The following is a 252,195-nucleotide window of genomic DNA, read 5'->3' as shown; positions in this document are numbered from 1 at the left end:
ATGCTCTCTGGGATAAATTCTACGACGAATTGGCTCGCGATTACGAGTACCAGTACCGCCAGCTGACCAACAAAGAAGAAATAGTAAATCTTCTTGGTTCTTTCGGTAAAGTCACGTAGAAGGGAAGTAATAAAATAATAAAAATAAAACATAATAAAATAATTCTCACGACGTTTTGGCCACAACGCAAGCAGCCATCCTCACGTGAAAACCAGGTCTGTCGAGGCGACAGCGTCTGAATGAAACAGCACACGTGCTTGGAGCATATATATATATAAGCTGGGTTGGAAGGGGGGGAAAGGGCGCCTTGACAAAAGAATTTGCATTTCAAGAGGAATTTAGCATATTTATGGGAAATGCAGGTATGTGATTAGTACTACTTATGCCCGTGCATTATGCAGGATTAGCAGCATCAAAGGGAAGGGATATGGGAAATGCAGGTATGTGATTAGTACTACTTATACCCGTGCATTATGCAGGATTAGCAGCATCAAAGAAAATAAAAGAAATGGTAAAGTTCAAGACCCTTCACAGCCTCCACGAGTTCCTCACGGCAGGTGGGATGGCTCTGTCGGACTTTGACGACCTCCCGCAGCTTTCCAAGTACCCACACTTGGTCTTGGACTCGCTGCTTGAGAACAACCACATCCGCCGCAAATTGGAAGGATATGATAGAAACGAGCTACAAGACATCGTAGAATGTGCTGACAGACTCAACACGAACCAGAGAGAAATCTACGACGAAATTGTTGGCTCAGTCAAAGACAGTCAACCCGATCAAAAGCTGTTCTTCATCGATGGTCCGGGCGGCACGGGGAAGTCCACGCTGCTCAAACATGTGCCGGCGAAGATACGTCTTCAAGGCAAGATTGCGATTGCTGTTGCTTCCAGCGGCATTGCCTCGCTGCTGCTTCCAGCTCAAAGCATTTATCAAGGAGGCAAGTCTTATCGTTTGGGATAAAGCCCCAATGACGCACCGGTTTGCGTTTGAAGCGGTGGATTGCACGCTTCACGATATTTTGGACAATCTGCATGAACCGTTTGGAGGCAAAGTGGTTGTCCTGTCCGGTGACTTTTGACAGATTCTGCCAGTTGTGAAGAAAAGAACACCAGCTGATACTGTGGATGCGTGTTTCAAGTCGTCCGACCTGTGGTCCCACTTCAAGCAAGATCATCTGACTGTCAACATGAGAGTCCAGTGCGCAGAGAACCAAGAATCAGCCGCAGAACTGGCTGCCTTTTCTGAATTTTTTTTGGAAGTCGGAGAGGGTAGGCATGAAGTTGATCCGGACCTCGGTCCGGATTGCATGAAGATTCCGCCTGCCATGGTGATCGACAATCCTGAATATGACCCAGACATCGACGGAGATGAGGACGGCAATCATCTGCCCATTCCACTCGGGATGAAGAGGATTGTCGATGCCATGTACAGTGCAGATGAATTGAATTACCCTACGGTGGCAACGAACGACTACTTCGCTCACCGCACTATTCTGACGCCGACCAACGCCGCTGTGCAGCGAGTGAATGAGGCTGTCGTGGATCGCCTCAGAGAAGCTCCACAAGTGTACCTGTCTACAGATTCGGTTGAGGACGACGAGAGAGCAGGGTCAGCATTCTTTGATACAGATGTCCTCAACTCGGTGAACATCAATGGAGTTCCGCCACACAAGTTGATCCTCAACAAAGGCATCCCAGTGATGATGATGCGCAACTTGAACCCGGACGCTGGCCTGTGCAACGGAACACGGCTTCGCATCGTGGAAATGAAGCCACACGTCATTCGCGCGACAATCATGACAGGAACCCATAACGGTAATGAGGTGTTGATCCCTCGGATCCTCTTAATCAGCGACGACGACACGAAGGACTTCCCATTTCGACTTCGGCGCAAGCAGTTCCCCATTGTCCCAGCCTTCGCAATGACCATCAACAAGGCGCAAGGGCAAACTGTTCACAACCTGGCATTATATCTACCAACACCATGCCTATCGCACGGCCAACTGTATGTGGCACTATCGCGAGTCACGGCAAGATCCAACATCAAGGCGCTTATTGAGGGACCTGACGACGAGGAGGAAGACGGAGTGTACACGAAGAATAGCGTGTGTCGCCAGATATTTGAATAAGTTGCATTCTATATTTGAATAAGTTGCATTATTGAATATTGTCCATTGAGCATCTCATTAAAATAGATATAACCTCACAAAAATAAACATAAAACAATCACCAAAACATGTATATTGTGTCCAGCCACTTTCAAATCCCCACCAACCAGGTACATACACACCGCCCGCGAAGCGGGCGGCGACTGCTAGTGGCTATAATAAAATGAAATGGCAAAAAATGGCCGCCAATAAGTGGATGCTCCGTGGCCCTACTCTCCACCCGCGTAACCCCGCCCCGGCCACCCGTGGCCCCGCCCCATCTCGGTGTCCCCTGCTCCAGGTCGTTGCCCCGCCCCTTACCGCCGTAACCCCGCCCCAACCCCGCGTAGCCCCGCTCTCCACCTCGTGCCGCCGACGAGGAGGGGTAGGGAGTTGTTTTTAATGTAAAAGCTTTAAATGTAAATGTTTCTATTAAAAAAACATCAGGGAATGTAACATTGTTAAACATTAACTCCCTTTCACACACGTGGGGGTACGATACGAAGGGAGAGTTTGAGGCCTAGGTCTAGGCTTTAGGCCTAGCTGTAGGCTTTAGGGCGCCGTGAGTTAATTTTGAATTTACTTGTTTCAATTATTTATGTAAAAGCTTTAAATTTAAATGTTTCTATTTAAAAGCATCAGGGAATGTAAAATTGTTAAACATTAACTCCCTTGCACACACGCGGGGGAACGATACGAAGGGAGAGTTTGAGACGTTGTTCGAGGCTTGAGGCCTAGCTGTAGGCTTTAGGCCGCCGTGAGTTAATTTTTAATTTAAATGTTTTTATTATTTATGTAAAAGCTTTAAATTTAAATGTTTCTATTTAAAAGCATCAGGGAATGTAACATTGTTAAACATTAACTCCCTTGCACACACGCGGGGGGGGGGGGGTACGATACGAAGGGAGACTTTGAGGCCTAGTTCTAGGCTTTAGGCCTAGCTGTAGGCTTTAGGGCGCTGTGAGTTTTTTTTATTTAATTTCAAAGTTTTTATTAAAAGCTATCTCAGCGAATTATAAGGGAATGTTACACGTGTTTAGCCAGGAAAGCCTCATTAATTTAAATGTTTTAATTAAAAGCTATCTGAGGGAATTATAAGGGAATGTTACACTTGTTTAGCCAGGAAAGCCTCACAGAGTCTAAAGGTTTTTGTAGGGTCATGCTAAGTGTTTGCAGTAGGGGGCGATGTTGCTACACGGACGGACGGACAAATGGACGGACGGACGATATAATCTGTTGTAGGCTGGTCCACTTCGTTCCTACCAGTAAAAACCCTCTTCTATCAACTGACGTGGCACAGAATGATGTGCGGGATGTTTGTGTGTTAGCACAGAGCGCCTACAATGCAATGTCTGGCTGCAGTCGACCCACACTTGGGGCTTACTGTACTTCCTGAAACTAACAAAAAAAAGGAACAAAAACCTTTGGACGAGATCCAGGGCTCTTGTTGTTGCAGCGTTCAAAAATCAACGGTTTTGATCGTTCAACATTGAACGCTGAATGCTGCTAAAGGCCACATGGCGCTCAGCCAGTTATGCAGTATACTGTACTGTAGATGGCATACATTGAATAGCATTTACATGTTTATAAACAGTGTGTAAGATGAACATGAAGTCAGCTGACGTTAAACCGTATTACCTGTGTGCGATGTACCGCAGTGCAAATAAAATACACTGGTAGGAACCTCCTGGTTACACCAGCCCACAGGGGATTATTGTGTCCGTCCGCCCGTCGTGCATCCGAAAATGAGAGGGGTGGGGCTGGGTGGAGAGGGGAGGGTGGTGAGAGGCTGGGTGGGGAGGGTGAGAAGGGAGGGGCTGGGTGGGGAGTGTGGGGAGGGGCTGGGTGGGGAGGGGCTGGTCACCCCGTGGTGCCCTTATAAAACTCACCGTTTAACCTACTCACGCCGGCTTGTGCCCGCCCTCACAGTCGGCCATATTTGCGGAATACACCACGCCGCCGTTGACCCTGGCCATTGACCGAGCAACCCAACGTTCCTACCAGCTACCTCCGCAGGAATGTGTTTGGCAAATCTGCGCTATGGTTAGCTAATTCATTAACCCCATTGTCAAATCCAAGAAATCGAATTGCCTTTTAGCTATCCCAAGAACAAGAATTGGAATAGCTGACAAAGCCTTTGCCATAACAGGAGCAACGTTTTGGAACAATGTTGTTGCCTCACTTAACATCGTAAATCTTTATCTGGCAACAAAACTGACACCTTTTTTTTACAAGGCGTCATGTTTGCATTGGTCCAACAGCATGTGAGACTAGGCTCTAAGGAACGCTGTCTCGGGTGTGGACCAATCAACTTCAAGGACAGTGCATACATTATCAGAGTTATGTTTTTTGTTTGCTTTCCGACTGCAGGTATTGTGGTCTATGCAAACATGACTCCTTGTAAAAAGGTGTCAGTTTTGTTGCCAGATAAAAGGGTAAAAAAACAATTATCACAGTTATATCACTTTCACGGGAAGGCCAATACCATGATGAGGATTTTCTTAATTAGAACGCCATCTTTTCAGAGGTGACTCACAACAGCCCCACCTCGTGGCAATGTCACGAGCCGCCACTGATTACACGACGATCGATGCCTCGTGTCCTTGAGACCATGGCATGCATGGTGTGTGTGGTAGCATAGAGACCCTACAATGGAATATCTCGTGTGATGTCACCACACTTGTGAACATTTACATCCTGTACAGACAGTACTTCCTCAAACTGTTATTTATATGTGCATTTGAGACCAATCCCATTTCTATAGCCTTAACAGACTTTTGACGCAAGTGCTGTTAGTAAGCACATATGAAGGCCAGCACAGCCCATGATGGGTTGAGTTTCCAGTACCACGCCCAGCCGCCTTTGTTTCCCGAGTAGCGATGTTTACACATCGCACAAGGTACTTATTTGAGGCTGAGTCGACCTAGGAGGGGCCCAGGACCGGTTCAGATATTCGTCACTAGTTTTGTGTATGAGCAGGAATTGAACTCAGTTTCCTCGGTTCGTAGCACAGCGCGCGAACCGCTACACCACTACTCCCCACATGTCCACATATATACACACTCTCACAAACAACATGCTCACATAGCCACACTCTAATAAACACACGTAAACTAAACAATAACAAACGACGTCACCACGAGGCTTGTGCCAGGCTATGTGCACTTTGAAACTATATGAAGTTTCGAAGGCACGCTGGTAGGAGGACCCAGGTGCCATGGGTTGGCTGAGATGACTGCTAGATGCACCACCCGTGCCAACTGTGCCATCTCACTTGCGTTTTAGCCACCAAGCGCTCTGCTCATTGTTGTGAGCATCACTCCTCTGGCCAGCGTTGTTGTTGGAGAGCGACTCCAACTGGTCAGTAGCTTCCTTCACGACCCTCCTGCACAGAGGCCAATATTGACACAGCTGGTTCCAGTCCTCGGTATCCTCCCGTACCACACCAGTCCATCTCTTCTCTGGCCCATGCTGTGGCCGTTTACCACCTAATATCCAGCCAAACAAAAATTGCTTGGACATGCGGTGGATGGGCATGCAGGCTACATGATTCAACCAACGCAGCCTAACCTGACAGAGGAGCTCATTGATGGGACTGTGTCCAGATTTTCCAAGGATCTGTGAGCTCCTTACACAGTCCAGTCTGTTTAAACCCAGGATGGATCTTATACAGATCAGCTCGAATGTTTCAAGCCAACGCAGCTGTTCCTTTCGAGGAGTTAACGTTTCACAAGCAATGTGAAGGGAGGGAAATCCCTTAGGCGAACATACCAGGTAGCTTCTACACAGCATTATTCAGCGGATGAAAACATGCCAATTGACTGATTCGAAGTGAGACAGCTGCTGTTGCAAACCCAATTTCAAACTGGGCACTCACGGCGACTAACAGCTGAGGACGGATGGATCCGGCTTGGCAGCTGACTATACGCAACCAGTGATTGGGGGAGTTCGCATTCGAACGAAGCACTCAGGTTTAAATGTAACCAGAAGAGTTGGCGGTTGGGAGAAATTCGAAAGGGAGATACGTGTGCATGTATGCTGAATTTCTTTCCCACCGTACGTAGCCAACCGTGTTCATCGGAGGTGCGGAGCCAACCGTGCTAATCTAAATACCTATAAATCATATGATTTTTAAACGGAGCTTGCGTTACATGCCATAATATTGTAAGTTATAGAACAGATACGTACCACTGGGGTCTATATGCCAATTACCCAAATCATCCATCCATTTGTATAATGAAATATTATATACTTCAAATGACACCTCGTTCATCAAAATAGGAGGACTAGAAGAAGTTCTCCAGACAAACATACATCCAAGTAAACACCTGTAGAGATCAGCAGTCGTATTTTGTAGATATGCGTTTATTTAAGTTATCAGCTTTTATTTCAACCCATAGAGAAAAACAAGTGTTATATCAACAAGAGCATGGACACCAGAAAAACACCGTCAAATCACATCAACATGGCTACACTCCAGCCCCTTGACAGCCGAATCTCACAATAATTACCAGAGTATCATGAAAATACTACAATGACATAGAGATTATCACATTGCATTGAATAGGTTATCATACACTCATTGCAAAGGATTACATTATCAACAGCCGAGCATTAGATGTATTCATTTGTGCTGTAATGTGTTATCGATTGCTTCCATTGCTAAACTGCATGATATTTGGGTAACACTTTGCAATGGAATGTTTAATTGGACAACAAAAAGTGATGCTTTATTCAATACTGTCATGGGCGTTCCACCTTTGTTTGCCAGATTTGCCAGTTGCCACAAAGAGGGGATAATAAATAAATGCAGTTTAAGTTGCCCTCCATTCTGCCATGTGATTAGAGCATACGGTTATAAAAACGAACTCCCTCTAATACACCTAAATGTTGCGTTTATTAAAGTACACATTAAGTCTCTGCTTTTCATATAATACAGTAGTCCTTAACCTTCACTGCAGCCTGCATCGTGCACCCCTCAGGGGGTGCATGCACCCCAGGTTAAGAACCAATCATCTAATACATGAGCAACTCCAAAATATGTCTTAATTGACTGAGGGATGGCAGTTGAAGGGAAATGGATGAAAGCAAAGCAGGCCTGACACAGTACCACTCGTAAATTGCACTAAAAGCACTACCCTGCTGGATGAAGATGTAGCACTACTTGAACATATTGGCACAAGACAGAAGTGGAAACAAATGACGAAATGTGGAGTAGACATCTACGGGCTATCTGCCCATGGATTGTGATGATGCTGGATGTAGGCCTCCCTAGGCAGTCACAACCTCCCACGACCTTGCGATGTAATAATCCACCCATCACCTGCACATGAACTTGGTTGTTTTTTGTTCTTTCATCAATCTCCTCCAGAACTTTAAATGACTCGTGCCTGGTGTAATCAACCAAAGCCAACATTTGTGGCAGCTTTCCATCCTCGCCACCGCCTTACATGGGCACCACAAGGCGGCGGATACGCGCCACGAGTGCGTTCAGCGGTGAAGACAGCATGGTGGCCGAGTTACCCGGCGAGGAGTCGTTGTTTGCAAATTGGCAGATGGGAATGTTGGGCAGATCCACGCACTGCATATGGAGCACAGATCTACAGAATTGAGGGAAACGACCGCCATTGTTTTTCCTGTTACAAGTCGATGACAATTATGGTCAAGTTCACGATATTACAACATATATGAAACGGTATTAACTCTATATGGGGCCATCTGAGTGGCCTACAAATACCAGAAACAGATGTACCGTGTATTATTTTTTCTCTCGTTATGTATTCTCTCTCTTATTTCTCGCACTATTAACCTGCAGGTAACATTTTCCTATAAGTTGCATATAATTTGCACAATGTCCACGTTTCATATGTGCACGATATAACAACAAATGTATCCTGAGCATAAATATACATTTTAATTGATGTATCAATTAATTATTACAATAGAGATACAGAAACCCATGAGCAGACATACAGATAAATCACGTTACTGCAGACACATGCGTTGGTCAATGCTCTTGGTAATAATAATTGTAGGTTTGGCTACAAGCATGACTGTAAAAGCAAGATCCTCACTTGCAGTTATCATAACAGCTGTACTTGAATCCATGTTCCTTTAGGCGAGCTTCCAGATGAGCCACAGAGCCAACACCACATGACTCCCTGTTACGATAGATACATTACACATGCTCACAACACATTTGCTAAGAGATTTCTATTATAGTAGGCATTCTTAACAACTCAAAACAGTGTAACTCTTAACATTATTTCATAAAAAAATTTGTATCATATTTAATACAATTCCCGCACCTCTGCTTATCACGGTTGGCAACGTACAAACACACATGTTGGGTTAAGTGTGGAGTGCAGATGTGGTTAGCGCACTGTACCATGAACCCATTGACCTAATGTTGATTTCCGACCACACTCATGTGAGTAGGCAGCAATAGCGATTTCTGAGTTCTTGTGAACATATCTTAAAACCTACATACGGGTCTCAACTGCGAGACCCGTAAAGGCCGTTTCTTCAAAACATATTAATTTAACGATCACACAATGACTTGGTGACAACCCAACTACAATGTTTTACAGTTCGGCCAACAACAATGCTTGTTTTTGTCGGCATGTTCTTTAACAACGTTTCTTCATGAACATACATTTTGGACGCAAGGTGGAGTAATTTTCAGTCACCATTGCTTTTCTGAAAGCTTAGACCACCATAACACAAGACCCCTGAATATAACTGCAGTGCAGTACTTTAAATATATCCATTCCTGTAATACCAAACCAGCATTTGTAAAAGCATCGTTAGTGGAATCATTATCAACATTTTGCAAATGAAGGCCACCTTTCAGTCACAGCTGCTGTTGGTCAACCTCCTGTTAGGTCACTCGGTTGATCACATAAGTCACAAGTGTCCATCCGTATGTCATGCTCTGGAATTCCCAAACGATATTTTTAAGGAATGAAATATATAATAATACAAATCTCTAGCTGTGGAAATATACAATATACATGAAATTGTTTTATTAGTTTCTGAAACCAGTGAAATATTTTTATCAGGCAATGCTCACCCCTACCCCCTTGTCGGTTAACACACAGTTAACGCAAAAGATTGCTAAATTAGAAGTTAAGTGTGAAATTTAACAGAGACACACAGAGAGAGAAAACAAACTTAAATCCTCCCCATAGAGGTGGTTCAAACTTGATTTAAAGCTTTCGTGACTGCTGGAATTACTCTTTGGTTCTTCTGGTAAAGTACCTTCTCTCTCTCAAATTTAGCAATCTTTGGAAGAACGTAATCAACCAGGTAGGGTGTTGACTGTTGTGTTAGCCGACTCTCTGTGTTGTATTGCATTATATTTCTAAGTTTAACTAGGTTTGTTTTCTACCTGATGACGATTGCTTGTGTTGCAATCGAAACGTCGTATTCTATTATTTAGTTTATTTATTTTTTACGTGACTTTACCAAAAGAACCAAAGAGTAATTCCAGCAGTCACGAAAGCTTCAAATCAAGTTTGTTGTGACAATGTTGTTGTGGTTATAATGGGATGGTTAGGCTGTTGTTATATGTGGTTCTGGTTATAACTTTGGTTCTGGTTATAACATGATTAAGGTTGTGGTTATAATGTGCTTATGGTTGTGGTTATATTGTGGCTTTTGTGATTATATTGTGTTTACGTGATAGTTATGGTTATGTGGTGGTGGTGGTTATAAACTGATGGTTGTGGTTGTTATATTGAGGTTATGATTGTTGTAATTGTTACGTGGCTGTTGTGGTTATGATTGCTATAATGTGTGTTGTTGTGCCTATGTGGCTGTTGTGATTATATTCTGGGGTATGTTGCGGTGGTTATGCTTATGGTTATAGTTATAGTTGTGTACTTAAAGACCCAAAGTATATGAATTCCTGCAGTCACGAATGCTTTAAGTCAAGATAAAGTATATGTTATTTTCCATGTTGCTCATTCACTGCCAATAATTGCTTCTTATTTAATAACCCAATTACCTATCAGGTCCATTCAATGTATCAATAATCCAAAGATGGATTTCAGAGACGTTGTCTTTCGGGAGATTTGGCAGCTCAATCGTTCCAAAGATACTGCAACGAGACACAGGCCACAAAGACAAACAACATTCATGACTGCAACTGCAACTTTCTCAAGTATCAAAAACACAACTTGTTTTTTTTTTATTCATAATTCAACGTTAAACCATGTTTCTAACATGACCGGCTCGGCCATAAACAATGCAAACAATGGATAATCAGCTGACTTACCTTCCTGAATAGAATGCACCACCCTCCCTGGATCCGTTAAGCATCACTCTAACAACTCCACGAACATTCTGCGCAAACTACAAAAGGCATCGCAATGGGGATATACATTTTCAGTGAGTACATAACAACCGAGTAGAATATGCAGGTTAACAATTGGTTTTAACTGTTCCCAAAGTCCATGTCCATTAACGAGACAGAATACAAAGTTTAGAGTGTATGTACGTTAAACTTCTTTCGCAGCGTACGTGGCCAACCGTGCTAATCAGAGGTGCGGGAGTGTGATATAATTGTGATGTAGTTACAATACCGATTTGGAGGCCATCATCCAGAAAGATTTGACAGCATTATTGTCACACTCCGAATAGCCAGGGCAGGAAGTGTAATCCAGATCTGAATGTTCACAGAAAAAGGGTAATGAAATATGTATACACGCATTGCAAACACCATATAAAAAGCTCTCAGTATATTCATTTGCTGCTACCAACGGGAAATTTAAGTAAATATGCTATTCAACACGTATATTCAATTTTGATTGAATTTTAATTTTATATTCAATTTTAATTGAATATACGTGTTTGAGTACAGCAGAATTGTACTCAAACCCAGCAATACGCACAAACTCTACGTCTTTGAGATAAATTATATATATAATCGGAGCTAGGCAATGCTAATGCTAAAGTTGAAGATCTAACATAAGGCCGGATAGTCAGGTTTTTGCAATGTGAATGCTTGTGAGATGTAGTGCTAGCGGAGGTCAGAGGGATTATTCTTCTTCTAGTCCCTTGGCTTGTCTTTCACCGATATCTCCTTTCAGTTGTCATTCCCCTTCACTGTCTTTTAACTGAGGTAACTTCCTTCCAGCCCAGTGTTCAATGTTGAACGTCCAGTCAGATCGTGGTCTTCCTCTCGCATCGATAAGCATTCCCTTCATCAGGGTGCTGCAGTGGCGAGATGTTAACTACCTTGCCTGGTTTACAGGAAGTCATGCGTTCGATCCCCACCCTGACGCCTGTATATTTGGAGGTTGCGTATTCTCCCTGTGGTCGCGTGGATTTTCTTCAGTTTTTATTTACACATTTAGAAACACGCGTTTAAGAGTATTTGGCTGCTATATATGCCATATAATAAGCCACTTTGTTGAGCTAATATTTGTGGCCAGGTCGCTTCTGAAAAAAGAGCAATATAGCTCAGTGGGCCTTACCTGGTAAAATAAAAGTTTAAAGCATCCTTTGCAGCCATTCGCCATTCATCCTGGTCTAAAATATTGCAGTTTCCTTTACTTGACCTAACTCAGTAGCCTTTATTCTTTGTCTCTGTCCAGGAACTCCTTGTTCATTGCATGGTCTTTCAAATTAATTTTAAGAGTTATCCGTAATGCTGTGAGTGTTATGGAGGTGACAGTGGAGATTTAGGGACCTGGATGTGAGAGTCACGTATATTTGATCACAGCTGTTGAGCACAGGTCTAATTAAATGCTATGCTCAAGGGGCCAGCAACGAAGAACACTAGTGAGAGTACAGAACAGGGGAGCACATTTCTTGAAATGAATAAGGGGCCGTCCATAAATGACGTCACGCACCTAGGGTCAGACATTTGTGACGATGTGTGACGAGGTGGGGGGATTTGAGAAATGTGACGTCACATCAAAATGCGCAACTTTAAATAAATATAGACAACACGTTCTACTTAATTAAATAGACTTTTTAATAAATGTTTTCTCCTACAACATGAGAGTGCAGTGCCACATTAAATACGCACTACAATGACAATAGTTTAAAGCGATTTGAAGCATGTTTTTTTTTTTTGGGGGGGGGGGAAGAACTTTGTGATGTCATATTTGAGGAGGGTCTGACTTTTTGTGACCCCATGTGGCGAGGGGGGGGGGGTAAAAAATCGTCCAAAATCGCGTGACGTCATTTATGGACGGCCCCTAAGGTTATATGAACTTGGGGAAAGTGATGAGGGGAGGACATTTCAAATGTTGAGCAACGTGAGAAAAGGAGGAAATATTCTTTCCCATTGTTTTTAACAATACAGAAGATAAGAAACAGTCAATCTTGTAGAATTAGACATGAGCAGAGGTATTGAAGCACACATTTAATGTCAACATTAACCATTGTGGTAACAATACAAGTGAGACGTGTCCTGTTATTGGATTATCGCATGATAGTCAAACTGGTATTTTTTATGCTTATGAGATTTAATTTTGTCGTATTAAGTGAAAAAACAAATCTATTGCCAGCATTTGTTTTTGTACCGTCATTGGTAACCGGCCTGGAACCAGTGAGTCACTCCACTTGAGAACCCAGTTTAATGACAGGTCACTGACCATATTGAAACTCAGTATCATAGCATTATTTTCGGGTCCATCTGCCAAAGCCAAACGTCTTCTCAGTGGCGAGCGCATATCAGCGCTCGCAGGTTTGCCTTCTGCAAGGTCCCTGCACAGTGCAGGGGCCTTCCTCGAGCAGCGGGCAGACCACGAGGTGCTGCACTTCTCGTCGCAGCGGTCGCAGCAGCAGCATCTCTCTGGTATTGTGGAGCGCCGTCGTGTGGCCAGGTGGGATATTTAACCTGCCGACCTGGGCGCAAAGTCGGTTCAGAGTTTTCCACGTGCCCCCAACCTGCGTTTGCACCTGTGTCGGATTGTTCACTCGACTTGATGCCCATGCTGATCTGAGCCACCAAGTAAGTATGTACTGTACTCTTTGGTTCTTTCGGTAAAGTCACGTAGGTATAAAAAAGAAAAGAAATCGTCTATCAATAGGTGGGAAAGGCTTTCCCACCTGATGATGGACGCTTGTGTTTGCGCCTTAAACGTCGTGATTTATGTTATTTGATACCTACGTGACTTTACCGAAAGAACCAAAGAGTATGGATTCCTGCAGTCACGAGAGCTTCAAATGAAGAGTAAGTATGCACTGTATGGTGAGCACCTTACGTAGCCAACCGTGCTCATCGAAGCAATCTGACCTCTGAGTCACCCAGCCACCTCTTCAATAGCTACATATTCGTATAACAGGCAACATTTCATACCTGGATTGCCAGCGATTGGGCACCAGTTGAGGTTGTTTGCGATGTAACCAGCCAGGGAATCCTCGAGCGTTAACAGCCTCGCCCCTGAATACTTGTGCACCAATGCATTTGTCCCGCTCCAGAAAATTTCCTGCAAATCAATCATAATCAGATAATGCCTTAGATAGAACAACAAGATGTACTCCGACGAATGCATATATAAGCAGCAGACCCCCGTTCTGTCTCCACAAATAATATTTTTGAGTTTATTGGCGAATTACCTTTCCAGGTCTAATATCCAATATTGTTAAATATACATGCGCAAAACTATCTAAAATGTTAAGTCCTGCTATTGGCACACGTAAAACAAAAAAGATATTAGTTACACACATTACATTCAGATGATGCTACCGGTCTGTAATAACATAACTATGAAGATAAAAAGAAAGGAAGGTAACTATGGGTCCCAGGCTGAGACTCATAACTTGGGATTCCCAAACTCTTTGGTTCTTTCGGTAAAGTCACGTAGGTATAAAATAAAATAAATCACGACGTTTCGGGCGCAACACAAGCGTCCGTCATCAGGTGAAAAAAAATCAGTCTGCATCAGCAGCAGACCATGCTTTCCCACCTGACGACGGACGCTTGTGTTGCACCCGAAACGTCGTGATTTTTTTTTTATACCTACGTGACTTTAACGAAAGAACCAAAGAGTTTGGATTCCTGTAGTCACGAAAGCTTCTAATCAAGATTCCCAAACTATTGAGCCTGCGTGCCAGACCCATAAAAAATTCATATAATCTTTCTAAATAATAAAATGTTGCTTTTTGTGTTGAATAGAATCCTATTGATTAGGATTATTGGTAAGAGCATTCCATCTGAACAAAGACTGAGACGTGTGGGTAGCATCTAGAAGCATCCAGCAGCATCCCGCCTTGCGTGATGCTAAGCCGAGGCAACCGTACAACCGCTAATTCCTATTTATGCGACGTCGTTCTGTTCACTCAATTGCATTATATCCAATTCGCATCCGCGTTACAAAAACGTGTTCCCTCATACAGTCTTCGCGTTGTATCCAATTCGCGTTATGAAAACACGCGGCGTTATAGTACAGACCGTTTCCACAAGGATTCCATACAATACTAGAAAGTTTACACTGAAGGATGCTCTACACTGCACGTTGCCCAATTCCAATGCACATGTGTAATAAGGTAATCAATGTATCAATCTTCTGCATATACACCTCAGTCACAGCCGTTGTTGGTCACCTGCTGTGACGCCGAGGACACTTTCTTCACTTTGGATTGGTTTAGCTCGTCTCTCACAGTACTGACATGAACATATTCACCGTAAAAAAAAAACATCTTGCAAGGGTTAATATCAATAGCAGATACATGTTGTGCATGGAAAGATATGAATACACATACGTGTTATATGATATAAAAATATCCTATGTAACATTCATGCTGAACACAACAAACGCATAGTAAATGATATTAGAGATCAATAACCTTGTCTTTTGGCAAAGGATGGCTTGCCAGCGCAACAAACTGGTTGTAGCTGTCCATGGTGACCTCGCATGGCTGTTTGCCGACGAATCCATTGTAGAATGCTTCCCACATCTGCTCACAGTTCTTGTCCCTGGGAGGAAAAAAGTTACTTCACCACCAATGACGGAAAAGATAAAGAAAGCCCTGCAGCGTCTCGCCAATGCCCCTGCCGGTGAAAGGGCCTCCACGAGAGAAAGCTCTGGGGAGCCCCTCTGGACGGAATTTGGCCTGCACTTGCATGCTGGCTAGATGACGTCTTGAAAGATGTGGGTGTACCCACAATTCATCCCACCACAAGTGGGTGACCGGCCGATCGACCGTGGCGTTCCAATGTATGCTGCCAGGTGGACAAGAATGGACACAGTGGGCAAGAAACTTGCGAATTGTGTCACGTTATCAATGATCCCATAGCGTAGCCACATGAGTCATTGTCATTTGTTTTCATTTTGAAATGTACACGGTAGGTTCACGGCAGCCAATGGGGATGGACACCGACCCAATACTCACATGGGCTTGGAGACACCTTGCTCTTGGCCTTCAATAATAATTACTGCCCCCAACAGTAATTCTGTTTTTTTTGTTGTGGTTGTCCCACCTGATGACGGAAGCTTGTGTTGCCTCCGAAACGTTGTGATTTAATTTAGTTATTTTTTATTTTTATTTTCACCTACGTGACTTTACCGAAAGAACCAAAGAGTATGCCCCCAACACTTTGGTGCCGAATGCCACATTCAAATAATTACTTATTTACGGTTTAACTGTGACGATATTAAATGTTGAAATTTAATGTTGAAGGTACCAATTAATCTATAAGAGTGAAGCCAAACGTCGATAAGCCAGGATAACATTGAAATGCTATAAGCGTACAGTGCAATTGGATTATTATTTAAAATAAGTAATGGCCCTGATTTTTTTCTTATCATAACATCAATTGAGACAAATCTGATCCATAAAAAGTGGCATACATTTTTAGGACTTCAAGAGGCTGACAATGCTCTTCACAATTACCATAAATGTTTGCGTTTTTTCAGGAACGTTTCACAGGATTGGCCGATTCTTTGCGTCGCACAATTCTCAGTTGAAATCATAAAAAATGCATTGCGTTTCACACAGACTTCAAATGTATAAGGCATGCAGTTAGCCGTGTCATCCATTCTAGTATCACCTACATGCTTTTGCCATTGTGAATAGACGATGTCACACTCATACATGTCAAAGTTAACAAGGCATACATGGGTCTTGGCCATCATCTATTCCAGTTTCGTACGCTCTTGTCACTCTGATCAGGTTTTAGCATCTTATTAATGAGAACCCATAAAGTGAAATATGGCATTTCAGATACAATTAAATCAGCTTCCGTCTTCGGCAGCACGGCTCTATAGAGGATATATCGAAATGAACTCACCGTAGGGCAGGATTAATAACACGAATGTAATCGTAGCATCTGCCAACGAAAATCTTCTTCAGGTCTTCGGTGGTCCCCCGGGGAATCTCTGCCGAGCGTTTCCTCATGGCATGTCCATCCGCGATGAGGACGAGTGGGGCGAAACTCCACGCCAGCCAGCCCAGCAGACGGCAAACCTTCTTCATGCCTAAGATGCCTCGGCTCCGACTTGTAAACAGTTCCCCTCTCTTCGTTAGGCTCTTAAGAAGCGAGCCGCGGTGGCGACGAGAGACGACAAGTTGAGAATAGGGAGCGCGCGACCCTGCGTGGGGTGTTTTTTTTAGTGAGCGTGTGACCCCGTCACCTCCATTGCCACATTTGCCATAGACGGAGTTTCACTGCTGCTGTTTTGAACATCAAGTGTGTTGCATTTCACCAACAATTTATATTTATAATCAGCACCGCAGCTGCCCCGCCCCCCATTTGCGCTTTGGCGAAACGTCTAAAATACACACGTAGCTAGGTAAATGCACACACGCGAAAGAAAAGTATGACGTGTTCCGTGGAAAATGAGAGATTAATTCTTACGAAACCTTTAATGTTCATATCTTGTTTTTGTGGCCTGGCTTGTACACTGCCATTTGTGCAAGAGTCGGACGATTACAAACTCGTGTTGCTGGAGCCGTATGATAAATACAGTTACGTACGTGGAACAATGTCACTTCATTGCAACACATTGGTGGTATATCGCGTATGATAGCCAAGTGCACTGAGCAACTGTAACATGCATAAAATGTAGAACTCGCATGTGACAACATTGTGAGGCCAATCGATGCACGAGCAGCACCAGTTGGTGAATGATGAGGCTGGTTTGTTAGCACCGTTAAAACACACCAGGATCTATCTAATATGTGGCGAAATTAAATGCGTATCTCATTTCAAAGGTCCGGTTAAGCAGGAACGCTAAAATAATCTTTAATTACAGATATTAGCACGGTTGGCTACGTACGGTACGAAAGACGTTCAACATACATACATACATTGCAAATCATGTCATAATCTAATACAATCGTAAATTACACAGCTGTTGCTAGGGAATGAGCAAGGGTGACTCATTCTAAACTTGTCTTTTTTGTGGTCTAAAGCTGTAACATTTGCTTCGTACTGAATTTTCAACACATTGACGATTTCAAGAAATAAAATCAAACCTGACAAAGCAACTGAATCCTGTGCCCATCGGAGATCTCGCTGCAGGACATAGTGCAGTTGCCAGATGGAAGCGAGTATTTTTAGGATAAAGCTAATTTTAACACGACAGGAACTAACCTCACCATCAACCAATATAGTTTGAGTGTAACATCTCTACATGCAATGCTGTTTTTCACTCATTGTGGTGTTTGCATACACGCTGTGCGTATGTCTCTAATTCATTAAGCAGCATCTTTTAATTATAGTCCTCAGGGTCCACATTGTTGAGGTCACCAGTTTGTCCAAACTTTAGCAAATAGCAGTTGACCAAGCCGATGATTTGGCAGATACAAGCAACCGCATGGTACCTAGTCAATACAGTATATCAAAATACTCAAATAAATATCGAGATCTCTGGTGACCACATAGAATGGTTTTAGTCTATGACCCTGTAGGCTTTCCAGACAATCTTATACAGCAGCGTTTGTGGTGAACAATAAAACGTTGGTTTGGTTAAGACCGTTTTGGTATCATCAGCAGTCAGACTTGATAAACAAATGCTGCTGGTGTTTTCCAAACGGTATTAATGAGATCCATCCATTATGCGGTCATCCAGAACAGACCAGGAAACATGTCACGACGCAAAAATGCCCAATTTACAAATATGAAGGACTCTCTGTGTTGCATTACATTACATTTCGATATTTTACTAGGTTATTTAATTTTAGTGTGTCTTTCTCCTGATTTTCAAGCTTGTGTGCCGTGCCGCGTCGTCATCTTACTTGTGTAGGGCTGTTACAGAGGGGCTGTTTGTGTAGGGCTGTATGCATAGGATCTAACGGATAACAAACACAGTGGGCGGGGGCTCCGTCAGTACACGGGGTGGTGCCCGCAACGACGTCCGCACCGGGCGGCGTGAGGGGGGGTTGTGATCCTCTGGGGGGGTATAAAAAGGGATGAGCCAGAGAGCTCGGGGTTCAGTCTTAGAGTAAATAGGGGAAGACGGAAGATCGACCAGATAGGCCCTGGACTCCCCTGGGACGCCGCCCTTATCAGGGCAGCGCAGGACCGAGCCAGTGGCGTGGTCCCATGAACCAGAGTTAGTACTCTGGGACTCCGGGTACCGTAGCCCGACTGACCAGTGTCGGGCCAGATAGCCTCCTCGTTAGTGGAGGACGAAGGATAGGTCAGGGGTAGCTAATAGGAGATTACCAACTATCCGGGTGAGGGGGCCGATACACCCCTCTAGTGTTGTACGACTATTGTATAAATAAATACGTGTGCCTTACAACGGTGTCCAAGCGTCTTCAAGGGTACTTCATCTGGTGTCAGAAGTGGGGTGCTGCGTCGGTGGGATGCTCCTGCTACATTGTGTTGTGTTGTGTTGCGTGTGTGCTAGGGGTTCCCTGCTAAAATTGTATATACGTCGCTCTTACGGAATTCGTATTTATTCAGGGGGGGTGCGTCGGGTTGTTTTCCCTTCGGGGTTTGTTGGTTTTTGTTGTTGTTCCCTTCACGTTATGGTTAAAATTGTTTTTGAGGCACACGCGGAGGTCAAGGGGTTAATAAACCTTTATTGAAGTTGTTGCAGCCGGGACGGCTGCGAGCTGTACAGGGGGGGGTGATGTAGGGCTGTTACAGAGGGGCTGTTTGTGTAGGGCTGTATGCATAGGATCTAACGGATAACAAACACAGTGGGCGGGGGCTCCGTCAGTACACGGGGTGGTGCCCGCAACGACGTCCGCACCGGGCGGCGTGAGGGGGGGTTGTGATCCTCTGGGGGGGTATAAAAAGGGATGAGCCAGAGAGCTCGGGGTTCAGTCTTAGAGTAAATAGGGGAAGACGGAAGATCGACCAGATAGGCCCTGGACTCCCCTGGGACGCCGCCCTTATCAGGGCAGCGCAGGACCGAGCCAGTGGCGTGGTCCCGTGAACCAGAGTTAGTACTCTGGGACTCCGGGTACCGTAGCCCGACTGACCAGTGTCGGGCCAGATAGCCTCCTCGTTAGTGGAGGACGAAGGATAGGTCAGGGGTAGCTAATAGGAGATTACCAACTATCCGGGTGAGGGGGCCGATACACCCCTCTAGTGTTGTACGACTATTGTATAAATAAATACGTGTGCCTTACAACGGTGTCCAAGCGTCTTCAAGGGTACTTCACTTGCAGCATCACGTTGTCGTCCACTCATTGATATGTTAATTTTTTCTCTGTCCCCTCCCTCTCTCCGCCCCCGCTCCCCTCTCTATATTTAAGGCCCCGTCACAGAAACGACCTCTCTCTTTGTGCCGATATGTGTTCTCTCTCTGTGTGTCCTTGTGATGTCTGTCTGCTTGTATGTCTGTCTATAGTTTTCTAGTTAGATTTGTGTTGCTATTTCTTTTTTGCCTGATGATGATTGCTTGTGTTGCAATCGAAACGTCGTAATATGCTATTATTTAATTTATTATTTTATCTTTAGACGTGACTTAACCGAAAGAACCAAAGAATAATTCCTGCAGTCACGAAAGTCCTAAATTAAGATGAAGGAGGCATCGCAGCGATGAACTCGGCTACTCCTGACGCATTGATCAAGCTCAACCACCTCGCTGTAAAATAATAGTTGTTACTCTCCAACAGTGTCAGCCATAAGACGAAGTGAATAATTATCTTGATTGGTGGATATGTTTATTCGGAGAAGTCCTCCTTCACGGCTCCACCAATTTAAATGAATGAGGTCTCGTTTGAAAGGTAACGATATTTTCGTCATTTTTACCTTCGACAAAGTAATTCGGCTGATTCAGTTTACCAGGCCTGCTGCTGCTGCATATCCGCTCTATCATTTGCAATAGTCCAGCATTTGACGTGGGTCCCTATTTGTACATTTTACAACTGGGGTGGCAACACGGTCTCAGCGGTGGCGTGGTCGCCACTCGTTGCAGAGGTTATTGGTTCAAGCCTTGACGGCTGCCCTGGTTATTCCTGCGGGTTTAGTAACCATTAAGTACACACCGTCTGTGTCACGGTCGGTGGACGTTCAACATCCTTTTGACGTCATTCGAAACGAGTAGGTCGTTGTGTGGTACAAATTTGCAAAGTTTGGAAAATTACTCTGAAATTATTGAATTGGCATGAGAGTACAAATAGCAAGACCGCCCCCCTACCGACCAGACTAACGTCTGGTTGCAGGCCACATGCCGAGTCACGTTTGTGCCCACGTGGACGACTTTGCCACTAGGGGGCGCCCTTTCAAATATTTGAGGCGAGATTTGAGGTGAGACGTGAGTTAGTTCAAGTTCATTTATTAGGTATAGCCCTGTGAGCTATTCGGCTCTTGAATCGGGTGCAACCGCAACAAACAAAAAACTAAAACATGAACAAAAAACATCTTAAAGTGAATATGTGACTGAGTGCAAACAGAAAATCCAAGAAAATACAGTAAAATATTGCAGAAAAAGCACCGTACACAAAAATGTGCAAAAATCCCAGTGGGATGCAAATCAAACAACAACAACCACAAGACAACTTAGATTAAGGCTATCAGTCTAACTCTGTACTACAACAACACAAACATGGCCAAACCAAAAGACTTATCGAAAATCACCAAAATAAAGCCATAAAAGCAATGAAACAGTGGTCATAGGGACTGTGACCGACTCGATCTAACCCAATAAAATATATTGTTGGATTCCTCAGTTATTTATTGCCCCATTGGAACCTCATTTGCCAGTAAAAAATATGATAATTGTGTTTTTACCCTTTTATCTGGCAACAAAACTGACAACTTTTTTACAAGGAGTCATGTTTGCATAGACCACAATACCTGCAGTCATAATGCAAACAAAAAACATGACTCTTTGTAAAAAAAGGTGTCTGTTTTGTTGCCAGATAAAAGGGTAAAAAAAACAATTATCTTATTTATTGCCGTCAGGCCTCAAGATTTCCCACTAGTTATCTTTATAATCATGCTCCACCTGAGGGAAGCAATCCGTTCCTTAAAGATGTGAGACCTACAAATTGATCCATGTTATTTAAAGGTCCAAGCCTTGTAGAGATGTCATGCAAAGTGGCTAAGTTAAACACGACACGACTGGGGAAAACGTGTAGCATCGCGGTCGTGTTACCGCAGTCAGCGGAGTAAGTATTGAGTGTACGGGCAGTATAACTGTACTGAGGCTTGTGGGCCAAAGAAGCCCATCAATGAGGAGGGCCCCATTTCATTCCTTACACTCGGGTCCATGCCAACCACTCTACGGTACTAACTGTAGATGAATTTGGTTGGAGTGACTCAAGTTAGTCTAGAGATATGTAGCGACTGCTCACGTCCACACACTCGTTTATGTATCGAATTTTAGTACCCAATAATATACAAATAAAGGCATGGAACGGCGGTGCAGTGTGCTACAAACTTTGAAACCCGAGTTTGATTCTGAGTGAGTTAAATGTAAACTCCATGACAAACAACGCCCATAACCAACAAAGCATAGAGAGCCCTTCATCCAGCAGTTGATTGTCATACGTCTGTATGTTATCAATTTAATTTATAATACGAATAAATAAAGGTGAAATAACATATACTTGACACTGCAACAGTGTCTTTGCAACGACCCTTATGCCACTGAAATCCTGGCAACGAAGTAACTCTCTACAGGTAAAACAGAAGTGTGGACAGCTTTTAGAGATTGTGGCATGTTTTATGCAATTGTATAAATGTATCTCCAAAAGGTGAACGATTAAATAACCGTCACATTGTCAACGTTTGGGGCGAGTGTACACATGTTATACAGACTTTGTTAATACACTGCTTGATGAGGGCCTCTCCACGCTGTGCAGTTCGTGAGGATTGTTTGACCATACTTCACGCCTTTCAATGTTGATTGCCAACGGTGGAGAGCAGAGACTGACTCTACTGCACTGCCCATCATGTAGCCCCAGAGCCTTTAATATGGTGGCAATGTTAACTACCTCGTCTGGTATGTAGGTCGTGGGTCCAATTCGGACCCTGACGCCTGTATATTTGGAGTTTGCACGTTCTCCCCGTGGTCGCGTGGTTTTTTTTCTCCAGGTCCTCCGGGTTTTCCCTCCACATTTAGAAACGTGCGTTTAGAATATTTGGCTGCTGCTGGTAATTTCCACACGATAAGCCGCTTTGTTGAGCTATCATTTGTGGCCAGGCCACTTCTGAAAACAGCTATATAGCTCAGTGGGCCTTACCTGGTCAAATAAAAAGTAGAATTTAGTTTTACTTGCTATGCATCGTGGTCGCCTATCCAAAGTACTGTCCAGGCTTAACCCCTGCCAAGCGAATTGGGTCATAGGGGTACTAAACATACAAGGGTGAAAATTGTAAGGACAACGTTTGTAAACATCTTTAGTTTAAATCGAGGTCAACAGTATGAACACCCATGGGGAGGGACTCCCGGAGAGTGAAGGCAGAAAAGGAGAAGGCATAACTCCCATTTTCATCATATTGGTGGATGATAGAATGATCACCACACTGACACAAACTGCAAATTGTTATTGTATCTCTTTGATATCATTATTACGTATATGCTAATGCTGGTCTAGCTCAGGCTCAGAACGACTATGCACGTCATACAGTTGGTTTCTGCATGATATAGTACAGGGACGAGGATTTAATTTCCAGTCCATGGCCATTTGAGTCAATGCTTCGCTCAGTTTACTCTACTACCCAATTACATCGCCCTACAATAAATGCATTTGACATTAAAAAGTCCTTGCCCCAGTTACATTCCGGAACATCACTTACTGACGTTAATCGAAAGGCAACGCAAACTATAGTCATAACGAAACGCACTTCCTTGAATTACAGTTAGCTGTAGATCAATAGGACACTGAACTGTACACATGACCTCGTGGTATAACGTAACACTGCGCAGGATTCATGCCCCAATTTGCCACTGCCGATGAAAATTCCTAAATCACGCAGCGCACATTCTGTAAGTCTGCGCCCGTCTCCCAGAAGCCAGCCTAATCCGTTGCTCTTAGGATCGGGGCAATAAAAACACCGTGGGCCATCCAAGAACTATGATCTTCCTAAATTAAAATTTCACCCGTGTAATATCTAGTCATTTAAAGGTCTACTGCTGGATGAAGGCCTCGCTCACACTGTGGAGGTAAACTTTCCCATGCTCGTCAGTGCAGGTTAGCCGTAGCCAGGAAATCCAACTCAGACTTCCGGGGTTCATAGTGCAGTGTGCTAACTGCTGCGCCACCGCTCCACACCAGTGAATTTATGCTTTCACGAGTAAGGACACAATAGCAAAAATGTCTCACGCGTGAAATAAAGGATACATCCTTACTAAGTGGAACATATCGAAAGTGAATAGCCCCTGAGATGGTGGTTAAATTGAGTGTTGGGCCTGGTGGCACGTGATGAGAAGCACAGTTGGCTACGTACGGTGTGAAAGAAGTTCAAGATACATACATGATATCCATCTCTTAGATGGCAGGGTTGGTAAATCACACGGAGGCCATCTTTCACATGGGGAACGTGTCTTTAGGGAAATGTGGAGGCAAACACAAGGCAGTACAGCAAGCAGGTGGTTGACATTCTGTACCAGTGTGGATTTTTTAATTATCCCCTAATATGTGCCAGGTTTTCCAGGGTACTCTGCATTCCTCCCTTCTGTAGAACTACTCAAAATGGAACTGGCCAACATCCAAAAGAGGACTCGGTGAGATTTTCCTTGGGGAAATAATAATTAAAATATTTTTTTATGCAGTGCATAAAATCATCTTACAATGTAACTGTGAATCACTTTGGCGAGTTGTCAGCTTTCGCCAAAATTATATACTGTCCTGGATTAGACAAAGAAACACGTACATTATGAGACATTAGATTGGGGACACAAACACATAAATATAACTGGAGACATTAACCATCTCAGATTTTGCTGACGATACAGTCATTATGACGTCCAATGGGAATGAGCCACAGGAAATTTTAGAAGCACTTAATCATCAGTCTGCAAAGATGCACTGAAGGTAAATGTTTGCCAAATAAAACATCATGCACGATGCTTTTGCTAAACAATCAGATATATCGGTCGCAGGGACGCATCTGGAAAACAGCGAAGAGTACGCGTATATCTGATGTAGTTTTTTTAAGGTAGACTGAGGAGATACAAAGGATGAAATAAAGAGGTGGGCAAAAGAGGGTTTGAGAATTTTTGTAAATGTGAACTTGAAGCAGTAATGATAAACAACACGCCGACGCTCGTATAGATGAAAACGTTTTTAATCAGTGTACCGCACAGAGACGTGGACAAGGGTAGGTCGATGTTCCAGGCCAAAAATATATATGCAATAATAAATAAATAATGTTTGCCCAATTTGTTAACACATTATGGCTTCATCCCTCCAATCCAGTGGCTCCCAACCGTACTGGTATGTGCCCCTAATCAAGACCAATTTGCCCCGGCGGGCCCCCCAAAACCACAACTAACGTTACTCAGGTCACAATTTACTGAGTGCCCACGTGTCCACGCATCTCATCATGGCGACGTTAATTGGTTGCTTGTTTCGTCGATACAAATCGGCGCTGGCAATCCCCCATGCGGATTCGAAATTATCTCCTGCATAGTTTCCATGCCACAACTTGTGTCCCCCCGCCTCCCCCGAAAGAACTATAGTTGAGAACTACCGCTATATGACCTGGTTTGATTTAAAAATACAAGAAGTATTCAATGCGAATTTTGATTCGCATTCTAGGCAAGAGCTTTTCTTTCTTCTTAAAAAAAGGGGCCTCCGGACTCGTTAGATAGACGACTTGTGGTGTAGAGTAGAGCAATGCACCGATGTACGTCTACCCCTTTTACATAGTTTCCATACCTGTCACCCCCTTATCAGTGCCCTACCTTATTACAGACCAATTCAGACCTTATTAGTCACCCCGTGCCCTAATAAATCTCAACGTTCATCTGACAAAGTCCCATCACAAGTGATAAACACAAACAGACAAAAAAAATGTGCCCTTATTAAAACGGCTGTATGCCGTACGGACCTGAAAACTCAATTTCGCTGCACAAGAATACGGGGTTAAACCGCATGGGTTGACACGGTATGAGTTTCGCAAATACGTCGTCACTGTATTCCCTGATTGGCGTCGCCTCTACCCCACACATAGGGGCCGTCCATAAATGACGTCACGCGATTTTGGACGATTTTTTACTCCCCCCCCCCCTCGTCACATGGGGTCACAAAAAGTCAGACCCCCCCCCCCTCAAATATGACGTCACAAAGCTCTGCCCCCGACCCCCAAACCATAAACATGCTTCAAATCGCTTTAAACTATTGTCATTGTAGTGCGTATTTAATGTGGCGCTGCACTCTGATGTTGTAGGAGAAAACATTTATTAAAAAGTCGATTTAATTAAGTAGAACGCGTTGTCTATATTTATTTAAAGTTGCGCATTTTGATGTGACGTCACATTTCTAAACCCCCCCTCCTCTCGTCACACATCGTCACAAATGTCTGACCCCCCGCCCCTAGGTGCGTGACGTCATTTATGGACGGCCCCTTATACTTATACGACGATTGTACTGTGATTGCAAATCGGGTAATGTCACCAAATGTTGCTGAAATGAAGGAACGAACAGCAGGTGGCGATGAAGCACAATTTATAGCAGAGGCTGAAAGCATTTTCCTGCAGATTTCCCTAATTTTATAAACGAAACAATTGTTTTTATTTTACTAGGTAAGGCCCACTGAATTATATAGCGCTTTTTCAGAAGCGACCCGGCTTACACATTATAGCTCAACGAAGTGAGTTATCACGTGGAAATTTAAAGCAGCCAAATACCCTAAATGCGCGTTTCCTAAATATGAAAGGAAAAACCGGTAGAAATAAATCCACGCTACCACGGCGAGAACATGCAAACTCTAAATATACAGCAGCAGTAGGCGCCGCAGTCGGGATAGATCGTACGCCCTCCTGCTTACCAGGCGAGCGGATTAACATCTCGCCACCGCAAGTGCACTGCTCTTGCAGACATGTGAACCCGAACCTACCCTCGATGGCGCTGTTGCTTAGAGCCGCAATTTTTGCTTAAAGGTATTCCCTATTCTTTAGAGCTTCATCTGCCTTACTACAGATCCATCTATACACATGCCACGTCACACCACGTGCATAAAACCACTGTAATAAATGTTGTATCAACCTTTGAGAATCACAGCGGTCTGTAGTAAACAATACACAATGACTGTGTGATAATATCCATATTTTTTCATAAGTCAGTCATTTAACGTGCATATTGCTGATGAAACAATATATGGACATATTAAACCAATTTTAATTGGCTAGGTGCATTCAATAAGAGCTGTCAAAGTGAACCCATTTAAGCTTGATGCAGTTTATTACTATGATTTTTCTTGAGTATGATTATATATATGTGTATATGTTCCTGAGGCAACATCTCTGCATGAAATTGATCAACACTGTCCTAATGCCATATGCATGTAAATGGCACTTTACCCTTCGATACTAAAAAGGGTTAGCATTACGGTCAACGTAAGTTGGGCTGTAATTGAAATATAATACGATAAATGTACCCAATTGTTTCTTTTGAAATTTTAATTTACCGTCGTCATTTTTTGTAATTATTCAAATGACATTTCGAACGAACAATGAAAGAAATTGCATTTATTAATGTGTTCCGTCGCAAATACTGCAGTATATGGATTGTTTGAGTTCATAGCTAATAGTAAGCCAACTTTGGGGGCAAAAATACCGGTAAGCGAATAACATTCAGTCATTTATTGTTGTAACAATTTGCAAATGCCATATTACAGTATTAATAGTGGTTAATGGTGATATTTATCTGTTATTTTCATTATTAACTGTAATATATTAACTAGATCATTGTTAATGTGATTAAATATCGTATAGAGAGCAATGCAATGCGTATTCATGTAAGAATTTTTGTTTGTTTACTAAATTAAACCGTATCTATTTATATACACGGCCTTCTACAACATTCTAAGAGTTCATTAAACAAATTAGTGGATAATTCACTCGGATCTCGCAACTGTCTTCTACCAGCAGCAGCTATTATAAAAAGGTGAAATTATAGTTGGATTCATAATCAAATTTCCTTATAGTAACACAGTGACATATGACCAACATAACATATAATTAATTACCATAACATACTTAAGTAATAGAAAATAAAATAGATTTCCGGCTCACTTTCGAATGGTAAATACAGTCTCGTTGTGCATCATTAAAGCTGCATGAACTATGAGGATGGATAACTGTGCTTGGCTAACTGTGTATGATGTACTCTGTGCCTGGGCGACTGGGTGCTGTGTTCTTTGACGGCGGGATGCTGTGACCTAAGTGTGCGCTTGGCTAACTCCCTCCAAGTGGTTCGGGGTCGTCTGTGTGAGTTATACGCGGCGCACCTTATGTAAACTATCTGCAACTCGCACGGACAAGTGTGGAAAACTACAATCACGTGGCAATGTCAGCCTGAAACACGGCTCTTGGTCACCTGGAAGCTTGCTTTCACCGAACATGACACCCGCATTGGAAACAAATTAATGATAATGTTTTAGAGGAGCACCAGCCAGATGAGCAAGCAAGGTTTAGGAAAGGTTTTTCTACCTTCGACCACATCAGAACCTAGCAAAGACGAGTGACCTTCAATTATACTTTTTTGTGCTTAGCCTTTTTAGATTATGAAAAACAATTTGAATCAATAGAAATTGAAGCAGTCACTCCAGGTTCTTACAAGTATAGGCCTAAATAAAACATATTTATAAGTAAAGTAATGCACACTTTACAAATGCAGAATAGCGAAACGGGGAGTTGAGGTGATGCACCTTCGTTGTTCACAGCAACATTATAAGACATTTTACAAAAAAAAATTGAAAATATTAATCATGGCAGGATTTCTGACAAAGTTATCATTATAATGTCCAATGGGAATGAATTACAGGAAAAAATACAATAACTTAATGCTGCAAATGTATATGTTGCACTTCTTTCGCACCATACTTAGCTAATCACACCTTCGATTAGCAAAGCAGAGCTCAATATAAATACTGTTTGCACAAAACAAGTTAACTAAACAAAGACAAAATATATTTTGGAGGGACACAACTGGAAAACACATCACAGTATAATATACCTAAGGCAGTTATTGAAGATGGACTGGGATAAAAAATATACAATAAAGAGGGAGGCAAGAGCTGGTTGGAAGTTTTGTTGTAAAACTGAACTGGATTATAAAAAAAATATACCAATCTGCCAAAAGTAAAACATGTTTAATCAGTGTGCATTATCTGCGAAAGTATATGGATAAAAATATGGACTTTAACATAATATGGGACATTAGCTGAAAAGTGTGCAAAGAAGTTGTGGAAAGGTGCATTCTGGGATTTGCATTGAGAGACAGAAGACATGGATGTTAGAACAAGCACAATTTAGAGAAGTAATTTTGCTTCATAAAATAGGGCATGGGCATTACACACCACTCAAACTCCTGCTCTTTGGAAAAACATTTTTTTTCTCAGTGTTAGTGCCATTCCATGTCTCGTGACACTCGAGTGGATGAATTTACTTCGGCAATCAAAATATTTTTTTTTCCTGTTTTTGTATCAGCATAGCATTTGCTGTGCCTGTGAGTAATGTCTGTGTGTGCTGTTCTCACACTGCACCACACAACCCGGTCACCTGGGTTCAATTCTCAGTCATTGAGTGACACCATCGATAGATTAGCATCGTTTCACGGTTGGCTATGTACGGTGCGAAAGAAGTTCAACAGACAAAAACAAAGATGATGTCCGATGCACGAGACAAATGACAGGGCGGCAGCCAAAGTAGTGAATACACCCGAAAATACGCCCTCGATAGAGCAATGAATTTAGCTCATGTCAATCCATCGATCAATATTTATTGTACGTGCCATATCGCCCTCAGAAAAGTGGGCATCAGTGCACGTTACAACAGAACGGGAACGATACAGGGGGGACAGAGCAACAGAAATGAAAAATAAACCCGTCACGACCTCGGCGGCTAACACCGACAGAGGATAGTAAATTGCAACTGCGCGCAAAATAAAGCGCAGTCGTGCGCAACAAATAGCATAAGAAAGGTAAGTGGTAAATGAAAATAAATAAAATAAATGAAAAGTAAATAGAATTTTTATTTAAAATATTAGATGTCATGTGAAGGCGAGTCTGAATAGGTGTGTCTTGCACAGACCACGGAATTGAGTAAAACCATTAAGACAAAATATGAAAGGCCTTTAAGCAGCAAATAATGGATGGTGGTGGTGGTGGTAATAATTATGATCCATGATACAGGTTTTTTTGGTTAGATCGCGTAAATATATAAAAGTGTCGTTAAACCCGCCACCACCCGACACAGCCAACTAGTAAGGGTTGTCACGTAAACAGAACGTGGCCAATTCGTCACTTGTACAGCACACCTTTGTGTTGGAGAGCCAAGCCACAATATTTACAATCTAAGTACGACGTTTCGCCAGTAATTACAACTAGCTTCATCAGGCGACAGCCAGATGATGACTACAGCAAAACAGCTTCTGCCTGTTTACAAAAAAAAAGTACATTTAAAAACAGTGTGCACAAATATACGTGCGTTTGGTTGCCTTGACTATGAAAGTTCTTCTCTCTCAATTGGTGCCAATTTGTACTCCTTGATGCCTTGGAACAACTTGTTCCGAGTTTTGTGTGAGTAGAATTCACTCCGTTTCGTTAGGCATGTGAGACAAATTGATGGCGTACGCAGTCGAAAAGACACAGAGGTCTATGGCAACAACAACAATAACAAAACATCCGTTGTGTTTTGCAGATTTACGGTCGAAATTCAGAATGGCAGTATATTTATATCTTATATAGATGTATGTGGCGCCTTAGACCAATGCGCTTTACAATTGTACATTTAGATGATAGTGGTTAAAATAAAGAGTGGGATTATAAAAAGTGGTGGTGTCGCTATGGTGACAGTAAGGAGGACAGGTGAGAGTTGTTAGGTCAGGTTTAAGTGTCGGTGTGGTGATGGGGGTAGTGACAGGGGTAGTGATGGGGTTGGGGTAGTGGTAGGGGTAGTGGTAGTGACAGGGGTAGTGATAGGGGTAGTGATAGGGATAGTGATAGGGGTAGTGATAGGGGTAGTAATAGGGGTAGTGACAGGGGTAGTGATAGGGGTAGTGACAGGGGTAGTGGTAGGGGTAGTGATAGGGGTAGTAATAGGGGTAGTGGTAGGGGTAGTGACAGGGGTAGTGATAGGGGTAGTGACAGGGGTAGTGGTAGGGGTAGTGATAGAGGTAGTAATAGGGGTAGTGATAGGGGTAGTGATAGGGGTTGGGGTAGTGATAGGGGTAATGATAGGGGTAGTGATGGGGTTGGGGTAGTGCCAGGGGTAGTGACAGGGGTAGTGATGGGGGTAGTGATGGGAGTAGTGATAGGGATAGTGATGGGGGTAGTGATAGGGGTAGTGATAGGGGTTGGGGTAGTGATAGGGGTAGTGATAGGGGTAGTGATAGGGATAGTGATAGGGGTAGTGACAGGGGTAGTAATAGGGGTAGTAATAGGGGTAGTGATAGGGGTAGTGATAGGGGTTGGGGTAGTGACAGGGGTAGTGATAGGGGTAGTGATATGGGTTGTGGTAGTGATAGGGGTAGTGATAGGGGTAGTGATAGGGGTAGTGATAGGGGTAGTGATAGGAGTAGTGGTAGGGGTTGGGGTAGTGACAGGGGTAGTGATAGGGGTAGTGACAGGGGTAGTGATAGGGGTTGTGGTGGGTCTATTTGTAGCTGCGGGGTCCGGGCAGGGAGTAGCAGCAGCAAGATGGGCAAGGGAGAAGAGATATGGGGGTTTATTTTAAGGGAGGAACGGAAGCAGGTTAGCGAGGATGATTGTTTTATGTGCAGGGGAGTTTATTGGAGTGAAGGAGAGCGTGAAGGCAAAATGGAACGAGTGCGTGAGAGACTGGGAGCGTAGAGGATGGGATTTGGCACAGTGAGAGATGAGAGAAGCGAGATAATATGGTTGCAAGACCATGGAGGGATTTGTAGACTCGAGTGAGACATTTAAAAAGACGGCGATAGTAGTCAGGGAGCCCGTGGATTTGGGAAAGTAGAGCAGAAGTGTTGGGAATTGTGCGGAAGGGTAAAACAAAAATGATCCGGGCTGAGGCATATCTGTTGGGAGAGTGGTGAGAACGCAGGCAGAAAGGCCGAGAAGAAGAAGAGAGAGTTGCCGTAGTCGGGGTGAGTGAACACGAGGGAGTGAACCGGGAGAGTTGAGCAGAAGAGAGTGAGACGAGGGGAGAGAATGTTGCGAATGTTGAATTGGTGGAAGCGGCGGATTTCGAGAGCGGTGGCCTAGATGCGGTTGGAGAGAGAGGAGCTGAAGACATTTTCCAGTGCGTGGGGATGTGCCTCGCATGCACGAGCGGGTGTGTTTTTAAACAAACAATTCACCATCTGCCCAGTGTCCACACGGTGTTGTATGCAATAATACACATCACGAGTCCGCAGTCTGCAATGCCGTGCGCTTTTGAAATACACAGCGCACCTTGGCGTTGAATAATACATTAAATGAGCGAGAGAGAGAGAAAAAAATGGTAGAATGGAACGTGTCCATTGTGCCAACGCCCGATAAATAAATAACCGAGTTGGATCTGGTGTCCTTTTGTAAATGATCCATCGTTGGTCAGCCTCTCATCTGCACTGCCATCTGACCCGCAGTAAACAGAGACAGGCAGCCTCGTACCCAGTCTACGCTGATGCCAGCGGCGGTCGTGGTGGTGGTGGTGCAGTAATGGGGCCGGATTTGCGAGCGTTATGTTTGGTAACGCGTGCAAAACCCTGCGAAAATCATTAAGTCTGGGTTCTCATCACCACGGATATATACAAATAAAACCCATATACACGATAATAAATGAGCGAGAGGTTTGCCGCTGAAATTGGAAGCTGGAATTCATAAAAATTTGACAAAAATTTCAGTGCGGCCGTGAAAAGCAAATATAAAATTCACAAATTCCCCCATGCAATTGTCCCACAGAGATGTAATTCAGAAATTGTAATGAACAATTTGAATTTTCTTTCTTCTCTTCACACTAATGCAGAATGGTAATTTGTTCAGGGGTGAGGCTGGAATGGGCGTGGTTAAATATGATAGCAGTTAACTTTTATGCTGTCAACACAATATTTGCAGTGCTATTTCATTTAAACAAATATACAGAATTTTATTCCAAACGCATATATCGGGTATTGGGACACTAAAGTGAAATGATAAATCAAGTGGACGAGAAAAAGTGTTTGTATCATTTGGTAATGCTATTGGGTTTCATTTTTGGAACCTTAAATGTTTGTGGAAATAATATGGTGTCATATTTTCCACCGTGCAAGCAACTGGAATGAGCACTGCATGCAGTATCTTATTTTAAACCAGCTGTTTGCTAAGCAATTGAGCCATTTATTTATTTGTCGAAAACAATATTTCTTTATTTATACACGGTAGTTCCATTAATCTACATACAGCCTGTTTTTATGTATATAAAGAGGTCCCATTTTTGTTCAAAGGAATATTTGTTATTTATTGCAGGGTTGTAAATTTCATCCACGAGGCCTGCGCACGTTGGCGTGTTTTCAAGAACACCGTAGGTAGGTAGGTTGGTAGGTAGGTAGGTTGGTAGGTAGGTTGATAGGTTGGTTGCGCCAGCAATCTGACAGCCTGCTGTGCCGATCGTGCGTGCAAATTTTACTATTGGACGCACTGAGACACGGGTTCAAACTGATTCATTCTATTGCAGGGAATTGTATTCCGTAGTCTTAAATTCTTATAAGCTGGATCACCTGGTCACCCAGTATATCGCTGCTTAACATACACGCAATGTTGAAGCTTGTGTTGTTCGAGCCATTTATATATCCACATTGAAAAGACAACGGCAATGCATCATATGCATAATTAACTTGGGCTTAACATACGTTGACTATGTATATCCATTAAAATGAAGCGTATGCAAAATTGCAAATACTGAATATATAAACGTGTATATATACATAATGAGTAAATATAAATACATCCATACATTCTAAGGGAAGCATATATCCGTGAGCTGTATATAAATGAGTGGGCCTTTGGATGGGCGGGCATGTATGTTGCCTATTTGAATATTTATTAAATCTCACAGGAACGTCGCAATGAGATGAACGAAATATTTTAAATCTGGCCAAAACTCCCATTAAGCGCCCCTTTGCATTGCATGCTGAGAAAGATCAAAATGGGATTCCTGGCTCCCAAACTTATCGGTGGCCCGTTTCGACACTTGTCCTTGCATAAAAGTTTAAATGAGCAACTCATTAGAGATACACAGCTGTGTGGGGCTTTGCTAGTGGGGGGTTTACGGAAAAGAGCTGTATTCATCTTGTTCCCTTTAGACAGGCGGAATTTCCACAAGTGCAACGAGCAGATGGAAAACCAAATACAACAGCGCCAGGCACTCAGACCGGCATCACGTGGCATTTTACCACCCCACTGGTGCTAAGCCCCTGCTGCGATATCAATAAGATGCCAAGGTTGCCCTGTACATCGGCACCTTTTGAATTGATTTCTTTTGGCTCGATACCAGTTTCATTTTGCCGTCCCGATCCCGAAGGGGCTATCGACGGCGCTGACAGATGAAGGCAATGACGTTCGAGTGGTGACTCCTTGTCGGATCAGTCCGGGCCCTCGTTTAAACGTCTCCGCGGTTTACTTTGTTTTCGGAACCTAAGCCGATTACCATTTGCAAAGTGTTCAAATGCGCAAATTGGCTGCCGTCGCAATACCCTACGGGATGACACCTGCCTACGGTATGACACCTGCCTTGCAGGACTAAAGCAACCGATTGCCAGCGACGTGTTGGGACCACGTGTTCAGGAGTCAGCACCAAATGTGACTTTAGTCTCGCACAAGACGACGATTCTAAAAGGGCACCACAAGCACACTCCACGCATTTGTCGTCCCAATTGGCCTTTGAGCACGCGTGCAGTGCTTTCCGGATGCGCCACTGGCTTAATAAAGCACACACCGGGATTGCATTTAAATGACTCGAGTGCACTGCAATCCGGGCTGCCATTAATAACGGATGCACTAGGTAACCCCCCCCCCCCCCCCACAGTGCTTGTGTTGTGTGACTGCATTGTGCCATGGGATTGCAGGGAATATATTGAGGTTGATGATGATGGTGTGAAGATGAGCATGTAGTCACGAGGGGAGATGACACTGTGCCAAAGGGAATAACGTGCGGCTGTCAGAAATGCACTGTTTGGTGTTAGATGCTTTTCTTGCGCGTGGCATTGTGTTCAGAAGCTGAATGCCGATGTCGAGATCGCTAGCCGCGGCGGGACTTCAGGAGAGAACCCGTGTGGTCGTGTTATTCCAATATTGGTATGAGCCCAGACTACAGAGGTTTACAATGTTGTCCGTAGCTGAGGTTGCGTGGTCACAATCGCACCACGACCCTGGCTTGTCTTTAATTGTCCATTCATGGTGGAGATGTGCGCATCGGTCTGTTGATGTTCTGATGCAGCTGATGGCTACACCGGCGTCTTCAAGGAATGTCAAAGGCAGGAGATGCGATGATGTTTGGGTCTCGAATGAGGCGTTTATTTTTGACCTCCGCGTCGTTCCACTCTGTTCGCCAGCGTTCTGCCGGATCTGGGTGAGATCCCAGGATGGTGACAGCAGCAGCGTGATCCCAGAAGAGGGACAGGAACTTGAGTCGGCGGCGAGGTGGCATTGTCAAGGTCTGGGTAGATGGGTAGCTGGTTGTCATTGGCAAGAAAACGCGCAAACTTGTGTGCGGATATTTGGTGACAGAATGTTCGCCAGACCAGGGAGTCAAGGGGATTGGTGTCGGTTTCAGTGTTCCTGTTATTTCATTGTGCATCTAGCAGTGTTGTGTACGAGCTCCCGGACCAGGTTAGAGCTCAGTGCCTCTGCTACTGAGAAGGTCGGTGAGAGGGGTGGCAGTGTGGCGTTTGCTGCTTTGTGTGCGACCGCGTGCACGAGGTCAAGGTGGCCTCGCCGCCAATGAGAGAGGGATGGTGAAATGTGACCGCAGCAGCGCGGCAGGGATGCCCAACGCGGCACAGAGCGCATTTTTTTATTTGTCCAAATGTGCGATGATTCAGATGCACTGCGATCGGGGAGGCGAGTGAGCGAGTGGCGGGAGCCGAGACACGCTGCCCTCCTGGACGTGCAGATGTTGTGGATCGTGAGCGATTGTTGAGTTTCGGGGCCATGCAAGGCGGCGTAGACGTGCTACTTGTGGCATCGCTGGGAGCAGCCAAAGGACCTGGGCCGAGTGGGCAGCCGATGAGCGTAACCTCGAAGCGGATGAGCGCAGGGAAGCCAAAACCACGGGGAACCGAGGGCGCAAATTGCAACGGCGGAGTAGTAGAGTAGAGATTGCGAACGAGGCAGCAGTAGTGGCGGGCGGGTTTGGCTGTAGAGTGCAATGTGTTAGCTGCAGCAAGACTCAAGGGAGCGCGAGTGAGTGCGATGCAGATGCAATGGTCATGCCGCCTCGAGTTTCGTGATCGAGAGGGCTCCACGCCATTGTTCTGCCGCCCGCCAGAGTGCCTTGGTTCGAGATCTTGAACCGAGCACCCGTGGCGTCATTGGGAAGTGTGGCGGGGTCGAATCGGTCCACCGAGGTTCGAGTGTGTGGAGAGGGTTGGTAGCCGTGAAGAAGTCAAAGGGGTTGAGGTCAAAGGAAGGAATGGGGAAAGAGAAAGCGGTTTCAATGGCGAGAAGCTCAGAAGGTTTTCGGAGTTCGAGTTTCGTGGCTTCGTTTGAGTGCATGGTCTCGCATTGGCTTCCTGGACCTCTCGAGCGGTGCGCACAGTGCAAACACGAGTTCGAATCACGCAGTTTACGCTTCGTGCTCCTGGTCTCATTGGACGGATATCAGCGGTTCGTGCGGAGTAGACTGAGCGACGACGCAGAGTGTTATTGAAGCGGGACATTTTCAATTGGGTCGTGTTGACTCGGGTTCTTACACACGTTCACCTCGTGTATGTAGAATATATTAGGATGTATCAGTCTTTGGGTTTGTAGTGCAACTTGTAAATACTACGTTCGATCACGAAAGTGAGAAAAGCCAGATTAATGCGTCCTGGATTTTACCTGTGTCCTTTACCTGTTGTACAGGTATCATATCAGCCCCCTTTACCTTGATGCCTGAACTAACTGACATTTCATGCTTAAAGAAGGACATGAATCACTCGGGCAATTTTACGGCAATCGTTGCCTGCAACCGTCACCAGCAGCACATTGATGAGCGACTGTGGCATCTTGACTGGCAAAAGAATGGAGGGACACAGTTATCTCTGTCAAACACAGCCGCGTGTTTGCTGAGCAATCATGGGTGACTTGTAAATGAAATCTGTTTATGAAACGAATCTGCTGAAATGGTTTGACGGCTCGACGCGCCACACCATCACCATCTCACAGCACCGTCTCTCTATAGCGCGCCGCCTTTCCCAGACCTCGCTCGAAATTTAGCTGTCGTCGTTTCGAATGGAAAGAGCGCACGTCGGGGCCATTAACGTGACTCGTCTTGTGAAATGATTCGAAGTTGTTGCCCAAGTTTGTCCACTCGGGAGCCTGAACGATGAGATTCAAATTCTGGACAAACTACATTTTGAAAATGGGAAAGTCTGTGGCAACCGTTGTTGATTATTGCCAACCACGATTTCTCTAAAATTGCCCCAGTGGATCATGGCTCTTACTTATCACCTTAAAAAGCGTGCAAATTACAACAACAATAATGCTGCTCTTTGAATTTCATATCTTACACAGACCATTCCCTTGTGATTTACAAATAAGCACCTATTATAATAACTGCATATACATAAACAAACATGAATATGAATCAGTTGCATATAAATATCAGGAAGTTCACCAGCATTTGTGCAAGCCTGAATATGCAGGTGAAACGATAGAATGTTAAACAGCAGTCCAAAGGCTGCTTTTATTGAAGCAATGTTCCTGAACGTATGCACAACCAGACGCACAACCAAACGAGGAGTGACCCATACGGGAAGGAGACAGCATTGACTGCTTATTTACTTTAATGCTTATATTCTCCACAACGACACAACTGATTATGTTCTAGCTCTACATATACAAATGACGCTACATGTATTTACATACATAGTCACGCTGTACAAAAGGAAACGTGCATTTTGCCAGATGGCCATGAATGTTGTTGACAACAACACTCATGCAGTTCGCAGCACTAGAGACTCTGAGCTAACGTAAAAAAATGGTTTCATGGAAGCCAAAAATATGGTGTGGGGCATATCTGCATGCGGGATTAACATAACTCGAAACACTCATTTATTTATACAGTCATTAATTTTTACGCTGGAAATTCTTATCTTTGGCCCTGGGGTGCCCGGTGGTGCAGTTTTATCACATTTTTTTAAAAGCACCTCTTTAAGTAGTTGATATAATTTATCGCGGGTAGTTAAAATTTAAAGTAGGTAGAGAATCTATTGAATATGCACGCACTGGGTAATGCGGTCCCATATGCAATTCGTTTGTCATAATGACCTGAAATGCACTGCACCTGTTGTACGGTTAGCGAAAAGTGCATTATAATTACTTTGTAAAAGGCATGTGTTTTAAACCATCTAGAAGGGCTAACATGCGAAAAATGTCTCTGTTTCATGGCACTGAATGTCAAGAAACACGAAGCCAAAACAGGAAGTCGTTTTACACAAAGTTACGTCTCACACGTGCAATTTATATGTTGACATTTGCAGATTGTTATGTATGCTAATGTGCCTACTGTCGGACCCAGGTAGTAACCTTGGCGCTAAATAATACACACGTTTAAGACCCTGGAGCTCACCGCTGGCACCTGTACTGCCCCACGGAGGCAGTGTATGTCTTTGTGTGTGCGCCTGTGTGTGTGTGTGCATGCAGGTGTTCACTGCAAGTGTGCAGAGCAATAGACTTTGCTTTTAATTTACGCTCGCACGCCGCAATCCAAAAGCCTCAGAAGTAATTGGACGCTGTAAAGAGGGCCCCCTTGATGGGGAGTTTTAGGATCTGCACAGTTAATTGTGATCAAATAAATAACAAAAGTTTACCGCGGGGAAATTTTCAATCTGTCTCAAATCGCTCCTTGGACTCTCCTCGCCGAGTTTAGCACAAAGCGCAAACAAACATGGGATTACACACTCCTCCTTCCCCGCATTGCCAATCGGTGGAGGAGAGACTATAAAGCCATCAAAATCTCGCCACGAGTGAGCGCCATTCCTGCAGCGTGACCTTGTCTCAATGAGAAGGGGGCATATAACAAGACACACAAAAACTCGGGGGCGACACCAAACAGTCGGTGTTGATTAACTTTTTAAGAAATTATATTTATATCTTCTCGGTTCTTTCGGTAAAGTCACGTAGAAGGGAAGTAATAAAATAATAAAAATAAAACATAATACAATTATTCTCACGACGTTTCGGCCACAACGCAAGCAGCCGTCCTCAGGTGAAAACCAGGTCCGTCGAGGCGACAGAGTCTGAATGAAACAGCACACGAGCTTGGAGCATATATATAACCTGGGCGCCTTGACAAAGGAATTTGCATATCAAGAGGAATTTAGCATAATTATGGGAAATGCAGGAATGTGATTAGTACTACATATGCATGTGCATTATATGTTTTAATTGAGGCAATGTGCGGGGCCGTTACATCACGCACGTGACGCACGTGTACACACGCCGTCGACATAAAACCTACATCGGTTTGAAAAGCAGGGGATAGAAAGATGGGGAGCGGACTAGCTGCCTCGAAACCATACGGGGTCCCACCGAAAGGGGGAAAGGGTCGTGTTTCTTTCAGGTATGGGAGAGGGGGTGACATGGGGAGAGAGGGATCTAAACGAAACACACGCCTGACATAAAGAAAAGAGAAACACATAAGAAGCGACTTGGGCGAGCGTTGTGTTCACGAACTTTAAACAAACGTGAAACACGACATTTAATGAGTAACGATGCGATCGGCTTTTGCCTACATCGTGAAATTCTCCGCTTGCTCTCATTCCCCCGTGCGCATATGATAATGAAAGATAATTTGCTGAAACGTAAGTACTGTTGTTTTAAACGTTCTAACAAAAAAAATAACTTGTTACCAAAGACACACTCATTCTCGTGGTCAATTAAAACATTTAATTATTAAAACATTTAATTATTAAAACATTTAATTATTAAAACATTTAATTGACCATGAGGTTTGCATATTGCAAATTACAATTCAATACAGACGTAAAGATAACTATGCATTCTGCGTTAATTGAACTTCAAGTTTAATATTTTTTCAGAGACATACGACATCTTATATATACAAATTTGAGACCAAAAAGTTGTTTATGTGATATGTGATATCACTGATGCTTTTTTACTTACTTTAATAGCAAATAGGTAAAGGTAAAGCCCTGAAATTTTATGCTCATGCCACTGCTGCCAGAAAAGCCTCTACCAGAGGGACTTTAAGCGAGCCCATATCAACGGTATTTGGCCTACTCTTCCGCGCTAGGCCAAATGCCCATTCATACTGCTGAATGGACAACAACAAAAAACTCGCTTGATTGTTTAAACCACAGCGCTCAAAATATCAAATTGAACCAGCGACCTCTGGGTTAATTGTCCAATGTGATAACCATTATACCACGGCAGCATCCCAATTAATAACAAGATATGCATTTGTATATCTTATATAATGCTTGGTAGTGTTACGTAATATCTAGGTTAGGCATGTTGGGATTGGTTTGCCAATACACGGACCATCTGCTTCACTACTCAGAACTTGTCAAACTCAATCACGTCTCTGGATTTATCATGTTATTATCACCTCGCTATGCATCATCCAAGACATTCTTCATCCATTGAAGGATGAAGGCCAAAAAGTATTTGTGCTGTAATGTAAGATAGTGCCATGCCAGCATTGAAGTGATGATAAGGATTTAGTTCAGGGGTAGGCTAGTGATTTGGAATGTACGTCCATCTGTTAGCTGGATATCTTAATCCACAACTTGCATTGCGATTGTGCCATAGCGGTCACACTGTTTGGAAAACAAATGTCCTTCTGGAACTCTTACAGGAAGCAGCGCATCACACGGTGTCGGGCAACACAAAACGTCCCGTAAAAAGTGCTCGTCACATGACAACAAGATCATGACGTTTAGTCCTCAGTGCTGGAAAATGCCCAATGAAGTGAGAAATCACGTTCAACGATGATGTTATTTTTGTGCACAGCTAATGGAGATTGGAATTATACCATCAAATTACCAACATTTGAGCTACATTAATCACTGGTGGCTACCCAGATTCGAACCCAGTACATTAATGATGCTAGCTCGATCACGTGTCAATCTGGAGACCATCTACTAAGGATTAGCTGATGGTTATGGAATGCCCATTCGTAAAAGACATTCCCTTATGTGCGGCTGTACACTGGTAATCAATGCACAACGTTCCTAGTGCATGTGTCTCAATGTCATCGCTTCACCTTCTCCGTGAGTCACTCTCCCATACGTAATGACCAGTGGCGGCTGGTGATATTTATTTTTGGGGGGGCGCATTTTTTTATTTTATTGAGGGGGGCAAATAAATATAAAGCAGTACCAAAAACCATTTTGACTACTTGAATATAAATTTTGATGATCTTTATTTACATTTCAGACCAAAAGAAGTACCAAAAAGCATGTTTCCTACTTGAACATAAATGTTTCTCTTTTATATACATTTCAGACCAAAGTACCAAAAAGCATGTTTCCTACTTGAACATAAAAACGTTAGTTTCATGCTATTATCAATATGGCTGCGGCTACTTTCATGACGTTTGCATTTGTCAGAGAGATGTTTGAGGCCTCTTACCCCCGTCGTTGTCCACAAAACTTCAGTGCCGACACTTTGAAATAAAAGACAGGGAAAACATAAAAGAGAATTGCTAACATCACATCCAGCCAGCCACCTCCGTTTCTCATAACAAGCGCGGGTGAAGCTTCGTGTGTAGCTTCGTCCTCTGTCACTGGCCTGCTGCTGGATTTGTAAATCGGGTTGGTCCGGTCCGAGATCCTTTATCTTTTTTATTTCTTCCAGCGAAAGCCTTGTGAAATGGTTTTTTTGTAAATAAATTACAGAATTTGGATGAACTGCTGCCATTGTTTACACAAAAAATTTGATCAGCCTAGCAAGTGTCAAAGTGGTGTCGCCTGCGCACTCGCAGTAGCGTAAATTTGAATGACAGGTGACGAGAACCAATCAGATTGGATAAAATAACATGTATCCAATTCTGATTGGCCAGGGACGCAACGACTTGCGCCCCGAGGAGAATCTTTAAGAAACCAATTAGAGACCAGCTTCAGGTCACATGCTGTCCGAAAATTTAAAGTCTCACATAGACATCCATTTGTCCGGCGCCCCACATGAAACACATTGAAAAACATAGAAAATAGTTGACCGATTAAAGCCAGTTTTTATTAAATGCTGATGCTTTTCTTACTACCAGCCGGCACATCGTATGAAAAAAATATTTTATTTATGTATTTTTATATAAATTTTGTATATGTATATTTCTTGAATATTGATGGGGGCGGCGCCCCTGCGCCCTCTATTGACGAGCCGCCACTGGTAATGACAATGATAATAATTGACTAATTTATTCAGGAAAGCCACACTGAGGTGTAGCTATTTTTTCAGGGAGGTCCTCCATTGGATTTTTATTTTTATAAAGGTATTTTCAGCCATTAAACGAGGGCTTAAACATGCGAGAGGGCACCGGAGCACCCGGAAAAAAACCCCACGTGCCCGTGCGTGGGGCAACACCAAAATTCCCTTATAGATAGAAACAGAAGGTGATTAGCCCACTTGCTGTACTGCCATCTCATGGTGAGCCAGGGTATGGCACCTCCTCAATGCCGATGGGAAGGGTTTTTCCCAAAATGTGTTACGATCCACCAATCTTCGCTGACTGCACATTGCTGGATTACGCGCCACGCACATGGCCACCACCACCCGGATTTTTGGGTTAGGCCGCGTAATGATCTGACCCTTTACCACCCGACACAGCAAAAAAGAATGTAATGATCATGTGTACAAGCGTTTCACGCGCTAATTTGTTTCTGCTGCAGCTCACCAGTGAGTTCAGAAACAATACTCATAACCCAATTTCGCAATGTAGATATTACGAAATTTAATTTGAAACTACATCCAATCGCATCAGGACGAGGTCCAGTAGTTAAGACTAACAAAAAAAATCCAGATCATTACGTGACCTAGCCCAAAATCTATTATGAATTGCAATATTGGCTGCGATAACCTACGAACGTATTAAGTGGAAACTCTCTCGGCCACCCGGCTTCGTACCCTCCAAGCATCGCACCCCAACGGAGCGCCTGCCGGAGGCGAGCGTGATGGACTCGTTATTAATTCGTGTACACTCGACCGTAAATGGCACACGTCACGGGGGTGTTCACAACGACGGCAAAGCCCCTTGTCGCCAGCGGAGACCCTAGGATGGGATTAGTTTCAGAGTGGCTCGCCTTTTGTGCCGCACGCATTCCAGCCAGCTCCCAAAAAAGCTACCATGCCAACCTGTTAGAGTGGCCATCAAACAGTACTCTACTGGAAGTGCATACACAGGGCTGTTAAACACTGGATTATGAATACAAAATAATTCAATGGGCTCCATCCGGTTAGTACGACATGCTGCACAATTATGTTATGTTCCTTCAATTACTTTAAAGTAATTTTCGATCATTTATAGAAAAGAAAATAATGCAGTAATGGAGCTTGAGAAGTAAAGCATAGCTGAATGATTTTGTACAATACTCCTCTCTGTAGATTATTTTTTAATCAAAGCAGTGTTTTGGCACAATTGGCAGAGCAGACTGAACAGTATAAAAAAAAAAGCAAATCATTAAATACTTACACAGCTACCCACTAATCAAGGCAGAGCAAAAGGCTAGTAGTGTACCGCACCCCAAAATGTTTAAAAATAAAATGTCTATATATTTCATTCCACACGTCACTTTTGCTTGTCAATATTTCCAAGCCCTAAGAGGTCAGTGTTATGCCAACACTACCGGCTGGGCGGTGGTGTCACACGCCTGCAACCCAACAATGCAGAGGCGAGGGTCGGCGGATCGCACAAATGTTGCAAACTCCCTTTTCCTCTCGGCGTCGAGGTGCAAATACCCTGGACTGACAGGAGGAGGCGGTACAGCAACGTGCGGACGAATGCCATCTGTCTCTTGTGTGTGAGAACGTGTTGACCCCTCAGGCGTGGGTTTTCTCCCGATGCTCCGGTGTCTTCCTACGTATAAACTCATTAATTGGCTACAAACATCTTGATATATAGAGGACTGTCGAGCTTGGGCAATCGTTGGCACCGGCTCACCCTCTGCTGGTTGCCTTCCAGCTGCTCCGTGATTCCTCGGCGATGATGAGATGCAATTTATACGAATTATGCTTTTTGAAACGAAATATTACGAGATGAAAACGTTGGATGGAATACAGCAACAGTGCATATTTATTATGCGAAGGAGTGAGCCCTAAAGGACGTAAACACACACACACAGATCCAAGCACATTTGTGAAAGTTCATTCTGCAGGCCACTTGCGGTGGAACTGAAGGTCAAGAGGAAGAATTGGAAGTGAAGGTGGGGGAGTCTGGGTAATGGATATGTGGCGTGTGGTGATATACAGCTTCTCAACTGCACAGCAATAGGCGACAGAGCACAGTTCGTTCAATCATGTGTACAGAAAGAGTAAAACAAAGGTAAAGGTACAGCTCTGCAATTGCTTACTCACCCTACTGCTAGTAAAAGGGATTCGTTAGAGGGAATCTAGTGAGTGCCTCTGGAGGTATTTGGCCTACTCTTCCCTGCTGGCCAGACGTCTTGGAAGTAGTGGGAGTCCCCACCACACTTAGCCCCACCACACGCCACTTGACGAACTGGACAGTACCCACACACGGTGCTGCTTGGACAAGAGGCAGCAGGGTGTAGGAAACGCGTCCATTGGTTAAACTGCCGCACCGGGAGGTCAATCACTCCGGCGACCGCTGGGTTGCGAGTCCAGTGCGTGAAGGGTTGCACCACGGACGCGTTCCAGAGTACTGTGGTACCTCTATTGCAAAGCGCAATGAAAAGACGGCCATGCAGGCTGCGTAGAGGAGTATCGAAGTACAAACGGCACCTTACAATTGCCACATTTCTAAATTAACACAATAAAGAACACGCAATGTTATGTACATTATTGCAACCTGTTATTACAAACTGGTATTAATGTACCCAAGGGGCCGATGATAGCGCGAGCATAAACACACATTATGAAAGGTGCAAATTATTTTGTGAAACGATCATGTTCATGAAAAATTTAGCCCACTACACACAGAAAACTGAGATTAGTAATAATCGCTAAACATCTACATGAGTCTTGGCTTTCGAAAGCACCATCTGGATTGATGATTTGAATGTATGATTTAAACGTGATACAGCCAAGATGAAGGCTGTTTGTTAAGTACACTGGTGCTAAGCCTGCGTTTTCCATTGCTGGTGATAACAACAGGAGTTCACAGTTCATCAATAGTCTCTAACATGCCTATTCGGTGTTTTTGAAATGGAGTAAAAAAACAACAACAACAACAACCGGTATCACAATTTCAAAGTGATCACAAGTGGCGATCTTAGGCATTTGGTAATTACTCTCACTATTCGTCAAGAAGGCAACCTAAAAGTATTGATGCCTTTTAGTGACGGCACAACTATCTTACATATCCACTGGAATAAAACGAATAAGGGCGGCATGAAAAAATGTGGCCGTGAAGTTATAACAGTGATTGTCAGCTGAATGTCAATCCACTGCTGGGTGAAGGACTTCCCGCGCCATGTTGGCACTGTGTTTTTTTGTAGCATACTTCACCACGCTGGTCACTGAAGGTTGGTGGAGAGGGGGAGACGGAGGGGTGCCCAGTACTGGTCCCGATATCACTCGCCACCGAGTTTTTGCTGTCTGTGGCCATGAACTGAATGGAGTTTATCGTGCAGCGCGCTAACCACTGCACCACCACTCCACCACTCCACCCGTGGCTATACGATAATTATTATCTACATTTGACGGATAATAAATGTGGAGTGTATTCAAGGTAAGTGAAACATGCCACATAGCTGATTTACATTTGAGCTGCAGTGCCACTTACTGGTTAAGATTAACAACTGCTTGGGAAGGTCTGAACCAGAATAAATAAAAAAAATTGCTAAAGTTAAATTTCCAGATTGAACCAACATTCCTTAAATGTATTAATCCCATAAACCACACCACAACAGTGTGACTGCCTGTGCATTCATTGACCCTCGGGTAAAATACAAACATTTACTACTAGTGGTGAGCTTCATTGATTGATGGAAATCTACGTAAATTTGAGAATTTAACAATCTCCATACAATAATAGGGTTTGTTGAGTAAATAATGTAGAATAACCATAATGCTTTGAAGGCAACACATACTCAAGTAGTGCGAAGTGGTCGTCTTTCCTGTGTGATGCGAAGAAGCCCCCAGCACGCCGAGCAAAACGTTGGTAAACAAACCAAAACAACACGCGGCACAGACCCGAAATCAACATCAGAGCCGGCTACACAAACTGAACAAGTATGAGAATATGTTTTCCCCTTTCTTCTGGCAACAAAACAGGTGTTAAGATGTTAAAACACCAAACTGAAACCTTTTACAAGGAATCATGTGTGCAAACCAAAAACATACTCTGATAGTATATGCATTGTCTTTGAAACTGATTGGTCCACACCAGACAACTTTGTTTCGAGCCTAGTCTCAAACGGTGTTAGACCAGAGGACGCCAAAAAAGCATTGTGGTTAATGTAGACATGATTCCTTGTTAAAGGTTTCAGTTTGGTGTTTTAGCATCTTAACACCTGTTTTGTTGCCAGAAAAAAGGGGAAAACCTATTCTCATATTTTGGTACTGGCAAAGGAGGTCCCATGATATCTGAACAAGTGTTGAGACAGATCACAAAATATGGGGCATTAAATGAACCAACCTTGTGCATCAGTGGCCGATTCGCTGAGATAGAACGTTCAAAATGGTTCAGCCACAAGTGATTAAAATGGGTTCTCACGTGCAGTGAGAATATCGTCTCAGTCCGATCACTAATACCTGCACACTTAATTTGGCTAAATTCCGTCTCTGAAAATTGAAAAGCATTGGTTTATCATCTAACATTTCTCTTGTAGCAGGGCGTGCGGGAAAGTGCACACCAAAATGTGCGGCTAATAAGGGCACTTGAAGCGATTTCAGGGAAATGTATGTGAAAATGTGCTTCTGTTGCCCATCAGAGAAGATAAGTCTTCAGTTCCAAACGGATTCTTTATCGAATGACATGATGCGGACAGCACAATTAAAATCTAATTTGGAATAAGTATAACCCGTAAAAACAAAGTTTTTCACTATAAATCCTTTATATGCGTGGCAGCGAACTTAATATAAAGGATTTAAAAATATATTCGCCTGTGGAGGACGCGGGGATCGATCCCGCGACCTTTGGCATGGGAAGCAAGGGCGCTACCAACTGCGCTACTCCGCCACGGCCTGTGGAGGGGTTACGCTCTGGGCTCTTATACTGTGACGTTCAGCCAAAGCCAAGAATGAGTTCTCTTGAATATATGTAAAAAAAAAATTTTTGCCTAAAAAGTGTAACATTTTGGGAATTTTTTTTCACGAACGTTAATTGTCTGGCACAACGAGTCTGTGTGGAAAATGTCAGCTCGATTGGATCACGGGAAGTGGGTTAAAAAACGACCGAAAGATTTGCACGGTCCTAAGCAAGCAAGCAAGCACGCAAGCAAGCGAACTTAATATAAAGGATTTAAAAAAGACAAATTCTTCTCAAATATTACATATATTAAAGCAATATTTCACTGCTTGGCAATTGCAATCAGGGTACGATTTGCGATGCGTTTCACACACTGAGGGTTCCAGTGCAGAAACAAACAAAATCTATGCAACCTAAGTCACACCACCACTTACACCAAGTTGTCTCTCTTACGTTCACTCTTCCACACGGCTAGGCATCCATGCTCAAATAAGCTCCTTTTTATAACACGATAAGCCAGTCAGCTCGCAAGGGAAATCCACCTCATAATTACCCAGAATTGTGTTTACCCCTTTAATCGGGATGTCAATACGGCTTCGTTGTCAATCTCCACGTTTAATAATGCGACTGGCAGTTGCCGTGCCCCAAGTTGTACCTCACGTCCCAGGTTGAACGCTGTCGTGCACACGACCTGCCTTCAAATGAGCCCGGAGTGCTGAGTGCAGGTGAGTTTACGGCGCTCGCACAGGGCAGGCAATCGAGTGGCGGGCTCGGTTGCTCGCAATTTTGTAGGCACTGGACATAAGATAGAATGCAGCTGGAATTACTTGGACGCTGAGACACGTCGGATGAAAATGCAGGGTTGAGTATAGACAGGGCCGTTGATGGGGCTATTATGCTTAGCTGCACAAAGGCCGAAAAATCAACCACAAGGAGTTCTGAGCCTTGATTTTGGTATTTCAGCACGAGTAGATGATACGACTGCCAAGCAGATGCTGGAAAACGTGTATTGCTACCGACAGACCTATGAACACAGTTTGGTAAAAGCACAATTCCAAATTAGCATTTGGTTCATGATAAAAACAAAATAAAGGAAATATTAATTTAAAAAAAATATGGCAATTATCCACTTTAAATATTTATTTTCTCACGAGCATTCTTTTTCATCACTGTTCTATAAAAGTAATGACAATGTAAATTACACTGAAGAATGCTCATGATTCTGTATGATTCATTTGAGCCATGCGATCATTGGCATATGGACAAACGCACATTACCATAAAGCAACGCCATTCAAAGACTTTGGTTAATTACCTTCCACATTTACATTTCTAGATAGCCGACTAGGAATTTCATACAATGAAAACAAGTATATAGTTATACGCATAAAAACCAATATTTCAAAGAGGTATGGGAAATTGCTGCTGTATTTGGTTAAGTACTTAAAAATAAACAATGAAAAAAATTACTGTCTCAAGCAATTTCAGGCATCATAAACAGCTCCGCCATTCGCTCTGCATGCCATCTGGCCCACAAGATGGCAACACAATGGTCTGCCCTGTCCGCTCCAATTATGACTTCTTGAAAACAAAGAAGGAGCGGCAACTCCCTTACGAGATGAGGCCCTCGCTGGAATGAGCCCTCTTGGAGGAGGAGCAGGAGAAAAACAAAAGGCAGCGCCACGTTTTATTATTCTTTAGCGCTTCCAAGAGGTGACAACTGCAATCCGATAGGAGACCTTTTCTAGGTTTGAGGTTTTCGTGACTGCAAGGGTCCATACTCTTTGTGTGTTTTCGGTAAAGTCACGTAATTTTGCTGTGACGGTTCCACCTGAAGACGAAAGCTTGTGTTGCCTCCGAAACGTCGTGATTTTTAAATCCTTTATATTAAGTTCACTTGCTTGCTTGCGCGCTTACGACCGTGCAAATCTTTCGGTCGTTTTTTAACCCACTTCCCGTGATCCAATCGAGCTGATATTTTGCACACAGACTCGTTGTGCGTGACAATTTATTTTCGTGAAATTTTTTTTCCATAACTTTACACTTTTTAGGAAAAAATATATATATATTTAATTACCAATTTCTTAATAGTGGCAGGCAATCATCTGACCCATAGGTGGCAGCCATCTCAAGCCAGAGGACGAGAGGACTCTTGCCGCCACGCATATAAAGGATTTATAGTGAAAAACTTTGTTTTTACGGGTTAATTTTTTTTTACCTATGTGACTTTACCGAAAAAAACAAGAGTAAGGAGACCTTTTGTAAAGTTGCATGGAAATTAATCTGCTTACAAAGTGCTGCCAGGGCTGTTATAGAGCCAGTGAGGTAGAGGTGCAGCCCTGCAACAATTGCTTTCTCACATCGTTGGCGGAAGGGCCTCTACTGGAGGATGCTCGAGAGAGGGTACTCTAGAGCTCCCTATCTAGAGCAGTGTTTGTCAATTTTTTTTTGGCCCGCGGACCATTCGGCCGATGTAAACATTTCCGCGGACCACCTAGCCCCCCACCTCTGGTGTCAGAACGCATTCACTTCTCTGTAAATGGATACGAAATTAGTCATATTACTGGGACATAAACACTTTTTTACAGATATATTTTTTGTAGGGGGGTGGGGAGGCATTTAGATCTTGGGGTTAGGGTAGTTCAATCTGGGTACCTTACATATAGCTTCATTTTTAAATTGTATCATGAGTTAAATATGAATGTCCTTATTATGCGGATCAAGCTGCATTTGCATCACAGCCTCTTGGGCCACCTGCTGCAGGACCGCGGCAGACCACTCTGCGGTTAACTGGGACCACACTCTGAGAACCACTGCTCGAGAGGGCATTTGGCCAACTCTTTCACGTTGGCCAGACATGTTGGGAGAGGTAGGAGTTCCCACACTTTACCTCGCCGTACGTGATCTGCTAATCGACTAATTATGGTGTTGCCCATTCGTACTGCTGGCTGGACTGAGGCGGGTAATTGAAAACGCGGCAAATTCATTGAAATGTTGAATTTCAAATGAGGGCGCATGCATCAGATCCATCCCTTGTGCTGTGTACTTTCTGCTTACTGGAGAATTTCATGTGCAGACCAAATACCTTTAAAAGGAAATGTTGCTGAGCAGAGACTGGTCTGTCAGTATAATGCATTATAAAACGCAAAAGAAACAACACAAATGTCCTGATGGTAACCGTTAGGAAATAAATACAACTTCAGCAAGTTTATACTATTTTGAAAATGCTGCACTCTGTAAGTTTCAGTGAAAAACAGATGTGGTCAGTATTCTTTATATTACCATTGAGGCGGTTGTTTATTTTACAATGAAGACGAGGGGGTGAATACAAATATACAAAAGAACAGAAATAAAACTCTTAAAAGAGAATGCATGCAGTATTCGTGCAACTGTAGGGAGATGATAGAGGATTTGTAAAGAATGAGTAAATATAGGAACGTTAGCTTACCAAGAAAATATGGTCCGACAAATTTTGGAAAATGAATGTGAAATAAACTTAAAGAGTAACTATGAAGACAAAAACACTGCACTGTACATTTAAATAAAAGATGAGAGTGGAGTTCATTCTAAGGAGATTAAATAGACTAAAAGTCGCTGCTAAATTTGCCTGCCATTATCCGTTTATAAATACTGTACACATTTTCATCCTGGGTTGTCTATCAGTGTGATTCAATCTGTGAAATTACATTTGAATAGAGATGAAAATATGTCTTGAAGAGAGTAATTCATTGCTGAACTTTATATATGACCAGCTGGTAGATCATTGAGACTAAAGAAATCTCTGTTTCGAGGGAGACCAGACTTATAAAACCAAAATGTATGTAAAGTACTAAAACAAATGCAAAAAATACTTAAGAACTGCAAGGCAAAATATGCCAAAAGCGTAAACCCCAAAACAGATATTAAACGTGATATCACATTAAATTTAAATTGAAAAACATTACCAGGATTCTGTTAGTGAATATTTAAGATTCCACTGTTTACATTCGTACATTATTATTTATACCTTGACATTTTTAATAAACTACCCGTTGAAAGCATTAGTAAATATTAATGGGGCAAACTTCGTAAAAAAAATGGGTTACCAGTTTCACCACATCTACACAGATATATATAGTCCCTACACAGTACACATGCAACACTGGACCAACGTTGGGATGCGGTTAAATCTGTTGGCCCAACGTTCCATGAAGACTGGGTAAATGCCTCCTTCGTTAAGGGCATGGGCAACAAATACAAAGATCCCCCGTACAGCCTGAACAGAATGTTGAGTGGTAGTGTAGCGGTTAGCGCGCTGCACTACAAACCCGGTGTCCCGAGTTCGATTTGAACGGGTCCTGAGCCTCCCCTAGGTCTGCTCAGCCTCAAATGAGTACCTGGTGTGCTGTGTAAACATCACCACTGGGGAGACAAAGGCGGCCGTGGCGTGGCGTTGGCCACCCACCCCCTCGTGTGTTCGTGCCGGACTTCATAGCTGCTCGCTAACCTCACTTGCCCCACGACAGCATGGGCAACACTCACTTCAACAGCAGCATTCTACTTGTGTGAACGTGTTGAACTGGGATCAAGCTGAACGCCTCTGTTTTCACCTTAACAAACATCTGTTCATTGCAAACAACACAACAACGGCTCTCAATGACCGGGCTTTTGGCACTAAACGCAATGTGTTGCGAAAAAAACCCGCTTATTTGATCACGCGGTAGTCACCGTCAAGACAGGCTGCCAATAAAGTCCCTGTAAATACCACGGAGCGTGAGTGTGACTGTGAGCAGAGAAAGCTGGATTGTCCGGTGACGCGGATTATAATGTTGAAGGGCTCTTGTGTCTGTGAGAATGAGGCTTTTCACTCGAACCAATCGGATTGCTCGAGTCATCACATTTTTAATGATCTGCCTACATGTACACACACATCGCTACATACTGGTAGGGGCCAATCGTCAAAAACTGGTCGTTATTTTATCCATCGTGAAGGAATGATGGGCCGTGTCTGCGTAGACAGGGCTTTGAACTTGTATACTTCCATTCATGAGTCATCCGTATGACTGCTTCGTAAAAAAAAATAGCCAAAGGTTATATATTTATTATTTAAATTATTGCTAATTAAGATAGAACTTACAATTTCACTGGATTCCACACTTGGGGGAAGAAACACTTTCTTTTTAAAGGTCAGTCTTCAATAAAAACACAACCTGAAAGCTTTCAGTACATTTTATAAAATCATTAAGACAAGCGCTGCCAGCCAGCTATCACATCAAAGGCTGGTCGAGGGAGCCTGGGAATTCAGCCGCGTGCACTCAAGCAAACCACACCAGACAACGCTCCCGACACGGGACAGACTCTGCCTTAAAATAAAGTGAAATTCTATCGCAGAGTTTACCGCACGCAAGAGAATACCGGCAGTGTCATGGTCATTAATTAAGTTACAGTGAAACGATGTTATGTTGAAAACAATAACCTTGGATGGAAGTGCTTGTGATTTTGAGCCGTATGTTAAGTGAAAAGGCACCGATTGAATTTTTCACCTTCAATAAAAATGCTACGGGGTGAAGTTGCGGCGCAGTTGTGAGCGCGATGGACTAAGAACCCGGCCACCCGAGTTGGATTCCCAGCGATGGCTCAGGTGAGCGGTGAGTAATGAGAGAATTGGTTCTCGGTCCCGACCGTCACCAAGCCACACTGACCAGCGTTGTGACCGACAGTGCATAGAGAGGCCCGAATCCAACATTGGATTGACAAATGTCTGTAAATAATCCATTGTTATAAACGACATACAGAAATCACCTTTCAGGGCCACAGCAGAGTGCGTCGCGCGCATGACTTGGAGTGCATCCAAAAAAACACAAGAGTCAAATGTGATCGGCATGTCCAAGACAGTTTTATGGCAATGCCAGAATTTTGAGTTTTCTTTGCAAGTCATTACAATGAAGGCCTTTGGTGCCGGATGGGATGGCAGTTTACGTAAAAATTTAAAAACTTAGCTCCACTCCAACTGACAAGTTGCATTTCTGAATGTCACAAAAGTGAAAATGTACACAAATTAAAACATATTAAGGGTATTTGAGAGTAAAATTACGTTTAAGGAAAGTGACACTTCACGGTATATGTGCAGTTCTGGAAAGCAAATACGGTACCGGAAAGGACATTCTTGAGAAAAATTTAGAGGAATTTCCATGATAAAGAGATGATGGGAGTGATTATACCAGCTCAGGTAAAATACTAGGTGGAATATTACACAGCAGGATCATGAGATGGGCAGCAACTCGAGGCCTTCATCAAGCAGTGGAATGAGCATGGCTGATATTGACGACGAGGATGATGATGATGAAAGTATCCTTACTGACACAGCGTCATGGTTGAAGGCCACAGAATATTACGCCATTGCACGCATGCCAAATTCTGGGCTATTTCCTATTTAAAAGTCCTTTCTTTTTATAATATACAATTACGTACTGCCGACCTTGGCGAGATGACCTTGGTTTTCGAAGCTCTGGGGGATGACATGTCTTCACCTTTCCCGTTTGAAGACTTCAAGATGATTGGAATCAGTACTCTTGGATTTCACATCGCGTTAACGTCTATCAATCGTTCTATTCTGACCACAGCTGTTACATTCTAAAACGCTTTAACACAAGGCCCCACACCAGCTTCGAGTCACTGCTCACACTCCCGATGATTTTTTTGCCCATAAGGCCTGCGTAAATACAATATCAATTAAAACAAGATGTTGCTGCTTCAGCGACTATTTGGTTCAGAGAATGCAGTTTAGCACTTAAAGAAACAAAAATAAAGTGATGGACATTTCAACTTACAGGCCTTTTTTTATTGTGCCAAGTCAGACACTTTTTTTTAACGATTGTGAAATGTCATTGCATTGGTTTTTGTTTTGTACAAAAAATAAAATCTGCAATGCTCTCACCGGCATCTTCACATGTACATAAATGCATGTTTTATAATTGTTAGAGGTTTATTTTCTCATTACTGCATTTTCAGCATACTTGCCTAATTTGCAAATGATTATCAATCATTTTGCAATGTGACTATAAATACCAGGCGTTTTGTTTTACCTTTTCAATTAATCACATTGGACTCCTCAATATTCAACAATGACAAATAAACACTCAGATTGCAACACGCGTGCTCGTCTTGCTAATGTGAGATTAGAACAAATATTTTCTCCTCCAATATTTCACATCGAGTTATGTTTTTAAAAGGTATAGTGTGCAATTGGTTGGCAGATCAAATCAATTAATGCATGCGCACCACCATCTATTACTAATCCTCGAAACTCCTACATGTATTCAACAGCAGGCAAAGGTGAAAGTGGGGATAAGACACCAGTAGCGTGTTTCTGCATTTATAGATCTCAAGGACAGATACGCTCATGAATGCAGTAAGCAGTCAAGCACTCACAAGTGCGCAGCGCAGTGGTGCAGACCGTATTAATGGGTACAACAGCAGTGGCGAGCCTAAGAACTTAAGCCCCCTTCTTGTCTCAAGTTGCTAAATCAAAGGGCTAAACAGGAATTTACACACCCAGGCAATACAAAAATCCACCCTGTTACACTCCACCAGCCACTTTAATTAAATGTTCTTAAATGCCCCCATCTGCAAAACATTTATGCTGTCAGGTTACTGACGAGGGCATGTGTTAAGTTAGCCATTAAAAATATACTTCTATTTGTATTTCAGTATTTTGTAATGCACCCTAGTAGCTGGCTATATTGTAACAGATATGGTGTCCTCCAGCTGCCTAAGTTAAAAAGGCCACAGCTTTGGCTCAGCTTTAGCAATGAATATCATCAGAACACTAGATGCTGAATACAGCAAGTGCAAGAATGGTGATGTCGTCTTGACCTGCAAAGCATGCTGGGATTCTCTTTACATATTGATTTGGAGATACATTTTTGCAAAACAACAAATATTTTACAAATAACTTTTACCACACTCATTATTTTGTCATGTGATTTAGTGGTAGTGGTAATGATGATCTTGCCTATACTGCGTACAAAACGTCTGGAAAAACGAATCAATAAAAATAAACCAAAGAAATTCATAACAAAAATATGAATGTGCGTATAATGCCGTTTGCAAAACACACTCTCCACAATTTATACAAACTGACAAACATGACTTTTTACACGTGTAATCCAAAGCAGTTCCTTAATTTAATTTGTACTCGAATTTCCAATAATACAAGTGCTGTGCAGATTTCACTCTGCGAATTCCTGTGGCACCATCAAGTCGCAATTACAATCGACTGTCAAAAGTACAAATTCTCTTAAAATTTAACGTTAAAGTTTTGACGGCACAATTCCAAGGCAGCGTACAAAGGCAGTGTTCGAGATTTATTGTTGTTAAACAAATCAGCCACGGAACAAATTATAGAGATTAACAGTGGCAATGTAAGATGGAAAAATCCGAAAAAATTGTGACAATAAATTTCAAGTGAATAAAAAAAAATCCAGAGCATCTGTTATACACGCGAAGGCTCCAACGAAAACAAAGCACGCCGAAATAAAATCCACAGCCAAATGAATCAACATTTTATTATCTTGCTGCTAGATACATTACCTGAATGAACATTACAACAAAAAATACAAATGCATAAAACAAACTGAAATATTAAAGTGACTACAAGCGTCGACGTTCCAAAAGTTATGATGACAGCATATGGTGGTACGCTTTACACTGTGCAAGAAAATAGGCAATGGTACTCAGTTTTAAATACAAATCCAATCACGTGCGACCAGTCATAATCACGTGGGTGTTTCAGAAATGTGGGTACAGATAACAGGGCATTAAGGCTGTTCTGTTTCATTGCAGCCAATTCGTTAAGAAACATATGCTGACGAGTCAAACGTGATTGGCCGTGCACACACAATTTAAAGAGACCGAAAGGTCACCTTGAGAAAGCAGCATGCTAGCCTACTTACAGTATTAAATGGAGGAGTTGAGAGTGAGAGGCTTCTACAGGAAGCTAAGCCACACAGATAATGATTAAGCGTTGTTGTTGCAATTTCCCACAGGTTGTCCTTTGCGCCTCGTGTCGCGAAACGAAGCATCCGTTCGGAAATCTGACGGAGCAGTGCAACAACCCTTATTGTTTAGAGAACAGCCCACGGCACCAGATATCGCCTCTGAAATCCATGGGAAGAAACTGTCGTCTACGCAGTAGGTGGCAGCACTTTGCCAATCCATACGCCACCGAGACGAATGTTCGTTGCATTCCAGTGAAACCCGATCATTTTCATATTCAGAGCTTGAAATTAAGCCAAATTAAGTGCAGAATCAAATGTGTTATGGGTTTGTGTGTGTGTGTGTGCAGTCATTGATGATAGGGCTGAGACCATCAACTTGCTACACTTGGATTTAATCCCAGGAACTCTGCCGTGCAAGCTCAGCACCCTCGACTCTGAGCCACCTGGTCACCTCACAAATGCTTAAGCAAATGCACACAATAGTTCGTTGACTTGTGGTTGGTCAAAAACACATGTCGAACCCGCCACTGTGGCATGAAATCATGGGACGAAGAAACTGCTACGTTGGCCAGGTCTTTGTCTCTCAGAAGAGTCCTTACATAAGACACATCCCCACGAGTGCACAGCAAACCGTATCCTTTTTCCACTCAGTCGACAAATCAATGCCTGGTGCAGAAGAGTAGCGGTGCAGCAAACTTCCAAGGCCAATTTATAAGGGCAAGGACTAACTTTGCACCTCAACAACAGTCCCCAAAAGCCTTGCAATAACATCAAACTAGCCAAGTCCCCTTGAATTCAGCCTGCTGCAGAGCTCGCCGAATTTTTTTTCATCTCCCCGTTCCTAATTCCCCGCCGCATTTGCTGACCGTTTGTGCTTTATGGAGGTCTTAAAAAGGTTCAGCAGTAATTAGGAGTGCTACCCATCCACCTACCGCACCCCCACCCCCCTGGGGTACACAACAGGGCATTTCTGCTTGGCTGCTCTGTGTGAAGAGACGCAGCTTTTGAGTTCGCTGCGTGTGGAGAGGCAGGGAAATGAAGAAAACAGTTGGGGGCAGGAGGTAACAACACGCTATAGCTACAAAAAAATCGTTCTCTTTTAATGTTCCAATTACTGCGGTGTTATTATTTTACGATGCCAACAATATTATTAGTGCATGCTATGGAAAGGCTGCTTATTTCTTTGTAATTGCACAATCCAAAATGTACTGTGTTGATGCATTAGGTAATTAACTGGCCCTAGTACCATAATACCCATATCATATACCGCTTTGGAATTGATGAAAACTGATGGAGTATATGCGGATGACCCGAATGGCATATAGCAATAAGTCCTTGTTGTTGCACAGGAAAGATTACTGATGCGTAAATATTGTGTTATAAATATGGCTCCGTCACGCACTTTTGGCCCCAGGTTCTAGCTAATTTGAAAAACGCAGTTATTTTATTCTTGATAACACCACATAACTGGAGTCTGCCCTTTCTGACAAATTATTATAATCTTATACAAAAGACTAAGAGATGCTCATAAATTGACATCCTTTTGTTCCCAATTCAGCAAGACACTGATTTTTACGTTTTAGATGTGACAGTGATTGTGCAGCATTTCACTTTTGCAAGGACAAGCACAAAAGGCAGCGACTTCAAGAGCACATCGTTTTATGAAATGCAGTTCAAAGAATTTGGAACAAACATTATTATGCTATGTTGTACTCAATGGGCAGAACAACAATTTTTTTTTTAGTTTACCCTTGTGCTATATGGCACAAGCACGTGGACATTGAGGGGGGCCCACAAACTAAAATATATAATCGCTTAGGAACAGGCAGTCAATAAAAGGCATTCTCACAGCAACCCGCAAACAAAATGCAAAGCTCCCGCTGCTCCCCTTCGGCGCCGGCGTTTTCTGCTCATGCACTTTGCGCGACTCTAACCTCCACGGCAGAACTGCGCACGGTTGAGTTGCAAGTCCCCTCCCCCCCCCCCCTATAATCCCCGCGTGCAAGTGACCACGGCGGATCCACGTCGGTCGACTCTTCGCGGCGTTGTGCGACCCGCTCAATTGCCGGGAAGGGGATAGAAAAGGTCACAGTCCTCCTCGTACCTACTCCCCCGCCCCCCGCCCCCCGCCCCCCCCACCCCGGCGAGATGAAGTGATCGAAATAAGTAAACTCCGCAAAGTGCTTGAGCGTGGCTGCACAGGTAAAGGGATATTTGGGGACCTTTACACCCAGTGCCCGTTACCTGCGACCGCTACAGAACGACAGAAACACCCAGCGTGGTGGATATTACCGACTGCCCACTGCCGAGAGCCTCTTCAGAAAATGAGCCTCGTCCCTCTTTCTCGCGCGCGCAAGCCGCAAGTCATTCGTTTAACCGATTACAATGAATCTCAATGTGCCTTTGAAACTAAAGTTTGCGGTGCACGTACGTTCGTTGCATGTCAGTGCCGGCGTGATAATTTAGCGGTCTGTTTGCACTATTCAGCCGCTGCAATTTAATCTCCGGGTAAAATCGCAGTGTACGTCACGCCAACTTTGGAGGCTTTCTTATTAATTTTTTATTTTTGGTGAAAGAGCACGTGCTGATAACTCCGTGCAGTTACGACTCGCGTCTGAAAATTTGCGAGGATCAGCGGTGACCGATAATCTTCACTCGCATTTGAATGTAATCTCTACATGGTGTAATGCGCACAGAAAAAAATATAAATGCATTTTGCATTCTTTTAATCTCATCTTTGCTAAGCATATAGCGTTGCCACCTCCCGCAGCGATGCATTGTGGAGCTAAAGCCGAGCATCAGTGAGCAGCGAACACAGGGGACAAATATGGGAGCTTTCTTGCCAGTATCAAGTTGACGTGGGGTTTTTTTTCTGCAGCTCTCCGCACATGTAGAGACGATGACGTTGATCCCCTGTATAACAATATAACAATAGGTTTGACACTCTCTGGCAATAAAACAGGTGCTAAGATGTATATATTACCAGAGCATGTTTTTTTGTTTGCAAGGTCACCACAAGTGTGTGGTTCATGCAGACAGGATTCCTTGAAAAAGGGTTCCGTTTGGTGTTTTAACATCTTAGCACCTATATTATTATTTCTTTCGGTAAAGTCACGTAGAAGGGAAATAATAAAATACAAATATAAAACAATAAAAATTCTCACGACGTTGAATTTTTTTTTTCAAATTTTCTTGCTGTGGATTTCACACCTGATGATGATTGCTTGTGTTGCAGTCGAAACGTCGTGAGAATTTTTACTGTTTCATATTTGTATTATTTTATTATTTCCCTCCTACGTGACTTTACCGAAAGAACCAAGAATATGAATCCCTGCAGTCACGAAAGCTTTAAATCAAAATCTTAGCACCTGTTTTATTGCTATACATGGGCCCAACATCGTCGTCTCTACATGCGTGGAGAGCTGCGGAAAAAAACCCACGTCAACTTTCTTGGCAGGCAACAACAGGAGGAGTAAGCCCACCCTATCGTGCACTTTTGAATCTCGATTGAAAACTCTGTTTTTTAACTGGTTTGTTGTCCTTCCCCACACACCTCTGATTAGCACGGTTGGCTACGTACGGTGCAAAATAAGTTCAACATGCAAATATTGATTTATATTTGAAAATGTATCTTAAAAAATCAGTTTTTTTAATATGTATCCACATATTTGACAACATTTTGCCACCTTTGAGTTGCAAAATAATTTTGGCTACACTTGCCTAATTTCTGGCAATGGGGATATTTATCGAATTATACTTCTGAGTTGTATTGTAAAATCACAAGCCGTACATGTTTAGTAACCTCTAATTGAGAGTGATTCCTTCAACATTTGAATCTTATATATTTTTCATGCAACTATTTGTTAAAAGTATGTTTGACACCTAAATATGTGGGTATGTTAAAAAAAAAAATCAAATCCTATGTTTTTGCAGCTCATTGTGATAAACATTGCATGTAGCGGTGAACTTTTTCAGGCAATAAGTCTAACATATGGCATCCATTTGAAGCAGCTTCTGAAATAGCAAACAGTATTGAGACGGAGTGATTCGAATACATTTAAAATAATTCGAGCTTCTCGAATATTTATGGTTTACGAGCGACAACAAAGGCAAACGTGCACACACATGTAATTTTAGATTTGAAGCTTTCGTGACTGCAAGGATTCATACTCTTAGGTTTATTCGGTAAAGTCACGTAGGTAAAACAATTATAATAATAAATGAAAATAACTAAATTAAATTAAATCTAGTTATTAAATTAAATGTTGCTATTTTCATTTATTATTATTTTATTATTATTATTTTTTTCACCAACGTGACTTTACCGAAAAAACCTAAGAACACACACATGTAAAACAACATAATTCCACCATCTCTAACCACTTTGCCATGTGTGCTCACACAAAAAAAAACATAGATATACATCTAACGACATGGCTATGATTTGTCTCATAGCTTATCGTTAAGCAGTCAACTAACTGTTAAAGGGGGTACTCGGAATTAAATTGTAGACAACGAGCCGTTGATTTTCTTGGTTCTTTCGGTAAAGTCACGTAGAAGGGAAGTAATAAAATAATAAAGATAAAACATAATAAAATAATTCTCACGACGTTTCGGCCACAACGCAAGCAGCCATTGTGGCCGAAACGTCGTGAGAATTATTTAGTGACTTTACCGAAAGAACCAAGAAGATGAATCCCTGCAGCCACGAGAGCTTTAAATCGAAATTTAACGAGCCGTTGCTTAACCCTTAATTTATATAATTTACTTATGCATAATACAAGTGTTTGGGCTAGATGGCGAAAGTCTAAATGTGTTGTTAACCCTCTACCACCACCCGACACAGCCAGTAAGGTTTGTGACGTAAACAAAAAGTGCTAATTATGTACTACTTCAGCCCACCGGGGTGTGTTGGAGAGTAAATCCACAATATTTACAATTTGAGTAGTATGACGCGTCGCTTGGTAATTACATCCAGCATCATCGGGCGATTTTACCAGTAAAACGTCGTACTACTCAAATTGTAAATGTTGTGGAATAACTCTCTAACACACCGGTGGGCTGTAGTAGTAACCAATTGGCACGTTTTTTTGTTTACGTGACAAACCTTACTGGTTGGCTGTGTCGGGTGGTGGCGGGTTGACGACACACTTATTCTTCCGCGATCTCACCCAAGAACTTCGATCATGAATAATATTGGGAGCGAAAGCTTACGTGTCAAACTAATAATTTACTTACTTCGCTGGTGACAGCGCACTGCTTCTGTATTGGAATTAATAGACATATCTGCGAGCGTGTAATACAGGGTTCATCTTCTTGGTTCTTTCGGTAAAGTCACGTAGAAGGGAAGTAATAAAATAATAAAAATAAAACATAATGAAATAATATTTTTATTATTTTTATTACTTCCATTCTACGTGACTTTACCGAAAGAACCAAGAAGATGAATCCCTGCAGTCACAAAAGCTTTAAATCGAAATTTAATACAGGGTTGCCACGGGTGTTGTGCTATGACCTTGAGAACGTTTAAAATATCTTAACCACCCTCTCCCTCTGCTGGACCTTCAACTTACCACATTAAAACATCTATTTGATTGCTCTTCCTAACAGCAATTTGATTTAAGTGACAGTTACTTTACTCATTGATCTTAAGTACTAACTCCTACCTTAAACCCTCACTTAGCAGCGTCACAAATTCAAAATTAATGGTCATATCACTACCCTATTAACACCATGGACTTGTGTGAAACAGATTTTATAGCAACAAAACAGAACTTCAAGGGAACAAGTGGTGATGACTGCAATGGGTATTTTGAAAACGATGCTGCAATAAACAAAATCAGCCAGAGTGATTCTGAATTATCGCCTAATACTATTAATGTTCACCACGTGGTCGTATAATCCAGATTTCGGCTTATTATCAACATCAATATGAAGCACTTATCAAAAACGTAATTAAAACATTTTTAATTGGCGGTGGGGGAGGGGGATAAATGCAAGGATGGACATAATTTTTTTAACATGAATGTATCACCCCATGCTCTAAAGTTGGATAGAGAACATTGCAACAGCTGTAATAGAGCAATATTTATACAACACATTCCTTCTACTCTAGACACTGCCGCCTCCTCCTGTGAACGTGAGCCAATGCACATTTTATGAGTTTTATGAGTCAGAAGAACGCCGTTATCCTAGTCCAGATGTGTAAGATTATGATAGTGCTGTTATGTGTGTTAAGCACAACACCCGGTGACATGTGGCACGTGAACCCTGAGTGGGCCTCCCTTAGGTTAACTCAGCCTCAAAGCAGTGTTGGTCAACAAAGGCGGCCGTGAATTGTCCTAGATCCGCCATTCCCTCGTGTGTCGTGCCAGCCTTAATAGGTAATTACTAACAGCACTTGTACCTGGCAGTCTATAAAGCTAAATGAGGGATCTTTGTCTTTGCTTATAGATGTATAAATTGTTTTCTGTTTTTTCTTACACTCGAAATCAAAGCCAATTATTTGCTGAATGGCCGCTGTACTAAGTGGCATTACCCAATTTGCTGGGAAAAAGAACTGTAGAAAAGCATGCATTAAATGTAATTAACAAAGGAAACACACTGCAAAGAACGATAAATCAGAAGAATCTGTGAGCTTTCCACTTAGAATGCAAATTTAAATTGAGGCTTTTGTACACATTCAAAATGCCCAAATTGGTCAGAGTAGAGAATACGGCGTTCAGTGAAAACCGTCGTGTCCAAATTGTATAAAGCGCACGAAAAATCTTTGGTTGAATATTAAGTATTGTAATGCATACATCACCCTTCCTGCGAAACAAACCTCAAGTCTCCATTGGTTCTCATCTGGTACAATAAAGTATATCAATCCGTCAACCAGAATGTGAAAAAAAAATAAGATTGATACGTTACTTCGTACTTGTTAAGCAACTAACTTTACCGCCTTTAAAACGTTTTAATATTTTATGCTGCTATGCAGACATGGGAGGGGGGGAGCAGTGGCACAGTGGTTACTGCACTGGGCCAAGAACCCAAAAAAAAACAAATTCGATTCCAGGGCAATGTTAACACGAGTGGCGAGTGACATTGGAACCCATCCTGGGCACACCCTTCACCAAGCTGCACTAACCAGCATGGTGAAATATGGTCAAACAACCCCCAAGACCAACAAGGCATTAGTAGGCATAAGAGGTGGATTGACACAGGACTACTATATAGACATTAACTTAATCATGAGCATTAACCCAGAATATTTATAAATGAGCTTTTTTCTCTGCAGGTGCCAGTACACTATTTAAATTGAGAGAAATCCAAAGGTACGAGACATAACCTTTGAGAATGCTGAGACAGATGTTGAGCTACCAAAAATAACATTTTCAAAAAACATGCTAAACAATGTTCAATGTGACTCAGATGCGCCTCGTGAGTACCGTTTCACTCAAAAATTTGGAGTAGGCACCAAACTAAAGACCATTTATGTCATCGAGTTAGGCATGCAATGCATCATGGGGGAAAAAGGTTGCAATACGCACGTACCGTTGTTGTGTAAATGCGATGCACTAGGGCCTTGTGCACCGACACCAGTTGATCACGAATTTAAAAGTGAGGAAGACTCTTAAGAAATCCCTGTTTGTATAACAGATTTGTTGAATGTATTCGTTTAATGGTGATCATATCGTGTACATCCACATATGAATAAGTAATTTATACGGCAAATGATACTGAACGTTTATATTATGTAAATGAAACAAACTGATTATACATGTTTAAAGCGGTCATGTTCTTTTCGTGAAATAATGCTTAAGAGCAAATGCATCGATGTACTGTCAGTAATTTTGATACTTTTACACAAAGTTGTGATAGTTAGGTGAAGGCTAGTAGAGCCTTGCATAAAAAGAAAAGTGTGAATGTGCTTTTGGCACTCTTAACATGTCTTTTTCCTTCATAACATATCTACATACCGTATTTTAATTAAGCTTTACACATTTTACACCTGCCTACGCACAATCCCACATTTTCTCCCCAAATATATCAAAATATATGCTTCTCAATGCGGTGGCAAAACTTTCTAACTTGAAGCTACACTGAGTAAGCCGTCCAGATTTATTCACATTTCATTTCAATGTAATGTACCAGCTTATTTTCAATACAAAGTCTGCACTAATTAACTTAGTCGTTCTGTTAACAGCGTCTCTCCGCTTCAAAAGTCGCTTGCTAATTCCAATAAGTGCTTTCCGCAACTCGTAACATTACTGAGATGCATAAAAACAAACTGAAAATGCACCGTAGTATTTCGACTGAAACAATAAGCAAATTCACATGGCCCTGGCAATAAAGTTGCATTCATCAAGGGTAAATAGGTGGGAAGAGTTAAAAAAAATACTGAGCAACTTGTTTGAGACGCTCTTACTTTCAAACGTATCGACTTTAAAGTGTTTTCACTGTGCTTCCCCGAGCTGGTTGCCGGCAGCTTGTGGGAGGGATGGGTGGTCCTGCTCATTGGGGGCGTTGAGGATGCGCCGGTGAGCCTGCCGGAGGTACTGCTGCTGCTTGAAGTACACCTTGAAGGCGCCCTTGATGGCCACGAAGGCGATGCCGCCCTGCGCGCAGAACAAACGCGGTCGCGGAGGAGAAGCAGACGGCACGCATGCGCGCCGTGCCGCGGTGTCAGCGACGGAGAAATGTCAAATCTCGGCGCGCCACCGCTCGCGCCGAGCGGTGGAAATTGCATGCGCTCGGATATTGACGTTCATGTTGACCTTAGCAAAAATAATAATAAAATAGTGAAAGGCATTTTATACCAAAGGCTTCTCAACATTTGACTTGGTGAGCTTTTGGCTCGGCTGATCACATTGCTACTGGGGGTCACACACAACGGGTTACCAGCTCCAGGAAGTGTTTTTGGGTTGCGCCACGTGTTGTTCAGCGTGATGTCCGACGGTTTGCTCCACGTGCCGGGAGCTTCTTCAGGAACCGAATTGACTTCCACATCATGGCCGAACAAAACATGCGTTCCAAACCGGGCAAAAAACACTCAGAGAGCTATAGAGAAGAACTGCGACCATCCGCGCAGCATCTAAAATTGGTACCAATTGAAACATTTTAAAATTAGTACCCACATATGGAGGAGAGGCTGGTCCCTGCCATGAGAAAGTAGAGACACTTTGTGCCCACATGTCACACGTTGATAGGTGGCCATTCAAGCCTGGAAGAGCGATGAGCCTCGGTGGACACCATGGGAACATGCAGATGCCCGAAACGTGTAATTCGCACCTTTATTTAATTAATTTCACTTGGATCCCACTTGGTGCCGAATGAAAGAATGTGCGGAAAGATCGATGGTGTTCACGTAAAGCGTCACAGAACAGGGTGCCAGGGTGCTTCACTGCCACCAATTGCGGACAAAAACTAAACTAAACTTGATATTTTAGCAGGTAAGGCACACTGTGCTATGTTGCTCTCTTTCAGAAGCGACCTGGCCACAAATGATAGCTCAAGGAAGTAGCTTATCACGTGGAAATTTATAGCAGCCAAATACTCTAAACGCATGTTTCTAAATGTGGAGTGAAAAACCGGAGGACCCGGAGAAAAATCCACGTGACCAAGGGGAGAACATGCACACTCCAAACATACAGGCATCGTCAGGGTCGGGATCAAACCCACGACCTCCTGTATACTAGGCGAGGTAGTTAACGTCTCGCCACCGCGGCTCTTTCAGGGGAGTGTACAAAGATTCCTAAAATAAGAAAAATTCAATACATTTGTCAATACCACTGCTTTAAATAAACAGTTAATCAAATATTTTGTGTTGTGGGATTATGAAATGACTGTGTCATTGAAAATAATACAAGCCAATGGAAAATTCCAGCACAGAAATAAAAGGCAAAAGAAAAAATCAACTTTCAACAGACTAAGCAATTCTTTTGTTATCTGACATCATCTAATACATTACGCGCCTGTTTTCAAAGCAATTGGCAAGCAATTCTTCCATATAAACTAGCCTTGGCTCCTAAAAACAGCTTGAAGGTCACGTTCTAAATTCGACGAAACTTTCAAAGACCGCTGGAGGTGAAGACAAACTTCCAAACAAGAATCACTGCTTCATCAAAAAACACACGGTCGTCTCTTGGTCCAAGTTCAAATAAATACCAGAGCATACACACTAAGCTGCCACTTTTGTCAACGTGTCGCTCACGCTGACACAGGACAAAACTCGGAAGGCGGGCACAGTCAGACATATACGGGGGGAGTGCTTTTATCGAGCCCAATTGGTACTGACACCCCCACGTGACCACGGCATTCTGTATGAATGAACTGCTGCCCGCCCACCCAAGCAAGCCTCCGCCGGTTCGCTATTGTGCAGAGCAGGAAACCGTGCAACAATGAAACCTCTGTTCAGTGTGCGCAGTTGCAAAGTGTACATAATCCGGTTATTGATATCATTAGGATGCTCTGATTGCACGTGCACGCATCCTGTTGCCGAGCTTTTCGCTGTCCTAATTCAAACAGTAACTCCCTTAATTACTGACCTTTGGCCCATGACAAATTCATCTTTTACTGTAATCAATCACGGATATCTTAATGACCTGCAGCATTGTGCAAATTCAAAGCCCCCAATTAACTCTGCACGGCAGAGCACGGAATGCCACAGCAGGAGAGGAGCTTTCAAATTACCGTTCTGGATGAACTTGGGTTTTGCCAATAATAATCATCATTCTTGTGAAACTGCCATGATGGAAACCACTGGCTTAAACACAAACAAAAGGGGCCTCAAAGTATTGCAAATGATTGGATATGTCTTCTTTTGCTCTTTATCATCATTACTATACTGACTTCCTCACTGGTGGCACAGTTACTTTGAGAAGTAATCAGTCGGATTATTGGTAACTCAAGGTTTTATAAGCAACATAATGCCTTCGGGTAATTGGCGTTTTAAAAGTAATGTAACAAAGTCAATTACTGTTAAGATTACTTTCTTGAAAATAACAAATACTGTATTGAATATTAACAGCACTACACCACAATCGAAGACTTGAAAGCACACTCTCTCACTAGGTGCAATTCATCCTGGGATCCTGGCATTAACCTAAGCTGTACAAGATGCTCCTTTCCCATTTTTTATAGTTTTTTACAATCGTTTCTGGATAAAAAAAATCAAAATTAATATGAAAAGTAATTGACGACGCAAGTTCGTGCATCGTTTGATCAATTTTTGATGAGGCTCCAGCGGCCCCAAGTATGCAAAGTATGATTTGTGTTTTGATTTAGTGTGCTGATCTTAAAGGTGCATTGAAAAATGTTGATACTCCGACTGATGCTCCTGCTGTTGTGGAGTGACTCATGCAACCAGCTATGGCTGCAGAGTTTGGTAGTACATGTTGTTTACGTCGTTTATTGTGAAAATTTACAACTGTTTCATTGCTTTTTTGGCTTTATTTTGGTGATTTTTGAAAAGTTTTTTGGTTTCGCCATGTTTGTTTGTTGTAGTACCGAGTTAGACTGATGGCCTTAATCTAAGTTGTCTTGTGGTTGTTGTTGTTTGACTTGCATCCCACTGGGATATTTTCACAGGGTTGGTGTACGGTGATTTTTCTGCAATATTTTGCTGTCTTTTCTTGGATTTTCTGTTTGCACATAGTCACTTTTAAGATGTTTTCTTGTTCATGTTTGTTGTTTGTTACGATTGCACCCGATTCAAGAGCCGAATGGCTCACAGGGCTATACCTAATAAATGAACTTTGAACTTTGAAACTGTGGACGAGGCCTCGCTGGGCAGAGGCCAAACGGTGACATTGCCCTCTATGCCCAAGTGGCTCGCCATTCGCCCCCCAGCCTTGGCTCAGCGTCATCCCTTGTGTCATCCCTTTCTTGTGTAAATATTTTTTTTTACCATTTATTTACTCGTAAAGGTCTCATTGCCTCTCAATCCTCTGTTTTTTAAGAGGGTCTCTTGTTGTAGATGTTTGGCCAATGTTATTATTGAGCGGCTTGCGTCTGAAAAAAAAATCCAGAAATACTCAAAGCTCTGCAAAGACGAATTAAAAGAATACATTTCTCTCTGTTTTTAATCTCCTCACCACCCAGGGGCCCAAGCCTACCAACACCAGGTGTTGTTATTAAGCTTGGTATTCTGCACGTTGCTACAAGGTGGGCTAGAACATCACAGTAACAGCCAAACAGAGAACAATTGAGAATGTCCGCCACAGAGATGGAACACCTCAACTGGATCGTGTGCAGGCGCTAGGTGGATTGTAGCATCGTGGCACCATGGGAAATAGCGATGGGTTGTTGAGGCCTTTGTTCAGCAGTGGATTGATATGCCTAATGATGATTATTATTAGACACCTACTACAATATTATAAAATATCTAGATAGATGTGTTAAAGTGAAAAAAGTGTTCATAAAATGGCAATAAAACAAAGCTAAAATCTTCTCAAATTGATTGCATTTTTTTAACGCAAGGGGTTTTTATTATGTGTGCAGTTAATGGCGACCTGGCTGTCACCATAAGCCAACGAAAGAGTATTTGAGAACCTGTTTTTCATAATATGGATAAGCAGACAATGTCCCTTTTATAAATCCGTCTCTCCACGTAAAAAATATTTTTTTAATTCAACCCAACCCCACGGCCTTCACCTCTGCAGCGGACGTCTCCTCGGATGCATTCCAAACATCGGCTCCACAGCTGATGGTTGTGTAAAATAAATTTGCATTTTTTACGTGGAGAGTCAGCCATTGCCGCACCAATGTTTTGGAACAACCTTGTTGCCTCCCTTAACATCATAAATCTTCCTTCAAAAAATATTTTGAGGCAGACGATTAGCGCTAGATACAGCCACATTCGCAAATGTGATTGCTAAATTAAATCCTTCACAATGTATTGAGAGTTCAATTTTAATGTACAATCTTTTATTGAGGCACTGTGTCTCGTCCTGGTGTGGTCTGGGAGTGTTTTTGCTGTTGTTTTACTGCCTTTCCGAAGCTTGGGAATTGATGATGCAATTTGAACTTATATACTTTATTTACTTATTTAAAGGGCGCCACAGTGGCGAGATATTATCTTCATCTTCCTCGCCTGGTATGCAGGAGGTCGTGGGAGGGGGGGGGGGTCAACCCCGACCCTGACGCCTGTATATTTGCAGTTTGCATGTTTTCACTGTGGTTGCATGGATTTTCTTATCCGGGTCATCCGGGTTTTCCCTCCACATTTAGCAACATGCATTGAGATTTTTTAAATTTTTTTCGGTGCTATACATGTCCAAATGATGGGCCACTTTGTTAAACTATCATTTATGGCCAAGTCGCTTGTGATAAAAACGTTAATACCTCAGTGGGCTTTGCCTGGTAGGTTTAGTTTTATTTGTATGTGTTTGGGTGATTTGTTTACCTTTTTTGAACTTTGTACTAAATCCATGTTTTTGTACTGTTTGTTCATGTAACATTCTCCCCGCTCCTACTCGACATCTCTGAAAAAGTTTTATAGCTCATCGGATTCCTCCTGTATCAATAAATAGTTTGATATGATGTCTGCTACCTATTTTGTTATATTCTCCACAACGATGGTCATGTTATTTTGTGTTTTGCTTTTAACCATACATGGGTGCTTGCCAAGGACTCAAACCCAGCATCTCAGCAACGGTGGCTCGGCGATCAGCCACAGTACAAACCCCACAAGCCACCACCCGGCTCATCTGATGCATAGCCTGTGTGCTGCCACATCAGAGCGAGCGTTAACTTTCACATCACGATGCACCATGTGAATCGCTGGAGGCCACATGGCAGAGCAACGGTACGTCAGGGCACATATTGGATTTGCATGTTCAAATGGCTTCTCCCCGCTGTGCAAGCAACCCATATTGTTTCCTTACACAGTAGAATTGTACGATTCATACTGAAAGCCTATTGGCTCAGCCATGAAACCAGTGGGTGCAAATTTGTAACAGAAATAAATATATAACCAACAGCTACTTGCTGCAGCAGAAAAAAATAACGTAAATACTTTTTAAACAGACTTGTTTTTTTTATGTGTCAGCTCATGGTGAGAGCCCGAGGGATTGACAATGGCTTCAAAAACCTCTCAATTTCAGAAGCATACGTACACGAAGCAGTGCAAGTACAGCCCTTTTCTCAACCCACTGCTAGATGAGACCCTCACCCATGCCGGGTGGGTCGTGGGAGCTATTTGAGCAGACTTCACCATGCTGGTCAGTGCAGGTTGGTGAAGCTGGGGAGCACAGATGAAGGAGCACAGAAGTATAGTATAACAGTGGCTTGTGCTACATTGCCCTCTCCCAACCCACAGCTGCCTAGGGCAACCTAGCGACTATGGCGGTCACTCAAAAAAACATATTCAAGGTCAACCCTGCTTAACTTCCGGGATCTGACGAGGTCGGGCACATTTCAGGCGATTTATACCAACGACAAATTAATTCATAGCTGTTGCGCTTGTTCACAAATGAGCTGTGCGTCAATTAAAATGTCGCGAGACCACGTTATATACGTTTCAAAAGAAGGTGCAGGCCCCCGAATATTCCACGACACGCTTCAATGAGACATGGCCATCGGTCGTATCATTTGTGGCCAATTTAAACAGGCCTGAATAACACGGACGAATTATGTATGAATTTAAATTACACATTACATTAATGTGATTACCATTCCTTACAACAAGCACGCATCATCCAGAACACTCAATTGCGTGCAACTTAAAGGACACGACCGGTACAAGTAAATTCTAAGTTAATGAGAAATAGTTGTCTTTGTGCGATACTCACGCATGCAGTGCGCAAGCCTGATATTTGTTTAGGGGTTACCAACTCTTGCAAGTGCTGTTTGGCTACACTTGAAACCACATTGGTCTGACACAGAGATGTTGTACTAAACCGAAGCCAAATAAATTGACCTTGTCCAGATAACGTCATCCATAGGCATACTTCAAGTCTTTAGTCAATAAGCAAATATAGGGCAGGCAACGCCTATATATTACCCCACTCACAAGTGGAGATCATGCAATAACTTCACGAGCAGTAAATATACGAGCCCTGTGGGTGCTCTGGTTAAAGCACTTGACTCGCAATTGGAAGGCAGAGCGGTCAATTTGCAGTCTGCGGCCAACTGGACCAATCGTGCCCTCGTGGTCAATAATAAGTGGACATTCAAATGTTGCCACCCTTTGGCTACGCCTGTCCCCGTCATGGGAATGTGGAATTAAATGGCTGCTCACTCAGGGTTGTTAAGGGAGAGTGGGGGGGGTGAGCGTCGCCTCATGGCTCTTCTGTGCAGGGAGACGCTCTGCCTCGCGCCTTGGAAAGTGAACATAACACAAGCTTCAAATTAAAACGTCAACAATGGACAACGAGACCAATGAATAATTTTCCACGCTCATGATAAGGCATTTGAAATCGGCACGCATTCGTCTGCAGTAAAAGTTTCAGTTCCTCCCAAAAAAACAGGACAGACACGGAACGACGTGAAATATGCATGGGGCGGCGCCGTTCCAAAGAACACTATCTACATCAGCCCAATAAACTGCCGCTCATTTCAGCAAATCACTTAAAATGCATTACCGGTTAGATTTTCTGCCATAATGGCAGTCGATTCATTCCATGAATATGAGGTCCTGGAGCATCTGTATACATTATAGCCGCGTGGGGCGATCGAGCTATAGGAAACCTTTAGCGGCGCCGTGGTGTACACCATTAGCAATTACAAACTGGTGGCGGGGGGGGGGGGGGTTGGATGGCGCTCGGCAGTGACTGCAGGTTCACACGAGGTCGACAGCGCTATCAGCAAGGCAAGGCGAGGACAATCCCATCAGAGCTGATAAAGCAGCTTCCCGAGGACGCGCTGTGCTTTTCCACCACCAGCTTTTAGATATATATTTTTACTTCTGGCCTTTTACACATGGAGAGTGCACGCTGTGTGTTTACGCATTTATGTACGCAGCCAGGTCAGGTTTGGGTGCACGTGAAATTCAAAAGCGTGGGGTGGAGCGGAGGCGAAGTGGTTCACGCACTGCGCTATGCATACGGCGCTATGAGTTCAATTCCAGGCCATGGCTAACGTCAGTGGTGAGCGGTAACTAGACATGTCCTGGCTCTATACTCAACCTCTCCGCCAACCTGCACTGACCAGCATGGTGAAGTATTGTCAAACCACCCCCTTCACCTAAAATGGCATGGAGAGCCCTTCAAGCAACAGTGGATTGACAAAGGCCTGCAATGATACGGTAAGCTCCTGTAGGTACACACGTACACAAGTGTGTACGTGTGCACCTACAAAGTGTCACTCCACATCGCCATGGGCCCTGTGTTCGAATTTACACTTTCCCATGGCAGTGGCCAGTCTCTTCACAGTATGCCCAATGTTATGACAAAACTGAGTTCGATTTCAGGCCACATCTTGACCCTTCACAAACCGATACTGACCAGTGTGGTGAATTAAAAAGGAGCACAGGGCAGTGATCATCTGCATTGGCATCAATGAGCTTGTGGTGGATATGCCACAGTCCAATGGGCAGGGGTCCAGTCTCATCAAAATAGAACATCCACTGATGACTTTTCACAAAAGTGGCACCATAGTTTATTTAGCCTGGGAAAAATGCTGAGCCCTTTCAACCGCCTCCGACTGGGATTTAAACTCACGACATTCCCAGCGCAAGCCAAGCGCTCTCCCACAACATTTTCCGGCCACAAACTCACACACAAACAGGAAAAAAGCTGTAATAATGGCTACTTACCGTAAAACCCATCTTTGAGAAAAATTGCGCTATTAGAGGCAATTTAATTACTTTGGATTTGTCGGTATGAAATGCCGAGCCAGACGTCAGCGGATGTCCACGTGAATGGGTGTGAACGAGTAAACCTGAGGCATCCATCAAATTATTAATGCCCGAGTCAGTCCAACTTTCTGCACAGGTTTCAAAACTGAGTGCGGAACCTGGCCGCGGAGGTTAAATTTAGTCTGCTATGGATGATAGCTGTGCCCCCGAAATACACACGAGGAGGGCCTGTTGGGTCAACACGAGGGGTGCGTGTGGGGTGAGCACAACTGCTGTGCATGATTGGGAAATATTTAATGACCGTGCCAGTTAATGGCAACTCCCATTATGTACAACTTTTCTTTCTATATTTTAAAAATCTTATTTATACAGATGGTGCCTCTGCCAGTCATCTCAGTAAGTCAACCCTAAATTGAAAACTAATTTCTTTACGATTGCATTTTGTGCTTAGTTTGTCCTTGGCCCGCACCTCCGATTCACAAGGTTGGCTACGTATAGCGTGAAAGAAATTCAACATACATACATGCAACCTTTAACACCTGGGTCTGTCCCATGACCAGCCGGCGACTATTCAACACTTCACATGGCCTCAAAGTGCACCTAGCGTGGCACAAGCGATGTGGAGATGTCGCCACCACGTAGCGGTGAATGACTACTGTTGTTGTAACAGACTGTGGGAACTTGGCCACCAAGTGCCTAGGAATCCCATCCGCTTGTTCTAGCAATGCCACCTAAATCCAGGTGGCGACTACCCCCTTGTGTTGACGCCAGCAGACAGACTATCGGTTGGAAACAACATCAGTTGGGAAACTCCTATTAGCACATGTCCTAATTGCCTCAATTAAAGCTCAGAAACCTGCCAGGGTGGAGCGAAGCAATCGGTTATCTTGCGTAACCAATGAGAAAATGACCTGCTCTCAAACCCCATTACCCAGTCCACCCAGATCAAATGTGTCCTTTTGCACTAAGTGGCGCGTGTGAACACATTGGATACATGGCACTATGAGACACAGCCATGGAAAACCTGGAATATTTGTGAACGTTAACTTGTAATGGAAACCTTAACCGGGCAGCTCAACAGCACTTTACGATACCGACCCGGCGACCCGAATTCAATGGCATGTGATATCTGAACAAGGTGGCGGGGCCTCTCCACCTTCAGCCACCCACACTGATCAACATTGATGTATTATTAAACAACCCCTAAGACCAATATGGTGTGGGGAGGCCCTAATCCAGCACTGGATTTACAAACAGCTATACGTACTTTATTATTAATAATATCTCAGTATGCGTCTTCAAAGCGCACTCCAGTCAAGAGTGAGCACATAATCTATGCACTGTATTGCAACCTGTGTCCTTCTGAACATTTGTCGGCAAGGGACAACGGAGTCTAATTCTCAGGCCGTACTAACAAGGTTATTTATTTACTACCTTCTCAGAATCATAAATGTTGGTCCAATGTTTTCAACAAAATATATATATGCAGCGTGCAGTAATTCTGTGGCAGATTTGTGAACTATTACACGTAATTGATGTTCGGTCAAACAACGCAGCATGCATGCATGTCGCACCAGATGGCTGTAAAACCGCGGCCGGTTCATCTCCTTGTTTCACGCGAGAGTTCAGATCACTCTAGCGTGGGATTGATCCCCACAATGAGAGGCAAAAGGCGATCAATGGCCTATAATGAAATCTGTTGACACCTCCACGCATGGCAATGATATGCGACACCGAGGACGTACACGAAGACGCTTGGCCCTTTTGGCGTCTGCTTGTTTCAAAACCGTTTATGGCTCTTGCAAATGTTTGTAGAATAGCACTTGAACACGACAATCATCGTCGACGACAAGCACAGGGAATCTACATTAAAACTGTGTGGGGAATATCCTTATGCCAACATTTACATAAAATGTAATTGTTGACCAAAAAATTACAAATGAATAATTTACAACTTAATAATAAATACATTGCCACTGCGCTGTCTTACATTGACATGCTAATCTCTCACAATACAATGGCCACCCCCCACAGCTCCGTAGTACCACCCCCACATTGGCATTAGCTGCCCCGCCCATCTCTAAACCTTTGTAAACAGCTCTTTGATTGGTGTAGAACTACTGCAGGTTACGGAGACCTCTCCAACATAAACTTTAGCTGCCCCGCCCATCTCTAAACCTTTGTAAACAGCCTGCCTCGGCAGATTTCCCCCTCTTTTTTAAATCCTTTATATTAAGTTCGCTTGCTGCTTGCGTGCTTGCTTGCTTGCTTACGAGCGTGCACATCTTTCGGTCGTTTTTTAACCCACTTCCCGTGATCCAATCGAGCTGACATTTTGCACACAGACTCATTGTGCGTGACAATTAATTTTCGTGAAAATTTTTTTCCTAAATTTTACACTGTTTAGGGAATTTTTTTAAATATTTAATTACCAATTGCTTAATGCTGCCAGACAATCATCTGACCCATAGGTGGCAGCCATCTCAAGCCAGAGGACGAGAGGACTCTAGCCGCCACGCATATAAAGGATTTATAGTGAAAAACTTTGTTTTTACGGGTTAATTTTTTTCACCTGAAGACGATTGCTTGTGTCGCGATCGAAACGTCGTGATATTGTTATTATTTTGATTATGTTTTCTATCTACGTGGCTTTACCGAAAGACCCAAAGAACATGAATTTTTGTTGTTTAAAAAAACACAAACATTACGTGTCAGTTGTTTGTACTTTCCTATTTCCGTGAATTATTTTACTTTGAAACTTTTTCGAATATAATATGATTAAGAGGGAAATGTCATGTAATGGGAAACTTGTAATACTAACCAAATTTTCAATTGCATCTGCAACATTTCCCTTACAACTATTTTGTGCTATCACATGAAGCTAAGCATGTATGAAATTTACATTTTGCAAGGGCTATAAGTCGCCAATTTCTTTGTGTCTACTTTTTAATGGCATATGCAGCGGCATTATTTATAGACCGACTTTCAGGACATAAAGTGAAATTTAAGCTGGCTGTAGTCACGAACGCCAGTGGTGGAATGATGCATCAATTACTTGACTAATGCCAATGCAAAATACACGCATGGAACCACATCTGTAATAATTATGAATGTTTTTAGTTATTTTATGGTTAACTGGTTCAAATAACCTCTGCTGCCACTCGGAGGTACACCCCCAATTCACCATAATGTAATACAGAAAATAATCGAATCATAATCACGTGACCACATCTCTGGGGTGGTGGGTGTGAAATGTCCCACCTCTAACAAGCTTGCTGCTCATTACCCAAAGAAAAACAATCGTTTGCGACTAAACTCGCGCAGTAAAGAATTTCGCAAGGGTAAATGGGTCTATATTGAGCGAACTACAGTGATATTTTAAGTGGGTGGAGTTGGCTGTGCTTTTACATAAATAAATTAAGAGCATCTTCATTTATCCAGGAATGCTGTTAGCAAGCATCACATGGGTCTTGCAAGCATTGAGAAGTTGGACAAATCTGTGTTCCGGAACATTTTTATGAAATTAAAAGGAATTCAAAGAATAACCACGATGAATAATCTACTGGATAGGTCACGAACCCACTTGCTGTACTGCAATCATGTGTCCACCTCACAGTGCACAATCAAATCTGTGTGTGCTACCAACTTTGCTTTGTAAAGTGCTGCATTATTATTGTTGTGGTTGTAACTTGCCGACCCGTCCCTGCTGGACAGCTGTGAAAAAGACCTTCATAGCTCATCGGATTCCTCCATATGAAGCGACCTTTAACGAGACTAGCGACAGGGTGGCAGCTCACAAAGGAAAGACGCTCCAAAGTCCGTCCAATGCAGAGACACGAGCGATGAAACGAGCTCCTGTGCAGATACTAGATGTATTGTTACATCATAGGACCGTGAAAGATGTATGCACGTTGGACTTCATTCGCACCGTACGTAGCCAACTGTGCTCATCTAATGGACATCTGTGGAGCTACTGGACATCTGTAAAACTACCGGGCATCTGTGGAATAGAGCTTTATAGCTCATCGGATTCCTCTAGTATGAATAAACATCCTGATTGTGATTCTGCGCGGTCATAACTTGGAGAAGGCGTTCATTCAGCAGTGGATTGATCACAGTCAATGAGGTTGAAGATGATGATGAGGATAATGATTACAATGAAAAATCCATTTCAAGCTACGGACACAGTCCCTCCCCTCCCCCACCCCCACCACGGCAATGTGTTTGCTACGCACCAGAATGGTTCTCTGCAGGTTGGAGTTGACACGGCTGAACATGAGCTTGCCCACCACAGTGGCGATGGTCGGGAAGACGAGCGCGCCGCACAGGATGCGCGTGGCCGACACGTGGTCGGCCAGGGGGCTCGTCTCGGCTGGGATCCGCGGCACGGGACCGCACACACCTGCGGCGTTGGGGCACACAGCAACCGCACCGTCACCACGCCGTCTCTCACGCCGACACCGCACCATCAACCGCACCGTCACCATACCGTCTTCCTCGCCGACACCGCGCCGTCACCTGCACCGTCACCCTCACCGCGACCGCGACCGCACCGTCACCATCACCTCACCCGCACCATCGCCCGCGCCATCAACCATCACCGCCCCCGTGAGTGAACCAGCGTCCCGCCCCTCCACATTCGTCGCGTGGCGCGTGTTGTGCCCACTCCCGCTCTCTTGCGGCACTTTTACTCGGCTCCCAGGAGCAGACCTACGGCCATAACCAATTGTGCAATTTGCTATGAATTGAGATCGCACTGTAAAATGTAATTTCACTTAACATTGCTTCGGAATTGTAATTATAATTGATCGTCATAGGAGGTGTGCCAACAAGTGACCATTCCAGTACATGTGAACAGTGACTAAACTGTTTTTCTTTCATCACACTGAGGGTACTATATTGTGAGGTGTACGGTAATGTATTTTAATTACCCATTGTGGAACATCCAATCGATGGAACCAGTCAATTGATTTACTTTGAACTAGGTGAGAGTCCACGGAGATAAAATGTTCTTCTGCAAGGACTTGGAGCATTGAAGGCCTATCACACATTGGCGAAATGTTAATAATAACAGTAACAAACAAAAAAAGCAGGTGTTGGTTTTCAACCAGTCAATCACAAGAGCCGAGTTTCACCAGCATGCTTCCGAGTATAGGGCAGATACACCTGCACCTTAACGTGACCTCAATCTCCCCTTATACTCTGATGGGCTGCTGCTCCAACACATTATTTGGGAGTGTTAATTGAGATGGTGGAGAGGTGATTTCAGAGTGAGATTATGAAATGCATTGTTTTTCAAAGTCAAGCTCTTTTACATACATTTAAATAAGAGCCAGGTCGTGCTTCTGTTGAACATTTGGCCTGCCCCAAAGCAAATTCCAATTAGTCTGGGTCCATATATTGAGTGTCTTCTGTAGTCAATTTTGCTTTTGCCGTTATGCCTATAAAACAATAAAGGCAATGCAAAAAAAAACACCCTCCAAAACTGCCACAGTATTTCCCCAGCCCACAACTCCGTACCCCAAACTGATTTGATTTTGGAAGGGTTTGGCATTTTAATCACAATGAAACATACAAACCACACATCATATTAGTGAATTCTCAATTTACAATAAAACCTTCTACAGTACTCATCAAACCGGTGATGCATTGCAAAATACTGTTCCTGGCGTAGGCTCCGCTGATCAGCTCGCAAACAAATCATCCCCCCCCCCTTGCTGCCGCCCACGCTGGCTTTAAACATTTCCTCCTGCCTCCAGAGGGTTTTATTTCCATGCAGAATTCATGGGCCGCTCCAGCTCATTTGTTTCGCAGCAACCCATTCGATGCGGGACAGGTCCGAGGCTGATTTATCGAAGCCGCCTCTTCAGTTTGCATTACCCTCCCCAAGCTTCATTCATCACAGGTGCGTACGCAACAGAGTTTTTAAATAACCGCGGTGCCCGATTTAATTATGGAAATAAGGAGGCATTATTGCCAAGGTAAATTTGATTCATCACCGCACCACCAGAGGACACCTATTTTGAGCAGCTATTACCAAAAACGTTTCGGTGATCGACACACAGCCATTAACCGACGCTTCCTATATCAAATGTGTTTTATTTATTTTAATGGAAGTGCCCACAAGAAAACAGCGACTTGTACAACCAATGATTTATTACTCATGCAGTGTGCCCAACTGTGATGGTTCTAGTTATTCATCTGTTAATTCACTTCCATTACCTTCTATTTATTTAGTCCTCTAATTTTGATTTACGGCGCCAATGCAATCTGTACACGTGTGTGCGCCACGCTGCACGCTGAGAGACTGGCACGCGGCGTTTTCTTACAACACAGAGGCACCAAGGGCACAGACTCTTCACAAGTGCTGGCGCTGCTCTGAGTAAAAATAAAACACCCTCAGGGACACCAGCATTGTGTACGAGTCTGCACGGCTTCCTCGGAAAAACAGGGCAATGTGCGCTGACACCATTCGCAGATCGGTTTACTCCTCTACGGACGACGTGAAAGCGGTGAGTGTGAGATTATAAAATCTGGCGATGGAAATGTTGCAGAGATGCAACCAAAGCAATGTATGTATATACATACAGCAATGGACACGTGTGTAAGAGACTTAATGGTGGTCTTAACTTTCAGATAATAAATAACAATTATATTATTTATATTTATGCCACCTTGTGTCAACATGTGACGTGATCCTTGGGGAATATCCATGACTGGCTCCAACGGGGTAAATTTAAACGGGAGACAACCACCACAAAGGCTCATCTCTACGTCCATGCAGTAGGGATCCATTGTTTATTGCCAATAGGAAATCAAAAGCGTAAAATGAAAATTTAATCACAAGTTTTCATATCACTATCAATCGACAGATTGTATCATTACATTTATAATTTCTGGAGCTTGCGTTTTACTGATACTTTACCTGACCTCAATCTCACCGCCTCCTAGCCCTTATAATTCTCGTGTCCCCCTTCCTAGTACATCTTGAAATACGGTCGTAATTAGACCTAAATAAATCCTGATTGCATGAATCCATTATTCTTGAAATGGCAGAAATGAAATCCGTGGAAAAATTGTCAAATCGGCAAGAAATAGCATCAATTTGTCCAAATCCTGAGACGCAGCGAGGCATTCAAGGATAAAAAAGAAACCCCACATTGTAATAAACCCAGTGAATGTCCAATATGTTGGACAGAAGCTCAAAGCTAGCAGGGAGAGAATGCAGTGAGTAAGAGCGCCACCTGGTTTGCGTACCAAGAGTCGCCGCAGCCAATACTCCCACCCCCAAAGCTCACCTGGGAAGATGTAGTTAAGTATGTAGAGCTTGCTGGAGTACTTGCGCCAAAGCTTGAGCACGTAATCCTCCCAGCGAATCATCTTGCCCAGGATGAGAATGATGGGAATCGTCGGCAGCCCAATGAGCAGGAAGAGGGGGTCTGCTCGCTCCATCATGTCCAGCCCCTCCTTGTGGCCCAATACCTATCGCGGCCAACACATGCACATGTCGCTTGGTTATTTGGAGTTTGCATGCTCTCCCCATGGTCGTGTGGATTTTCTCCGGGTACTCCGGTTTTTCCCCTTCAAATTTAGAAACGTGCGTTTAGAGTATTTGGCTGCTATACATTTCCACGTGATAAGCCACTTTGTTGAGGTTATCGTTTGTGGCCAGGTCGCTTCTGAAAATGAGCTATATAGCTCAGTTAAATAAAAAAAAGTTTTATTTTTATTTTGAGTTACGCATGGCACTAATTCAGCCATTCCCCAGGGCACGTCATCACATCACTGCGTTTAAGTGGGCAGCGAAGCATACCAGACTGCCACTTAAAACACAAAAATAGGGAACCTCATTGGGACACAAAGACTGTTGGGGCATGTGCGGAGAGTGAGCGCCTATTAAAATTACGCGGAACAAGAAGTGGTGGTGACCAGCGGTGCACCAGGTTTTCTTTGCCTTAACAGTGCTGATTTGAACTCAAGAAACCAATTATTTTTTGTTTCAAGTATTTTTCACTGAATTAACCTCTGAGAGATCCAGGTAAGATTCAGATTCTAATAATTAAGGATGTGCATAGATAGGAATCTAACTCAGGTCGCTAGAAAGATAATGCAGTATGCAAACCATTATGCCACTTCACACACCTACATATACACATATTCGCGTGGGTATGTACAATGTACAAAAAATACGGACAAAACACAAATCTGCATACGAACGCATATGCACACATTACATAAAGCCATGACATTTTTAACTTGGAACACTTGCTCCCTACGTCTGCACAACTATGCGAACAGATGGCACAGAAATTAAAAAGAATAGGGAGTAAAAGCAGTGGTGCGCAGGGGGGGGGGGGGGTGAAAAGACAAGAGGCTGGAGAACCAAAATAAAAAAAATCATAAAAAGCGCTCTAGTCTCTTGACATACTGTATTTTTATCTAGAGGAGGCAGCCCGCGGAGGTGCAAATCAAATGCGGGCACTGGTGCCCTTCCGCCTGCGATTCGTACAATTAACAGAGCTAATGTTTTCATTGCTCCCGTGTGCCACTGCACGAGGCCATCTGCGCGGGATGAGTAATGAAATTCATTACGGGCGCAGGGTGGCGACTAAGAGCAGGTCCGTGCGCAACATCTGCCGGTGCCTTTTTTGAGAGGCCTCATCACGAAAGGGCAGACCCATCCCTGGCCCCGGACAATAAATTACATTCCTCCCTCGAAGGAGTCACTGTTGTTATCAACTCAACCTCCAAAGCAGATTGGAAATGAGCCGCCGGTAATTTTTTAAAAATAATTCTGTACATTAACGATGTTCCTCTGCACGCGTAAAGCTGACACTAAGTCAAAGACGAATGTTTAAAAAATAAAGTAAATCCCCGTCGCTGCACGCAGTGCATCGAGTGATACATTATAGGAAGGTATGTCCATTTCCAGTATGCACACAGAGTATCGTGCTCCAGAATGCCTAGCACCGTAGCCACAAAGCCAATAAACGTTAGCATTACAGTGACACAATTCAGCTTGAGCAATGGCTTCCACTCCTTTGCACTCAAGGAGAAACTCGATTTAAGACAAGGCAGCTGACCTTGCTAGGCCAAGACAGTGAAGCGATCTGCTTTAAGGTTTTTTGTGTGCAAATTTGCGAGGGACATTACTGTGCGCCGCATATGCAAAGCCCCTATGCTAATAGCAGATGGGACAGACGATAGCGCAAACCATCTGCCCGTAAAGAAATTTGTCAGAAATATTGGCAAGTGTGAGATGGGCTCAAATCTCAAGTGGGCCGAGCGCTGTGACGACCATGAATTTTCACTGGCACACTCCGAGCGCTCAGACACCTCAGCGCAACAGCATAAACGCTCTATTTATTTATAACGTGCAAATGAAGCCAAACAAACACACGCTGAGTTTTTTTTCCTTTGCAATTAAGCAAAATTAAGTATGTATGATGTTGGAACAGATTTTTTTTAAACATAACAAAGTACTGCTTGTTGTGAAGTGTGAGGTGAAGAGTTGTTCCCGAAATGATCGCATCATTTCCTGCCTTGTATAATTTGCAAGATGTTTTTAAAATATTTATATTATTTTACGCTAAACTGCTCAGTTACTGTAATGGTTTTGCGCATGCAGCATTTCACAAGAGTGAATGTGATGATGCTGAACTGAAAGTAACTGGCACTGAAAAGATTCTGTACACCTTAATGTAAAAACATACGCGCGTTTGCAACGAGCAACCTCCATGCAACCGCTTTACAAAGAACCACTCGTTGTGTTGATGTGTTCAGCCTCTCGCTGGATTCGTGCATTTTGCTGCCGATGCGAGGCCACGCGCGATGACTCATGTAAGAAACACCACCCACGTACAGGTGCAGTCGAACCTGCCTTGCCATGACCCTTCGGACCCATCCCCATGAGGTTTGCCTTCCAGCCCAATGCAGTCCTGGTCACCAGCCCTCCAGAGACCACAATCACAAGCATATTTTTTTTTGCTTTGAATTTAGATGCAGCGCTCAAGCCAATAATAACCCGGTAACCAAGCATGACTCTGCTGATGAGACCCCGAAGGCTGAAACCAGTCCAGAATTTGTTCACTTAAACAAACTATGTTAGATAATGTTGGTGTGGAAGGCCAGTGGATTAAATATTGTATATTATTTTTTGGAGGGAACTAGGAACGGATTTCTACTCCAATTGTGATTTTTAGAATCGCACGGTATCTGGACCAACATGTGTGTGAACCACCAACCCTCGCTGCTGCTGCTGCCTCCACAGTGCTGGGTTACAGCAGCCACGTGCGTGGCCACCACCACCCAGGCACAGATGTCACGTGTACAGTGATTCGCGGAGTCACAAGATAACACAAGTGGACAAATACCCTGTTCCTCCATAAATACATATATATATAAACACACTGACACATCCTATTGGTTCAATAATATATAAAATAAAAACTCAGGAAATAACATTTTCCATAAATATGCATTATCCATTCAATGTATTACGAAGCCAATGGAGCAGTGCACTTTGAAAACCAGATTGAAAACTCATTTCTTTACAACTGATTTTCGTGTTTAGTTTGTTGTCCTTCCCCCGCACCTATGATTAGAATGGTTGGCTATGTATGGCGAGAAAGAAGTTCAACATATGTACTGTACATACATACATACCTGCATGACCGTGACGGCGCCGTACGTGACGGCCGTCCAGTAGATGGAGCCCACCATGATTCCTGCGGCTGCAAACGGGCATGCCTTGTAGATCATGCGATCGGCCAGGTCTAGGATGTACACCACTGGGCCTGTAACCACACGCATACAAAGCACAGAAAGACAAAGATCCTCAGTTACATATAGCTGCATTTCCGCCCGAATATACTGCTGCAGCCAAGTGACATTAGCGAACGTCTATTAAGGCCAGCACGGTACACAATGGTACGGTTTGAATGGGCACCACACAATTTCCAGTCACCTCTGTCTTCCCAACGTGGGTGTTGAGACACAACAGTGCAAAGTCCATGTCTGAGCCAACCAAGTAGAGTCCTTGGGTGTTATTTTGATTATTACAATAATTATTATTGTTTGTTTATCCAGGAAAACTTCATTGAGTCTCAACACTTTTTTCAGGAGGGACTTGCCAAGTTTTCACACTTGTGGGCGATGTTGACGCGTGTAATCCCACCTGAATTATTTGGAGGCAAGTTTTCGGCATTGGGATGTTTGGCCAATACCGGTTACACTGTGTATTTTAGCTATGGGTGGAAATTGTAAAACACGAACAGTGGGAGAAAATACAAACTCCACGCAGAAAGGAGCTCGGATAGGGAAGCAAATCCAGGCTCTTCTTGGTACGAGGCTCAAATGTTATCACAGTCCCACCCTGTCACCCGATTGTGGTTACACATGTATTCTAACTGATGTTGGGCCACCACAGTTCGGAAATTAACTCAGGGAGATGGAATTGATGTTTAATACACGACCACTAATGGTGGAACAATGCACCCGTGCTCCCACACAAACACAAAAATGTAATTAATTGTTGCAATTCAAGGTTCTGGTAGCACCTACCAGTGGGTGCTGGGGTGATGTGAATCATAAATATTGAACATAACCAAATCTAGAAGAAAGAAAAAATCCAGTTTTTGCACACATGATTCCATGCCTGTGTTTGTGTGCGCTTAAGAATCAATTCTGGTTAATCTATTCATTGTTTCACCCCTTACTAACCAAAGCCATTGCCCCCACATGCACTCAACACACTCAAACACATCTACACCGATTGTGTATGGCTAATCATACACAGCAATCTGTATATGAAGAACAAACATGAGGAACACTTGTCGGCATTATGAGGACATACATCCTCACACCTCCGATTATCACGGTTGACTACGTACGGTGCAAAATGAGTTCAAAAAACATACAGGAGGCGGTAGACACGGCCCAGCCGTAGCACATTTGCCACTTACTGCAGAGGTTGATGATTGGAAACCGGCAGGATGCCCTGGTTAATACTACGCGTGTATTAACCAGAAGATGTGCGCCGTCTGCTTCATGGGGAAAGATAAAGATCCTGAGATGTCATTCGAAAACAGTAGGCCATTGTGTGTGATGCTCTCGTTGTCTAAACTCGCCAAATTAGGCGTTGCCCCCCTACCGGCTGATTAAGGCCCATTTGCAGGCTGGTTCTGAGTCACCTTGTAATGCACAGGAACAACCGACCATCAGCAGGCACCCCCGACAACTGTGCTCCGAGACGTTTTGCTATGTTATGGGTGCAATATAAATTCAAGCAGTGTCCCTGTTATGTCATGCAGCAACGTGTTATTAACATATCAGCTGAAGGAGCCGTGTCAGTATCGATATGTTGGAAGAGCAAATGGTCACCGATTATTTCTGACATTCTGATGGCTTCCTAAAGTCTGCATTCTACTGCAGCAACTGGACGATCAAACACTCAAACCCTGCCTAAGTTAACGGTGAGGGTGCTGGGATGATGGTAAGGGATGTGGGAAAAATATTATACGAATATATGTATTTAATACCAGGGTTACTTTGCACATAAGACACCAAGAAGGAATGAGTGTTAGATATGGCAATATAACAAATATAAGTGAAGCTGTGCAAGTTTAGATGTATGCTTATTATCAAATTGAAGTACATTTGACTGCCGTTCGCATATACTTTATATACGTAAACCCAAATTGAAGTAAATAAAATTCATACGGTAATTTATAAAACAGGGTTTTGGTTTGCCTTTCAATGCTTGATTAAATCACAGATTATCATATAAATTGAAACACTGCGCTCATGCGATCTCTTTTCCAAACTGAGAGATGCGAATGAAACACAGGCCTTGTGGGATTATATCCTTGGGGCGGAGATGATAAGTTTGCTGAGTTTGCACGGGCAATTTGTTTTGCATGCCCTACTTTACGCACAAATAAGGCGAGCAGGTAATTTAACGCTGGAAAGTTTTGATTGTCAAGAGGGCGGGCAATCACGGCAGAGGGACGATGTTAATGTTTCACGATCAGAAAGTGTCACTTAAGTCAATGGCACTTGGAACGTGCGCGAACTATTCAACTTAATCCCATGGGGGATGAAACTTATATTTTACGTGTTTGTTATTAATTCCTTCGAGCCCATGTACACTAACAGAACAAATATTGTGTCCATAATACGCCTTTACACTACATGTGCATAGCAAAGATGTTGTAAAAGGAATGCAACGGGGATTAAATATCCCGGCGTTACTACCGCGTAGGTTTTCGCGGTTGTGCTGCACAGTCTTCCGATGTGTCCCAAGATGCATTGCGAGTTGGTTGGCACGATGTCGTCGTTCCTCTCCCCGCATGTGGAGAAGCTACCAGCAGCACGGGGAGTGAAATGTCGGACATCGCGACAGACAACAATTGGTCCAACCCGAAAACACATCGAAGAGCTAAATTCCAAGTATCTTCTTACTCGAGCGAGGAACTGTTGTTGGTGGTCATCTCTGCTGGCAGCTTCGCTCCAGTGACAAACAATGCACATTTCTGTGTCGAGAATCAATATCTCCACCCGGCAGCCAGTGCTGATGTTTCAGAAAGCACTCCAGGCCAATAGAGTCAACATGTCTCCCTGCTCAAACAAGCAATGGGAATGCACTCGTGTCTCTCGGTGGGGTCCGGAGCCAGTGGTGAAACATCCACATTCGCATGGCAGGATGCCAGTCTATCCATAGGAAAATGTCATCGGTACTCTGATATAATTATAATAAACAACAATTTATAGACGTTTGTCAATCCACTGATGGATGAAAGCCTACCCAACACTGTCTCGGTGATGGATTATCGTTTATCTTCTTACCATACTTCGCCACGCTGGTCAGTACCCCGTACACAACACCGAAACGACCTCCGACTAAAACAAGCAATTTGTGAGATTTGGGGAAAATGTGTGACAATTTAGTAGAAACGCCAATAAAATTACCCCCGGCAAACGCTGGGTCACCAAAGAAAAATCGTCCAATGTTGAAAAAAAATGTGGCACGGCTAAGAACACCGAGTGCACTGAGAGCAGCGCTGCCCAGAGAATTCCAATGAGACGACACGCAATGCCACGGGCTGAGAATGTGCTGATGCCGTTGCCGTGTCAGTCTGGGTTGCTGTCCCCCCTGCGTGCTCTGGTCATGCAGTTGGCGTTTGCCAAGCCTCTCTCGCAATCCCCTCTACCTCATCAACATCACCCCCCCCACCCACACTGCTGTCACTCGCCCCATCGTGAGCATGGGTAGCATTTCTCAAAGTAGCAGCTGAGCGTCACATGGTAGACACGTGCCACCAAGCAACCCGTTTTGCATGTTTTTTTAACACTCTGCGACCCCCCCCCTTCCCTCCCCCACCGCCGAAATCTCTCCGTATGTGCTGCTGTGCGTGCACGTGTCAAAAAGCCTTCCGTGCAAAGGTCACAATACTGTATACGATTTCACCTCCACACAGTTCCTCTTCAATCCAGCAGAGGTCATGGAAGTTAAAGTTTCTGCGAACATCGCGTGCGTCACACCGCTCGGCTGAATATCTAATCGGCGATGTTGCGAGCCGTTCTAACGCTTCTGAATGATCGCTCTGTCGCTGCATAAGACACACGCAAACTTTGTTTGAAAATGTTCAACGTGCAACTTGAAGGCAGGTCATACACCTCGAAGCGCCTCACTGCGTGCTGCAAATTCCACATTTCTCCGTGCAGTCTGACAAATACGCTGGGATTTGAAGTCACCATCTTCCAATATTGGATAGAAAGCTCTTTTGGCACGGCACCTCCCAGTAAGATTATTATTACATGCAGCAAATTATTAATTCCTGTCGTCTAAATGTTATTTTTGTATGCACGAAATAGAATGCACTGCTATACAAGCTGAAAGCATACTGCAAAGTATTGTTTTGAGAAGAAAAAAAACGTGCAACGCTTGAAAACAAGGCTGCAGGGACAAGCCTAGCTTGCAATTCCACGCATTTAATTAAGGCTTGTTTTTATTTTTTATTTCCTTATGAAGACTGCACAAACTTGGGAAAGCTGCAATGTGAAACTGCACACGGGTTCATTTGTACGTCTCAAACAGCATGCAACTTTTAACGGCTTGTTGTGCACACTCGCAGTTGTGCCACTATAAATGCAAATGACTCGAACGCACAAGCTGACCTGGATTTCAACTCGCTCTTGACAAGTTCCAATGGATTGGAGAACGCTTTTTGTGCCACAATTTTCATGCGACCATTCCAGACCTCCCCTACCACCACCACTATCAAACACCGCTGCCGCTCCAACGACAACAACAACAAGAACAAAAAAAGGGAGGAGAAAAAAAAACACAAACAAAAATAAATTACAGCAACATTTCATGAATGATCACATTCACGGTGCCCGTGACAGATGAGACATTACATCACTTTTTGAGCACGGAAGCTACCGGCCAAACAAAACCCGGGAATGGTGTGCTCGCCCTGACACTGGCAAGAGCCCTCCTCCGGCACACAAACACAAACAATACCGGCCTTTCAAGGAAACCGCATGCCCGTAACACAAGCAACAGAAAACGTTTCTATGCTGCATGAGCTGGCATTGCCAACTTCCGACTTCAATGGGGTTTGTTTCCGCCAAACTCTGTGGCAAGCTCACAGGAATTCATCCAGTCCGTGGGAGTTTTTTTTTCTTTCTCTTTTATATATATCCTGCCCCCTGCACCTTGCCAGAATTTCCAAAAGTGAGTTCCTTTTGTGTGTGTTGTGTGGTACTTTTGGAGCAAACAAAAAAACCGAAAAGAAAAGCGTTCAATAAGAAAAGGGATTCGTATAGTTGTGTTGACAGTCAGGAGTCGTGACTCATGCTTATTTAAATGGAAACCATAGAAATGTAAATGTCATTGCATTGATTTTTTCCAACGCTAAAAGGAAACAATTGATAGGACGTGAGTTTAACTTTTTTTTAAATAGGTTAATGGTTCCGATTGATTGGTACAACCTGCTCACCACGCCTCTAAAGTACAAATCAGAACTCCAAAACAAACAACTACGGGCAATCAAAGCAAAGGCGTTTTAAATGGAACCGTAAACTCCTCTTGAAAGCATGAGAATGATTACAATACCATAAAACTGCATACGTGTAAAAGATCAAATGTGTCCATACACATTTTCCAAAAGTTGGAATTCTGCCAGTTGCAGAACATACTCGCCAACAAGGACATTCAATTGATTTTGATAACGTTGAAGTCTTGTGCAAAACTAATTACTGGCGAGACTAATTCTAGAGTTTATTTAAATTGAGAGAAATACAAATAACGTGACTTTACCGAAAGAACCAAGAATATGAATCCATGCAGTCACGAAAACTTTAAATCGAAAAAATACAAATAACTTTAACCGCACTGACATCTACAGGATTTGTGCACCTGGAAGCGTTGTATTAAGTAATACACCTTACAACTGTATTCCTTGTAAAGGCACCACATGCTAATCAACTGTGATGAACAATCTATAAAATTCTGACTAAAACTTTCGTGACTGCAAGAATTCATATTCTATGGTTCTTTCGGTAAAGTCACGGAGATATAAAAAAATAAAAATAATAAAATAATAAAAATGGAAATAAAGTGAATAAAAAATAATACAAAAAATCACGACGTTTCGATCGCAACACAAGCGGTCGTCATCGGGAACAGGGAGGTGCGCCTCTGAGGGCAAGCTGTTTATAAAGGTTTAGAGATGGGCGGGGCAGCTAATGTTAATGTGGGAGAGGGCTCCAACACCGGCAGTAGTAGGTCTACACCAATCACAGCATTGCACCTCGCTCCACACACCCACACTGCTGGCGGTGGAGGTGGACAAGAAAACACAAATCAAGTCATGACCCAAAGTGGTTGATGACATATTTCCAATGATTGCCGAGTTTAAAACCGTCGTCTCGGTTGAAATTGTGTCTGTATATATGGGTGGCTTCGTGAACAAATCTTTGTTGATAGCCAGTCGGCTTGCAAAGTACCATCGTCTTAGAGAAATCAATTTCATGTGAGCCAGCCACATTAAAGTAATGATCAGCCACGGCAGAAGTATTGGTCCTGCCATGTTTCAGGTCTGCCTTATGTTCACGAACACGGTCCGAGACATGTCGTTTAGTTTCTCCAATGTAACTGCTGCCGCAGATACAGCTTAGTTTGTAGACGCCGGGATATTGCATGTCAGGAATCGTGTCCTTCACAGATGGGATCAGGTCACGAATTTTGTGCACTGTGTTAAATCTAACCTGGATCTTGTGTTTGTTCAAGATTTTGGAAATATTTTTGGTTATTCCTGCTATGTAAGTTAAGGTGATGGTTTTGATTGGAGCTTCAGATGGCTCCTTCATCACGGTTGAGGTGATGGCTTTGCGGACTGTGTAGTCAGAATATCCATTTGCCTTGAGAGCTTGGTGTACGTGTTTGAGTTCACTGGTCAGGTGTTCATTGAACTCTATGGTTGTAGCGTTTTGATGAGGAAATTCTTCTGGGATGGATTGTTATAATTTTTTCTCTCTACGTGACTTTACCGAAAGAACCATAGAATAACAATCTATTGCGATATAATTACAACAACCCCCCTCCCCTCTTTGCAGCTGATTGGCTCACAGTGATGATGTCACCTTGCTCTATTTAAGACCGGAAGCAGGTGGATTGCTTCACTATTTTGGAAAGTCGCCCGATGATGCTGGTTGATGTAAATACCAGCGAAACGTCATGATACTCAAATTGTAAATGTTGTGGATGTACTCTCCAACACACCAACACACCGGTGGGCTGAAGTAGTCACTAATTGGCACGTTTTGTTTACGTGACAAACCTTACTGGCTGTGTCGGGTGGTGGAGGGTTAAGACACATTACACTTATGCGCTCTTACCCAAAAACCTTTATTATGAATACTATTGGTCGCGAAAGCCTACGTATTAAACTGGCACAGCTAATTAACTCCACAGAACAAACTTGAATCGCAGACATTACAAATATGAATCACAGACATCGCAAACATAAATCACAGATATCACAAACAAGAGATGATGGCTAGCGAACGAGACTGGTGACAGGATTACAGCGAAAGAAGAAAGCGAGTGATAGGATGACCACCGTGAAGATATAGGAACGAAATCAGTTCATAAGCAGCAGACGATGTGGCATCGCAGGCCCAAGAAGGATGGTGGCAGCATCCAACAGTGGACAGGACAACAGCTGCTGCTGCTGATGTTGTTGATTACAACCCATACAGTACGTGTATTCAGTCAGACTCACTTATTGACGATATACCTCAAACAAACCACCTCGGTGATTTGTCACATTGCTGGCACGAGAGACCGGCGGATTCTCACCAAAAACCAAACAAAAAGGAACATGTGCAAACCCATGGACATTGGGGCCCGTACTGTGTATATGTTCCCTATCACAGATGCAACGATCCATAGAAATCCATTGAAAGTAATAGTTTTGACCGATCTTCACTGAATTTTAAAGATGTCCAACGGCCGCAGTGTATCTCACGAGGGATTGATTTTCAAGAGAAATGCTTCAAAGCCTTCCCTCGGTGCATGCCGGTTACCCACGGTATCTCTTGAACTCTGTCATCAAGGAGAGGTGGGCTCTGCAGGAATTGAGCACAGATTGATTTTGTAGGCAAAAAAATGGTCAAAGCACAGAGCAACTGAACCTGTCGCAGAAAAATGGCTTACTGCAGCGAAACCATGCACAAGGTTTTGTGAACACGAAGTTAAATTAAACATGCAGACTCACAATCGCACCATTGCTAATTCACATCTCAAAAGTCACTGGCATGAATGTATTTCTGGGTCCCAGCCATCTGTGATTAAATCAGTGCGCCGAGTTATATGATCTCGGATAAATTCATGTTAAAAAATATATAAAGGTTTTTTTTCAAGTTTAATTCGGTATTGCTCAGGTCTGAAATGTAAATGTGTGAATATAGCAGGTGATATGCGGTGAACCACTGAGAGGATAATGGAAGGATTCGCCTGTTGTTGGGCAAAAGAGGCTCCGTGAAGTGGCTTCAGAGCCAGGTCCACGCTGTACATTTCCCAAGACCGTTTCTTGGCTTGATGTGATGGCTACCGTTGCCTGCAGGAGCTCCAAAAGGGCATCTCATTGCCTACCGATGAAACTCCAACACCAACATCAGGATATTCTTGCTTTTTTTTTTAAATAAAGGGCGCATTTGATGCCACGCACGTACAGAGTGGTGCATTTTGTGTTCTACGTGCCCGAAGCAGCGGGATGTGGAACGAAAGCTAAACGCAGATCACAAGCGACGCTGTCCATTGGGCGATGCAGGGTAAACATCCCAAGCGTTTAATTTTCTCCGCTGGGCTCCCAGCAGCACACTGTGTGCTCAGTTAGAGCAAACTCCGTCTTCCCATGAAAAGGCGAGGAATTTATTACCTACTGTACACAGTTGGTACGGTTCATAAATCTAACTAAAAAGTAATAAATGGAAATTGCCTTATCGTCAAATTGTTATTTCATATAAAACACTGTAATAGCCTTACTGCGCCTTCACAAATGAGAGTGGTAATTTGAAACTGTTTAGGGGAAACTGAAAGCACTGGCCACCCATCGGCGGAAAACGCGACTCTCTTTTTAAATGTCCTTTCATCAACCGCTGCTCCATTTTCATTAGGCCAACCCGTAACTGGAGGTGGGCCTAAATGCTCTACATAGACAAACTTTGCGAGGCTATTCTGACAAACACAGGCAGAATTGTTTGGGCATTGCGGTCTTCACGAACGGCAATATCAGAATGAGCGAATTGCAGGTTTTTTTTGCGGGCGTGTGTGTGTTAAAGATAGCATTGCAAAAAGTAACTATAAAATGCAACTGCTGTGAATAAAACAATACATCTCACCGAGTCCATTAATGTGTCATTTAGTCAAAGGCCAATGTGCATTAGAATACCCTTCCTGCCAGAGGTGGTGGCTCGTTCTCAAAGCCGTGCACACATGGGAAAAGGAAATGTTCAGCGTAATGGTGATTATTTGCCGCGGGGCTGCGCGGTGTTAGGGATTAACATACACGTGTGGATCAATTAACACCTGGGCACTCAATACAATGTCGTGGGGTCTAATGTGTCCGTCAAAAAAGGAGGGCCCCCATCCACCCCGTACCATTAGCTGCACGACGCCAAATCGCTTCGCGTTCGTTTCTTGCAACTTGTCGAATAAATCGATCATCATCGTCGTTTTTTTTATGGGATACAGGCACCAACGATATTTGTGCAAGAATAAAACTGAAGAAATATAATAAATGTTTGTATTGGAGGGAAATAATGGTTGAAGGTACAGATTGAAGATACCGAGCGATTGCTTTTTATGCCACTACTGGCCACCCACTAGAGGGAGCTTTAGAGCGTTCCACTGGAGTGTATTTGGCCTACTCTTCCACACTGGCCAGATGGGTCGGAAGAGGTGGAAAACCGACTTTATCTCACCACATGCGAGCTGACGATTGACTGTGGTGCGTACCCATTTATACTGCTCAATGGATGGAGGTAGAGGGGATTACAGAAATGTGTCCATTGTTTTATGAATATTGAACTTCTTTTACACCGTACTTACCCAACCGTTCCAAACACCGGAAGATAAAACCGCCGACCTCTGGACTGCAAGTCCAGTGTGCTAGCCATTTCAGCATGGCAGCATCCAGAGTAAACTATTCTACCAATTTTTCGATTAGATCTCATTTTTATAAATGAGGAATTTCCACCACTGGCTCCGGGCCACCAATGGAGATGATCACTGCCCTCACGTTCGTTTGTGCAGGGAGGCGATGACTTTAGGAGCTTTGATTTCCCTAACAAGTCAAAGGAACTAATGTTAGAGGGTGCACGACACTAGATGTAAGGACTCAAGGCACCCCCATAAAGAAGACGCAAGCCGGAGATGGGAAAACGAGGGGGTGAGGGGGGGAAGGTGCCCGAAAATTATAAGACAGCCATCAATGTCGAGCTTGCAAATCCACTACACCGAGAAGAAATCACATTAATGACGACAATGATAATGATGATTGTAATAACGATGATCGTCGTTTAAGCTGTTGGGCAAAAGTAGCCGCAGACAAAAAAAAGAGAGCATATTTGTTTTATCTCTGCCACAGCATCAAGTCAAGTTTGGCTGCTTGGGTGCGATCAGCGCGCTCTCTCAGGGACACGGCTCTCTTTGAAATCTCATCGCACGAACATCACAATGATGCCCTACTTAGAGCTTTGCAAGCATTGCAGCCGGGCCTCTCAGAATGGAAATGTTAGGAGGGGGTTATATAAAGTTCATTACTCATTGAAGGCTCTCAAATTATCTTGTTTTTTTTACACGGCAAAGCGGGCTGGAAGGTGGTTGTATCGAACATTTGTTGTCGACCACCCTAAACACGTGCCTCTGCGTTGGTGGCTATTATTGCCAGACGGCAATACCAACTGTAGCACAAAACTGAAGGTAAAACTTTATTTAATATTGCAAGAGTAGCTATTAATAAGTACTTGTAACATTTAATATTTTCGTCAATAATACCCTGGGGCAATGCATGACCTTCCACAATAAACTGGGTATTCTTTAAGTTTTTGTTCCCTTTGTTTAGATGTAATTATCACCGGCTAATTAAAACCTACTACAAATGTCGACGGCCGTTTCACTGAAGAGGTGCTAAGTTAGTGTGACAGATCCGGTTAGTGCTGAATGGACTCTGCTTTGGTTTGCTGAATGCACAGAATCGCTATGAAGGATATTTTTGCACGACGGGCATTTAAAATTGTTTCAGCGGCACAGCCTTTAATCCCAATGGCAGAATTAAGGCATTAAAACCCATCCTTTTTCATTAGTATCATCACAAATTCCATTTTCTGTTTTTTTTCCCACACTTAAAGGAGGGGGGGGGGGCGACTTTTGAACTGGGTCATTAACACACAACGGCGAGGCATCGCCTTCAAAATGAAACACACACAGACGTTGGCCATACAATGCCATTTGGCAAACACACGCACCTGCAGCAACATTCAAGAAGGGGGGGGGGCAGAGTAAGAGAAAAAAATATTCACAAATCCAATTTGCCGCAAGCCATAATCCGTTTTCGGTGTAACCTTGCCGAATTCATTACGGACGCACACCTGGGACGGACCGTGCAGCCGTTTCGCGCCTGAACGTCCCCCCCCCCCCCAACGCGCCTCGCACCTCCGCCATCGCCAGGCGGCAGATTCACCGTCTCCACGGCCGCCCGCGTCTCCAAGCGACAGTCGCTGGGCGACGGAGAGCCCATCTGGTGCCGGGTAACGGGATGGAAATGGGCCCCGGGGGTGGCGGTGTTGGGAGGACGGCGGGAGGAGCAGGAGGAATGAATGGGGGGGGGCGGTGTAGAGCTGTGCTGTGAAGATGGTGAGGGGGGGTTTTTGCGTGGGAGGGGGTGGGATGCGCAGTGCGCGCGTGTGTGCGAGCGTGCATGTGCGTAGGCAGTGGGGATGGTTGGGTCTTCTTGATTATACTCCTGGGTGATACACCGCTGTCGCCAATGTCTGGCTTCATTACCCTCCGTATCCCTCCTGCCTTCTGTTCCGGAATCACCCGAGTGTTTCATTATTTATATGCCTATATATACCGATCTATTTAAGCTTCACTCGTCCTATGGATGGACTGGACTTTGCCTCGGCAATGTGGAATTTCCACTGCCGGCTCAGCACCACCGCGGCCAAAGGCGAAAAGCCAAGCCGCCTTTTCCCAATGGTCGTCACAGCCGAGATAATTTGACTCTTGCATCCGCGCAACTCTAGGCCTCGAGCCGGCTGCGTGTGTGCGCTGTGCTCGGCGAAGGGCATTCCGTGCAGGGTTCTTGGGCCCCCGGTGCACCCCCATTGGTACGCCGGGCTGCGCACAAGTCTCCGCAGTGGCAACGCATAGAAAGGAACCCCCGGCAGCGGGGATTGTGGCGAGGCCAGCCTGCGCATGAAACGCACGCGTATGCAAAGCATTCCAATGAGCACGCACCGCAGTGCATACGCCCACTACGCGCGCGTTTATGTAACCCAATAAATGAATATTGTTAATAAACGATCAACGTACGTATATATGCGTACATGCTGTCTAGATCACATGAACAAAGCCCACTGCACGAAGTGCCAAGTCGTTCCTGTCCTGGCAATGAGAATGTCCTGATGTATGTTTCTTATTTGCTTAGAACATGCATAATCCACTGCCGGATGAGGGCATCCGCACACTTTTATGGGTTGAAGAGGGTTATTTTTTACCATACTTCACCAGACTGGTTGCAGGTGTGTAGCATATAGGTGTGAGCATACACGTACAGTGCTGCCCTCTGCTGTCTACAATGTAGCCCCGCAGCAGCCTACAATACATGCATGCGTGTCATGCCTCAGTTGGTTGCCCGTCCAAATACTATCCAGGCTAAATTGTGCCGAAATCCTGACAAGACGAGGTGATTTGGTCATAGGCTATTCTTAAAACGTGCACGCAATGTACTAAAACGCAGCTAATCGACTGTGAGAACAAATGTGAGCATAATCAATTATTTACCTGCTAACAAGACGTGTATTTTTATCTAATGAGTCGACTGTGCACGACGTTGGCCAATTATCAATGTGATCACATGAAAATGCACCTCACCATAACAAGAGTGCAAAAATAAGTGGGGCTCAATCCAGGCCTGTGAGGTTAATGAAGCAAATGTTTGTAAAGTGTGCTTATTATATAAGCGGCCAGATTTATGGCAGGAACACTGCACTATGTTTGACATTTTGCTAACTACGGGCATCGGGCAGCGGACGAGCTGGCCGTGCCTCGTGGTTCAAGGAAGACCACCGCGTAACTGCTGCGATGGCTCCCTGCAACCCTGATATTAGGGGAAGAGAAAGCAGGGCAGCTGGACTTGCTTAATGACTTCAACATAAAGCACATGGCGTAAGCTCCTGGGCTGGACTGAGCACAACTCAGCGCAGACGCTGTCTACGAGGGGAATGACAGCGGCCTCCGAGATGTGAGACCACAGTGATATCACACCCCTCGACATCCCCAGCTAAACATAGTCACTTGTGAGTCTTTCTAAGCAGGTGATCACAAAAACAGGGTGACGGGTCTCATTACAAGATTAAATTTTTTTTCACGTACTATTTCTGCAGTGTTTTTTCTTCAAACAGGCTGTGGTTAACGCCCTTACCGCAGAGGCAGTTTGCTGGGGCTTTTTGTGGTTCAATACTCCCATCTGTCCAGTAATGATGTGTGTGGCACGACTGTTTTTAAGTTTGTGGTACGCTTTGAAGTGGGCATTAATAACGTTGGCTGATGCCGTCGTGGTGAAATGGTTAGCGCACTGCAGTTCGCCGGTTTGATCTCCCGGCACGGCAGCTGAAACACTCATTACACACAAAGTGCCTGCCACAAATGAACCACAAGAATTTGCTGACCTCGTCATGGACCATAAACCATCACGCAAACGCCGGTCGGTCATCCTCGCAGCGCCTTTTGGCTAGTCATCACACCAAGATGGTCAACTGTATCGCGCGCTTTCAGATGCACACTTCTGCAGTCGTCTGGAACGCTCTTCCTTCTGATATTAGGAAGCCACTGGAGTGAAGTACTTTATAAATCTAGATTGAAAACTAATTTCTTTAGAACTGCTTTTTGTGTTTAATATTTTGTCCTTCCCATGGACTCCAATTAGCACAGTTGGATACGCACAGTGCGAAATAAATTCAACAGACATACATGCAAAGGACGCGTTTCTTAAAATTCATGTCGAAATTTCTGTCCACCCAGCAGTAAAAATTGGCAGATCGTGGTAGGATAAAGTGTGGGTACTCCCACCACTTTTGGGGTCATCGGGCCAACATGAAATTGCAGGCCACTGCGAGGTAATGTTAACGTCAATGAAAATCCCCAAATTCAAACATGACCTGCAAATTAACATGATACATGTTCTGTGATACATACATTCCTCACACACATAAGACACCGTCATTAAACATTGTTGCGTCTTTTATTCAAATTTTATTCCCAGTGCACTATCGGCGTGAGACAAAGATTCCACGAGGAAATCTCCAGACCAGTGTGACCTTGTGCGAGAGATTTTCACGGAACTTATGATAAACCCTTCAAAATGGCCTTTTTATCTTCACACAATAGGGGCACATTTTACCACACACTGCTATGAGACTGGCATTTGCAGCATGACCGTGAGAAGGACATTTCAATTTTCAGAGCTGGAATTCGTCAAATTATGTAAAACAAATCTAAATGACTTCTGAGCAACCCAGCTATGTCTATGCACCATCATCATTATTCACAAATGATCCATCCACTGCTGGATAAAGATCTCCCCAAGCCCTTGCCATCTTTAATGGTCCTGCATTATAACAATCTACCTAGTACCTGCACACAAGTCAATTTCATCCACGCCACCTCTAGAATGGACGTAATCTTGGGCGTGCTCCCTCATTTGGCTGCAATTCCGTCATCAGTCTCAGCCACGGGCCATCATCCGTTCCAGCGACGTGTCCTCTGATAAGCACCGTTGGCTACGTACGGTGTGAAATAAATTCAATTAAGACAAAGATCTCCCATATAGCCTTGACAGACTGTTGGGGCAAGTGCTGTTCGCGAGCACCTATGAAGGCCGGGACAGCACACGAGGGGATGATTGGCCAAAACCACGACCGGCCGCCTTTGTGTCCCCAGTGCCGATGTTTACACACCGCACCAGGTACTCATTTAAGGCTAAGTCGAACTAGGGGAGCCCCAGAACAGGTTTAGATAATCATCCCCGGTATTGGCTGTGAACGGGAATCGAACTCGGGCCGCCGGCTTCATAGCGCAGCGTGCTAGTCGCTACGTTTTCACTCCCCACTATTCACTTCTATACAATCTACGCATTTGATACAATGCTTTTAGAGACACAGGCACACATCAACAGCCTGATGAGATGCATTGTTCATCCTCCTGCGATCCATTGACCCCAGCCAAAATGGCATCCCCAATTACAAACGTGCGATCTATCAATTTCCCCGCAATTGCAAAATTGTTCTGACTTGATGCCTTGTATGATTTTGTGTGACTTTAGTTGATTGTGATTTCGTTGTTCCTCCTAAGTGCTGCACACGTGTTTCAGCTCTAAAGGCATCGCACGTCACTTCACCTGCGTCAGCACGCACACACACACCCACACAAGCGATTGCTCTGGTTGCCAGGTCGTAATTTGTCACCGTCGAGAGTCATCCGTGCTCTCAGTTTTGACCACTTTGTGGTAAAATATACCAATCTCGTTCCCCACACATCCAATCTTCTCATCCCGGCTTCTCGAGGGAGCCCTTATAAGCACATCCAATTAACAAGGATCACTCACGGAAACAAGGGACTTGAAGATCCTGATGTTTTTATATCTGCCTGTCACTGAGGCCACACAGCTCCCAGATTTGTGCCCTTTTGCAGCGAGGCCCGAACTGTCATGATTGATGAATTCATATTAAGAATTTCAGGTCAATACATTACTGAAATCAGGCGACTGCCTTAACCCTGCTTCTGCATGCATATCCATCTTGTTTACTAAACAGTATTGATCTCTTGGACGTAAAATTCAGTTCATGGCCATTACAAAGGGTGCTTTGATCATTTATTTCTTTCTGTCGATTCAAAATATGTTATTGCTGAAACAGCATTTCAGCGTCAAGTATGGAAAGCACAGGGTAATAAAATGTCTATTCTTTGATTAGCAAAATGACAACACACATTTGTATTGTTTATTAGTAAATATATTGCGTGCAATAGTGCTGATGAAATCCTCATGGATCTATATGAAGTAAACGCATTTAGAAGTTACTTTTATAAGTGGCTGTATTTACAAAAATAGCATTAAGTATTAAGTCAAAATAGTAAATACTTAGCAAAAGAAAAGTACTTTTCTTATAGCATAAATAAAAACACTTTTACCTTCCTCATTACGACTCACCTCAGAAAAATACATAAGAGGCTTAGAGTTTCAGGAATTAGCTCTGAAGGCCAACACCTGAAAGATTACCTTATTATACCCTTTTTTGTTAGAAGGTAGCGGTAATTACAAAAGTGATGAAGGGTTTTTTTTTACTTATACTGCCAACAGAATCCCTTCATTTTTATATCTCCTATTCTTAACGGCTTAGCAAATAGTGGAATACGATACTGCGCGTATATGCACAGATGCATGAGGTGCACTCGTTTGTGCATGCGTACACAGAGGTCGTATTTTCTTTTTCTTAAAGACAAAAAAAAACATTACTCTTCGCAGCCTCCGCTGAGTATAACCCATCATTGGTCGCGTCCAACAATTCAGAGAGACAGCAGCAGGCACGCTATTAGGGTCATTAGTCGTAAATTACGCCTCGCACCTGATAAATGTTTACGGCGTTCGCGGCAACGGCGGCGGCGGCCACGGATGCGACGCGCTGGCGCACACGTCCACGTTTGGAGGGAGGGCCCTTGTGAGGCCGTGCCAATTTGTTCATTCAGAAGGGCACGGGCACTGGAGGCGATGTCCAAGCGCAATTAGGTGGTCTTTTTGCGCAACTGCGGCGGCGGTGGCGGGGATGGGTTATGAGAGCTCACAAAGGAGCGCCACTCACGGTGAGGACAAATGCTCTGTTGTGTGCGGGGCAAATAGCGGCTCAGAAAAATATGAAAAAAATGCTTGTAATGAGAAATTAACTTAGCCCTGTTATATTTTTTTGGTGTTCCGTACAAGAAGTGTTACAGTGTCTGGACGCAAGGCACTAATTTATCAACATCTTTCAAAATTATTTTAAAAACCCTCCCACACGCAACCGCAAATGCTTTGCAGTTATGGCTGTGAAAAATGAGGACACGTTCTCAGTTATGTGTGAAGGCGATTCCTTGAATATGCCAGCTTAATTGTAAACTATTTTGAAGCTGCATATGCAAGGCTTGATCATAAAAAGTATAAAATTTACTGACATTACATATCTACATTTGAAATTAAGACGTTGAACAAATAATACATATGTAAATACCCTCTTTTAAAAATTGAGCACCGAATAAGTGCATATTGTACAAAGTATATTTTAATATGCGTGTGGATGTGTTCATTTGCATAAACTATCTTGCAATCGATAAGTAAATTCCACGAAATAACAATTGCTACATATGTGGTCATCAATTTAGCATCAGTGCTCGATTGTACAAAACAAATAGTCGAGAAAACGTATACCCCAAGAGTTACAATGCTGAATGGGCCTTATCAACACTATATTAAGCTGAAAATTGAAAAATATACTTTGAGTATAAATGGAATTTTATCACTGAACTACTTTCGCGAGAATTGGCATTGACTGTTTAAGTTGATCAAGTGCATTTAATGTTTATAACTTTAATGACACAATGGAATAGAATAACCGTTCAAGTATATAATAAACAGAATCACGAGCAAACACGCATTTCTGCAGCTTGAGAGCACGCATTTGCATAAAGTCCAGCTAAAAAGTGAAATGTAAAAGCCATTGATATTTGGGTTATTCCGCATGTATTCACGTTGCACTTTTCAAACGATTAAGCTTTACGGATGGACCTATGTTTGTGCGTGTGCAATTTGAAATAAAAAATTTTTGGAGCGTTACAATTGCAGACATTTTTGGGTGCTTTGTCAGAGCAAAAATTCTGCCATTCTGACAAATTGTTGTTGTTAGAGTGTTGGGGAGAATCAGAAGACAATGTTTGGAGTAAAATAAACATTGTAATTAAAATTCCCTAAGCTAAAATAAAATGAGTGGTTTGATCCTAAATCATCATTGTCGTTATGAAAGCAGATTTTACCATCACAATCTCGATGCAAACTCTTGAGATCATATGTAGGAAATGCAAAGGATCCCTTGGGTTACGCGAGGATGCTTTATCATGGTTTCTCCATAAGAGACGGTTTTCTGAAATCCATTTTAACAACATCTTCCCATCTACACCACGGCCTTGGCTATTTTATTTTTCCCCAATGGTTTGCCGATTACTGTGACCTTGGGGAGCCGCCTATCTGTCGTTTGGGAGACATGACCAACTCAATAAAGTAATTCTCTCTAAATTCTTAGAGTAAGTGGTGTCTGCTCTGATCCATCACCGAGGACATCATCTGATGCATGCTCTTGCTATCTGACTTTATAAATCCAATGAATGCAAGACATCTGAAAGACATGGACAACAGCTCTAACGTGCATTTGTTCTCCAAACTTTACGTCTAGCTCTCTGCCCCATATCCAATTATCGACACATCTAAAGAATTAAACATTCTTAACGTGGCACTGATTTTCTAACCATCGCTTCCAGACAGTGCACAGCCAATTCAACATCTCTGGCTCGTTTTTCCCCCGTGCACAGATTTGGCTCGTAAAGTGCTTTAACATCGCAGCTTTAATGAAGAATATTTAGTGCACACCACCATCTTTCTGACATTGACATTTATACGGAATCAGCCAAACATTCCCCAACCAACAATCATAACTTAGAGTTTTTGCTCCTCAAGGATTTTCAAATTGGCGGTGTTGTCAATAGTTTGTGCGTGCGATATCTGACATGCCATTTTTTTTATCGTTGCAATGAAAAGGACTCTGAAATTGAGGATGTATTATTGTCTGGAAAGTCACAATCACTCAGCTCACCAATGGAGCACTGCTGATTGTCTGGCTACCTTCAAGTCTATTGCTTATCCGAAAAAAAAAAAAACTTGGCCGTTTGAAACCTCAAACCGCTCTGCGAATTCTCCATTGAGGTTGACATTGCATTCGGTTTTAATTTATGTTCCTAGAACCACTGACACAGTCTGTACTCGCAGAACAAAAAGGCTTTATCTAATAATGTCGTAAGCATGCGACAGTATGGCTTGGACATGGTTCAAGGTTAAGGAGGAGTTTATTGCAATAAGGCCATTTACAAAATTGTACTTGATTACAACATTTTACGGTTGCCCTCGGCACAGTTCATGCACCCCAACTGGTTCGCACGAATCAACAGCAATGTCCCTTGTTAAAGTTCCAAACGTCACAAGACACGCATGAAGCTCTGACGATCCTTCGCCAACCCTCTCGGTATTCATCTGACGATGAATTGAGAAGCAAGAGAGAGAGAGAGATCTCTAGCAAACCGAAGTGGCAGGGCCCCTTGACTTGGCGCAGCCAGTCATCTCCATATTCAATCGGGTTCATCTTGAGACCAAGATGTTTTCCCAGGAGCTGGAATTTCTTTTCAACATCCCTCCACAATGAAGCCCTTCACATTACGAGGGATACGGTGGCTCCCAAGAGGGGTCATCCAATGCTGCTCAACCCAGCAAGTGCAAGGAAACTCTCGCCACCAGGAATTGAGCAGCTTTCCGAAAAAAAGAAAACCGAGCCAACTCACTTGCTATGGAACAATTAATGGATTTATTTAAATCGATTTTTACACTGGTGGTGCGTGTATCGGATCAGGCATGAAAGAATCGTAACATAGGTTTTTTCAGGGTTAGATCATGTACATATAAATGTGCCATTACACCTTCCACCACCCGACACTGCCAATTAGTAGGGTTTGTCATGTAAACAAAAACATGCCAATTCGTTACGAGCTCAGCACACCGGTGTGTTGGAGAATAAACCCACAGCATTTACAGTTCGAGTACGACGTTTCACAGGTAATCACCACCAGCCTCATCACAAATGGAAGATTCGATTATTTATTATCAGTGATTCATGATTTGGAGCAGTAGCACAGTGGTTTTTGTAATGCACCGAATCACCCGAGTTCGATTCTTGGCCATGGCCAACATCATCTAGTGAGTGATATCTCAATCGGACCCTGGGTCACCCCCCCCCCCCCCTTCAACCACCCACACTCGCCAGCATGGTAAAGTATGGTAAAACAACCCCCATGATTGACATGTTAATGAGAGGCCTTCATCCAACGGTGGATTGACAAGGGGCTGTAAATGAATTATGTTTATGTATTAGGAATACTATAAGAAAATTATACCAATCGGTCAAACGAGACAGCAAGACAGACAAGGCAGACAATAAAAACAAGACAAAACGCAATTGAGGCTTCCATAAAGCTGTGCCTCCAAATTACAAAAATGTATCAGTTTACAGCGACATCCAAGCGTGCACACAAACAACCAACTCCACTAACATCCAAGCGTGCACACAAACAACCAACTCCACTAACATCCAAGCGTGCACACAAACAACCAACTCCACTAACATCCAAGCGTGCACACAAACAAGCAGCATCGCCTTCCCAATCGAGTTCCCATGATTTGGCGATCCTCACCCCGTCACTCCCTTTACAGTGACTTCTGCGTTCCCATTTTAAATTTCTGTGTTCGCAATTAACTCGCGATATTTAGCGACTACGTGCACACGCTTGTTCATGTCAATGCTGGGCTCTAATTAGAACCTTCATTTAGCTTGACAAATTCAGGGTGGTGCAAATTAAAAAAGATTTACAATATGAAACACATTCCTGCGGAGGGAGCTGGTAGGAACGTTGGGTTGCTCGGTCAATGGCCAGGGTCAACGGCGGCGTGGTATATTCCGCAAATATGTCCGACTGTGAGGGCGGGCACAAGCCGGCGTAGGTAGGTTAAACGTTGAGTTTTATAAGAGCACCACGGGGTGACCAGCCCCTCCCCACCCAGCCCCACCCCTCCCACCCCCCATCCAGCCCCTCCCCTCCCCACCCTCCCCTCCCAGCCCCTCCCCACCCAGCCCCACCCTCCCCACCAAGCCCCTCCCAACCCAGCCCCTCCCCACCCTCCACTCTCCACCCAGCCCCTCCCTCCCCACCCAGCCCCTCCCTGCACGACAGACACAATAATCCTCTGTGGGCTGGTGTAACCAGGAGGTTCCTACCAGGAATAATATACTGACAGGTATATATTTCAGGGTCTGTGATCACTGAAGAGTTGATTCAGGAGTTCAAAGTAAAGCAAATAGCAACTTTGGAACCTTGTTTTCCACACACAACACAGTAGAATGTATGGGTCATATTCGGTTTATGAAACGATACGTGAGATTCTGGACATTGTTCACAGTTCAATCATTTAATAGCTATACTCTTTTTTTTTTGGTAAAGTCACGTAGGTAAAAAATAAAATAAATGAAAACTAAATTAAATAACGACGTTTCGGGCGCAACACAAGCGTCCGTCATCAGGTGGGAAAGCATGACCTGCTGCTGATGCAAACCTTTAAAACAGTCTGCATCAGCAGTAGGCCTTTAAAACAGTCTGCATCAGCAGTAGGCCATACTTTCCCACCTGATGACGGATGCTTGTGTTGCGCCCAAACCGTCGTGATTTAAGTTAGCTGTTTTCATTTATTTTATTTTATTTTTTATTACGTGACTTTACCGAAAAAACCAAAGAGTATGAATCCTTGCAGTCACGAAAGCTTCAAATCTACATTTAATAGCTATTTGTATATGGATAAGGGGCTCAGTGACCAGATTGGGTACTGGCATTACTTAAAACGTCGATTAAGAGCCCAGGCTCATTTCTAATATGTTGTTGCTTAAGCAAGGCACACAAACTTGAACACACAAAGACGCATTTGCTGACAAAGCCGAGTTGATTGGAGTATCGTGTTTTACAGCATAATTAAATGGAAGAGCAATTAGACTCGGTTGTTTGTTTAACAAATTTAGTTTTTCTGCCTCTTAGCGCAATGCAAAAAACTTTAATGAATCACTGGGGGGCCCAAATTACTCGTTTGGAGGCGCAATTTATATTTGGTGTAATCACATTGCCAGTTTGATTTATATTAAACGCGTTGCTTTGTTTACTTACAATGCTTTTTTAAAACCTGCTCTTAACACCTCCAATTATTACTCTCACGTCTAGAGTAGCCTGTCGCCAAAAAACCCACTTGGTGGATTTTTAACCGCACATCTATATGCTAATGCTGCCGCTCGGCTCTCACTAGCCTTTGCGATTCAACGATGCGGCGGCCGATTGTAAAGCTTAAACTTTTCCCTCCCGTGAACATAAGCAAAACAAAGGGTGCGTAAATAAGAGCGATTAAAAAAAAAGGAACGTACAAGTCAAGAACATTAAACACCTGCTGAAGAATGCGTCGAAGGCCCTTAGGAGTTTGTGACGGGACGGCATTTCTCGCGCGCCCTTGTTTCTGGGTGCCAGACATGACGAAGGCACCACCGCCGTCTCTTCTCCCCCTTCCGTACTCGTGAGGTGACCTTGTGCAGGGTCAAAGTTTCGCCTTTGCCGGGGTACAGAGATTGGACACAAAACCTGCCTCCAAAAGGAAAAGCGTGCTGCAGAGTTCTCTTTGTATCCCGGATAAGGTCCGTGTCATTTTAGGCACTTGTACTGCAGCCAAGAGCAACGTCAGAATGCGTTTGTCTTGATATGTTGGCGGTAAATAGCTTCGCGTCGGTGTCATTATGCCACAGAGTGTACGGTTATCAAAATGAGGAAGCAGCAAATCTCAAGTACTGTGAATAACCGGAGTATGCCTGAGCCTGGACAGAAAAATAAATAATGCTGTGTGTTCTAATAAATATCGGCTGCTGTGAGACATCAAGAAAAAATGTGTTCTCGGGGTCACTCGGGTCAGACAAAAAAGGCTCTTTGCACTATCAAAGAAAGGGTTACCTGCGGTGAACTTTATGCGAGTTAAAAGTTACATTAAAATAAAAGGCATATAGGTCTGTGAAGACCCACACGCAGATAAAGCGATTCTCACAGCTCGCCCTCATTCCTTCTTTCAGCACTCGCTTGACTTGCTCCTGAAGTTTCCCCCGATTTTGTTTATTCGGTCGTCATGCATTTCAATCATCCCACGGATCTGCTAACAATAACTGTGCACCCAGTCCACCACCTAACTGGCATCAAAGTCAACTGTGGTTGACTTATGGACAGATCGGTCCTTACGACAGGAATGGGGAATTCCCACCATGAGTTCAGGTATGCCAACAGAGAGAGATGTGCACAGCCCAAAGCCCATTTGAACAGGCCGATACTTTGACTTGACTTGATTTACATAGGAATTTCACAAGTGAGCTTCAAAACGTTTTCAAGACAGCATGGCTTGGGATCATCGGCCAATATTCTTGTATAAAATTGTCTGAGCATACAATTATGCTCAGACAAAGGAGATGACTCTTGACAGATCCATAAGTGCAGGTCAGAAGCTTATTTTATGTAACTGCCACCTACTGGCCACCTCTAAACAACAACGAGGTTGTCCATCTTTAAGGGAAATATTGAATGGCTTGTGAGAGAGACAGAATAGACAAGAGCCTGGATTCTACTTGAAACGTTCCCTCTGTAGAGGCTCAATAATTAGCGAAGCCTGAGAGCTCGAAGGCTAAAGTAGAACTTGAGATCACTTTTTAAGGAACGTTTTGGGCTATTTATTGCTACATACGTGGGTTAACTATTACATCCATCACGTTTTGAACAAATCTACCAAATCCATAATTTAATTGCTACAAAACTTAACATGAAGCTTTTCAATATCAATGCCCGGCTCTGTATACGTTTTGGGAAACAGTGGCTCTGAAATACTTTCAAAAGAGATGTTTTATTTATTATGCTGCATACCAGCTACATCAATGCATGTGATTTAGAACACGTGTGTCTGTCTTTGTAGGCCTTCATATGTGCTCACTAACAGCACTTGCCCTCAAAAGTCTGTTAAGGCTATATGGAGGGGGGGGGGGGGGTCCTTGTCTTTGTCGGCGTAAGCTCACATGCTTACCGTGTGCTGCCGTTTGTACGTGCTCGTATCTCTGTACGGTCGAATCCAAATTCAAATGGGATTACTTGAACGAAGGACTTCGTTAGTTAATTCAAACATAAACTTCACGTGCACAAAATGGCATTAATGTATGGGTAAAAGCACTTGTAAACGCCTGCTATTGAATTACGTGTTGGCGATACTTTAAATGGGCACTTTGAGAGCCCACTGAAGTCCATTTGCAATTGCCAAGCGAACACAGGCACTCTTACGGCTAGAACATTGTTGTGATGCGCTGCTTGTTATCGAGCCTTTGCCAAGCAGAGCTATAATCACGAGCCAGCAAAATCTGTTTATTTTTACCATGAAACTTCTCATGGCATCCGCGGCCTTTATCTCTCCTGCACTTCTACCGATTCCACCGAGAAGAACGTTAAAACCTTTAAAAATAAACATGGCATGCGCTAAGACTTTGGCCGGGTACAAAGCGCCATACTTGGCGCTCAGAACTTTAAATGGAATCTGGACGTGAAGCGTTCTTGGATTCTTTACAAGGGCTTCCTATGAGCAAACGATTGTATTTTGATGTAAAGGATGTTTATCTTTGAGAGGTTACTTTTTTTTTTACTAGAAAATACCAGCACAATGAAAGCTACACTTAGCCAAATTGGCATCTGATAGCATGGTACGCTGATGGCCACACAACACTACGATTCTAAGCAGGGGTTAAATTGAGGTGGAACTTGGATGAATGACATTTCCCTTCATGTTCTTTTTTTTCCCCAAGGGTGAATTCCGCTCCCCTATTTTCCCAAGCCGACGAATTTGCTTTTGGCCCAGTGTCCACACACGGCAGCGGCGTATAATATTGGTAAAATAAACACCTTGAGTTGAACAGGAATGAGAGTCTGCGCGAAAGAGACGGACGATGCTGAAACAATGAGGCAGAGGAGTGACCACTGACAATGTGGGGTCAAGCAAATGCAAATTCCATCAACGTGCAATTTTTATTTTTATATTCAGATAAAAAGTTGGAACAGAGAAAGAATGAATGTCAGTACGCAATTAGAGAATTAGTGCCAAAAGCGAGCGGCTCTTTCAAGGGAAATTAATGTGTATGCTGGTTAATCAAAAAGTGTTGCCAATGAGGCACAGAGTACAGTACCCACTCTTCTTTATATTTCAATACAGCAACCCCCTTACATTAATATTCGTATTCTATTAGTACATATAGATGAATGGCTATTGGGAAGTCACGTGACAGAAACATTTAAATATTGAGCTGCTGTATTTGTCACCGAGTAAAACGTTCAAATTCCCTCATTCTCAACACATTCTAAACGCCGGTGATATATGTATACGCCGAACATTAAGTATGAAGTTAAATCAGCCACCGATTTCACGCGAGGCCTTGAGAAAACAAACGCAGCCTCGTTAACGGTTTGTATGTATTTCTGTCGCCATGAAAATATCCCATCTCATCTCCCACCCGCTGTGGCGTGATCAAGGCCCATCCGAAGCGACATCGACCTTTCACCTGCTTCATTTCACCGTGTCACTCTCCGTCAATTTGCGTTAAGGCCTGTAGCGAGCCCAGAAACGTGTCCGGTTTCAATTTGTTTAATGTAAAAACAGTCAGCATATCATGCGGTGACACGGCTGGCTTGCGTGCGTGCTTGCACGCGCATTTGTGCGTCCATCTTTATGTTTCAAACTAAATATCTAGGAAACGAGAACAACATGCACGTTGTTCTGCCTTAGTTTATGAACCAGATCAGCCTCCTAGATTATTCGCATCATTTACGCATCAGTATAAACGTCGTAACCTACCAATTGGCTGTAATTAGCAGTGATCAGGTTCACTTGTAATACCGTAGTCTACATTGTTATTCGGGCAAGTTAAGACCGCAAGCTTTGCACAACGCGTACCACAACTCGCATGAATAAAATGTTTTCCCTGTGCAGGTCCGAGAGCCTGATGATGGACAGTGTTTTAGCACGTACAAGTTACCAGCTTGAGCTGCTGAATGTGTCTCCACAGGCTCCCACAGCGAGAGGGTTTTGAAATGGTAAGAAGAAGCTACTCCGTGGGACACTGTTCGGAAAGCGGTCTCCGCTTTCCGACTTAACTAAACAAATTGAACGCTTGTGCAGTATAGTGCAGAGGTTTAACACGCAGAAACCTCTATGTCTGGGAGTGAACAGCCAATATGGGTGTGTGCGTGTATATACAATACATATCACTCTTATACCAATGGCCACACAAATAGCTAGCATGTATAGATGTAAATATTTTTTCTTGCTCTTTCAAGCACTGGGCAGTGCTTCTCTCTGCTGGTGGTCACGAGTCAACATTAAGAACCCAAATGTTCCTGTGGCGAGTACCAATCTGTTGGTGCTCCCCATGTGATACTTATTTTAGCAACCAGAATGGATGATGAGTTAAGCTGACCCCGAGCCAAAATTGAACGTACGGCCCTGTAAAAATCAACAGATTCAGCTGTATTTGTATTCATTTGTATTTATATTTAGTTTATTTTAAAAAAGCAGACAACATGCAAACACATTCCATCAGCCACACGGACAGGAAATTCCATTTGTGTGCTTCTGTCTGTGTGTCGATGTACAAGCTTCTACCACGACATAAGACAAATGCAGTCTCAACAGGATCAGTGTGATTGTGGGCATGTTATAGGCTAATGAAATTAGTTGATTAGCTTTTAAGACTTTCGAAGAATACAACTTTTTGTACGAGAACAAACAACTCTGAAGATTATAGCTAAATTCCTCATGTAATTTTTTATTCAAAAGCCAAAAAGTTTTTTAAAATGTCGTCCCAGAGGTCGTCGCCGGTTCAATCTCCCGTTGTGGTCGTTGAAACCACAGTCACGTTTATTAAAGTCCCCTCACCTCTGTCCACCCAGCAGCATAAATGTGTCAACCACAGTCCGTCGATTGGCAGGTTTCGCGTGGTGGGGTAAAAAGTGTGCGACCTCCAACCTCTTGGACGAAATTTGGCCACTCTGGCAGAGTTGGCTAAACACCCTCTTAAGGGATTCTCTAGAGCGCCTTCTCATGGGCCTCCTTCTGGCAGCAGTGGCCTGAGCAAGCACTTACAGGACTGCGCCTTTACCTTTTCTTTGCTCGTACTGTACTGTACAAAAAACTAAATCTCTCATTCTCCTGAAGGCAGTGATGGTTTAAAAAAATCTATTATCTGCACCTTCCATTTACCTTTAATTCCTAAGCCAAAATAAAATGTGGTTTCACAGCCCAGCCACGATTAACATTCAAATGTCACGTTGGGAAATCCAGGCTGCCCGCTCGCATAATGAAGGACAGCAAGAGTGAAATCGGTTCATGTTTTGCCTGCGCTGACCCCTCGAGTGTTTACATTTTCATTATGTCGCCGTTTGTACCTTTCAGAAAACCGGGCGGTAGCGATTTTTTTTTTCAAGGGGGCAGACGTCTCTCCTTCGCATGCAGCACACAGCCTCGGTGCCACAGCTCATTACACAAGGCCAGCACCCAGGGCATCGGCGATTAAGCCAGCAGAGCAAGCCCAGAGATATGTGAATCCTGCCTTTATTTCAGCTGCACCCCCACACAAGATCACAACAGTGAGCATTCATAATTGCTCTGAGATGTCAATCTCCGCGCGCTACATTTTGCACAGTTTTACGCTGCTGCATTCGCGAGGTTGGCGTTATTCATGAGGCCTCATGGTGTTCATCACGGATGGCTATCGCCCATTGTATCGGGTCAGCAGCCACCATTTAATAGACCGCACCCTCCTGATGAGACTCAGTTAAGTGGGAAGTGTTGCAGAGTTTGTCTCGATTTAAATGAATGCTAATTGTAAAGATTGACCTGAAAGGCCCATTGGTTGATTAAATGCATGTTATTGCATTTTCGTGATTACCTGTACTCTATTGCATGTGCGTGTAATAAATAGTAACGCAAATAATTTGCAGTAACATGTTAATTCACCGCTGGATGAAGGCCTCACCACACCCTGTCGGTCATGGAAGTTGTTTGACCACACGTTACCCATTCTGGTTAGTGTGGGCTGGCCAGGGCCAGTTTAGATATCACTCACCAATGATGTTAGCCATGGGCTAGAATCAAACTCAGGTCAGCGTGCTGTATGTATGTTGAACTTCTTTCGCACCATAGCCAAACGTGCTAATCGGAGGTGTTCACAGCGCAGCACGATAACCACTGTGCTTAGTCCCCAGAAAATATTCCATAGTCATCATGACATATGTCGTTCGTTTTATTGCCACAAATCCTTAAGATGCTCTATAAATAAAAGTTTGTGTTGATAGTGATGACAATGTCCCAAGAGAAACATCCTGAATACAAATTATGGCCAAGGTTGTGACTTGGTCCTATTATCGTAATTTTTCTTTGGTTCGTAAAAAAAATAGCACCACAGTGAGAGAGCACCAGTTGATGGGAGGCCAACGGCTGTTGCCCAAGAGAACAGTTGACCCCCACAATAAGAATGAGCTCTCCCAACGTGCTTTCGGGTCAAACCGCGTGTTGTTCAGCATAATGTCTGATGTTTCGCTCCACATGCTGGGTGCCACGGTGGCGATATGTTAAATACCTCGCCTGGTATACAAGAAATCGTGGGTTCCATCCAGACCCCGATACCTGTATAGTTGGAGTTTGCATATTCTTCCCGTGGTCGCGTGGATTTTTTCTCCGGGCCCCACCGGGTTTTCTTTCTACATTTAGAAACATACATTTAAGAGTATTTGGCCACAATAAATTTTCACACGATGAGCCACTTCGTTGAGCTATCATTTGTGGCCAGGTCGCTTCTGAAAATGAGCTTTACAGCACGGTGTGCCTTACCTGCTAAAATAAAAATAAATATTTTTGTAGTTTAGCTTCTTCAGGGATGGAATCGAGCGGCTCACTCTCTTGATTATACTGAACAGCGCTGCCGGCTGCTGCTTGTGTTGCTGGTTCTGAAATCTATAGAGTACCATCATAAAAACCTTACACGTCAAATTTCCACCACTAGCGCATGACCACCAAGCTCAGATAAACACTGCTCAATGCTCATTAGAGCCTTGGGACACTAAATTTTTAAGTTATTGTATAAACTGAAATTATATATATATATAAAAAAACATGATCGATATTGCCTGTCAGCAATTCTGCCCTGTGGGATAGCTCACAGCTTTCAATTTTGAAAATAATGAAAATAATAGTAATATTTTATTTGGCCAGCAGAGCCTCAAAAAGTCTCAATACATTTTCAGGACAGTGCTGGACATATTGACCGTTAAGAGAAGTGGGTTTGGGCAGGACATGTCGCACGAACGGAGGATGGCTGATGGATGAGACTGATGATGGCGTGACAGCCAAAGGAGGATATACGTCCGAGACAACAACCACTGCAGACATGGAGCAATGAAATCAGCTCATGTGCAGAGGGACATGGGGATTTTTGCACCACGAGACCACACGGGATAGCGACTATTTGCGGAGGCCACCACCCAGCAGTGGAGAGATCATAGGCGATTACGAATGTGTTCCGAGGTTTGGACAGTTCTTATTTTGACGAGCGTTTTATGTTCGGAAGAAAATGTGGCTACCCATAGACAATCCACGTACATTTTGGAAACAGCCGCTCAAATGTTCGCAGACAAGTCACAAAGCCACTTCATGTGCTGCCCCCCTCCTCCCCCATCTTGCAAATCCAGCTATTTGTGAGTCTTGCAACAGAATGAGGATAAATGCACAGTACCATCAACCACGGCTCCAAACTAGCAGGATTTTAAGCATGCTTCCACTGTAAGATATACATACGTATTGTGCCTTATCCTGTTTGGAGAATTATTGCGCATGTATGTTGAACTTCTTTCGTACCGTACGTAGCCAACCGTGCTAATCAGTTGCAATGTTATATCGATGGGTATTTTGATAACAATTAATACATAAATTTGTGCCATTTATAAGTACACTGCAGGATGAAGATCTCCCGACGGCGTGCCAATCGTGCCGTTGTTATTTGAACGTACATCATCACACTGGTCAGTGCGGATTTGTGAAGGGGGTACCCAGAACTGGCGCAAACATCACAAGTCGCCGCTTTTTGCTGTGGCTGTAAATCTAGCACAGCAGTGTGCTAACCGCTGTGCCACTGCTCCCACCAATGGATCTTTTATGATCACAAAAAATGTTTTTGAGTCGCCAGGGTTTCTGTGTCTGATGTAGTTTCTGCAGTTCATCACCCGGTCTTGGGTTTGAGCGAGCTGTCCTTGAAGAGAGGCAAGATTGCCATTGATCGTCAACAACTCTCTCGGCAGGCTTTGTATACCACTGTGTTTTGCATTTCCTCTTGAACTCCGAATACAAAATGTATTAATATGGGTTATTATTGCATTAGTACACAATGGAGCTTCAATTGTAATAAAAGCGATACGTCAAATGTTTAATGTTCCATCGATTTAGCGGCTCGTTCTCGTGCCGTTTAAATCAAACTGTGCTTGACAACCGGAATTGCAAGACGAGACACGCGTAGCAAATCAAAACGTTTTGATCGGTGGCTAAAAAGTAGCGCGGCAACCCTGAGCACAGCTCTCGTTATTAATTCAACCGAGGAGATTTACCTCCCCGGGAGTTTTAAACACGTGAGAGGCTGTCACCGCGTCGGATTAGTGTCAGTGGCCTGCCCTTGAGGTCCGCCCGCGGCCTCAATGGTGACGCGTCTGTGTCGAGCCACACGTCCCGTAGAGCGATGGATTTGCCAGGTACGGCCTCTCTCTCACGTAGCCGAATATGGTTGGCGTGTGTCGTACGATTATTATCCGGCCAGACGGCATTGACAACAAACGTGGAACAAACGCTGAATAGCAGCGAAAGAAGTGTGGAGAGGTGCATGCTGGGAATTACACTGAGGCACAGAAGGACACGTGATTAGAGAACATACGCAGGTTAAGAGACATTGTATTGATTTCCACATCCATAAGTGGGTACAACATAAAAATGATGAAAGCATGGAAAGGTACATGCTTGGAATGAACTTATTTTCATGAATATGAGAACATGCACAAAAAGGTTGACTAAAGAGCTGAACTATGACAAAAGCAACAGCGGCTAGAGAACGGCGAATGCTTGCGAGTGAGATCAGATGTCAAAGGTCAGTTGTCGACTTTGCAATGTCGGAATAAAGGAGGTAACGGCCAGGCATGGTGGCATTAAAGGCATTAACTGTGATGACCTTGTGACCTTGACTGCTTTAAATAAATCCTAACTACACACGACGAGTGTATGCATGCATGTATGTTGAACCTCTCGCAAATGTACATGGACAACCATACTAATCGTAAGTGTGGGCCACGTGCGTACACATACATGTACTTTCTCAGATCAGCACCGTCATGAACTTCAATCGTTTTGCACATTTTTCGAGATGCGTTGCAGCTGAGCGCAAAGTGGCGGCGGCGCACCACGCCCGCCCACAGCCTCCACACCGGCGAAGAAGCCACGCGCAGCATCCACACGCAAGGTGAAGCAGGAGGCGGGGAGAAACTACAAAAGCAACGTAAACAGAAACCCCATGACGACGCCACGATTGCAAATGCGCGCGCACGCACGCCGGCGGAGAGGGGACTGCGGCAGAGGAGCGTCAATCAGGCATGGCCGGGAGGCGCGGGTGGATGCAGTTAATGCTTTTGCTTTTATTGGATGGAGCGGGCGCTACCTTCTGCGGCATGAGCCGCCCACGCAGCGTGCGTCACCAGAGCACGGGCAAGGACGGACAAAAGGCTGCAGATAATGCATTACATCTGATAAATGTCAATGCACTTGCTTTGCCGTGGCACATCAATTTTGCATTACGCGCCCCGCGCCTCGAAAACCGCGCACGCTCAGCCGCCGCGGTACGCGCGTGCGTGCGGGCGGGCGCGCGCCTACCGCGTTTTTGGTAGAGTCGCATTATTTTAAGGAATTATTTGTCCGCGCGGGAAATTTGCATTCGCCGACCGCGACCGCCGGTCGTCGTTACAGGCCCCGCGCTCATTTGCAATACACGCCTCGGATAATTGCAGCCGGCGCAATTAATCGTGCCGTTAATTCTCCAGAACGTTGCGTGTGCTTGCACGCGACCGAGATGGGCGCTCGCCGGGCGCGCGAGAGCAAAACTGCGCAGTTCGACTGAGGAAACGTGAGCGTGCGGCGATTGACAATATAAAAAAAAATGCAACGCAGAACGAGCGTTTTGCTTTTGAAGGTCAGTTTTTGAGCCGAATGGAGGGAGGAGAAAAATAAATAAATATGCGTGCGGTTTGGAAGCGCTCAGGAAAACTGCGGCTATATTTTGCTGCAAACCTTTCGGTGGTAAGGAATGCGGCTGAAAGCAGTCACACGGGCAGCCCGGGGAAGGCACTTCAATGCGTGTTATCTCTAACTGGGTCGGTATCTGCTTGGGAACACGTGCGTGCTCTGCGTCAGAACTACCAAGTCTGTAGGCGGCCGAGCACCGTTTCAACAACTGTAATTTCTGCGCTTTGCTTTGGTCAATAACACACACCGTCCTATCCGCAACACAAAATGCACCAACGAACAGAAAATTAAAATCGTGGGGTTTTTGTTGCTGTTGCAATGACCGAATAATTAAGGTATAAATATGCGTATCTGTGAAACCCTAAATCAGGGTGTTTATTTAAAATGTATATTTATCTGCTTGGTGTTGATGCTAAATAAAAATGAGTTCTCAACTGTTGCAAAATCATTGCGTGAATGAAATAAATCCATAAGTGACGACTCTGCAGATGGTTTAAAAGTGAATCGCTGTGACAAGAAGTTAACTACTTCGCCTGGTATACAGAAGGTCATGGGTTTGACCCCGACCCCGACCCTGACGATGCCTGTATGTTTAGAGTTTGCATGCTCTCCTCATGGTCGCAAGGACTTTTCTCCGGGTCCTCTGGTTTTTCCCTCCACATTTAGAAACATACGTGAAGAGTCTTTGGCTGCTATAAATTTCCACACGATAAGCCACTAAAGTTAGTTATCGTTTGTGGCCAGGTCGCTTTTGAAAATGAGCTATTAGGCTCAGTGGGCCTTACCTAGTAAAATGAAAAATAGCTTTTTAAGAGTCAAGGCATTTAAATGTGACGCTGGCAGCGCTGAGCAGGGCTCTTGCTTGTTAAGGTCGCTCTGGCGATCTAACCCAAAAAAAAATACCCTTTATTTTTATTCTTGTTTTTTTCGGTAAAGTCACGTAGAAGGGAAATAATAAAATAATAAAAATAAAACTTAATAAAATAATTCTCACGACGTTTCGGCCACAACGCAAGCAGCCGTCCTCAGGTGAAGAACAGCTGTCTTTCCGACAGACCTGTCTACGTGACTTTACCGAAAGAACCAAGAAGATGAATCCCTGCAGTCACGAAAGCTTTAAATCGAAATATACCCTTTATTATTGATAATATTGTTTGCGAAAGCCTACTTGTTAAAGTGCCTGTCCAGCAGCACTGCCAACTCATGGAACAGCACAACAACAAGCAGCCGGCGCACCCGCGAGTCACCACAGATATGTTTAGCCAGCTATGCAGCCTGAATCACACAGACGATGTAGAGGCAGTGGGGGGGGGGGGCATGGGAGGCACCAAGGCTGGAGAGACAGATATAGACGTGGAGACAGCCAGAAAGAGACAGCCAGAGAGGCGGCGAGGACCGCGAAAACAAAAACAGATAAAAGGGGACCGAGACAAGCGGCAGACGGAGAAACAAATAGCGAATGAGCTAATGAGATTCCAAGAGACGCAGCCAGAAAAGGGAGAGATGCAGACAGAATGAGGACGTGAGCATTTTTAAACTGCCAGTAACGAATGGAAAGCCCCTTTTTACAGAATATATTTTGTCACGCATAAATGACCGCAATTAAAATGTTGTCAACGTGGACGATTAATCACAATAACTGGCCACACGACACAATGCCGAGAAAGCCTCACGCTTGCCTTCTTCATCTCTGTGCCTCCCTTTCAACATTCCCACCGCCGCATCTTGCCACGATGACAATGACCGTTTCACGTGATGTGCACGAGCATTGGTCCACAGCACGTGCGCACACACACATTCGCCCCTTTTTTTTAAAGGCTTATAATGAGCTTTTATTTGCTTTGCAAAATGCCAAGTAAAGATGCGCATTCATGCGGCCTTCATTGGTTTGAGCAGTGACCCCGATACCCCCCCCCGCCCCCCACGATGTAAAACGCCCGCTGGCGGTGTACATTCACAGGTGCACTTATTGCCAAACCAGCCCAGCGAGGAGGACTTCACGGGCCACACAACTGTGTGTTAACCAGATTAAAGGGCTATCCGGTTTGTCCTCATTTGCAACGGCGGTGGTTGGGGTGGTGGTGGGGGGCAGAGAAACCGGCTCATCAGCTGCGGCGTGTCAGCAAATGAGGTGTGGTTGTTAAGGACTTGCTGGCAGGTTGATCATTCGCCGATGGGAAAGCCAATTACATGTGGCTGCAGCCTGCACTGGCTAAGTACGGTTACCTGGTGTGGCATGTGATGGCGCAGTTGTTGAATTACCGCCACTGCTTCTCACTGCATGTTCCTCCTGCTGCTATTGCAGCCAGCTGCGTGTTTAAACCTCCACATTTGGCGCACGGTGCAGCGACGCCTCGTGTCTGTCCCCGTGTGTGTTTCGTGGGGAGCGGTGGAGTTGCGCTCCCAACATGGAAACCCGGGTTCGATTCCCACTCACGGTCAAGGCCAGTGACGATGATCGGAACCGGTCCCGGGCCTCTCCTCGGTCAACTCGGCCTCAAATGGGTACCTGGTGCGGTGTGTCAACATCACATCTGGGGAGACAAAAGCGGCCGGGGCGTGGTGCTGTCCACTCACCCCCCTCGTGTGCCGTGCCAGCCTTCGTAGGTGCTCGCTAACCTGCACTTGCCCCAACAGTCTGTTAAGGCTATACGGGGTATATTTGTCTTTAATGTCATCCAGTTGGTTTGCTTCATGTTAGTGGAAACAGAGCGGAGCCATGAACCCTGGGCCTTCCCCTATTTAATGTTCGTGACTTGCTACTTGCTTACCTCCTCTCTATTTTGCACTCCGATGTTTATTTTGTTTCTTGTTGTAACAGGCTGACTCGCCCCTCCTGAACATCTATGAACACGAGCTTCATCGCGCATCGGATTCCTCCAGGATAAATACACATTCTGATTCTGAAGTTAATTCAGATTTAAATGAGAACTGTAACCTATTGCAGTGTGTTAAAACAAATCCATCAGCACTGGGGGAGACAAAGTTGGCCTGGTACGGTGCTGATCACACCACCCCCTCTTGCGCATGCGTGTCAGCATTAATTCGTGCTTGCTAATGCACTTGCCCCAACGATGCATGCAGACTATACGGGGGATCTTTACTTGACTTTTGGCAACTCCAAGAAAAACGCATACGGCTTTTGCACAATAACGACCTGTTTGTGCCACTGCACTTTGACATTTTGAATCATCCAACGTGGCGAGTCTGGATAGATGCATTTAAGATGACATGCACAGGTGCAAGGTAACACATCAAAAGCAGGCCACGAACAGTGATTTCTCACTCATCTTCTGATGTGCACGATGATTTTTCTCCAGACACTCACGCTTCATTAATTACAAAAATAAATCGAATGGATTCTCAATCCACCAATGCAGAGGTCTCTTCACACCATGTCTGCCGGAAAAGATATTGCGACACAGTCGAGGCGTATATATCTTGTAAAAGGTTAGCATGTACAGTACTAGAGTATAATTTGTTGTGCTTATTGCATGCGTAGGTATTTGCAATGGCAAAGTCTTGTATCAAATTCAACTGGCAAAGTCACCGATTGGCTCTGCGCAGCAGTGGTGCAGCCGGCAAGGTCACACCCCTACCAGCTCGGGCTGGTTGATTTGAATACCGCAGGTATCCAAAACATGAAGCACAAGTTGGGCGGACACTGTCTGATTATTTATAACATCCAACGCCCTTGCATAGTCAAAGAGCAGAATCCCACCCGTGCACATTGTTCTACCCCAGCAGCACCTTTAGCTTCATAATGCCCTTGCCATGTTTCCAACATATGCAATTGCCTCCATGCAGCTACTATATATAGGACTCCCTACGCATTTCTAGGATGATGGCCTCCCGACTCTGTGTGGGTTTGCAGGGGTTATTTGACCATGCTTCTCCACGTTGGTGAGTGTGGGTTGATAAAGGCGGGGAGCGAGCACAGACGTTGGGAGCATGATACAGTACAAAAATGTATTTTTGTCGCACACCCCTCCCCTGACCAAGCAGCTCCACAACCGTCCAAGGCGTATGCACACGGTAGCCCATCCAAGCACTATTTCGGCTCAACCCTGCATGGCTTCTGAAATCTGTTGAGATCGGATGCATTCCAGGTGTTTTGCTCATAAATAGCACTACACCGAATGTAAAATAGATTTTTTTTTGTTAATCCCTATGAAAGCTTTACTGAGTTTTAAATGTTTTGCATGTGCAAGTTAGGCCCATCCATTGTGGAAAGCGTTCGCTCTGGTAGAAAACTGGAGTGCCCTGAGAAAATCCGGGCACGCAAAGGGTTAAACTCAGACGTGGCCCGTGGAAGTCAGAAACCTGCTTGTGCTCTACTCTGCCATAAGGGCACCAAGTCAAAACCAGAAATGCAGGGCCCAGAACTCTGCGTGAGCCACCACCAAAATCTCTGAATAAAAGGCACGTGCTTCCACACCCACTCTGTCATGTCCGAATCGAAAATACAACGTAGATGGCTTCATTTACTTACGGACGTCATTCTGACAAACAAAAGCCCGGAACCTGAAGTTTCGGCAAGAATTTTAAAGTTTTTGTATAAAAAAAAATCTCCGCGTAAATGTTTCCCCCCCCCCATCCCCCTACCCTCTATAATTTATTTACAAACCAAAACATATTGAATCATTAATCACAAAAACTTGAGGTCTAACAGCAATAGCTTATTTGAAAGGTTTCGGATTAATATTGCAGACCCTCACGCTATGTCCTGATGCCTTTGACCAACATTTGACCCTTGGTAACCAAAGCACACATTGCACCCACAGCAGATGCACGTGTTATTATTCATGCCTACACTGAAGCTGGGCCCATGCGTCACATAGGGTGGCATTTTACTCAATGCACACATAACTGAGCCGTGGAATATAGGGAAGGTTATGCCAAAGGGTGGTTTCATTTCAGAGCCTCTCAACGCCCCCGCCACATCGCTCATTTGTTCATTCTGTCGGGCGGCGATGCCGGGAATCCAGTTATTTTCTTTCGCATCTGTAATCGCAATTTCTAAGCGTGGCGTGCTGGATGTAAAGTCACAGCACTCGAAACCACTTCGTCGTGAGGATCTGCTCCCACATGCAAAGTAGGTGGTGGCAGTGGAATTGTAGCTCACAGTACTGTGCCGTTCGACAAAAACACTGTCTTAAAATATAACCTATTTTATTATGCATGTTGAACTTCTTTCGCGCCGTACGTAGCCAACCGGGCTAATCGGAGGTGCAGAGCATTGGAATTAATCCGATGGTGTTCTAGCTGTGTGCATAGTAAAGGTGACGACGGTGCGGCCACACAAGTTGCGTTGTTGTTCACACCACTGCTTGCAGAAGGGCCTCCACTAGTGGGGACTCTTGAGAGGCCCCCTCGAGGGTATTTTGGCGTCATCTTCTACGCTGGCCAGACGACGTGGGAGCACCCACACTTTACCCCACCACATACGACCGACTGACTGTGGGAAAGCCATTAATACTGTGAATGGGCTCTAAGAACTTGCACCACAGAGTGAACTGCTAACCAATACACCGTAGCAGCATCCTGTTTGACTCCGAAGCGAGGGTAATATGCACACCCTTAAATCACCCAACCAGCAAGCTTGGCTGTAGAATACAATACATGTGACTCGACACATGTATTGTATTCTGCATTGCAGTCAATACACATTTCAACGTGATCTCCAATGGGATCAGTGTTCACTACACGTCTGGACGTGCTGCAGGTAGGGCCACAGAGGCCGTTGCCCAGGACACGTCTGTTGAACGGCTTACGGCTTTCGGTGCGCCAGGCAACAACGTCACGCTTACCTTCGCTCCACCGCGTGACACGGCCCACGTTCCCTGCAATGTCACAACACCAGGCTGGGCGCTGCCGATGCATTTCAGATGCATCGAATTTCATTTAATGCACAGAGCCCGAGGACCACTCGCTTGGGCGGCGGGGCCCACACATTTTACTGCCGGGTTGGGGACAAAGTTGTTGTGAAAAAAAATTATAATACACACACAGTCAGTGTTCTGTAGACAAATGGTAAGAACCTACAGGAGGCCAAGTTCAGCACCGCATAGCAGCGTGAGACTCGTGTGCCTGTGCACGCAGACCCGCTGTGCCGACCCACAATAAAAAGTGGATTTGTATAGCAGCAACATGTGACCGCATCTCAATTTGCAATACAGAAACAGTGGGGTTATTTTGTTTTATAGAGAGGCAGCCAGACATAGGCAGATTAAAAAAAGGAAAGTCTTGAGGTTGGACTTGAACAGGAGGCAGGGAGTCAGGAGCAGAGTGCTGAAGGAAAGGAGCTCTCGACTATAGGGGCAGCAAAGGCAAATTAATGACTTCCCGTTGAGAGAAAGTTGACTAGGAACGTTGACAAAAAGCCTTGGTTTCTGCAGTGGAGGCAAGTATGGAGAGATAAGAGAAGACAGGTAAGCAGAGGCGAATCCTTGAAGGATCTGGAAGATGGTGAGTGCAATCTTGAGATTGACCCAGGATTTTTGGAGCCTGCGAAGGGATTGGAGCGTATCGAGGCGATGCGACCTCGTTTACGGGTGTAGGTGAGGAGTCTGGCAGCTACATCCTGGATTGCCTGGAGTCTAAGAGATGAAAGAATCGGAGGGGCTCTGTGGAGTGGCAGGAGCCCATTTGAGATGTGATAAAGCTAACTAACTGGGATAAAAAACAAATGGTGGGCGGGGGAGATGTAGCACAGACGGAGGTACGATGTCTTTCAGCGCCGACCCATGTGGGAAGAGACTTCCAAGGTTTCGGCGCACTCTTTGGCAGAGCAATGGTACAGTTTCGGAGGGACATGCTCAAAGTGGAGCATGCGTCTGACACATCACCGCTGGTGTTGGTCTGTCCGTGGGTTCTTTTGTACGCGTTTATAAGGCCGTTTTCTTCTGCACAACGTTATCAGCCACTATTGACTGAAGAATCAATGCAAGCTGACAATGAAGTTACCTTGTATCACTTCCTGTTTCAAAACCGTATTGTGTTGGTAGCCAAAATGGAGAGGCTTGCAAACTTCGAGTCTAATACGTGACGCGTGTGTGTGGTGTGATGTGCGTGTCTTTTAGAAAACCTCTGTACGTGCTCAGACTGCATTCTTCCTACCACTGGCTGAATAGCACCTTGCCACTGTTGCCATTTAACAGTGCTTAACAAGCCCTTCGCGAAATGGCAAATGTCCTTACATGACTTAAATTCACAATCATAAACAACGCGTGCAAACACCGCAATTAATATCAGTAGACAGAACAGATAACCATATGTCTTCCAAGACAAAATAACATTTAGTCGATCCACCAATGAGTATTATGGTTCAACGCATCTCAGTAGCATTTGTTTAAACAAAGTAAACTGTTGAATGATTTCAATTTAACAATTTCATCAGCAGGGTGTGGCCTGTTACACAACATTGCTTGTGAATGGCGCTCATGTATAACTTAAGGCCAGCCAGTAGCATTCACTTAACAGGACCCACCCTTGCTTATGACTCCAAGGCTCATTTACATTACATTAAATGAGCTGAGCATAATGAGTGATGAAAACAGCTATAGGCCAAGACCAGAAAAGACACATTGGCCACTTGGTACGTAACCTATGGGAAGTGGCACATAAACGCCTATTGCCCAGGGAGCCATTAGTGGAAAACAAATTTAAAGGTGTATTTTTTTTGTTTCCCCATTTTAGCACACTGCAGCACAGTGCTCATTTTTTTCCAGAGCAGCACATAAATAACAGGGTTGCCGAATTCAATGCAGCTACACTCCACCACTGATCCCGGCCACTGCAGCCGAGTTCCAAAAACTTTCACTGAGCCTTTGGTAATTGCTACGTACACAGTGGGCCAGTGTGGCTCCTGGCTGGTGATGAATGGGCTCTTAACTGATGACAAATGGCCCTAGAATTGTGCGGCTTTTGGGGCCACTGTGTCCTCACTCATGCTCGGGTTTTGATTGTCCACCTGGTGTCTTGGAAGCAGCGGGCTGCGGCGCCTACATTTTCCACACCGAAGGACCACTTGCAGAAGCGGAAGAATTAGGAGATTTATATTTCAATCTGCTCGCCTCGCATTGGGAAACGGTCAAAGTGGCACACGAAACATTAAATAGTTTACCAAATGTAATAGGGAATTACCAAACACTTTCCACCATTATTATCTGTAAGCCAACGTGAACACATCGACTTCACTGCTGGTAATGGCCGTGGAGTGGATCGCTGTGGCTCCTGACTGGTGACAAATGGCCCCTGACTGAGATGACAAGTGGCCTCGGAACATTATTGCTTCTGGGACCACTGGCTCATAATTCAAAAACCCTGGGCCCGGGTCTCTGAAAGAAGCCATTCATGGCTAGACGCATTGTTTCACGCAGGCGCAGTAGTCTTAATTCGTAAACTCTACAGCCGATGCATGTGAATGTGATGTGGATGAGGGGGATTAACAAACGTTGGGAGCTGCTTACGTCGTCGCTGCAAGTTCTGTTTCAGGGCATTCAGGCACAGCGCCTGTAAATCCTGCGCCTTGAGGGTGGGGATTGGTGGATCATAGAGACATCAACATGTCGCAATAGATTCACCAGCAAGGACGTAAATAAACTCAGTATGCTTTGTTGTGGAGCATCGTGGTAATAACGTATATGAATTTGAACTCCGTCTCGTGTCTCCATTTAATACAAATACAATATTCTTCAGTCATCAGCCTTGGGCTATCCAGACCAACATTAATTAACCACCAAAAATTAAGCAAGCAATCTCTGGACCAGTTAAAACATTCCTGGGTCGCATCAGCAGGCAGGCGTGTTAAACAAACGTTGTGGGGATGTAAAGTGATCGCTACGTTGGACACAGCAAGGCTGTCGACCTATACAAATGGATTTGTTTATTCCTCTTCCCAAATACGTGTGAACTTTCACGCAAAAATTAATTGGCCAAATATCCCAATGGCATGCTCATGAGAAATAAAAAGGTGCTTTAAAATTCTGTGAGACCCTCCTGGGTAAAAAAATAAATGTTTTTATTACTTATTAAGAGTACAAGCCTCACCTCGACATCACAATGGGCCGCCACTGAAGGAGCCCACTCCATGTCCAGCGATCCATTGAGCCTTTACCCGATCTCATCTCGGCGAATGCCCTCCACCGGATCATCCGCACTTCCCCTGTCCCTCAGCGAGCCTCTCACAGCCGAGGACATTAAATGGAGTGTGAATAATGAGATTTGGGGACAGTGTTGTGACTAATATCGAGTGGCTGTGCTAAAAACGTCAAGCGCTCAGTGCACGACGTTCACTAATAAGACACCCAGAGTGGAATGCTCTCCAATCAACCCTCCCTGGGTTGCAATCAAGCCTGGGTTCCCACGAGCACCAATCCCCAGTGGAGCCACTTTGATACTAAGCCTAACATTGAGCCATTCAGTGTCCCCCTACATACACCATCTTAGCTGGGCTATCTGATGGCGAGAAATAAAATATTGGATCAAAGTACATAGTATTTGTGTATATGCACATGGACAGCCCCTTTTTGTCAACCCACCGCTGGATGAGGCCCTTCCCACGCCGTGCGAATTGCCGGGGTTATTTGACCATAGTTTACCACGCTAAACGGTAGGGGTTGGTCACAATGGGCAGCATAGACGCTGGAGAACAGTACAGTACAACAATGAGTTTGGCTGCATGGCCCCCCTGCTGACAACGTCGCCCTGCAGCAGCCTGGTCATCGCATGGCCATCGCCCATCCTTTAAGTACATAAATATATGGCTGGAAATAACTTCCAGATACACATGCTCAACTGCAAACTCACGAGTTGCAAGATAATTAACATGTCAGTGATTGTGTTGGCAGTAGTGTATGTGGACACAAAAATACCTCGCAATTGCAGTCATGAACACAGTGGTATGGCTTAATAGGATAATTGAAGGAAATCGCCTCTCTTCAAAGCAGAGAGGGAGGGCAGTTATAATATTGCGAATCATCGGAATGCAGAATGGCCACCACTGACTCAGAGCTACGAGTACTTCCAAACACCCATTTGTAGGTGGAGACACACGATGACATTAACTGAAGACAACATTTTCCAATGTGGTGGCTTGCAAAGAGTGGGGGTTTTGGCAGCACAATGCATACTTTGCTCTTAAGAAGAGCCACTGGCCAAGTGCCTGAAAGCTTACCGGCTATGCGTAGTTAGGATTTAAGGCCGTGTCAGAGTGATGGTGACCAAGGTGTTTTTTGGCTTATGCTTAATAAATACAACATGCATGCTCATATTTTAATTTCCAAAGACGGGTATGCACTTTTAATTTCCACAAGCCGTACAACACTTGAGTCGCAATTGTTATTTTGAGGCCTGTTTATATAGCTGCATTTATTGGGAAGGGGGCCTCTGGGAAGATGATACATGCATTACAATAAATAAAAGGGGCCTTGACAGCTTCCGTCAAATACACGTGAGATATTCCTCTGCTGGGCTCGTGCCTGGGTTGACTCTTAAATGCACAGGCAGAGGACAGGGTGATCTTCAGCAAGATTGTGAGATTTACCATGCCATGTAAAGCCGCATAGAGGCAGCTGAATGGCATCTCTACATCACTGCGTTCATATAAACTTTATAGACCACTGAATGGGCCGGGATTGGAGACAGCTATTGCTGAGCAGGTAGAGTGAGCTTTGTGAGTGGCATGTGAATTACTACTTAAGTGTCAATGTGGGAACATTTTAATTTTTTTTTACCAAGCCTCCAGCGAAGCGTGTAGGTTAAACATTTTCAGTCCAAAACTTAAAATTTAGTTGCCCAAGAAGTTTGCTGAACTGTGTCTGTTTGGCTGCAGTGACAACTGGTCTTGGTTAGTTAAAACAATTTCAGCCGAGCCCGTGTGTCACCCACGTCGCAGGAGCTGTGCCCATTGGGGCTCATCAGCAACGGTGGCACACAACCTTAGGGGCCAGGCAACTCAAGGAGCCCTGGACTTGACGAACAAATGTTGACGCACTAAATATCAGCTCAAATTCACACTCCAATTAACATAACATATGGACGTAAAAAAACGAATTATTCTTTCTCATATCTATTTTGTCTGCAGCTCTCTTCTCTCCTCTACCCTGGCTCTTGTCTACATCTTTATTACTGAACTTTATTCACCTGCATCTCTTTCATCTCATTGCATTTCACTATCTCTTGTACAGGTAGTCCTCTACTCACGATGGAGATGCGTTACGACGGACCCCATCGTAAGTCAAAAATAGCGTAAGTCGAACATGGCCTCGCCCACCCAGGAGTCTTAAAGAATGGTGATAATTTAGCAAACAGAGCAATTTACAGTAACATACTGTATAAACTATATACTGTATGTATTTATTAATTACAATACTGTATTGCACAGTAAAATGTAAAGTAACAAAAACAAGGTAAATTCTTAGCCTACCTATATGAAATGCAATTTAATAGAAAGTTTTTTCAGGAAACAATTTTATCTGCTATAAAAAAAACTTTTAACATGCATTGAACGTATCGGTATCCCTAAAATGAAATCGCTAAAGCTACGTATCATACATGCATTGAACGTATCGTAACGTATCATATTGTACTGTACCCACCAAGATTCGTACACTGCTGCGTTTGCCTGCCACGCAAAATTTTAAATATTTTACAATTCTGTCGTATCGCAATCGCCATCGTAAGATCGAAATATCGTAAGTCGCACCATCGTAACTCGGGGACTACCTGTTCCTGCTCTCATCTCACTACGAGTTTAGAGGTAGAAAGGAGCCCCCCCCCCCCATAGCCCCCCCCCCCCCAAAAAAAACATGTATGTATGTATGCTTAGGGCCCCCAATGGGCCAGCTCCACCACTGTTCACCAGGATAAAAAGCTTTGGCTGCAGAACAAGCATCGGCCCAATTTGAACTGTACGCAAAATTAAATTCACCTGTTTGTATGTGAACAATATATTTCAGAGCTGGACATGTTGCACGCAAACCTTACATGACGAATTTGCACAAACCAGTTGCTTTGAGTAGTGGAATTTGTCCGTGCTGGGTATAAGTTACGCGCATTTAAATCAGATAAGGCTTGCTCGCTCGTGGGCCTGATTGACATTAAATTGTTATAAGAGCAACGTAAGCAGTCCATTTTGCTGGGTTTCCTGCACTGTTATTGATCTGAATGCACCTAGACCCTGATCCTTTAGCCTGATCACATCACTCACGATGCACCAAAGACGCCGTTTGCTAGTCTCGGTCAGCAATTCAAAATAAATACGCGAGCCGTCTTTTTTATTTTCTTGGTCATTATAAAAACAAGGTATTAAAAAGCAAAGCTGCCTACCCCGCGTTTAATATCACGTGCTGTTGTGAATTGTGGGTAATAAAACGATGAAATACAACACACGCAAATGTTTGCGTCACCACGTAAAAAAAGCCTACGCAAACATTTTTTTCATTGGCCTCAAATTTTCATACAAAATTTTTTTATACAAAATTCGAGGCCAATGATGAAACGCATTCTGCGAGAAAAGATTTGTACAAAAGCTCAAAAGGTTGACGTGATTAAAGAAACCAATGTCTATATTTAGATCCATCACTCCTTACAAATGTGTAAATATTCCCAATTTATAATTCACAGACTGTCATGGCAACTGTTGTTTGCGAGCACCTATGAAGACCACCACGTCACGTGAGATTCTGGTCATCAGCACTCCATCCAGCCATCTCTGTCACCCCAGTGCTGATGTGTTTTTTTTATACAACCTACCACTCATCTCAGGCTGAGTAAACTTAAATTCCTATTGCTGATGGTGTGGATCATAGACAGGTATTAAACCCTGGACTCTGGAATCACAGAACTGAGTGATAAACGTAAAGAAGCTGTTCCCTACAAGCACACACAGCACGCACCCACACGCAAGACACATACGGGCACACACACACCAGTGGGTGATTTAGTCTTCTCTGGGACAAACATGACTTCATTGATATTTCATGCGTCTGGCAATGGTGTATGTGGGCGTTTGAGTAATGTCCTCAACAACTGATAAACTAGAAAATGACTTCTGAAAGCATTTCCCAAAAACACTGAAGGTCATTTCCAAGGCTGATAGAAATTCATGGAAGCAGTCCATTCCCATAAAGGGAAAGTCATTATCTTTTGGAATGAGAAACCTCCCCTTAGCAACAGTTTTAATTAAAACTTATTCATTCATAGGGTATAATATATTTGGGGGGAGGGGGGAGCAGGGTTTAATTTCAAAAAATTAAGTAAAAACAACAACAAAGTGACATTTGTACTTGCACAGAACGTCCATTCATTCGCCACGCGCCTAATGGAACTGCGGCAAGAAAGAGAGGCGTAAACGTATTAATTCATCGCGTTAACCTTGCGTCCGCAGTCCCGCTCCCATAGGTCAGCCGTTTCTGCTACGCGCGGCGTTGGGTGCGCGTGCATCCCCGCGAGCGCCATGACGCTGCCACCGGCTCGAGTGGTGGCAGCAAGTCGCCAGCCGACGGGGGCCTAGTTCCTGCCCCCCCCGCCCACTGTTGTGATGCGGCCGACAGGCAAAACAACCGATTACACCCAGTGGCGAGACTTCTCCCGAAGATGAACAGGCCGTATGGGACCTTGTTGGCAGACGCCCGTGTATGTTGAACTTCCTTCGCACCGTACGTAGCCAACCGTGCGAATCGGGAGTGTAGCTAGAGCCATTATTGTACTGGATGACTCTGCCTACGTCTACGCTCCCCACCTTCAACCAACCCACGATGACGAGCGTGATGAGGCACAGTCAATTAACCTCCACAACCCGCACGGCATGTGGAGTAGTGAGGCCCTAATCCAGCAGTGAATTGACAAAAAGGGCAGTAGATGTCCACATGTGCAGAGATCAGTCAGAATAAGTGTACTTTTGGAAATCTGAACTTGATCATGCAAACAGTAACAAACCAATGTGCCTAAAGAAGAACGATTTTAATTCGTCCTCATTAACCGATATGATAAAAAGGGTTGTCCATGTACATTGGTAGGCCTGATGGACCGATGATGAATTAATCTTCAAACACAAACTTCTCAATAAGTGGCCAAATATCCTGAGCAGAGCACTCTTGAAAAAAAACCTAATTCTCAGTCAGGCTTTCCTGTGCAAACAACAATTATAAGGGTATATACCTTAAAGAGCACTCCACTCACAAATGGAAGGTTGTGAGTTTAAATCCCAGTCAGGGTCTACTGAGCAAATCATCTCTCAGAGTTTGGTAAAATAAGCACTACATTGTGAGAAGTCAAAAGCGCTTGTTACATTGATTACCGACTGGCCCCAACCTTGGTAATGTGGAATTGCCACCACGGGCTCAGTCTCCCAAGAGAGATGAGCATCAGGGGGCTTTTTGAAACACCACCACAACATTGACCTCTTCACTTTAACATACATTTTGAACTTGGGGGTGCAGAGAATCCGTGGATTAATTGATTCTTAAGCTCATCATACATGTATCGATTCACGTGTGAAAATCAATATATTTTTGTTATTCATACGTGCTGTACGTAATGAGTTCAGGTCACCCCTGCAGCTACCAAAGGCACTACCGCTCACGGCAATATTAAAAGAAATCTAATCTAATCCCGAATCGAGTAATGATCCTGAATCGCGACACTTCGTCGAATCGCTGCGAGAGGGCGAGTCGTTCCACCGCCGCTATATGTACAGCAGCCACAACATTTAAAAATACACTTCGTTTCTATAAACAGGACTACTGTTCTGCGCACAAGTGACGAGGCCAGCAGAAATTAGCGCCATTTGGCAACAAACAGGAACGCGCACTGTCTGCTCGCAAACGGAAATTTGAGATAAACGGGTTCGAATAAACGTCAGGATGGTAGAGCCATGACGCAGAGAATAACGGGAAAGAGAGTCCGAGCGCCTACGAGTGAAATTGGAATTTGTGTTGCAATCGTGGACACCAGTTCCCCAATCCCTCAGCCCCCTCGACTCCCGGTTCACCATGATGACACTGTGAGTGGGTGCCCCGGGGATCCACGTGACACAAAATTAATAATAATAATGCCAGAGCCTTCGTTTTTTTTCCTGTTGAGTTCACTGTAATTTTTTTTACCAATCTCAACAGCACAAGGTTTTTTCTTCTTCCTCTTTTTGTTGAGATAATATACAGTATCTGAATGGCCAAAGTATATTTTATCGATTGCACTGCCTGTTTTCGCTTCGAGCCTGTGCACCCAACAAGAGATACTTCGCACAATGCAATAGCTTAGCCACCTATATGCCATGTCGGGGGACACTGGCCTTGACACCAGGGGTGCAATCGACCAATAAAAATGCCCGTCAGTGGCACTGCAGAATTGAAATTACTTTTTTTACACCACTGTGAAATTTAGAAAAGAAAATGATTTACCAACGTGAAACCTGAGAGATCAATGAAAAGGATAAAGCAGCTGCTTCTGGTCACTTTCCATTGTAAAATGCTCGAATTTCCCGGAGAAAAGTATATGTTGCGTTGAGCAACAATCACTGGCGGTGCTGCCCCGATCCTATCTGATAGCAGACAGCTTTGAGGTTACGGTGACCGTCCCCTACGATTATGATTTGTACGTTAGCCGTGGGATCATGGCGCCACGTGCCTAGCTTTGCGGTCGAAGGCACGCGCTGTGTTAATTTTTACTTGCAGCAATTCTAACAAGCGAATACTGTTGAATTTCATTTACTCGCCATCCAATGCTGCTACAATGTAAATCATATTAACAGCTCACAGTATCTTGGTGTTTTTAAACTCCTTCGTGATTAACGAGAAACTAAAGTTATCCTTGGCTCCACAGGGCCAAGCCGTGCGATCATAACGGAGTCAAAAGAAAGAGAGACTCGCAAGATTTATATTTCACACGATTACATATTGCATTCAATATTGTTAAGAGCCTACTTTATTGATAATGTAATCACATTAAAATAAGCCTATTTCAAGCGCACCGTCATTTCGCTGCCTTCACAAAAGGCGCGGAGCCATTCACCCCGTGCGGCGTAAACACGAAGGCACCGCGACGAGGTGCTTGCTGGGAGTTCACCTTACCCACAATTAGCACAGCTGGAACACAACTGCTGATCCTGCTATGACACGTCAATCATAGCATTCGCCAAAAAAACATTACCTGCTATTTTAGTTTATTTACCTTTGAGCCTTTGTGGTACGGTGAAAAGGCTCTATTTTGAAAGCATTGTCTGTTTTCAGAAGGCACTTGTCCTCTGGCTAAATATCCTTACCATTGTTGTGACTACTTTGCAAACCCCAGGCGCTATATTTTGCAGTTTGTGTGGATGCTGTTTTCATTTTCACCCGTCTTGACGGGAATTACTCCTCAAATGGAAAGTGGTGCCTCTTTATTAGGGGTGGAATAATGCTTCGATTTATATTTATTTTTAATATCAGCATAACATTTGTAATACGAATCCGTGTAATATTATTAATGTATGTTTATGTTGTAAGCAATGGGTTTATATCACACCTGCAGCCAACAGAGGTGCTACCAGCCAATGGTAATACATAAATCACGACAATGGGGCAGGGTATTGAAGCGTTCTACCCATATTTTGTTGATATGCATAAATATTGCTCATTCAGAAACAAACAATTAATGTATGAGGGCATGGACTGTGCACCTTACTCGCATTTCAAGACACTTATTGAGACGCAGGTGAAAGCCCACTGAGATCAAAGTCTCAAGCGTGTTGAAGATAAACGCAAATATTTCATGAGCGCAACAAAACTATGAATAGATACGTTGGCATAAAAAATACGACTGTAATTTGTGTAAATTGTTCGTGTTGTAGAAATTGTACAAAGCCGTAAAGTAACCGAAACACACGTTAGAATGTGTTGTAGAATGTAATTTATAAATTAGGAGGTTAAATAACTAGGTTTGATGTATGTTATATTATAAATGGGTGGAAAGATGATTCGTCACAAATCGTGAATACAATTTATAACGTAAAGTTGTGCAGCAATGTAATAGTTTAGAATTGAGAGCAAAGCAGCGAGAATTGTTACAAAAAATATTCTGCCAACAGATGACCAATTGTAAATGATAGCGTGGATTAGCAATGGCCATTATACAACGCGAGTTAAAAATACGTTATGATAGTGCGCAAACTGTAGATGCAATGGTTCTGTACTGGATGAGACGAGGGTTCTGGTGTTGTAACGGCTCTATTAAAAAGGTAATTTCAAAGGAAGCACCTGTAAAACGTGGTGTCTCTCGATAGAAGCCCTTATGAATAAAGATTAATTTTTTTTTGGGGGGGGGGGGTGGGGAGTCTCTCAACCCTGGGTATGAACATATCCAATTCGCTTCCGCTTGGCACTGATGAGTTCCCCCAGTAATTTCTTCCCCTTTCCAGCCCTGATTGTAATACGAGTAAAACTGACTGGGTGGTGCTGTGGTTAAGAGTACCGAACTCACAATACACAGGTTGCAAGTTCAAATAACGATTTGATGTCGAACAAACCCCATCATATCTTCGGAACTGATAAAAACGAGAACCACATCGTGGTAAATCAACAGTGGTTCACCTACATGGAATATGGCTATTGCATGTGTAATGTGGAATTGCCAACATTGGCTCAGGACTACCAACAGAGATACGCGCTACCCTATGCACACGTCAGCTGGGAGGACACTGACGTTTTGTAATGTGGCAAGCCACAATATTACTTGCCCTGTCTGGCCAGTGATGAATTCTTCTTCGAAGAACAATTGCAGCAATCGCCCGTGTGGGTGACAGGCCAGCAGAAAGGCCCTCTGTCACGCTCGGGGCAAGATATATATTCCGCAATGGTTCTTCAAACGGCAACTCTAAACTGGGGACCCATCCGAGGTGCAGAGATTAAAGAACCTGGTCACAATGTGATATTTAACTGAAGTGTTAAAGGCTCAATTGCCTGTGCTGAAATACCTCCACGGTTTCACTAATGTCTCCGGTGTGTCGAAATTTGCCCTTCTTGGATAATTCTCCAAAGCAAGTGCTATCCCTGACGGGCCTAGTATCTCTGTAAATGAGATTTATGCATCTCGGGGGATCTTTACAACATACATTTTGTTGAAATAAATATAATATTCCTTTTGCATTTCCCCACATCATTTTTTTACACCCGTACAATACATGGTGGGTATATTATGCCGTATGTCTGTGCATTAGAATGAGTACAACGTTATTTTTGAACTGTGATTAATTATGGATTACCAATCACCACCAAACACCTTCAGCACATGTCAAATGAATAACAAAATCTAATCATAATTTTTGTTATGCCTTATAAGCTAGGTGAGAACATATTTAAATGGAAAATCCATTCAGTAATAGATGCATACTTGACTATACATTGACGACTGCTATTAATTGCACGCTGGAAATTACATGAAGATACAGAACACTGAACACGTGGATCATGTAGCAAACACGAATCGGAGACATGACATGGACTGTTAAGGAAAGTAATTGGACTTTGTGTGTATGCCACGTTGCTAGCAGGGACGATGCCCAACAGACGAGAGACTGGCGACAGAACTGCAACAAAAGGACTGAGATGAGATCAGTTCACATGCAACGGTGAGACTGAGGCTTCACCGTGTCTAATGGTTCGTGAAGCCACAGCCTCACTGGTGCATGGCTGGGAGGCCTTCATCTGGCAATGGAAGGCAATGGCTGACGATGATGATTATGAACTGAAAGCAATTTTCTAATTTGGGACTTTGGCAATGACGGTCAATGGCCTACTATTACAACCGAAGTCTCTGACGTTTCCACGTCTACTTTACAACAGATTGCACGCTGTGGTACTGTCCCACCGCACAAAACCAAGCAAGGGCAGGAATCGGCGTGAATTCCACGCAAGCCGGCTCACCGGTGTTTGCGCTAGCCGCTGAACTCCCCAGCTGTCCAAATGAATTAGACACCCTTGAATTTCCAATGCATGTCGAATCTATCAAGGGCAGATATACGACATCACGTACGATATAGGAAGGTGTATTTTCAAACCGCGCTCATCCAATTACAGTTGATCTTAAAGCACAGACTACCTGAAGCACACACATACATAACATACATACACACCCACGCGCGTGTACTTAGGGCAATCATATCAACACACAAAGTATTTGATTGGACTTGACAGCAAGAACAAAGCACAAATAGAGGACACGTCCCTTTTAATGTCAGTACAGCATGATCTTGAATATATGGTGGGTTTTTTTGTCCAATGTCAGAACATGCAAAGCTTTTCTTTGACACCATTAGCAAAAACCAAAGAAAGGGGTCAGACACAGCTAATGAAGATGCAGTATCGTGTGGGTGCACATAATACAGGGTGATCCTTTTTATGTAACCCACAAACAACATAATAGTGAGAAATTATACCATTATAGATTGCAATTGAGGACCACTAGGCATGGGATACTGTGCACGCAACACATTCTTTTCTGAGACACTGTTCCGTTTTTCTTTATATTTTTCGAATCTGCGACACGATTTGTGACTTATTTTCCTTTGTGGTGGTGCATGTCCTAATCTCTCCTGAAATAGTCCTGTTGTTGTAAGATATGGGCGCCATCGCTTTCACAATATCCAATGGGCCTGTCGCGGAGAACGTAAGGTGGTCATTAGCGGGAGGTGGTGTATCTATAATTGGATCACCCTTTATTAAGCAGCTGTCTAGTTTGCCATGAATAAAGAAAACGAAAGTTCACTTTGAGGCCATGTTAAATCTAGCACTTGAATGAAGGCCGCAAGCCCCCCCCTTCCGTGCTGTGTTGGTCATGGGGGTTGTTTGGCCATACCTCACCATGCTGGTCAGTGCGGGCTGGTGAAGGTCTGGGAGGAGGAGGGGGGGGCAGAACCTATTCTTACTTCACTCACTACTGATGTTAACCATGGCCGGGAATTGAACTCGGATAATTAGGTTCATAGCACAAGGCGCTAATCACTACGCCACCGCTTCACCACTTCCATTATTTTAACAATTTGTAGCTTTTCAATTCACTGCTGGATGGAGGCCTCCTCGCGCTGTCCGTTATGGATGTTGTTTGGCCATACTTCAACCGCGCTGGTCAGCATGGATTGCCCAAGAGCTTTCCATTAGGTCACGAGACAGGTTTTTGTTTGCATACTTTTGTGCATTCCTGCTTCGGTGATTAAGAGTAAGCTGTGAACATTGACATAAGAGAATTATCATGGGTCTTAGTCCATAGTGAAGATATACAAACAAGTCAAACAGTAAATATTTTAAGTACTGCAAAGGTTGGTCTTCATTTCACATCGTGACGTTACATTTTGCCGTGACATCACACACCAAAGGGCCAAGCTGTTTCTTAACGCACAAGTGTTTTAACCGTCTTTGCTTCCCTTTTAGTTAACAGCCCACTCCCTGATACCATCGTCAACCACCCCCCCCCCCCTGCATGCAATGCAGACCCATGCCCACACATGCAAAAATGTACAAACACGTGCAGATGTGACATCAGTAGGATTGACTGCTGAAGATAGATGCTCACGTGACAAACAAGACATTGATAGCTCTCGTTGAAATATTTTTGTTATTTGATGCAGCAATAAAGCACCGAGCTTTGGCTGATGAGTTAATTAATATGCTGTAATAATAATGAACTGTGGTATCTTTGTTTATAATACGTACTTTACTTTCTGTCGCTTTCTCAATGCAAGTCAGTATCCTTGCAATATAATTTCTCAAAAAAAAAAATACTAATTTCGGTCTCCCTTGCGCAATAAACGAGGCCGCTCCAACTGCTGCATATCGACGTGTTCACACTTGACTCAAAAAATAAAGGAACTCATTCATTCACAGATCACAAACTGTTTGCAAGGCACGATAATGCAGACGCTTCGGTGTGCAACACGAAGCCAATTAATTTGGCATTGCACAAAAATGCAATCAAATGCAGTTCACGGGGTTTTATGAGACTGTTTTAAGCCTCTCGCACGATCTGGGAGGATCCAGAAAAATAAGTACCAGCTCCTAGCAGTGCCAGTGCCCCCCCCACTTCCTCCTCACGTCATCAACACAACGCCTGTGGCAATGACGGTGGTAGGAGATATCACGCTTTTGCATGGGAGATGCACGAGGAGCAGGAGCAGGAGAGGGAAGAGCACAAGGAGGCCGCAAGCTGTTGCCAGGGGCCAGGGAGACTCCTGCCGTCCCTGTTTACGCAGGACGCCCGAGGAATTGTCGCAAATTACAGGGTGCGGGCGGCGGTGGCGGTGGCGGTGACACACTTGGAGTGGTAAACACACGCAAGGATACCCATAGCGCCGTCTCCGAATCTGTCATCGCCTGCGTCAGCTAACATGCAATTGAGAGCACGATGCACGTGAAGGTATGGTATTAGGATAATAATTAAGCTCTGACCAAATCACCCAAAATTCAACCCAAATCTCATCACATTAAAGAAAGATAGTCACGGTTGAGCCTGTATAGTGCTTGGATAGGTGACCAGCATGCATAGCAGGTGTTGTAGGCTGCATAACTACGATGCGGTGGGCAGCAGAAGGTAGTGCAGCAAGATCCATTATTTAATTGTACATCTATGCTCCCCCCGTCTTCACCAATCCCCACTAACCTGCGTGAAGTATGATCAAATAACTACCGTGGCCTGCACGGCGCGGAGAGGGTCTCATCCAGCAGTGGAATAACTAACGGCTGTACGTGTACATTCAAATAACAGTTCTAATGATATCACCTGGTATGATAGTGCTTGCCTGCACACAAAAAAACAGAAAGGTAATCTTGGTCAACTCCCAAGCAAGAGCCTCATGTCAGAGAGTCACAAGACTGACACGGGCTTTCCTGGAAGAATGAAAACACTCTCACCAGCATACGACAACAGCAAAGCGGCATTCCACGTTGTTTCTCTCGTAACATGAAGGCTATTATTCGGACAGCATAGCGCGAACAGACTCAACGAAGATCGTGTCCGCGGAGTGGAAGCGTGACCCCACTACGTTATCGTTATTATTGGAATAGATTGGGACATTTTTATTTTTCAATTCTCACGGGCGCTCCAAAAACGAATGACGGTAAGTGGCGCTGACGTTAAGACGTTGCCGCAACAACAAGGTCACATGCAGGGACGTCACGGGGTGCTGGGAACAAGGACAAAGCGGCGCTGCCGCATTCAATCAAAGGCATTTCCTAATGTTTTGCGTAACAATTCATTCTCGAGCAGTGAGAAGCAAGATACACAAACGCACGGGGTCGCACCGTTTTGATCACACGAATGTAGCTCTTGCCGACAACATCACATTCATATCAGCAAGGCCCTATAACAACACGTCACAGTGCTTTGTGTCCTAACACTTGTGCCTATACGTGGGAGTGATGGTGTCGTAGTTACCGCACCGATTTAGCATTTTGGTGACCCAGATTTGATTACAGGCCGTGCACAGCATTTGGCAATTGGTTCGTATGTGAACCAGCCGTGGGCATGTCCGAGGTTGATTTAGTCTAAAAATAGTTTTACCTGATCTGGTGTGTGTACGCGTGCATGTGCCGGACTTCGTAGGTGCTCGCTAACAGCACTTGCCCCAACAGCCTGTTGAGGCTACAACAAGGGAACTTTGTCTTTTGTCTATCAGCACAAAGGAAACAACGAATGTGGCCGGGTGCCATTCTGTAGAAGAGTATGAGAAATCTTTATCACATGAATGAGCTTACAAAACGTATGCAAAGTTGTCTTCAGCGAGATTGAATATTAAAAGCGATAGTAATGTTTTTTTGGGTCAAATCAACTGACTGCGCTTAGGAATTCTGCATACATATTAAAATAAATCATTCTCCAATGAGCTGACTGCTGAAGTAAGCACATGGCATAAAAAAAATACATCTTCCGTTATATAACGTGCACTGCTATGGTGAAGCATGGTAGTAGGTGGAAGTAAGCTCGAGGGTTATTGGGGAAACTGCTGGGAGAGAAGGGAGTGTGGGCTGCAGGAGATCATTGGAATGAGCTGGTTGGAGAAAAAAAGTCAGGAAATGTCAGAAAATAAACAAAACTAAACTATTTCTATTTTACCAGATATGGCACACTGAGCTATAATAGGTCTTTGTGACCTGGCCACAAATGATAGCTCAAAAAAGTGCCTTATCGGTGGACCCGGATAAAAATCCACGCGACCACGGGGAGAACATGCAGATTCCAAATATACAGGCATCTGGGTTGGGATTGAACCAACGACCTCCTGCATACCAAGCGAAGTAGTTAACATCTCGCCACCACGGTACCCAAGCAGAGGGGGGGGGAGGTTCAGTAAGAGCCGTGGCAGGCTTCGGAAACGAGGCTGGATGTGAGGGATGAGAGGTTGGGCAGGCGCTGAAGGCAGAGAGGGCCCAGAGAGAAAACATAGCTTTTGTAAAGAATGGGGGGGAGTGGGGCCGTCATGTGACAATGTTTTCACGGGTTTGGCCACTAGGTTTATAATTGACCATCCCCGTTCGGGCAAGGGGGAGGGTTGAAGCACATTCATGCTCAATTGGCGCAGGACTGTGGACCAGAGTGCAGAGCGACTGTGCGTTGAGCAAACAGCGACCTGCAAAACCCTCGTGGTCTCCCCGAGCCACAGTTTCAGAATGTCCACAGGACGGTATTGTTTATAAAGCATTACATGGCTCCAGTGAGTCCTGCAACAGTGGCATATGTTTATTTAACTAATCCCCAGTACTGTGCAGCATAGGGCCGGCGACTACAGCTCTCTTCAAAATGTTTCAAAAGTTTCAGGAGTGTGTGTCGTTACGTTCCACAACAAGTAATATAAAAACCATACCCATCATCAGCCACGATCAGTCCACTGCTGATGAGAGGCCTCTCTAAATCCATCACCATCTTACATGGCCCTGTGAGCCATTTAACACCTGTACACAAGCTGATTTCGTTGCTCCATCTCCACGTTGGACGTCCTCTCGGACTTGTTCCCATTGCGTGTGCTGTAAATATGGCAAGTGAATGTTTTGCTGTGTTGTGAGATCCAAACCGGGCATTAATTGTACTGTAAAAAAAACTGACCTTGGCAATCTGCACAGCTCGCTTCGGGCGGGGAGTAAGTAGAGTGAACCAGATTTTACAAGCCCTCGTCAGTTCCATCTAAAAAAATACATGTGACTATGCAGCCGCCAACCAACCGCATGCTGCAGTGGAGGTATTTGTGCATGCCTGTCACAGGGGCTACTCCACTACATGCGGGAGGTGCATTCAGTCCAGCTTTTAGAGTAAACAAAAGCATAATGAGAAGCGCAGATGCATTCGTAAATGTCACGACCTGTCACACATGATCCGCGCTAAGCCGATGCACACAATAGCAGAGTGTAATTAGGATTTCACTAAAGCACACTTCCTGCCAGCTACCTCCGAGAATCCGGGGATGGATATAAAAAAGTAAACAAACCTTCGGTGCCATATAAATGAATAAGAATGCCATACCCTGGATGAGTAGTCAATCCATACGAAATTGACAGAGGAAGAGAAGAAACAAAAAGCCATCCAAGCAGGCTGCTGGCGGTTACAAGTCGCAAACTTGATATAAATTAAACTGCTCAAGTCTGAACGCAGCAGGGAGGCAGATTAATCACTCGGTGGTGTTTGCCCGCACGGAGGCAACATTTAATCTGAGTGGCCACAATCATCGCAACCCAGTTTGCTCTCGAACCCGCCGCTGCACACCGACACTCATCAAGAGTCGAGCGCGCGTCTGCTGCTCGTAAAACAGAGGCTTGCACCTTCAATGTCCTGATACCCGTTCTGCCGGTGGAGAGCAGTTCCTGTGTGAGTGATGCCCATAACGCGTGATGACCATAACGCTTGATGTCAGTGTTTTTTTTGCGACCATTGCAGGGGCTGTGTGAAACTACACATGACAAAGTGTCCAGACGCTAAACTTTAGGCACGGGAGAAAGGGGGGGAAAAACCCCAATGGGCTTCAAAACTTCCATGTTGTTTACGGAAAAGTGCACGGTGGCTGGACAGGATGAAAGCGATAGTTCGCTCAGAATCAGTGGCGTAAGCACTCGGAAGCACGAATGCAAAAAAAGTTTTATTTATCTATCACTGTACTTCTCCAAGCAGGCTGAAAACATGACTGGCAAAGACAACGTGGTTTTTTTGCCGCAGTGTCAGCGTTATTAAACTCAATAATTATACAAAATGGGGTGCCATTAAAGAGGCAATGGGAGGACAAGCAATTTGCGAAATAAATAAAGAAATGTGTGTTATTAAAAAGTGTCTAGAAAATACAGGGAGGTGGCAGAGGCATCTGACTTGCACAAAGCCTCGCTTGTCAATAATTTTCAGGGGCCGCAGCCAAACACGGCGTTTCCTCGGTAATCTTTTAACGCTTTTGTGAAATATTGCAGGGCACACGGTAAAATATACCACAGCAATGTGGCTGCAATTGTGCTCCATGAGCGTAGGCAGAAGAGAAAACAAAGGTTTAGGAGGCATTTGTGTCTTTATATGAAAAAATACATAATCATCATCATCATTCCAGGCTTTATGGTTCTTTGGCTAGATTGTGGGACATAGGCATATGAATGTTTTAGAGGCGTGACTTGACATCGATTAATTTATTCGCTGGCATGTTGTCATGTTCTGCTGTTATATAACGGTAATGGGTATGGGCCCAGTAAAATCCCATGGGGTGATACCTTGCACATGTCAAGTGTAAGTGAAAAACTTCTGTCCCCACATCTCAATAGCCCCTACACCCCCCCCCCCCCCCCCACTTTCCTTCCTTCCTCCAGATCTCACGACTGTTCCAGTCGACACCAGCCCCCCGCCCCCGATGTCTGCTCTTTATCTCACCCCGCCACGTGGCTTTAGCGCTTCTCCTCCCGTCGCCGATCTCTGGGTGCCACTGCAATGCCCGTCTCTGTGACCTGACCCTCCTCCAACCCTGCGTACGGCACGCTTCATCCACTCGAACGTCCTCTTCCCGATTAAAAGTTGCCAACGCTTACCTGCCGGCAGTGAGTTCAGAAAATTCAAAGATATTTTCATTTTTATGCTGTTAAGTTCCTAGTATCCCCAGCGTACAACTGTACTCAAAAGCCGGGTGATAATTTTTCTAGTTTCTTTGTTACGGCCTAGAACACTGACCCGCATATGCATTACTCCTTTATTGAACGCAAGTTTATTAAGGTTTAGCACATCTCATCTATCGATCCCCTTTACTATGCGATGGTACGATGATAACATTTTAACCGTTCTATGGCACTCTCTACTCCAGGCAGCTTTCATTAACCACGATTTCCCGACTTGTTGATCATGCAGCACTACCGCGGAGGTTTTCGCAGTTGTGCTGTACAGCTCCCTGGTGTTTTTACAACTCACAGCCATAACTTACTTTAATTTGTTCAAATGTATGGAATTTTTATTTTGAATCACGTAATGGCGCTTTGGGTGGCACATTTGTGTCAGAAAGGCACCACACGTTAACCAAAAATAAATTGTCTTTACTTGACTGTTCACATGCATGTATGTTGAACTTTCTTTGCACCGTACGCAGCCAACCGTGATAATCGGAGGTGCGGGAAATGGGATGTACAGCGTGTTGTGTGGCACAGTGTCCGACGTTTTGCTCCGAGTGCTGGGTTCCGGCAGAAGGTACCAGCAGCACGTAGAGTGAAACGCGTGCGAGCTGACCCATGCATTTCCGTCAGCATTTCCCCCCTCCCAACGTGTGCATGAAAGTCGAACTTTTTTGCGGACCGTATGGAGCCAACCGGCAGCAAAACCACCACATACCCCCACTTCCTTATCCGATTCCAATCGTATTACATCTGTTTCGACCTCTTCCTGGACTGCTTATTTTCCAAGCTCTCCAGAATTCTCAGCCGTTTGTAAGTGACCCTTCCCTTGCTGCCTATACGTATCGTAGCAAATCTGCTGAGTCTTGTGGTTCCTCCGTACCCCAAATCTGGTTCAAAGAGCTGAAATAAACACTCGGTACTTCCTCCTTCGCCTACTTTCTGCGACTTAACTATGGCTCTCACTTTGTCCAGCCACTTGCACATTTTGAAGTTTTCATGACTGCAGGGATCCATACTCTTTGGTTCTTTCGGTAAAGTCACGTAGGTGTAAAATAAAATAAATTAAATCACGACGTTTTGGGCGCAACACAAGCGTCCGTCATCAGGTGGGACAACCACAGCAAGAAACAATTGCTGAAGTGGGCAAAAAAAACTTTACCGAAAGAATAAAAAAGCACTTATACAGTCTTGTTGTGCTCTATCACCATATCAACTCATAACCTCAATGACCACCAATCCCATGCTTTGGCAGGACGAGTTATCCCAGCTTTAAGGAACGCACGCAAAGCCTGAACGTACGACAATAAACAGTTGGGATTTATGAAGCATAGAGATGCAACCGGATTTCACGAGAGCGGGGAACGGGTGTTCGAACAAGAGGTTCTGATAAACAAAAAAAGCTTTCCTATTTCTCGTATAAATACAAGTGTTAAGATGTTCAAGCAGTACAAAGAAAATGCCAACACGAAAGTATTAACAGCCCGGGTTAAGCAGTTATAGCTATGGTGATGATTGGTCATGAGGATGACGGTAGGAAGGATGGTATGATTCTAGATTTGAAGCTTTCGTGACTGCAAGGATTCATACTCTTGGTTCTTTCGGTAAAGTCACGTAATAAAAAATAAAATAATAAAAATCACTACAGGTAAGGTTTTGGACCTGATGTGAGCTCACAATGGCCTCCTCTTGCGAATTATGTCATGAGCAAGAGTAGGTTATTGTGATCTTTAACATTAACTGTGAAACAGACGACACGTATTTTTGTGGTTACTACACCTACAGTAATAACAAGGGCAGCCGCTAGATTTTAACCATAAACTTCTGCAAAAAGCGGCGAACGCACTATCGCTAGGCCACGAGCTTATTGCATTTTTTTCATTGGCGAAGATGTAAAAATCTTTTATGTACTTCAAGATAAAGGTCTTTTTATGGTTGTAGAAATGATTTAGGGGAGAAGCAATAATTGTCGAAGTCAATTTTATGGATTTACACAATTTTTCAAAAGGATCTTGTACAATTTTAGGTAAGGGCGACAGTGAAAGCTGATATAATTCAGACACCATCAAGGAGTGCTGCTCATGGTTATTTGGTGATGCTGCATCGGCAGCGAGAGCACAAGCACGATACACGAAAAAACTCAACAACACTTGTTAGTAACACTGCCTAAATATAAATAAGTAAATAAAAAAATATGCATAGAAAACATTTAGGGCAATTTTCCTATTTCATGTGGTATGCTGCAAAAAAAAAATTCGTATTATCATTTTAACACGTTGAATGTAACCGTTTACGTGAAAGTCATACTTTCATCACCAAAATATTCCCAGCACGCAGATTATGTGGAGCGCTGCATTGAGAGAAATGGACAGGCAACTCGAGGCCAAGGTGATGGGGAAGGACACGAGTGAGGGCTTCGTCTCCACTGTGATGTCGACGCACACAGTATACAACAATGCACATTGTTTACACACGTAGGTGCACTTTTACACACAATTGAAAGGACTGTAAATAGACATTCATAAGGCAAACGTTTAATCTAATTGCTCCATTTTTAGTGGAACATTTAAATGTCGTGTTCACGTGGCAATCCTGCAGTCACATGACTAAAGCTGCCATCACAACAAACAAGCGCGGCATAAACACGTTAATCCTGTTGCTAATGCACAACAATCCAACCACTGAAAATCTGTAAAACTTAACAACAACAACAAAACCTATTCGCTATAATTACATTTTCAAGGGACAATGGCCATGTATTGTTTCGCATGTACTTTACAATAAAGTGGCAACAATTCAAGTAGGGCTTTAGCAAATCCTGAGTGTGCGAAAGTTTAATCTGTGAAGGTACGCAGTCCCGCCCCGCCTGCCAGGCCCCGCGCCTGCCTCTATGAGGGATGTAAATTCGGGGCGACCCCGTGCAGCGTCTTCCCATCGCGTCGGGCGGCAGACCACGCGCACGGGAGTCCCTCGCTACGCACCATCTCCGCATCGCGACGCGTCTATAATGACGCGTGACGGGCACAGCAGATGGGACACCAGTACAGTTTGTGCCTGACATGGAAGTCAAGGGTAAAACATATATATATGTAAAACAGTACAGTTCGATTACACTGGAGTAAACACCACCGAAGCTAACGTATATTAAAAACAAAATTAGTAGACGCTGCTGTGCTGGCAGTGGTGCACGACCAGAATGAACAAAACATTGTCTCAACGGATTCAAACTAAACTAAAACTATTTTTTTTAACTAGGTAAAGCCCACTGAGCTAAATAGTTAATTTTCAAAAGCAGGCCTGTCCACAAATGATAGGTTAACGAAGTGGTTTATCATGTGGAATTTTATATCAGCCAAATACTCTAAACACATGTTTCTAAATGTTGAGAGAAAAACCGAAGGACCCAGAGAAAAATCCACACAACCACGGAGAGAAACATGCAAACTCCAAATATACAGGCATCAGGGTCGGGATTGAACCCACGACCTCCTACATACCATGCGAGGGAGTTAACATCTCGCCACCGCGGTATTTGTCGACAACATTACCTTAAAATAAAAAATCGAATTGGTGACGCTTTGGGTACCGGCACCCCTTCTTCATAGCACGTAATAAAAAATGAGTGCGGTTAAAGTGCCTACTCGCTCAATTGACCATTAGGGCCACGCTCATCACCATCGGTGCCCCTGAGCCAGTGCAAACGATTCCACGTTCCCGCAACGCGAATTGGTCACAAATAGAATTGCTAGCACAACTGTTGTGGAGGCTTTTCGTGCCTGTGCAGCATGGCTCCCTCGGTGAGTTTCACGCTGTGCCGCGTAGTGTCCGGCGGGTTGCTCCGCAAGCGTCTATCACCAGGGTTCTTTACTCATTTTCGGGGGGGGGGGGACTTTCGCCGATAAGACATCAGTGTGAGGGCCGCCACACATCTGAAACCATTCGGGTTTGACAGCACGATGGGGGTGTTTGCACATTTGTGTCTTGTCGGGGCGCCGCACTAAAGGCCACAAAGGGGCCGCCTGTGGCAATTAAGAACACCTATCTACTGGAACCGAATTATAATAAAAAATTCCGTTTTCGGGGTTGTATCGCGCATTCTTCGGCAATATGACCGACGTTTCGCTGCATGTGCTGGCAGCTACTTCAGGGGGAAATTAATATTCAGTTATAATTCATTTCCTGAAGAACTATCAGGCTTAAAGCCCAACAACACGTGGTACAATCAGCAAACGCATCTCCCCGATGCAACTGCCACTTCTCATTTTCCCCACAAACCGGTGCTTATTTTGAAGCAACCCCAGAGGAATGAAGAGCTGAGTCAACCCTCCAACCGGGATTGGAACTCGCAACTTTGTGATTTTGTGTCGAGCGCTCGGACCACATGGCCACGAGGCCAGATTATTAAACCGTAAAGCGGAGTGTAATTTGTGGATGGGCTTCAATCCCGTTAACAGCATTTCATTCAGCGGAGAGAATTTCACAAACCGTTCCGGCGTGGAATTTAATTCAGGTCACCGTGAACACATTGTTATTACTGATTCAAAGCCATTGCTTTAATAAATAATGAATGGCATTTCACTGAAAGCGGTCATTCTTTGATTATTATTATTAATGTCGGCATGAGGCATCAATATTTAGAAGCTTCACCTGCAAGCCAAGAGTCTTGGCAGGTCATGAAAAAGTTAATATTGTTAAAATATTTAAAGCACCACTGGTTTTTAATACGATCAATAGGTCATGTATTGAGTTGTTATTGTTATTTTTTTAATGTATAAATGGTAAAACAGCAATTGATGGAGGAAGAGCCTCCATGAGAGGAAGTGCTGGAGAGCTCCTCCAGAGTGTATTTGGCTTACTCTTCCATTTCGTATACATCCAGAAATATTCAATGGATACAGTTGTATTTAAATGTTTTACCTATGAGATGTATGGGATGAATATTGTAAAAAAACAAATTGTACAGATGAGGCAAGTAACACAAATTTCCTTTGGGAAACGTTACAAATCCACAGAGCACTTCAACATCATCAGCAGCCATGGTCAATCCACAGCCGGATGAAGGCCTCCCCCCCAAGTCGCCACCATCTCTCACACTCCACTGGCATGAGAATCCTCTTCGCACCTGCACACAAGCTGATGTGGTCACTCCATTTCCTCGATGAGCATCCAATGATGCACGTTCCATTCCTTGCCTGCCGCTCCATCATTATTCCTCGCCATCAGCCATCACATCCCCCCTCCCCCCCCCCCATTCTTGGCGCCGCTTCCTGCCCAAGCCTATTTGCCTTTTACTTACGATCGATATTAAGTCTTTAATGCGCGTACGTTCTCGAATCCGTGTGTTCCTCTTTCCAGCTCCCTACAGAGCATTATGTTGCATTGTGCAAGGGGGCACCGCCCACCAAAACAATGCCAGAGAACTATTTCTGTTGTCGCCTCGATAAAGTGTTACGTGTTTTCTTACCCAGCACTCACAGATTACTCTTTACATGCAAAACTGCTGTGCTTACAAAGTTTTTCTTCCATTCAGTTCCTACTTACAGCAAAGGTTAATTAGACGTAATACGAATACGCAAAAATGTTTACTTTAATTATAGTTGTAAAGGACAGGATTGAGGGCACCAGCAATTGACTTTGGGAAAAAAATATATATAGTTTTAGTTGCGTCATTGCCACAAATTATGTAATACCTCATTACAGACGATCACAATGGTACGCTGCTGTGCACGTTAAGCCAGTGGAAGGTATTCCTCTTCACTGTACGTACCATATGTGACAATAACAGTGTGGCAGCACATGGAGGAACGGGACGCATCTGACAGGATACCCACCAACGACATGGAGGATTAAAATCAGCTCGTGTCTTCACGTCAGGTGGATTTTCAACACCGCAGGGCCGTCAAGAGATGGCGACAGCTTGAAACCTTCATCCGGCCATGGATTGATCATGGCTAATGATGATGATGATGAACACACATTTAATACGCTAGCCATACGCATTTCGTTACACTCGGCAACGAATCCATAAGTACACGAGCAGAACCCCCCGGTTGTACACGTTCTGCTTGTTGGTAATCCACCGCTCGATGAGGACCTCCCCATGCAATGAATGTCCCAGGGTTATTTGACCATACATAGTGCAAGTTGGTGAAGGCAGGGAGCACCGGTAGGAGTTTAGAGGGGCAGTGCGATCATGTATTTTGCTGCACGGCACGCTGCTGCCTACCTCGTCGCCCCACAGCCTATAACACCTGTGATATATCGTGGTCGCCCATCCGAGCACTATCAAAGCTCTCAACCCTGCTTAGCTTCTGAGATCTGGTGACATCAGGCGCATTATTCTACGTAATTTGTTCATAGGTCCCGTTGTTGAATAATGGCTCATTCTCTTTAAGAGTCAATCGAGCGAGCATGCAGCCCTTAAGAATTACCATTACTACATTCATGTTCATTTGGCTCGGGCACGCTAATGGCGGATGAGTGGACTGTTTTTTTGTTTTGATATTTCTCCCATATTATATAGACGTCCTCATGCAAGGGCATTAGAGTCAAAATTTCATGATGTCCGTGCCATTAAAGCGCTGTAAACAAAAACATAGCTATTACAGTATTAGAATCACACCCACTTGAATGGTGTTGTCCAACTCGCGCATTTTAAATGCCAGCGTCGTGTGATTCACGGCTCTCGTTAACTGCGTGCGATCTCTCTACTCTGGCGAAGTTCTGTGCGGCCTTGTTACTGCAACCTCGGGCTTGTGAGCGAGCTGCATTTCCGAAAATACGAACCAAATTTTTATTTGCACTGGGGGCGTGTCAAACGGTTCATTCATGGGATATTTTAGGACAGGCAACTCCACACGGCCAAAACGGACTTTCATAGCAAAGCAACCTTTGCTCTCGCTCTCTCAACCTTCGACCTTCGGAACAAAACAGTAATCCCATGCAGGCCATCGCGATCATGAATTGCTGCCCAGAGATTAAGGAGATCAATATGCATCTACCAATCAATTAATCATTGCGGTCCTCCATTTGCATTTTTCATGGTTCTGTAAGGATAAATACATGCTCATAGAGCGTGGCAAACATTTCCCATCAAAATATCCCCTTGTGCCAGCCACTGCCTCTTCCACAGGCCACCAACCAACTCACTTCACCCACCCACTCACCTTCCACAGCAATTAGGGTTGATCATTTCAATTCTTCTGATTATTAGCAATAATCACATGCAAAAAAAAAGTATTATCAGTTTGCCGCACATATCAAAATGTCTAAAAATTAACATATAGGTCCAGCCTGTGTGTGTGGTGGAATGATCCACGTGGCGAGTGATGAGTCCCTGCAGTCGGTGACTTATGACTGCCGCTGACCAATCACAATGGAACGCAAAGTGCCCTTTGAAAGTTGAGCGTGCCAATCGGTTCAATCCTTGGAACATTTTTAAGAGGTCTGCTTATCGATTCAAAGGATTTGGGAATTGATAATTGATTCGAAATATGATTAATAATGATTAACATCCTTATCGCCAATCCAGCTAACTGCCCACCAGCACAGCTGCCTACCCAGCAATCCACCCAACTAACAGACCAACCCACCCACTTACCGACCCGCCCCTATCCATCTACCATACTCACAAACCCACCTACCCATAAATCCAACCACCTATCCACTCACCAACCAACATATCTATCAACTTATCCACCTCTTCACCTATGATACAAACCACCCACCTCTTCCAAGTGACCCAACTATCCACGAATCCACCAATCTGCTAATTCACCCACTCACTCACTCAACATACCCACCTACCTACCTACCAACCAACAAACCAACCTATTAACCTGTCCACCTACCCACCAAATCAACTATTCACCAACCCACTCAGCCACACACCTATCTGCCGACCTATTCCAATCCCCACAAACTCATCCACCTACCCACAGAAACCATGCACCAAATTAACTGCCAAACCACCCACCCACCACCAAACCAACCAACCAGCATCCCATGCAGCCACCCACCACCCAACCGATACAACTTAACAATTTTTACAAACATGTTTCTGTTGGCCAAAAATGGTATTGCCCAACGACACAGCACCCACAGTACTTTTTGCATGCAGCTCTTGCATAATGACTCTTGCCAATAACATCTGGCAACACAGCAGCATTTGTTTAACAGACCTGAATGCTGAAGAGACTCAGAAAGTCAAAACTGCTGCAGATTTAATCTGCTTCTAAAAATTCTGCTGTTCAATTTGGTTCCAGAAGGCCCATAGTCTGATGTGCTGGGAAAAAATATATTTACTTTTAATTGCAGACAGATTTTTGTCTTAATTTACCCATGATCCTCCATAACAGTGCATGCCGGGTTTTTATACAATCTGGCATAATTGCTGTGTTGACTTACAAACAATGGGCCACAGTGGTAATGGAAAGGCCAGATTAATTTAATGGGCAAGGCAAGCTAAATGAAATATGAATTGTGATATTTCTTTTCAAGATTTGCAACTTACAATGGATTTTCAATTTTAAAAAATTAAGTTCCCAACTTTTCTGAATTTTTTTCTCGAATCATCTTCATTTGGTTGTAACGCATGGAAAAACTTAATTCCATTAGCAGGGGGGAGGGGGAATCTAGATGGAGATAAATTGCACACGGGCACTACTAACGTGTGACCAAGTGTTAAAAATCCCTTGACCGTTAAAATATCCAATCGCTCCGACAAAAGTCACCATTACGGCATGTTGATTAATACAACGTACAATTTACATGTCCGCGGACCGTGTCCTTCCTTATTACGTTATTTAAATCAGGCGGTGATCGTTGACACGACGAAGAAGAATCATCACGTATATTCTCGAGCAAAAAAACTTTCAAAAACCCAACAGACGCTTGCACGCATAAAGCACATGGCGATCGAGGCCACCGTTCCCTTCTGCCAATGAACATGATGTTTTTTCCCCCCCACTTTCCCATGCCCACCGTTCTTGCCAACAGAGTTGGCTCTGTTCGAACACCCCTCCCCACCTCCTCACCCCAGCACACTAGCGGCGCAACTCATTTTCACGCGCGTCATGCGCCCGCGGTGCTCATCGCAACACAGCGGGCTGCGGGGGGGTGGGGGCACGGACGGTTGGGCACACTGTACCGCGGCGGTGCCGAACATGCCACTGCGAATACCGAAATCTGCTCGCCTCGCTGAGCTCCACACGCAGAAGAGCTGAATGTCGCGGCGCTATTTTCTTAAAAGATAAACGCCTGCTCTTGCCCGTGGTTTTGAAGGCCGAGCAAACAGGAACTGTCACTTGCGTAACAGTGGTCGTCACCTGTCGGGGGGGCTGCCGCGTGCTGCCATGGACCTGCCAGGTCGCAAGATAACAAAAAAATGAATCTGCAAAATGACAGCTGAGGTCAATTAACCGTTCCGGATATTCTGTGTCCTCTTTTTGATGACAGTAAATCTATAAATGACGTGATCAATTGATGAGCGGTCCTGTTGCGGAATTTGATTTTGTTTCCAAAAAAAGAAAGTAGCGTGATAATATTTTAAGACATTTTTAATTCAACAGATGGGGAATAAAATATAAAAATGAATCATGCCTACAATTATTGATGTCCATTGATTGGCGCATGTAACTTGGTTTAAATTTGATAGGAATTGCATTTTAAAGTGTGCACCGCACAGACCCAAAATACAATCTCTAATACTAATGCGTGTAAAGTGGGCCAGCCCAATACCCGACTGAAAGACAGGGCCCATCACAAGCTAGATGGATCCCCAAATATGGCACTCACCCAGGCGATTAAAGTACCCAACTGCTTCTGTGTCTCCAGAACAACACTATAACACAGAGGACGTTTGGGTCAAAATTTCTGCAGAGGATTTGCCATCTGTTCCGCTAGCATACATTATAATCAGGGACTGCAGAAAGCCGCGGAAGGAACAAACTCCATTAACAAAGTGTCACATCATCTTAGAGTCGTCATCATCAATGCCACCGTCGTTATTGTTGCTTCGGCAGAGCAGCTGGAGACGTTGCTACTTCCTTGCCACCGGCGGGGCGTGTGTTTGAAAATATTCTCACAAGGTCACTGACAAAGAAGCCACAATTTTTTTATGGGCTGGGTGACTGATGGAGTCAAATGCAATGACCATGGTTAGGAGTAAATATCGCGCAAAACATTCCATGGAGGCCCTGAGTTTGAAACGTATTCCCCCCACCAGTGCAATGATATCAAGGGAGAGCACCTCCGATTAGCACAGTTGGCTACGTACGGTGCGGAAGAAGTTCAACATACATACGTACGAAGTCGAGCATATACTTAAGGATGTCAGGAGACATATCACGACGTCACTTTGAGGTCATTCGGTAATGTTACTCTGGCAAATGGAAACCCTATTTAGTATCTGGATGTTGGAAGTACAATTAAGCCACGTACAAAAATAAAGTAGATTTTTCTTTCAGTTTAGCAATGTCTTTCAATGCGAAACCCAGCATCCTGATTTGATGGCTACAGCTACATTAGCAGGCCTGTTACTCACGAGACACAATCAGACTCACGTGTAAAAAGTATTATGAGTGATTACACTAAGTAGTGACCACACTGATACAATTTAACTTTTGGTAATTTATCAGCAAAAAAGAACGTACTAATGCCCATCTATCAACATATAAACTTAAATTAAAATGGATTACATTTCAGCACAACGGTAGATTTTGTTATCCTGTACTGATTAAGACTCTGCATTAATGTTTCACATTCACACTATTTGCAGATGGATTCAGAACAGAGTTTTCTCATTATGACAACTCATTAAAAAGTGTAGTTAAAAATGCATGCTTAACTTTTATGGGGAGGAGGAAAAAACCCAAATGCGCTTTGCCACATCTCTCCAACCAAAGCGCTGCTGCTGGTGCCATGGCGCATCAGTCAGCAGCACTGGACTTGCAACCCCCAAACTTGTTGAAAAGACAGTCTTGCCCCTGCCATAGGAATGTGACATTTCCACCATGAGCTGAGATCGACCAGAAGCGACGATTACCACCTCCTTGCCTGCTTCAAGAGCAAGACACCATGGGCACGGCGAGTCATCTGAATTTTTTTCGCCACTGCGGAAAGTGCATCAGCAGAAAATAACATTATCTGCGGTCTCCTCAAACGCAATCGTTATAAATGCGCTTTGCCACATCTCTCCAATCAAAGCGCTGCTGCTGGTGCCATGGTGCATCAGTCAGCAGCACTGGACTTGCAACCCCCGAACTCACTCGTTTGGTTCACTGTTTACCCCGGCACAGCAGTTGGAACGATGAGCAAATGTTTTTCAAGCCTTCCCCCCCCCCCCATTGCCTCCATCCACCCAGCAGTAAAAACATGGGCACAGCGTAGTTAGCCGTTCGGCAGGTCACGTGTCGTGGGGGAAAAGGGGTGGGGGTACTGCCACCTCTTCCAAGACCTCTGGTCAATGTGAAACAGGAGGGCAAATACATTCTCGTAGAGTTTCTCTTCCAGTGGAAGCCCAAGAAGGGGGACCCTTCTCACAGCAGTAGCCTGTACAAGCGCTTTCAGGGCTGCACCTTTCCCTTTGACAATGAAAACGACTGACACGCGTGAAGTGTAAAACAATGTTTAAATGGACGTACTCTAACATTCAAAAGCTATTCTTATTGCGCAGTACATTGATGAGAAAGCATTGCCGAAGGTGAAAGAAACATAACTTTGTTAATATTCTTGGTTCTTTCGGTAAAGTCACGTAGAAGGGAAGTAATAAAATAATAAAAATAAAACATAATAAAATAAAATAAATATTTTATTATGTTTTATTTTTAAAATAAAAATAAATATTTTATTATGTTTTATTTTTATTATTTTATTACTTCCCTTCCACGTGACTTTACCGAAAGAACCAAGAAGATGAATCCCTGCAGTCACGAAAGCTTTAAATCGAAATTTGTTAATATTCATTTTGAGGAAAGTAATTAAAACTGCTCTCCCTTGTTTGTGTCAGAACACTTGTTTACAGCATGGTTAAGTTTTGTTGTATTCCATATCTTCACACATTGAGCCCACGGCGAGTTGAATATGCCTGCTCATAGCAGACTCTGTTTGCTTTGCAGGATATACCACATGATCGGCAGTGCTGTGTGATAACTAACAAATATGTTTGAACGTAAACAAAAAGTATGAAATTCGCTGTATTTTTTGTATTTACACAGTTACTCTATAATTGCATGGAGCAAGCCGCTGCATATTACAGTGCACTGCATTAATGTATTGGCCATTTGCATCATGCCAAAGGTATGAACATTTCAGGCGCTAGCATAGCTTGACAGTTACTCTTTGGTTCTTTCAGTAAAGTCACGTAGAAAATAAAATCAAATAATAGAATACGACGTTTCGATTGCAACACAAGCAACCATCATCAGGTAAGAATGAATGATAAAACACAGACACGGAAACAACACAGGCAGACAACATACAGAGAGAGACACACACAAAGACACACCGAGCGAGACACACACCAAGGAAACACAGACACGGAAACAACATAGGCAGACACACATGCAGAGAGAGACACACACAAAGACACACACCAAGACAAACAGAAGGACAGCGAATCTGTGCAGAGGCCTTAAATCGAGAGAGGGGGGAAGGGGCCGGGGCAGAGAGAGAGGACTGTGGGAGCCAGATAAACGTGGGGACAAGGAGGGAGCAGTGTGGAATTCCGGACCACAGTGGCCGGAGGAGAGACTGCGTGTTAACCGGCCCTCTGTGTTGCATTGCATTACACTTCTTAATTGTACTACATTTGCTTTTTGATTTAAAGCTTTCGTGACTGCAGGGATTCATCTTCTTGGTTCTTTCGGTAAAGGCACGTAGAAGGGAAATAATAAAATAATAAAAATGCAACATAATAAAATATTTTTTTATGTTTAATTTGCTTTATTTTATTATTTCCCTTCTACGTGACTTTACCGAAAGAACCAAGAAGATACATTTGCTTTCTCAAACTTTCGATTTTCTTGCTCTAAACCAGTGTCTTCTCCTCCGGCCACTGTGGTCCGGAATTCCACACTGCTCCCTCCTTGTCCCCACGTTTGTCCGCCTCCCCAGTCCTCTCTCTGCCCCGACCCCTCCCCCCTCTCTCTATTTAAGGCCTCGGCACAGATTCGCTGTCCTTCTGTTTGTCTTGGTGTGTGTCTTTGTGTGTGTCTCTCTCTGCATGTGTGTCTGCCTATGTTGTTTCCGTGTCTGTGTTTCCTCGGTGTGTATCTCGCTCGCTGTGTCTTTGTGTCTCTCTCTGCATGTTGTCTGCCTGTGCTGCTTCCGTGTCTATGTTTTATCATTCATTCGTACCTGATGATGGTTGCTTGTGTTGCCATCGAAACGTCGTATTCTATTATTATTTTATTTGATTTTCTACGTTACTTTACCGAAAGAACCAAAGAGTAATTCCCGCAGTCACGAAAGCTTCGAATTTAGCTTAACAGTTGTTTTTAATAAGATGGTTATCACGAAACCATTTAATGAATGTTTCCTCGCGTCAAAAAAAAAGAGTCCCCTTGCTTGTTTTGTCTCCTTCCTTTATGCGCTTCTACCGATGACGTGAAGTGGCGCGTTAATGCGCAACGCCAGAGACTACGCAAGGCAATTTAGCAGGATATGGACTCTACGTCATTCACAATGACCTTGAAATGTCAAAAGGAACGATGCGCCCTGACGGCACTGTAAGTTTCATCATTCGACTCATAAGTTGCAAGGACGCGAGTTAAAATCCCAGTTGAGGGTGGACTCGGCCCATAAAACCGCTGTTGACTTTGTGCAAAGTCAACAATGGTTTGTCGAAAAGACAATCTTGCCCCTGCCATAGGAATGTGACATTTCCACCATGAGCTGAGATCGACCAGAAGAGGCGATTACCACCTCCTTGCTTGCTTCAAGAGCAAGACACCATGGGCACGGTGAGTCATCTGATTTTTTTCGCCACTGCGGCAAGTGCATCAGCAGAAAATAACATTATCTGCGGTCTACTCAAACGCAATCGTTATAAACAGGACGGCAGAGACCACCCACCCACTCCACCGGAGGCAACTTTGTGCCACGTTTAGTCAATGCTCGTCAGTCACGTGCATCCACGTCGCAAATTAAGCAACACCGGCAAATGCCACTGGCAGTGCAGCAACATCACCTGTGCTGCGAGTAACGTTCACTGTCGTATCGGACCATATATAATCAATAAATCGATACATGCATCGATGTCCTGAATTTGAACTAATTAGTGCCAAGAGAGGTACATTTCATTTTCCGGCGAGGATGACCTGCATGTCAGTATACTGAAAGGGGGGGGGGAATCTATTTCATAAAATTTTAATGAAAACAAATGTGTTACGAAACGAACACTGCGAGGCACACACTGTCTTGCAAGTACGGTTTTCCACATTGGACTGTGCGTTCAGCATTTTGTTCTCTCAAGCCAAACTTAACTCCCCGAAGATGCACGCAGCAGTGCGTGGCGAAGGCTGCAGTACACAAGCGGCACTGCGGAAGACGTACGTGTTAAATAAGTCACGCCGGTTTTTCCCCCAACATCTTTCTCACAACAAGCAGCGTGTACCAGTAATTGCAGCAGCTGCAATGCGAGCGTCAAACCGTGAAATCCGTGCAAGCCGACTCCGCGTCAATCTCGCCGCCACATTAACGACCTCTTTCTGAAGGACGCCGATCCTCAATGAGAGTGCCGCAAGTTTAGAGATTTGATAATCTGTCAAGTCTCGTATATGGCGAAAGGGGAATTTGAAAAAATCCAATGACATTTTTCGTGTAGGATTCAGTTCAACCTGATCTCTCCACCCAACATCTTATCAAACAGACGACCTTTTCATTTGCATTGTTTGCTCATGGTCAAGCGATTCTCAATCCTCAGCAGGTTCGCCTGCATGGGGATAATTCAGCAAGGGAAGATCACAAGATTGCAGATGTGTCCCTGAATTCTTTTTTTTTGTCAGTGGAAAGGCCAGACTGTTTTTCACGTCAACAGGTACACAATTTACGGCCCCGTCAGCAACGTTACTTTTGTGATTAAAGGTCGCTGAAGAAATGTTCCCGGGCCCAGCAGTGATCGCGCAAAGACGCGCTGCTTAAAATTCAATGTCAGCGAAAGGAAAGCGACTACAGAATTATGATATACGCACGGAGAATGGCTAGAAAGTTTTACAGGATATTAAATGTATACACTCCGGCATATTGCCTTACTTTGCAATGTACTTGTCTCCAAAGCGATTGCTTATTATGTGGTTAGTTCATGAATATATCACAAAAAGAGAACTCGAAAGTTTATTTTCTTGATATATACTTAATGTTTTTTTCTTTATATGTCTCTTGATACATTTAAGTATTTTTATATCCGATGTGTGTGTTAGCGTACTGCGCTGCAAACCTGACAACCTGGGTTCGATTCCCGCTCTCGGCCAACACCAGCGACGATTATCTGAACCAGTCATTGGCCTCCCCGAGATCGACTCAGCCTCAGATGAGTACCTGGTGCGGTGTATAATAACATCGCCACTGGGGAGACAAAGGCGACCGGGCTTAGTGATGGCCACTTACGCCCTCGTGTGCCGTGCCGGCCTCTATAGGTGCTCGCTAACAGCACTCGCCCCAACAGTTTGTTTAGGCTAGACGGGGATATTTGCTTGTTTGTTTGTTATACACCTTTATACATAAATCAGGGTAATAATGGCAGCAATTCCATGGGTGCTACATTCATTGTAATGACAACGGCAGTGGTGCCTCATCACAACGTTGGAATATTGTACAATTAAAAAGGCCCTGCTAATCTCAGAAGAAAAAAAAACCCTGTAAGTACATGTACGTGATTTTTTTTTCATACGAGTTTCAGGTAATGCCATCACACATTACGTGTGTGTCTAGTTTTATTGCGCAGTTTCACTGGTAGTGAGTCACCGCTTTAGCCCAAAAGTAATTTTAGCTTCTCATCCGAATGCCAAGATTTTGTGAGTGCGAGACAGGCCAGCGGTGTGAGGGCTGAAACGAGGTGCAATATAATTCCTTTGTGGAGTATAAACACACGAAGCACGCAGGTGCATTTCATTTGGTGGTGATATATGCAAGACAAATCACTCCGGGCTTAGAAACAAATCCGCTTATTGCATGCGAGTACATCACACGAGCTTTAAATGTCATATTTGCAATTAGCAAAAGTGACCTTTCCGATACGTATACGTATGCACCTCACAGTTTTTGCGAAGATATGAATGCAGAAACATGAAAAAAGCATTAAAATAACTCCCGTGCCTCGTGTCATAAATTTTCTATGCAGCCACCCCTGCTTCTGTGGTCGAATGTAAAAGCACTTCGTTTAATGAAGGTAGCTCAACACCTTTTGCCAAACTGCAAACGCACGTGATGACATTACATTTTATGAATTTGATAAGTTGCCCGTTAAATTGTCTTCGCAGCGTCCATCCAGATATAAAAAAACACATACATCGTTAACAAAATTCGGACACATACAGTAATGACCAACGATCTTGACAAATATGAGTGCAATAATCTCCCACAATGCAATGAGGCGCTTGCACATACAAGCGTTTCTAAAATGTGTGCTTGCTTTGCAATCACGTGCTCATTGTCAGAGTTTGGCACGAGCAAATTGCCCTCGGCTATAAATCACATTCATCCCTGTATTTAAGACCGAACCAGGATTTCTCCACAAATCTAGCTGTTGCCTGATGATGCTAGTTGGAATTACTGGCGAAACATCGTACTCAGATTTTAAATGTGGGTTTTACTCTCCAACACACGGGTGTGCTGTACGAGTAACGACTTGGCACGTTCTGTTTACGTGATAAACCTACTAATTGGCTGTCGTGTGGTGGAGGGTTTAACTACACATTTATATTTACGCGATCTAGCCCAAAAACCTCTATTATGGATATTGGTCACGAAAGCCTGCTACGTGTTAAACAAATATAAAATAAGTTAATTTTCATAGGCTAGGGAAGGCACAAATAGACACCGTCAAACCACCGACACATCTGTGGTTATAAATTTACCCCGAGTTATTAAAATTACAGCTCCGCGTGCCATCGCACCATCACTCCACCACGCTGCCGTAGTCGTGCACGAGCGCGGGCACACAAACAATCTTGCGAGCAAGCCGGGCCGAGTCGACGGATCCAGCGCCGCAAACACTAAAATCTGTCCAATCACGATTTTGTGCCGATTCTCGCCTCCGCGCCAAAGCCTCTTCAACCACCTCCATGGTGCAAACGCACGAGAAAGCACCGCCGACATACGAACGACGCACGCCGATAATATTTCTCCCCCCCCACCTAACCTCAGCTTCTCAACGTCACCACGATGACGCATAAAAGCAAAGGAGGCGCAGATCACACGGGCGGAGGGGCTGCAGGCAATGTGCACAGCTAAGTGTCTCAACTCCCACGCTGAGCAGCCTGCCTGCAAGCGTGTGCAGCTCGGCTACTTGAGAGCGAGCGCGATGCAGCAGCAGCAGCTCGATCTGCAGCGGAGGCAAAAACAAAAGTAATGGGCAGCAGCACATTCTGTCAGGGCTCTGCCCCAGAAATATAGCTCTGATAGGATTAGAGGACTGTGCAGGTTGTGGCGTCCACGTGGTGTGATGCTTTTCCCCCGCCGCAAGACGCTGTAGCTACAGGTGAAATCGCACTGGGCTGTAAACTCCATTCTTGACCACACATTTGCAAACGGCACAACCGTGTTCCCCCCGTCACCGTTCGTCGCAACGAGAGCGGCCGGGCGGGCGGCCAGGCGGGCGGGCAGGCTCGCAGCCGGCAGCGTCTCGATCGGTTTGCTTTTGTCTCGTGGCGCCATGTTTTTTTTCTTTGACCGTCAAATAGAGAAACCTGCAGCCGACGCCTCGACGGAGCCAGCCTCGCGTTTACATTCAATTGATATGCAGCCACGGCACGTTTGAGAAAAAAAACGCAAATCGAGCATCGCGGACGAGGCTGGGCGCAGTGCGACGACGTGCGGCGCGACGAGAGAGACACGCGAGGGCTCCGAGGAAACGTGGCAGCGTGCGACACGTTTCGGCTCGCTTTGCCACGGGAGACATTCGCTCTTGCAGAGAGATCACCCCCCGCTTTTACACTGCGGTCACAGGGAACACCGGGGCGGTCACAGGGAACACCGGGGCTGCCACCGACGGCCCGCCGCTTTGATCTGCATGCGTAACCTCTCGGGGGGCCCAATATCTGAAGAAGAAGAAGAAAAATATCTCAAATGTGAACTGTAAAATTATATAAATTACTTATGACAACATAGCTCTCATGTTTGCTTCCCTGCTGCTGTTACTGTTATGTAAGACGGCCCCTGGCCTTCAGGCATGAACAAGAATAAAAACCATCGGCAGGGTTTGCACGCGTATATATGCGTATATTAAGCAGAAATAATAAATTACCAGGGCAAGGACATTCGCACTGACATTAGCATGACATGCAGGGAATAACCTTTCTGTTGAGCAATAACAATGTACATAAACAATGTAAATAATAACTGTAGTGTCCTTTATGTAACCTGGTGAGAATGCAGACATAATGGAGATAATATCCATACTAAATCAGCGTAATTATCTGCTACGGACGTGCATAATAATAAACAGCCATGAGTTTGGCGCGCGAGCCATGATCACCCCATATGAATCTGTTTCCATGTCGCTTTGCGCACACGCACCGGTTCGCGCTGCAGTGCCTCGGTTAGTTAGCGGTGGGCGAGTGTGAACGTGCTTTAAATACTGACGGCTTCTAACTGGCACAACCACGGCCATTGCGGACGGCTTTGGGACGCGTCAATACGGCATACACTTAGAAGCTGGTCACCAGAATTCGCTGCCTTGTCAAAAAAATGTGCTTTAATTGCATTAAAAGAATGTTAATGCAGTTAAAAGTTCTGGTATGCTCATCAAAATATATCCCCCCATCAGACATCAAATGCCTTGATTACAAACACAGATGGTTTGATGAAGAATAAATATATGCTGATGTCAACGCCTTTATCATTATCTAGCGACAACGCACGTTACATGAAATATTCATAAGTTCTACCAGTGCTCTTCATATAGCGCACTGTAATTAATTTATACAGGCTGTCAGCTGTTTTTTAATACTTAGCAAAAGAAATAAGGGAATTACGGCAGACAGTCATGATATAAGGCCTATGAGATGAAATGCTGATTGATAGAATTAGTTGGTAACTTAGTATGGGCGATGCATCCAAGTTGTCTCAAATAACATGTGGGCAAACTGTTATCATCTCAAATGCAGATCCTGTAAAGTAGGCCACCACCCATGTTTTCCTATAATCTCACAAATCACATCCCAAATGTGCCACCGGACGCATGTAATGACGCAAAGGAGCCCTGCTGTTGGTGTCTTGAGTCAGCATAGCCTCACATCAGAGCGCCATGGTGGCGAGATGTTCATTGCCTCACCACCGAGTATAGTATACAGGAGGTTGTGGGGTTTGATGTCCGACCATGACACCTGCATATTTGCATGTTCTTCCCATCTTTGCTTGGATTTTTCTCCGGGTCCTCCAGTTTTTCCTTCCACATTTAGAATCAACATCACGCATTCAGAGTATTTGGCAGCTATAAACTTCCACGTAAGCCACTTCGTTGTGCTGTCATGTATGGACACATCACTTCTGAACCGCACCTCCGATTAGCGCGGTTGGCTACGTATGGTGTGAAAAAAGTTCAACATACATGACATACATACAAAAAAAAGCGATACAGCTCAGTGGGCCTTACCTGGTAAAATAAAAGAAAAATAGTTTACATCGCGTCAAAGGAAGGGCCCCTGGAGATGACGCCACAGAAATGCTTCTGAAGTCACTTCAATGGGCCTCTCTTACCCAACAATGGCATCACTTCATGCTCTATAAAGCGCTCATCGCATGCCAGTTATGTAACGGTTGCTACTTACGATTTTGAGCTCGGCCGCATTAAGGGGGGAAAAAAATCTCGATGAGGATTTTATTTTTCAGCAGTTTATTGGTTTGGGACGATCAAACCTGTGCTCCTGGAGAAAACTAGATTATAGAGACTCTGCGCGTACGTAATCATGAATTAAATCAAATTCTAGTAACGCTGGGTGCTCGACACAGGGACGTAGTTCATTAGTACTTTAACCGGAGCATGTCGGTGACCACCGTATGAACAAAGCTGGTTTAACTAAGGGTGACTGCCTTATTGGTAGGGAGACTGAAGGTGAGATGAATGGATATGGAAGAATGAGACATGCAGATCGTGGATGTGAAGATAGAAGAGGGACACAGAATGAAAGTACACAGAACCAACCCCTTTCAATAACAGAGCTGTTGGCTTTGAAGAAGAACAACACCTTGATTTGAACCCACGATCTCAGCAGCATGCATAAATTGTTCGCTCCGTTGCTGGCATTATGGCCCTCTGAGTCACCCAACCGCCTATGCCAATGTGGTTTTATGCAAACGTATTGGCATCGTATTTATGTCAGGAATCAGTGGATTGATTAAACACGTGACAAGTTGTGCAGGCCTTGACGAGACTGTACATGCATGCCTTTCTGCCGAGACCTCACTCAGGGCCATGCTCAATGTGAAATAAGTGTGTCAACCAGCAAACACGCAATTAAGATTAACCTGGGATAATCACTGGCTACCTACCAACAATGCAGAATTCCCATTACCACTCACATGTTGAATTCATACAATGCACCGTACAACAAGCAGCTCAGACCGCCGCAGGTATAAGAGGGCCGAAAGAACCTCTTCCACCCTGGCCAGACATCTTGGAAGAGGTGGGAGTCCCCACACTTTACTCCATCACACACAACCTATCAATCGGATAGCTGCTGTGTTGCCAGTTCTACTGCTGGATGACTAATATCATGGAGTAAATATCGATGCTACCTTGATCACAGGAACAAAGTGAATTGTCCATCGACTCAAATTTAAATTCTTTGCAAGTTAAAAACAAACCTAGTGATTTCTCGTTTACAAAGAGACACTTTTAATGCGGAGTCAATCAACGACGGGCCTAGCACGTGGTGTGCCCAATCACGTGTTGTTCACCGTTGCGGTGAACAGAAGAACATCACGCGCGCATGCTGGAAACATTAATCAGCTGCCACGCGAAGGGGTTAACCCCGCGGTGGGCTTTCAGTGTAAAGGTCGGCGGTGGGTAAAGTGATCCACGCTGGTGTTCTGCGCGGCGGCGTCAGCGCATCTTAATGGTTGGGGATTAGAATCTGGGGGGGGGGGGGGGGTGGGGATGAAAACGGCATCGAGGAGATGCAAGGAGAGATGTAAGCTGCTCACCGATCTCGTGCAGTGGCATTCGGCGAGAATGCGCAATAACTAAAGCGAACACGCGAGAAGGGCAGTAAAAATCCATCCCCCCCATGTCTCCCAGCACTCAATCCTGCTAAGGGCGGGCCTGACAAAATGCTGATTAACCAAAACTAAGCCATCGTTCACAGCATTGTGCCTATACCGCTCGTTTGCTTAATTACGGTACAACACACGCAAGCCCACTCAAGATTGTTTAATAACAAAATATAATACAAATCGCCATCTGCCGTGATCAATCCACTGCTGGATGCATGCCTCCCCCAAGCCTTCGCCATATCTCAAGATCCTGTGATGTAAAACTCCACCGAGAACCTGCTGATGTATCACGCTCCATTTCCACGGTGGAAGTTATGCCGGCCACGCTGCTTCCCTTGCCTGCCATTCCATCGTTAGCCTCGACCAATAGATGTCCTGTCCAAACCAACATTGTTTTCATTAACAGCCAAAAGTATGTCGTTGCTGATGTCTATAATGGCGCCATTAGTTACATCTTTAATTTCGTCTTCAACACATGCAGCGGATGATACACGTTACAAACGTACGGCATATCGTGCACGTGTGAACACATACACCAAGGGTGCCTGTTATAGCCCGATCAGACCGGTGCAGCTGCTGCTGTTAGCGAGTATCTATTAAGGGCAGCGTGCCTACTCGAGGGGTTGGTGGGGTCAACGTCACGCGCCGCTGCCCTTGTCTCCCCGAGCGCCCATGTTGACACACTGAACTGGGTAATCATTTTTAGGCTGTGTAACCTTTGAGAAGACCCATGCCAAGTACAGACACCAATTTCCACTTAAGTGCATGACCAGGAATTGCACCGGAGTCACTGGGTTGCCTATGTAATTGCCTTACCGGTACACCATTGCTCCCAATACGCAGAGAGCCGGTCGAGTGGTGTACAGACTGCTGGGAGAAGCACCGTTAGTGAGGGCCTATGAATGCTGATATTGTACACAAGAGAGTACTGTGGTCAAAACTAAACTACATTTGTCTCCCCAGAGCTCATGATGAAGCACCGCACCAAGTACTGTACTTGTTTTAAAGCTGAGTAAACCCGTGGTTCTGATCACAAATGCTATTGCTTTTGTGCGTGGCTAGTCGTGGTGTTGAATCCAGGTGGCTGATATTGTGGAGCACTTGATTTTGAGCATTTGATTATTTTGTGCTCACACACAGCCCTTATAGCCTGTAACCGACTTTTGGTGCAAGTGTTGTCAGCGAATACCCATACCTGTAAACCCATACAGTTTACCCGTATTCTTGTTCAGGGAAATTGAACATTCTTTTTGTCTATTTGTTTGTATTTCTCCCTTGTGATGGAGCTTTGTAGGATGAACATTTTAGATTTCTAAGGGCTCGGGGTGACCAATAAGGTCTGAATTTGTCTGTAATAAGGTAGGCACTGATAAGGGATTGACAAGTATGAGTACCTATAAAGATCGGCACAGCACACAAGGAGGTGGGTGGCCAACACCATGCCTGGCCGCCTTTGTCTCCCCAGGGGCAATGTTTACACACCCCCATCAGGTATTCATTTGAGGCTGAGTAAACCTAGGGGAGGTCCAAGACCGGTTCAGATAATTGTCACTGCCAATGGCCATGAGCGGGAATCTAACTCGGGTCCCCGGATTCGTAGCGCAGCGAGTGCTAACCGCTACACGTACACACACACAGGTATGCGCACGCACGCGCAGCACAGCAACGTGCTTGGGAGACAAATAGCAAGCACGGGCTTCCGCACAACACACTTGACCATCGTCCGTACCCCAGGTATGGTGGGCACACACACGTCCTTGAGTGACCTTGTTTACAAAGAGCGAGCGACCAGATGCTCCGTGCAGGAGCTGCAGATGGTCACAGCATCTCATTAACCTGACTACACAGGCGGGCTTTGATGAGTAACGTACATCGCCCGGCTTATAATGTGTCGCTTGTTATAGATGAGCAGGTGTGGTGTGCCTCGGTCGAGAAGGAAAAATGACCGGCGTCACATCGTTCGCGTTGCACGTGGAACCACGTTCGTTGTTATCTGTGCGACGGCAGCATGGAACGTAAAAACTGTACGGAGACACTCTTAATCAGAAGAGTTCAAATGTGCAAAAAAATTGTTATTAATTAACCAAAGTAAATGTCTTTTTTTGGTGTGTAATATTTCAAACGTCGTATTTTGTGAATGGGAGGACTGTGGGTGTACAATGTGCAGCACATGTATTTAAAAGTAGTTCCTATACATTCGGCAGCGGAAGAAAACCTCTTAAGTATGCTGCCCATGTTAATGCGACCACTGATGTATTGTGTGCCGACAATGTCCACAATTAGCTTGGGTCACGCTCCGCTAATCCTCATAATGCCGAGCCTGCCAATATGCCGCCAAACCGGAGCAGGACATCTTTCATTCATTCATTTGCCGATTTCTTTTTTTTTTAAACCAAGGATTTATTCATACGTCTATTCATTCAGTAAGGGATCCGCCCGTTCATTTACTGATGGGCAAGACACTACACTAGCGCCATTTGTCCTCCTCCTGCCCGTCGTGCGTTCATGCGAATGCGCGGCAGCAGGCGCCGACATGCCCCTCCTTGCCGCACTGGAAATGCGCCGCCAATAGTCGGCAACATTTCCCATTTGAGCAGCCTCTGCCAAGAACAATCACGCAGTTTTGCATTTGATGCATTCACTTGGAGTCGTCCGTGATAACATACCTTATACTCTTAGGTTTTTCGGTAAAGTCACGTAGGTAAAATAACAACAAATAATATAAATAATAATAGAAATAAAATAATAAATCACGACGTTTCGGAGGCAACACAAGTCTCCGTCATCAGGTGGGACCGTCAAAGCTAGATTTACTGATTTATTATTTTATTTCTATTATTATTTCTATTATTTGTTATTAAAAAAAATGTTTACCTACGTGACTTTACCGAAAAACCTAAGAGTATGAATCCTTGCTGTCACGAAAGCTTCAAATCTAGAAATAACATACCTTGTTGGGCCTTTCAATCGCATGACAAAACAATATCCTCCACAATGCACATATTACTTTATTTTACAAACACTGCTGGCAAGACATTTGCAATGTTTGTTTAATATAAAAATCGTGGATTTCATATATATATAAAAAGTGCGCTGTAAGTGTCAACTGTTTCTGCCCCAGGTTGTTTGGAAGTCTGCTGTGGTAAAATGCCAACATTTTGCCTTTACTAAAATTTTGCTCGGTTTCCTTTGTGCTTTTTTTATATTTATGTTTTGCCATTTCCAGCTGTCACACTCTCGTGTCTGTATATTGTACATGCAGTGTCTGCGAAAAGAGCAACATAATTTTAAAGCACACTTAAAACAGAGGTTTATAGTCGGACCTGCACAACAGGCCAGCGAATAGATGCGAAACACACGACTATTTTGTACACGGAATAGAGCAGTGGCACAATTAGTGGTGGATGCAGGGGGGTGGGGAGGAATGGAGGCGATTTCCACCCCCACCCACCCTCAAGAACCCGAAATTTAGCATTTTAAAGATATTTACCAAAGAAAAAACACTGATTATTTATTATTATAGTATAGAGCCATATTTAAAACGTTTGAAATTTCAGGTCCTTTTTTGTGGAGATACGAGATAAATGGCAAGGGGCGCCACGGTGGTGAGATGTTAACTACCTCACCTGGTATGCAGGAGGTCGTGGGTTCGATCCTGACCCTCACGTCTGTAAATTTGGAGTTTGCATGTTGTCCCCCCATGGTCGCGTGGAATTTTCTCTGGGTCCACTGGTTTTTGGCTGCTATAAATTTCCACTTGATAAGCCACTTCTCTGAGCTATATGTGGCCATACAGGTCGCTTCTGAAAAGGAGCTACATAGCTCAGTGGGCCTTACCTGGTAAAATATTTTTTTTAATGTGTTTAATAGTAGTAGGTTTTGACCCTTTTAAACTGGTACAAATCTGACACCTTTATTCAAGGCATCATGTTTGCAATGACCACAACACAAGTAGTCAAAAAAGCAAACAAAAAGAAGCAACTCTGATAATGATAATAATATGCACTGTCCTTGAAGTTGATTGGTCCACACCCGAGACGGCTTTCTTTAGAGCCTAGTCCCCATTGGTGTTGGACCAGATGACACTAGAAGGCGTACAACTCAAACACAGTGCAAACATGATGCCTTGAATAAAGGTGTCAGTTTTGTACCAGTTTAAAAGGGTAAAAACCTACTACTATATTTTGCCACTGGTAAAAGAGATCTCATGTGTTTATAGTTGTAACGATTCTGAGCGCAGTGGTTAGCACACTGCACTACGAGCCCTGGCACAGCTTGCAACAGTGACCAGTGGTATCAGATGTATTCCAGGGTCCCCATTCATGGGGAGGCCTTCATCCATCAGTGGATTGACAAAGGGCCGTTGCGATGCATTTAGCGTCACATTTTTGCAATGTGAATTTTTATTTACCGACATTAAATTCACGTGTACCCGCATCGTCGATCCGAGAAACAGCTCGTGGTGTCTTGCCTTGACCGCACCATTTCATGGCGATGACCCGTGTGCTTTTTTTCAAGGGATAACAACATATTCACGCACACACCGTGTATACTTACGTGCAGGACATGCACACGTACGTGGATAATTGTAGAAACTGCTTGTGGTTAAAACAAAGGGCATCCTGATGTCTACAGCCCGAAGGCCGCGGAGGATATTCCACATTCCTACGACGGGGGCGAGTGTAACCATGTGGAAACAATTGCTTTGGCGCTGGTTGCCCTTGAACTTTGTTACATTAACTGCAGACGCCACTGCACGTAATGCTATTTGCAGTGGCGTCTGCATTGCATTGTGTAATCACTGTTGACTTCCCACACAAAATGGTGCTCAGTTTATTTACCCCGGAGGAATGATGGGCAGAGGTGACCCCAACCAGCATGCCTGGTCACACATGCACATATTCTAAAGTGTCCACGTAATGTGTGACCTCCCGCTGGAAAAAACGTTCGCCAATCTACGAGGGTAGATTGTGACGTTTAAACGAACCGTGGTATATTTGTAGGTTGCCCACGCGCTCTTTTTCAACGTGGCCGCGTGACCGCGCGAGCCGAGCGGCGTCACGACTCGCAGGCCCCCGTGCCTCGGTGACATCGCCAGGTCTAGGGTCAACCGGCGGGAGAGGGGGCCATAGGCCAACAACAAATTCAACACAGACACACACAGAGGGGGTCTAAATGCAGCCGCCATCCCACCGTGCATATACGGGGGACATTCGGGAAGATGGTGAAACGTGATTTGGGTGGGGTAGGGGGTGGGGGAGGGAGGTGAGAAGGGACACACGGGAAGGGCAAGGTAAAAGAGGAGCGCTGCAGGTGCATCGCCACAGCATAGCGGTGGTGGCGGTTGCGTTGGCGGCAGGCGTTACCGTGCTTGGGGAACATGATGAGGTACTCGGCGTTGCACTGTGGGCACGCCACCACCGCCGTGCCGTTGCCCTTCTGCTTCTCGTCCACCCAGCGCTGCAGGCACGTCTGGTGCACCCACTTGGTGGAGCCGCGGCACCGGCACGGCCGCACCCACTCGGCGGCGCGGTCGTCCTCGTCCGTCGCGAAGCACACCCAGCAGCTCCTGCACGGCACGCGGCGCACACCGCCAACGTTAACACGGCGCACACGCGTGTGCACACGCGCGTGAACGCAACCTGCACAGGGGGGGACAGAGCTTCGGGGGACACACTGCTGATGGAAACATTAAAATCGAAGTGCGAGTTTAACACGGAGGCTTTCGCGACCAATATCATCCATAATAGTGAAGCTAGTTGTAATTACTGGCGAAACGTCTTACTCAGATTGTAAATGTTGTGGCTTTGCTCTCCAACACACCGGTGTGCATTTTCTGTTTACGTGATAAAGCTAACTAATTGGCTGCGTCAGATGGTGGTGGGTTTAACGACACATTTATATATTTACGCGATCTAACCCAAAAAACCTGTATTATCGAAGTGTGAGCTCTGGGCATAGATTGGTCACTGCTCAACTTCAATTGGTTTCCTGAATCATGTGTATCTATACAGCACTCTTGTCAATCCACTGTTTGATGATGGACCCCTTTAACCTTGTGGGATGTAGGGGTTATATATGGCCATACTTCACCATGCTGGTCAGTGCAGGTTGGTGAAGTGGGGGGAACAGAACCAGATCAGATATCTTTCATTACTAATGTTGGCCGTGACCAGGAATCGCACTCAGGTTGTCGGGGCTCAGAGCGCTGTGCAATGAAATTGAACTCAGGTGGCCGGCCCTGCAGTACAAGTGCCTTTAGCATCGTGCCACCCTCCCCCTAAGTGCATGCACAACACACAGAGAGCGCACATAACCCACCAACGCGCGTCGGTAGACACGCAAGAAACACACACCACACGCATGTCTAAAACCACACCGTCATTCCAATTACCGACATAAAAACAAACAAGGAACACATAAAATACGGAGCACGCACACCAGCGCGTGCGCAAATGCACATGAGCGCAAGGGTAAAGTCAGGTCGTGGCTATTACGTCAATTTTAATGGGGCCCAATCCATCGTGGACAACGCTTCAAAGATGTCTCAAGTGCGGCGGAGGCCGGTAAGGAAGAACCGTCGGTCACTCGTGCCAAAGGTCGGGAGGCGCCATTGGGATGGGAGACGCACGGTGGCACACGTGTACACGCAGGTGCGGGCGTACCCACACCTCCACACGCACGCTCGCTCGCGAGACGAGAGACAGGGAGGCAAGCGCGATGGGAGCGTTGCCCACGGACGCACGACGAGAGCGAGCGCGTTTCTCCGGCGGAACGTTACCGCCCGTCTGTGCTGCGTGCTGGTCCAAAATCTTGCGGGCACATGAGCCAAGGTGAAACGGCGAGCGCCCTTGCCGGGGCCGGCGCGATGCCCTCGCGAGCGTCGCACGGCAACACGACGACAGCAAGTCACGCGTCTCGCAAACACATTCACGCAAAACGCGTAAAAAATATGTATCTTTAAAATGTTATAGAACATGAGATTTGAAAAAATCTGCCATATGCTAACTATATTAATTAAACTAAGCATTTAAAACTTGTACAAGAATGGAATGAGTCAATGTAATCGTGGGAATCCTCTTCCAACTATAGTATCAGACAATTACATTTTGTTGTGTTTAACCACCTAATATAAGCACCCAGTTTAAGCACTTGTAAACATTTGAAGTAAACATTGACGATGCTAAAATGCCCCGGGGATGCAAGGTGACTAGAAGATGGAAGAACAAAAAAAATTATTAAATCCATTTGTACGGAGCATTAAAGTGTGTATCACCTCGTCTGCATGGGTTTGCTCTGCGTGTTCCAATCTCCTCCCACATCACTCATTGTTTTGGCCACACATCCCAGTATAGAACCCACTGAATACAAATCTCAAGTGTCAATGAGGCTTTCCTGGATAAACAGAGAGCATTATTATTACGTAAATATTAGTGTACAGACAGAATTACAACCTCAGCAAGTGTTAAAAAAAAGGCACGACATTGCATCATTTACTGCAAGGCTAACCTTCACCTCCACTAATTCAAATAAAAAAACACATGACATCCTGCATGATCAGCTATTTATTGGCCTTTATCGAGCCAGAGAACCTTCTAACCTAAACACAGCGTGTCACTGCAAAAATCATAAAACCACAATTACACGCCAAAAGAGCGAGGGCTCTTTTTCGATGGAAACAGTGCAGGTGAGAAGTGACATCACTGAAGCAGGGCTAAGCCACGCGACATGCAAAACATGTTCAAAAGGACAGCTTATAATAGCTACTATTGTCAGCAGAGAGGTCCTATGCCACGGCGCTTATCGGAAGGTTCCTAGTTCAAACCCCTATCGGGGATTGAAACATTCTCTCATTCACTTGGTGGGAGGCCAACAGCAGTAGCCATTATTTGAATGGACTGGTCACTGCCATAGGAATGTGGAATCGGCGACACCACAGGCAACAGGCCTGGCAAAAGAGACCTGGGCCAATGCTGGTGTGAGCACTTAAGACTTTTGATTTTGAAATTATCACAGCTGCTGCCCAAGAGCATTAGTTTAACATTCAGGCAGATCTTGGCCATAGCGGCCCTTGACTCGGAGTCACTGCACAGCCTCTATGCAGCACATCAATCGGCTACGTGCAAAATACAGCATTTAATTCATACGCACCCAATTGGTAACATTCCAGTGGAGGTCATGTTTAGATGCTGTGTACGAACATGCGTACATTGAGTAAGCTTGCTCAGCTTTTTTTTCGCTCAAAGACTTCCGGATGAATGGAATAGTCTGTCAGGGCAAGCTCAGTAAAACTGGAAGACAATCAAAAGAACCATTTAAAAAGCGGTAGGACTTGTTCTTGGTAAATAGGCTGCTTGGGGGATATGGTCAACGCACTCGGGCAGAGGAACAGTAAGGCTTCTTGTGTCTATTGGGCATTAAAGACGAGCAGCCTGCAAGAGCCTCGCTCATAAAGGGACGACCCAGAAGGAATGAATGGCCTTTTTCTGGGTTGCAAAACGATCTAATGCTCTAATGCAAGCGCTCATTGGTATGTTCACCTTGAGAATTGGGAAAACGGCCAATGTGACATTAAAACAAAGGGGGGGGGGGGGGTGGAACGTCTCTCGCTGGAGCAGTGCGCGCGCAACGCTGCCTCAATGTTTCGCGGCACAGAGCTGAGAGAGAGAAGGAGACGAGGAACGATCCGAAGAAGGCATCGGCGACAACGTTGTGCGCGAACAAACCCATCTGAAAAAAAAAAATCTATTTTCGGGAATCAGTTTTTTCGTAAGTTTAAATCACCCCTAGCTTTATGCGTATCAATGTTCATTCCCCCCCTCCCCTCTTCTTTAAAGCATTTTAAGGGAGCGTCTGTGTGTGCAAAATCATGAAAAGATGCGCGACTCGTGAGAGCAAGGAAACTCTCCAGCGTGGGCGAGTGGCGGCCGATTACCATTCAGAGCACAGTGGCGTCGAGAAACCAGAAGGGAATGACCTTAACACGTCGAGTTGATAATTGCGCTGGCCTTACATTGGCATATTTGCTCACGGTTTAACGTTCTGCTGATGAGCCGTACTGAAAAACATCCTTAAACTAAAACGAATCAGTATTATTCTCGGCACATTGCTGCACGGCACGCACTCGGTTTTAAAGCCGGCGGGTGGGGTTGCTGATTAAAGAGCACATGTGATATATATATACGCTGTTTGGATAGTTGCATGAGGCACACAATTTATACTCCAGAGTACAGAACCAGGAAATTTGTTTTCTTTAGTTGCCCCTCCTCTCATCCCCGCGGTGGAAGGATGCAAGCAGGCCTCCACAAGTCAGAGTGCATCATACACGCACACTCGTTATCATCATCATCAAAGCTCATCGGATTTCTCCAGGATAAATACCGATTCTGATGATTCTGACTATTTGTTGTTGTGGGGATCCCTTCCATTTAGCCACAGAAATATAAAAATAAATGTTTCAGTCCATCAGCCTAAACATAGGCTTTCCAGACGAATATTATACCAGCAGCATTTTGCTTTAGCAAGCCAACTCTAAGACTGGTTTAGGTATTCTGGATCTCACGAGCAGAGTTAGGCTTGTTAAAAAAAAATATGCTGCTGGAGATCACAGACCCAGTAAGCGAATGCTTCGAACGAGAGCGTCTGCCTATTAAAATGCAAACTCGTGCCCCCCGTCAAGGTGGTGCAGAGACCCTATCAAACAAGTGCATCAACCATCTGTTAAATTGTGGCAATGTCAAGAGAAATGTCCAGAAAACGTCCCCTAGATTAGGTCAGTGTGCCCCACATGTCATAACCATCTTTGGAAAGAAGCCCAGAAATAATAAAAGTCCCCTTGCCAACTGCTCGCTGGGGCTAAAATCTCCCACGCTGAGTCAGGGAGGGGGGGGACGTCTATCAGAGCCAAATAGCCGCGGTATTACACCGGAATGGGCTGTCGCTACAAAAGGCACACGCGGTGACGATCAGAACGCATGGCCGAGCGCGACGGAAACTTAACATCGCGCAAAATGCGCTCCGTTAAAACAAAAAAAGGTGCGACACCGACACGCGGAGCTTCGGAGAGCAATGGTGGTGAGCGTGAGAGCTCTAATTGGAGAGCAGCTGGAATCGGCAAGATTGACCGATTGGCTGAAAGGGGTTGGAAGTGACTGGGCCAAATGATTTGTAACCTTGCAAATCATAGCTACTCCCGTAATAGGTGTCGCCCCCCCTGATTTATGTCCACTGCTGGATGACGGTCCACTCCACGCTGTACGGATCGTGGGGGTCAGTTGACAGCACTTCGCCAGGCCGATCAGCGTGGGCTGAAGGAGGACGGCGAAGATGCGGGAGCATAGAAGTGGAGCATGACAATAGCTTTTGGCGCGCTGCCCTCTGATGACCAGCGCGTGGGGCCCATGTGGGTGCCCCGTCCGGGCATGATCCAGGCTCAACTCGGCAAAAAACCAAGCATGAAATTAATTCATATTTAAAGCTTTCGTCACTGCAGGGATTCATATTCTTGGTTCTTTCGGTAAAGTCACGTAGAAAGGAAATCATATTTTATTATTATTTTAATATTTCCTTTCTACGCGACTTTACCGAAAGAACCAAGAATATGAAATTAATTTTAACCTCCCACTTCACTCGGTGGCAGTAGGGTCAGAAGACAATGGTGCGCTTAATTGCCAGTTGTATTTAAAGTCAAAGAATAAAGCAAGTCCTTGTTTAAACGCAGTAGATGTGCTTCTGAAAAGTGCCGCTTTCAGCAAAAACAATTTCCCTACAATTAACGCAATGATTAAGTTTGGCGAAATACTATGTACTACGCGCACACAGTGAGATGGCGGGATTAACAAGTGACGGTCCGCCACCACGTGACTGCATCATTCCGCTCAGTCGCACAGCTCAAGAGAGTAGTTTGTCGTCGACCACTCGGAAACCGTAATATAACGGTGCGCGTACCGCGTTGTAACGGTGCACGTTCACCATTGCGCCAAGTGTCCCCTAATGGAAGAACTGCGTTAAAAGCGAAAACGCATTGTGTGAGCATGGGTTTAGCGAGGTCTTACCGTACATAGTCATATCTCGGTATACGACCACTTTGGAATACGTCGAATTTGGTATACGTCGTGATTTGACGAGAGAAAAAAATGTCTTGGGATACGCCGTCTTGCTTGGGATACGACGCGCTTGCTAGAACTTGTATGGGTCAGGATGAGTCACCACGTACCCGCGTAGACCCCGTTCACGACTGAAACAAAGCGCCGCTCCTCAGTCTGCCTGTACAGTAGATCTCGTTCAGTGCACAACCCTTGCTATCAACTCCTCTCACCAAGGTAAAGTGATGTTAAATTTTATTTTCATTTCAATTTATTTTAATTTATTTATGCATTTATTTTAATTTATATATGCATTTTAGTAATAAGTAGTGTCTAAATTATTTTATACAACCCCATTAATGTATAATATGCCATATAAAATATCATTTCTTTTCCTCTGGAACGGATTATTTACTTTCCCTTTATTTCTTATGGGAAAAATTCGTTTGGTGTACTGTACGTCATTTTCGGTATAAGTCCTACCTTCTGGAACGAATTAACGACGTATACCGAGGTACCACTGTATATTTTTTTAAAGCCGGGCTTTAAAAAGGTTAAAGTTACGCGGTAAGACATTTTTTACCTGTTGAGGGTGTGTGCTGGCAAAAGTGTGAATCAAATGTGATGTATCACTAATCTCAAAGTGTTCATGCAAATGTGGCTTAGCTCCATCATCCAGGAGGGAACGCGCAGGAGACGATTTGAATTGAGCCAAATTGCAATGTCTGCTGGTACAAGCGCACGAGCTTTGCCATCGTTTGATTCCCTAATAATTGCTGCTCTCGGCTATATTGATCCCTTTCCATATCCCTTAATACATGTGAAAGGATTAGAGGACGGTCTACGCAATAAACATACATTGTTATAGGAACCTGTCAAATAGGGAAACTGGAGAGTTTGTGCAATAGCGCATTTAATGTAGCTGTTGCATGTTCTGTGACCATTTGGCTCCGGTCAAGTTCTTAAGTTATTGTTTATAATACATGTTTCTAATTCTATCATTTTGGTAAAGGAACACAGTGATGTTGAATGATTCAAAGAATGGATTTACCCTTTCTGGCATAAATTCAGGTGTGAAGATTTTCAAACTCCAAATAGACACCAATTACAATGCATCGTCTCTGCATTAAACACACATACTTGTGGTAGAAAAACTCAAACAAATATGCTTTGATGATGTATGCACTGTCCTTTAAACTGATTGACCTGCACAAGAGACAGCAACTTATATGGCATTGTCTCACCAGTGCTGACCACAGGTCGCTAAAAGGACAATGCAAACGCAAAACATTAATAGATCAGCTTAAGCAGTTGCAGCTATTCACCAGTATCAAGATATTGATCATTTTGTATGAACAAAATATGTGGAACTTACCCAATAGTCCAGCATCTCCAAGCTCAAACAACCCATGGTGCTCATTCCACATTCCCATCAAAGGGGGCCAGATTTTGAGCATCAAGGATCATCAAGTTATCAAGCCTCTCTTTTTGTGATGGCATTAAACACCACTGGTTCATTATCGACAGTGCATTTCAGAATGTCGCGTGAATAAATACACCGGCTGATGTCTCCCGTCACAAGAAGATATTCAGCTCAGTTATAAACGGGAACAACTGCGTGTATCCCTAATGCATAAATAATATGCACTTGCATTCGCATTCATGGAGACACTAAAAAGTGACGAGAGGGGAAAAAAAACTTCAACTTTCTATTGTTTAAATAACCACCTGTGCCCCTGCAGTGGGAATTGAGTAACCCTAGAAACTCAGAGGTTAACTATCGCATGTTCGAAGAGCATCCGCTGGGGAAACAAGGAAACCAATTTTGGTTGGACCATGCCTCGATACCTTACGCAGTTATTAAGATGCCACTCGTGGGAGCACAGAGATAAAACAATTACGTTTTAAATTACTTCTTCCACTATCACACATTTTGAAAATGTAACAACGAAATTAAAACAACAAAACGTTTCACTACATTTACGCCCCAAGAAATCGTCACAGAGTCTCAACATTCTTTGTCCGGCGGGTCCTGGCCAAGTTTTAGCAGTATGAGGCCGATGTTGCTGCTTTTCGTTTTCACAATTGAGTAATTTGTGGCTATTATTTCAACATTGTGATGTTGAGCAAATAACATTTTTTTTAGTTTTTGCCATTGGAGGAAACCAGAGAACGAGGAGGAAATCAACCAGGGGAGAAGATAAAACTCCCCACAGAAAGATGCCCGAGTTAGGAATTGAACCCACACTGGTCTTGCAGCGAGGCACATGTGTTACCACTGGCACCACGACCCTACCATGAACCGTACTCAATAAGACATCGCAGGACTGACTGCACCTGCAGTGGTGGACAAGTGTGAACAAAACTCACAGCCTGAACGATTAACACGTTTGTCCTATAGCATAACACATATGCTGTGAGCTATATTCTTAGGTGTTTTCGGTAAAGTCACGTAGGTAAAACATCAAAATTAATAAAAATAATAAAATAAAATAATAAAACCTTTTATTAATTTTGATGTTTTACCTACGTGACTTTACCGAAAACACCTAAGAATATGATTCCTTGCAGTCACGAAAGCTTCAAGTCTAGAATAAATTCTGTGAGCTATCTCTTCGGGCAAAGGATTTTGAATGATGGTCTTTGCCCGAAAACATTAGCACACTGTATACTTTTCTGTTGCAAGGAAAAGTTAATGGTAAAAGTGGAGCGGATTTTGCTCTGTGTTATTTACGGTACTTTCACATCCTCAAACTCGCAAGCACACTCATGGCGGTGGCGCAAAACATCGTATTTCTTAGCCGGTGAGCGCGTGTGTGTGCGCACACACCACAGTCATGTGCGGCATTTGAATAATCCGGAGCGTGTGCTCAGAAAAAAATTATATATATATATAACAAATCAAATGGCTGTTTCCCTGGGCTCTGCAGTCAGCACCTGGAACACCACCAAGGGGTTACTGTATTTAAAAGCATCTGTTGGGATTACTCTGGGTGGGGAGGGGGGGGGAAATAAATATATAAAAATTGACAAAACCATTCAGCCTATTCAATCAGCCCAGGTTAGTGGTGTCAGGCCTCGGGCTGACTGGAGACGGCTTGCAGCGGTACGGCCACCTCCCTCCGCACATTGCACCGAGATGAACTGTAGGAGCCGCAAACCCCCTGCGCCTCCCCGTTCCCATAAGCCACCTCCCTTTCCCGATTTAATCATTGCACAGCAAATAGTCCCGCTGACCTCCGTGTCGCCCCCTAAACTCCCATCGGCCCCCAAACTCTCATCCTGCTCACGTAACGGGGGCTGATAATTAGAAACGAGTCGCTCCTCCGCCCTCTCTGCCAGCCCGCACACCCACTGATCAGGGCGTGCGAGTTCCCGATAAAGCGCGCGGTTCGTGTATGTACAGGGAGCACACAAAAAAAACCCCATCGCAGACCATGGACTGAGACATTGCTTCCTTCGTTGTCGGCCATACATTTTGAGGCGTGTTTGAAGGCCCGGTGAGGCACCGTTGAAACGAAGATGTGACCGCAATACGCAGGCAGAACATGGCTGTCACTTGACATTGTTAGCGAGCCACATTGCCGGATTCAACATCATTTCTGCGGCGTAACCAACTAATCACACACACACACAACATGAACATGTTAATTAAAAAGCCAAGTAGTGGAATGGTGTGAATTAATATTCTATTACAAAGGGTTGATTTATATTTCACTACAGCAGTGTCGTTATTATTTTAGGCAGCAGGTCAAATATTGCACTGAGCATTTGACTTAAATATAAAATAAAGTTGAATAAATTAGCTACATGTGTACCGGACTTGATATGGGAATGGCTTTCCAAGGCCAGACTTCATATTAATGATTAAGCCATATCAGAATTATATGCAATGTTGTATTTCTCTCTTGGCATTACGAGTACCATTAATAAATGGTAAAGGAAGATGCATTGTTGGAACACAGGCACATCATTTATTTACCAAGTTAATTCATTTATTTAATCCATTCATACTGTCCCCATACAATGCTCGCTCACTTAAGTCGCATAAATCTTGTTTATAAAGCTGTGCTTTTTTTGTTGACACTGATGCACAAACACTAATGGCCTGCTAGGAAGTGGCGCAGTACCTCCAAACTCAGAGAACAGATAAAAGGCAGAGCGATCAAAAAAATCTTCCCTCCAGCATGTCGGGATCCTAAACGCCACCACCCTTTGCCACAACAGGGCGGGAGGAACTTTGTACAGCGAGCTTGCCCAGGTCACCCAACTCCAACGCAAAAAACTGGGGACGGACACGAGACAGTCTGGAGCGAGCGAGTGCGTGCGGCGTATGCACAGCCAGACATCAGAGGAGGCACAAAATGGTCATGTCAGCACGTCCTGCTTTTGTTGACTGCCATTGCGCTTCCTGTGTTCACGCGTCGTCGATTGAAAGAGGCGCTTGGGGGGTCACATGTTTTAAACACATCAAAAAAATGTTTATATTGTTCCTGTCCGGGTTTAGAAGGTGTTGGCGGCAGAGGAGGGGGGGGGGAATTAAATTTAGATCTCACAAAGACAATATGCCAACTGACATCATCGCCACAACATCACGCTTGATCGACGAGTCAACACTTTATCCCCCGTAAAATTGTTTTTAGAGTAAGCGGGAACGTAATTATTTTCGGCCAACCTGTTTATTTGTTTTAAACGATCACGTGTCTGCGATCACTCCTCTACCCCGGAGCTAGACTGTAGGCAACCGGACAGCTCCCATAAGCCTTTGAGGGACAATCAGCTGATATGTCCGCAATGCGATTCAAATGCCCTCAAAGTGCTATTCGGCAATGTCAAACTGACCTACGCTGCTCACGTCAGGGGGAAAGTAATTAGCTTCATGCCCAGTTCTTGCTTCCTCCGCATTAATGATTCAGTAGTATAGATTACCCAGAAGGCCCTAGCAAAGACAGGTCTCATATTAAATATTAACTTCCGTGCTCAGCTGATATGCACGTAAAGGATAATTTTAGCATCCTCGTGGGTTAGGACAAATTGAATTATTCAGACTATATCTGTGTGCATGTTAAAAAAAACATCCACGCAGTACAGAACCAAACCGACGACAAATTTAACGGATTAGCGAATAAAACAATGGAGAGATCCATGGCGCCGTCCTCGGATAAAACGGGCGTCATGACGTGGGTCGCCAGGAAGGGTGGCGTTTCACCTTGATCAGTCGTTCAGCAGCCTTTAGCAGCCCACACAGAATGATGAGAGCAGCAAGGCCAGGAAGAAACAACACACTGCATGCCGCATATTAACAAGCGAGCAGAACCCTTGCATGCAAAGCAGTCCTCTTTAAAATTCCACATGCCTACTTGAGACTAAATATGAGATTGTTTTGTTTTTAATGCGTGGCTTTTTTTAAGCACGCTACAAAATGTGGGTCTAAAGTAGAACAAATATCAACGCAAATTAATGATAACATTTACACCGGCGGATGAAACATTTTCACAGTTGGAAACCTTTCAGCCAAAATTGTAACCTATTTTCAATTTAATTTCTGAGCTAAATGGTATCATTTTATTCGGGCAATTCGACGAATTTGATTGCACATGACCGTACATTTCAACATGCGCACCTCGCGGTGATAAGGGGCCAGATATGAAGAGCTGATCGCAGGGCACAAACGACGCTGCAATATTAACCGTGTTTGTTCAGCATGGGCGGTGGCCCGCTCTGCCCAGCGAGCGAGTGCTCGCGCAATGCGTGCGACAGTGTTTGCACAATTGCGCAGAGCCACGTCAGCCCCCCGCCTGTCTCGTTACATCAGGATATGCCAAATTTATCCCCGGTGCGTGAAAAATAAAAAGGCCACGAATAAGCTGCCAATTGTTCTGAACGTATAAACACCGCTGCGCCGTCAGCAGCGGCAGGGAGAGCGGCCCAGGGACTCCCCGCCGGTCGCTGGAACCGCGCGGCGTTCGCATCCACGCAGGGCCCGACGCGGTGCGATGGCCGGCCCCAAGGCCATCATCACCACCCCCGTCGCGCCCGCGTGCGGTGTCGGTTTATTTTCGCGAGATGTTTTGCGAGGCCGGTGCAGAATCTCATTTCGAGGCCACGCCCTGACCCCCCAGAGCCCAGCTGTGGGCCTTGCTGTAGCACTAGGGGTCATATGACTTCGCAGAAATGAGATGGGGGGGGGGGGCAATAAGGAACTGGAAGATTGGGGAGCGGGGGTGGGATGAGGGGATGGGAGAGACTGGGTGGGGGGGGGGGGACCCTTGCCCCGGTGTCTTTGAATTGTTTAAAATTAAAAAAAAAACATAAGTGGTGCAAAAAAAGCGCGACTCTTTATCATTAAAATCATGATAATCGTAATAATCCTCATTATTATCAGCACATCACCATTATTTAGAATATCATCGTCATCCTCGTCAGCGTTATTCAGCGTATAGGTCATGATCACAAACATCGATATCCAGAACAGTCACCATCATGACCATTAATAAAGACAATCAACATCGCCAGGACCAACATTAGCACTTACCTAGAATATTTTTGTCATCACCGATATTAACATAATCATGAGCTTCATTAGTGTCATCACATCTATCTCCACCATCACCAACATCGTCACGGTTACCAAAATAACATCAAAACTCATCACCACCGTTATCAAGACTATCACCATTGTTATCGAGTCATAATGATCATAATTATCACTGTTATCCGGACCATCATAATTACCCTTATTATTCTCATCATCACCACCATAGATACTATCATCATGAACAGCAGCAGCAGCAGCGGCGGCATCATCATCATCTTCAACCACGGCACTGTGCCGGTAAAAGCTATCGCAAAATACAAATTGCAAGCGGGGTTGCAGATGCTTCGTAGTCGGAAAGCAAGAGAAAGCCACTCCTTCTAAATCAGCCGTGCAGGTCTTCATGCAGACCGCACTTTTGCACTGCAGCCAAAGCGCAGCATGCGGCCTCTGCATGCAGCACGGCACTCCGCCGGGTTTTATCGCCGCAGCATTCAAACGCCTTTTACACACAGAATGCATTAAAGCCGATGCTTTAATCAGCTGTTGTTTACGTGCAGTGTTTTGTTTTTATTTCAACCTAATTAATCCTAATTATTTACGAGACCAAAATTGAAAATAATAAATTTGCTACCGTGCTCGCATGTGGCATTTAGGTCTGGGCCAGCCGTAGTCATTTTCATTGAAGCCCACATTATTTTTTTGATGCTTCAAAAATAATGCATTGCCAGTGCTCTATAGAAGTTGCATTATGGTGACGTTATGCAAAAAATACATATTTTGTCCCCAAAATAAAGTAGACAAACGACTGCAATCACTTCCCCCTCCTCCCCCATCGTATTCTAATCGACTCATCAGCCCACTGTGATCGTCCACAGAGGGCACGGGGCTGACAATGCATTCTCTACTTTAAATCGTCGATCATCACACGCCAATCCCTTCCCTCTGTCCTGCACGCAACCGACTCCGTTCGGCAATGAGGCAGGCACACCGACCGAAAGCACTTGCTCACCTACGGAATTCCCCTACATCTTAGAAAGCCGCGTGGCGCTGGACAAAACATGCAACCCCTTCGTCAATTCACACTCGACCATGGGGGAAGGACTGCCTGCGGACACAGCGCTTGAGCCAATGCGGCCGTCCGCCGCCAAACTATCAAGCAACGCGCACAGCTGCTGTAGCCGCTTTGGTCCCCAGGACAACCGACGTGACAGGGCCTCAGGGATCACACACAGTGCTGCTCGCGAATTGCTGGTATGGCTGAAGCAAGCAGATTAGCTATGCACCTGCTCTCCGCTTTCCATGCAAGCATCTAAACCCTTCCCGTCTGCGAGCTACTCCTGACCAAAATCAGCCACGAGGTATTAATAGACGGATGAGCACCGTGCGCATGCGTGGCACTTAGCGGCCCCTTATTTATTGACGTGACGCGAGGCGCACGCGGGTAAATCTACGCCTGATTTAATTGCACTCTGCTGATGTTGCCCGATGCCTTCGCACGCTCAATGCCGCATCTTCACGAAGAAGCCCCGGCGCTTTTTATACGCAAGGCTGGGGGGGGGGGGAGGAGAGAAAACGGGCAACAGCCACCCACTCATGGTACGTGCGGCGATAGCCGGGCTGACATTTTCAGAGTTTGACTTGACAAGTCCTCTTCTCTCCAGCCATCTGAACGCTCGCCAATGCTAAGCGACGAACGTGCGGCCCCGTGAACAAAATGGTGCCTTTCCGATGGTTTCGAGACAGCGTCATCGCCAGCGGTGGACAAGGCATCACCAACGAACAAAAGAGATCCGGAGCTGCTATGCCCGTGGTGCCAAGTATTTAAATGCAATGCTGAGAAGAAAAACAGCAGAAAACGTCCGGGCAAGGTTACAAAAAAAAACTCAGCTAAAGTTGCACAACTCCATTATGCAAATCACTTCAACCATGTCAATGGAATTTTACTGCAACGCTGTTTTCTATGTAAATTAAGTAGCATTTGGAAAGTTGTGCCATGTAAATGTTGTACATTAATCCCGTCCGTCCGTTTCATTAAGGAGTAAACACCGGAAATGGTTTTAAGGTGAATAAATGCACATGTGACCACGAACCTATGCACTTATTTTCTTAGTGTCACAGTACTGTTTACAAAGGCTGAGATGGGGTCCAGAGCTGAAATATTACAATCATAAGATTCTGAGCTTAAATGCCAGCCAGCATTAACTTAACCTTTCATTCCACTTGGACAACTATAATGAGAATCAAATGATGAATCTGTGGCACACGGTAAGAAGGCAATAATGATTGTTCAAAGGAAAAGCATACATGGGTGACCCCAGGTACACTAAACAGGTGCACTAGGCATTGTGGGCAGTAGAGGGCAGTACCGTGAAATGCATTGTTGTTATGTTTTCCTCCACCTTCTACCAACACTGACCAGTGTGGAAAAGTACGGTCAAGTAACTCGTACTGCCTGTACGGCATAGGGAGGGCCCTTATCCAGTAGTAGATTGAAAAAAGTGTACATTTGTAGGGTAACGTTTCACACACTGGCTCTTCTTCTTCAGATCAGAGAGACTGAGCAGCACCGTTGGAAATCAAAAAAATTCAGTTGTGTGACCTTGAAATCAATCAATAATTAAAAAATATAGGAAAAAAAGTAAACACGTAAACCGATTACAATTCAAAAGACGTGTCAATACGATACAAAGCTAACACATTTCGCAGTCGTGGCTCAGTGAGAGTTACCAGTCGCGGAGAATATTAAATGCCCAGCGTGGCATTCTTAATCACACCCAGTCGTCGCAGGGTTTAGAGCACACGTGCTTGAGGTGCACGTGGCCGAGTGATTTAAGTAACGCAGCCCGTTCCCCGAGATGTATAAAGAGAGTCCCCGCCTGTGTGCCCGGCGCGCGTGGTACGGCCGTATAAAGAGTTGGCGGCCCTCGGGAGGGGAGGAGGATGGGGGTGGGTGTTTGCACATTTGCGGGACTTGACGGCAGTGAGAAGAGAATTTGGATGTTGACGGCTGTGGTCAAACTTTGTACCAACATTGGAGTTTGTCGATCGTGGAAGTTTTTTTTAAGCCGGTCAACGCGCAACTATTTTGACTTCTTTAACTTTCCCGAATTGAGTTGATGGAGGGGCAGCATTGTGGGATGCGATCCGGTGGTGGGATGGTCATGATGGTGGTGGTGGGGAGGGGTGGTAAAACAATTTTGAAAACGGGATGTTAAAAAGGTATGCGTAGGCTGTCGCACATGATACCACTTTATTTTTCAAAGAAGGGACCCACCAACTTCAAAGCACTAATTCGTTTATACGATCGGCATGTGAAGTTGCTCTTGAAAATAAGATTAATATTAGATTGGGGTCTGTGTATTTTTCCCAGTGCTGTACCTCATTCTCATAACCTATTTTAATGTATCCCATGCCGTTTTTCCCAGCATTCTCAGGCTAGATTCAGTAACAATTGGGTTTTTTGTTATCGCAATCACAAACCACAGCAAACAACTTATCGCAGCAACGTTATCAATAAACGTAGTAAACTAAAGACCGTTCCTGAGACAGCTGCAAGGGTAAAAAGAACATACCGTTTGGGGAATTTCAAATTGTTACAGAACATTTAAACCTAAACGGAAAATATATTTGTACCGTGACTATTTCTGTGTTATTGTGACCGGTATTATCATTCCGCTTATTTGCCTAGGAAAGCCTCACCGAGTCTCAAGACCCTTTTTTCAAAAGAGTCCTGCCAAATATTCGCAGTAGAATGTGTGGAGGGTGCGCAATGTCACTGCTGTGTGCAATGCCAATGGAATAATATCCAAGTAAATTTCGAGCACTGCGATATTTGTCCAATTCCAGTTACATTAAATGAGCAGGAGGCGGGCGGGGAGATTCCGCTGATGCGAGGAAACCAGAGAACCCAGAAGAAGTCAATGCGGAACCGGGGATGAACATACAAACTCAACACAATAAGACACACAATCTGGCATCGAACCCAGGAGCCTTCTCTCTGCATGAGGTGGGGGGGGGGGAGGCGACACAAGCGTTACCACCCTGCCACCCAAATGTTTGGCAACGCTGTTATTTCTGCGTTATTCCGATGCGTATGGAAACCAAGTGCCCGTGCGTGACCGCTCGCTGTACTGGGGAGAAGCTGTTCCAGCACGAGGCGGATTGACGTCCACGCGAGAGTGCTACTTTGCGAGGGAGGCCCGTGCGTTGTTCTGTGTTCTCGCAAGGCTATCTTTCCACCGCACTGTATTTAGAATTCTGCAAGGTCAGTCGTACGAAGGGTGCGCAAAAACCACGAGAGCCTTTCGAATTAATTATTTATTCGGTGTGCAGGTTAACATGTGGGCTAGTTCTCACCATATCGGAGTATTAGAGTCACTGTTTTTTTTTAAACAGGGAGGTATAACTGTTTTCAAGCATCAATATGCCATCGCTAATGCAACACTTGGAATCTGTTCATATTTATAGTGCCGAGAGCTATCTGCACTTAAAGAAAACTGCAATTAATATAACAAGTGTGTTATAAGCACAGTGTTGTCACAGTTATACATAAAGTTACACGTTGCATATTTCGTTTTTACACGGCGTAATTTTTGCAATTGCATCACACAATACATATATATTTAAATTATTTTTTTCAGCCAATCAATGCGTGTTTATAGATGTGAGAAAAAACCAGATCACAAAAAAAAACAAATTTGCAAGAGGGGCAACACTATGTCCCTATTACAGATGGGACTGATGAGATTGAGTCCATACTTGCTGGCTTAAAAGCTTTCGTGACTGCAGGAATTCGTATTATTTGGGTCTTTCGGTAAAGTCACGTAGATAGATTTTCACGTAGATAGGTTCAACATTTTTTTTTACAAAAAACTACGACGTTTCGATCGCAACGCAAGCGATCGTCATCAGGTGGAATGCAGGCCACGTGCTTAGCCACCACATTTTACAGACACACACCGTTAAGACTCGGGCCGTTAGCCCCCAGCACTCGCTCACGCCAACACGGCGCGTGCAAGGGGTGGGGTATGACCGACACCAGTTCAGGCCACCTTTGCCTCTCCAGTTGCAGTTGTAGCACACATTGTACCACGCTCTTATTTTACGCAGTCAACCTCGTGGGGGGGGGGGGGCAAGTCACGCTTTGGTACCAATTTCCCTGTGCACCGTCAATAATGATCGAATGTGGGCGTTAGGACTCACAGTGCGGCAGTAACTAAAGCCATGGAAGTTACACAGGGGCACATACCCTGGTTTTGTAGTACGCAGATATCCAGGTGTTATTATTTAGCGACTTAATACAAAAGGATGCTCCGTAGGCCCTTTGTTTTCAGGCTTGCAAACATCTGTGAGGATGCAGCTAAAAGCAAGCCGCACACACTCCACCATGGCTCACTGGTGCAGAGCATCAACGGCGCCGTTTCACCAATGCACAGCCGTGCGCATGCGGCAAATGTCCAAATCTTCCGGGAGTGCGCCCAATATCGTAAGATTTCGAAAGCTAAGCAGGGGTTGTGCCCGGATAGCGCTGTGAGTGGGTGACCACCGTGCAAAACAACTTACGCTGTATGCTACCATGGGCAGTGCAGCAAAGATCCACTCTTGCACTGCACTTTGTAAAAACTTCTTTCGCACCATACGTAGTCAACCACGATAATCAGAGGTGCCTTCACCAACCCGCACTGATCAGTGTGGTGATGTACGGTCAAACTAACTAGCAAGGACTGCATGGCATGATGAAAGGCCCAGACCTGGTAGCAGATCGACCAACGTGTACCATAAGCACCGGACAGGCTGCGTAATCCACACAGACTTTAAACTGTATAAATTACAACAAACATTAGGCACAAAGGGCCAGATCTATTCACGGCACAAATTGCAGGGTATTTCATGAGTCGCCGCGTAACAAAATGCCGTGATCCACCTTGGACGCCAAGGACGTGCGCTCTATTAGGCGGTCTTCTTTTAAGTCACTTCTCAGCAGTCCGCGCCAGGCGTGTGGCACTCACTCAAGCGTCTTCTCTCATTGCTCTCACAGGCAAAAAGAACAGCGGTGGGAGAGGGGGCTCACGGCACCGAGGTGGGCGCACGCAACCAAGGCCTTTGCGTGCGGGTTGCCACCTGGCCAGGTCTTTGCCAGGATCTTCCTCTTTTTCAGGGGGGCTCTCCTGGGAACTTTGCAAGACTTCCCGGGGAAATTAAAAGTCCCAGCTTTGGTCGGTCAAGTAACAATACGCGACCTGATGACGGACGCTTGTGTAGCGCCCGAAACGTCGCGATTTATTTTATTTTATACCTACGTGAATTTACCGAAAGAACCAAAGAGTATATAAAGCAAGTCGGTCTCCACTCTTCCGGTACTGCCAGGTATTCTTCTTCCCACGATATGTCCGGTATTTTTGTTGTTGTACCGCAGAGGTGGCAAATCGTTTCGAGCACGTTCGAGACACCCAAAACAAACCGATGTGCCGGGCAGAGGGTACAAGTCGTTGTCATCTTGTAGCCATCCGTCTTAATCTGCCAACGACGCCGATCTCAACTTTATTTTTTCCCCCCATCGTCTCGTTGGGTTGTCCGCCCTTGATCCTGTCAAAATGTATTAGTCTGCCTCTGCGAGAATCCCGCCTTATTGGATTCTACGCGCCCTAATTCTGCGAACGCCCAGCTACCCAATTTGCGATCGCTCCCGACAGCAGCAAAGTCCGGATTTACAAATCAGTCGCAGCATTGTGCTCAATAAGCGGTTCCTAATCACGGCCTGACAGCAACTGATTAAATCAAAACACAGAGCAGTTCCCACTCACTCTCATTTGCATCACATTAGGATGCTATCGGCACAGAAGGCTGCAGAGTCTCATTAACTCTATTGATTGCCATGATGCGGATGAAAAGAACTTGAAGCAGTTTAAGAATGATAATAGGATGTTTTGAATGTATGGCGAGCTTTCACTTGTTTCATTTACACAGGGAACAAAACTTTAAGTAGTGTGCAGCAGACAGGGAAAAACAAACAAACCATACCGTACTTTTAGAGTTGTTGCCTAATGCTCCCATAGATCTGTGAAGTGCAAACCACTCATTTATAAAAACTGGTGCCGCAAATAGAACCCGCAGATAGATTATTTGCATTACAAATGAGGGAGGGGGACTCACTGTAATCACAAAACAAACTGTCCTGGCTTCTTTCAACACAGTTCAGAACAGGTAAATTATAAAAGGACAAAACGTGACAGTTTTTCAGCCCATCCTGTCACCAACCTCTTCCCCCACCACCCGAGTTCACGGTGGTAAGTGTTTTTGTTTTCAATATAAACCACAAGATCAAAATATGGATGTCATGTCAGCAGGAGCATATAATGTCGGGTATGGTAGCGCATGTTTCCAATCAACCACACGAAGATAAGTGTTGGAACTGGTGGATCACACAGCTGACACAGCTTCTACCTCGCCTGGTATACAGGAGGCTGTGGGTTCAATCGCGACCCTAACGCCGGTTTATTTGTAGTTTGCATGTTGGTAAAAACATTAAAAAGTAAAATAAAATAAAAATCACGACGTTTCGGAGGCAACACAAGCTTCCGTCTTCGAAACGTCGTGATTTTTATTTTATTTTACTTTTTAATGTTTTTACCTACGTGACTTGACCGAAAAAACCTAAGAATATGAATCATTGCAGTCACGAAAGCTTCAAATCTAGAAGTTTGCATGTTCTCTCTCCCCGTGGCCGCATGGATTTTTCTCCGGGTCCTCCGGTTCTTCCCTCCGCATTTCGAAACGTGCGTTTAGAGTATTTGGCTGCTGTCAATTTCCACGTGATAAGCCACTTCGTTGAGCTATCACTTGTGGCCAGGTCGCTTCTGAAAAGAGAGCTATACAGCTCAGTGGGGCCTGACCTGGTAAAATAACAAAAAATATTTGGGTGTTATACAATCACCCTCAAGGACAATGAGGGGCAGCAGCAGTGGAGAAACTAGCATCACACAGGTTGATCTTCTCCCTTCAAATACCCGGCTATTCCCGGGGAACTACAGTTTCCTGTCACATGCAAAATTACTCCAACGGGGACGCGCAGCCACGGACAGCAGTGAGTATTACATAGCTGTGTCAACAATGCAAAGATAAAAGCGCACCATAAACATCTGCATCATTGTGAGAGAATACAAGTGACAAAATAAACACGAAAACGGTACATCTCATTAATATATCTGTCCCTCCGCTTAGAGAATACAAGTATTTTTAACACTCCATCAAACACAAAGGCTTCCTGGGAAGTGCACAGGGGCTTCAGCAGCATTGGCCGGCTGCACGCAAACTCTGGAGCGGATTCGTCACAGCGCCTCAAGCAGCTTGTCAAGAACGGCATCAATTAAAAAAAAACACGATGAGTCCCAAGATTAACGGCACGGTTACTTACTGTAGAATTACGTTTCGCTATGTATGATGGATAATGGGTGTGGAGCAGTGGCACGGTGCTTAGCGCGCTCCCGCGCTGTGAAAGAACACGGCAAGCCGAGTTCAATTCCTGGCCCTGACTAACGACCCTTCGTGCCGACCATTCTCTCCTTCGCTCATCCACACTGACCAGCGTGGTGAAGTATCGTCAAACAATCCGTGTGGTGTGGGGAGGCCCTCATCCAGCAGTCAATAGGCGAAGGGCTGTCAATTACTTGTTACATACCGCATATGGGAAAAATTAAGAAAAAGGTGCAAAATAAGCTACGTATATACATTCCAATTAATCTGGAAATTCTATTATATAATATGGAAATAATTAAGTCTTTTAAAGTTCGTAAAATAAACGCAGTCTATAAACCAGTGTATTGGGGAATGCATAAATACTCAGAAGACGTAGATCGCTCGTTTAGCTTTATAAACCTTTGGGTTGAGTGCCGTGAGCAAGCACTTGTCAATGCTGACAACTGCGCACAATGGGGGTGGTGTGGCCAGCACCAAGCCCAGCCACCTATGATTACTGCTGGCTATTTCCACACCACACCATCATTCAAGGCTGAGTTGACCTCCTAGCCAAGCCCCAGATACCACTTGCCACCGATATGCTTGGTTGGTAATCCAACCCAGGTTGCTGGTGTCATGGGCACAGTCTGTGAACATCTATGCCACATACGGATAAAGGATAGTCGTAAAAAACACTCGTGTATAAAAACCACACGCGTGTTGAACATTACAGCTGGCATTCGTAAATACGTGGCGGTGATGTCACTACAATTCTTGCACCAGGCTAGGTGCACTTTAATGACACTGACATCGCAGGACAGGCCCAAGTGTTGTTACATGGCATACTGCCGGTAACTATAACAGACTTCGCTTTGGGTACACTTTTCAATAACTGCGACATTTAAAATTAAGCAAACAGCCACATAAATGTGTAAGCAGCGACACGGGTAAGTGCCACATATCATTCCGTGGGTTAAAGGGACTGTGCATACAAAAAAGGCAAATATTCCCATATAGCCTTTAATAGGCTGTTGAGTCATTGCTGTGAGTGAACACCCATGATGGCTGGCATGGCAAATGATGGGGTGGGTGCCAAAACACCACGTCCGGCCACCTTTGTCTCCCCAGTGATCATGTTTGCACACCACACCAGGTACTCATTTGAGGCCGAGTCAACCTAGGGGTGGCCCAGAACCAGTTCAAATATTCGCCACACATATTGGGTCGCGAGCGGCGAGAATCGAACTCGGGTAGCGGTGTTCGAGTCGCCGTGCGCTAAGCTAAGAGTCGCGCCCAGACGCACATTCACAACATGGGAACTGCCACATGGCCACGTGCGCTTTTCCCCATAAACACCCCCCTCTCTCCCCTGCCGTAGCATTGGCCGACTCTGACCCCCCCCCCGCCCCCGGGTCCCATGTGCACCACGGCAGAGGACCCCCATCTGCCACGTGACACGGCCACACATAAGAGCAGCTGTGCCCCCCCCCTCCTCTACCCACACACACGCACGCGCATGGACGTATTTTCAATTAGCGGAATGCTCAATATCCCATCGGCAAGAATCGGGAAAACCGACACAAAAAATGCGTAAAGAAAACACCTGCACCAGTCCCTTCTTTGAACATGTATTGCACCAGGACTGCGCGTCCCGATATGTTGCAGGTCCTGGGTTTAATGTTTTTTTTAAATATCCGAGGTGTTCTCTGCTTTCTGCCACGATTCCTCTCTCCTTAATTATAATTATTTTCTTGGCGAGCATGAAATGTACATCAGCCTTCACTACTTTTTTTTTTAAATAGTGAGCAGGAAGGTTGCGATTGTTTCACGCGTTAAGAACATTTCGCATTCATCTCGCGCTCACAAATGGAGCATCTCCGTAACAATGCGCATTATTTGAAAGAGATTAAGTCAAAGGAGTCGAATGCGATACATGTCAAACATTTCTATGTATCTTTCCTTACGGCCCCCATCAATCACGATAACCAGGTAAATTGATGCTCACCATCGCATCTCAACGAGCTTGCTGTCCTACTAAATCATGTTAATGCCGAGTGTACAGAACAAAAATCACAATATATTCAATTACCTTATTTACACATTTATTTATAGCAATGTTCCCGTACATAAAAGTGACAATTAAGAAGCAGTCCTATTTCTTGAATTGTCTACAATGCTCTCCATCACTCACCATCGACATTATAATAATGACACTTGAATTCATCACAGACACCAAACTTAACCAACAAAACGGCAAAACAACCCTTAAAGGACCGCGCCCGACTTTGAGAATATTAAACAGCTAATCAACCCAAGTTAATTATTTACAGCCGACAATGGGGTGCTGAACAACTGCACCGGGCAAGCCCTGGGATGGAAAGGAAGGCAGCTCTCTTTCCATGGCTATTTAATTGGATTAAAGAAGGCAGATTGAGGGGGGAGAGAGTGGGGACAGGAGGAAGGGCTGGGGGTGACTTAGGATGAAGGGGGGAGGGGAAAGGCGAGAGGGTGGAGGGAGATTGAGCCGGGGGGGGGGGGGACCAAGCCCCATGTTTGAACAAAGCCAATTTTCCACTGCTGACAGGTAAACTCAGCGTTATTGGCAACACCGAGAGGAGCCAGGTGTCACCGTGGCAACAGGCGAGGAAGGCGGCTAGGTAGGTAGGTAGGGGGGGACTCCGGTAGGACAGATGGGTTAATCATGTTAATATCATGCGCTGTGCATTGAGGGCGTTCCAAGGTTACCTTGCGTTGCTCTGTGAACCCCCAGCAGTCTTCACAACAAATGCTAATTAAATGTCAAATATTAAATGTACCCTTGTATCTGGTGCATCAAATAAAAATATTATTGAAGAGGCTAATTAAAAGCAAGAGGTTGGGTTATTTTTGCGCTGCGAATGCCTTACCTGGCGAGAAGACATCTTAACATAGGTGGATGTGTTTTTTTAAAGCGCCCTTTGGTAAGTTTACATTTAATTCTGTATTTATTAGCGCACTTTGTGATTATATTTATGTTACGTGGAAAAAAGGATTGAAGGTTTAAAGGCTGGCTCGACTAGCTGTATTACTCCCTATAAAGCAGCGCGAAGAAATGTGGTTTGGATTAAAAGAGAAACAGTCATATATAACGAGTATAGTAACTTGAACTTGCACAGGTGAGCAGAGGCGTTTTAAAAACGTATCCATAATTTGCGAGCATCAACCTCCTTGACGCAAAAGTACAGCAGAAGTTCACAGAATGAGTTTGTCAGGCTAAATACCCAATTGTGACATTTCCACGCGTGGCATGTCCATCTGTAAACGCGAAATAAAAGCAATAGCTAAAGGAATAACATTTCCATGCTGTTTCACATTTGTAAACAATTATACATCTAAGAGACACAATGCGTTAAATAACCAATGTATTCCTTCCGATTTTATTTTACATTGCGATTCCTCCACTTCGAACTTCCCAAACCATCACTGGGGAAGTGGCGCTCCGGTGTGTTTTTGGATCATGCCGTGTGGTCGTTCAGCACACCGTGCGACGATTCGCTTCCCTTACCTCGGCAGCAGCTTCTTCAAACTCCAGGCGAAACTATAAAACCAAAACTTATTTTTATTTTTACCAGGTAAGGCCCACTGAGCTATTATAGCTTTTTGAGAAGCGACCTGGCCACAAATGATAGCTCAACCAAGTGGCTTATCACGTGGAAATTTATATCAGCCAAATACTCCAACGGATGTTTCTAAATGTGGAGGAAAGAAACCGGAGGACCCGGAGAAAAATCCACGTGACCACGGGGAGAACACGCAAACGCCAAACATACAGGATTCAGGGTCGGGATCGAAGCCATGACCTCCTGGAAACCAGGTAAGGTAGTTAAGATCTCAATACCAGGACGTGCAACACAAACACGAGGTCCAACGCATACACACATCGGAAGGCTACGCAGCACAACCACGAAAATCTACGCTGCAGCAGCATCCGTGGAGAAGTTTGACCCCAGAAGGCCCTATGCAAATGGCTATCTAGTTGACCGAGGTCTTCTGTTTCTCTTGGGGGGCAACCGCCCTCGACACTTCACCCGTTATTCGTGGGATCTCGAGGCAGAGGAAGACTGACGTCTTTATAAAGACAGGAAAAAGTAAATGAAAGGCACACCTTTGACATCTACAACAGAAGAAAGATTCCCTCTTTCAACAGATGTTTTTGCCTTTTATTCTTCTAGGCCACAATTTACTTTGACAAACACTGCAAACGATCAAACAACTGGCTCACCTTTTTACAGGCATATCCTTTTACCACAGGTTTGGCAGAAGAAATGGTGAATAAAGAAACTTGCTTCATGTTTCCAAGGTTTTTGTCTGGAACCAAACTCATTGCCACAATTACTGCTGGACTATGAGCCCAATGCAGTGAATTCATACTTTATACAATTAAAACACAAAACTGCAATGACTTAGAATAATAGTAATTCTTATTGTTTTAAAATTGGCATGTACAAATCTTCTTCTCTTACCTAGAAAAGGCATTTTTGTCTGTCTGTGTGTGGCCGACACTTGCGAGGGATTTGGCTTTCGAACCGTGGGGTTTACATTTTTTTTTAAATACACAGGTAGCACGGCATAAGCCCCGTGGTGAGCCAGAAGCTATTCCGATTTCGCGTCCGTCCCCTTTAAAGTACTTTAATTAGGAATTTTGTGCTGTTTATTGTTATTTATGTGTAACGTTGCGCCTCCGAGCGCACGCGTTCGGTGTGGACACTGTATAAGGTAAGACAGATTTACAGCTCCCTTAAAACATGTATTACCATTAATGTTTACTCATTACTATTACTGTTATTTAATATTAAATGATAGGGATTAACCAATGTTTGAAAATAGTTAATCTAAGTAAAACGATTTTTCTCCCCGAGTACTCAGTGCTACTTTAAAATTGTTATGTACAAAATGGATATTATTTCACACAAACTTTGCTTTTGTGACCACGTCTTTGTGTGAGGAAATTACACTTTTGCACACGTTTTCTCTTTTAAAATAGGTACATTTCTAAATATCACTGTCCTGCTCACAAAAACCACGTTTTAGGGGAAGAAGAGCCTTTTTATGTACTCTTGAGGCATCAGCAGCCACGCAATATCACTTACTGCACAGGGACAAACAAATAAATATACTGAATGATATTACGTCTTCATTCTAACATATTTACACTTGCCCCCTCAGTACGGGGGTTGAGTAGTGACGTTATGTCAATTACGCTTAATTGGTGCGCATCTGCTCATAGTTACAGGTAGGATAAGTTCATTTATTATTCGTTTACTTTAATTTATTTTCCGCTTTTGCTCACGGGAGATTTTAGAACAAAAATGGCGGAACATGATCGTCATCGCTCTTAATTACTTATACACGCGTGCATTTCTCCTCTTCCTTGGTTCTTTCGCTAAAGTCACGTAGATAGAAAACTATGATTTAAAAACTTAGTAAATATAAAAGTAATAATGTGTGTAAGTCGATGTGTGCGTGTGAGTTAATGTGTCTGACAGTCACTGTGTTTGTGTTCGTCCATGTGTGTGTGTGTCGATGTGTGTGTGTAAGTCGATATGTGTGTGTGTAAGTCGATGTGTGTGTAAGTCGATGTGTGTGTGTCAGTCGCTGTGTGTGTGCATGTGTCAGTCGCTATGTGTGTGCGTGTGTAAGTCGATGTGTGTGTGAGTCTATGTATGTGTGTAAGTCGATGTGTGTGTAAGTTGATGTGTGTGTGTGCAAGCCGATGTGTGTGTAAGTCGATGTGTGTGTGTAAGTCGATGTGTGTGTGTAAGTCGATGTGTGTGTGTGTGTAAGTCGATGTGTGTGTGTGTGTAAGTCGATGTGCGTGTGTGTAAGTCGATGTGCGTGTGTGTAAGTCGATGTGTGTGTGTGTGTAAGTCGATGTGTGTGAGTCGATATGTGTAAGTCGATGTGTGTGTGTCTGTGTAAGTCCATGTGTGTGTGTCAGTGTGTATGTGAGTCGCTGTGTGTGTACATCGACAAGTGTGTGTAAGTCGATGTGTGTGTGAGTCGATGTGTGTGTTTGAGTCCATATGTGTGTGTAAGTCGATGTGTTTGTGTGTGTGGGTCGATGTCTGTGTGTAAGTCGATGTGTACAGTGATCCCTCTTTATCGCGGTTAATGGGGACCGAAACCCCTCGCGATAGGTGAAAATCCGCGAAGTAGGATTGGCCCCCCTATGAATTTCCGTATATGTGTGTGTGGGTACCAGAATGTTTAAAATATGTATATTTATACTTTATATATAAAACCTTAATATTATACATTCACTCACTCACATATATTTTACTTAAATCTATTTAATTATAAAACCTTAATATTATACATTCACTCTCTCTCGCGCAGCCAATCAGCTAACGGGATACTGTACATCCACTTGTGCTCTCATTCGTCGATCTCGCGCCGGGAACCAATCACGTGCCTTGTCTGAGTGCCCGTGGACAGTATGTACAAAGCCTCTGAGAGAGTTTCTCTCTTTGTCTGGCATCCTGGGAAACCGTTTCTCTCGCGCATCACGATGAAACAACGCTGCTTTCCGCAATACGGCTGCCGATATGGCGGTATTTTTGAATTTTTATTTTTCGATGAATATTTTTGAAAAATCCGCGATGCACTGAGGCCGCGAAACTTGAACCGCGAAGTGGCGAGGGATTACTGTATGTGTCTTTTTTGGCCGGGCAACACTGGGTACTTCCCGCTAGCTGACCTATAAAACATGGCTCACGGTCCCTTTAAAGCAACATGTTTTTGCAACCTCAGTTTTGCAAAACATCAACACCATTCCAAAAAACATTTAGTCCAATATCAAATGGCATCGGCTCAAAAATTTTAGACATCCATTCTCAGAAATGCAAAATGAGCGCAGCCAAAATAAGGCTCTAATAACCATCTCCATCGCACAAAGTCAGCTGCAAATAGACGTGTCTAGATTCACGCTATAAAGACTATAATTCATACTCGGCTTTCAGTATCTTGCTCACGACTGCATGAATATGTGAATAAGTACATCTGGAGGCACAGCTGCGCGTTCACCTCGCAAATCGTTGATATTCATGGCACAAGAAGCTACGTGCACTATATCCTCAGATGATAGTGAACATCTGCTGGAAACCAAATGTGATTCGAAGTATTTTGATATGACACAATTAAAAGTAACATTCCCAAGTGCCGAAAGAAGACAGTTTTTCATCAGCGCGTACTACCCATATTATTCAGAAACGTGGTCATTAATAAATAAATAAACTGGCAAGTATGCAAAGAAGCATGGAAAGATGCAAGCTTGGAATTACATTAAGAGAGGAGGACCACATGGATTAGAGAACACACGCAGGTGAATGACAAATCACCAACTATTGAGAAAAGTAAATGGGATTAGGCAGGACACATCACTCGAAGGGATGACGGTTGCTCAAGAATGATAGCAGGGCAGCAGCCGAAGATTGGTACGCGTCCGAGAGGATGACCCCAAGGAGATGGAGTGATGAAATCAGTTCAAGTGCAGTTGCTGGATGGATTGCTGCACCGCAGAATTGTCAGAGGTGGCAGCGACTTGGAGGAGGGTTCATCCAGCTGTGGATTGATCACGGCTGATGATGAAATGAAACGTTTCGGGGGTTGAGACCTTCTCCGCAGATACCCACTCGTTTATTTTATAAAGTTGAGCTCAGCAAACACACTGATGCAAAAGTACAAGTTGCAAAGAATATTTGAAAGTTGAAAATGTAAACCACGCAGAGTGAAGCTTAATATTTTATATTTGTGACCACATTCACCCACCCGGATCTCTATATATTTTTAATAAGCCCTTTGTCTCCAAAAGCTTGGAAGACTAAATTTGTTTCCACTGAATTAGATGCCTTTTCAAAGTCTCGAAAAGCCAGGCATATAGTATTTGACATTTATTTGCTTTCCCTAATATATGATTGATAATACTGAATGTATGCGGACAATGGTAGAGAAACCTTTTTTAAAACCGGATTGCTCCAGTGGTTGGTTGGTCTCGAAAGTGACCATTATTCGGTTCTCTATCATTTCCATGAACACTTGACATCCATGTGATGAGTCCCGAATGGGCCTGTAATTCCTCAAATCCATTTTGAATATAATAGTGCTTTGAGGTACACCATCTTTCATTTATGTACACAAACATTCAGTAAATAGGTCTATAAATGTGACAACGGCTGGTCCCCCATTTCTTTGATGACAGATGACACCAAGACTACGTAAGGAAATTAACAGGATACAAATCGTAAGTGGAGACCGACACAGTGACAGCTGAAGGTATTATAGGAAAATTGCATGGAGAAATAAAAGTATGAAGATAAATGCCAGAAGTATTATCCCTGTCAAGTTAGCTGATAGTAATTATAACCAATTAAAATGAAGGGAAAATTTGAAAAACGTAAAACTGAAGGCTTAAAATCGCGTAAAACAAAAGTCACGTTACAGGGGTCGGCAACCCGCGGCTCTGGAGCTGTATGCGGCTCTTTGAGGACCGTTTAGTGACGTTATTTGTTAAGGACCACCGTCCCATATTCACGTGCAATTGCGGCTCTTGAAATACTGGGTGTTTGACAGATTTCAAAAAAAAAAATGGCTCTTGTTATTTTGGTTGCCGATCCCTGGGCATATACAACAAGTTCCCTGAACAAAATAGTGATTGGAGGAAAACAACATGCTGATAAACACATCATGTGTTACTAAATGTACCGTGATATGTAACACAGATTTCATCATTATCAGCAGCTCTGATCTCTCCACCGCCAGATGGAGGCCTCCCCCTGCCATATCCACCCCTCATTGTCTTGCGATGGCACAATCCATCTCGCTCTTGCGTACGAGCCGATCTCATTGCTCCATATTCATGGTGGTCGCCCTCGCAGGCGTATTCTCTCTTTTGGTTGCCGCAGTGGTGAGATCTTATCTCCTTCGCCCGGTACGCAGGAGGTCGTGGGTTCGTGCGATTTCTCCCCGTGGTGGTCGTGTGTTTTTTTTCTCCGGGTCCTCCGGTTTATCCCTCCACATTTTAGAAACATGCGTTTAGATTATCTGGCTGCTGTTAAATTCCCGCATATTACAAGCCACTTCGTTGAGCTATGATGTGTGACCAGGTCGCCTTTGAAAAATAGCTTACAGCTCTCGGTGGGCTTTACCTGGCAAAATAAAATAATTTAGTTTATTCTGTCAACAATCTCACGTCTTCTCGCGATGTGTCCCTGCCAAAGCCCACTTGTTTTTCTAAACGCAACATGATGTTTTCTGATATGCATTTGCTCTTGGATCTATATGTTCCGATGTTGTGCAATGTAATTCTCAGCTTGTATCTCTACAAGGTTCATGTCATAGAAGACAATATTGGAGTGATTACAACTTTGCTCTGTGGCGCACAAATGCAAGTTTAAAAAAAACACTCCAACCTGTTCCTGCTTGCCTCTTCATGTCATATTTGTCTTAGAATCTACTGTGTCTGAGCTGTGTCCATACAAATATAATTTTCTTTCATTCAGCGAACCTGTCGGATAAAACTTTTGTTCTGCTCATTCAACTTCAACTTGCCAAGGTCTTCAACAACATCCTGCAGTTCATTCATTTTGGTCGTGACAATATTCTGAAGATGGTCGAGACCTTCTCCATTATGCCAAAGCCTTTATTTGACCAATACAACATTTTCAGAAAACATCTTTTAATGTTACTATGAATAGCCTTGGTGGGAACATTACTTTCTTTGCCTCCTGGCTCATCTGATTTGTGTTTTGTTACTTTCTACATGCAATCTCACCCGCCGGTCCATCATTACAAAGGACAGAGATTTAGTGCCTCAACGTAAGCCTTGCACGAGGTCAGTGTGACATGCGATGGAATCCCATTGCAATAACTTATCGACTTGCACCACATACATGAGAATATAGCAGAATACAACACGGAAAAAATATATATTTTAGGGGCTGTAATCCATGCACAAGTATTGTTATTTCTGAAGTTAATTCGTAAATTTACTTCGCTCGTTAGTTTAAAATGATTAATTCCACAACGCAAGTAGAAATTGCGTATAATATATTGTTATGTATTCTTGCAAACTCACATAGAAAAACATTTACAGCAAGTGTTCTAAACAGAGGCCATGCACTTGGCTAAAAACAAATAACCTCCATAAAGCTCGGTATTAAATTACTGGTTTAACAACTGAAAAATGATAAATCATTGTTTTCCAATTTACTCTTTATACAGGTTTTAAAATTACTTTTTATAGCTGGCTGACTAAAGCAAGGAGTCCATAACAAGTAATTGTTCGCATACCCAATTCATTCATTTTCATGGCAAGTACTTATCTGAGTAAGACCAGCATCTACTTACTCATCACTTATGGTCATTATATTTCAAGTTCAGCGCCCCATTCGTTAATATAGGGCAGTATTCAAACATATCACCATTTGAACTACAAAATTAACTTTCTGTTTTTTAACAAATTCAATCGACATTATCTTTGATATAAAAAAAAACACTGCCTATACAGCTTATGAATAAACACCGGCGTGTAACAATTACTTCTGGTATATTAAAAAAAAGGTCAGGTTATTAAATTATGTCCAACAGAGCATATACATTTACGGTGCGGGGCTGGGGCCATTAATAACTTAGTCAACAGCCATGTCCACGGTGGCATGCTGGGTATATCTGTAAACCGAGCAATCGCCCAGCCATGCAAATTACACCGCTATTATTAGGCGTTGGAACTGCTCGGTCTTTAAAAAAAAAATCTCTTCCAGCTGTGAACTTGAACAATTGTGTCTAAAATAAGATTAGCTCTTGACGAAACGTAACGGCAGTTTTTTGAGCTGTCTTCGTTAGAACACCCCGAGTGGAATAACGTGGCCGAGGGGACAGACCTCAACAATGAAGAGGAGCGCCGTGATGGAAATTACATTACAATGCATTACAAGTTTACACGTTATCCTACTTAAAAGAGTTTAATGATAAATGCGTGACCTTACCAGGAACCAATTTAAAGAAGAGGCTAATCACAATTTAAAGGTTACACACGTTTAAATCTTAAACCAAGTAAGTAGTGTAAATGTAAAATAAAATAAATAACATTGATAGTCATCAATGTGCCATCACTTGTGCTAAAATTTGTTTAAAGTTAATCGAACAAATATTTCTACCGCATGCTTTTCATTTTATGCTCTCATTTCCATAATCCATTACAACAGTGACATTTAAACAATCTCGTGACTATTTATCTATGAAAACGAGAAAAGCAAATACAGTCGCCACGTCCCGTCTCGCGGTAACCGCTTTGCAGCAATCTCCCACTCACGCGTCACCATGTCAATTTATTACTTTTTATTCACGTATTTTCATTTTTATAATTTTATTGTTATTCTTCTTGGTTCTTTCGGTAAAGTCACGTAGAAGGGCTGCTTGCGTTGTGGCCGAAACGTCGTGAGAATTATTTTATTTTGTTTTATTTTTATTATTTTATTACTTCCCTTCTACGTGACTTTACCGAAAGAACCAAGAAGATGAATCCCTGCAGTCCCGAAAGCTTTAAATCGAAATTTATTGTTATTTTTTTTTTCCATCTACGTGACTTTACCGAAAGAACCAAGGAACATGTAAATTCACTCACCACCGAGCATTTGACCAATAGTTTCTTGGGGGGAATGTATTAAACATTCTTGATTTGAAGCCTTCGTGACTGCAAGAATTCATACTCTTTGGTTCTTTCGGTAAAGTCACGTAGATAGCAAAATAAATAATAGATCACGACGTTTCGATCGCAACACAAGCAATCGTCTTCAGGTGAAACAATACAGCAGGCGGACTGCTGAGGCAGAAATAAATGTACCGTGAGAGCTCCTGCAGTCAAAGGTTATAAAGGTTTGAGGTGGGTAAAACCCAAGGGTAAGTGGGCGGAGCTAGAGATGGAATTTGCAAGTAAATGTAAGATCGCAGAAATAGGCATACCTCGGCTAATCGACGGATTGCTTTAAACTTCCACATGATAAGCCACTTTGGTGAGTTATTATTTGTGGCCACTTCGCTTCTGAAAAAGCGCGATGTCGCTCAGCGAGCTCTACCTGGTAAAATAAAAAAAAGTTTAGTTTTAGTTTGGCTCTTGTTGTGGAGGTTCACAGTTCGAATCCAGCAGCTGCCCCGATTAATACTGCGGGTGTAGTAACCTTAAACATTCTACACGCCGTTTGATTCACAGCGGATGTTACAGGTCCCGTGATGTTGTAAGAGCAGGAAACTCATCGTGCTGGTGGTCCAAATTTGCCAAATTTAACAAATTACCCCACAAATTACTCAATTTTAACATACTGTACGTAGCAATCATCGCCCCCTACTGTGAAAACTTGACAGAACCCTCCTGAACAAGAGTCATGGAGGCTTAAGTTTAGTAGTAATAATAGCAATATACGATATGTCGAAGCGTGACCCATAAGTGAGTGCAGAGTAATAACGTAAGCGGCCTGGCGGCTTAGTGGTTGGGCGAACGATTCAGAATAGGGAAGGGTTGTGAATTTAAAGCCTGGTTCGGGGGTGACTCAGCCTAAAAATTAGTGTGTGAGGGGGTCAATATGAATAGACTTGCCACATGAAAGTGGAATTTCTTTCACAGGCTGAGGGGCTGTAAATGAGGTAGGGATGAGCACCATCTCAATGCTCGTTTGAGCTATAAAAAAAACAACCCCACCGTGAATCATTGTCATTGTCAAACTCTTCGTTACGCGTTTCTGGCTTGCATGCATTGTTAGGGGCTTTCACCATTTCCCGCTTGCATTTTTTAAACAATGACACATTACACTCCGTTAATATCCCAATTGTTTGGGGGATTTGTTTATCTCGACTAAATTTGTCAAAACAAAAAATCTCATGGAAAGTCTTATGTGTTTGGTTAATTATAATACAATTTTACTTTCAATGTAACGACTGCTTCTGTAATCTAGAAAGCATCATAATGAGTGTCAGCAGGTTTTTTACCGGAGGATGTCGTGCTGGGATGTTGACCAAATTCCATATTGCATACTCCCTGGGTTCATCTCATCCATGCCAATACAGAAAATTGTGAGTGCACTATTAAAATGAACGCGAGAATCCACAAAGATGCCTTCATGTGATGCGTTGTAAGCTGTCTAATTTGGTGTGTCTATCGATTAAAACTCACGATTCCTAATCGAACCTTGAATGGCGATTTCGCTCTTGGAATCGAATACGCTTCCAATCGAGATTGTGCGATCAGCGGAAAACATATTTTAGTACTTAAGTTAAATCTAGTTTTCATAAGTGCTCACGACATACTCTGTTCTAATGTACATGGTGGCACCATGGTCGCAAGATGTGAACTACCTCGCCTGGTATACAGGAGGTTGTGGGTTCGATCCCGACCCCGACGCCTGTATATATGGAGTTTGCGTGTTCTCCCCGAAGTCAGGTGGATTTATCTCCGGCTCTTCCACTTTTTTCCCTCCACATTTGGAATCAACGTGCGTTTCGAGTATTTGGCTGCTATACATCTCCACGTGATAGCGACTTTGTTGAGCTATCATTTGTGGCCAGGTCGCTTCTGAAAAAGAGCTATTATAGCTCAGTGGGCCTTACCTGGTAAAATAAAAAAAATTGTTTCGTTTATATGATCGAGTGTTGGTCACCACCATGAATAATTGTGGAATCTTGGGGGTTCTATGAACCCTGGTGTGAGGTAATAAAGGAGGGCCCATAGGGCTCGGCCAGCCAAGTGCAACACATTACATCGGCCACACCTTACACTCGCAATTCTGGTCAATACCGGCCAACTGGTGTTTGGATCGACCACAAGCACTACCACTGGGACTACCACCACCACTGCTGCAGCTGATCATGATGATTGACGATCATACTATTTGCAGCTATTCGAGTTGCTGCTGCTGATGATAATTATTTTAGTTGATGATTGTCATCATTGTCAAGCTGTTGTTGCAACATGATGAAGTCGTCGCGAGTACTAAATTCATCCTACACTATCGATTAATGGATGAATGTGGATAATAGAATCCACCATGAGCGACTCTCACATCAACCCGGATAAGAGGGGTCCAAATGTATACGGTGACTGCACATTGTGCAGTGACTGCACACGCATCCATTGGCTTTCATCTCTGTAATATAAATATGAAACGATATGAAAGCAAAACTGAATATCTGCTTGACGTTGCCTATTTGATGAGAGTTACAATTTATTCAACGGACGTTGGACGTTGCACGTGGGAGAAAATGGAAGTGCTCAAAAACGAGAGTTTAACCATCATTCAAAAAACCCACACGGATCAGAAGACTAGCTTGATTGTGTGGAACCAATGCTGCAGAATGTACGTGCTGCCGCAAGGCCGATCCGATGGGATGTGTAAAATAAAATGTGTGAAGGGCCAAATATGTGAAGGACTGCGTATTCATGTCTGGCGATTTATTGTATTACTTCACGTAGATCTCCAAACATTGCATCGGGTGGATCACATTAATAGCAGTAACGGATAGCAAGCCACAGTTTCTGGTCAGTTTAACCCACCGCACGCGGCGTGGCTTCATCTGAAAAACAGCGGTGGGCTCGCCTTGCAAACGGCCCACAACCCGGACATGATGATGGACGGCAGAAGTTGCGTGCTCGTGTCAACAAGTTGTTATTGTGGTGGTGGTGGGGAGCAGGCGACGACATGAGGGCCTCGAGGCGTGGTCAGCGCCGGTCTCGCAACCCTCTGACTTGCTTACTGGCCGTGCGACACCGGACACGGTGAAAGTGGGCCAATCGCCACCATCCGTGGTCAGTTGCCAAGCCCCGAAATCTGCACGGACTGGACCAGCCCTGTGGACAGTCCGGCGGGGGCATGCGGATCCTCCGCCCGGGTGTTCGCGTCTGAGCGCACGTTTTAAATATGTTCAAACAAGTGAAGAGATTACTCTTTGGTTCTTTCGGTAAAGTCACGTAGAAAGAAAATAAATTAAATAATAGAATACTGCGGTTTCGATTGCAACACAAGCAGTCGACATCGGGTAGAACTAAATTTGAGAGAGAGACAAAACACAAACACGGGGACACACAGACAGACACACAAGCAGAGAGAGAGACAACACAGAGACACACAGAGACACAACATAGACACACAGACAGACACACAAGCAGAGAGAGACAACACAGAGACAGAGAGAGACACACAACAGACACACAGACAGACACAGATGCAGAGAGAGAGACAACACAGAGAAACACAGAGAGAGACACACAACATAGACACACAGACAGACACACAAGCAGAGAGAGACAACACAGAGACACAGTTCTACCTGATGACGATTGCTTGTGTTGCAATCGAAACGTCGTATTCTATTATTTAATTTATTTTCTTTCTACGTGACTTTACCAAAAGAACCAAAGAGTAATTCCTGCAGTCACGAAAGCTACAAATCAAGTAAATAGATGTCGGTGTTTTTTTTAAATACCCCCCCCCTTCCTTATAGCCTGTAAAAGAGTGTTGGGGCAAGTGCTGTTAGCGAGCACCTATGAAGAGCCAGAACAGCACACGGGGGGGGGGGGGGTGGGTGGCCAGCACCACGCCCGGCCGCCTTTGTCTCCCCAGTGGCGATCTTTACACACCGCACCAGGCACTCATTTTGAAGCCGAGTTGCCCTAAACACAGTCCACCCCCAGTCCCACATCTTCATTGTGGAAAGTCCCTGTCTCTACGCACGCTGTAAATGTGTATTTAATTTGGAAATGTATGCGTGCGTGTGTGTGCTTACATGGCAGGCGCAATGAATTCCTGGAAATGTGTGTTCCATCCCTTGTAATGTTTTGATATTAGTCATACAGCGGCGGATCCTTGTAAAACCGACACGTGATTCTGGGGAAGCTTTTGTCTCCGTATCCCTAATTCCCCTTTCATCGGGAACCCCCCTAAAAACGGACAGAGTTTTGCTATCGCTACGACAAAAGCATTGTGTGCAGAAGAATTTAACGATTTCCCCCACCCCTCCAACCAGCTGTAAGTTATGAGTAGAGTAGACCCGTGATGTCCAACAGGAGGGCAAGATCTATCCCGCCACCTGATGAGACGCAACCTGCAATAACAAAAAAAGTGTCGTGCACAGGTGGGTAATGGGCGTCATTTTCTCAACCCCTGGACGCAGGCATTAGGCGTTGCCCGTAATGAGCCTCGCCGGAATTCTATGCGTTGCAGCAAATGGTGGGTGCGTCACAAACGGTGACCTGGGCCTCCCCCGAGGTCAACCCAGCCTGAAGTACAGCGGTGTCAACATCATCATCATCGCTGGGAAGACGGGAGGTTGATAAACTGAGATGGTGCGCGTTGGCGACTCGAACCCTCTGCTCATGCACTGTGCCCAGTCTTCATAGGCGCTCGCAAACAGCACTTGTCCCAACTGTGTATACACCACGGGTTTAAATCTCAATACGGAATTATTTGTCTTTGTGGGTGTTTATACATACTGTGTGCAGTGTGCAAACATGCCCAGTTAAGCTTTACGGACTGTAGGGGAAAGTGCTGTCAGTGGGTATCTATTATGGCTGGCATGGCACACATTTGTGTGATAAAGCCAACACCACCATGCCTGGCTCCCATTGTCTCCCAGTAACAATCCTAACGTAGAACCAGGTAACCAATTTAATACAGTTTACCCAGGGGTAGGGCCATATCACTCGCCCCTGACATGTACCAACCAGGAGTCAAACTTAGCACAACGTGATTAAATTGACCTTATTTACATACAATTCATATACACGGCCACATATAAACACACGTATCAACAACAACAACACGCAATTAATTTCTTTCCTCCTCTTTGAGAAGAGATGACACAGCGACTCATTTGCCACTGCCGGTCATACGGGAGGCGGCCCCACAAGTATCCTGGAAACGTGTCCGGGTTTCGTTCGCTTGGCAACGTCACTGAAAGAATACGGCTGAGGTCTTAAGCAAATGTGACCGTCACACCAACCAAAGTCATTGCCGTGGTGCGTGCGTTTATACATTTCAAGCCTACCCCAACCCACCCCCCCTTATTTTTGTAACAAGTACAACAGGGCTGGCTGGTGTACGTCTTCAAGGGCAGGGTGGCACAACAGCCTCTATTTTCAAACAACTTCGAGTTCACAGTTTACTTTGTTTAACCAGGTGAGAAGCTCAAGAGATCGGGACGAGGATAGTCTCATTTTTCTGCCATGAGGCGGTGATGATTGCTATGGGTGCTTCCCGATTGAGTAATTTGCGGTCGTAATTTTCGAATTTGGCAAATTTGACCCCCGACGCTGGCGCACACAGAGGCCCCCACTCTTTGGAATGACGTCGCGGGGATCTTTAAACGTGCGCTGTTTAAGCAGGCAGGCGTGTATTATTATAGCATTACACCTGCAGCATTCATCGCAGCGGCGATTGGATTTGAACCGTGAAGCGTCTGCGAATGCGCCACCACGCTAGGCCATGTCAATGTTGCCAGCTGGAGCTTCCAAGTCATCGCGCCACCTCCTGCAACCCGTTGCTCCTGACCCCTACACCTTCATTACACACATTCACAACAAGTCAAGGGTAGGAAGTGACTTTGACATCAACCGTGGAAGGGAATTTATATACGATGTGAGAACTGCCGCTAAAGATGCGCAATCTAGCGAACGGAATAAAACAGCAGAGCATCGCGAGGCGTAACAAATAATTTAATAGGATGATAAAACAATGTTCTGCACATATACAGAAAGGTAAAAAATTAGGCTCTAAAATGTTTTCCAGTAGAGCCTTGCTTGGCACATTTGGCCAGTTCTCGTTTCATTGTTTTGGATATAACACAAAAAGTAACTTGAGTACGCGGAAATAAACAAGAAGCAAGTTTGGAGAACAAAAACACAATTCAATAACCTTCCGTGTACTACCTTCTACAATCACCGTTTTGGACTGCGGGCAGGTGGCTCACTCCCATGATCTCAGTGCGATCCACTTACCCTTTCTCCAGCGTGCTGGATCACATGTGCACAAAACTTTCTTCAAAAGTGAATTGTTCAGGAGCAATGAATTGTTAATTATTGCCCATTTCATACTGTACAAAAGGTATGGAACCATTCTCCCCGGTCGATTCAGGATCACGACGCCATTCAAGAATCAATAATTTTACCAATACGGTAAACGGTAGCTGCAGGGGTAAAGCGAACCCATTAAATACAACAGCGGAAACAGAGTGCTACATGGCAGGATCGTAAGAGATTGCAATGACTTGTGGAGGCCAGCAGTTGATTGGGCGATCATGATGATGACACAAAACGAAGGATATTGATTTCGACACACGTTTTGGCGCGTGTATCGTGCACTTAAAAATCGATATTAATGGATTCATCAATGCATCATTCCACCATTACTCTTCAACCCATCCATGGGTGTGTGTACAATTTCCATTATAAAAACGGGACAACTTAGATAACCTAATCAGGGCCGTTTCAGTGGCACAAATATCACGCGGATATAATTGTGTTTACTGCGTGGAGCTCTGCGCAAGCTCCAACACAATAACAAGCTCCCATTTTGAAAGGTGGTTTACTACGTTTTATCCCCACAACATCTTTATATTTAAGTCAATAAAAACTTCTCGTACAATAACCACAAGCACCCACCATGTTCCAGCGAAACTGAGCATGGTGTCCCACGCCGCTGCCGCCTTTGCTTACAACTGGGTCAGCATCACCCTCATCAGCGTCCCACAAACAAGTCTAGACAGATTAATCTCAAAGCCGTGTTCCATATGAAATCACAACAAAAAGCGCCTGTCATTTAACCAGCAAAACAACATCATCCGAGACGACGGATTTACTAATAGTGCAACTTAATTAAGGCAATGGGGTGCAGCGGTAGAATAACGGCGCCCTATGAACCCGGCGACCTGAATTTAAATTCCACTTATGACTGACATCAGCGGTGAATGATATCTGAACTGAACCAGTTCCTCTTCCACGTCCATACTGGCCACGATGGTGAACTTTAGTCAAACAATCCCAATGACCAACAGGGCATGGGGGAGGCCTTTATCCATCAGTAGATTGACAAAGGGTTGTGAATTTTTATAGTTACAATGAAGTCAATACACAGACAACAACACGAGTCTGGTGGTGTGGAAAAGCGATGCTGCCAAGTACCTTCTTGACAGTTGCATTAGCTACAAAATATCGAAGTCACGAACAAATACTGTGACTTCTAATAATTCATACGTGATCGAAAATTTACGGTCACTGTGAGAAATGTATATAAAAAAAACTAAACTATTGTGCATGACTTTGTTGCTGGGAATAAAAGGAGAATATATTTAGATGGAAAAGGAAAATTTTACTTTCTCCAGGCCCATACATCAACCTGCTTTCTGCGCTCTGGCAAAACTGCGCCCAGGTTGCATTTTTTTTCCACAGCTACAAATTAATGGGATCATAAATACGGGGTACCGGTAGGAGGCATGGGATAAAGCGCCATTGCACCACGTGCTGGCTTTGTTGCTATGGCCATTTGAATACGCATTGTATACTTGACCGGGCGGGAGAGAACAAATATGAAACACAAGCCTTACTGGCAAAGTTCTTGAGTTTATACAAAACGTGAGAGAGAATAATGGGCGGTCTGATCCGCCCGGGTTTTGTTTTGGAAATTGAACCCATGTCAGATGGTATCTGCCCGACACACAATGCACGTGCGATGAAAATGTGCCAAACGTAAGTCGCCTCTTTCAATGAAGCACTGGTGATGGGCGGGGCTGTCTTTTGTTAATGGGAGCATGGACACAACCAATCGCGTCCCTTATAGCTACAATAAGGTTATACCGATACCGGCAATTTTAACGATCGTGTATTTACGCGCAATATTATCCGTCCAATTTAAACGCGTGTGTGGCGACTGCTTTTAAATGCCTCATATAGTTTCGTGACACAAAGTGATACTTAGCGTCGTTGTGTAGAATGCAAGTAACGAAATATATAAGCAGACAATTCACTCCCATCGTGCATCTGTCCCCTTCACATACGAAAAAATTTGCACAGCCAATTAGTCACAGGGTCTTCTGGAAGTGTGCAAATTCGGCAGCATATTGGTCAACACAAGTAAACTTTGGACCGGTTTCGACATATCGTGTCTCATCAGCAGAATCAGTCTTGCTTGAACCAATGTTGGTAAACTGCCAGGTGTTCATACGCAAGGACCCTCTTATTTTAGACATGGCCTGATGTGATGTGTAAACAATACTTTTATGATTTATGGGACGGAATAGAAGCGTGAAGGAGGCGTATTAACTTAGTCTGGGCAAGTACGGCAGACCTTGTTTTTAGATAAGAGGACATGTTAAAAACCTGCTTGGACACGGCATGTAACCCTTCTTTAACTGGAGCAGAAAGGATTATTCTTGTAAACAACAATCACCAATGACGGTTTAAATAAGCTGTATTGTGGCGACTAAAACAGACCGTTTCGTTCTTTCTGTATTTTTATTTTTTGCGATCCCATTAAATCTAAACATAGCACCGCGTGTTCACAGGAAACTCACATGACCTTGCAATGCACCATGGAAGAATGCATCAGCTGATGTTGTGCAATCAATACGCAAACGCTTCGATCGAATTCAGCTCAAGATGTGTCTTCTGAGAGCTCGGAATGGCTGGACGAGCCCACAACGCCTTCCTAAAACACGCAGTCATCTCCCGCTCAATTCAACTAAAACAAAAAATCAACCTGCGTAGGCTCAAGTCAGATGCAACATGTTTGGCCTTTTTTAAAATATAACACAGGGTTTGTTGTAATCCAATGTGTTGAGACTAAATAGCAGAGGCCAATTGATGTGTTAGGACCAATCAATGCCTAACAAACAGGCTCTTGTTACGATAAGGTTATAAGTAGAAATAACGTTCGCGTCTTTGTTAATGTACGAAGCAACACTGACCCTTCATACTCTCTTTCAAGAGAAGGTCTTGAAAAATGTCTGGATAATTCTCGATTGACTGTGTTTGCGTGTGTGAGAAAGCCAAAGAAGACTCAAATATACATGAGAATAGGCAAACCCAATTTGACGTTCATAAGTCAACGGGACCGATAACATCAACACATGTGCTGGATGTATTGTTGCATTGCAAGACCGTGCAAGATGCAGGCTGGCGGAGGCCTTCATACAGCTTTGTATTTATTGCAGATGATGATGCCATGGATGAAGAAGTTAACAGGTTTTTAAAACTCATCGGGAGACATTTGTAATTAGGTTTTCTACTCTGCTGGATTAAACTGCAGCAAAATGCCTTGTTCCTTGGGGTGGCCGATGAACATCTTCATTGCGGGTTAAATATAAATACCATTTTGGCTCCTATATATATGAAACGTAAGTCCATTGCCTACTTGTTCACAAAAAAACGAAGAAAATATATTCAGCTAAACATCTTTTTTGTCGCCTGTAATTTTTATTTATGTAAAACCACATTATTCTATTCCGGCTTAGAACTACAATTTGAGCAGTTGTGTTTCTGTTTAAGAAATTTGATAAACATAGCATAATGCGTAATTACCCACGGGCAGACCCAAAATGCCCTACGGCAAAACGTATCGAAACCGCTCCGAGCAGTGTAGCACCAGTGTCGGCCAATGACTCGCGAGATACATCCAACAGCGGAAGCCAATCACGCGCAAACATATGGTTAGTTTCGTCACAAATCCTGCTGCAGTGATACAAGAGACCAAGCGCCAGCGCAGCAACACCCAATGTGCATCAGTGTGCCGGTACAGAACAGAGAAAAGTGAACGGGGAAATATGATAATTGTTTTTTTACCCTTCTATCTGGCAACAAAACTGACACCTTTTTACAAGGAGTCATGTTTGCTTAGACCACAATATATGCAGTCATAAATACAAACAAAAGACATAACTCTGATAATGTGCACTGTCCTTGAAGTTGATTGGTCCACACCCGAGACAGCTTTCCTTAGAGCCTAGTCTCACATGGTGTTGGACCAGATGACGCCAAAAGGCGCACGGGGAAAACCAGTAACAAAATGGTCGGCCACGTGTCTTGCAAGAGCAACACGGCTGGGAAGTTTATTGATGAAACCACTTACTTCAACTGGGAAATTATGTTCTGTGCTCATAAAAAACACATTACGTCACAGTCAAATACCCCTTAAAGCAGGCTGAAAATTATGTTTCCATTGTCATGGTTATCATGATCCATGTAAGCATTCATTGATAATGCCACGTAAATGAAAAATAAACGAAAATATAATTTTGGGCGGTGGCCTTTCTTCGAAGAGAGGCATTACGTAAAACATTTGTGTTTATATACGCAAGCCTCGCCAACTAAATTATCAATAATGTATGGCCACTGCACCATCTAGTCAATTGCGGTTGCATGTGGGTCTTGGATTAGGGTTACACAGGTTGAAATGTTAGAACGACTCCACACAAAACTCACAAACGTGTGGGGGGAAAGCCTTCGTACAGATGCTCAGACGTCTTAATGAATATAGCCTCTGTCACTCACTGAATGTGGGCGAGCATTTCCTGACCCAAACGCTCTAAACAAATAAACATCCACATTATTAAGAGTCCCGCCAGCATTGCATTGTGTGTAAATCTGTGGGTCTGTAATCCCTTCCATCGAATTTAGTATTTTTTTAAAGGCATGAAAAAAAACTGTTGTGCACGAAAACTGCAATGCGTATTTTTTGCACTTGGAAAAAATTGCCCACACCATCGGGAGGGGAAAAACACACACGAGTGTGCCGCGTGTTTTGGGGCGGCTTCATAGCGTGGCCCCCCTCCCGTCCTATTCACGCATTCTTCAAATACAATCGCACAGCTGCCACTTCCAAAAACGCGCGCCCGACGGTTAAAGACACCGGGCTCGCGTGCGGAGTGAGGTTTTCGATGTAAATCTGCGCGATCCGTGCGCCTGTGACAGAGGGACAAACAGCAATCAGACAGGGCAGGCGTGAGGGCAGCACAGCAGGGGTTTATCAGACTGTGGTTTAACAAAGGCCAGCAGGGAATTCAGAAGAGTGGCAGACAGCGAGCCTGCCCAACCGCACGTCATTGTGTCATCGTCAGAGTCCGGGACAAAAAAAGGAACAACACATGGGCATGCCTCATACGCAAACACCGCTGTCCCTGACCCCCTTTCATTGCAGAAATTCATGCGATGCTTTACACGTCAACACACAGAGTTTATTTTAGGTAACAGTCTCTGAGGAACGTGGCTCCTTGTTACAAAAAAAAAGCACGTCACTGTATTGGACAAAACAGCCACCCTTGCCCCATGATGGCTCTCATTGGTTCTGATTGTATCGACGCAAGCAAAGTGAACAACTCGTTTGAAGGGACCAGCGATGCAAAGCTTGAGATAAAGTTGTATTAGTTGGTTCACATTGTACAAGCATTTTAAAATATTTACAATGATAACAATGACTTGAAGGGGCTTTTTTTCAAGCCATGTATTTCGTTCTACTTTGGAATGTCCATTTGAAACATTCATAAGTAAAAAATGTTATCTAAATAAATGCATCATGTCTTAGAATAAATAATGAAATGTACTGGACAACTGTAAATACAAGACTAATATTATTTTAGTTTCTTGAATACATTTAATAATAACGGTTTAGTCAAGTTCTGGTTTGTGTGCTTATACATTTGAAAGGCAAAAATATTTTTATGGTATGCTGAAGTTTTCATATAATTTAACTTGCTAAGGATGTTTACTAATTTATATTTATCGGTTGGGGTGAAAGAAATAAAACACAAATGTCAGACATTTACACTGACAACCAGATTAATATCTTTGACAAAATGGCCAAAGCACAATGATATGCTAATTTGCCTCATTGTTGGTAATGGAGACATCAGCACATTTTCACGAAAAAAATGTTGGAATAAAACAACCCTAAATTTGTCAACATGTGAATTGGGACCTAAACGCAAATGTCCAATATACTTTATTTTACAACAAAAAGTAGAAAAGCATTCTACAAGCAACCAACAAGAATGGGCTATTAACAAAATGGTTGACAACAGTCCATGTCAACACGGCATATACGCTGTAAGCAAGAACATACAAATTATGTTCATAAACACATTATATGAACCAGCATTAAGTAAAGTTACATAGCCCACACAAATAGCAACAATATTCAGAATTTCATATTCTACATTATTAAGAAATGTCTTTCTCTTCTACCCAGTGGATGTGAAATCAACCTTAAAGTGACACATGTCTTTTTTTGTCTGACGGCCACCGCCCCCCCTCCCCAAAGCCAAGCCCGTCTGATGCCAGACAATAAGCTGACAAATCCTAATAAGGCCATGATTTTAGACAATAGCAGAGTCTAACGCCGGGCAGCTGGTCAGTGCCTAGAGCACTCTCATGGCTCCCCCAACCAACCAAAGCCACACGCACCATCCCGTACGACCACACTAACTGGACAGCTGACCCACCATTAGTCAAAACAACTGCCACCACCACCTGCCAATATCGTGTCCTGTGGCCATGCCCCTTACCCAAGGATTAGTACTGCCGCTTAGAAGGCCTCTCCTGCATGGTCGACACACACTGACCAAAGAAGCCACAGCCGACCTTCACATCAAAACCACGTGCCACGTACAAAAAATATATATCCTTCTAGTTAGTGCAGTTACCAGAGGCACAATGGAGTTTCTCTGGCCCACCTTACAGGGAACGTGTGTCCTATATTTCAGGCCTTTCAATGTTCGGCCGATAGGCACGAGCATTAGCACATCAAGAGGGCTGAATAAAATGTCAAACTGTCTCCCGTATCCTCTTCCCTTCAAGGCTAAGCCACTCTCAACAAACAATATAATACTGTGACCTACAGCAACCATAATGCCAGACGGGTTTCTGAAAAATGCTCAGTTCTGTCATTTTGGAGGTGACTTATGAAACTGGGTAATTGCCAGATGGAGGAAATTACAGACCTGGTAACTTTATGGAATTGCCATGATTTACAACTGGCTGACGTTTCAGGTTTTCTAAATGACAAAAAAATTAAAAACGATGCAAAAATTACCCCAAGAGGAATGTTTAACCAACGTAAGCAATTAATCAGAGCCCATCACAACTAATGGCTTAACTTCAATTACTCCTTCAAAGATGATGCGATAAGAGCTTTGCATTTCTACACCATGTTCAAAAGAATTGTAATGCATTTTAACAGAGCAATGCAGTGGCTGTATAGAAGAATGCTGTAAATCCAATACCACATTTCACGCATTAAAAAAACCTGATATAATATAATCAAACAAGTTTTGCAAATAAGCGAACAGTCCGCCTACGCCATGCACACAAGCAATGACTATTATTATACAGCAGGACCGTGAGCGATAGCGTCGGCTTGGAGATGGCTTCAGCCAGCAGTGGACCGACCATGGCTGATGATGACTGCTGGGTGGCACGGTGCGCAAGCGCATAATTAGCCAAGCCAAACGTCTTACCAAACCCGTGCCGTTTAATGGACGACCACAGGTCTATTACATGGCACAGTAGCGGCACTCGTGTAGTTGCACGAGGACCAAGACTTTGCCTGCCGAGCAACCGACAAATGTGACATTTTTTGAGATGTGACAACTGAACCCATTTATGCTGCGTTATCATAACTTGAGGGAGAGGTCTTTTTGAAACGGGCCATCCGGCGGGGGGGGCGGGTGGCCCATGATGGTTTTTACAGCCCAAATTGTCCCCAGCTGCAGTCATTAGGCTTACGGCTTTTCGGGTGGCCCAGTGGTCAAGGCACCGTTTGAAGGCAAGCCCGCTCTAAATACACAATGTCCATTAAGTAATGGACACTGAGGTGTGTAAAATTGTGTCCTGCACCTTGTTTAAGGGGGGCGGACCACTGTCGCTTTTAAGGTTTTCATTTGGGTTTCATATTGGTGATAAAAAAAAAATCAATCAAGCTTGTGCACGAGCACCATTTAAAAGCAAGATAATTGTGATTCGCTTTCAGTCGGCCTCGATAATATCGTGATTAGAGGTTGGTACAGTGTGTAATGACGTTTAAATCTTGTTCTCTTGGTGCCTATAGTCAGTGCCAGCATGGGCAGCCTGTGCAGTGGGGGCTGGATTTGACAGTTTTAAATTCGAGATGAGATTATCCCCGCTTCCGGATCAAAAAATTCCAATTCCCAGATTAGTTGAGCGGCAGGGTGGCACAGTGGGAAGAACACTTGTGCATCACGGCAAAAAGGGCCTTCATTCGATTCCTCACTCGGATGCCTTTCTGGATGTAGTTTGTGTGTTCTCCCCTTGTTCTGCACGGTATTGCTCCAGGCTGTCTCCAGTTTCCTCCCATCTGCTTTCCTGGGTAAACAAGCGTAATAACCTACCCAGCACTTGAGCGGAATACATAGCTCCATCTCCTCGGTGAACGTACTCTCAGTATTGTATGTATTTTGAATTCATTGTGAGGCTATTGATTATTCAAATAATTCACTAGACTACTGAGGTCTCATTTCGCTCGGTCTACAAGGGTTACGTGAAACTGACGAGGCCTGCCATTGAACAATTTATAAATGAAGTTAAGTGAGGGAACAATAGAAATCCATTGGAAGAGCAAATGATTGACTGCATGATTAAATTGGCATTTGTGATTGGTTACTTACCTGATATCACAGCCTAGCAGATTAGGGATTACTATCCATGTGATTGTGCAATATAGTACCAGCATGGGACACGACTGTACTTTACTCTCATAATAAATGTAATCAATGTTTAGCCCTCTGTTAATCCACTGCTGGACGAAGGCCTCCCAGTATCACATCGCTTGTGAGGGCTGTTTGACCATACTTCACCACGCTGATCAGTGAGGGTAGGTGAACGGGAAGTTCCAGAACTGGTTCCAAATATCACTCGCGGCTGACATTACACGGAGCCAAGAAACAAATGCAGGTGGCAAGAGTTTCACTCCATTTCAACATTTTTGCATTCACAGCCGTTTTCGCGTGATTTACACGCGCAACTAATATGAAGCTTACGCGTTTATATGTCGCATATAATTTGATGACCGTAGTAGCAGTGTGTAATTGTAGTGTATTAAATGGAGACATAATGCACAAACAAGCTGCCGAGGCCTGTCTCTATGAAGGCAGCCTCTTTGTTGCGAGGGGTTTTTGCGGGACAGTACAAAGTGCGGAGTGCACTTGCGTACCCTAGCACCCAGATACTTGTCGACTTGTGAGTACCCATTAATCTTGCTGGTACCCAGAATATTCATTTACAACATATTTTCAAAAGTGTTTCAGAGCCATTACTGTTCAAAGACCAGTATAGTCTGCAGACAATAATGCTGGTATTGTCCAAAGACCATGCTGGTATTAATAATAATCTGTGCGGTAAGCTTTATGGTTTAGGGGGTTTTGAAGTTTTACGTGAATGCACCGAAGCATTTTTTGGATGCACAAATGTACAAACATATTTTTTCAATTAAGCAATGATATGCACAAACCACGATACATGAAGATGATGAATTTCGAAATTTAATTGTGGCTGATCTAGAATTGGGCCATTACATCAGCACCTAAGGGGCATAACCCTCTTATTAAAAGTGTCACTAGATATTTGCTGTGGTGGCAGCATCTATAAATAACACAGTATCACTGCGTTAGCATAAGCATGTTACATAAGCCTTCAACATTTTTCCACGAGGCAAAACAATGCAAGTTTAATTCATAGCGCATTCCTCAATGCGACAGCATCTCAGGACGCTGCGCACGGTGAGCATCTTGCAGAGAGGCAGTAATCCATTGAAGAATGCCCCGATTCCAAGAAGGTAAAAGTAGGCCAAGCAATGCTCTAGTTGGGTCACCCCACGTGACGGCTCGCCATCACGAGTAAGGAGCTTGTGCTCATGAGCTCAACACTCGCAACACAGCGAGCTGCCGTATAATGAGCAGAAAACCCACGGCACTGTTAGACTTTGGTGGTCATCAGTTGCCCCTCGTAAGGCATCCGTCCAACATACCAGCCTCATCCATAAATAATGCTCAGATGCAGACACGAGCAAGGTCCACTTTGCTGCTAAGAGGAGGCACAGGCAGGCTGTGAGTTGTTTTTTTTCTTTTTTTGCGCATTGGCGCGTACGTGATGTTCAAAACGTCTGGCCCCGTTCGGGATTGGTCTCACGTGGGAAGAAGATGCACCGAGCCAGAGGTTTAACATTAATCGGGCGCTTTACCCAGCGTTACTCATCCTCGCCCTAACGAGCGCCTCCTTCAACCCCGCCGGCAGCGAGCAAACGTGAAGAGCCGCTCCGATGTTGCCACGTGTGCCGCACGCACGCACGAGCCAGCACACGAGGCCCAGCTTAGACGCAGCTGTGAACGGGATGAAATAAAAGCCTCTCGCCTAACCGCCCGGGTTAATTAATAAAACATCACAGACCAGTGGGCGTAACGACGGCATCAGATGGAGGCAAGGTTGCCGAGTCAGCGCGAGGGACCGATGCGCCTTAAATGAAGACACCTGGCAGGCGTCTTTGTGCCTTGGGAAGCGGTGGAGTAAACCTCACAATACAAACAGCGAAGCCACGACCCCCCCCCCCCCATCCTGGTTTTGTCTGTTCCCAAGTGTCACTTTCAATTATTGTACGTATACGTATCATAATGTTTTTTTTTCCTCCCCACAAACTCCTTTATTAGCCCAGCTTCCTAGTTTCAAATGTGCTGGGTCAATGCTGACATTGCACCGGAGAATGCCAGCACAGGAAAGTGTGATTGGTCAGCTGCAAAAAGAGCATATGGCAACACTAACGTCCGTCAATAAATTGTTAATTTTAAAAGGCTCAGGACCTCAGTGGGTACTCATGCCAGTCAAAACACACGACCCTTTTTTTACTTAAATATAAACAGCCTTCACAATGGTTCCATTTAGTGTCGACATTGAAACAATTTTAAGCAATTGTCAAACTCGTACGTTTAAACATTTTGCATATCAGCAGTGGCACATACTTGAATCGTTAAATATTACTTACTGTGCGTGAACCATGTGAAATCGTGCATTAATAACTTAGTCGTTTTACAATCCGCTGCTGAACGAAAGGCACTGTACGCCACATCGATCACAGAGTTGGTATACCATACTTGACCAAACTGATTAGTACGGTTTGGTATCAGGACAAGCCAGGTCCAGTTCCGACATCAGTCGCCACGGATGTTAGCCATGGTTGGAAATTGAACTCAGATCGCCAGGTACTTAGGGTGGCGCGATAACCACTGGTCCACAGCTCCAGCCTAAAACATTTCAGTATTTATGTTCATTTTAACATTGAGGCCGTATGAAGTTTGGAAATGATTATAAAAGTAATGCTGGCACTCCTCGGTCAAGACACATTGCAAGATGGATGTACAATGATTAATGCTCAACACACAGCTGAGTAAATCACCAACAGAGCACATAACTTATAACACCGGCAGAATTCAACGTAAAAAAAGTGTGTGGGGGGGGGGTTTCTCTCAAAAAGTTATATAAATTAAAAAAACTAAATCCCGAACGTGCTGACAGTTGTCAACTTTCTGCGGTTCGAGGAGGTTGGTGGAAGCTGAATAAGCTTGAGCGGATGAAACAGAAGAGGTGATATGATGATGTAATGTGCCTGTAATGGAGACCCCATTAAAAATGCATCACCGTTCAAGCGGAAGTCTCCGTGAGTGCACAACAAGCTCGCTATAATGTACAGATAATGTTAGGGCCAAAAAGCAGGTTGAAACTAACTCGGTGTTATCCGAAGAAGAATGTTAAGACTGCAACACGCTAGAGTTTTATCCCCACGGCTCTCTCGTGCCACTCCGGGTTGTTAAATGTGTCCAGTACTTGGTGGAGCCACGCTGCCATATGTTGTGCAATGGTTTAAAAACCCCAAGTGATAATAGGAGCCTTAGTTAATGATTTATTATTTGCAAGGCTTGTATTACTATCAGATAATTGTTTTCCTTTTTCTATACGACAACTCACCTGACAATATTCAAAGTTTTGCTGAAATTTAGCTAACAAATGCACATTTCCTTACATTGCAGCCATAAAAATTTACATTTGCAAAATAGTTCGATATTTTAAAACGTGCATCATGTACGTAACAAATGTCTCTTTTCCAAGAATAACTACCGGTACACAAAGCAAATCAACTAACACAACTTAATTATCTGTAACGTTTATTCAACATACTTCTGTGTAACTTATTGTGACCGTAGCTCTCTGATGCGTTTTTGCGGTACCAGGAACTCAAATGAAGAAGCTCCCAACCGCCACGTGGAGCGGAACGTCGGACGACACCGTGTCGAACGACACGCGGTACAACCCGAAAACACATCGGAGAGCCTTTCTTCAACACATTCATTTTGTTAACGATTCGTAATCACAACATGGCACGCGTTCGAATAGACATACACTGAATGAATTCTAGATTTGAAGCTTTCGTGACTGCAAGGATTCATCTATATATATATATAAAATCGTAAATCTGTCTGTCTGTGTGTCGCCGGACCATAAGCAGTTTCATTGGACGAAATGTGAGGGATTTGCGAGACGCGATTGGTCCGGCGGTTGCCCCTGGCAACGGGTAGCGACGCATTCGCTGCGGGATGGACGCCATTTTTAATTCCTGTTAAAAATATGCGCACGCATTAACACGCGACTCTGAGGTAAATTCATCAAAGTTTCACGTCCTCTTCACTCCCCCCCCCACCCCAATGTGTGCTATTACTATTATAGGGTCGGTAGATAATAAAATTATAGCGATTAGACAGTATTATTGTAGCGCAGAGGGGGGGGGAGGTAACGGCCCCAGTACCCAGCCTCAGCTGGGTGGGCAATTTAGGCGAGGCCGGAGGCTCTGCACGGTACTAGGCCTCGACACCCCACCACACTATAGGCCGTACATATTACTGCACAGCGGCCGAGGAGATCGTGGCTGGGGGGGGGCAGGGGTAGCAGCCCATCTGTGTATATATGTAAGGTTATTAAGAAATATATTTTTCACCCGGCAACGCCGGGTACTTATGCTAGTACTCTTAGGTTTTTTCAGTAAAGTCAAGTAGGTAGAAAATAAAATTAAAAGTTAATAAAACTAATTACTGCATTTGGTGCAGTAATTTTAGCTGTGACAGTCCCACCTGATGACGGAGACTTGTGTTGCCTCCGAAAACGTCGTGATTTACTATTTTATTTTATTTCCATTATTACTTTTATTAACTTTTAATTTTATTTTTTACCTACGTGACTTTACCAAAAAAACCTAAGAGTATACACTGAATGACACATTTTTAGATTCTGTCTTCGTTGAAACGTAATGTACCAAGTCCCGCTTGATGGAGTGCATTGGAGATGACCCAACATGTGTTTTTGTAGTTCATGGGGACCCGCATTGGATTTTATACTTGATGGCTTTAGTTACACAACCTCATACCAATGGCCCACATCCAGCCACTTCAAATAGCTGGACGCTGACCTACCCCCACTAAAACTCCGTGCTTGGCTTGGCAATGCCCTGCGAGAGAAGGGACGGGTTTACAAATCGCCGTGCTCAGGCAGAAGTGAAGAGAGGCTGCCGTCATTCGAAGCAAACTCGATGCTCCAAACACGGCAACCTGGGTTTGATTCCACTCACCAAGGACAAACCTTTGGAAACATAAGGAATTCGTGTAATTGGTTTAAAACCAGTATGGAACCTTCAATATAAAGATTCCACTATCTGCAGCAACCTGGCATGACCACTAGGGAAGGGATAGAAGCCGGGCCAAGAAACAAGTGCTCATTAGCAGCACTGGTCCTTGTGCGCTTTGCGAAAAGCAACACTGGGCATGCTCTCATTTATGCGGTAAAAGAGGAAGCAACTTGAATTCTGGAGCCATCAAAGTTATGGTCGTACACCCAGGAGTAACCACTGGCATCCTGGGTTGACACCAACCAGGGATGACTGATTGGAAAGATCCCATGTGCAGCAACGTTTTTTACGGTCTTGCTTCAGCTGCTTATTAACACGTGTCCTCTGCGACATTCACATCGTGTCCAGCCGCCACCCACGTGACACTTAGTTGGGATGTCTCGACTGTGCGAGCTTATAAATAAATGTTGTCGAGAAGTCCAACGGGCAAGCACTAAAAACCTGACCCACGGAACGTCGTGTTTCCCCAAAACGCCACCGAGCTCCTCCCGCTGCGCTTGTTACCGACTCTCCCACCACTGAAACAAACGCGCAGAGTTGCGGCCACCTGTGTGTGAGCCACCACTTTCAGAGCTGGGCTGGTTGAGCATGCTCAGATCAACGTGTAAGCGACACACCCGCCCGATGGATTATGATGAGGCAGCCTGCACAAGGGAAAAGCTTGCATGGGATGATGCCGTGGGGTGAATGGTTAACACACAACTTGCAATCCAGAGGGCACTGGTTTAATTCGGTCTTCCAAAGTGGCGGTTCAAACATTGGGCAAGTTTCTTAAAATCCCCCCGCCGCCCCGCGTCTGTCCACCCCGTGTTTGCAAGTTTAGTCAATCGGCATGTGTGGAAGAGTGTGGGTCCTCCCACCTCATGTAAAACATCTCGCCAGCATAGAAAAGTAGGCAAAATACTGTCTAAATGGGTTCTCTGCAGTTCCCTCTAATGGAGGCCCTTTGGCCAGACGCGATGTGAGCAAGCAATTGCAGGCGTGCACCTTTAACCAATGCAGTTTTACCAGCGGCATTTCCCAAGACAACAATGCAGGCCCTCAAACAGGGTTATAATTTATTTCCGTTTTGTCGCTGGCTCAGGTGAAAGAGAAGTCTGCACATGTAAATGACTGTGATAAGTTACACGAACGATTTACCAGCACAAAGTTCAAAAGGGATGTTCAAAAGTTGAACACGTCAGCGGGTGTTGGGACATCCACATATTAAAACTGGAAACGCCGAGTTTGACACATCGTTCATTACTCCCTGAAACTGACTGCCAAACTTTATTCCCACTTCTTTTTTTTGTTCATCCACCACATTTCAATATTTCATTATTACCCATCCACTGTAACATTTTCCATTATTCCTGTAACATGGACCTCTGAGCCCTATGGGGAGCAACACTCTTGCTCCACTGACATTCGTAAAAAAATAACCTTTCTCCTATTATTAAAAAAAACCCATACCAAGCGCGTTTATGTATGCCGATTACATTAATCTATTATTATTTTTACAGCCACCTGAAGTTTAATCAATTCCCTGTAATGCAGATTCTGAAAGGTTTTTCTAAAGGTTTTCCTTTAACCTAGTATAGGTCAGGCCATAAGATCAGTAGTATAGACATTTGTTGCTTTTTCAAATCGTAGCTATTTTAAGGAAACGTATAAAGATGTATCTGGTAAACTAGCGAGTGGATATTATGGGGGGGGGGGGGGTTCCCAATACGCCATTGAGTTTCCACACTGTATTTTTCATGTTTTGCAATAATTCTTGTTTAACTGTTTATTAAGACGTATTATTGCCTTAGCGGCAAATGAAAATATGTGAATAGGCGTAACATGCGAGAAGTGGCTGGAAAATCTGTGTCCTAGCGACATAAGACAGCTTCACACCACTGATCTTGAAAATGAGACCTCACATCCCCGTAGCCTCAAAAAAATGGGATACAGACCGCTGTGTTTGGATTGCAAGTGTGTACTGCATTTATTCATATTATTTCACATAAGTTACCCCGATTACTATATAGCCTGACCATACAAGATCGTATGACTAACGCAATTACTACCAGAACCCATAAAATAAAAGCTAACAGGTCACTCCATCTTGATGCATCTAGTTTTTTTTAATCGCTCCTTTGTATAGTTTGAAGATATTGGAATCGTCAGAGGACAATTAAATCATACGTGACACCCATCTGCCACATGATGTTATTCAGCATTCTTTCAAAGTAGCTTATAATCTCATGTTTTAGGTGCATTATCATTATTAAGCATGAACATTGCTTGTGAATGTATTTGTCTCATCTGCTCCCATTATTACCATAAGCTTTTACCTTTTACTCAAGCAAGGAAACACATTATGATGTTTTTCATGTACCTACTGTATACGCCATATCATTATTCATACCCACACAAAGGAAAATGTTTTTTAAACGTACACTGTATCGGTGCTTCTATGAATAGAAAATGCGCGCCGAGGGATCACGAAAATAATAATGTGGATATGCTACATTCAATGCCCTATGTAAAAAGGATCAAGATCTTTTGAAAGTGTACCTGCGCAGCACAATATTTATTAAAAATACTAAAGTGATAAAAACTCAATAAAAACTTTAAACAAGCAGAGCAGTACCCAACGCGTACCATTATCCCTTCATTTTAAACGCTAGGCTCCACATTTAACTTCCCTTGGAACATCATCAAGGGCAGCTAAATCGTCAAAATACGTACCAAATTTTGCAATACAATTTGGAATTATGTCTGAATCCATGGATATCTCGAGATGCACAAAAAATGCACAAAAAAGACTTGCAACAACATTATTTGAGCATTTATGAACTGTATACTCTGCATGTCCACCGTGCTCTGTTTGTCTTGGGAGACATTTTTTCCCAATGGTCTCTTGGCTATGAAGATTATTTATCAGTCGCCATCATAACCACCAAGAGATGGCTGTGTGCACGTACAAATTAAACCGACCATAAACATACGTACACCATTAAAAAAAAAGTGGACAAAAACTGTTCAATTAACAGCAGAACTGCTGACGTGGAGGAGGGGGCACTATTGGAAGATCCTATAATCCGCGTTCATCCGCAGAAATTACTTGTGCAATCCACGCGGCAAGCGGATAACAGAACAGCATTCATTTGCCACCACTTTCGGGCCGCCCCTTTTTTGCTATCGAAAAAGCCACGGATAGTAGGTTGAATGCAGTGTTTATGGGAGACCACTTCTGATGCACAGATATATGCAGAATATAGGATGAATTTGGGACCGCTTATGGATGATGCTTAATATCCACTTGTAACAGGATGAATTGGCGCGCAGATTATAATATTTTCTGTAGATTGATTAGCAGTCTGCATGTCAGGTCCCCCATCTCTGGCTCTTGTTTATCTCTCATCTACAGATCCCCTAATCTGTCCATATTTCATCTCACGAATCTGTATCTCTCGATATCTTGGAGAGCTATATCTCCCAGTGAGCCATTGCTTGGGAGGTTATGCAAAGGCCCTTCGGCCCTTTGCTGGCCTCATATGGCCTATGGGCCACTGGTTAAAGAATCCTGAGGGGCAGAGATATGAGGAATAATTATAATAGGAAGGTGGATGAGAGGAATCATGCATAATTTACCCTTTAAATGCAGTGTACAATATCAGAGGCGGCAGGGCTGGTGAGGAGAACTATCAATTGTAGATTCATAGCGGATTAAAGTAGCTCAGTTAGCCCATGCAGACTTTCCTTAGCCACCCGACATCACGATATCCTTTAGAGAAGTTAATCACCTTCCCATACTCTAAGTGTCTTGAGATCTCACCATCCAAACCGATGCAATGCCATTATTATTACTTACATCAATTAAATAGGGTGGAATGAAAAATGGTGGGCCAAGTGGTGTATGAGGTTGACCATGGCAAATGGAGACAAGGTTTGTCAAGTTTCCATTTGCACTATTTGCTATATAGTGAGGGCTCCAAACAGTAGGGGCAATAGATGGAGAAGCAGTGATGACCCTCTGATTGGAGGCCAGTGAAGGGGAAACTGGCAAGAGGGGGGGAGGGGGAAGTGGTTGCTGGAGCGGAAAATGCGGAAAGGCCAGGAGCATTGAGGTGAGCGAGGAAGAGATGAGGCCTTGTCGGACCTTGAAGACCAAGAGGGCAATCCTCTCAATGAGTCCTGAGGTCGATTGGGAGCCAAGGGAAGGTTGTGATGATTTGAAGTTTTATTTTGACCTCACCCTTCAGAAAGCTGTGATTAAGACAGCTCCATAATGGAACACGGAGAGCATCTCATTGGTAATAAATGGTGATAGCAATATTCATAATGTTAACAGCCCATCCTAGTCTATCATGAAAGAGCCCACATATGAAGGTATTCATTACATACGTCAAACTTTATTTCAATTAAATTTGACATGTAGAGAACAAAGCCATAATTAAAGTTGATATTTTGAAAAAAATCCTTGGATTTTACATTAAAGCGATGTGACCAGGCTCCTTCCAGTGAACATCTGTGTGGGTGGGTGCAATGTCTCTTATCTAGGAAGCCCATTTCACAGTGATTAAAGCTCTGCACTGCAATGCATGCAAGCCAAGTTCAATTCCTGACCGTGGTTAAAAATGCATCGCCTATATTTTGCTTGCCTGGGCTAAACTAAAAACGAGTACGCAATTCGAACAATGTGTCAATGTCAGCACTAAAGATGAAGGTGGTCATGTGTCATTCTGACCATCACAGGTGCTGACTAACAGAACTTATCCTTACGTTACATACGATTAAATGGAGCAGCATCTTGGAAATATATGAAAATAAGATGCAATTTACACGGAAATATTTAAATAAAATGCCAGATACCACTAAAGCCACTCCCAAATCTACATTGGAAATTTGAATTAACTCAGGAATGGTTAAAATTAATTACTCGACACAGTGGGCAGCAGAGGGCAAGGCAGCAGAATCCACTGTTGTACTATACTTCTCCACACCCACCTCGATGTTCGTCCGCCTTCAACCAAAAAAGGCTCCACATATACATAACTAACTCCATACAGTATCACAACTACAAAAATATGTACCTTGGAATTACTATAAAGACAGATATGAATTGATAATACTTAAAAAAAAAACAGATGCATGCACAAGGAACAGATAGACAGAAGGCTAGACACTGTTACACCAGACAGCCATATGAATGCGAAAGAATATAAATCAATAGACAACAGCTATACGAGCAGACAGATGGGCAGATAATTTGGGCAACGTTGCATGCGGACTGCTGAAAATTAGGGGAGTGTTGAGGGGGGCAGTCCAAGTGTGTTCATTTGAAACGCTCCATTCCATTCATGGCATGTGCTCTTATTCACATCAGATGTGCACGCCGGTCACAATATGATCCCAAAGAGAGTCGAATGAAACGAGACGGCAAATAGCATCGAACTTTGTTTATCGTCTAAGCTTCTCTCTCCAGCGGTGAACATTGATTGGTTTCTCCATGTGAAGTATGGAAAAGCTCAACTTTACAGGCACAGCAAATGAGTAACGCGTGTAAAAATAAACAATGGGGCTGGAAAAAACAAAGTAAGGATGACACTGGAAAATTGTGACATCGAATTGGATTAGTCTTATTTGGCCAGGATACAAGCCACAGCGGTTCACGATTGAGTCCCCAAATGTAATCACTGTCTTGGGATTCCTTAATCTACAAATAAATGTGATTGTGTTGAAGCGTTAGACACACGTACATTTGCCATGTATTTCTTGAATTAATTTCCGTGTTTAAAATCCATTTACAAGAATAAACTTCCCACACACCATCATGCAATATTGTATAAATACGTAACAAAAAAAGTGCATGCATGTATTGCAGAGTAATACCAAACAGGAAAACCTCAATTATAATCACAAATGCTGGAGAGTCACTTTGCATCACATATGAAGATGCTCCCCCCCCCCCTTTCTGTGAATGCGTGAGTCCTAACCTTTTGTCAAACCACTGCTGGGCCAGGGCCTCCCCACACTGTGCAGGTCTCATAGGGGTTATTTGACCATGATGGTCAGTGTGGGTTGGTCATGGTGGGTAGCATGGACACAGAAGCATTGAAGTACAACAGAGTGTACAACAATGCAATTTCCTACATTTCCCTCTGCTGCACCCCACTATTAGAGCATGTTTGAGGATAATGACCTCGAAGCGAGAGACACATGGAGAAAGAGAAAGACAAAATTATAGACACGAAGAGAAGAGAGATGTACGTATGTACGTCGAACATCTTTCCCACCGTACGTAGCCAACCGTGCTAATCGGAGGTGCGGGGGAAGGACAACAGGATAAAAGACAAACAGGGTGAGAGAGACAGAGGGTAAGGGAGAAACAAGGGGAGAGTGACACTGGGCAAGAGGCACACAGGACAAGGGAGTTGAAAGATGCATGGGGCGAGTGAAACGTGGAAGGGAGACACACGAGAATGAGACCACAGTGAGACAACAAGAGACACACTGAGCGAGAGAGAGAGCCAGGTGATTGAGGCATGGGCAGAGAGAGCGAGATACGAGGCGAGCGAGAGACGTGGCGAGAAGCGCGGGTGAGAGACATGGGACGAGACACAGGGTGAGGAGTTGGCAAAAACAGCAGCAACAACAAGTGGAGCAGGACAGTGACGATAAAGAGCTGTGACAGCAGCAAGGATGAGTGATGACACGGAGGGGAGATCAGGAAAGGCCAGCGGGTTAGTAAAGCACTAGCCAATGGGGGTAGCCATTGGGGTGAACATATATGTTAGTATGTTTGTGGTTCCATAAAAAAAAACACAAATCATAAAGAAAACATCCCATAAATGCGTCTACTTTAGTTTTCTTTTCATTAAAGTATTCGTATTTCTGAATACGTAATGCGTAAAAACATTATGTTTGGTTGCAATGAGTTTATACGTTGACAATAATGATGCACAACTTCCCCGAGCGGTAACAACACCATATTTCCCAGCAAGGCTGGCCGTTTCTAGGGCAAAGCGCTTATGTGCGCATCGTGGCACTAAGCTGGAATCGCCGAGACGCTGGGTTCTAACCTGGGCAGTCACTTGAGATTAAACGACGTCCTCAGAGTCACTTTGGTGGCCTCAGACTAGACACACACACATTACTGGTCATGTAAAAAAAAAAATTGCCCTTTCCACGAATGGTTTTGGAGATGGGAAACCATAAACCATTTCAGAAAATTGCACAAGTGAAAAGCACAGTCTCAAGGTTGTTGTATGTTATTACATCCTGGAAGGATGTTAGGGCACAGGTCTATGCCACTTCAGGGTCATTACCAAACCGAACATGTGACTCTATTGGCATGACCGTGCCGATGGCAAAATGTGGATATAATTAAACAAGAAACAATCTAATACTACAATAGGTGGTGGGATTTGAATCACATATGGTTTTTTTCCTGGCCCCACTTCGCAGTATCCATTGAGTCACAATCGTCTTGGGCCAGAGAAATCAAGGTCACGTTAACCTCGCACCTCGCTATCGCACATTTGGCTTAGGAAGGGGAAAGTGATGCGGCCGTGTTTGCTTTGTGCCTACCCTCTTCTGTCTACGTGGTACAGTATATTCACAGCAGCCACTCGAGCGCTGCACTCGGCAGATTTTTCAACCACAGCACGAAGCCAAGGGCAGACAGGCTACCAGCGATAATGGATTACTATGGCAACAAGTATGCCATTGGTTGGGTGGCATCACGGCTGCAGTGTGTGGGTGCTTGCGTGCATATTAGTCTGCACGACACTTTCAAAATGTAGGTTTCTCAAGCTTGACGACTCAAAGTGACACAGCCGCATGATGAGCCGATCACATTGATTGTCTCACCTGGAGCACACAGAGAGACCAGAAATTAAATAAAACCACTGCGCTGCAAGAGTAATGAACTAATAATAATTTGGAGCCAATTGTAAATCCACTGCTGGATGATGTCAGTTATGGGGGTTTGTTTGATAAGACCTCACCATGCTGTGCTATAAAAACAATATTACCATTTTAAAAAACATATAAAAGTCCTCATCTTCTTGGTTCTTTCGGTAAAGTCACGTAAAAGGGAAATAATAAAATAATAAAAATAAAACATGATAAAATAATTCTTATTATTTCCCTTCTACGTGACTTTACCGAAAGAACCAAGAAGATGAATCCATGCAGTCACGAAAGCTTTAAATCGAAATATAAAGGGCCTGTTTGCACAATCATCATTCATGATAGATCTCACAACTTAATGAACATAATAAAACACAATTTAATCTTGATTTGAAGCTTTCGTGACCGCAGGAATCCATACTCTTTGGTTCTTTCGGTGAAGTCGCGTAGGTAGAAAATGTTGCGATCGAAACGTCGTGATATATTATTTTTGTTTTATTTTATTTTTCTACCTACGTGACTTTGCCGAAAGAACCAAAGGGTATCAAACACATTTTAGTCCAGCAGCGCCTGTGCATTTAATCGCACAAACTCTGGAGCAGTTTTGACTTTGAGCCTCATCAACAGTCTCAAGCTGCTCAATAAAACGCTCCATTATATGCAAGAGCTATCCACCAAAACCTATGCTGCTCACCATCATTACCAGCCACAATCAATCCGCAATTGGATGAAGGCCTCCCCAAGCCGCTGCCATCGCTGACGTAGGCATCCATCTGTCACCGGCACACAAACTGCTTTCGTCGCTCCATCTTCTCGGTAAATGTCTCCTCGTGTGCGTTAGCTCCTTTGGCTGCCACGGAATAGTTAGTCTCAACCACCGGCCATCATCTCTTCTCGCGATGTATTACGCCCAAGCCCCCTTTACTTTTCTAAACAGTAATATGGCTTTCTTATAGTCTCCCAATGTAACTCCAAGCATGCATCTCTCCATGCTTTTTTTGCATTGCACCGTGCAGCTCCCGTATACACACATTTATAAAACGAAAGATACATTTGTACAAAAAATCATTGTGTCATCGTGACGAAAGATACATTTGTACAAAAAATCATTGTGTCATCGTGGATGAGTATGGGTGATTTAACTAATAAACAAACGTCTGTATCTCCAAGTTAAAATAACATTTTGGTTTCTTCAGCCTAGACACAATGCTTTACAGCAGCATGTTTTAATCAAGAAAACTCTAAACCAGTTTTTTTTCTTTCAGCGTTTCATAAGCAACGTTGTGTCTGCTTGTCTGTTAGGACCACACATTTATTGGGTCACAATGATCTTAAATCAGAAATCAAGGTCAAGTTAACCTTGTGGATCCTTAGTGTCATCGGCAGTCAGGTCTGACTTTGTTGATCAATCTCAGGATGTAAAAAGTAAAAACCGATCCAGAGTTTGCCTGCTTAAATGTTGCAAGAAAACAGCGGTCGAAAAGGCCCATTGGCTAATAAGACTAAAATGTGATTTTATTTTATATGATACGAGTAGGAAGTACCTGGCTTTGGGGAAAAAAAATATTTTTCAAAACTTGTCTTCTCTTAAAAAACATAACAATATATATACACAAATACAAAGCTATTATGAAAGCCCGGCGTTCCATTTGTCTGTCCATTTGTCAGTCAACAAAATTATACGAGCCTTTCAGAAGTCCTCAATCAAAAAGTGATAGAAAGTGGGATAAAAACTTAATATAAAAGGTTTCCAAATGTTATCGTCCCCTCCCCACTCAATGTGTTTTTAATTGTGTAGGCATATATACCTACACACCCTACATACAATAGAATAAGTAGTATCTAGTGACTCTAAAGTAGTATTTCCAACAATCCTCCACAATGACACCTCATCCATTTTTGCAGGATATATAGTAAGTAAACCGTGTTGGGCAATGGTCCTTGTTCTGAACCGAGAAATGTTAGAAAGAATGAGTCATAGACATATACTTTATAACAGGTAAGAGCCAACTGACACATTGGTCTCTTCTCCAAGGGAGACTTGCAATTCAAACAAAGAATGGTAAACAAAAATCTCAATGCAGAAAAAGACCACAAATATATATTTTTAAAAATCAAGAAGAGAACAAAAATTTCAAGGAAAATATATGTATATAATGTATTATGGCTAACAGAAATAATAATGCTTTCCTGCCATATATTTCACCAAAATCTTTTGAAAATGTTCTGTCTTCATAAACGTATAGACCACATTTATTATTGTGGTGCTCTGAAATAAAAGTCAACGGATAGACATTAGCTTATTATTGGCAGATACTGAGCAGCAAACATTCAACGTATAAAAAAAACTTCTTAAAATTCTAAAATATGTATCAATGTCATGAATTTTTTTTTTTAGAAAGTGAAACTCCAGAAGCCAATATAATTGTGTGAGTCATGTACTTGCTTAATGGGTATGTTCAATAATACAGCAAAGAAGAAAAATTAAGTTCTGTGCACCACACACTCTATCTACACCCCATACATAACCACCCTTTTAATTCACACTGTGTCACGCTGCCTTCCCTGACGGTTTGTGGCTGCACTTGGTAATTTCCTTGAAAAATTACTGTATTCAAGCCAAAGGCGGCACACAGAAAAAAACGAGGGCTCACAAAGATAATTATGGTGTGAAAGAATCATGCTGTCCATTTATCATAAACTGTGAACCCCGTCAAGCCGACCTGGAACACAAGTTGCTATTGCCAGCAACAGACAACATGCGCATTATGCACCAACAGCTGATGTTGAAATGGGTCAAATTGCCCTCAGTTTAGCATAATACGGTATACATTATCATAATTGCATTTAATTGAGCAGCACACTATCCTGATATAAAAACAACACTACGAAACCTCGAGAGGCAGCAGTGTAATTACAGCATAGTACAATTCAGGGGTTAGAGTGGTGGCACAGTGGTTAGCGCACTGGGCTCTCAGCCAGGCAACCTGAACGCAATTCCAAGCCACGGCGAACATTAGAAGCGAGTGGCATCTGCAACACCCATGGGTCCCACTTCATCAATCTGCGCCGACGTGCGTCGTGAAGTATGATAACAAATAAAACCGCGACCAACACCGGTGTGGGGAAGCATTTATCCAGCAGTGGATTGACAAAGGACTGAACATTAAACAACGGACATATCTGTGCATTCAAAATGCATTACAGTAAATTCTCAACAAGATCTCTCTCAAGAGTTCTGTCTTGTGTGGGTATTGAGTATGGCCTGCCAATCGAAATGTTCACTTACCTTTCCCCATTCAGTCCCATGGTAAATATCAGGATCAGTGAGTAATCCGAGGATCCCACTAGTGCATCCCAATCACATGGAAGAGGACTGGAGGCAGTGCTCTTTATAATGCCATCAGTAAACACTCACAGGCACTGTGCACCCTCTCTTAACAAGATGCACAGTGGCGCATTCTCTCTAACCGCAAGACGTTTCGGGTGAAAACATTCATCAACTTAAATTTTAATGCAAAGTCTAAAGCTCATGAGATATGCATTGCGTACTGTATAAAATATTGAGTCTTAGATGTTTGTAATATATGAAAACCCACGTGAGAGTATGTATTCCTCGGGTAGTTATTGAAGCACATCGGGATACAATGATTAAATAGGTAAATAAGAGCATATGGTTGGAAGGCAGCTTAATCGAGCAGCACAAATTCCAATCTGTCTAAAGAAGAACGTTATCAATCGGTGCATATTAACCAATGTGACGTATGGATCATGAACTTTACAATGGCAAAAAAAACGGAACAGAAACTGAAAAGTGTACAAAGAGACGTGGAGGCGTGTGTGCTCGAGTACAACCGAGGCACAGAAAGAGGAACACACAGATCTGGAAACGAATCCAAAATCACAAACATCTTATTGATTGTTACGGAAAGTAAGTGGGTTTGGACCGAAAACATTGCTCGGAGGGACGATGGCCGATTGACAAGATGTGATGGAATGGCAACCAAAGGACAGAGCACGCATGAGAGGGCAACCACCACATCAATGGTGCAATCGGATGAGTTCATGCCCAGCAGTGAGATGGATTGTGGAATCACCAGACCATGAGGGATGGAAAGAGCGCGATTGTGTCCTTCATCGAGCAGTGGATAGCCAGTGGCTGACGATGATTGGGTTCACGTAAATTGCCACAATGTTTTAAATAACAAAACTATAAACGTATTCTAGTACTCTGAATCGTGACAATTCGTTCCAAACTGATGTTATGTTAGAATGCAGAACACAGATGAATTGTAAACAAATCAAAAACATTGTTAATGAAATTTCGATTTAAAGCTTTCGTGACTGCAGGGATTCATCTTCTTGGTTCTTTCGGTAAAGTCACGAAGAAGGGAAATAATAAAATAATAAAATAAAACATAATAAAGAACCAAGAAGATGGTTAATGAAGCTTTATGCAGGCATGGATATACAATATACAGGTAGTCCTCTACTTACGATGGAGATGCGTTACGACGACCCCATCGTAAGTCACAAATATCGTAAGTCGAAGATTGCCTAGCCTACCCAGGAGTCTTAAAGAACGGTGATAATTTAGTAAAACAGAGCAATTTACAGTCCCGTATTGTATAAACTATATACTGTATGTATTTATTAATTACAATACTGTATTGCACTGCAAAATGTAAAGTAATAAAACAAGGTAAATTATTAGCCTACCTATATGAACTGCAATTTAATAGGTAACAATCCTATCTGCTATAAAAACTTTTAACATGCATTGAACGTATCGGACCTCGTACGCTGCTGCGTTTGCCTGCCGCGCGAAATTTAAAATATTTTACAATTTTGTAGTATCGCTATCGCCATCGTAAGATCGAAATATCGTAAGTCGGATCATCGTAACTCGGGGACTACCTGTACAATAAATTACATATCTACACAGTGGCCAGGACATAGCAGGGCTCTTCAAGAGCATGATCATGGCATCCACTGCTGGATGAAGGCCTCCTAAAGCCGTCGCCATCTTTCATGGTTCTGAGATTCAGCAGGACCATGAGATCTCTGGAGTGTCTTCTTGGTTCTTTCGGTAAAGTCACGTAGAAGGGAAGTAATAAAATAATAAAAATAAAACATAATAAAACAATTCTGACGACGTTTCGGCCACAACGCAAGCAGCCGTCCTCAGGTGAAAACCAGGTCCGTCGAGGCGACAGTCTGAATGAAACAGCACACGAGCTTGGAGCATATATATAAGCTGGGCGCATTGACAAAGGAATTTGCATATCAAAAGGAATTTAGAATATTTATGGGAAATGCAGGAATGTGATTAGTACTGCATATGCATGTGCATTATGCAGGATTGGGTGCGTTCCCTCCTTTGGCTACCAATCTGACGTTAGTCTTGACCATCCACCATTCTCCAAACTTTCGAGCTGTTTCAGCTCCAGCCCACTTAACATTCTAAACAGTGAATATAACACACATAACGATGTTATCTAAAACATGTGTCCTCTTTTTATCTCTCAATGCAATGCCAAGCAAGCGTCTCACCACACTTGTGCATTTTTCAGGTTTTATTCCGTTTTTTGTTTGTGACCACGTTTCTGACCCATGCCGCAGGAGTTTAGTATACCCTGTATATAAACATACTTTCTTTTTTTTTGACACATTGGGTAGGATAGCAGGCGTTTTAACTGTAAGGGCATACCTCTGCATACACACGTTCTGCCAGTGCTGTAGTGAACGAAGCATTTGCATTAAACAAATACAACACGTGAACGAAGCATTTGCATTAAACAAATACACCACGTGGAAATTACACAAGTAGAGTACTTTAACAACCCACAATGCATGAGTAAATCAATGCTGCATGGAGAGTTTTGTACTGCACATTGTAATTAGAGGTCTTCTTATATGATGGATAAAAGCACACTTCAGACCTTCAGCACTTGGACAGCTCATACAAACCTCAATGCATTGCATGCATTGTACTTTAGTGCAATGGATATCATGGTAGTGTACGTACTATTTTGTGATGTATGGTACACATAGTACACATACTGTGTCATTTGACATTAACAGGATCATTATATGCAGTTTGATTTAAATATACCATGTTGTACATGCAATCTAATTTCTTGACTTAAAGCTTTCGTGACTGCAGGAATTCATATTCTTTGGGTCTTTCGGTAAAGCCACGTAGAAATTAAAATCAGACCGTTTCGATCGCAATCCAAGCAATCGTATTGCGCCTGATGACGATTGCTTGCGTTGCGATCGAAACGTCGTGATATTTGTATTTTTCTTTCTATCTACGTGACTTTACCGAAAGACCCAAAGAATATGATAGAATTTCGTCATGTATTTATTTACGGCTTTGTGTATTACATATTATATGGACGCGTGAGATATATTATACAGAAAGAATACCACGGCGGTATATGGTATTGTTTACAGTATTTCGCAACTAAATTATGGTATACACAGTATTTTAAGAATGTTGCAAAGGCTTCACAGCGTTACATACTGTTGCACTGAAATGTACCAGTCGTACATACCAGACTGCAGTACAATACCTTGCAGTGCTACTTTGCATAAACTAACATTGTACAACTGTTAGGATTTTAGTGTAAAAAATACCAGAGTGCAGTCGAATGCAATGCTTTGATGGAGTATACAATCCCATTCACTGGAGTGATATCCATAGCTGTCAACCCACATGTTTACCCGTATTCTTGTACAGGAAAATGTAGTTTTCAGGTCCATACGGCGTACATCCGTTTGAATACGGGCTAAAAAATATATATTAGTACATTTATTTGTGTTTCTCCCTTGTGATGGGACTTTGTAGGATGAACGTTGAGATTTATAAGGGCACGGGGTGACCAGTAAGGTCTGAATTGGTCTGTAATAAGTTAGGGCACTGATAGGGGGCTGACAGGTATGGATATAACTTATTATGTATGGCTTAGGGAGCCCTTTATCCAGCAGTGGATTCAATAATATCTGATGATGCACATGTAGAGTGTACATGAGATTTCGATTTAAAGCTTTCGTGACTGCAGGGATTCATCTTCTTGGTTCTTTCGGTAAAGTCACGTAGAAGGGAAATAATAAAATTATAAAAATAAAACATAATAACATGTTTAATTTTTATTATTTTATTATTTCCCTTCTACGTGACTTTACCGAAATAACCAAGAAGATGTACATGATATTACATGTCATTGCAATGCCAGTGTGTGTACAAAGGTGTAAACTCTATTCCCGAAAGCAGCAATGTGTAATGCTCTAATGCAGTATCCGTACACGGTGTGAGTGTTATTGCCACAACAACGGAGCTGTCACATGTCACGTGTACACTTTACGGATCATCACTACACCACGCGACGTTGTATTCCGCATTAAGGCATCGGTATCTTGTGTTTACAAGAGTATATGTGTAGAGTAACACACACACGTGTGTGTAGGCGATGGTAAGCCATGTCCACAAGCACGTGGCGCTGCTCGCTGTGTGTGCAATGACATCATGACCGCGTGCACAATGCCACACGCACGTGTCGCAGACCACGACGTCTCGTTGCATCCTTGACTCGTCGTTGTTGTTATTGTTGTGTGTGTCTGTGTGTCACAAACAACCTCGCCACGACCCACAACACTTCTTCATAGGGCGATAAACTTACCATGGGGCAATTAGCACGCACAGTTTACTCACCCCGCAACGTCGTTTGAACTGTTCGCGCTATACACGGTGATCTTATAATCCTAATAAACAACGCCGAATACAGCACAAGCTTCTCTGTGTGTTCGTGACGACGTCGGCACAATTAAAGCGGTGGCGGGGAAGGCAAAAAAAGGCAACTTCCGACACGAAGCAGGGCCCTGCCTCGCTCCCAAAACCCAGGGTGTGCTTATATCCAGCTGCTACTGTCCTGCAAACACAAGCTGTGCCCAGCTGTGCTGTCTATTGTAACACACAGACACACACACACACAGCAACACATGGGGCCCTCTGCCATGAACATCTCACGTCACACAACTACCTGTCAAGGGGAGGTCCCGCCGCGTCTTGCACAACAGCCATCTCTCGCCTCTTCTTCTGCTGCTGCTGCTGCTTGCGATTACCAAAGCTTCCTTGAACACGCCTGTGATGTGTGCTGTGTGTGTTTCTGTGAATGCTACGCGAGGCGAGGCGGCTTAAGCAAACACGTGCGTGCTGTGTTGTGGTTGTTCGGCGTTGTGCGAACGGCGCAGGCCTAAGGGGTGGGGGGGCTGTCCTCTCGCCCTCTCGCCTCTATCCCCTCTCCCTCCTCCTCCTCCTCGGCTCGTTGTCGCTCTCCTTCGTGTATCGTTACTGTTGTTGTTGTTCTTCCTCGCCTGTAGAAGTGTACAAGTTGAGAGGGGGTCGAGTAGAGAGACGGCGGAGAGGAGGGCGGCAGGAGGCGGCAGCAGGAGGAGGAGGCGGTGGTGGAGGGCGCCCAGAACCCGGAAGTGATTGGGTCGTGACGCGCGAGCAGCGGCAGGCGAAGCAGCAACCGCCACCACCACGCGCACGTGGCGGACGCGTAGACACAGCACCCTCATAGCACACTCACAGCACACTCACAGCACACATAGCACGTTCATACATAGCACGCTCACACATAGCACGCTCACACATAGCACGCTCACACATAGCACGCTCACACATAGCACGCTCACACATAGCACGCTCACACATAGCACGCTCACACATAGCACGCACACACATAGCACGCTCATACATAGCACGCTCACACATAGCACGCTCACACATAGCACGCACACACATAGCACGCTCATACATAGCACACTCATACATAGCACACTCATACATAGCACACTCATACATCGCATACATACACGACACATACACAGCACACATACATAGCACACTCATACATAGCATACATACACAACACATACACAGCACACATACAGAACACATACACAGCACATATAGCACACACATACATAGCACACTCATACACAGCACACTCATACATAGCACACTCATAGCACACACATACATAGCACACTCATACATAGCACACTCATACATAGCACACACATACATAGCACACTCATACATAGCACACTCATACATAGCACACTCATACATCGCATACATACACGACACATACACAGCACACATACATAGCACACTCATACATAGCATACATACACAACACATACACAGCACACATACAGAACACATACACAGCACATATAGCACACACATACATAGCACACTCATACATAGCACACTCATACATAGCACACTCATAGCACACACATACATAGCACACTCATACATAGCACACTCATACATAGCACACTCATACATAGCACACTCATACATAGCACACTCATACATAGCACACTCATACATAGCACATACATGCATAGCACATACATAGCACACATACATAGCACGCATACACACATAGCACATACATACATAGCACACATACATAGCACACATACACAGCACATACATAGCACATACATAGCACATACATACACAGCACATACATAGCACAGTCATACATAGCACATACATAGCACACATACACAGCACACTCATACATACATAGCACGCATACACAGCACACATACACAGCACACATACACAGCACACATAGCACACGCATACATAGCGCATGCATAGCACACATACACAGCACACATAGCACACTCATACACCTGATGAATGAAGCTTGTGTTGCCTCCAAAACGTCGTGAATTGATTTATTTTCATTTATTATTATATTTATTTTTACCTACGTGACTTTACCGAAAAAAATCCTAAGAGTATGAGTTCAAATACATTTTGGTAAAAGCGACCTCACGTTTTTTGCGAAAATTTGTGAAAATGAGTGAACACCGACCTGTCTTTCCGGTTTACAGTTTTGCATTCACATCAATACAAAATCTAGTAAGTCAATACTTATAATAATTAAATCACTCCTACAACAATTGCACATTTGCAACAAACTTAAATAGAGAACCAAGTGTTTATATTTTATCCACCCTCACAGGTGAAGAAAATTAAAAGTTTAGAGAAACAATTTTTGATTGAAACATTTTGTTTACTTCCTGATAGAAAGGTAACCCAAATAGCTTTTATAACGCTACAATAGAGGTGATTTACAATTGTAATTCTTCGTTTACAGGTTTGTAATACATCACTCTCAGAAAGAGTCAATTACATTCAGTACATCACATTCCGTAATTTCGGTTTCATTCGGATGAATCCTGAAGAGTCTGCAGACGAAATAAGACGTTGACTAAACATAGAAAGACAGCAGAGATGGCGTAATCGACAAAGTCAAGAAACACTGAATCGTTTACGTCTTTACGACATGAAAATACCCGTCATTAACTCTAGTATGCCCATAGCAGCATATACTCAAACTGACATAACAGCATACACTCATACTCACATAGCAAGCACTCATACTCACACAGCACACACATAACATATACCCATACATAGCATACACTCATACTCACATAACATACTAATTATTAGCCTCTTCTACAGAGGCTAATATTGATACCACTGGTACCAGTCATCACTGATCCTACCGATAGGATAGGTAGCTTCCACACAGCGTTCCGCAGCTGATAAAATGTATATAATGACACTAATCTGATTCAGAATTATACGAGTTATACGTAAATCGAAATTTAATTATACGTCTGTTGGCAAACCGGTGGTGGTCATCAGCACACTGTCCAGGTGAGGACATTTCTCCACTTTCTCCACAACTACCCCATCACTCATGGGGAGTTGTCCTGGAGTATGTAATGACATAAAATATCTAGGCTAATGCTTTGCTTTGGCTGTTGGTCAGGCATCTCATCTCTTAGTGGCACACACCAGGTTTCGCAGTAGATTCTCCAAATCCGTGTGATCAGCAGTTATCAGGTGATAAGCATGCATAACACACAATAAGACGTAATCACGGGTAACATGGTTGATTATTATTTATGAGCCATTCCTTGACCGCATCTGGGCTTTAATCAGCCTCATTTGGATCAGTACCAGATGAACATTCCACTGGTACAGCCATGGAAGGCTTCTCGAACTATGTGGTCCAAATATGTTAAAATGTAGGAGCCAGAGGACATCAATGTTGCACCCCAAGGTGAACAGGAATGACTGATTTCGAGCCATGCATATTTACCCAGACCTGCCCACCACCATTAAGGGCCTTAATGGTGGTGAGTAGAGGGTCGGGGACCCTAAAAACATGGAGAACAACTCAAAGCCCCGACCTCTTGATGATATCGTAGGCATTAATGCAATAAAATGCAGAGTTATAAGTTAAATTGAAACTCCCTGTTGTTTTTTTCTGGAGCAAACAGCGAATGTGATATCTGCACAGGACGACCCCTGCCTAACACCACATGAGCTCAGTGTCACTGGCAAAATGATGTTGAATAATCCTTGCCAGGACCTTATCTGGCACACTGAAGAAGAAGATGCCCGAGTAATTGTTATAATCAGTATAATCCCCCTTTTTAAAAAGGAGACCAGGAGGGCATCCTTTGAATCTTGCAGAACCCATCCTGTCATCCAGACAGTTGTAATGATCAGTTTAACACGTAGGCTTTCGCGACCAATGTTATTCATAATCAACGTTTTTGGGTTTAGATCGCGTTATTTACAATTGTAAATGTTGTGGCTTCAACACACCGGTGAGCTAAAGCAGTGAACTATTTGTCTTTGTCAACGTGACACATTTTTACTGATTGGCCGTGTCGGGTGGTGGAGGGTTACGACACATTTATAAATAACGCGATCTAAACCCAAAAACGTTGATTATGAGTTGTAATGATGTAATTTAAGACAGCTTACACACAATTTCCATCCTCCCACAGCAATTCACTTGGGAGGTCATCTGTGCCTGGAGCTTTACCTGGTCTCAGGTTCTGGATCACCGTCCACACATCCTTGGTAGATGACACTTTAGCCAGCTACTCACGCAGTACAGCTACTTTTTCCAGTGATTGCATCTCCGGAGTCTAAATAGGATCAACCCCATAATGTTAACTGGGCTGAGAGGTTTTCCCTCTCCCAAGACCCCACAGTCATCATGATCTGTATAATTCGGTCATCATTATTTCCTGTCATAATTGATGTCATTATTTCCACTGTTGGATCATCATCATTACTTACTGTCATCATCACAATAATCAATAGTTTGCCATAATGGTAAACATCAATTCGTGTCATGAATAACATGGTTGGCTACGTATGGTGCGAAAGAAGTTCAACATACATACATACAAACATGAAATTACATAATTTTCACGAATTGTGAACGTTAATTCATTATTGATATCATCTCCACGTCACTGAATTTGTTGTTGCCATGTCCAGACGAAATTGTCATAATTATCATCAGTCACCAAATTAATTAATTACGTCTTATCACTATTGACATATGCAATGTTGCATGATAGAAACCAAATGCTTCCAGGTGCAAATACTAACAATATTGGTAGACGTCACAGCATTGCTGTATACCCTATTACAATTCACCATACTGATTTCCCAAAGATTTGGTCAGTTTTAATTCATCACAATTGTCATTAATCAATATGTCCAAGTAAGCTTGCCACAGCAGACAGACTTAGCCAAAATGGTTTTATAATTCAATCCCTGCACTTAACTGTGGTATTTTTGTACCATAAATTCCCACAATTTTCCATGAATTATTGTTTTGCTTCTACATTTTCTGTATTCCTCTCGTGTAACAGTACATTGATGGATGACAATTTCCAGCGCAGCACTAATTTATACAGCACCATTTTACATTTTTCATGCATGCTGGCAGGGCATACTGATTATTGTCTGGTCATTAATTTTGGCTGAATAGCTCACGTTACAGTACACAGTGTTCCTATATTTTTACTTGTATGTTTATATAATGCAAGGAGGTGACATGCCCGAGAGAATGACTGCGGTGGAGATGGAGCGATCAGCTCAACTCATGCATAGAAGATACATTCATTGTTGCATAGTGAGACCATGTAATGAAGCAAGGCGGTGACTTGTGGAGACCCTTCATCCAGGAGTAGTTAGAGCATGGCCAATGATAATGATGAATGCATGCATGCGTTGCAAGATGAGTACATGCTGAAACGCTGTACAGATTATTGCTTGGTCATAATTTTTGGCTGAAATAGCTCATGTTGCAGTCGTGTGGCTATTCTGTTCAGTCTTTTGTCTTGCATTTTTTATAAATAGTAATGCGAGCAGAGAACACGCCCGAGAGCATGACAACTGTGTAAATGGAGTGATGAGCTCAGCTCATGTGCAGGAGCTAAATTTCTCGTTGCATCGCAAGACCATGAGGGGTAGCGACGACTTGGGGAGGCCTTCTACCAGCAGTGGATAAAGCATTGCTGATGATGATGATGATTAATGAATACAGTTTAAGCGAAGTGCTGGGAAATTATTTTCATCATGCAACTCAATTTTAGGTTTACCTCTATTGATGATCCAAGTTGCTATGTATGCATAGCACACAGTGCAGCGAAGACTGCATGCAGCAAAGTTATTTTAGAACGCATTTGCATGCACGTAACCATATTCTTCCCACATACTGTATTGGAGTTTCAGGCTGATGTGGCATGGCTATTTCTAAAGGTCTTCAACAGACTAAATATCAATAGGTCAAAAAAGGACATATGCGTATTTGGTATCATTACATTTTTGCCTTTTTGCCACTAGCCAAAATGTATAAAGCTATTGTCTCCTCCACAAAATATCAGGTTGCAATAAGGCCTTGATACAACGTGGCACTCAGACCAAAATATTCAGGCACAATTTTCTGAACGTGAAAAACAGGCTAAAGGAGGATACTGTGTGCGTCTCGTGGCCTGCGTTTAACGTCACAAATCAATGCTACAGCTTATCCACCACTGAAAAATGAAGATTTTTTTGTACAAATATATACGTAGAGATATTTATCCTTTCCCGAAATGTTATCCCGATTGTGCTATCCGGCATAATGACATGAGACAATGTATTCATTCGGATATCTCACAGATCAGTGTTAGAGAATGGCCCACGGAATCGGGTTTCACAGAGCTACATCTGAGATCCCTTTAAATGACCTCTGGTCCACACAGAAGGCGGACAATTAGAACAATATGTACTGTGAGTGGAATTTAGCCAAATTAAGTTCAGAACCAAATTTAATATAATTTTTTTGTTGAGTCACTCGTGACCTTCAACTGGTGACCAAACCTTTAACTCACTGTGCTCGAAAATCCGGTTTAATCAGAGGCGGCTGCCAGCAATGCCGGTTAGCGCTCTGATCTATGGGCCACCCTGCCACCCTGCCCACCTCACCAAATATGAATTATCATTTGTACCTCAAAAGCAACGAGCGGTGTAAATATCAACCGAGCAATCGCAATCGGTGGCACCAAGCCAGTGATGTAAATTCTACATTCCCATGGCGAGGACCAGTAATATCCATAGGACGACCACTGTTCACTTTCCACGAAGTAGTTAATGATCAGGTGCGAGAGACCAAGTCGACCCTAAAAATACCATCGCAGTGTACGCAATTACAGAACTGTAATACAGTACAATAGTATAACCTCTGGCTTTTTTAACGACGCAAAATAAAACAGTGAGAGAAACAAAGTGTTCCAATAAAGACAGCAAATGTCCTGCACGGACTGCTTGTGTGTGCTTTGGCGTCACATGGAGCAGGCGTGTGCATGACTGTGCATGGAAATATTTAAACAGCTGTGCCCAAAAATGGGCGGAGATTATTCTAGATGGGGATTCGAGGTGGGGTGCTGGAAGAACGGAGACCGCATGGGGCCTGACTGAGAGGGAGGGGAGGGAGGAAGGAATGAATGGTCATGAGGCCCCATGCGCCAGGCGGTGGTGACAGGCAGCCTGGGGAAATTCGATGGAGGAGGAGGATGTTGAACCGAAAATGACTGATATGGGAGAGTGGGAAAGTCGCCATAGGAAGCATGAATCTCAGTCGGCGTATAATAAACAGCCAGTGGGCAGCTCACACTGTAATGAAAAAAATGTATCCAGAAAATATTTCGCATTCAGTACTCAACATGCTTGAATCCCATTGTCACTTGTTGACTAATGGAGCAATAACATATTGGTTTCCTACAATAGCTTGTTGACCATTTGGCTTATCCAGATGAGAGTCCAGGGAGCGTATCTGGTTTGCAAGGAAGACCTTTGTAGCTGGCTGGCTAGGGATGATTGTTATTTTTACAATTCAGCTGCAAATACATTTTCAGTATGGGACATGGGTTATGACAATGGAACACAATGGCCTACTTTTAAAAATTATATCAGTGTAATGATCCAAAAAAAGGTTTTCCCCTTTTTTCTGGCAACAAAATAGGTGTTAAGATGTTAAAACACCAAACTGAAAACTTTTGCACGGAATCTTATATTTTGACACTGGCAAAGGAGGTCCCACGATGGAATGATCCACTTTACAAGAAGTGCTATACTTTATTTAACAATACACCCGTAGAAACTACCAGGCTCTCAGACAGTGGCAGGAATTTAATCATATGTGAGTATATTAAATAATTGGTCACCAAAATTCCACATTCATTTCGAGAATTGTGTCAGTTTCTACACACACATCGTGATTACCAGTCCTAGAATCTGGGTCTTTGCAACGGCACATTACAAGTTTCATCGGTTTTTTTGAACTGCACGCTTTGACTTTCTTTAGTTTGAGTCATTCAGCCAAAAAATAACCATTTGTGATATCATGGTCAACATCAGCACTGGGGAGACAAAGGTGGTAGAACATACACAACTTCTAGATTTGAAGCTTTCGTGACTGCAAGGATTCATATTCTTAGGTTTTTTTCGGTAAAGTCACGTAACTTTACCGAAAAAACCTAAGAATATACGTGACTTTACCGAAAAAACCTAAGAATATAACATACACAACTATAGCCTAAAGATTCCCCCTCCGCATACATCTGCTTGACCTAATAGGTGCTTGCCCATGGCAGTTTATCCAGACGAAGTGAGGTACTCTACCACTACCTGATTTGAGTTCGCTGCAACCCACACTTACGTAGGTAGAACTTCTTTCGCATCGTACATAGCCAACCGTGCATATGTGGGGGCCGCTGGCCCCCGGGGTCCCTCCCGCCTGCATCCCCTATTCCGTTTAGGTTACCCCACCTCCCTATTACCCGCTACGGTTTCGCCGGCATTCGAACGCGACGCCCCCACTGTTACAGTCTCGCGCCGCGCTCCCACGCTGCGAGCATACACGCGCACAGCATCATCAATCAAACGCCACACTCCCCCTCTTTACACCGCTACGTACAGCTCTCGTATACTGCGAGCGTGTGCCCGCCTATAGCCCTGTGCGGCACGTTACCAATGCGCATCCGTATCCGACACGTAACGAACGTATGAGCACTCCCACACACACGCCGCTCCGCGCACTCCAACTCCACTCACGTTATGATCGCGCACCTGTATCGCACCCGGGGTGGGCGCACGCACACACACGCAGCTCCCCACGCGACACTCTGCACGACAAGATCACGCGAGACCACGCTTCGCTATTAATGATTTATTATATGCTACCTGCGAATTGATGTCAAATCAGTGAGTCGACGAGGCTGGCCTACGCTGATACCTCTATACCTATTCCCGATTTATCTGCTACGATACCCTACTTTACCTCCCCACTCACTGTTTGGTGCCCGCGGAGGTTCGCTGCTCTCTGCGCTAACAGCGTACCTCGATGCGTCGCACGGACGTCCGGGTCGCTGGCTGGAACTCCTGCTGGTCCGCTGGCCTGGAGAGAAGCGGCGATTTCCCCTCTCCGCTCTTCTATTTATCCTCCCTACCTCAAAGGGGATGCTGCGCTGAACAATGGGCTCGTGCACCCCAAGCCCGTGCACGGCGGTTCCCCGGGCGCTGTTGATATGCTAATCAGTGAGCGACGTTGGCGGCGTACATCCTAATTACTCCCTTACCCTTCCTAACAATGGGGCCTGCGCGCTCCAGCGCAATTATCCCAACCCCCCATGACTATGCGCAACAGCCCCTGTGACCCCGCTATTCATGCTGTCCCGTGCCTCCCCTGCTTGCCCCGTCGACCCGTGGGAGTGTGTGTGGGGGGGGAAAATGCGCCTCAACCGCGGTGGCCGAATGCCCCACGCCGCGACCACACAATATTAAGGCCGGCCGCGGCGCCGCGGTGCCACGTAGCACGGGGGGGTCATCCAATTCCCTGATCGCCGGAAACCGTGAGAATTAATCCCGATAAGGGTCTCTCGGATAAAAACCGGTCGATCAGGTGACCTTCCCTTCCAGCTCTATGGGGGGGGGAAATGCGTGCGGGTGTGTGCTTATGTGGGGCGGGTGATGGGGGGCAGTGCGGTGGGGGAAGCCGGGCGGCTCCCTGGTTCGGCAGAGCGGCCCCGTCGTTGTGGCACCACATAGCCCCCCGGGGTGCCAGTCCCCGTCCCGGGTTGACTGGAGCACCTCGCCTGGGTTGCCCCCACGAGGTGTCGCCGCGGGGTCCGCGGGATTCGCCCGGCCCTTGTGGCTGGCCTCGGGGGTGGCGGCTCCGTCTCCTGGGGCTCCGGCGGTGGTCTCCTCCTCCATTCCAACGGCTCCCCTCGGCCTCTGGCACCTGCGGGCTGGGGAACAAACTCAGAGGCGGTGGGGTTTAAGGGTCGCCGTCCTCGTCGCCCCCGGCCCCGCCCGGGGCCCCTCGGAGCCCGGGGCTCCGTGTACTGCGCGAGGCCCCCGGGCACGGGGGGTGGGGGGACCCCGGGGTTTCGGGGTACTTGGACGGCGGGGCTCCCCCCCTCGGGGGCTGCTCGCCACGGCTTCAGTCGGCGGATGTTGACCACCATCTCCCGGCCCCTCTCTCCTCCCTGAATCAGCACCGTCCATGGTGAGATCTGCCGTCTCACAATCCAGGGTCCTCGCCAGTAGGTGGTCAGCTTCCCCACCTGTCCGGCACCGACGCGGGGAGTGTACAGCCACACCTCGGAGCCCGCAGTGTAGAAGGGGGGCTCCATACGGGGTCGGGCGCCCTGCTCTTGCCGCTGGTGCGCGGCCTCTCCGTGCGGGTAGGCTCGGCCCCTGGCCCCTCGCAGGGTCTCCAGCAAGTGCTCCACGGGGTGGCTCCCTTCCTCCCGTTGCGGCGGAGGAACACCGAACAGCAGATCTGCGGGCAGGCGAGACTCGCGACCAAACATCATTAGGAACGGGGTCTGTCCTGTAGAGGTGTGAACGGCGGTGGTGTAGGCGAACAGGGCATAGGGAAGGTGTTCGTCCCAGTCCTGTTGATTCGCGGCCGCCATGCGTTTAAGCTTCCCGGCCAGAGTCTGGTTCATCCTCTCTACCATCCCGTTCGCCTGGGGGTGATACGCCGTGGTTCGGTCCTTCTGGATCCCGAACTCTCGGCACAGCGCCTGAAATAGTTCGGCCTCGAATTCACTACCCTGGTCGGTAATGACTCGTTCGGGGATCCCGCACTTAAGTACGTAGTTTTCCACGAAGGCCCGGGCCACTACGAGGGCTGTTTTATCCGGGATAGCCACCGCCACGGGGTAGCGGGTGAAGTATTCCACCGCTACGAGAATATATCGGTTGCCCCGGTGGGATCGTGGAAAGGGCCCCTGCAGATCGATTCCGACCAACTGATTCGTCCGACTGACTCGGAACGGCCTCAGGGGTACCTGGTACCTCGCCGGCTTTTGCCCACACTGCTGACAGGCCCGGCAGCCCTGCACCCAGGCGGCCACATCTTGTGCCAATTTGGGCCAGAGATACTGGCGACGCAGGGTCTCTCGAGTGCGTCGTTCCCCATCGTGGCCCCCGAGTGGGTGGTCATGCACCAGCCGTAGCAGCTGGGGTCGCACCTGGGCAGGAACACAGATGCACCCCGGCTGGCCGGCCTCGGTTAACTCCCGTACCACTCCGTTCCGCACACACAACCGGGCATACAAACCGCTCCAGGGTCCTGGTAGGGCGCTCTTTTCCTCCCGCAGTGCCGCCTCCACTGCCGCCAGATCCGGATCTCGCTGCTGGGTCTGTCTCAGCTGCTCGTCGTTTAGGCCCGGGAAGGCGCAGCCGACGTCCTCCTGGATCCGTCCGATCGGGTCCCGAGCCGCGGGTCCCGCGCTTGCCGGGCGGTCGACGGGATCCTCAGTGCCACCTGTGAGGGTTTCTGTGGCGCACACTGCACTCTCTCTCGCTGGGAGGGGGTCAGTGGCCGCGGCCTCTCGGGGGTCCGTTGCCCGCGGGCAGCGTCCCCCCGTGAAACACGGGCAGGCCTCCTCCGCCCTCGTCTCGGCGTACACCGTGGGTCGCCTCGACAAGGCGTCCGCGTTTGCATGCGTCCGGCCAGCCCGATACTCGATTTGCAGGTTGTACTCCTGCAACTGCGCCAACCACCGGGCCATCTGCCCCCGCGGCTCCTTGAATGTAAGAAGAAACTGCAGAGCATAATGGTCAGTGCGTACGCGACATCTCCTGCCGTACAAATACGGCCGGAACTGTTTGCATGCGAAAATCACGGCGTACAACTCTTGGCGGGTCACGCAATAGTTCAGCTCGGCCCCACTCAAGGTCCGGCTGGCGTACGCGATGACTCGTTCCGTCCCATCCTGTACCTGTGACAACACCGCGCCCAGCCCGCTGCTGCAGGCGTCGGTGTCCAAAATAAAATCGGTGGTAAAATCGGGGAAAGCGAGGGTGGGGGCGTGGGTGAGGTGGTCTTTGAGAGTGGTGAAGGCCGTCTGGCAGGCCCCCGTCCACTGGTAGGGGTGCTTAGGGGAGGTGAGTTGGGTGAGGGGGCGTGCAATCTCGCTGAATCCCTTTACAAATCGACGATAATAGGTGGCGAGCCCCAAAAATGATCTGATCTCCGTCAGATTCCTTGGCCGTGGCCACTCCACTACGGCGCGTACCTTCTCCGGATCGGTGCGCACGCCTGCCTCGCTGACGCGATGCCCGAGGTACCCCACCTCGCGTTGTGCGATGTAACACTTACGTGGCTTGAGCTTGAGATGAGCCGCTCGCAGTCGCTGGAACACCTCTCGAAGCCTGGACCAATGCTCAGACAAAGATCTACTGAACACTATCACATCGTCCAAGTAAATCAGGCACTGTTCCCACTGCAAGCCCCGCATCACCAACTCCATCAACCGCTGGAACGTCGCGGGCGCGTTAGTGAGTCCGAACGGCAACACGCGAAACTCAAACAGGCCCATCGGGGTGGTGAATGCTGTTTTTGGCCGATCCTCCTCCGTCATCTCCACCTGCCAGTAACCGGATGCCAGATCGAGGGTGGAAAAATACCGCGCTCCTGCGAGACTGTCGAAGGTGTCGTCGATGCGAGGTATGGGGAAGGCATCGCCGAGCGTGACTGCGTTTAGTTTACGGTAATCGACGCAGAACCGGGTTGACCCATCCTTTTTCGTTACTAGTACCACCGGGGCTGACCAGGGGCTCGCCGAGGGCTGAATTATGTTATCGCGAAGCATGTCCCCAACTGCCTCTTTGATTTGGGCGCGTTCGGGTGCGCCCACTCGGTACGCAGGGAGTTTGATGGGTCGGGCTGCACCGGTGTCAATTTGATGCTTAACAAGGTCGGTCCGACCCACGTCCGAGTCGTGTTCGCTGAACACGTCGGCATACTCCCGCAGTAACTCGCGCAGCCGATCGGCCTCTCCCTTAGGTAAGTCCGCCCATGGTACATGTAACGCGTCGAGCAGGGGAACGACCTCGGCTCGGGGAGTCGGGCCGACTCGCCAGGCCAGGTCCTGCTCACCCTCAGGACGACCGGGGTCCTCAGCCCAGAGTGCGAACACCGAGTCGTTAGAGTGGCGTGCGTGCAGGGGGTGTACTGTGGCTATCGGGGTGCGCCGTCGCAGTATCGCGGGGGTATTGTGGGGGTTAAACATCCGCATAAACAATCGGTCCCCATCTGCGTTTACCAACGTGGCGGATCCCACAACCCCATACCGTTTTGCCAACTCCGGGTGAGGAGTTAGCATTACCTCCCCTGATGGTCGGAGCGCGGGGTCGGTGGGGGATGTTGCCACCGGCACCAGCATCTCGGTGAGCGGGCCGATGGTGACTGCCGTCGCCAGGATAGCGACCACAGGTGCAAAGCGGCGGCGCGTTGGTTCTCGTCCCAGGAACGGTATCCGCTCGCCGTTGCTCTCCATGGTGGCGCATCGCTGGCGGGGTTGCACGTTGAGTCCCAACCGTTCTAGGAGGTCGGTGCCTGCGATACACTCGTGACACAACGCACTCGACACGTAGAACTCCTGCGTGCACACCTGGCTGCCTATGCGGACCTCTAGGGTGGCTTTCCCCAGCAGCCCCATTCCGGCTCCGCTCGCAGTGTGCAGCGCGCGGTCCGGGGCCTGCAGGTGACGCACGTCGACCCCGATCGCGCTGCAGTGCGCTGCGCTCACGAGCGAGGCCACCGCCCCCGTGTCCAGCAGGATTCGGGTACGCACTCCGTTTACCTCCCCTTCCACCAGCGACGTGGCCCCCGTGATCCCCGCCACCAGCTCCCGCAGCCAGTCGCCAGGAGTCACCGTTTCTGTGGGCGTTGTTGCTGGAACCTGTGTGGAGATCACTCGCTCGCCATTATTCTCACAGCTTGTTTGTGTCGGGGCTACGTCGATTTCACCCCCCGGTGGTCCCCTCTCTAGGGGGGCCTTAGTGTTTGACCTTAGCTCTTGTCTAGCTCGGGCGACCTGAGGGCAGTCCCTCCTGAGATGCCCTCGCCGATCGCACACATAACACGCCCGGGGAGGGGTGGCGGCTCCGTAGCGGGCTCTCTGCCCACTCCCTCCTCCCCCAGTGCGCTGCTGCTCATATTCTGCTTCTAGAAGCGCTATCCTTCCAGTTAGCCCTCCTACCGTGGAGTCTAGTTCCCCCATCTCGGATCGGATGGTCTCAACGGAGGATTGCAGCTTGGTCATATTCTCACCTACGTGGGTTACCCTTTCACCTACTTGGGTTATCATATCTCCCATGCCGGCCTGTAACCCGGCTACCCACCCCGGGGTCGTCTCGCTGGGTCTCTGGGGCTCCCTTGCCCGTCCCCTTACTGCGATGGCGGGCTCTTCCTCCTCGTCGGAGAGTAGGCTTGCTACGGCGCACTCTCGTCCCCTCCCTCGAGGCTGCGCGCGCTCACCAGAGAGCTTCTCGCATTTGCGCGCGCGCTCGACAAGTGTGTTAAAGGAGAGGCGTGCACCGTCTATATTTGGCTGCCACCACGGGGTGCGTGCCAAATATCGCTGGACCTTCCCGGCGGCGAGGCTCTCAATTACTTTCGCCTCGTGCTCCGGGTACGCGAGCTGGGTCAACATGCGTACGTCCTCGGCGTAATCTCGCAGATCCTCGCCGGGCTGACGGCGGCGTGCCTCTAAGGCCGACTGCGCCTCCTCCTCGTCATAGGCGCCGAAGCGCCGTTCGAGTTCGCACATTAATTTTTCCCACTGAGTTTGTGCGCTTGCGGGCAAAGCTTCCACAAAGTCGGCTGCCCGTCCATCTAAATGTATCTCTAACTGCTGCAACGCCTCCTCATCCGACCACCCATTAACCTTTTTAGCCCCCCTGATGCTGCGGGCAAACGATTTCCATGATGGAATTCCTTTGCCCGTAAATGTGCATTTGATTTTAACCTGGGTTGGGGGGCCTCTTTCCCTTGGGGGTGCGGGGGATCGTCCCGTTTCTGACACCAATATGTGGGGGCCGCTGGCCCCCGGGGTCCCTCCCGCCTGCATCCCCTATTCCGTTTAGGTTACCCCACCTCCCTATTACCCGCTACGGTTTCGCCGGCATTCGAACGCGACGCCCCCACTGTTACAGTCTCGCGCCGCGCTCCCACGCTGCGAGCATACACGCGC

General features: G+C 44.5%; 2 protein-coding genes across 3 annotated transcripts; both read right to left on the bottom strand.

Annotated features, from left to right (window-relative positions):
* Positions 1-6,516: 6,516 nt before the first annotated feature.
* LOC133345413 (ADP-ribosyl cyclase/cyclic ADP-ribose hydrolase 2-like) lies at positions 6,517-17,630 on the bottom strand. Of its 2 annotated transcripts, XM_061556138.1 has the most exons (9): positions 17,583-17,630; positions 16,396-16,696; positions 14,952-15,081; positions 13,462-13,591; positions 10,733-10,815; positions 10,426-10,502; positions 10,156-10,248; positions 8,222-8,308; positions 6,517-7,747 (listed from the first exon to the last, which is right to left on the bottom strand). In XM_061556138.1, the coding sequence occupies exons 2-9, from the start codon at positions 16,578-16,580 to the stop codon at positions 7,594-7,596; spliced, it is 939 nt and encodes a 312-aa protein (XP_061412122.1). In that variant the 5' UTR covers positions 16,581-16,696; positions 17,583-17,630; the 3' UTR covers positions 6,517-7,593. The 2 variants fall into 2 exon arrangements, with proteins under 2 accessions (XP_061412122.1, XP_061412121.1); XM_061556137.1 differs by lacking the exon at positions 17,583-17,630 and having other exon boundaries at positions 16,396-17,111.
* A 46,845-nt stretch (positions 17,631-64,475) lies between these two features.
* On the bottom strand, positions 64,476-237,715 carry MARCHF5 (membrane associated ring-CH-type finger 5). The gene is made up of 6 exons (XM_061556530.1): positions 237,285-237,715; positions 168,904-169,106; positions 83,623-83,753; positions 80,256-80,439; positions 77,193-77,359; positions 64,476-64,777 (listed from the first exon to the last, which is right to left on the bottom strand). Exons 1-6 carry the CDS (start codon positions 237,323-237,325, stop codon positions 64,616-64,618), a joined length of 888 nt encoding a protein of 295 aa, XP_061412514.1. The 5' UTR covers positions 237,326-237,715; the 3' UTR covers positions 64,476-64,615.
* Positions 237,716-252,195: the final 14,480 nt, after the last annotated feature.

This window comes from Lethenteron reissneri, chromosome 22, assembly GCF_015708825.2.
Source record: "Lethenteron reissneri isolate LAM-NWPU_2019-01 chromosome 22, ASM1570882v1, whole genome shotgun sequence".
NCBI lineage: Eukaryota > Metazoa > Chordata > Hyperoartia > Petromyzontiformes > Petromyzontidae > Lethenteron > Lethenteron reissneri.
Note: the sequence above shows the minus strand (reverse complement) of the source record. Positions and strands in the feature narration are given on the sequence as shown.

Excerpts from the sequence above, each read along its gene's own strand:
- MARCHF5 (XM_061556530.1), bottom strand. The coding sequence starts at position 237,325 with ATGGCTGTTGTGCAAGACGCGGCGGGACCTCCCCTTGACAG. Across the intron at positions 83,754-168,903 it reads CATCATGTTCCCCAAGCACG|GCCCAGTGGTGTACATCCTA; the intron begins GTAACGCCTGCC and ends GTGTGGTTACAG. Across the intron at positions 64,778-77,192 it reads ACCTGCAGAGAACCATTCTG|GGCGGCATCGCCTTCGTGGC; the intron begins GTGCGTAGCAAA and ends TTCTGCGCGCAG.
- LOC133345413 (XM_061556138.1), bottom strand. The coding sequence starts at position 16,580 with ATGAAGAAGGTTTGCCGTCTGCTGGGCTGGCTGGCGTGGAGTTTCGCC. Across the intron at positions 13,592-14,951 it reads ATCCTTTGCCAAAAGACAAG|GAAATTTTCTGGAGCGGGAC; the intron begins GTTATTGATCTC and ends ATTGATTTGCAG. Across the intron at positions 7,748-8,221 it reads AGCTGTTATGATAACTGCAA|ATCTGTGCTCCATATGCAGT; the intron begins GTGAGGATCTTG and ends TCAATTCTGTAG.